Source organism: Podarcis vaucheri (assembly GCF_965113315.1).
Source record: "Podarcis vaucheri genome assembly, chromosome: 2".
In the NCBI taxonomy this organism is placed as follows: Eukaryota; Metazoa; Chordata; class Lepidosauria; order Squamata; family Lacertidae; genus Podarcis; species Podarcis vaucheri.
Genome location: NC_138760.1, coordinates 73,461,252 through 73,678,040, shown reverse-complemented (window position 1 = coordinate 73,678,040; position 216,789 = coordinate 73,461,252). Strand labels below are relative to the sequence as shown.

The 216,789-nt window shown below is 47.5% G+C and overlaps 2 protein-coding genes and 3 long non-coding RNA genes across 8 annotated transcripts; 2 read left to right on the top strand and 3 right to left on the bottom strand.

Moving 5' to 3' along the window:
• Positions 1-20,783: 20,783 nt before the first annotated feature.
• On the bottom strand, positions 20,784-24,172 carry LOC309526262. The gene is made up of 3 exons (XR_014216695.1): positions 24,069-24,172; positions 23,558-23,636; positions 20,784-22,012 (listed from the first exon to the last, which is right to left on the bottom strand). It is a non-coding gene; the product is annotated as an uncharacterized lncRNA (long non-coding RNA).
• A 24,963-nt stretch (positions 24,173-49,135) lies between these two features.
• On the top strand, positions 49,136-69,210 carry HK3 (hexokinase 3). The gene is made up of 17 exons (XM_082213550.1): positions 49,136-50,096; positions 51,996-52,144; positions 54,068-54,187; positions 56,297-56,395; positions 56,501-56,600; positions 57,010-57,193; positions 57,694-57,849; positions 58,794-59,027; positions 59,789-60,093; positions 60,620-60,768; positions 60,949-61,068; positions 61,713-61,808; positions 66,470-66,569; positions 66,972-67,155; positions 67,242-67,397; positions 68,180-68,410; positions 68,859-69,210. Exons 1-17 carry the CDS (start codon positions 49,466-49,468, stop codon positions 68,980-68,982), a joined length of 3,138 nt encoding a protein of 1,045 aa, XP_082069676.1. The 5' UTR covers positions 49,136-49,465; the 3' UTR covers positions 68,983-69,210.
• Positions 69,211-69,436: 226 nt separating this feature from the next.
• On the bottom strand, positions 69,437-157,005 carry UNC5A (unc-5 netrin receptor A). 3 transcript variants are annotated; one of them, XM_082213551.1, is made up of 16 exons: positions 156,236-157,005; positions 87,559-87,780; positions 86,969-87,112; positions 86,605-86,708; positions 85,975-86,155; positions 84,906-85,073; positions 84,007-84,171; positions 81,714-81,902; positions 78,831-79,130; positions 78,161-78,248; positions 76,397-76,565; positions 74,930-75,163; positions 74,390-74,539; positions 73,820-73,984; positions 72,289-72,467; positions 69,437-70,556 (listed from the first exon to the last, which is right to left on the bottom strand). In XM_082213551.1, exons 1-16 carry the CDS (start codon positions 156,336-156,338, stop codon positions 70,391-70,393), a joined length of 2,727 nt encoding a protein of 908 aa, XP_082069677.1. In that variant the 5' UTR covers positions 156,339-157,005; the 3' UTR covers positions 69,437-70,390. The 3 variants fall into 3 exon arrangements, with proteins under 3 accessions (XP_082069677.1, XP_082069678.1, XP_082069679.1); XM_082213552.1 differs by lacking the exon at positions 156,236-157,005 and adding an exon at positions 89,961-90,604; XM_082213553.1 differs by lacking the exon at positions 84,906-85,073 and having other exon boundaries at positions 156,236-157,004.
• Positions 157,006-185,562: 28,557 nt separating this feature from the next.
• On the bottom strand, positions 185,563-196,852 carry LOC309527100. 2 transcript variants are annotated; one of them, XR_014217099.1, is made up of 2 exons: positions 193,971-196,852; positions 185,563-185,806 (listed from the first exon to the last, which is right to left on the bottom strand). It is a non-coding gene; the product is annotated as an uncharacterized lncRNA (long non-coding RNA). The 2 variants fall into 2 exon arrangements; XR_014217100.1 differs by having other exon boundaries at positions 194,441-196,852.
• Positions 196,853-206,665: 9,813 nt separating this feature from the next.
• Positions 206,666-212,572, top strand: LOC309527099. Its single transcript, XR_014217098.1, has 3 exons — positions 206,666-206,906; positions 209,687-209,760; positions 212,327-212,572. It is a non-coding gene; the product is annotated as an uncharacterized lncRNA (long non-coding RNA).
• Positions 212,573-216,789: the final 4,217 nt, after the last annotated feature.

Here is a 216,789-nt window from a genome sequence, read left to right as displayed (position 1 = left end):
GAATATGAGTGTGATGGACAAGATTAGCCAGTCTTCAGCTTACGTTCTACACGGGCAAGTACCATGACTTGAGCACAGATCAATAAATACAAAAGAGGAGAGAAAAAAAGGACAAAAACTGGGTTTTTGTCCTAATATATTAGATTAAATTAAATCAGAAATGGCCAACTTCTTAAATCTGGCAGCCTGGATTATCCCTGGCCAAAGTGCTTTGGGGTAGATTTCCAATCTGGCATAGGAAAGGAAAAATCAAGGCAGGTATCAAATGGGGTCTGTAGGCTGCCAATTGCTACCCTGAGTTACACGCACACATAGCAGATCTGTGAGGCTGTGGTATCAATGGTGTGGCTCCCCTGCTTGTCCTAGGATCAATCCCCTCTCGGCTGCTGTTTTAATTTTAATTGAAGGCCACATTTAGCCTGAGCTCTGTTGTGCTGGGTACTGTACCGTAATATAATTCATTCAGTCCCTGCCTGAAAGAGCTTCGAATCTAAAAATTAGGCCCAAGGGGTATCTAACATGGCCTGTGGCACAGCAAAAGCGAGCAGCCCACACCTTGATGTTCTGTTATTACCTAATTGTTCCATGTTCCTACAAAATACTGTACATTCTTGGGACTTTATTTTATTTTGATGCAGAGCCTGCGCTATTGCAAGAGCTCAAGGGCAGGTTACAGGTAACAGCAATTACACATAAAACAAAGAAATCCCTGTCTCTAAATTGCTTACAGAGGCCAGGGAGAACTAAAGGAAGGATGACATGCTATCTTAATGGGACATTGTTTTATCTACTGTGAAAAGGCTGGTGTCGACTCCTGCTAAAGACAGAAGGATTTTAGTGGCCTAGAGGTGTCCTGCAAAGGCGTATGTGCATTCTGTGTGTGCAGAAGAGAAAGGAAGAGGTAGAAGGGGTTTCCTTTTCAGAAAAAAAACATGACACAGGATGGATTTTCCTTTATCTGGGCTTCAGGCATCTTGAGTTCCAACCCTACCTGGCTGGAAGAATGGGGGGGGGGGGCTTTATTAAGAGCTTGCTGGCTTTGTCCATTCCATGGACAAAACAGTGGTAGTGTTACCCTTCACCTTCACCCAGTACCATAGGGAGCCTTGTTGCTCCCCGACTCCCTTGGGCTCCTCAAAGTTTTGTTTGAACCCATTTCATACATTCAGTGAGAAAGCTTTACTTGAACTGGGCACTTTTGGCTCTCTATGGAACAGTGAGGAGGTTGCATGTCCAATGCAATTCTTTCCTCTGTAAAAAAGAGATGTTTTGTTTTTGTGAGGAACCACCTCTCTTTACAGAGGAAAAAATGCATTGGGGGGCAGAAAGGCTCAATAAACCCTTCTTGACATTGTTGTTTCCTACAATTGATTAGATGTGTAGGATTCAGATATGATTCGCCACCTGTTGTCTGAGGTGGGGCGGTATAGGAAAAGCTTCACCTCTTGATTCTGTGCAGTGCATAAATGGGCCCTGAGCCAGCGGCTGTAATCCAAGCAGCCTCAGCTAGGGAGTGATGCCCATTAAATTCTGTGGAACTTAACTGCTTAGAATCACTCTGCTTGCTGCTTGAAGCTGATGGCAAGGCAAGGCAAAAAATGAATAAAAAAGCAATAGGGGGTATTTGGTGCTGCCACGTCTTCAGCTGCCATGTCCTCCACTGCCTTGGCACACACTCCTTCCCTTGTTAACTTGCCAAATTTCAGTGCACCTGAGATCTTTCTCCAATTTCACTGCATAAAAGATGTCTGCATAAAAGAAACCCTCCTGGTTTCTTCCTCGTTAACTGTCAATCCACTGCAGGCCTGCCGCTGGAAGCAAAACCCCTTGTTTATCTTTTCAATTGGTGATAAGGAAAGTGCAGAATGACTTTCCCAAGCTCAGCTGTCACCAATGCTCAGGGTCGGCTCAAGGAGACACCAACGAAAGCAGCCACGGCAGGCTGGGGATCCCACCAGCAGCCGCTCCCACAAGCCTCCTTCCAGGCAAAGCTGACACAGTCCCAGGGCGTGCGGCGGACGGTGTCACCTTGGGACAGAGCCGCTCGTCTCTCTGCACGGTGTCTAGCGGACGTCTCACGGAAATTGTCAGCCTGTACCGCCGCTCGATTGGAGCACTTTCACTCAGGGTACTTGATAGCAGTGAGCAAACAAAGGAAAGCTTGGCTCGGTAGCCTGGGCAGCAATAATCTCTGCTTTGCAAGCCTGGCTGCACCTTTTTCTGCAGCCGTGTCTCTCTCCTTTTGTGTGGCAGACTGGCTTCAAAGAAGCTAAGAGGGAGAGGATGTTCTGAGCATCCTGATCCCAGGAGTCGCAGAACTAGGGTGACCACACTCTGGCATGGTACTGAGCACATACTTTATACAAAACCAGCATTGGGCGAAGTTCCCTGGTGTCAACACTGGGATCTCCGCACAGGAGCTACAAAGGTGCACCCAGCCATCACTTCTATTTCATTTTCCATTCCAAGCCAATAGAGAAATCGCCAAGTAGGAGTAGTATAGGGCTTATGTGGTGGTTTACACATCACTTTTATTTCTTAGCTGGGTACTTTTCTGGACTCATCAGACACAAATTCCTTAAGGAATATTTTAGAGCATGATAGTGTTAGGCAAAATCAGGGAATATGAGGCAATAGCAGTAGAGGAACTGGGATCTGAGAGCAGATCACTGACATAATATGCCATTTAAGCAATCAAATGAAGAAAAGGCAGACCACCTAAAGGATCACCTCCCATGTATACTTAGACCTCAAGATTATTCCCAGAGACCATTCCCCAAATCACTCCCAGGTCCGTCCGCTCAGTGCACTTGGGGGAGGAAAGCCCAGACATTCCACGTTACAGATACTGCTTTGCTTTTGTGAAGGTGTAAAACATGAGTGAGCAATTTAACATTGCCTTAAGGTTCTTGTGAACTACCCTCAGGTCTTTTGATGCAGGGCAGTATATAAATAGTTAGAGCAGTAATAAAATAACAGTAATAGTAACAATGGTTATGTTTGTTAAACTTTAAATGTTAACTTCCAGAATGAAATTGATGTTTTGAAATCCCCAAAGTTCAAATTCACATTTTCAGTTGTTTGGTCACTTTTCTCAACACTTGCTGTCAGTCTCATGTTGGACTGCCAACGCTGTCCAGCCTGGTGTTATGAACTGGCAAGAGGAAGAAGAGGATCCTGACAAAGGGTGTCTAGCTACAAAAGAGCAAACTGTCTCCCTGAATATGGAGGGCTCTGAAGCACAGGGAGCAGGGGAGGGGTGGCTGAGGCAGGCAAGGACCCACAGCCCAGCTCCCTAGCTAGCCAGGTGCAGCTCGCTAGCTCTGGGAGGAGAGGTGTGATTCCTCAGCTGGAGCAGGCTCAGGACAGGTGAGGGTCACATGCCTCATCAAGCCAGATCCTGCAATAAGCATGCAAAGGACAAAGGGGAAGCAGAGCTGAGGGGCTGTGTCTGCTCAACTGCCCATGTTGAGGGACCTTGACTTGGAGGCTCCTGGACCTCCATGGTTTGGGTTTGACTCTGGACTGTATCCTGACTGCTGGACTTCGGACGTGGCTGCTTGGATTGACCCTGAATAGTTTCCTGACCTTTGGACTTTGGATTTTGGACTTCACTTGTATGGATCGACCCTTGGACTTTGAACTTTGGACTTGGCACACTGACTTGCTGCCAGGTAGGCCAGGGGTTCAAGACAACTGGAAGTAGCGGAGGGCCACTCTCCTGCAGGTGGGAGGAGGGCAGGGCTAGATCCAATGGTGGGCAGGGCTGTGGGGTGTGAGATATAAAAACGCCAGTCCCGAGACTCTGGGTCCCGAGACCCTTGAAATAAAGTCTGAGCAAAATTGGTGAAGCAGCAAAGAGTTTTATTGATTACACGTTTCTTACAAGAAGCGGGGTGTCCCAAAAGCAGGCACACCCAAGTTCAGTAAAACACAAGCATATACAGTGGTACCTCAGGTTACAGACGCTTCAGGTTACAGACTCCGCTAACCCAGAAATAGTACCTCGGGTTAAGAACTTTGCTTCAGGATGAGAACAGAAATCGCGTGGCGGCGGCATGGCAGCAGCAGGAGGCCCCATTAGCTAAAGTGGTACCTCAGGTTAAGAACAGTTTCAGGTTAAGAACGGACCTCCGGAATGAATTAAGTTCTTAACCCGAGGTACCACTGTACAGTCAAACCTTGGTTGTTGAACATAATCTGTTCTGGAAGACTGTTTGACTTCCGAACTGTTTGACAACCAAGGCTTCTGATTGGTTGCACTCAAGTGGAAACCGCACCAGATGTTCAGGTTCCAAAAAACGTTAGGAAACCGAAGCATTTACTTCCAGGTTTTGGCGTTTGGGTTCCTTAGCTGTTGCAATCTGCTCAGATGGTGCAACTTGTCTGAGGCCTTTGGCCTTTTATAAAAAAGTGACATTTTCCATTTCTTACAGGGGCAAGGGCCCAAAGTATCTGGAACCAGAGCCAAAAGTAAGCAGGACTCCCCTCTTTTTCTACCACCCCCTTTCCCCCCAGCTTCCACCCCCAACTCCTTACCCACCTGCATGCAAGACCAAAGACTATGTAGGCCTCAGGTCTGCCCACCCTTGGCTGCTGAATCTGCAAGGAGATGACAGGGTAGAAGAAAGTGTCTTTCCTGGGGCTGGCAGGACAGGGAGGGAGATGGCAGAGCCTCAACCTTTCACTCACCAGCTCTGTTCGAAACAGAGGCTGAAAGCAAGTGCGTTTTCCAGAAAAGCTGCTGTCAGGTCCTGTGCTCACCCTTGTTGGTCACCGAGAGGCTGCTGCCCAAAGACAGCTTGTGGCGGTCTCTGCTGTTGAACCTCTGCCCAGCTGTCACAGAGGCCTCAAATATGTTTTATTATTCATTAAACTATCTCCCTTTCCCCATTCTCCAGCACACAGCACATTTGCACAGACAGGCTGTCCTCCCCCAGCCCTCAGCCCTCTGGCAGGGTTGTCCTTCGCAGAAAGGGAGCTCGCAATAAGGGAAGGCATCCGTATGAGGGAGCAGCGATGAGGCTGACCTCTCCTCAGCCTGCTCATGTGTGAAAAATCCCCTTTCTCAGCAAAGGATGTACCTAGGTCCTCCTATGATCTGAACCTGGTCGAAATAGGAATCTGGGAGCTGCCTGATTCCCATCTGTTGCTGCACAGGAAGCCATAGGCATTTCCTACTAGGCGCTGTCTCCCCATCGGCAGGAATAACTGCTTAGCATAGCCATCTTCCCTTGCCTGGATGCTCTCTGCAGTAGCAGGGTGGTAATGAGAGAAACCGATCTTGAGAACTGGTAGCTGCTGATCCCCAGAAGACGAGAGCGGAGAAGCACATGCTAATCTGAAATGCATTGACTTCAGTCTCAGTCGAGAGGCTCTTATCAAATGTTTCTGCTGACAGGAACAGCGCCCAGTAGGAAATGGCTGCAGATTTCTTGGGCAGCAACAGATGAGCATCAGGCAGTTATCAGTTATCTCCCTGTCTTTACCTTACTTGCTACAGGTCAACCGTGGACCAAGCTGCATCCTCCCACAGCCTTTCCGTCCAAGAGGGAGAGAAAAATATCTGTTCCCATGGAGGCTGCACACACACCATCCATTTAAACTGCACTCCCCACACACACAAAAACTGGGAATTCTAGTTTAGCCCTCGCAGAGCTACAATTCCCAGCATGGTTAACAAGTTACACTTCCCAGAATTCCTCTTTTTTAAGGGGGGGTATGCATTAAACTGTGTACTCTTCATAGAGTTACTGGGATAGCTCTGTTGGTAGAGCATGACTCTTAATCTCAGGGTCATGTGTTCGAATCTCGTGTTGGGCAAAATAATTCTGCATTGCAGGGGGTTGAACTAGATGACTCTTGCGGTCCCTTCCAACTCTGATTCCCAGTCACCACTGTCACCACAAAATTCCTCCCCTGTTGCCCATTAGAATCCATTAAGTCTGTTGAGGGAAACCCTCTTAATATTACTATCTTAGCGTTATGGCACAAGGAGAAAGGGCCATGGCTCAGTGGCAGAGCAAAGGTTTGCATGCAGAAGGCCTCAAGTTCAATCCCTGGCATCCATTTTGGTTCTCTCCCTTTCTCTCCTCCCCCCCCCCCCAGTCTTTCGGTTGCAAGTCATTTTTGGAAAGGGTGGCTTGGATAGATGTGCCTTTAAAATGCAAAGTGAATCGAGTTTCTCTGCTGCCTGAAACCCTAGGCGGCAGCTGGCAGGCAAAGTGGACAATGGTGAGCTACAGGGGACATTGGTCCAACTCAGTATTAGATGATTTCCTATGTTCCACTGCATCCAGAAAGCAGCAAACCTTTTGGAGATTCACTGACGTACAAACCTGAGCGTCTTGTAAGGACAGTCATTATAAGGTACTTTGTCATCTCTGTGTTGTACTCTCAAAGCCCACTTCTTTAGCAAAGCCCTTCTCTGAACATCTTCGTTTTTCCTACTCCAATTTATGCCTACTGCTCCATGCGTGTGCACCTGTGAGTGCACTGCTATATAGATCCACTTCCCCTTCTCCCTCCTGCCTCTTTGCCCCGTTTTCGCTTGTAAGCGCTTTTCAACAGGGGAGCCCCTCTTACTTTGTTCCGTAAAGCACATTGAGGGCGCTGTATAAAAGATAAATAGTAGTTGTTTTACTAGAGTGTGATTTCCAGGGGGATGAATGTGGAGTGGCTGAGCTGTGCTCTGTTTTGCAAAGGCACACATGCCTCCCATCTACCACAGTACGTGCAGCGGAGAGAGATGTCGTCTGGGGCTGAGTGCAAGTGCATTTAATTATCTGCAGAGTGAGAAGAAGGTTCAGTAAAACTCTGCTAAATTCTTTACAAGTAGCCTTGAGGGGGAAATGCACAGGACAGGGGGAAAGTGAGGAGCACCAGGAAAAACAAAACCTGGGATGTCCAATGATTCCAAAAGCAACAAAGAATCTTGCGGTACCATATAGATTCCTAGAACTGTAGAGTTGGAAGGGACCACAAGGGTCATCTAGTCCAACTCCCTGCAATGCAGGTCTCTTGTCCAATATGGAAATCGAATTCACAACCCTGAGATTAAGAAGCTCATGCTCTACCAAGTGAGTCTAAAGACTTACATTTTTAATGGCACAAGCTTTTGTGGACAGGTGGCTAGATGTGGGAAATGTTTGGATAGATTTTCAAATCTGTGTAAGGAAAAACAACAGTCTTGTGGAACCTTAAGATGCCAATGCCCTTTCCCTTGCTTAATCGTGATCTTATCGGGGCAGTCCTATGCGATGCCATCTTCAATAATATTTGCAAAAGTTTGGGGTGGTCATACTGCTTCATTTCTAATCAGTGCATATCCTATACCTGCTGAAATCCAGTCACTTTTCATACCCCAATATTAGGAGGGGGGTGTTGTCCAGCTTTTGTTGCACTATAGCCCCTCCGGACAGCAATAATATGGTAGCGTTGGGGAAGCATCACAGAGCAACTAATAAAGCAAAATGAACCTGCCGTTGATGCACTGCTGTTGTGGCAAAAACATGTTGCAGGATATGCCCACAATAAAACATCAGTCTGGAAGGGCTCTACCATTTCTTAATGCATAAAGATTGGATGATCCCAGTTATTTGATTAAGTGTGGGGTTTGAAAACTGTGGCTTCCCATCTCGTTTGCGGTGGAGATGCCTCTTGTCCTAACCCCTGCGACAAACGTGGATCTCTTGCTCTCTAGGAAGGGAAACCGAGGACGGCGGTTCTCCTCTCCCTTGGACAGCTGCTTGTTGGCAGATGGCCCGAAAGAGGGTGGAGCATAGGGAAGCCTTACATTATCAATTGACTGTGAGCTGCTTTCATTTTTAGTGTCCCATCTGTGTGGGCTCCCCAACAGTCTTCTCTCCAGCAACCAGTGAAGTTAGGAAAACAGGACACACCTGCCCAGCTCAGCCAGGAGCAGCCACACCTTAGTGCCCACCTGGTCCCTGGTAAGTGGCATTTCCCTGGTTGTATCAGCTTCTGTGCTGTCAGATAAGCCTCTCTGCCAGATTGCAACCATGCCAGGGAGTATGGGACTGTGGCCAAGACACTGCTTATATCGCTAACACTCAGCCCAACCCACGGCACCTGTTCAGGGCAATGTGTGCGGCTGTTGGTGGCAACAGCATCTAGTGCTGCTGATGTCAAGAGAGAAAGCCTCCCAGGGTCCTTTTCTGCATCTCCCAGGGTCTGGTGGGTGGATGAGGCATGGAACAACTGTAGTCCAGTGGTAGAGCTGCTGCTTCATATGCAGAAGATCCTGGGTTCAGTTCCCAGCATCTCAAGGTAGGGCCAGGAGATAAGCCTGCCTGAATCCCTGGAGAGCTGCTGTCAGTTGAGAGCTACGTGGACCAGACTCGGTATGGGGCAGCTTCCTATGTTTCAGTGGGGGCAACAGAGCCCTTCCTTCATTGAACGTTAAGCTGAAGCAGAGGAGGGAGGCAAGGCAGAGTTGGCCTATGAATCTCATCTCCTATCATGGGGCTTTTCTGACTTTTTCAAGGGATGCAGGGGGCGGAGGGGAGTGAGGAGGAAGGGAAGATTCCTTGAACATGTGCGATTTCTTTCTTTTTTAAAAATTATATTAAGTTTCAACATTTTTAACATATGCAGTCATAACATAGTTTTGTCTTTTATTTTTTACTTCCCATCCCCTTTTCCATGGAGTTTTTTAACCCCTTCTGCTCCATTTTCTATCAAATCATAACCACTAATTACTTCTGTTGCTCATAGCTCAAATCCATACTATAATATATTTTAAAATAGTTCAAAAAAGGCATTCCCTCTTCCATAAAACAAGAGAATGTGCTATTTCATGGAAGAGTGCAGACAAGGAGTTGGGTCAGAGTGTTTTCAGAGAGCTGAGAACTGACCCTGTGTAACTCTGGGCACAAGTCCTCCAAACCTTCGGCCATCTGAAGTGTGTCTAGTCTTGCTGGCAAAAATTGTTAGAAGTGGAACAGGGTTGTGATAAATGAGAAAACTCTTGTGCCCAAATACTAGATTTTTAAAGCCCCCTGCTCCGGATGTCGAGATAATCCAAGTGCCTTGTCCAGTTGAATAATGGAACCACCACCATTATACCAAGTCAGACCATTGGTCAATCTAGCTCAATGTTGTCTACACTGACTGGCAGCAGCTCTCCAGGATTTCAGACAGGCATCTCCTACCTGGAGATGCCAAGGATGGAACCTGGGACCTTCTGCACTCGAAGCAGATGCTCTACCACAGAGCCACAGCCCTTCTTCTCATTGTGGATTAGGGTTTTGGCTGGACGATGCCCAGAGATGCTAGATGCCTTTAAGGTAAAGGTAAAGGGACCCCTGACCATTAGGTCCAGTCATGACCGACTCTGGGTTGCAGCGCTCATCTCGCTCTATAGGCTGAGGGAGCTGGCGTTTGTCCGCAGACAGCTTCCGGTTCATGTGGCCAGCATGACTAAGCCGCTTCTGGCAAACCAGAGCAGTGCACGGAAACGCCATTTACCTTCCCGCCGGAGTGGTAGATATACTTGCACTGTGACGTGCTTTTGAACTGCTAGGTTGGCAGGAGCAGGGACCGAGCAACGGGAGCTCACTCCATCGTGGGGATTTGAACCGCCGACCTTCTGATCGGCAAGTCCTAGGCTCTGTGGTTTAACCCACAGCGCCACCCGCGTCCCTAGATGCCTTTAGGTTTCTTTTTTAAAAAATGAAACTAATAAGGCCAGGGGGAAGTGGTGGTAGATGGGGAAAGCTAAAACTCTCCTCCTTTCCCCACTCTGAAGCTGGGTGAGGGGGGTCAGTATGGGGCTTCTATGGGTAGGGCCCTCTTTTCATAATTTAGCTTGCTGTTCTGCACCTTAGAGGAGCATCGGATCAGCTGCCAGAATGCATTCCTGCGCAGTGGTTGCACAGCACTTGCAACATTTTTCTCTCCAGTCCCAAACACAGACACAGAGCAACACATTCAAATGCTGGACTTCAGTTTATTTGACCTCACGGAAACCAGTACAAACCCAGAGACATCAGGGCACATTCCAGGGGATGTCCCATGTGGCCTATTGTGTTTGACGGATTCATTTTTCCTAGGGACTCCCTGCAGTCTTTTGATGTCCATTATACAACAAGCGAGTATCAATCACCACAGAGGGCTTGCTGTCAGCTATAAAAAAGCAGAGCAAAAGCAAGAGCCAGGGCTTGGTGAGACTCTGGGAAGCAGTAAATATGCTGGAGAGGGGAGGGTGAGCTCCACCCTACTCTACCTCCTTGAATATGCCAGCTCCGTGCTGGATGAGAGACGGGTGCAGTCATGGGGCTCACAAGAGAATTAATCTTGAATAGTTGGCCTCATGTCCCTGCAGTTCTTTTATAGAAATAACTTCATTTCCATTGGAATGTTCCTTCCTTGCACTGAAGCTATGGGCCACATTTCAAATGTTCTCCAGCAAACCACCAGCCACAAGGAACCGCTATGAGCCAACTCACACATTAGATGATGGTTGTTGAGTATAGCTGTATCTGAAAGCATTATTATTATTATTACAGCTGATTTATTAATTGCCTTCTAAACCACCACCTCCAGTCAATTTACACATACAGTAACATATTTTTTCATAGTTGCACGTTTAATTCTTTGGTATTCCCTTATCACATCTTCGGTGTATACCTAACATGTAAAATACAATGGAACAGAGATTTGGATATGGGACGAGGTAGCACACATCCGCTCCAGGTTTTGTGGGACTTTGGGACAAATGCCTTGAGCATTTACCTCCTTGCCACTGTCACCAACGTCCATTTGCTTGCAGCAGTGCCAAAGAAGAGAAACAGGGTCAGCGATTTCTGGGAGTCAGTCCTGGGGCCCCCATGGGTTTTTTGTTGCTGGCAAGTATCTCACGACGTTGACCCCAAAACAGACCCCAAGCAGCAAGCAAAGAACATGGCTGGCTTGGAGAGAAACAAGCCATGAACCTGGGGTGGGGAGGGCAGACAGCACAAGCCAAACTCTGGCTTATGTCACCCATGGTACAGTGGCAGCAGCAGCACCTTTGAAACTTTTAAGCAGCATTTGCCAGCCCGTTAAACCATAGGGTTTAATCCTCCCCAGTGGCACAGGTTATCAGCTAAACTTCTGTTAACCAGAAGCTGCAGAGGGTTGAACTAGATGGCCCTTGGGGTTCCTTCCAACACTATAATTCTATGTGACATGCAGACTGATCCAGGATGTTGCCATATTCTGAAGAGAGCAAACTTCTTATTTTTTTACTGTTTCAAAAGAAGATTTTATTACATGAGTTATTGGAAGATAACAATGTTCATTTATTCTTTATATAGAAAAATATTTGTATACCACTATTCATAAAAAAGGAAAATTAAACTGTTTGGAAAAAACCATGCATGTAACAGAGGGGTATATCAGTAAGGCTCTAATAGAATGGTACTCAATACAGAAGCCAGTCTGGAGAAAAAGAGATTCTAACACAGCAGCTTTGTAGACAAAGTTTTCAGTGGTACAGTTTTCCTGACTGTTGATCCAAAGGCTTTCTTCATGCCTTCATACATTTTGTGAGTGTTGCGGGTGTCAACAGTGAGCTGAATGTTCTGACACAGCTTTCGTTAGTAGTCATTGGCCATCTGCTGAACATCGCTCCTTGCCTTTCTCAGTGTAGCAAGAGTCTTTTTGCAAGGTGCATGCTTGTAGTTCGCAAGAGCCTTGTGCTTTGCAGCGATAAAAGGCTCTATGTCCTTTATGCCAGTCTCAAACCAGACAGGGATCTGTTACTCTCTTTTGCCAAAGGAGGACATAGCTGTGTTGCAGCTTGCCTCTTTGATGTAGTTTCCTGCTTGCTTTGTTGCTATCCCTGGGGCAGTTCAGTTGAGATTGTTTGGCAGTGTTCAGACTCTGCCTGTCTTGGAAGAGCTGGATGTCCCTCCCTCTCTTGACGAGCTGGTGAACATCAACTCTCAGGCATGTGGTAAAGCCCCAGGACAGGATAGAATCCCTCACGACACAACTCTACGGCCTTCTCTTGCAGTGTTGGGAACAAGGATCTGTGCCACAAGACATGCGTAACTCCAGCATTGCAGCCCTCTACAAGAACAAAGGTGACTGCAATGACTGTAAGAATTTCCATGCAATCTCCCTATTGAATACTGTGGGGCAAGCCTTTGTAATCAACAGATTACAGTGACTCGCTGACAGCATCTATCCTGTGTAACAGTGCAGCTTTAGAACTCAGAGGTCAACAATTGACATGATTTTTCTCATTGCCTCAGCTGCAGAGGAAACACTGAGCGCAGAGATACTATATTGCCTTCATATACCAGATGAAGGCCTTTTTGCTTGTCAAGTGAAAAAGCCTCTTTACCCTGCTCAGCTAGATAGGATGCCCACCTAAGCTTCCCAAGATGATTATGTCCTTCCAAGAGAACATGCACAGCACCTCCCAGTATGACGCCTTATCTTCAAATGTCTTGCCCATAAAGAGTGGTGCAAAACAGTGCTGTGTTCTCGCCCCTACTCTCCTAGGCACATTCTTCTTCCTGGTTCTCTCATATGCCTTCAGCTTGACTGAAGACAATGTGTACTTTCATTCAAGGAGCAACAGGGGTCTGTTCAACCTAGCACATCTCCATGCCAAGGCAGAAGTGTGTTGTTTGCAGAAGATGCAGCCTTAACAAGGCACACCAAGGAAGCTCTGCAGAGATAAATGCGGTGCCAACAACCGATACCGAGATGAAGGTCTGCCAGGCTTGCGTGATGAGCATGCTGCTTTGTGGTAGTGAGAGGTGGGCAGCTTGCACCCGCAAGGAGCGATGCCTGGGTGCCTTCCACATGTGCTGCATGAAGATTGGGGGCATCACATTGCAGGACAGAGTCTCACGCAAAGTTGTGCTGCCCCAAGCCCACATTCCCAGCAAGTCTGCTCTCCTGTGTCAGTGACACCTGTGCCAGCTTGGTCATTTCCACTGAATGGAAGATGGCAGGACCCCCAAAGATGTGCTCTAAGGGGAGCTGACTTCAGGCATCAGGCCTGTTGGCAGACTCTGTGTTACAAATACAGATAGGTAGCCGTGTTGGTCTGCCATAGTCAAAATAAAAAATTCCTTCCAGTAGCACCTTAAAGACCAACTAAGTTAGTTCTTGGTATGAGCTTTCGTGTGCATGCACACTTCTTCAGATACACTGAAACAGAAGTTGCCAGACCCTTCTATATAGTGAGAAGGTGGGGAGGGGTATTACTCAGAAGGGTAATTCTCCCATTCCCACCACCCTTCTGAGTAATACCCCTCCCCACCTTCTCACTATATAGAAGGGTCTGGCAACTTCTGTTTCAGTGTATCTGAAGAAGTGTGCATGCACACGAAAGCTCATACCAAGAACTAACTTAGTTGGTCTTTAAGGTGCTACTGGAAGGAATTTTTTATTTTGTCTGTGTTACAAAGATGTCTGCAGATGAGACTTGAAGGCTGGCAGCATCAACCCCGCTGTGTGGGAATCCCTTGCAAATGACCACAGTGCCTGGAGGCAGACAGTTAGGTCATGTATCCACAGCAATGACCAGAGGAGGAATGACCACCGGGAGGAACACAGAGAGAAGAAACGGCCTGGTGAATCTGCAGCAGCGCAACCAACACCTTCATCTGTCCCAGCTGCAACAAAACATGTCTCTCCCATATCGGTCTCTATAGCCACAGCAGATGCTGTAACTCTCCAATGATTTGACTCCACCCCCCAAAGGTGCACTCCTCCATTGTCTCCCAACAACAACACAGAATTATTTGTTTTCTTGTTTAGTGCTAGACGGAAGTTACAAACAAATTAGGACTTACTTTTCAAGTGTGCTATGTTTTGTTGTACTTTGCTCTGTGTAAGTAAGAAAAGCTTTGAATTTGCACTTTTGAGTCTGTGTTCTTAAATCATGAGGAATTTTTATCCTCAGGCTGGTAAGAGAGCCGTAGAGTGGCTGGAGGAAAAAGCATCCTTGGGCAAGTTTCACTCACAATGTGTGAGACAGACAGCTAACTTAGGAAGAGTAACAGCCTCTCTCTCACACACAAGGGCTCTATTCTCATCTCTGTGCTAAGCCTTCTCTGACTATAGTTCTGGATCTTCCTTAGCACCAAACCTGCCCATGTGACCTCAGTGACTTTGAGCTGTATCATGTGACTGTGGTCAGCTCAGAGAATCCGTACCTTCCCTCCTCGCCATAGCAACATTCAGGGGAGCATCAGCCCCACTATCTCTGTGGTGCCAAAACTCCTCCTAAGGAGGTAGAAGGGCTTATTAATGCGGGTGCCTAATTAATGGCACATGCTGTCTCTGAACTAATTAAAACCTACATGTGCTAATTGGGAGAGAGAAAGATAAATGCAAATTGGTCGGAGAGAGTGCTGGATCTGGGATGCGCCCATCTGGCTTAGCCAGATCCTCTCATGCAAGAGCTGAAGGATTTGCTGGCATTTCACACAAGCGCATCAGGCTCAATTTTTTAAAAGGGGGGGGGGGGCAGGGAGAAGAGATTTTGGGTCTGCACGAAAAACTTACCTATGCTGTGTTTCCACAAGCCTGGCTCCATATTTAACCCGGGCCGTCAGTCAGTTTGTTTATGTTAGCATGTCCGCAGGGTGCCCACTACTGCCACAGATTTCTGGCACGCAGGAATGGTATATGCAGGTGATGCAGTCTCGTTAAATGTGACACTGGGAGCATGGAACGCCATATGGGCATAGTATTTTTTCACACTCAGATTCATGTTTGTTTTTATTTTTAAGCGTTTATAGAAGTTAATCTCATCAAGGCAGGGAAACATACAACTATAAATGACAGAATATGAGCTGAAGAGTACTTTACAATACACTTATTGTCTGTCTAACTTACTGCAACAAAAGAAATGTGTGGCTGCTGTTTTAGAGCCCTACTTGTTCTGTTGCCAGTAAGCAATTAAATTATTCCAGTTTTGAGCAAAGTAATTCCTGAGCTGCCTCCCTTCCTTCACCCAAATATAATTTGTACATTTTGACGTGAGGGCATATCAATGTAACTTATTTTTCTAATTGTACCCGAGAGGTCAGATTCTCCAGTGCCTTGCATTGCATATCCTACCTGCAACTTACTTTATAGTATAAAAATATGTTTACAGAAATGAACGGGTTTCTCTGGTAAAAATTGGTGATCTGATGGTAGCCTTATGTCTTTATTTGTCTAATTCAAACATTTCCTAACCACCAAACATGTCCACCATTAATGGAAACAGTTTTCCTCTTTCTTTTTTAGATTTTCAACAAATTAATGCCTATTATCATATAGAGGGTTGTGGGGTTGTTGTTTAGATAATATATTGTATGTTGTGCCAGATTTAAAACCATCTCCTCTCATGTTGGCACATAACAAGAAGTTATTTCCATATTTACAAATATAATCCCATATACCAATCTGTATAGACGTTCCAAAACCCTGTCCCTAATTGCTTATATACGGTAGTTTACCCACTTCGCAGCAGTAGTCTAAAAGGACTTCTTACTTTTGGGAAATACAATTCTTTTTATCATTATCTTCAGATGCTGCAGCACTTTCAAATGTAGTTAGATGTCTTACATGTTAGCCTCCTCATTTAATTTCTTAATACATTCCCTATGTTGTAAATATTGAAACCATGGAAGTGATTGATTATTTATGTGATGCTTGATATCATCCTATCTCTGTAACTGAATTTGGCTGAACGAATTATATTTCCTCTGCAGATTAAAAGAGGCCCAAATTTCCATTTCTGATAAAATAAATATAGTATGGTAGGCTGTATGTGAGCTCCTTCTAACCCTTGGATCCAGCAAGTGTTAAAACATAAGCCGAGATAGCTTCCTGTGCTGAGGTGATTGCCTGGGTGATGGGCCATTAAGGGAAACAAAGGAAAGGGGCTCTGTGTGAGATGGCAAATGGGTGCCCCCAGCAGCTTGTTGTTAGAAGGGTGAAGTCAGAGTTTAGACCTGAGTTGCAGTGATGTGAGCTAGAGAGTAAAGCAGCAAGCTGGGGGAAGACAGAGAGACAGAGCAAAGTTGGATGTTTGTTGGACTCCAAGGCTGTGTCTCCGGGAGAAACAAGACGCTTGTTTCTCCTGTAGCCACAGGGGTATTAATGCTGTGAACCCCTCCTTTGTAGGCTCAGGTTGTAAATAAACTGTATAGCATAAAGACACCACAGTTTCCACTGTGCCTCATTCCCCAAAGGAAACACGAACCCTGGGTAAGTGCCTGGAACCCCTGGAATCTCGCAGCTCTCAGAGATCGGGGTGGCGTGCAACAATATAGAATGGTGGCTACGGGAAGCCTAGCTGAACTAATTATCTAATTGAATATGTCCTAGTTTCTTAACAAATTAGGAATTGTATGAGTCTGTTAACAGCATTTTATCATTATCTATTATTAGTCTGTTACACAACTTGCAAATTGACAGAGCAATGTGTTTGCTCCACTCTACCTTCAGCTTTCCGTGGTTCATACAACCTTTCTGAATATCACGGTAAACTATGTGCATGATGGTGTAATTCAGGTCCACGTACCCCCAAGCTTTCCTTTCCTTTTATCAACCTTTTATTTTATTTTAGCAAAATGTAATCTCTCTTTTTTTGTTCATAAAAAATATTATAGTAACTGCTGTGAAGCTCTTAAATTGACTTTTCTAACCTAATTTGTTAAACATTTGCAGCAGGAGGTTTAGGGCGCAAACCTAAAATCACCCAAAGGGTGGCTGAGGGACCATTCAGTGTGGCATGTGTACCACTCTGCCAGGATGGAGGGAAGCCTGCTTGGTTTAGGCAGTACTTAGGATGCTGGAAGTCCCTTAGAACACCCATGGAAAACCTTCTGGTTGTGAATGTCCCACCAACAGTGTTCCACCAGAGGTGAGGAGGAAAACAGGATGATGATGATGATGATGATAAAAAATTTATACCCCTCCCATCTGGCTAGGTTTCCCCAGTCACTCTGAGTGGCTCCCAACAGAATATTAAAAACATGGTAAAACATCAGACATTAAAAACTTCCCTAAACAGGGTTGCCTTCAGATGTCTTCTAACAGTCAGATAATTGTTTATTTCCTTGACATCTGATGGGAGGGTGTTCCACAGGGCAGGTGCCACTACCGAGAAGGCTTCTTCCTGATTCACATCTTGCAGGGAGGGAACCGCCAGAATGCTGGACCTCAGTGTCCGGGCTGGACGATGGGGGTGGAGACGCTCCTTCAGGTATACAGGACCAAGGCCATTTAGGGTTTTAAAGGTCAGCACCAACACTTTGAATTGTGCTTGGAAATGTACTGGGAGCCAATATTACGTGGCAGGGAGTGGGGGCTGAGGATTCACAGGATCCTATACAGTGGTACCTTGGGTTACATATGCTTCAGGTAACATACGCTTCAGGTTACACACTCCGCTAACCCAGAAATAGTGCTTCACTTTAAGAACTTTGCTTCAGGATAAGAACAGAAATTGGGCTCCGACGGCACGGCAGCAGCAGGAGGCCCCATTAGCTAAAGTGGTGCTTCAGGTTAAGAACAGTTTCAGATTAAGAACAGACCTCTGGAACGAATTAAGTACTTAACCCGGGGTACCACTGTACTCCTTTGTCCTCACCTCCCAACACTAAAGAAGCCTTCAACTGTGACAGCCCTGGAGAAGGGGTCAAAAATGTTCAAAGAAGTTAGGAAACAGCTTCCCCCTTATCTTACCCTGGAAGGGCTTAGGAAATGAGTTTCGCTGTCCCTCAGTAGGATTATTCTGCTTGTGGTGGCAGCAGCAGAATTCTAACCATCGAAGCCATATATTAAAAGCTATATTTTCTTATTAATATTTTAATATTATTTTATATAAACCACTTACAGATTTGTTTTAAAGCGGTCTATACATCTGGCCAAATAAATACTAGTTGAAAATTAAAACCTTTGGCCAAAATCAAAAGCTACTGAAAGTCTCAAAAAAAGCCATCGAGACATTCTCAAAGGTCTTTTTTCAATACCTAAAGGCATTACTAATGAAACTGGATTACATTCTTTCGCAAAATTAATGATACAATCCTTCTTTAATTTTTCTTTTACTATTTTTTTCAGGTAGTCCTCTGAAAATCAGATTCAGATAATGTTGTCCATTCTTTCATATTGATCACAATCTCTGTTTTTTCCTGCACACAAGTTGTGAACGTCAACATGTTTGATTAACAGTTTTATTAAATCTAAATCATGTTCGCATTGTATAATCTTCTGTAATTTTCTCCCCCCTCCCCCCATCCTTGCCTAAATGCATGGACATTTCATTCTTGAAAATCACTTACTGTTTTTACAAATAGATTTATTCAGGAGTACCGGTAATCTTTTTGCTATGTTTTCGTTGCTTTGTTTCCTGGAAGTTCTTGCTTTCATTCTAAAACACTAGACTTTCTTGCTCACTACTCATCGGGTGCAATATATTAGGTTAGCCCCAAACAACTAGACTTTCTCATCAAACACGTGCCTAAATCCAATCATACAGTCATTCCAGTTGATACAAAAAGTATTAATTAGTACACTTGTTGTGCTCCTAAATTCACTGAAATTATCTATTATATAAATTATAACTTGAACTGCGTATGAAGTGCAATTTTTAGAAATTCTACCATGGATCATATGCTGAATTTCATTCAGGATGTCATCTAAAATTGCTGATTACTCAATGATTATTTTTTTCATAAAGTGAAGTCTGTGCACATAAATTAATTCAAATTGACTTGAATAATAAATCCCATGAAACTCAACACTCAAGTTAATTTCAGTAGTTCCATAAATTGTGAATGACTTAAAAGGCTTCGCAAATTATGCTACTGTATATAGTTAATAATAGTGTATAATTAGATAACTAATATAGTTAATAATTAATTTGAAATCTACCATAAGCCATGTACTTATCCTCACAGTTCATAAACATAAATGTGTTTTACAAGTCATAGGATTATATCCAACTAAGTTAAATTCTGAGCATGACTAACTGGATATCGCCCACAAGAACTATTTTATTCACTCTGGGTTGTATCCAGAGTAGCACCAACACCGTTTTTCTGGCACAGCAGCACTTCTGTTTTCTCTCCTCTCTGTGCACACGCCCAAGATTTTCTCCAGATGCTCCCCCAACCCTCCACAGCTGATTTTGAAGGGGGCACAGGGGGCTGCAGAGGAGACAGGGGGAAATCTCCATTCTGATAGTGCAACATCCCTTGCGCTAGTTGGATGGGGGTGTTGCGTACCACACACTGTGTAATTGTTCCTTTTCTGAACCAACCTTCTTACTCATGTCACTGACTGCCTCAGAAATACGAAGAAAAGGTCTTACTTCTAATGTTGCATTCAACTGATAGTTGACTGGCATTCTGCAGCCTTGCCTCTGTTCTCATCAAAGAGACTCACCCAATAGTTGTGTTGATCTAGCAAAATGGCATTTGTGATGTACTTGCCCAGTGCAGCTGAGCCATTTTTCAAAAATATCTGTGTGGATAGCGTCTTTGCAGCTTAGTCGTTAGGCAGCACTGGACATAATTGTTTTAAAAAACATTTTTATTAAAAATTTTCTCTTCTTTCGGTTCATAGAGATCAGTTCTACAGATCAGTTATATTTGCTGTGAGACACTAATGTTATAGGCAGTATAAGGTTGGGGAAGAAGGGAGGGGAGAGAAAGCAGGGGAGAGTAGTATACTTTCATCCCTTTACATATTTCAAGAAATATTTCAAGAAATAGACTTGAAAGGGAAGTTGCTGAATTACAGCTTATTACTAAATTGAAAACTATGGAGATATATGATCTGAATAGAGATATTGGATTCTTGTCTCATCACATATGCTAAAGCCATTTTTGGTCATCTGCATACTATCCCTTGTTTTTTCCTGTAGGACTAATTGCAGTCGTTAACAGTCGTCCACAGGTTTGCCATACCCATTGAGCCAATCACCCATCTCCTACTACCCTTCTGAGAAATACCCCACCCCACCCTCCCACTATATATAAGGGTCTGGTGACTTCTGTTTCAGTGTATCTGAAGAAGTGTGCATGCACACAAAAGCTTATATCCAGAACAAACTTAGTTGGTCTCTAAGGTGCTACTGGACAGTTTTACATTCTTTTACATAGTGTATGCGTGGGGTTTTCATGTCAGCATCACATGGTTAGATTTTCTTTCTATTCATTTATTAGTTTTCATTGGGCATGGGACTTAATTGTACCTGGGTGGAACCAAAAACTCTCCATTGCTACTCTGTACTTTTAAAAGAGAGACAATAAAGTTCTTGTCCAGCTTTCTGACCAACGTGGCCACTAAGGAGTAAAGAATCTGTGGGCCTTCGCATGTGGTTGGTCTCTGTAACCAAGGTCAGGAACAATGGGGGGTCAGGAGCAGCCAGGGCAGTGGGTTGGCAGCATGAACTGGGCCACCCAGTTGTGGCATTGCTTCCTGGGATGGTATGGAGGGCAGAGCAGGGTAGTGGAGCCAATCTGGTGATCCTGGTAGTGTCCCCATGCTGTGCCAACCTCACCACTGCTCTGCCAGGAGGCTGGTTCTGTGGCAGTGCCGCTCCACGTGGGTCACTCTTGATGGGAGTTGGAAGCCAATAATTTCTGGAGGGTCCCTATCCCGGCTCTTCCATAAAAATGCCAGTGATCCTCCCCTGAAATTGACGTTTGCAAGGCTCCCTGTTTCCCAAGGCCAGGCTATGCCACATTACTGCATGGGGGGGCGGGCGGGATAGGACAGCCACAGAAGGGGTCTGCAAAAGTATTAGTAAGCAGAACCAGCATGACATTTCAATCTCTTGGGAGGGCAAGAAAAGAGGAAATTCACTACACTTGAATTACATTTAAATGGCATGACAAGTATATAGCTCTTGCTAAAGAATACAGGTAGCTACGAAGCTACCAGCATGAGTTTGACCAAACTGTGGGAGGCAGTGGAAGACAGGAGTGCCTGGCGTGCTCTGGTCCATGGGGTCACGAAGAGTCAGACACGACTAAACGACTAAACAACAACAACAAAGAATACAGGAAGGATGGGTAGTTAAAGTATCTGTGAGGCCATGGAAACTCGGGGAGCAGGGAGTGGCAGTCCATAGTGGCCTGGATCACATGGTTGGGATGAGACTTTTCTTTACATGATTCATCACGGTTCATTTATAACCCAGTGGCAGGTGGTGGCTCTGTAGGAGAATGACTCTTGCTGTGTTCTTTTTCAGCATCAGTGATGGAGAATCACGCATGGTCACAAATACGTTGCACTCCTTGATATTGGGTACATTGGAACAGACGATGCTTTTTAAACTCAACATGTAGCTTATCATCTGATACATCCTTGAGCTTGGGGCATTCGACTTTCAGCACCAAGAATGTCATGACGGAGTCCGTTTGAATTTTGCACATTTCATTCTTTTCAGGTGATCAGCTTGCTACAGTAGGATTGCCTGTAGCAATTCTTCTTGCTTTTGACTTTGATCTTCCTGTCCAGGGTATTCTGGGCTGGGTGAACTTCCTTTGGCTTTCTTCACTGTTGGTCATGGGGGAATTTAGCCCGCCACAACCCTGCCAACTTTGACTGGTCTACCTTGGTTTTTCCTGCACAGATATGCACAGGCTCCACTTGCTTAGATATTTTAGAGGATCATACTGGCAAGGCTTCTTGCAGCTTTGGTGCTCCAGTGGCAAGGACTGGACATCAAAGTAGGCAGGTAGGCTCAGTAGCCTTGAAAATGGCTTTGTTCTGAGTCTGGGGGGTCTCAGATGAGCTGTTCCAATCTAAAGTTAAAAGAGGGTACTAGTGCATATTTGCAGATGTGGAGAAAAGGTTGGTTACATCTGCAGTCCTTGAATGTTGACTTTGATCTCAGGTTCAAATCCCAGCCCAGCCTTGAACTCAATGGGGAAACTAGAACAAATCTTGTTCTCTCAGTCTCTCGTCAATATAGTAGAACAGCGCTGTCTTGGCCTACCTTGCAGGATGGTTGTGGGGGCAAACAAGATGAAAGCTGTAAAGATAAAAGCATGTTTGAAACACACATATGCTTTTGTTTCTAAAGAACTTTAATTAAAAAAAAAGGATGCTATGACATTTCTGTTATAATTTCTGTTGTAATGAAAGGGATGTGTAGGCAGGGCCTATGCCCACCTTCTTTGTCTCTGTATAAATGCTAGTTGTGTGTGTGTGTGTGTGTGTGTGTGTGAATGTTTAATTGTATAGTACCCCTGCTAGGAGCTTCCCCTCTTTGAGAGAGATGCTCTGTGCAGTCACTTCCAAAAGCTGTTGCTTAGTTATTTTTAGGCACAGAATGAACTCTAATGGGAGAAATTATTTTGATTTCACACACACACGCACATACACCCTAATAAATTTCTCTCTTTTTGAACAAATGATTTCAGCTGAAAAGGAGCTTAATAACACAGCAGAAGCCTACATTTCAGCTTCGGCTTGGCCAGGCCACAAAACATGAAAACTATGTGGTCATCAAGACTGGTTAGGAGTACAGGTCCCACCTACTAGCTAGAGCGGGGCTGAAAGCAGTGTTCTGCCTGGGAAGTTGTGTGCCAAGAGAGGGGGAAATTGAATTTGGGCAGTCCAGTCTGGACCAGATCCACAGAAGATCCATCAGAAGTCTGCTCATGCAATGGGGGGTTTTCTGGCTCCTGCTTCCCTTGGCCCAACTTCAGCCCTCTGTGCTTCCCCCAAGCTGCTCCTCAGGGTTGGCGACCAACCAGGCCTCCCCATTTTGCCCACAAAGTGGATTTGGCCAAGCCACGCCCACCTCCTCTTTGCCTGACATCAGGTGAGGAGCAGGTGAAGGCAGAGCTTGAGTGAAAAGGGCTTTTGCAGGCACCACTGATCAGCCAAGCCCCCTGCACAGTGCTTCTCAAGTGCCCTGCCACCGGTGGAATCTAACCCCTTAAAAAGCCAACAGGCGCAGCACCATATCTCATTGGAGTGGGCTGAATAAGTCAGTGTGAAACACTCCTTTCTTGTCAGCTGATTTCAAAGGATCCAGCAGAGCAGCCCTACCAGCTTCCTTTGGTTTCCCTATATTGCTGCCGCCATCTTGATTCAAAATGGCGCATGGCATCCCAATGTGTATGAAGACCACTATCCCCCCCTTGGGAAGCCTTGTGCCATTTGGTGGCGATGTAGAGAATGAACGGACAAAGCACTTTCCTAAATACAGAGCAGATTACACTCTGATGGTGTTTCCTGCTTGGCAGGGGGTTGGACTCGATGGCCCTTGTGGTCTATTCCAACTCTATGATTCTATGATTCAGATTCACTATGCCATTATGATTAATGTATATATTATGAAAACTGATCCTGGAAAATCTTTTGAAAAGCTGTTTGTAATCATACAGACTTTGTTTTATTTGATGATGATAATAGAAAATGGCTCAGAGATTTCTTTGAAATACGGAGAAGTACGGTATATAAATTATGTGAACCAACTAACTAGCTAACTAATTAACTAGCACATTGTCCCCTTAAAGACACAATCACACACTTAACTAAATCCAATTCTTGTAATGTAGCTTATCACCTTCTTCCATTTCCAGCACTCAAATCCAATTTTGAAATAACTGAGGAACATGCAGAATATTTCCATATTTCCCAGCAGCCTGCTGAATATAAGAAACCCGAGTCAAGAAGCTGTGCCAACTGAGCATCAGCTACAGAAACAACACTGCTGGGCTACAAAGGAAGTGGAGACCATTTCTCAAAGCTTCACCGCAACCATTTTTATCTGGCTCTGTCCCATACCCAGGAAAATTTTCTTCTGAGAGCCAGGTGAAAATCTAAAGCCTCATGATGAGTCGAGGATGCCCAAGTTGTTTCCCAAAGCTGTTTGCCTGTTAGAAAAGACCCCACAGAAAGGATGGGAAGCGAGTGGGATGGGTGGGTGGAGGAGGTAGTCCTAAGGCATAGGTCAAACAGTGGGGAAGAGCCATTGCCTTCATGTCCTTCTGAGCTTCCTGGAGTATGTGGCTGGTCACAGCTGGAAGCTGGTTTATGGACTATGTTGCTGGACTACAGCTCCCATCATCCCTGACCTGCTGGCTAGGGCTGATAAGAATTGTAGTCCAACAAGATCCAGAGGCACCAAGCTCCTAGCTTTCCTGAGGTAGGAAAGTATAAGCAGAAGTGTCTTCCTGTTTGAGAGTTATTGTTATAGGAGAGCCACCTGCTGCCTAGCGATGTCTGGGAAATAGAATCAGCTACAGCCCTTCTAAAATGGCTGCCTGTGGTCTGTGCCCTCTGTATTTAAATGTCCACAATAACAGCAATTCCGGTTCTACATGCCTGGCTAATATAATTATGTTCCCAACTTCCCAGTATACTATAGCCAGGCATGAAGAACTGGAATTGCTGTTGTTGTGGATTCGATGATGATGGTGGTGGTGATGGGAACATCCCTAAAAGGATAATATAGCACTTGCATTCTTAATGGACCAACAATGATATCATTATTGTGCTTGGTGATTTTTAGCAGAGTGCACATTGTGATTGTCAGATGAATCCTTCATATAAGGAGATATTTTCTTGGCAAACACTCACTTGATGAGAAGCGTTGAAGTGGATTGTGAAGGACAATCATGATGAATCTGATGTAGTAGGCCCTTACCTATGAAAGCTCGCACAGCAATGGTTAGAATAATTTTTGTACAATAAAAGAAAGCGGTTTACTAAGGCCTGACCTCTTTGGAAGTGAAAGAGAAGTCTTCTGCAGAGGCACTGAAATCAGTGCTATTTTTCTAGAAAAAGAGGTGCCAGAGCTGAACTTGTCCCTTGTTCTCTTAGAATGACAATGGCACCCACCCAAGAGGTGCTGGATCTGACCTCTGGCAAATATATATACACACACACACACACACACATATATATATATATATATATATATATGCTTTCGTAGATTTTCACGGGTATAGGAATGCAGGTTTTGGTGTCTTCGGGTGTCTTCCCGTGTAAGAGTCGGGGTGTCTGTGCGACGTTTCGACGAGGTCTCACTCGTCATCTTCAGGCTGGTGCTTTCGGCTTCTTGTTACTGGAACAGAGCAGAGTCTGGTGTTTGAGTTCCTATAAATACTGTTGAGGGGTGTGGTGTATAGCCTCCAACGTTCTGGGTAGAGAGGAAGTTCCTAGATTAGTGTGCCTTTTCTTCTTTTGTTCCTTAATTACTTGAGGGATATCTTGGGTGATTTCATGAGTGATATTCTGAATATCACTGGGTGGGTCATTAATTACTTGAGGGATATCTTGGGTGATTTCATGAGTGATATTCTGAATATCACTGGGTGGGTCATTAAGTGTAGATTAGTTGCTAAAGCTCTCGTGTCTTGACCTCTTGAGCTTGTGAAGAGTTTTTCTGAGAAGATGGCTGTGTTGCATTTAGTTGTGCTCTGGCTTGGCTTCGTGTATAGGGGCGAGCTATGGTTTTGTGCCTTGTGCCAGCCAGATCTGTGTAGGGATTGCAGGGGGGTGCAGCATCCGGAGGTGCCACTATAGTTTGGTTGCTGGATGGAGTCTGTAGTATGTCTGTGGAGAGGGTCTGGGTTTGGGTCTGGTGTGGTTGATTGGTGACGGTGTTCTGTGTGCCTCTGGTTCTGGTGTCGGTTTTTGTGGGGAGGGCTAATTTCCAGATGTCTGGCAGGCGGGACGTGTCGTCACGCTTGTTCATGTTGTGAGGGTGTTTCTCTATCTCGATGGCTTCCATGATTATTCTCTTGTGGTGATGTTCCATGTTAAAGAGCAATTTGGAATCTGCAAAATTAATTTCGTGTCCTGTTTCTTTCATGTGTTGGAAAAGAGAGGAAGTTTTTTCTTCTTTTTTGACGGCATTCTTGTGTTCTGCGATACGTGCATTTATTCGTCTGTTTGTTTGTCCAATGTACGTGGCTGGGCAGACTTTGCAGGGTATTTCATAGACCCCTTGGTTTTCCAGCTGGATTTTGTCTTTTGGGTTTCTGAGGATATTGGCTATTTTTTGGTTGGTGCAGAAGGCTGTTTTGATATTGTGTTTATGGAGGATTTTGCTGATTTTGTCTGTAGTGCCCTTGATATAAGGAAGGAGGGCCATGCCATTGTTTTCTTCTGTGTCTTGGTTTTTGGGGGGTGTTTCTTTTTGGATTAGCTTCGTAACCCTGTTTTTCTGGTATCCATTGGCGATTAACACATTTGAGAGATTCTGTAACTCAGTTGTCAAGTGGTCTTTGTCAGCCAGGCGTTTGGTTCTGGAGATGAGAGTCTTGGCTACGGAGTTTATTTGTGCAGGGTGGTGGTGTGATTGTGCATGTAAGTAGCGGTAGGTGTGTGTTTTTTTCCGGTAGATAGTGTGTCCTAGGGAGCCATCAGGTTTTTTGTAGATTAGGACGTCAAGAAAGGGGAGTTGGTTGTTGTCTTCTATTTCCATAGTGAATTGTATTTTGGGGTGTAGGCTGTTGAGATGTGTGAGGAAGCTATCTAGTTTTTCTTTCCCGTGTGGCCAAATTACAAAGGTGTCGTCAACATATCTGAGCCAAAGTTTGGGTTTGTGTTCTGACTTGTCTAAAGCATTGGTTTCAAAGTGTTCCATGTACAGATTTGCGATGACCGGTGAGAGGGGTGATCCCATGGGTGCTCCTTCTATCTGTTTGTATCTTTGTCCATTGTGGATGAAGTACGTGTTGGTTAGGCAGTGGTTGGTCAGGTCCAGGATGTATTTGGGGGGGTTGTATTTGTTTTGAATGGCTGTCAAGGCTTCATTAATGGGCACTTGAGTGAAGAGAGATACAACATCGAAGCTCACAAGTAGGTCATCGGGATGTAGGTATTGTTTCTTTATTGTTTCTATGAACTGGAAGGAGTTAGTAACGTGTGAAGCGATGGATTCTGCATAGGGCTGGAGTTGCTTAGCGAGAAATTTAGCGAGATTTTGTAGAGGTGAGCCTATGGAGCTGACTATTGGTCTGAGTGGTGTTCCTTCTTTGTGTATCTTGGGGAGACCGTAGAGTTTGGGGCATCTGGATGATTTTTCTCTGGGGATGATTCTTAGCTGGATTTCTTCACTGATAGGAGAGGCTTTTATTTTGGATTTGGTGGTTTTTTCCAGATAGGTGGTGGGATCTGTTTTTATAGGTTGGTAGGTAGGGTCTTGGAGTAGATTTGATAGTTTTGCTTGGTAGTCCGATGTGTTCATCACAACAGTGGCGTTGCCTTTGTCTGCTGGGAGAATGATTATGTTGTTGTCTTTCCTCAGGTTGGTGAGTGCTTTCTGTTCTTCTTTGTGTAAATTGCTTCTGGGTGGTTTGCTGGAGCAGAGGATGTTGGTGACTTCAAGTCTGATTTTATTGGCTTCATCTGGGTCGATTTTGGTCAGGCTAGCTTCGACTCCGCATATGATGTTTTCCGTGGGGATGCGTCTCGGGGCGACTGCAAAGTTGAAACCTTTGGAGAGTACTTTGGTTTCAGTTGGGGTGAGGATCCTGTTAGATATGTTATGTACTGTTTGTTTCATGGGTTGTTGTGGAGGGTGGCTAAGCAACTCCAGCCCTATGCAGAATCCATCGCTTCACACGTTACTAACTCCTTCCAGTTCATAGAAACAATAAAGAAACAATACCTACATCCCGATGACCTACTTGTGAGCTTCGATGTTGTATCTCTCTTCACTCAAGTGCCCATTAATGAAGCCTTGACAGCCATTCAAAACAAATACAACCCCCCCAAATACATCCTGGACCTGACCAACCACTGCCTAACCAACACGTACTTCATCCACAATGGACAAAGATACAAACAGATAGAAGGAGCACCCATGGGATCACCCCTCTCACCGGTCATCGCAAATCTGTACATGGAACACTTTGAAACCAATGCTTTAGACAAGTCAGAACACAAACCCAAACTTTGGCTCAGATATGTTGACGACACCTTTGTAATTTGGCCACACGGGAAAGAAAAACTAGATAGCTTCCTCACACATCTCAACAGCCTACACCCCAAAATACAATTCACTATGGAAATAGAAGACAACAACCAACTCCCCTTTCTTGACGTCCTAATCTACAAAAAACCTGATGGCTCCCTAGGACACACTATCTACCGGAAAAAAACACACACCTACCGCTACTTACATGCACAATCACACCACCACCCTGCACAAATAAACTCCGTAGCCAAGACTCTCATCTCCAGAACCAAACGCCTGGCTGACAAAGACCACTTGACAACTGAGTTACAGAATCTCTCAAATGTGTTAATCGCCAATGGATACCAGAAAAACAGGGTTACGAAGCTAATCCAAAAAGAAACACCCCCCAAAAACCAAGACACAGAAGAAAACAATGGCATGGCCCTCCTTCCTTATATCAAGGGCACTACAGACAAAATCAGCAAAATCCTCCATAAACACAATATCAAAACAGCCTTCTGCACCAACCAAAAAATAGCCAATATCCTCAGAAACCCAAAAGACAAAATCCAGCTGGAAAACCAAGGGGTCTATGAAATACCCTGCAAAGTCTGCCCAGCCACGTACATTGGACAAACAAACAGACGAATAAATGCACGTATCGCAGAACACAAGAATGCCGTCAAAAAAGAAGAAAAAACTTCCTCTCTTTTCCAACACATGAAAGAAACAGGACACGAAATTAATTTTGCAGATTCCAAATTGCTCTTTAACATGGAACATCACCACAAGAGAATAATCATGGAAGCCATCGAGATAGAGAAACACCCTCACAACATGAACAAGCGTGACGACACGTCCCGCCTGCCAGACATCTGGAAATTAGCCCTCCCCACAAAAACCGACACCAGAACCAGAGGCACACAGAACACCGTCACCAATCAACCACACCAGACCCAAACCCAGACCCTCTCCACAGACATACTACAGACTCCATCCAGCAACCAAACTATAGTGGCACCTCCGGATGCTGCACCCCCCTGCAATCCCTACACAGATCTGGCTGGCACAAGGCACAAAACCATAGCTCGCCCCTATACACGAAGCCAAGCCAGAGCACAACTAAATGCAACACAGCCATCTTCTCAGAAAAACTCTTCACAAGCTCAAGAGGTCAAGACACGAGAGCTTTAGCAACTAATCTACACTTAATGACCCACCCAGTGATATTCAGAATATCACTCATGAAATCACCCAAGATATCCCTCAAGTAATTAATGACCCACCCAGTGATATTCAGAATATCACTCATGAAATCACCCAAGATATCCCTCAAGTAATTAAGGAACAAAAGAAGAAAAGGCACACTAATCTAGGAACTTCCTCTCTACCCAGAACGTTGGAGGCTATACACCACACCCCTCAACAGTATTTATAGGAACTCAAACACCAGACTCTGCTCTGTTCCAGTAACAAGAAGCCGAAAGCACCAGCCTGAAGATGACGAGTGAGACCTCGTCGAAACGTCGCACAGACACCCCGACTCTTACACGGGAAGACACCCGAAGACACCAAAACCTGCATATATATATATATATATATATATATATATGCTTTCGTAGATTTTCACGGGTACAGGAATGCAGGTTTTGGTGTCTTCGGGTGTCTTCCCGTGTAAGAGTCGGGGTGTCTGTGCGACGTTTCGACGAGATCTCACTCGTCGAGTGAGATCTCGTCGAAACGTCGCACAGACACCCCGACTCTTACACGGGAAGACACCCGAAGACACCAAAACCTGCATTCCTGTACCCGTGAAAATCTACGAAAGCAAATATCTCACCTCTACGGGGAGGAAACCTTCCAGCTATGAAGATGACGAGTGAGATCTCGTCGAAACGTCGCACAGACACCCCGACTCTTACACGGGAAGACACCCGAAGACACCAAAACCTGCATATATATATATATATATATATATATATATATATATATATATATATATATATATTGTCAGGGGATGATTAGCTGCTTGTGCTTAAAATTGTGCCCCTTCAGAGTTTGTGCGGCCCCACAAACCTCTGTGTGTGACAGAGCTCCTCAGACATGTCTGCTCTAGTCACTAGTAGAGTCTGACAGTGGCTGCCTGCGGAAGCGCTTCCAGCAAAGAAGTTCCTTAACGGAAACGCGTCTCCTGGACTCACGACGTGGCAGCTTCCGGCGAAGCATGGGTCTCCCTGCAGTTGCTTCTGACACCTCCCCGCTATTTTCGCTGGAAGTGTCTCTCACCCCTTTCTCTCCCCTGCTGTTTCCTGCCTGGGCTGCTGCGTCTCTCTCAGCATTACTGAGATCCTCCTCCAGAGACCCCTCGCTCCCCCTCCTTGTCCCTGCTTTAGCTGCTGACTCTCTCCCAGTCTCTGGGAGCCCTACCACCTCCCTTTCCTCTGATGTCAGTTCCCTGACATCCACCTCCCCTCCAGGGCCCCCTTCTCCCCCGCCCCTACTCTCTCCTCTGGGCGGTGAGGAGCTGAAACCCCGAAAAGAATCCTCTTCATCTTCAGACGTCTCGAACATTTCCCTCCATCGGTCTTCGTTCCGACTCGCTGAATCCTCCTCCACCTCGGAATCAGAGAACCCCTCCAACTCTTCTTCTTCGTCGGTGGTGGCGAAGTATTCCCTCCGGAACCTCGCCACTGGCTGGGGTTTACGAGGGAATCTCTGATGAAAAGTTTCAATCAAAACCTCGTCATCTACATCCTCTGCCCTGACCCAGGTGTTTTCCGACTCCGGCTCCCCTTCCCACATTACCAAATACTCTACTTGCTCTCCCTTCCACCTGGAATCGAGAATCTCCGCTACATGGTAGCTGTGTTCTTTTTCCTCCATAGCTGGTCCCCTATTGACCCTCCCCTCTCTGTCCCCTATATACGGTGACAGCAACGACCTGTGGAACACTGGGTGCAACTTCATGTGGTTTGGTAACCGGAGTCTGAAAGCCACTGGGTTGACCTGTTGCGTGACTTCAAATGGGCCCAGTCTTTTGGGTCTTAACTTCTTACAACCTCCTTTAAATGGTAACCCTTGGGTGGACAGCCACACCTGGTCCCCCACCCTAATGCTTTCCCCTTCCCTTCTAGTTTTGTCTGCCTGCCTCTTATATTCCTCCTTCGCCCTGTTTAAATTAAGTTGGAGCTGGCGATGGATCGCTTCCATTTCTTCAACGAACTGTTCTGCGGCTGGAACGCTCCAGTTCTCCCCTTCCCCCCCTGGGAAGGCTCGGGGATGACACCCGTGATTAGCCAAAAAAGGGCTCATCCCCGTGGACACGTTCTCTGCATTGTTGTAGGCAAATTCTGCCAACGCCAGCTTCTCCACCCAATCATTCTCTCTGTCATTCACATAACACCTCAAATATTGCTGGAGGACACCATTAGCTCTTTCCGCCTGCCCGTTGGTTTCTGGATGACGGGCAGTAGAGAAATTCACCTCTACATGCAATAAGCTCATGAGCTTCCTCCAGAACCTGGAAGTAAATTGTTTCCCTCGGTCAGAAACCACCCTCAAGGGGGCGCCATGCAGCCTAAACACATTTTCCACAAACAATTTAGCGGTTTCTTCCGCTGTGACCGCATGTGAGCAGGCTATAAAGTGGGCCATCTTGGTTAACAGGTCTACCACAACCATGATGGCTGTTTTCCCTTTGGACCTGGGCAGATCAGTCATGAAATCTATTGCCACTGCCTCCCATGGCCTTTCCGGCGTGGGTAGTGGTTCTAATAAACCTGCCGGTGCCCGCCTCTCCCCCTTGGCTCGTTGGCATCGGTCACACCCTCTCACATATTCCCGCACATCTTCCCTGACCTTGGGCCACCAGAATTCCCTGGTAACCAGCCACATGGTTTTGTGTTGCCCAAAATGCCCTGCTGTGGGGCTATCGTGCAGTTGCTTGAGTACCTTTTCCCTCAATTCCCCTTCAGGTATGTATAACGCTCCCTTGTAGTACAACGCCCCATCTCTCTCCTCAAAACCCCCGGGTTTGTCTCCCTCCCTCCTGAGACCCCTGAGTTTGTCCTGGGCGTATTCATCCTGCACCGTTCCCTCTACCAGTTCCCTTTGCCCCACCAATGCCGCCCCACACACCCAGCGGTCCTCGGGAATGACATGGGTCTCTTCGGGTGCACCCTCTCCCTCCAAATATTCAGGTTTGCGTGAGAGAGCGTCCGCCCTAACGTTCTCCGGGCCTGGTACGTAACAAATCTCAAAGTTAAATTTGGAGAACTCCTGGGCCCATCTCAACTGCCGTTGGTTGAGCACTCGCGCAGTTCTCCAATACTCTAGATTCTTATGGTCCGTGCACACTTGCACCTTCTGTTGTGCACCAATTAGCAGGTGCCTCCATCTCCGGAAGGCCTCATGAATCGCAAGAAGTTCCCGGTCGTACACCGTGTAGTTCCTCTCAGATTTGTTCAGCTTTCGCGAAAAGAAGGCACACGGTCGCCACTCTGACCCCTCCTTCCCCGGCTGCAGAAGAAGCACCGCCCCTATGGCTCTGTCAGAAGCGTCTGTTTCGACCCTCAGCTTTTTTTGTAAATCCACATGTAGAAGTTGTTCATCAGAGGCGAAGGCCCTTTTCAGTTCCTCAAACGCTCGCTCCGCCTCCCCCGTCCAAACAAACTTCTTTTTACTGCTGAGACAGTCCGTGATGGGCGCCGTCAGGTGGGCGAAGTTTCGGATGAACTTACGATAAAAGTTTCCAAACCCTAGGAACCTCTGCACATCCTTCTTGGTCTTGGGTGTTTTCCATTCCAGCACCGCTTGAACCTTGCCGGGGTCCATGGCCAACCCCTTGTCTGACAAGCGGTACCCCAGGAATTCCACCTCCTTGGTATGAAACTGACACTTCTCCAGTTTCACCCACAGTCTGTTGGCTTGCAGCCTGCTCAACACTTCTCTGACGTCTCTCACATGTTGCTCCTCATTCTCCGAATACACCAACACGTCATCTAAGAAGGCCACGCAATTCTTGTAGAGCAAAGGCCCCAGTACGTGGTTCATGAAGGCTTGAAAACACGCGGAGCCTGTTTGTAATCCAAAAGGCATAACGAGGTATTCAAATGCCCCCAAAGGGGTGAACATGGTGGTCTTCCATTCATCCCCTTTCCTTATACGTATCAGGTTGTACGCCCCCCTTAGGTCCAGCTTTGTAAAAATCTTTCCTTTTCGCACCCTGGTCAAAATATCATCAATCCTGGGCATAGGAAAAGCCACCGGCTCTGTCACTGCATTTAGGCGCCGAAAGTCACATACCAGCCTCGGCTTGTCCGTGTTTTTTTTATCCACAAAAAACACTGGGCTACCCCCCGCTGCCTTGGACTCTCTGATGAAGCCTCTCTTCAGGTTCTTGTCAATGAACGCTCGCAACTCCTGCATTTCCCTGTCTGACATGGCATACAACTTGCCTACAGGAAGCTGTGCTCCAGGGAGTAAATTGATCTGGCAATCAAAGGGCCTATGCGGGGGTAGTTGGTCAGCTTCCTTCTCGCTGAACACGTCGCTGAGATCAGCATACTGTGGTGGCACCTTCTCCTTCCCCATTGCTTCAGTCCCTGCTAGGGTGGCTTGGGCCCCTGCTGACCCCTTTTCCCCCCTGCAGTGTTCTAAGCAATGTGCTGAACCGAAGGAAACCACTCTTTGATGCCAGCCCACCAGCGGATCATGTAAGGCTAGCCAGCTCATTCCCAAAATAATGGGAGCGCCTCCCAAGGTGGCCACATTAAACGCTATCAGTTCTGTGTGCCTTGCCACCCTCATTATCATTGGGACGGTCTGCAAGCTAACTCCTCCTCCCAACAGTTCCCTGCCATCGATCGTGGTCACCTGCAGGGGGTTGCTTAAAGGGATAGTCTGTATCTGATGTTCAGCAGCAAACTCCTTGCTCATAAAATTGCAGGAGCTGCCTGAGTCCAACAGCGCCTTTATTTTTAGGGGGTGTCCATTTTGCAGCTCTAGCGACACTTCAATCACTAGAGCAGGTCGAGGAGCTTCTGGCACGGGCACTTTCACTGCTCTTTGGCCTGGCTGCAGTGCCCTGACGTTGGCAACCAGGCGTTGGCTTTTACCTGCTCCGTTTCTCCCTGCTCTTCCCCCTCAACTGCTCCCACCATCCCTTGCCATTCCTTCCTCTGGGGGCAGACTCTGGCAAAGTGGCCTGGCTGTTGGCAGAGATAGCATTTCCGGGCTCCCTTTCCCTCCTCCTTCGCCCCCTCACTGGGCTTTGAAACTGCGCGCGCGCGGGCTGTTCCGATTTCCATCGGCTCTGCCGGCGGGAAAGCTGGCTCAGGAATGTCTGGAATGCGTAACTCCTTCCCACGTTCCCCTCTCCCTTCCCGCCTCTCCAAGGCTCTTGCCTCCTGGCGCGCTCCAATGGTCAGCGCAGATTTGGTCAGCTGATCCATAGACACCGCCCTGGGGCTCCTGGCCAGCTCGTCTTTCACAGCTGAAGCAAGACCTTCTTCAAATAGCATCTGAATGGGTGCTGCCGATAAATCCCACCCCAATCTGTGAATCAGCATGGTAAATTCAGTCCAGTACTCACGGACAGATCTGCTTCCCTGCTTGCAAGCCATTAGCTGTCTGCGCACCACCCCTTCCTCAATATCGCTGGAAAACATGATATCCATTGCACGAAAGAATTTCATAGTGTCCTTTAGGATATCGTTGTGCCATCAGGGGTCGAACCCAGTCCCGCGCCCCCTTCTCAAGATGCCCAATTACGAAAGCAACTCGCGATTCCTCATCAGGGAACTCATCAAACTGCACATTCAGGGCATATTGCATCTCAGTCCTAAAGGCATGGTAATCCTTGGGGTCCCCCCCAAACGTCTGCACCAATCCTGGTACCTTTCTGGGGAACTGAGTGGTTCTCCCCTTTTTGTCAGCATCCTGAGCCCTTCTCTCCTCGAGCCTCGCCGTCTGCAGCGCAAGTTGGACCTCCAGAGCTTGATACCTTTCTTCCAAGCTCGGACCAGCTACAACCCCTGCCTCTCCGGTTCCGGCTGGGTTGCTCATGATGCTTTCTCCTGCACAGGCAGCGTACAGAGACTGTCAGACTGCTGTCAGGGGATGATTAGCTGCTTGTGCTTAAAATTGTGCCCCTTCAGAGTTTGTGCGGCCCCACAAACCTCTGTGTGTGACAGAGCTCCTCAGACATGTCTGCTCTAGTCACTAGTAGAGTCTGACAGTGGCTGCCTGCGGAAGCGCTTCCAGCAAAGAAGTTCCTTAACGGAAACGCGTCTCCTGGACTCACGACGTGGCAGCTTCCGGCGAAGCATGGGTCTCCCTGCAGTTGCTTCTGACACCTCCCCGCTATTTTCGCTGGAAGTGTCTCTCACCCCTTTCTCTCCCCTGCTGTTTCCTGCCTGGGCTGCTGCGTCTCTCTCAGCATTACTGAGATCCTCCTCCAGAGACCCCTCGCTCCCCCTCCTTGTCCCTGCTTTAGCTGCTGACTCTCTCCCAGTCTCTGGGAGCCCTACCACCTCCCTTTCCTCTGATGTCAGTTCCCTGACATATATATATATATATATATATATATATATATATGCTTTCGTAGATTTTCACGGGTACAGGAATGCAGGTTTTGGTGTCTTCGGGTGTCTTCCCGTGTAAGAGTCGGGGTGTCTGTGCGACGTTTCGACGAGGTCTCACTCGTCATCTTCAGGCTGGTGCTTTCGGCTTCTTGTTACTGGAACAGAGCAGAATCTGGTGTTTGAGTTCCTATAAATACTGTTGAGGGGTGTGGTGTATAGCCTCCAACGTTCTGGGCACTTCCTAGGAACTTCCTCTCTGCCCAGAACGTTGGAGGCTATACACCACACCCCTCAACAGTATTTATAGGAACTCAAACACCAGATTCTGCTCTGTTCCAGTAACAAGAAGCCGAAAGCACCAGCCTGAAGATGACGAGTGAGACCTCGTCGAAACGTCGCACAGACACCCCGACTCTTACACGGGAAGACACCCGAAGACACCAAAACCTGCGCATATATATATATATATATATATATATATGCTTTCGTAGATTTTCACGGGTACAGGAATGCAGGTTTTGGTGTCTTCGGGTGTCTTCCCGTGTAAGAGTCGGGGTGTCTCTTTTCCAACACATGAAAGAAACAGGACACGAAATTAATTTTGCAGATTCCAAATTGCTCTTTAACATGGAACATCACCACAAGAGAATAATCATGGAAGCCATCGAGATAGAGAAACACCCTCACAACATGAACAAGCGTGACGACACGTCCCGCCTGCCAGACATCTGGAAATTAGCCCTCCCCACAAAAACCGACACCAGAACCAGAGGCACACAGAACGCCGTCACCAATCAACCACACCAGACCCAAACCCAGACCCTCTCCACAGACATATTACAGACTCCATCCAGTAGCCAAACTATAGTGGCACCTCCGGATGCTGCACCCCCCTGCAATCCCTACACAGATCTGGCTGGCACAAGGCACAAAACCACAGCTCGCCCCTATACACGAAGCCAAGCCAGAGCACAACTAAATGCAGCACAGCCATCTTCTCAGAAAAACTCTTCACAAGCTCAAGAGGTCAAGACACGAAAGCTTTAGCAACTAATCTACACTTAATGACCCACCCAGTGGTATTCAGAATATCACTCATGAAATCACTCAAGATATCCCTCAAGTAATTAAGGAACAAAAGAAGAAAAGGCACACTAATCTAGGAACTTCCTCTCTGCCCAGAACGTTGGAGGCTATACACCACACCCCTCAACAGTATTTATAGGAACTCAAACACCAGATTCTGCTCTGTTCCAGTAACAAGAAGCCGAAAGCACCAGCCTGAAGATGACGAGTGAGACCTCGTCGAAACGTCGCACAGACACCCCGACTCTTACACGGGAAGACACCCGAAGACACCAAAACCTGCATATATATATATATATATATATAACCTGGAACTTGCTCCCCCTGGAGGCAGTGAAGGTTGGATGGCTTCAAAAGAGGATTGGACAAATTCATGGATGAGAAAGCTATTGATGGCTATGTTCTACCTCCACAGTTGGAGGCAGCAATCCTTTCGAATGCCAATTGCTGGAAGCCACAGGAGGGGAAAGTGCTGTTGCACTCAAGTCCTTCTTTGGGGATTCTCTGGTTGGCCACTGTGAGAACAGGATGCCGGACTAGATAGGCCATTGGCCTGATCCAGCAGGCTGTTCTTATGTTCTTAGGCATGCATAGACTTGCATAGTAAGTGCTCAAGTGAGAGGTACAAGGGTTCTCAAATGCACTCTTCCGCTGCAGAGATGTTAAGGTTTTCTGGGCTGATTTTGCCAATGGGAAAGGCATGTTTATGACATCCGATATCTATGTGAGGAAAAGAAGAACTGGCTCTGAGATGAAGCTAATTAAGATAAGAGTCTAAGTCAAATTACGGTAGCATATGATTCCTGTAGGAAGATATCAAAAGTCTAAGGAAGAAACATGTAAGATGTTTTTCTGTGTTTAACATCTTCATTTTCTGTAATATCAAGTCAGTAGGTTGCACTGTCCATCTCTGCAAACTGGACTTTATGGAGTCATAATTTGTTTCCACAAGCTATGCAACTGTAGGGCCAGCCCTAAATTTTAGACTCTGCTTTGAATTTTACACCCTGGATTCACTGGGTGGGGTGGGGCTTTTAAGATGGAAATGTGCATTAGTCTTATGGGTTATCCCCTCTTTCATTTTATAGGGGATCCCCTTTTGATGGTAATGTGCATCACTTACTTGTCTTGGAGGCTGTATACACACCATATATTTAAAGCACACTTAAAGCACATAATGTAGAATCCTAGAATTGTAGCGTTGGAAGGGACCCTGAGGATCATCTAGTCCAACCCCCTGCAATGCTGGAATGTGCAGCTGCCCCATATGGAGATCGATCAGCACCATACTCTAACCAGTTGAGCCAAAGAATCCTGGGGACTATAATTTACCACTCACAGAGTTACGATTTCCAGCATACTTAACAAATTATAATTTTCGGGTGGGGGGTGTGGAGACACTCATGTGCTTTAAATGTATAATATGTGCACAGCTAAAATGTGACAAGCCAGCTCTTCTGTGTTTGGGAGCCCTGTGGCTCATTCTGCAGAGTGATGCCTTGGACCTCTGCCCCAACATCCTGCCCTCATTGCACCAAAGTATTATGGCATTTGTCTCCTTTCCGGAGGAAGGGGGACCATTGCTTCACCTGTGCTTCTGACTAGTGATATCTGGAGCAACTATATCAGTAGTTATTATGAGGTATAAAAAGTAGCCAAACAAATGTTCTCTAAATACATTGCTTTTCTTGCACTTTAATCTTGCACTTTAATCGTAAAGGGACCCCTGACCATTAGGTCCAGTCGCGGACGACTCTGGGGTTGCGGTGCTCATCTCGCTCTATAGGCCGAGGGAGCCAGTGTTTGTCTGCAGACAGCTTCCGGGTCATGTGATCAGCATGACTAAGCCGCTTCTGGCAAAACCAGAGCAGCGCACAGAAATGCCATTTACCTTCCCGCCGGAGCGGTATCTATTTATCTACTTGCACTTTGACGTGCTTTCGAACTGCTAGATTGGCAGAAGCAGGGACCGAGCGACGGTGGCTCACCCCATCACGGGGATTTGAACCGCCGACCTTCTGATGGGCAAGCCCTAGGCTCTGTGGTTTAACCCACAGTGCCACCCAGGTCTTTAATCTTACATCTATTCAAAAGCAGGCATGACACCTACATCATAATTCTTTCTTATAACTGGGAACTGGATCACTTCTCAGCCTTTTGGTTAAAATCATGTGTACTATCTTATAAATGGGATCTGGCCCTAAATTCTCATGGTTCCCACACTCTGGGTAGTAACAGGGAGGTTTTTTGTATTCTGCCCTCCAGAGCCAAATCTATGCAAATGGAGATGCAGCAGCTGTCTCCCACCTTGCCTTCTGCATGTCAGAAAGGAAATTAGGTTGTCTAGAATGCAAAGTTCTACCTGAAAGAACAACCTGCGCTATCTGCAATCTCCAACGGTGTGAAGCAGCACGAGAGGTAACTTACCTGACCCCAGAAGTACTGTGACATTTTCTCATCCCTCCGTATTACCAGTAGGTTGCTGGTAAGTTAGCCTAGTGCACTGTGGGAGCTAAGCAAATTGTTAAAAATCGCAGCGTGTAGCAGAGACTGGGAAAGTTATGTACGTGTCCAGAGGCAGGTGTGCCAACAGCAAGGGGCAGCAAGGACAGAGCTGGCCCATTCCAGTTAACTGCTGTTCTGAGTTTTGCATGAGGTTGGATTAAGTGCCTGTGACATGAGGAATAGCGGCATTAAGAAGCAGTTTGGTCTCCTGAAGCAGAAAGGCCAAATAAACAAGAGAAGGCTCCTGTGTTCCTAAAGTCTGGATCACGTTTCCTAGAAAGTTAAACAACTTACCGTAAGTCAACTGGGCAGGCAATGCTGAAGGTGGAAGTCAGAAGCAGCGTCTCAGTTTGCAACTTCCTTGAAAAGAGCAGGAGACTGTCTGAGGTTGGGCTCCCACAATTGTTTTTAAGAGAGCTGGAAACAGTCCAACAGAGGCAGCGGTGGCTGGTGCCCCTTCGCAGCAGGTAGGGTGGAAGGCAGGAGGCCAATAGTAGGTGGCGCCAGAGTAAGTGAAAGCCAACTAATTATAGTTTTGTCTCCCTCCTCCTCCCTGCTGAGTTCTAGAAGTGCAGCACTGAGGCTACGGAGCAGGAAAATGACAGGCTGTGCCGCCACCTGGACTGTTTGTAAATAAGGAGGCAAGCAAGTGGGGGCTGGCTGAGAGCAGGCTGAGGTCAGTGGGGGCAGTGCTTCATTCACCCTAATAGACCACCTTCCACTGGATAGAGGTGGATATCATTGTGCGCGCTAAAAACAGGAGAGTGTTTGAGGGTGAATGTGCACAGGTAGGGGTATGTGTGTGTTTAAAAGACAGCTGAAAAATAGTATTATAGAGAGGTACATTTTTCTCCTAAGTGTACATACATGCTTTTGTCTTGTGTGGGGTGTGTGGCTAAAACCTAAACCAGTTCCCACAAGCTTCAAGGAACAGTTGGGTTTTTTTTTTTAGCCTCCTCTCATATGAAGTCTTTAGCAATGGTGCAGCAATGAGCCATGCCTGGCTTGCTTATGTGCCATTTAAATCAGTGGACTTTAAGTCCACATAACTCTGCACCAATCTGAGATCTTTGCCTTTCTACAATTGTCCTGTTCCAGATAAACCAAGAATTGGTGGTTTACCACCCATGATTTGTCTCGGGAGGGACAAACCATGAGCCTGGGTTTGGCCATAATACTAAGCCAACCTATTATTGCCTTAATCTAAGTAGCGTGGCAAAGGCAGGACCATTCTCACAGTGTTATGAAATCTCCAATTTTGATTTGACACTGTGGCATCATATGCGCCTACCTATTTTACCACACCTTCACTCCCTTTGCCAGGTCAGGAATGAATATGTTGGAAGGAGTAGAGCCCAATACAGATAACTAGAACACCCAGCTGTTTACCTGTCTCCTCAGAGAGAAATCATCAACACCTTATTTCAGCCATACACCTTAATCCCTTTTGATTTTGCACATTTATTCATATTTATATTGGTGCCTCTGATCCAGTGTTTTTAAATAGCACCAGAGTGTTCTTTGCGTTATTAAAGCCTCTAATTCCTGCTTAGTTCCCCGTTCTTTCATTTTGCAGAGGCATTTCTCTCCCCCCCCCACCAAGTTGTTGAATTTGACAATGTTATGATTGCTGTTTCCTAGCAGCCCAGCTATATTTATTTATTGATCCAATCTCTGTGCTTCACATAAGACTAAATCAAGAACTAATGTTCATTGCATGTGTCCCAGAACTAGGACTTCTGGGAATCTTTTTTTTTTTACAAGTTCGGGAAGTTTTCTCTCTCTAGCATCACCTGCCTAATCCATATGAGGACAATTGAACTCATCATTGTGGTTGTGTTGGGCGGGGGGCGGGGATTGTGTTTTAACTTTTACTACCTTGGGACTTATTTGCAATATGATTACAACCCTACTGTGGATCTTTGCTGATTTAAAGTCAGTCTGAAGCCACCTTATAAAGTGATTCAGACTACTGGTCCACTGAGCCTCTCAAGTTCTGGAGCAGGGGTTTTGTGATTTAAGCAGGGCCTCAGCATAGTACAAACTTTTAACATGCACCCCTTCCTACACGCATGCCATGATACCATAAATATAGTCTCATAAATAATGAAAGAAAAAATTCTATTTTAATTCTGAAATTACTTTCTTTACATTTCTGACACAGCTACTTCTTTGGACCAGGATGGTTGGCTGCTGTGGCAGCAAGCTGCACAAGCACTGGGTGAGCAGCGGCAGTGTGCAATGCTTTTCTGCTGTCGCCACCACCCTGCCCCATCGCATCCCATTCCTAGTCAGCATCAGTACTGCTGCCACTGGGACAGTGGCGCAGCTGCAGCAGCACACTTCCTCATGCACCACTACTGGTCGCTCTCTCCCACCAGGTGTCCCTCGCTCCTGCCAATGCACAAAGAAATCCATCACTTGTAGCTCTTTTTTCTGTTTAATCCCCCTCCCCAATCTTATTTCAGAAAACAAGTACCTTTCAAGGCAAAACACACTTCATTCCTGAGTTCCTGAGAGTGTGTGTCACTCAGGGAACATTCTGTTACAGAAAGGGACCTGCGCCATCAAGTCATTGTGAAGAACGTTGCTTCTTCTGTCCCAGCCCTGCTTCAGCTTGGCTCCAGCAAATCTCATAAGATATGGATGATAGGTACACAGGAAAATAAAGTTTCCATAAATATCCTCAAGTATGAGCTTAAGCTTGTAGTTCAGCCTCAGTTGTTTTGCTCCTGGTAATAGGGTTGTAGCCTGGGCTGGGATCCCTTAGATCATCAGGCTTTGGTGAAGTTTACCCTTAAGAACAGAAGAAAAGTCCTGCTGCATCTGTCCAAAGGTCCATCTAGTGCAGCATCCTGTTCTCACAGTGGCCAACCAGATGCCTAAGGAAAGCCTTCAAGCAGGACCCAAGCTATGCAGCACCTCCCTGACTTGGGATTCTCAGCAACTGGCGTACAGAGGCTTATTTCCTCTGACAGTTGAGGTAGAACATTGTGACTATCAATAGCCTTATTAGAATCCAATAGAGGTCAGACAAGCTTCTTTGTAAGACAATGACTTCAGCTGGCCGCTTAAGTGCCCTCATCAACATCCCAAAAGATTTGAGCTAGGTTGTAGAGCTACAACTAAGTGATTGTGGCCCTCCAGGCTGCTGGGTGGGCCTTTCCTCCACCCCCTTCAGCTAGTTGCTAGGTAGGACAACAATAGTCAGTGTGAGAGCTAAGCTGGAAGCAGGCTGGAAGCTGGAGGCACATAGACATGTTTGCTCTGTGCTGGATTCAAAGCTGTGACTAATGGAGAAGCAATATCTGTTGGGGAATTAATGATGTGAGCCGCTCCGCCTTATGCTCAGGTTGTAAATATGGGTAAATAAAAACATATATCCTAAAGCATGGGAAGGCAAACTAAAGCCCAGGGGCCGGATCTGGCCCAATCGTCTTCTCAATCCGGCCTGCGGACAGTCTGGGAATTAGCATGTTTTTACATGAGTAGAATGTGTCCTTTTATTTAAAATGCATCTCTGGATTATTTGTGGGGCATATGAATTCATTCATTTTTTCCTCCAAAATATAGTCCGCCCCCCCCACAAGGTCTGAGGGACGGTGGACCGGCCCCTTGCTGAAAAAGTTTGCTGACCCCTGTCCTAAAGACACCATAGTTTCTCCATCATTCCAAGGAAACAGACCCCTGGGAAAGTGCCTGGAATCCCTGGATTTTCTCACCACTCAGAGATTGGTGTGGCATGTAACAGTTCAAACTACACTTTGGCAAAAGGGCAAATGCCTCGTTAAAAGTTATTGTTCTTTCCCAGGTACAAAAGTGTGTGGAAGTGGACTCCATGGTACTTGACCATCAATCAAGCTTTTCATGTGTTGTCAGTCTTCCCTTCTTTTTCTCTTCTGCTGTCTTTGTTTACTCCACCAAGCATTCCAGACAATACTTGTTTCCATCTGGTGGGTGTTTTTGTTGTTCGCTTGGGTTTTTCAGCAGAAGGTGATTTCTGCAATTGCATGTCAGATTTATCCATGTTTTTATTTTGTTTTGGTTTTTTTGTAAGTGCGCGCTTCTCCATTAGATTATTTTTTTTAAAAAATGTAAAAGTGATGCTCTACAGAGGTGATAACAAGTCAAACCATTTCCGACTGGATGAAGGAAGAAAATTACCCTGCCAAAGCTGGGAACAGCTCTCTTGACGCAGGATAGTCTAATGCTGTCTAAACAGGGCTCAGTTGTAATCCAGATGCAGTTAAAAGAATAGTCAGATATAAAGGTAGCATTCATAAAGTCCTCATCTAATTGTTACGTTGCTTGCTATTTTCTGGTCAAGCACTTTCAATGACCTGACAACAGACTACAACAGGAGGCCTCACTGTGGCAAACAGGGGCACCACCCTCTCCTCAAACACCACCTTGGCACCCATCAGGACCCTCTGCTCCTGACTGAATCATAGGAGGGGAAGGGACCCCTCTGGAGTCTGGAGTCTCTTCCAGGAATTGAACCTGGGGCAAAGCATAGGCTCTGTTACTGAGGTGCAGCCCCTCCTCTGATCTTCACTTTGCCCTTTAGCGCAAAGATATAATTTCAGTTGTAAACTAAGATTTCTGAACCTTGCAATCAGAGCTTTTTTGTGATAGTACTCACTGGTGCAGAGTGCTGTCACCTTTCTTTTTGCTTCCCATGGCAACTATTTTGTGCTGGCTCCCACTGCACTTTTATCAAGATTTGAGCACTGACACTTCTTTTAAAAAACCACACAAAATAGCACTGGTTCCAGTACTTTGGAGCAAATAAAACAAATGCTTAATGATGCCAATACCCAGTTTAAAAAACATGACTAAATCAAATATCGTTCATTATAGCCTATTCTCAGTTTTTGGAAAAACATAGAGCTGCAAAATTTGTTTACCAGAGGCAAAGATAGGATGAGTATACACAATCTCTCTTATAAATTATCTCCCATCCTCTGAAAAAAGTTTCCTATCTCCAGCTGGAGGTGCCCACCCTGTATCTTGTCCCCATCTCAGTCGCACATTTCCTCCATCCGGATGCCTTTTGCTAATGTCTCTCTTAGGAACCTTCCTTTCTTATAGATTTTAGAGGCCTTCATTTTTGGTCATTCATTGCTGGCTGGTTCTTTCTTCTTCTTCATGGAGAGAATATAAAATAACCTTTAAAGTGCAACATGACTACAACAATATATTTCAATGTTGATAGTATTTCACATACAGTATCTTGGTAATCATTGCAACAGCATATAAAGGAGGCCAAATGTTATTTCCCCCCATAATGCAGTTGTTTGCCTAGTGATGATGTAGCTCATCTGAGGACTAAACAAACCATTAACTTACCAACTCAGGGTTCACTCAGTCACTAGCCTAAATTGTGGGACATTATTACAGTCAAATCAACAATTCATGCTTTGCTAGATAAGCACATGAAGGGGCTGAGGCACAGACCTTTCATTTAAAATTTGATAGAGAGAACTCTGTGAGATCACTTCCTTTGTCTGCCTTGTCAGGGAGCTGTAACACTACATACTTCCTGTCTGGGCAGCCTTCACTTTCTTCGTTATGCTTCCAAGCTGACCATAGGTGCATGTCTGAGCTCTGCATCTCAGACACTATTTTTGAATTTACATTGTGTACTTTTGTTACTTAGATAGTAGTTACAAACCTGCCTTCATTTTGCTACTGTTATTGCTGCTTCAAGACTTAGATTATGTAAGTAAATAATACTTTTATTTATTCACAAAACAATGTATGTTTGATTGTTGTTTCTTAAGAGGAAGAAAAGGTGTAACATCAGGGAAAATTCAGTCTGCCTTAAAACAGCTGGGATTATTGTTTCTAGAAGGTTAAATCAACGTTGTCTTAGCTTCTAAGTTTAAAGCTGCAAAGGATGGTACTCTCAGTCATGAGCAAGGAAGGATAATAACTAAACAATATACAGTGGTACCTCGGGTTACAGATGCTTCAGGTTACAGACGCTTCAGGTTACAGACTCTGCTAACCCAGAAATAGTACCTTGGGTTAAGAACTTTGCTTCAGGATGAGAACAGAAATTGTGTGGTGGCGGTGGCAGCGGCAGCAGCAGCGGGAGGCCTCATTAGCTAAAGTGGTACCTCAGATTAAGAACAGTTTCAGGTTAAGAACGGACCTCCAGAATGAGACGTTCTTAACCCAAGGTACCACTGTATCCTTTCCTAGTGTCCATTCCCATATAAATGAGCTCTCACATTTCTGGTTGGTATGCAACTGTTTGGTTATACAAATCAATGGTGCAACCGCATTTGGAGTATTGTATACAGTTCTGGTCGCTTCACCGCAAAAAGAATATTGTAGTATTGGAAAATGCACCCAAAAGGGTTACCAAAATGACCAAGGGGATGGAACAACTCCCCTATGAAGTTTACAGCATTTGGGACCTTCTAGTTTAGAGAAAATTTAAGTAAGAGGTGACACGATGAAAGATTATAAAATTATTCATGGCAGAGGAAAAGTGGAAAGAGATAAGTTTTCTCCCTCTTCCATAACACTAGAACTCAGGGACATCCAAGGAAGTGGAATGTTGGAAGATTCAGGACAGATTTGTTTTTTTAAAAAGCACTTCTTCTTGTAGTGTGTAGTTGAATTATTGAACTCCCTCCCACAGGAGGCAGTGATGGGCACCAACTTGGATGGCTTTAAATGAGGACCGGACAAATTTGTGGAGGGCGAGGCTACTAGCCACAATAGCTATGCTCTCCCTCCATGGTAGGAGGCACTAATGCTTCTGAATACCAGTTGCTGTAAACCACAGGAGGGGAGAGTGCTCTTGTATGTGGCTCTTGCTTTTGGGTTTCCCATGGGCATCTGGTTGGCCGAGAACAGGATGTTGGACTAGATGGGCCCTTCGCCTGACCCAGCAAGCTATTCTTATGTTATTAAGCTGGCACAGTGACCTTTAGCTGCAGAATGGAACTTCCCTACTGTCTCCAGAAATATGCTCCTGAGGGTTGTGGGACTCCCCAGAAAAGATTTAGGGTTTGAGTGGGGAGAAGAAAGTTCCATTATACACCTGAAAGTCCTTGCACTCATGAAACGGTTTGGCTGGATACTGGCCACTGTTTGTGAGTTTCTCAGTCTTCACGATAGCCGCATTGGCAACCAATGATACGCTCAAATTTCTGGATTATTGTGGTCCATCAGGAAAGAACAGTGTTGCCTGATGGGTCCCACCTCAGCAATCTTTGCTTGGGAAACGTTTGTGCATTCATGCTTAGCCATGGTTTCGCTTAACATTATGTGTGAACTGGGTCACGGAGAGACTCACGTCCTTGCAGCTCGTTTTACATCTCATCCCTTCTAATAATTGGCCGGTTATGGTAGAAAGCCACCTCATAACTGTCTCTAATGAGCCAGATCACCCAGCAATAGTGTGGCCAGATAATTCTGCCTCACTGTGCATTATCTATATCCTAAGGTATGCATAGCAGTGTGATTCTGTCTAGCTGTGTTTTGCATTTGCTTCTAATTGCAGTGTGTTGGTGGAGCAGCGGATAATTGCAACTACCATGTGCTTCATTCAGGTGTGAAGTTTTGCACTCCTGCTGAGTGCAAGTCATAGGGATGAGATCTTGGCTGACACCAGTGGCCATCCTTGAAAATGATCTCAGCTAGGGTACTATTGGCTACCATCAGGCATCCTATACGGATAAGGGTGAACATATTTCAAAATGGCACAGCTCCACACAGACCTGCCATGGCTCTGTTGTGACCAGAACTTGGACAATTAGCCTTAACTTGTATCTCTAAAGATTAAAAATGTTACTAATGCAACCAGCCCCTTGACTCAAGGAACTGGAATACCTTCCTGAGGTAGTCCAATTGCAGCAAAACCAACACAGAGTCTTATGAGTGGGATATGATGCAATCACTCATGTACAAGGCTCTTGTCGAGCTGTTCGAAATGGATACCAGCATCTAGAATTGGTAGGATGACTAGGAAGCACAGAAGAATCTGTCATCTGCTGGGTTAATCAGACATTGGTCCATCTAGCAGTATCATCTACTACATTGGCAATAAGGTGGTCCACACACAACATTAAACCGTGGTTTCTTTAAAGCACATTTTGCTCATCCCCCATGGGAGAGGAAACAAACTTGAAAAAAATCAGAGTCTGGCTGGTCATGACAGGCGAACCTGGACTCATGGACAGATGAACCACAAGCAGGAAGCCAAGAACAGGTCTAGACCACGCGAGGCTTCAACCTTTCCCATTCCTACCTGGAGACTGAATCTGAGATTGTCTGCATGCAAAACATATGCTGAATTCATCCCAGTCCATTGTCTCCTTACAGAGTATTTTGCCAAGTGCTCAGTTCTAATGAACTCTGAGCAGAAAAAGCTCCTGGAAACAGCTCTTATGCGAAGCCAGTGCAATGAGTCTAAGGTAAGAGCACTTCTCTTTAGCTGCCAATCAATTGCTAATAAAAGCATGGACCTTTTTGGTCAGCTGTTCTGTCATTGTTCTCAAAGCTTGCCATAAATTTGGGCTTGTTGCTTTGGGCAGCGTTCAACTAAGTGGTTGCGTGCTCTGGTACAAGGTCTTCTTGTGCAACATGACTCCCCCCCCCATTCCTCCTCCCTATGCCTCCTAAATCTGTTCTGGTGGGTTTGAAGAACACCCCAGGGCAGGTTTAGGCATAGCTGTCAACGTTTTCCCTTTTTTAAGAGCATTTCCCTTATTCCAAATAGGATTCCTCACAAGAAAAGAGAAAAGTTGACAGCTGTGAGTTTAGGGCGTGTGCAGAGAGAGGAGAGGAGGTGAGAATCTTGTTGCACAACCAGACCTCATTCAGTAAGCACATTCCCCATTTGATACTAAGTCGCATTTCACCTGAGGGATGGGAAGCTCTGCTTATAGGCCTCCAGTGGTGAAAAGCGCACTGCCTCCTGAAGTAGAGTGTTTCACGCTCAGTAAGGTCTGCACTTAGGATGTTACTACTGTAATGGTAGAGCGGCCTGCACTAAGGGGAAACAGGGATTGTTAAAAGTGGTCTGTTACGGAAATATTTAATCTGCTTTAATACTGCAAGCCAAAATTTTGGAATGCACTGGAACAAAATGGTGACAGTCTGGAAGCAGGCTTAGTCTCAGTCTTGATCCTCAACCTGTGATATCCAAAGTGAACCTCAATGAAAGGCTGACATAGTTTGGCACGGAAGAATCTGTCAATTTTGGTTCTCTCTGTTTCTTGTTTTTCAAATCATAAACGCCAATCTCCACATTACAGCATCAGTTTGTGAAGGTTTTTTTGTTGTTGTTGTTTTAAAGGAAAAACCCTCATGAAAATTCTTCAGCATTCTAGTGTGAATTTCTCCTAACAAATACATTTCTATATGCATTTTTGACAGGTGTACACATTTTAACTAGGATTTCCCCCTAATGGAATCTATTTGTGTGTGTTATTTTTGTATATAAATTCCTTTTTATACCACTTTCCCCTAACATATGAATTTTTGTGAACGTTTTTGACTGGAGAACTGCATCACAAAATTCAGATGAGTGTGAAGCTTGAAGGATAGCTATGTTTCAGTCCTCATATTGCTTTGGAAAGCGCGACTTTGATAAATCTGGCTTTAAATGCAAACTGAAAATTGCTCCTCTGTCCCTAGTCATAGGCCACTCTGCCCCACCAACCAATTGGGACAAAAGTCTGCACTCACATTGGAATTTCCATTGGCAAGGCTATATTTTCAAAGGTGGGGAAAACAAATGAAAGAAAGAAACGTCTTTCTTCAAGATAAGACCTGAATTAGAAAGTGTGTGAACTCCACAGCTATCTTTTATTTGGAGGTGGGGACTGCTGGGGTCTAGTCACAGCAAGGTTAAAATCCCCTCAGGGGACTCTCCTCCCCAGCCCTCAACTCCAGAGGCTATTTAAAAAAACGGCTTTTCAGTATGAACCATGAAACGGCCCATGCAGACAATTATATGGTCTCCTCTGACCTTTTTATAACTCTGTGGCCCCACATTCCACTCCACCCCCCCCCCCCCGCTTCCATTCCACTCTCTCGCTTGAGGAATCTTCCAACTGCCTCCTGCTCCAAGCCTTCCTCTCCTTTCTCTCTCTCTCCTTTCCTCCTCTGCCACCCTCCCTCCCTCCCACTCTGCTTTCTTACTACTTCACCTCTCCCTCCTGCACCCTGCCCCGTGTGTCTGTTCATGCCTCGCTCGCGCTGCTTCAAAACTGGCCCACTCACATTCGGCCTCACTCTGCGCCCCACCCTGAGCCGGACTCAACTCCCAGCCCCACATGCTGGCTTGCCTCGCCCCCGCTCTCCCCTTGCGCTTTCCGCCCTTTGCTGACTTGACAGACGAGGGCTTTTTGTGACCGATGACACCATGTCAGACCACGGCCGAGCCAGTCGGAGAGACAGTGACGACGATCTGTGTTCTAAAGTTTCGTTTCTGCTAAATTCCATGTCAGGTCCCAATCCAGCTTCTGAGGACCGTCATAGGTTTTCCTTAGTGGTAAATTCCTCGCTGGAATCCACCTCAGCCTCCAACACATTTTTTGCTCTTAATTCAGGACCTAGTTCCTTCGACTCCAGGCGTAATTCAGGCTTTCCCTCTCTTCCCAAGCAGCGGGACTCTGATGCCAGCGAGTCCTCTTTTTTAGCTGTCAGCTTTTCACAGTCACGTGCATCTACACCTACAGCTTCACCTTCACCACAAAGCTCCAGGGAGATGAATTTTGTTCCCAGGTTAAAGAGAAGTTCGTTTGTGGGCACGTCCAGTACTGAGGTCAGGGAAGATCACAAACTGCTTCCCCACCGTGCTCCCTCTAAAAACGCTCCTGTTTCTGACCAGATCCAGAAACATGTACAGGCCTTTCATCTACCCAAGGAGCAGCTTGAACATGTGAGGGATTCTTTGTATTCAGCCATACAGAATGGCCTCAAGGAGAAGGTTAAAGATGGCCTCCCTTTACCCATGCTGCCTTCTTACGTTTGTACCTTGACTGATGGCACTGGTAAGTGTGCTTTCTTTTTGGCAGTTTGCCTGAACTGTTGTCTAGACCAGTGTTTCCCAAACTCGGGTCTCCAGTTGTTTTAGGAATACAATTCCCACCATCCAGCTAGCTAGGGATGATGGGAGTTGGAGTCCAAAAACAGCTGGAGACCTAGTCTAGACCCATAGTCTTCAACAGTTTCAGACCTAGGACTTACTTTTAACCCAAGCATGCATTTGAGGAGCCCATTTCTTAATTTCCGCCCAATATATCACCCACTGGTGATAGTGCTGCTGTTGTGGTCCACCTTGGATTAGGGGTTCTGAGTGGGTCCTGAGTTGACCCACCAGTTGAAAACCAATGGCTGACTCCAGACTCCTTTACAGCTTGCACTGGGCTGCCAATTTTTTAAGCAGCCCATGTAGCTGTACTTTGAATACAATTCCTTTCCACACTTTTGTTCCTGCTCCACATTATTTTCCACAACACTCTGGCTTCCCGATTGCCACATTTGGCTTCAAAACTTCCAAGTACTGGCTTGTGACTCTCTGAGAGTACACAGGGATGCACATTTTTGGGAGGGGGGGGGACAAAGAGAAAGATGAAATGCTATTATATCATGCACAGAGCCTTGCGAAGGAGCGATTTCCTGGTTTGTCTAGCATGTGCAAGAATGACCCAGAATCTGGTAATCCGCATATGTCCACAGTTTGCCTGTGTATCTTGGTGGTAACAATGCTGGTGTTGGCTGAGAGGTGGCCTGCAGAATGATACAGCAGGCAGTCATCTGAGTGAGAATGAAGGGCTTGGGCTCTGCTTTAGGGTTGTGAGGCTTGGCAGGCTAACACATACAACTGCGGTCTTGTTGAGCACAGATTGCCAAACAGCACCTGCCACCTTTGTACATTTCTTGGACCACTGAGTCAGACCCATTGGTCCATCTAGCTCAGTATTGTCTACATTTTCTGGCAGCAGCTGTCCAGGGCTTCAGACAAGGAACCTACTCTCCCAACCCTACCTCCAAATACCGGGAATTGAACCTGAGACCCCCCTGCATGCAACACAGGTGCTTTTCCACTAAGCTATGACCCTTCTTGTTCAGGGGCAGAACTGTGTTGTAGTAGAAGCTCAGTAGAATCCTTAAAAACACATAGATACCCTCTAAAGAACAGCGCTACTACCAGCTCTTTGGGAGGAAAGGTGAGATATAAATAGTAATAATAATCGTAATAATAATGTGTTATGCAGTGACAGCTCCTGCCTTTGCATCAACAGCAGAAACAGCTAGGTTGAAATCACTTCCACAAACTAGCCAAGAATTATAGAATCATAATTCAACAGAATTATAGTATCATAGAACTGCAGAGTTGGAAGGGACCCTGAGATTCATCTAGTCCAGCCCCCTGCAATGCAGGAATGTGCAGCTGTCCCATACAGGGATCGAACCTGCAACCTTGGTGTTATTAGCACCAGTAACACCGCACTCTAACCAACTGAGCTGGTTTTAGTTTCTAAACCTATGAATGGAGCCTGGTGACTCTGAATTACTATCACCATTCAGCACCTAGTCACATATGATGATCATGAACCCAAGTGATGATTGGCCTACTGCATTTTGTATTTGTTAATGTGTGCCACTGAAACCCTGGGCAGTTGCTTCCTCTCCCTCGTGGAAAATAATCTATCAGTGTTTATTGACTATATAATAATTCACATTCTAATTTAAGATTGTCCATTGATTAGCAGCAAAGCTGGGCTAAACAAACAAACAAACAAACAGTCCTGGTGACAGACACCCCCCACCTCAGTTCCAGCTCCCCCCCCCATAGCAATTTAAAAAGAATTTATATGGCAGCCATATGAATGAGACATGGGCAGTCTTGATCACTATATATCCTAATGTTCACATCTATTTTTCAGAGATGGGGGATTTTTTGGGTTTAGAAATGAAGAAGGATCAAGTGAAGATCATGCTCTTGCAACTATCAGATCGCAAGGATGAGCCTGCGGTGATGAAGAAAAAGGACTTTCCCATTACTGAGAATATTGTCAACGGCAGTGGGGAGCAGGTATCATTCCTCCATCTTGAGTTCTTCAGCTTACTTAATTCATTTTGCTTGTTATTATGGGTTGGGTTGGGTTGCTGATGTCTTCTGCAGTATGTCTTTGATGGAATAGCAATGCATTAGTGCTGGATTGAAACTGGACAGTCTGCACACCATACCCCTTTGCTAGTTGCTCTGCAGTGCTTCTGCACTGTTACTGCATTATTGCCACCTGGGAGGGCACTTTCTTGAGCTATAACATAACAAAAGCAAGACAAACCAAAACTGAAACATTTGTGATATGACGAATTACAGGATGACAACGGAAAGCTATGGGACATGCGCTGATTGGAAATGAAGCAGTATATCCAACCAGTTACCATCATGAGCACAAATAATCATGAATGCACCTTCTGCTCTCTTCACAAGCTTCTTCGTTTTCTTGAATTTAAAATTATTGTATTGATTTTCAGATGTTTTCTTTCTCATACTCCCACTTAACTGCTCTTTCATCTCACCCTGTCCCTCCTTGATCATTTTACTCTTCTGGCACTCTTCTCTGCCCAATGCCCTGAGAGCCCCTTTCCTCCCTGTAGCCTATCAGCTGTTTGGCTCCTTGAAATTGACTTACTCATCCTGGGGCCCTTCAGCTGCCATCTTACACACACACAGGAATCAGCCCCACTGAATACAGTGAGAGGCTAACATGTATTCTGATTCCTCTCCTCTATTTTTCCTCCTGCTCTTTCTTATTCTTCCTGCTCTACATCCTTTACCTTATTAATTTCCCCTACAATTTCCCTAACCTTGGCAGTTAACAGTATCTCCTGCATTTAAATGCGGAAAGTAGCTACAAACTGCCCCCCCATCATATTATGACTGTGATACTGGGTAATGGGCAGATTAACCCTTCTCCCCGCAAATAATTTTTTTCTGAATTAAATTCCCTACCCAAAACAGATATTTGTCCCCATAGGAAAAAGACAGATTTTGCCACGTACATCGGAACCTGCCTTATACTGAGATTCTGGGTGTATCTAGCAAAACCTGTCTTGATGCTGGTTTCAGTTATACTGCTTAAGCATCGTCAGAGCCATTCCCTTCTAAAAATATTTGTTTCTATCTTGTGTACCGGTACATTTGTTTTTTAAATAATAATAATAATATAATAATAATAATAATAATAATAATAATAATACAGTGGTAAGAGGTTGATAGAAAACCCTACTGGGTGATTTTGTGAGATCACACTACTGGTGAAATTTTAGGTTCTACACTGCTAGCAAATATTTTTTTTTAAAAAATAATATTTATTAAAGTTTCAGAAAAGATTACAAAAAGAAAAAGAAAAGAAAAAAAGAAAAAAGAAAATACAAAATACAGAAAAGTAAAAACAGTTAAAAACAAATCAATCTTTCCATGTCTTGTCTTTCATTTACTTGTTTCCCTGACCTCCTCACACCTCCCTTTTTTGTATTCCAGTTCAGTTAGTTAATTCAGCAAATCCTTTCCCTCTTTGTTTTTATCTTAATCCTTTATCTTAATATATTATACCTTTAGATTCTCACCTGTTAACAATCCATTTTTACATACTCCTTTGTAACATTGCTGCTAAAACCACTTAACTTCATTCCGACATCATTCTAACATTCATTAATTTTACAGTATTTCTGTAAATAGTCTTTAAATTTCTTCCAATCTTCTTCCACCGACTCTTCTCCCTGGTCTCGGATTCTGCCAGTCATTTCCGCCAATTCCATATACTCCATCACCTTCATCTGCCATTCTTCCAGAGTGGGTAGATCTTGTGTCTTCCAGTACTTTGCAATAAGTATTCTTGCTGCTGTTGTAGCATACACTGCTAGCAAATATTTGCTGTCGTCATTTGTTGGCATCGTGCCCTGAGGCGAGTGGAATGTACTCATAATACCGTGCTTTCTTTTCCAGCTTTTTGAATTCTTTGCAAAATGTGTGGCCACGTTTTTGGACGGACTTAGCCTCAACACCAAAAATTTGCCGCTGTGCTTCTGTTTTCCCTTTTCTTGTGAACATATTGCGCTGAACCAGGTGACTACTTTGTTGGCCCAGCAGCAGGCAGTACGGGAGACTGGAGATAGGAAGGAAATCCAAAGGGAACTTTAAAGCTATGACCTCGTACCCACTTTCCTGACCCACTTCACTCGGCTGGCTGGCATTGAGAACAAGCTTTGTTTGCCAAGGAATGGTCAGGAGTGCCCTTTAAGACTCCCCATTTCCCCTTTGCAGTCATGTCTTTATGTGCCCCACACCTGACAGAACATGATGTCAAGGGTGCAGCATCTGGGCGTGGTTTGGGCAGGGCCGGATTTAGGTTTGATGTGGCCCTAAGCTACTGAAGGTAATGGGGCCCTTTATATGTGATATTTTAGGGAGCAGGCTAGCAGGCGGGGTCCATTACTTACATGATAGGAGCCAAAATACTGTTGCTGTATGTAGCTTTTATTTTATTTGCTTTTTATCTCATATTTTGGAAATGTGTATCTTTTTTCCCCCTTTATTTTTTTTTGGGGGGGGCCCTAAGCTATAGCGGGACGCGGGTGGCGCTGTGGGTTAAAGCCTCAGCGCCTAGGGCTTGCCGATCATAAGGTCGGCGGTTCGAATCCCCGCGGCGGGGTGCGCTCCCGCTGCTCGGTCCCAGCGCCTGCCAACCTAGCAGTTTGAAAGCACCTCCGGGTGCAAGTAGATAAATAGGTACCGCTTACCAGCGGGAAGGTAAACGGCGTTCCGTGTGCTGCGCTGGCTCGCCAGATGCAGCTTTGTCACGCTGGCCACGTGACCCGGAAGTGTCTCCGGACAGCGCTGGCCCCCGGCCTCTAGAGTGAGATGGGCGCACAAACCCCAGAGTCTGTCAAGACTGGCCCGTTCGGGCAGGGGTACCTTTACCTTTAAGCTATAGCTTATTTAATTTATACTTCATTCCGGCACTGGGTTTGGGGAAAACTGACTCATGGGCCAGATTGAGTTCCTCACTGCTGTTGTACAGTATCTGGGTGAAGGGTGCACATTCTTAAAGCCTAGGAGCTGCCACTGAAAAGGTCCTTCTGCTCACCACTTATTCTCAAACCACATTCCATAACAGCAGCATGACTAGAGTCTCCCCTGCAAATATTAATGCTCATGCAGATTGACATTGGAAGAAGCACTCCATCAGATATCTGGGCCCCAAGTAATTTAGGGTTTTCTGTGTTAACAGAAGCACATTGAATTGAGCCTGGAAGCACACTGGCTATCACTGCAGATCTTTCAAAACAGATAAAATGTGCATCTGGCCAGTGATACCTGTCAGTAGCAAGGCCGCCACATTCTCCAGCAGTTTCAGCTTCTGGGCCACCTTCAGGGGAAGCCACATGCACAGTACATCGCAGTAGTCCACCTGGGTGGGTGGAAATTACCGGAACACACATTTTCCTTGTCTAGGAAGGACTAGCTGGCAAACAAGCCAGAGCTGAAAATAGGTGCTTCTTGCCACTGAAGCCACCTGGTCCTCCTTTGGTGGTGCTGAGTCCAGGAGCACCTCCAGGCAAGGTACCAGCTCCTTTAGGGAGAGTGCATCCCCATCCAGAACAGGCTGTGTTCCCACATCCAGATCTCAATAACCTGGAAGAAACAGCACCTTGGTCTTGTCTGGATTCATTTTCAATTTATTGGCCCACATCCAGTTCGCTGCCAACTCCAAACTGGCCCAGCACCTGTCCTGCCTCTCCAAATTCAAATGGAACAGAGAGATAGAGCTGGGTGTCATCAGCATACTGATTTTGCGCTATTTGTTTTATTCATTTATTTCAGAACTTGCACGCTGCCTCGGAGGGAAAATCCTCCCAAGGCAGCCCACATAAAAAGAATAAAACATAACACAGCTCTTTAGAAAATACACAAACCCATTATCCAAATACAAAACTGGTGGCAGCTGATTAAACCAATATAGAGCTTGTTACTGAATGAATATATAGAGTAAATGAATTGTCAAAGTCATTCTCAGATTTGGATTCTTCTACTTTTCAAAGATCACAGGACATGTTTTCATGAATAACCCTGTTGGTCCTCTTGCTTGAATACTTTGTTTGTAGGAAGCAGGGCTGGGTTTCTCAGTGGTTTGTTGAAGTTTCTCAGTGGCCTTCCTGCTTGGTTTCCCCTTAGTGTAAGCTGATCAGATGGAGCAAGGATTGCCGGTGGCCAGGTGTGGAGGGGCATGATGTGGCACAACTGCTCCAAACAGCTCTTAACCAGACTTGCAAGGTGAGGACAGCGGCTGCGTCAGCTGTGACTGAAGCATGCATGGGGGGGGGGGTGTGTGCTTCTGGTGAGAAAACGAGAGAGTCGCTTTAATCTTTTTCTCTCCAGAACTACCAGATTGAGGTCATTGCTGTAATAAACGACTCTGTGGGAACCTTGTTGAGCTGCCATTCTGAGAAACAGCCATGTGAGGTTGGGCTGGTGATAGGTAAGCAAAACCTTGCATGGGGCTGGCGACTTGCTAGCAAGCTGTTGAGCTGGAAGGCTTGCGTATGCCTTATAGTAGATGTGGGGGGCAGGGGTGCCAAGAAACTGGCTATTCTTCCTAGATTGGAAGAATCTCAGCATAGTATGTAGCCACATCACAGGGCTAGAAACCAATTCCCTGGTGATTAAGAATTAGGGAGCTGGATTCTAAGCACACATTCTAGGAAGATGTTGCATTTCATCAAAATGGCAGGCCCTAACTATTGTGAGAGTTAGGATACTGGCATATAGATGGACAGTTGCAGGACAGTTGCACTTTCTCATTGCTGTGCGGCTGGAGGCTTTATTAAAATGCTGTTTCTCCTGTTTTGAGCTTCTCTCCCTGTGTCCTGCCTTCCTGCATATGGTAGATGCTGGCACTAACTGCGGTTATGTGGAGGAGTTGCAACTTATAGCAGGCTTGGAGCATGGTGCTGGATGCATGTGTATCAACACCGAATGGAGCTCTTTTGGGAATCTGGGCGAGTTGAATGATATAACGACAGAGTTTGACCTGCAAATGGATAAGCAGTCCATGGACCGAGGCAAAAACAAGTGAGTCACAGTAAAGGAAGTAACAATCTGTTTAAAAAATGAGTCATTGGTTACTGGTGCCCGGGATTCACTGGAATAATTAAGGTTAGTCGTGCTCCGTGTCCAAAAACATCAGGAACTCACAAGACACTTTCGTCTTGTGAAGCAAGCCCATAGGAGATTCATTTTGCGAAGCACCTCCAAAACGGAAAACTCTTTCGTCTAGCGAGTTTTCCGTCTTGCGAGGCATTTGTCTTGCGGGGCACCACTGTAAGTCCTGAATGAATGATGACATTGTGTAACCTTATGTGAATTTTGGGCAGTCAGCATGAATACCTTATAGAACAGGTGGTCTACAAACAAGCAACCTATGATATTGTCTGTCTTAGCAGCAAATGTTGTAAGAAATGGCCAAGACTTCTCCTATAGACAGGGTGACTTGACCAGTTATCTGCCAACCACCCTTTCACTTCAATTCCTTCTCTTTCTGCACTGATTTTTTTCTTTCTTCTCACTGGCAGGTTTGAGAAGTTGGTCAGTAGCATATATCTGTGTGATACTATCCGTGTTACTTTGGCTACTTTGGCTGAGAAAGGTGATATCTTCAGCGGTGTCCTAACTCCCACCCTGCTTACCAAGGGAAAAATGGAGCTCCAAGATGTTGTGGACATCATAGAGTAAGTGAGTTCCTCAAACGCATCTTGGGAGACCTGGTCAACCTGATATCCTCAGCAGCAGCAGAGTGAGTCTTGGCATGCCTTGTTAGCCTAGCCCTAGAAAAACAGCCAAGAGGAATGGACCCACATAAATAATTACATCTGTAGCCCATAAAAAACAACACTGAAGCAGGTGAATGAATGAATGAATGATTGAATCAACTTGCACATTTAAATATACCGTAGGATGACCCAGAGATACACTGCCAGAGATATTTGTTCAAGTAAGATGTCTTAAAAGAAGGTTTTAAAGAAAAGTGTCTATAGTGGGCCATTCATTAAGTATATCTCTCATCAGGTAGGAAGAGGGAATAGCAAAGGTGTCACAAGGCTAAGAATCAGAACTGGTAAATGTGACATGTCACTGTTTGTTCCCCCAGTACAATCATTTAATACTCTGCGTTATTCAGCAGCAACAGATGCATTCCCATGCTGCCTGCCCCCTTCTGCATACAAAACAAGGGCTATACTACTGAGCTATGGCCCTTGTGGTATTATTTTATTTGTAAACAATTTTTATAATGCTTTCTGGCTGTAAGAAGGGCTTGTACAGCAGTGCAGATAAAAGAAGAAAACAAAACAAAGCATAATCAAGTAACAGACGTTAAAAACAAAACCTTAAATATCAACGAGATGTTAACAACGTCCACTTTCTGAAATATTTATCTTGTTACAGTTCTTGTGTCCGTCTCTAAAAAGTCAGCATGGGTAGAAACAAAACTAAACACACACACACACACACACACACACACACACGTGCTAGTTCATTATAGATGGAGAGTTCAGTGATTTCAATTTGGAATCAATATTATTCTTTGCTGAGATCAATTAACAGTTAACCAGAGTCTCCCTCATGCCTCTTGCTGCTGCCACCCTGCTTTAACTCATGTATGCTTTAACTGCAGTGAAAAAGTTGGCCTGGCCAATACCAAGAACTTCCTTGTCCGCCTGGGAATGGTGGCAAGCAACCAAGACTGTTTCAACGTGCAGCAAATATGCCAAGCGGTCTATGTCCGTTCTGCCAAGATCTGTGCTGCTGGACTGGCTGGCGTTCTTACTCATATCCGGATCAGTCAAGGGCTGCCACACCTGAAAATCACTGTGGCTGTGGACGGGGACATGTACAAGAGCCGACCACAGTAAGGAGTTGTACCAGGCATATAAATATTTGTTCGTGTCGTGAGTAGCCAGTGCGATAACCTCCAGATATGGTTGGACTATAATGGCCATCAGCATGGTCGATGATCAAGGATGATGGGAACTGTAGCCCAGCTACATCTGTAGAGCATCATATTGGCTGCCCCTCATCTAAATCAAAACCAAGAAACCCACCAATCCCACTTTCCTATGGACCACTGGACTAACCATCATATTTTCCCTGGCTTCCTTTCATGAGCAGGTTATTGGAACAAGCTTTCTCCTGGACTGAAATCACTGGCCAAGAAAGCATTTCTTCCAGTGTCTTCTTCCAGATATACAAATATTTTCCTTCAGAGAACCATTAAGTCAGCTTAGCTATTCATTGTTCCAGAAACTCAGTAGGCAGCATACTTTATCCCCTCTCTTCCCATAACAGCTCCTTCCAGGACAGTAACCCATCTATACTACTCAGATAAATGGATCCATCCATCCATCTGAATCTCTCAAAATGGTTACTGGGGTTTCCCAGGCTAGGGGGTCTGTTACATGTCCAAAGTTAGGAGGCTGTTAACTTCAGGGAGTTCAGCCATTTTAGAAAATGTGGATAATGTAAACAGACCCAAAGACTCATTCATCCAGCAAATTTTCACATTCCTTTTGGAGCAAAAGCATAGTAAGCTAGGGGACAGGTGCAGAAAGGCCAGAAAGGTTACTTCCAGTCACCCTGCTTCAAGGTCTCTGACATTTCCTCTCCCTCCAGGTATGGTCAGATATTGCAAGAAACATTGAAATCACTGGCTCCTGATTGCACTGTCACCTTTGCCACATCAGAACATGGCGGTGTTTTTGGGGCTGCCAGGGTAGCAGCTGCGACATTGAGGCTCAAACACCAACAGGAAGGAGTAGCCCAGGTCCTGGCGCCTTTCCGACTTTCTATGTCCGACATGGACACACTGCGGACCATGATGAGACAGGAAATGGAGAAGGGTCTGTCAAAGGAGACACACAGTACAGCCACCGTCCGCATGTTGCCCACTTACGTCCGCCATTTGCCTGACGGCAGCGGTGAGAGCCAGAGAACAACCTCTTGGGAATGGCCTTTATCTTGGGAGGGAAGAGCTCTGAAGAGCTCAAGGGGGCTTTTAAAAAAAGTCTCAGGGAAGTTGTGTTTGGTCCAGAGAAAACCTTCCGAGTTTGGGGGCCCCCCAAATCTTTTAATTGATATGGGGCTGTTGTTATTGTTACTTACGTTCATCTCACTGAGAAGGGTGCAGCATAACCACTGCTAGTAACAACAGGAGTCTCCAACCTTTTCAGATCCTGCACCCGCCTATAGCACAAATCTGCATTTTCTTTTATTAGCAAATATTGGTATGGTGCCAGTGGGTCTCGACCCCTCAGTTGACAACCAATATTCTAGAGGGCTGGTGAGATGCTTTCCCAAGGCTTTATAGTTTAAGTTGCCAGCACTGGTGGGAATGATGTTGGCCTCAGGCAAAGAAGCCAAAGAAGGAGACCCTTGCAGTGACTGTGTTGGGTTGTAGTTGAGAGTCTATGTCACTCAAGCTCTTGTCCCTTATACATTTTGTAGAGAGAGGGGAGTTCCTTGCATTGGATCTGGGCGGAACCAATTTCCGAGTGCTTATGGTGCAGGTGAAAAGCAAAGAAGAGGGTGGTGTACACATGGTCTCTGAGTCTTACACAATTCCACCCAAAGTGGCCCAGAGTAATGCAATAGAGGTAGGTGCAAGAAAGGGGAAGATATGGCTGGGTTGAACTGGCCTCTATTACAGACTGGCTGGGTCTTAAATCTGTGACACTGGCAACTGTGGGGATGGGCAATACTGTAAGTGATGGCGTTTCCTCTCCAAAGTTGTCTTTACCTCATAAGGCCTTATGCTTTCTCCCATTTTCCTGCAGCTCTTTGATCACATAGTTCAATGCATTAATGATTTCCATAGCAAGCATAGCATTGTGGGACGAACACTACCACTGGGCTTCACTTTTTCATTTCCCTGCAATCAGACGAACCTGGACAAGGTATGAAGCACCTATGGAAGTGATCTGCTGCTCGTGTGGTGATGCTGGGAATTAGGACTTTGCTGCCTCCCTTACCTGGGTTAGCCAGTGGAGATGGGAAGGGAGAGAAATGGAGTTGAACTACCTTGTGTTCCCCAAGATAGAAAGAGAAAAATTTCCAAACGCTATGAGAACAACATAGCTTTCAAACCATTTACAAATAACTTGAAATGAAAGCTCAGCTTGTAGGATTTCTAAATTGTGAAATTCAGCTGTCCATTGCGGAAAAACCCTGTTGAACCCCCACTAGTTAGGCATCTCTCTCTAATAGATCCAGTCTCTGTCCTAGTGTGTATGCTACAATTCTGTGGAAGTGCAGAAAAGCTGCACAATTTGGCACTGGCAAGTTTCTAGCCCATATTGTTGCAAGGATAAACTTGAGCTTGGGTGAGCAATGCCTAAAGAAAACTCAGAAACTAGAGGACCTGCAGAACTTTTGCAGAGGCAGGTCCCTGCATTATCTGCATGTCTCCTCCTGCCATCTCTCTGTTGCAGCTTAGCTACAGTAGAATCATCCATGAACATGTGAAGGGCAAGCAGCTCAGAGAAAGCAGTCCAGTTGCACCTACATGTTTATCACAATTCCTTGTTTCTCTGTTTCACAGGGCGTCTTGCTGAGATGGACCAAGGGGTTCAGTGCCACAGGCTGTGTGGGAGAAGATGTCGTGCAGTTGCTAAGAGAGGCTGTAAAGCGTCAAACGGTATGTGTGGGATATGGGGCACGAGCTCTGGATAGATTTGCCAGGGATTATAGTTTGGGCTGGACTATTCAGACTTGTATGGGACGCGGGTGGCGCTGTGGGTAAAACCTCAGTGCCTAGGGCTTGCCGATCGCATGGTCGGCGGTTCGAAACCCCGTGGCGGGGTGAGCTCCTGTTGTTCGGTCCCAGTTCCTGCCCACCTAGCAGTTCGAAAGCACCCCTAAGTGCAAGTAGATAAATAGGTACCGCTTTATAGCGGGAAGGTAAATGGCGTTTCCGTGTGCTGCGCTGGTGCTGGCTCACCAGAGCAGCTTCGTCACGCTAGCCACGTGACCCGGAAGTGTCTTCAGACAGCGCTGGCCCCCGGCCTCTTAAGCGAGATGGGCGCGCCACCCCAGAGTCGGACACAACTGGCCCGTACGGGCAGGGGCACCTTTACCTTTACCTTTATTCAGACTTAATCTGATTTATCAAAATGAAAGGCTTTTAAATTATCACAAAACCTGCTGGTTTAAAATCAGAGTTAAGACTATCTCACGTTGGCTCAAGCTCCACAAAGCCAGAAAACTGGAAGCTTGAGGCTAATGCTTTAACAGATGTGCCCCATAATCAGCAAAGTTGTTGTTCAAGGACACAAGTTGCACTTGTGTACAACTCACCCCTAAGTACCCACACTTCTCCTTGGTCTTTCAAGCCCAAATCCTGATGGGGAGGAGGGTTTTTTAAATTCTATTTTAAAATCATTTATCAAAAATTATACACCAGTTCAAAGTAGTAAAATCTCTAAGCAATTTACAAGAAAATTGTCGCTACAATAAGGGCATATCCACACTTACCGTTCCTCTGCTCTTTCCAGGCATGGCCCACACTTTAATGCTCTGTGTTCAAGCATCCCCCCTCTCTTTTTTTTTGCTCCAGTGCCTTCCCCATGAAAACCCATCTTTTAGAGTTCAGTAAGAGCACATAGCAATCTACAGGAAACCCAAACTGACATTTGCTCTGTTTGAGTGCTATAGAGCGGGTTTTCGTTGGGAAATCTCCAGGGCAGACAACAACAATGCTCAGACACAGAGCTTTTATGCCTGGACCAGTGCCTGGAAAGGGTTAAGCACCGTCTTCCAACACACCACTTTGCTTCAGATTGCACCCTCCCAACACCAGCTTGTAATAGAAAAGATGTGTGGGCTAAGATTTGTAAGCTCAATTGTCTAATGATGTTCTATATAAGTCCCTGTTGGAGGCTATTTTATTTTTCTGTGTGAAAGAGGCACTGCCCTACAAATTCACTGAAATAACATGAAATGAATGAAAACAATTCATTCCTACTCAGAATCAGTGCATTCACCTCCTCCACGCTGCCAAAATGCAGCTTTTAGTGTTGCCTCTTTAAAAATCTATGAAACAGGTAGATTATTTTCAAAACTACTTCAGAGAGACTTTGGTTCAGCAGTTGCAGTCCTTCCAACTCAAGTGTCCAATGCTGTCTTTTGTTTAATGCAACTTATAATATGAATAAGATGTGTGCAGCAATATGCTTGATCATGTGCCCCCTTGATCCCTCTTCCTCTTGGTTTATTAAATCTACTATCAGGAACTCAAGGCGGCTTACCGATAAAATAAGAACAGCTTAAAACATAGAAAATAACTGCCTCCCATCATTAAAAAAACAAAAACAAAACCCCAGTTAATTAAAAGCAGTCAGTTTCTTAAAGCCTGTTGGAATAGGATCTTCACTTCCTAATAGGACAGCAAGGAGAGAGCTAGTCTAACTTCTCTAGTGAGGGAGCTCCAAAGTCTGGGAGCAGCCACCAAGAAGGCCTTCTCCTGCATCCCCACCACGCATGCCTGTGAGGGTGGTGGGACCAAGAAAAGGGCCTCCCCCAAAGCTCTCATAACCTGGGCATGTTCATATGAGGGAATATAGTCTTTCAGATAGCTTGGGCCTTAAGTTGTATGCCATTGCACAACGGGGGGTGGTCCTTGCTACCTTGAACTGCCAGTAGTACTGTCACTCCTAAAAACGCCAGCTCTAGTTCTGTTCCACTGATCTGAAGGGATGAGGCCACGGGAAAATAACCTGTGACCTAATCACAATGACATTTACTGGCTAATTCACACTCACAAAAACATCCCCAGCTTTCTAACATCTGTCTCCTGGCCCCTAGACTTTGACAAAAACTAGCCGTTCTGGACCCATGTGGACATCTGAAAAGCTCATAGACAACAGCACAAAATGGCTGCCAGAGCCGGACCTGTCCAGTCACAAAACAAGGGACACCCTCTAATCAGTTCCAGCTTAATTAACTCTCAATGCATTCATTTCCCCTCTGCCAGCACTCTGACCACTTCCACCTGCATATAGACAAGTATACCCTTTCTGTCCCAGAGATAGCGGCTGTGATGATATAGCCCTGCATTCTTTGTTTTCACCCAGTCCAATAGTCCAACCACCACCCCACATCTCCATTTTGGACAGGAGCCTTGTTAAATACACGGCCACTGTTGCTATCTCGACACATCATCTACCTCCCTGGGTCACTGTGAGGTTAAATAATGGAAGAGAACCACTGCTGTCTTCTTCGTAATCCTCCTGGGCGGGTTCACTGTGGGGCAGGGTGTGTGGGAGTGGGTTTGGTATAGGGTGGTGTGGCAATCACACAGGGCCCCCGGATGTTTCACTGTCTATTGACCCTGTGCCACCACTGCGGTTGCTTTCTTTGCTGCCACCACCCCGCTTCTCACGGGGACACACGGAGTCCAGACAGTTGTTAACATAAACAAATAATCAAGTTTATTTTAGTTCCTACAACTTCAAACTGAATTATTCCCAACTATCTATCTAACTCCCTAACAATTCCTCTCACTCTCTCACAATACAACTCAACCAACCCACTGCGTATTCCACCCTCTTCCTTCTCCCACACCCAAGCCTCAACTCCCCACTGACAAACCTCAACTCCCAACTCCCAAACCTCAACTGTCAACCCCCAGACCTCAACTGACTTTTCAAAACCTCCCCCTCTATCTTTTACTCCCCCCTCGCATTCTCACTGGCCAATCACCTCACACCCATTTTAACCCTTTCCTTGACACATCCTAGGCGGCAAACGCCACAGGTGGGTTTCAGTGTGAGGTGGTGTGGATGTAACTGGGAGGGGGGGTTGAGGGGGGGTTCAGTGCAGGGGGTGAGGTGCTTCTTGGGTTTTGTGTTTGGTGGAGTGTGTGGCAAGCATAGGGCAGAATGTGTAGAAGGGGCCTTGGGTGTGGCCCATTTGGGCATTTGTCAGCTTGCAGCATGGGGTGGGGGCAAAGGTTTTCAGCGCAGGGTATATGTGTGGTTATGGGGTGCAGTCTCTTCTAGTGGTTTGACTGGTTAAACACAAGGCATGCATCTCACTGGGATGCATTGCTAATCCACCCCCCCCATGACCTACTTTATAGGGTCATTGTGGTATTAAATACTGGAAAAGAATAACCACTCTCAGTAGTTTTTGTGAAAATTAGGAAGAAATATATTATATGCTTTCTTAACTGAGGGAAGGGGGTCCAAAGTGTCAGTTTCCAACCCTTTAAACTTGCTGTATGCTGGCAATTTTTATCAGATTGATATGGAAGTTGGCACTTTTGTATACCTCATCAGGCAAATCATGTAAGCCAGCTTTGAAGTTATTAGTCAAACAGATACCATTTTTATTAACCTGTAGAATTTTGAAGCGTATAATGATAGAACCTCTTTTTTTTATTCACCTTAACTCTAGGTGCCAAACATGCATATACTATACATATACTGTAGGTACTAATCATGCATATCCATGCAAGGCAGCCTGGCACCTGTTTTTCTTAGGGAAATCCAGCTTCAAAGGGGTGTGATTTTGGAGAGGAGGAATGGTTGCTTAATCACATTCTTGCCTCTTAATTCTCTGCTCCAAATGCCTCCCTCACAAAAACTGGGTTTGCCTTATGTGGAGCCCTGGGAAGGAATGACTTTGCAGGCAACAATTTGAAGCAGAGAAGCTGCAGGCAAATGGTCAAGCATGCCTCCAGACATTTGCTTTCTCCAGTCCCAAGGAAAAGCAGCCATCGCATGTCTATTTCCCTTGCATACGTGTGATGCGTACCTCTAGTCTAACAACAGCTTTCCCAGGTGAGCGAGCGAGAGCGTGCATCAGGTAGAAAAGGGCCTCGCCTCTGTTCCTTGTCAGACCTGGGAAATGGGGTATGTGTCTGGCAGAGTTCCCTCAGTTTGGATATGGCGTAAGAAGCCCCTCACGACTCTGAGGCGAACCAACTTGTATGTCAAGCAGGCCCGAGAAGTTTGTGTTGCGTGTTCAAGGCATTATGGTGCTCCATATTCTCAGTCCCCACCCCCACCCCTAGGTCTACTCTGTGATGATGGGTCACTTGCTACGTAGCCCACTGAGAAAGTGGAAGGCGTAACAGCAACCATTTGGTAAGCCAGCCCGATGGCAGTGACAGAGCTTGAGAGCTCCCTTCAGGTTGATGCCCCCAGGGGCCTTCAGAAGGGGGGGGCAGGGAGAGGGGGCCTATTTCCCAAGCGTCAGGGCCTGTGGGTCTCTGCTGGTTACTGTGGTGATAGGGAATCGTGTTGCCTGGTAACACATCTTGCTGCTCTCTGTCTCTCCCTCCCTTTCTCTTCCCAGGACATTGATATAGATGTGGTTGCCATAGTGAATGACACTGTAGGAACCATGATGGCATGTGCCTATGTGGACCCCAACTGTGAGATTGGCCTCATCGTCGGTAAGATGGTTGCAGCAGCATTATTTTAATTATTATTTTCTAGAAATGTATACTGCTCTGCCCTTTGATAAAATCCCTAGGGTGGTTGGGAATAGGTGAGCGGGATCAGTCTTTTAGGGGCAAGGGGATTATACATTTCCAAGGGAATATATTTCCAATGGCAGATGCCCTCCTCCACTCTTCTTCTTGAAACTATTACCTTCTTTGGGGGATCTATAACCAGAATCTGGGTTGCTCCCTGACAGGTAAACCTTTCTCTGTAATTTTGACATTTGGAATGGACCGCCAAGTGGGCTGATGATTCTTCCTCCAGGCTTGATCCCAATACTTTCCTTGCTCAGAGCAGGGAGAAATATGACAGTCCATTTTCATCAGTGATTCATTTCCATCCCTTTCTCTCAGGTACGGGTACCAATGCCTGCTACATGGAGGAGATGAGGAATGTGGGCACTGTGGAGGGGGACGAGGGCAGAATGTGTATCAACATGGAATGGGGGGCCTTTGGAGACAATGGCTGCCTCGAGCACTACATAACACAGTTTGATGAGAAAGTGGATGCAGAATCCATCAATGCTGGCCAGCAAAGGTGAGTCTGGATACCTGGGAGTGATCTGGGGTAATGGCTTCCTCCAGAGTCTCCTTGTGTGACGCTCATTTCCATCTCCCCTAAAGGTATGAAAAGCTCATCAGTGGCATGTACTTGGGCGAGATTGTGCGCTATATTCTGCTGGAGCTAACAACGCGCAAGATCATCTTCAGGGGTCGCCCATCAGAAGTACTCAAGACCAAAAACATCTTCCCCACCAAATTCCTAACAAATGTTGAGGAGTAAGTGTGTATCCGTAACATTCTCATTTCATGTAGAATTTAGGTTTGGTGCAGACATAAAATTCCTGAGGCTACTTTTGGTCTTTACCTGTAAACGACTCGATTGTTCAAGGTGTTTCTAAGTCCTACTTGGTTATCTGTCCACCCCTCATTCTTAACTTCACCTTACCTAGTCTTGGATCACCTTCTGACAAGCAAGTACCCCTTGTCCCAGATTATATTGCAAGCATGCATACTTAAATGATTTTATGGAAAGCAAGCCAATTTTTAGATATTGTATTTATTTCAATAATACATTCTGAGCACCAAGCTTTAGTCTTGCTGATGCAGAATTCTCAGTAATTTGGCATTGCCTGGATTCCCCTCCTCCCCCCCTTTTTGGAATGTGAAAACCTTCATGATCTGCCGCATGAACACTTTGGGGAACAATGGGTTCTTTCAGGATGAATGTGGTTGCTTCCAGACCACCTGTTTATACAGCATCCATGATTTGTTTGCACAAAGTTTGTGGGGAGGTTAGATCCGTTTTTATTCGTGGGGAAGTTATACAACATTGCACCAGACAATCTCCCACTTTCCATATTGCAAAAACAAAACTGATTTGGGATTGAACGCCAAATCAAGTTAAATTGTGCAGCCTGAATCTGCCAGTTTGTGATTGAATCCCACCTGCAAATACTGAGAGACTAGAAATGCTTAGCTTCTAAGAGGGCAACAGCTCTTGTTGAATATAATAGGTGCCTCAAGCAGTTCCACCGCTGATTATAATGTTCTGTAAGCAGCACTCCTGGTCACCATTACGTGTGTAACATTCTGGAAGAATATGGGTTGAGTGTATCTACGGAGGATGCCTTGGTGGTAAAGGATGTGTGCCGTGCCGTGTCGTCACGTGCCGCTAAGATGTGCGCAGTGGGAATATCTGCAGTTGTGGAGAAGATTCGAGAGAACCGTCATGCGTCAAAGCTGGATATAACAGTTGGTGTGGATGGGACACTCTACAAGATGCATCCTTAGTGAGTCAGTTTTGCTTCATTAAAATGCGGGGCAAGCAAGGCCTCAACCCAACAGAGTGCAAATAGGGGAATGGAAATTTCAGTTGCCCATTGGATGGCAAGACTAGGTTGGGCAGAGATGACAACAATTGTGTTTTGATGCATGGGGAGAAACTCGGCCATTACTGATCCATGCTAGGCTGGAGGACCTTAGTACTTATTGGGAGACACAGTGCATGGTAAAGGGTGGTTCTTCCTAAGCTGCGGTATGGCTGTATGGGTAGTACCTGGTTTTCTTTGGAGTAGGGGGTTCTGCAGCCCCTGCCTAGAAAAGTTGAATGCTGCCCCTGTTTTGGGTTAGGGAAAGAGGGGAAAGCTGCAATAACGTATGTCCAAGAACCATGTAACCAGGGGAGGGTGTGAACATTGCTTTCTCTTGCTCATGGACATGCTCCCTTTCTGTTCTCAGCTTTGCAACAAAGCTTCATAAGACGACGGCTCTGATAGCTCCAAACTGCAACGTCAAGTTCTTGCTGTCAGAGGATGGTTCAGGGAAGGGTGCTGCACTGATTGCTGCTGTGGCCCATAAATAACCAAACCATCCACTTGACTTGAATAAAAATGTCCCAGTAACCAGGACACCAAGCCATTCTCTACAATGTTCAGACCTTGACCCACAACAAAGTGTTCCACCCTCCTCTGTGGCCAAACTGCAGGAAAGGCAAGTTGTGTCAGCAGCGGTGTTCCATCTTTATAACTCTCTTTACCATCTCTGATTCATGTTCAAGCGAGGAAAACAATAAAACAAATTCCTGCTGCCACTTGGGTTTCCAAGTTATATATATTTTTTCCCAACAAGCCAAGCCCAAAGATAACACAGACCGAGAGTGCTAAAATGGAGGTGCCTTCTTAATAACCCTGGACATTTCTACACCTACTAAGCTGTCAAGGAAGCTCTGCTGAGACTTTAGACTCTCTCTGCTTTTTTCCAGATCTGGCAATGCTTCCATTGGCCTAGTGTTGAGTACAGACACAAGAAGTCCCATGTAGCAATATATATATATAATTTATTTACATTCATGCCCGCTAAAACCCTGTGCGGGATGCTTATATGTACATAAGGCCAAGTGTAAATACTTGAATGCACTTGAATACAGAATAAAAAACGATCTTTACACAATACGGCATGGGCCCGCCTGGCCCAGCACACGTTCACTGCACGGATTGGACTGCCACGCACACGCACAATTCCCTTTGCATATACACTGGGCAAGGACTAAGGAGGCACAGATCCTGTCATCCAGCACAGCATGGTCCACCTCCCTGGGCTGCCCTTGACCATCTCCTCTCCTTGTCCCCTCGGGGTCCCCAGTGTCAGCAAACCACCAACCCCTGGGCGGCCCACTATGACCAAGTCACGAGTATCTCTTGGGCTGGAGCAAAAATATACAGAGATGGCTCTGGAAACAACCTGTCGGATCCCCCCTCCCGGCTCTGCTTCATCGCAGCATGGGACGCTCCGGGGGCTGCAGTGGGAGAGGCACAGGCTTCTCGGCTCCAGGACCAAGCTTACCTTTTTGTCCTGGTCACTCCCCACAAGCACCAAGCCAGCCATCTCCCTTCCCCTTTCTTCCCATGCTGGGGAAGAAGAGGGCCCTGGGTATATGACTAAGCCCAACAGAAGTACATCAGAATCCATTGCCAGCCTACTGCAGTATATGGGGCAAGCCTCCCTCGGCCAGTCCCAGAGCTTCCATGGCAGTGGCAGGGCAGGCATTCAGTAGTTTCCCCCACCACCCCATGGCTACTAGAGACTGAGCCCGGTGTGCTTGCCTTCTAGTTGTATTTGGCACAAGGAACAGAGGGCGTGAGGCTAGGATGCCTCCGACGGAGCACGCAGGCGTAATCAAAGCAGGACAAGTGTGGGAACACTGCCTCCTTCAAGCGGAGATGCCCTCTGCCATCCCCCAGCAAAGGCCTGTGCTGCCTCTACCAAGTGCCTTAGCACTCAGCCTCCGACACCATGAAGAGGGAGCTGTCCTGCTTGCCCACCTCCGCCACAGCAGCCGCCAGCTGGTTGAGGTTCCCGTTGGGGAAGTGACGGGCTTCCCATAAGTTCAACATCATGGCCGTTGGGCTGGGTTTTGAAGCAAAGAAGCTTAGATGGCTGTGGAAAGAGGAGAGGCCATTATTACCCAGGAGAAAGAGCCCCAAGGGGACACTTACCGTATTTTTCGCTCTATAGGACGCACCGGACAATAGGACGCACCTTGTTTTAGAGGGGGGGAAACAAGGAAAAAAAATTCTCCCCCTCTCTGCCCAGCACCCCTTCAGCAAAGCGGCAGGAGGCGCTGCGCAGAGAGGGGGAGAATTTTCCCCCTCTTGTTTTCCCCCTCTAAAACAAGGTGCCGTTTAAGGTGCGTTCAGTCGCCTTCAGGCGGCTACCTTGGAAGCCTGGAGAGCGAAAGGGGTCGGTGCCCACCGACCCCTCTCGCTCTCCAGGCTTCAGGTTCCTTTCGACCTGCTCTTTGGGGCTGGCAGGGGGAAGCCCACCACCAGCCCCAAAGAGCAGGTCAGGGAGCAGCGGAAAGGCGCAGCGGAGAGGCTCCTGCCATAGCCCCCCGCGCGCTCTCCAGGCTGGAGAGGTGACACGCAACTATAGAGGCTCCTGCCGTAGTCGCGCGTCACCTCTCCAGCTGGGAGAGGGTCGCGGGGGGCTGCTTTAGCCGCGCGCGTGCTCTCCCTGCCGGAGAGGTGGTGCGCGGCTAAAGAGACTTCTGCTATAGTAGCGCGTCACCTCTCCAGCTGGGAGAGCGCGCGCGCGGCTAAAGCAGCCCCCCGCGACCCTCTCCCAGCTGGAGAGGTGATGCACGACTACGGCAGGAGCCTCTTTAGCCCCGCGCTCGCTCTCCCAGCTGGAGAGGTGGCGCGCAGCGGAGAGGCTCCTGCCATAGCCCCCCGCGCGCTCTCCAGGCTGGAGAGGTGACACGCAGCTATAGAGGCCCCTGCCATAGTCGCGCGTCACCTCTCCAGCCGGGAGAGGGTCCCGGGGTGCTTGTTTAGCCGCGTGCGCTCTCTCCCGGCTGGAGAGGTGACACGCAGCTATAGAGGCTCCTGCCGTAGTCGCGTGTCACCTCTCCGGCTGGGAGAGGGTTGTGGGGGGTTGCTTTAGCCGCGCGCGCGCTCTCCCGGCTGGAGAGGTGACGCGCGGCTAAAGAGGCTCCTGCCATAGTCGCGCATCACCTTTCCAGCTGGGAGAGGGTCGCGGGGGGCTTGTTTAGCTAAAGAAGCCCCCCGCGACCCTCTCCCGGCTGGAGAAGTGGTGTGTGGCTAAAGAGGCTCCTGCCATAGCCGCGCGCCACCTCTCCAGCCGGGAGAGGGTTACGGGGCTATGGCTTCTTCGCTCCATAGGACGCACACACATTTCCTCTTCATTTTTGAAGGGGAAAAAGTGCGTCCTATAGAGCGAAAAATACGGTATTCACACACCCCTTTTGCCCCATCCTTTCTAGGCACAGGCCTGCTCTTTAAAACTCTGAGCGTTTTTGTTTTGCCTCAGCAAAAACCCCACTCTTTACTGCTGAATTGGAACAAATGGCAATTTGGGAGTTCTGCAGATTGCTGTTTGCTCCAATTCAGCAGTAAAGAGCGGGTTTTCACAGGGACACATTCCTATAAATGCAGCACAAAAAGAAGTCCAGATGAGCCCCCTGTTTCCTCTCCTTCCTTGCCCCCACTATGTCACAGGAAAAAACAATGTGACTGCATCTGTTCCTGCTGGCCCTCCATACAGAAACCCCTCCTCCCACCTTAGCCACCTGTTCCTGCTAAAGCAAGATTCATCCACCTGGTAGGATCTGCACCAGCTGCAGCTTGTTTCTCCTGGTATAGAGATTTACCTGTCAAGGTGCAGTTTCTGGGCTAATGCTCTCCAGTCAGCCCCACGGGCCCCTGGTGCATCCAGGCTGCTTATGATCTTCTGGCGGATGAGGAAGGGGATCTTGAAGGCACTGGGGCCCACGAGGGCAGGGGAGCCAGCCTCATTGTCTGGGGGCAGCCAGTCTGAGAACCGTGCATCCTGGGAAAAGGAGAGCAGTTATTAGGACCTATAAGGCGAACAAAGTCTTCATGGTGAGAGGAGGCAATGGAGGAGAGAGTGTCCGTGAAGACAAGGCTGTTTCTGCTTTATATTCTCTCTCAGTTTGATGCTGCTTTAAGTAAGGTGGAGAGGTCTCCCTGACACAATATGATTTTCTCCCAGATATTCCCCAGAAGGGTAATTCTGTCTACTTGACAGGTTTAGCGAAGGAGGATACCTAAAGATCACAAAGAATATCTCCTGCTTGACTGGGAAAGGAGGAGTGAAGGGGAACGAAAAGTTAAAGGGTAGGCTCAGTGCTGCAGGGGAAAGGAGGCTTTTGTTGACGTAAAGAGCAGTGATGCGCAGGGCCGGATGTATTTTGCACTGAGAAAAAATGGGATCCTGTGACTTCTACAGATTATGGAAATTGAGCATAATTGCTAGTTAGCCACGTCTCTGGCTTCTGAGATGCCACTAATCACTGGCCACACTTTCACAGCCCTAAAGTAACTAAAAAACCTGATTTTTTGAAAGAAGGTTATTAAGATGTTAAATTTCACACCTCACATAACACTGGGCTGCTTCACATGTAGTCTCATAAGCCATGGCAGAGCAATGGGCCCACATCCTTCTTCCTTTCCACTCTCCTCCTCCCATTGCACGCTGGTGTTGCTGCACAGATCTTGGAACTTAAGAGTTCCCTAACAACATCTCAAATGGGGAGGTGGACCAGTGTTGGTTTGTTAACCAGGATAATTAAAGCAAGCTCTGACCCTGGTTAATATTCTAGTTAGTAAACTGACACTGTACTAGAAGTCCCCACTTTTATATTTATTTATTATGAATACCTGTTACTTGCCCTTCACAAAAAGTCCCAGGACAGGGTGCAATAAGAATAAAAAGGACAATTGTAAACCCCAATTTCAAATGGAATGGGCAGCCCTAGTTCTAAAACCCCTGCACCAAAGCTTGTGTGCAAGGGAAGGAAGGGCGAGTGGGATGGGGACATGCAGAGCCAACACTCCACCTGGCTTCACAAACTATGGTTTGTTACAAAGCCATGTCCGAACTGGCCCATTCTATGCTTTTTCTGAACATGCACACAATTCCAGCCTGCGATAGTTTTCTATCCTCATGTTAGGATGGAAAGACCTATTGACGCCGCCCTGCCTTACATTTCCACTTTTAACTCTGTTCCATGGGAATTCTATGAAACGGTCCTCGACACAATAACTGCAAGTGCGCATAAAGTATTAAAAACCCGTTCAAAAGCTAGATAGGTTCCCACCCAGAAGGGTACCGCAGAAGTCATTTGGCCAACCCTCCCATGGCCATGTCCTTGCCCTCACCTTGGCAATGTTGAAGTCAATATTGAAGCTCTGCCCATCACCCTCCACCTGCCAGATCCAGATTTTGCAAGCCAACTGGCAAGTGCTGGTGCTAAGTCGCTCCAACGTGAAGGTACAGTGCAGGTAAGGCTGCAGACCACTCCAAAGGTGATAGAAGGGAATCTCCTGGAGAGAGAGAGAGAGAGAGAGAGAGAGAGAGAGAGAGAGAGAGCAGGCTTGGGTTGGGGGTGTATGGATTTCCTCAGTGGTAAGGAATGAGGCTCCTAGGAGCATGACGATCAAGCCCATGATGTCAGGAACTGCCAGTAGAATTAGGAACTAGACAAACTATAGAAGCAGATTGATAAATACCTACCCCCTCCCCACAACTACAGCTAGGGGATGGAGCTTCATAAGAGCTTAGCATCTTTCACATGGGGCATTCTTGGTCCTGAGGATATGGGGCTTTGCACTGAATCCCAGTAAATAAGAGATGAAAAAGAGAGGTGACATAGCGCGAAGACAGCAGGCAGGAGAAGAGGGCGCCTACTCTGGATACAGAACACTCCCAGAGCCCATGGGCACACTTGCCTGATAGCTGACAAGAAGCTTGCTCTTCCACAGGGAGCTGGGCACATCATGGATGGAGAGGCGCAGGTTGTGGTAACTGTCCTTGAAGTGCAGGATCCGTGGCACGCCAATCAGCTGCCCCCCCATCTGCTTCTCTACTTGTACCACTTCCTGGAATTGCATGGACAAAGAAGGGCTGAGTGACTAGAACCATCAACACCCATTTCCTGGTGCCTCCCGCCTTCTGCGGAGGCGCAGCGTGGAGTTGCAAGGGACTGATCTGGGTTGTTGTGACAAAATCACTGGATGGTGGGGCAGGGGAGAGGCCTAGGTGAGGCTGGACACCCTGCAACTATAGAGCAACATACTGGGCATGTGGTCAGTGTCGCTGAAGCGACACATAGGCTGTCCTACTAGAGCATTAAGGCTGGTCAACCGTGATTCTTGAGCAAATAATGGGCTATTGAGACTGGAGCAGGTGTGAAATTTGTGGGAAAGAGGCTCAAGGTGTGTATGTTTGGGGCATTTCCAGGGCAGTATTCTGGCTTTGTGGGGTAATACCTTGAGTGCATCACGGGTGTCGCTGAGGCAATACACGCGGACATCATATTCCAGCCCAGTACAGGTAGTGGGTGCAAAAAGGACCAATTTGAGGCGCTTTGAAGCCGCCATGCTGAGCGATTCCCCCACCAAAGCAAAGCGGCCTAGTTGTTCTGTGAAGATGTAGCAAGCCTGGGGTTCCAGCTGGCAGTGGAAGAGTTCCGAGGGCACGGGCTCACCCAGGTGCAGCACATCCTGAGGAAACGGGAAAGGCGGTGGAGGGGTGGGCAGAGAGATAAAAACCACCCTGATCAACAGTTATTGGCACAATGAGCGCAGAAGCAGCACAACGGAGCCAGTGCAGATTATGGCTTATTTTTAGAAGCATTTCTGTACTGTACAAGGTGGTGTACACTGCAAAAGCATCAATTAAAAAAATTAAATTGCATTTTAAAAGAACAAATAATCATTAAAGGTGACCGGCTAATCAAAAATTAAGCAGCTGCAAAGGTCTGTTGGCAAACAAACAGGTGTCAGAAGGAGAAGGCTGACTAATACGCTAGAAGTACAGTGCTTGGGTATTTCCTTGAATCTGGGGCAGTTTATGAATTCTGAAATAAAAATAAAGCAAGAATGGCTGGCCAACACACAAGGAGAATGAATCTGTATGGGTGGGATATCAGCAGGAAACAGCTGCTATATAGGACCAAGGATGAAGTACTGAGCTTGAGATGGTAGGAGGACTGTTGCTCTTTAGGCACATATAGGAACATTTGCACTACATTCAAGCTGGAATCATAGAATGGTAGAGTTGGAAGGAACCTACATGGGCCATCTAGTCCAACCCCCTGCAATGAAGGAATTGTTTGCCCAACGTGGAGTTCAAACCCACAACCCTGAGATTGAGAGTCTTATGCTCTACTGACTGAGCTATCTTCAGCTAGTCTGAGGGATCCATCACAGCCTCCACTGTAGAACACAAATCAGAATCAATTGTGCCAGTGCTGGGCAGTAAACAGTCCATCAGATTCTGCTAATGTTGAAAATAGGGCAGTGTATATTCTACAATTCTGGGGGGAAATGTAAGATTGTAATACCGGAGGCAGAATCCAGCTTTCATATATATATTACAAAGCATGTTTCTATAACATTTGGATGCAAAGATATGCTTGAGAGTGTATGGCAAAGCCCTGAGAAAGCTACAGGGATAGCTGAATAAGACTTCCGTTGTTTCCCAAGGATGAGACTTCAGCATCACACATAGTTCCTCCTCTTTCTCAGAAGTAGCAGAAACAGTATAGAGTTTGCAAAGCAAGCAGAAAAAAAATAAAAAATGAACAATATGAGTGATTTGCATAATTTAAGCAGGTTTCAGAATTTAGGTTACTTTGGCCCGGAAGGTTCTTTGTTTTGTAAAGCAAAAAGTACAATACAGCCTTGCTTAAAGCCTTTGGATTGGTTTGCGACTGCCTGAGGCCAAGCACTCACCTCCCATGTGCCCTCACACGACTGCTTCTTGAGGCGGAGACTCCAGGTCTCTGGGTTTGGCTCCACACAGTGGTCCATAGCTAGGATGACAGGTCTGGTGAGCAGCACCCCTGGGGGCCCACAGCTGACAATGGGACTCAGCAGGGTCTGACAGCCAGCCAGGGGCAGCCTCAAAAAAGAGAGAAAACCATGAGTTGGAAAGAGAAGGGGCATACAAAGCCAAGCACAGACGCTTCTGACTATTGCCATTAGCTAGTTTCCCTTGGTTATCATTCCAATGGGCACAGAAAGCAAACAGGATCTGCATTCTCACCACTGCGCGGTGGAAGCAGAATGGAGAAATTGGGTGGGGTTATAGTCAGCATGTACTACTGGCAATCCAAGCAGAGAATTGGAGCTGGCAGTCTTCAGTAAGTGCATCGGAAATGGATGCTGACATAAGGGAATGGGGAAGGATCATGGCTCAATAGCACAGCGTCTGTTTGCAGAAAGTCCCAGGTTCAATCCCTGGCATCTTTGGGTAATCTAGGAAGATCCACTGCCCATCAGTGTAGTCAGTGCTGAGCTAGATGGGACTCTGTGTGAATTGGCATAAGGCTCATGGAAAAAGTGGAAATGCCTCAGTTATGGCAGACAGCTGTTATTGGAGCTATCTGCAAAGTGGGAACTCCAAAAACGTTTCTGAGAATATATCGACGACGAATAAGTTGCATTAGGTATCCTTCTTTGGAAGGGAGCAGGGACAGGGCGGGGGCGGGAATTGTACAAGTGTGCAGCAGTCAAGTTCCTTAGAGGATGACTAGCCAGAGGGTGATGCTCCATTGAGCAGCCTGGCAAGGTCCTTTCTGGCTGGCAGATCTCACCCGCTTAGCTAACATGACTTATCCTTCATGCTCCAGGCCAAGTCGCTTTAGATGTCCTAATCAAATCTCCCACCTCAATCCTCAACCAGCACCAAAGGGATTCTTGACACTAAATGTGCCATGACAGAAGCATGCTTTCTCCATTTGCTGTTGATGCAGCTGTGAGCAGAGGGATGCAGGCAAGAGTGGGCTGTCAAGGGCCAGCACAAAAACATTAAATCAGAAACATGCTTGGTAGCATTTTAGGATGTAGTTAAGATTGCAAGAGAGAAATCTGCCTAGAAATGGCGGGTGATCTCTGTTGATTATATAGTTCAATCTTATGAGCACGATGTGGGAAGCGCTAGACTGATATTACTAGAGCTTTGATGTAAAATGCTCAGGACTGGGGTGCTGCTGGCCCTGTAGCCTCTGTACATGTAGAACAAGTAGATGAGTCCTATTGCCTATTTCCAATCAGTTTTGTTTCCTTCAGGCAAGTGTGTGCCTGGTAAGAGATAGAAATGCCAAATGGGATAATCTGGAGTTGTGGATCTTGAAGGGATACACTGAGAATTTTCCAGAAAGAGAAGTAATGTGTATGTCAAGACTTTGTTTCCTTCCTGGATGCTGTAGCTGACCTTCCACAGTGACATTCAATTCATACTGCTCCCTCCACCTCATGAGTGGAGGCAAATTTCTGCAGCCCATCTGCATGACAAGGTCTACAGGGATGCAGTTGTCCAAGAACTCCCTGTGGATTCTACAGGTACCTGTAGGAGAGCCCTTATGTGCCACAGGTGATGGGTGAACATACGGGGCAGGCATACAGTGGACTGGAGTCAAATTGGTATATGAGAAATTAGGGGTCCCACTGACCACTAATGGGGTAGTTGAAGGATTTCAAGGGTAAGAGGGGTACCTCACATCTTCCTGCTTGTGCAGCGTCAGGTAGATTTCATAGATCTTTCCTCGCGGGATGGCATCAGGTGGGATGAGCAAGCTGACACCTAAAGGACACAGACATTATTGCTCAAGGGGACACAATATACAGTGTCCATGGATGGCCCAAGACATTTTTGCACCTTAGGCAGACCCCAAAATGATGTCCCGCTCCCCAACAGAGAAGATGTGAGGGAAGAGCCAGCTCCAGGAACAAGGGGGGAAGATTAACATCAGGAACTGCTGCCCCGGTGAATCCTGACACCAGGGGCAGTCGCCTTGTGGGTGGCCTAGCCCTTGTCAGACCTTCCTATGTATGGGTCCAGGCTTGAAAGAAATATTCCATGTTTTCTTGGGCAAGCTGACCCTTGGGCAGCTCAGGGGGCTCAGGGGGCTAAGGGGCTGCTCAGGATCGGGACAATTTCCCCGTAAAGTGGGGAAATGGTATATGCGGTTTATATCTGGAATTTATCCACAAAACGATCACTTATCATATTCCTATACAGGCCAAACAGGAAGCCTCTGTCTCTTGCATGTGTATGCTTGAATGCTGGTCCAGAAGGGAACTACGAGCATCATAAAGCACCTACACATTTCCCTACCTAGCTCAGCCTCCCAAATCCCCAGCCTTCCTTCTCTGCCCATCTCACCTGTGTTGGGGATCATTAAACGTCCACCCAGGAAGTTGAAGGTTCCATAAGCCATGTTGGCACCACCCCTGGGCAAGGAGCGGAAGAAGCTCTGGGTGGAGAACCGAGAGACAAAGTCCACAGGGTCCGCACTGGGTGAGCTGTGGTGCAGGGTGTGGCGCCCACTGCCCAGGGGGCTCAGCAGGTGCCCATTGCCAATCTGGAACTTGCTGGGTCCATCCTGGCGTGGGCAGAGCGAGCCCTGGTAGGTCATGGTGGTGGTGCTCAGGTCAGGCTGGATAGTAAGCAAGTGGGAGTTATCTGCAAAGAAGGAGATAAATTTATGTAAATAACCCAATAAACTGGGCCGGTCAAAGTACATGTGCTGTTTGAACGTACTGAAAGATCTTCTCTAGGCAGAATGGAAAAGAGAGTTCATTCTTAGCACTATATACAGACCTATATTGCTTACATATGCAAATGCAGATATTTTCAGTCACCTCAGGTAGATAGCAGCCTAATCACAAAACATCATCTCATCAGACAATGTTGCACAAAATACATTAACCAGCAGGGGTAACAGACTGCTGCAATGACCCGAGAAACAAAGATCCCTGTTCAAACCATCACTTTTTGTATTAATAAGGTTATGCATTTTATTTCCCAGAGACAGCTTCCTAAAGATGCAGTACAGTCTCCCTTGCAGAGCCCAGGAGTCTGGGCTAATTCACACAACCCATCCGGGCAGGATATCCAAATGCAGAATGACTAAGGGAGCTGGCCGCGTGACACAGTTGTCGTTTTAACGCTCCACCACTTGTCAGGGTGCAAAGAGGTGAGCCTCAAAGGCCAAAGGTCACATCATGAGGTGATGAGAAAGTTAAGTGGCTGATGGAATGATGGTAGGATACTTCTTCCACCCACACCTAGATGCTCATAAATGACCCAGTCCACATGTATGTGAAGCTATTGTTTAAAACAGACCAGCCCTTGCTCTTTGTGCCTGCCTCTCTCCTCCCTAGGCTGCCTTGCAGTAGAAATAAACCAGAGCACTGGCTTAGTCTTACATGCAAATTAACAGTTGTGGTTTGTTTCCCTCCCAGCAAACCACAAACAGTAAGCTAAGAAAAAACATTGGTTACTGCTCATGGTTTGTTTGGAGAAAAACAAAACCACAAGTGCTGGTTTGCATGCAATATGAGGCCAGGGATCTGGTTTCTTTCAGCTCCTAAGCAGCACATGGAAGGAAGGGGGCAAGCAGGAAGAGAAGCACACACTAGCACTCTGCTCATTCATGATCAGCCATTTTAGACCATGGCTCTGTGTTCAAAATAAACCATGGTCTGTTTTAGGGCCTAAAACCTTTGGGCCATGGCTTTGCCAACCAGGCTAGTGGGTCTTTGTGAACTGGTTCCAAAATGACAGAAATGGAGTGGTTAGGATGAAAGATGTGCTTATCCACAAGTGTGATTTTACTATACAACTACCTATGATGGCCATTAGATTTTACTGGCTTCCTCTACATTACATAATAGGTTCCCTACATGTTTAACTTCCTGGGGGTGTGACAGTCACTGTGACAGAGATGTGCCAGCAAGGTCTCGCATCTTCCATTCCAGCAACTACTTTTCCTCTAGAAGTTCATGTTTCTTGATTAGTGGGGAACCAACTTTAATTAACTAGTTCAGAAATACTTGAAGAATGCCTGGCAGATGAGCTGGGGGTGGGATGATTAGAAAACCCTTCCTGATACAGGCTCCTGTCCTGACCAGTGCTGGGCTGCCCTTACTGGTTGGTGTCCTGTAGTCCAGTGAGGGCTGGCAGGAAGCATTAAGGCATTGCAACTGGAAAGGGTAATTAGCAGGTTCTCACAAAATATGCAGATGGCCTGTTTCTAACCCTCTGGTGCTGCATCTTTCTTTGGCAAAGGCAATGCTTAGTAGTGTTGAAATGCATGGCTAGAGGTGAGTCTCTGGCTATAATTATTTTGTAAGAGATTTTTGGTGTGTTTATTGGGTCTGTGGTTTTTCCTACGTAGTCCTCTGCAGATATCCTCTGCTTACGCTGCCTACTGTAGGAAGCCTTCAGGTGTTTAAACAGTTTTAGTCTTCTGTTATCAGAAATTTTCCCATTTGCTCACTTGACTTGAATTGAATCATAGAGTTGGGATGGACCCTGAGGGTCATATATAGTCCAACCCCCTGCAATGCAGGGATATGCAGTTGTCTCTTATGGGGACAGAACCTGCAATCTTGGTGTTATTAGCACCACGCTCTAACCAGCTGAGCTTATTCTGAGCTCATTCCAGGAAGCCGTTTTTTAAACAACGAAACTCTTTAAACCACTGTTTCTAGTTGTCACCAGGTTCCATTGTGCTTTTAAGATCTGTGGTTTGTGTTCAACGTAGCACTACAATGAATGTTCTCTCAGTCAAATTATTTTTGTGTGTGTGTGTGCGACAAAACATTCTTCCCCTAAATCTGTTCTGGGGTTTCCCCCAACCCTCTGGAATAAATCTGAGAATAGTGCAGATGGAATAGAGGGATGGCAAATCCCCTTGAGCTAGTATGTGAAGTTTGTTGAATACTACCATTTCGTATTTATTATTTTTTGTAGCACTTGTGACAGCAGGAAGGAGAAGCAGAGTAGGGGAGGAAACCCGAAAAGCACATTAAGAGCACAGTAGTCCCGGGACTCTTAAAATGGCGGACACCATCCTATTTTGCTACAAGGTAAGACACACTGTGGCTGTATCTTACCTAACCATTCTGCAGTCGTGGAAGAGACAAGCACCGTCTCCACATCGAGACCTGGCAGCTGACTATGGCTCCAGGAAGGCTGCTTGCACTCAATGCAAAGGACTCCCAAAATCCCCGGGAACCCCAAGACTGGCGTGGTGCTCACCTGCTTTGGTTGGCTTGATGCTGACCGGCTGGAAGCCAGCAGTGAGAATAGAAGAATCAGCCACATCAGAATCCAGCCCTTCCTTCTTGCGGCAGTATACAAGGGTTACCACTAGGAGCAGCAGCACCAGGCAGACAGCGACAGCGATCAGGCCCACATACAGAGCCACATCCTCAGAGCCATTCGTTCCTAAAAGGGGAAGCAGGAGAACAGAGAGGTGTGCAATTCTGAGCCAGTTGTTGCCCTGTATAAAATAATGGTGTTCCTTTCTGGAGAAGGAGTGCACCGCTCATAATTGCATGGTGCGCAATTATCTATGGAAGTCCGCCAATGTCTCTAGGGATGGAAGAGACACTGAATGAAATGTCATTGGCCTTCTTGCAATGAGGGCCATCAAGGAACTGATAATCAAAACCTGTGATCCCTTAAAAAAAACCCACCCCAAACCCCTGCCCTTTCCCTGTTTTTCAGTGCAAAGGCACATTTCCAACCTCCTCCTTTTTGAACAGAGTATTGAACTCACAGCCTTCTTCAAGTCCCGGTTTAAAAAATGATGCAAAATCCAAATTGGAGAGGAATGGGTGGAAAGCATAAGAGATTCCTTTGGGAATCAGGGGTCTGAATTAGGCGGGGTGGTGGTGGCAGGATAAGATTCTCAACCCATTTTTTAGATAAATGCAACATGACATTCAAAACAAGCAGCGTATTTTATGAGCATCTGTTGTGGTTCCCTTTTATAATAACTACAGCCATGTTACCAGCATGTTATCAAAGAAAAGGGCTGCTCTGGGGAACAGTGGGTGCTGAGGCACAGGCAAAGCTGGGTGAATGGTGAACCCGGGACTGAAACAGAAAAGGGGTCTTGTAAGTGTGAGATCATGCCTGGGACACAAGCCCATTTAATTGTTCATAAGAACAATAACCCTGTCTGTCGAACCAGTGTGTTATCTAAAAATCTTTATGTTTATAGAAATAATAATTCAGAAGGGGATCTGAAATGTGATTCCGGGAGGACTAGACACAGACTAGACACAAAGGGTGCTTCTGCGGGAAAAGTTTTGTGGCAGAGGTTGGTTTGGGCAAAGTTAGTAAGGCTGCAGCTTGGGTTAAAAGGAACCCTTCTGCTCTTGTCTCATAATTTCTAAGTAAAGGCAGACAGTCTTTAATTGGGAGAATTGGGATCTTGCTTATGATCTCTGAAGGTTGAGTAAGTAGAAACCTTCAAAGCTCCATGGCCAAAATCCCAGCTGTGAAGGAGAGTGTGAGTGTGTGTTGTCCTTTGTATGAAGCCTCTGTACAGAAGAAGGCAGGTTGGTGGGGGCTGAAGGGGGAAGGGGGGAAAGAAAGAATGCAGGCCTGGTGTGGGTGTGGGTGTGTGAGAGAGAACAAACAAGGCTTCTGTGTTAACAGAAGCAAGCACACACACATTAGTCTGGTTTATGAGGCAACATATGTACAGGGAATTGTATGTAAGGGAGGAAGAATGAACGAATGAACCAGTGTGTGTGTGTGTGTGTGTGTGTGTGTGTGTGTGTGTTGTGAACCAGCACTTTGCCCTGCTGTCCCTCTGAATCCCTCACGCACCTCCTCCCCACCCCCACTGCCAGCTGGGTCAAACCGTCAGCCTGAGTCCCCCTGGGGAGGGCAGGGGGCCATTGCTTCATTTCAGCTGTGAGAATGGTTAATTTGATGTAAAAGGAAGAGAAAACCCCTAGGAGGCCTAACAAGCTAGAACAGTTAATGAGCCAGGATGGGGCCTGTCACTCACTCTTCCGCCCTGGCAGGGCCAGTGCAGAGCTCTCCTGCCTTGGGGTGGGGGTGGCACACAGCCTGCTTGCTGGGCCAGTGCGCACCAGTTGTGATCTTTCAGGAGAGAGCTCTGGGGCCTCCTCATTAAGGGACGGAGCCTGTGGCGGGACGCATGGGCCAGGGGGTGCCGCTGACAAGGTGGGTTTCTGCCTTCTAGCCTGTGGCTATGAGGCAACGCTAAACCAGGCAGCAGAGATTCCATCTGTGCTGGGCAGACGGCTGCTAGTTCCTACGCGGACAGATAGGCAGACCAGAACTGACAGGCCTCAATGCCCTTACATCTCAATCAGCCTGCAACGGAAGGTCGCTCAAAAAAAGCTACGCAACAGGAGGCAGCACCAGTTGCCTATGTCCATAGCCACCCCGGAGAGGCACACCTGTGCCAGAAGATGCTCGTCAAATTCATGCCACCACCTGCACCTCTCCCCTCCATCTCCACCCACGGCATGAGTCCTATATTTCCCCAAAAGCAGCAGGAACTCACCGTGAGTGCATAACTCGCTGGTGCAGTTGCGGGTCTCTAGTTCAGGCCCCTGGCACTCGTCCCCCCCATTCCGGGGCGCCGGATCCGAGCATTCACGGCTTCGCCAGTGTGTACAGTCTGCACCACACACTGACCACATGCTCCAGGTTGACCAACCGCCAGGCACTGCCAGACAGGAGGAGGCAGTACAGAGGCTTAGGGACCAAAATCCCAAATCTCAAACGGTTTCTCATCCTCAGCATAAATTCTACCTCCCCACCCTGCCAAGCCCAAGCAGATATCTCACTAGCTGGATGCTTGCAGTAGCTTGGTGGGTCGAGAGGACACCGTTAGGCGATGTCAGCTACAGAGAGGAGGGACCGGGCTGAAGTAGCTCAGGGCTGACCCATTGCTGGCCACTCCTAATGGGGCAAGGGGGGGCCCTCCCATATTTGTAACATGCCTTGGAAGGGGCTCAGAGATGGGAAGGGACAAACACAGACACATGGATAGGTTGGGGAAGACAGGTAGAGCAAAGAGGGGAAGGCGAGGCAAAGGCCAGCTGCTCTCTTGGGACCAGTAGCTCAAACAGAGCTGAAGGCAATGAAAAAACAAGTCCCAGGAACATGCAGCACCATTCTGGGTCACTTTGGGGAAAGGAAGGGGCAACCAAACAGTGGTGGGATAGTGCATAGGCAAAGCTGTGTGAGCAGTGAACTCCGGGCTGAAACAGAAAAAGGGGGGCTTGGAGTGGACTGAGAGTGGGAGACGTGTGTGGCTCAGCCTGCTCTGGGCTTCCTATGTGTTAGATTTTGAGTCTTTCCCCGCTGCTGTGGGTGGTGGGGCGGGGGCCAAGGGTGCGAGTGAGCACAGCAAAACAGAGCCGCCGGAGCAGGTGCGCAGCAGTGGCAGGGCAGTACCTGGGCACAGGGTGGCGCAAGAACTTTTCTGCACATTCTGGCCCTCACAGAAGGCCCCCCCGTTGAGTGGTGCTGGGTTGGTGCAGCTCCGGCTCCGCTTCTGCCAGCCCCGTCCACAGCTGGTGCTGCAGGCTGACCAGTCCGTCCACGTCGACCAGCCGCCATTCACTGGGGGGAAGGGACAGCATCAGCTAGAGCTCCCAACGACGGTGCGCCCTGGGAGGGCCAGTCGTTGGCAGCAGGGAGGGAGGTGGGGCTCTCTCTCTGGGCCCAGAGAAGGAGCCGAGCGCTTCCAGGGTTCTCCTGGGGTCAAAACGGCCGGCTCTGAGGTGCCAGCTTCCCTCTTGCTTTTGGTATGTGTGTACAGCTTGGGGAGAATACACAGGAAAACATGGGGGGATGCAGGAGGAGTCACAAGCAGAGGGGCGGACACTTGGAGGAGGGGGTGGGGTGGGGGGTCATGCCGCTTTCTCCTGTGAGATTCTGCAGGAGCATCGCTTTCTCGACGTCGTGTTGACACAGCCTGGCTCCCCCGCCCACCCCCTCTCCCTCCAGGATGGATATTTCCTCCATTTTGAGGTGCATGTACTTAGCAAAGTCCCCTCTTCATCACACCCCAAAACAGTTGGGCCAACCCAAGAAATGGTGCTGCCCAAAGGGAAGGACAAGCTGGCCTCCACACAACTCTTCCCCTTTCCTTTTATGAAAGCTGGCTGGCTCCGGCAGTTCAAATCTTCCTTCAGTGCTGGCAGTGGGCTAGCATCCCCCACCCCATCTGAGGGCAGCAAGTGATCTTAGAGGCACACCCAGCTTTGTTCCCTAACACCAGGCTGCCACTCCCCACCTCTGCACCAGCATCTACCACCTGAGACGGCTCCCTCACTCTGCCTAATGGTAGAGCCGGCCCCATCACTGCTTCATCTTCCCCTTTGAGCTACAGCCAAGCCTCCAAAGAAACCAGATTCCTGCCCTTGCCCCCAACCCTGAAGACTTAAGGAGAGACCTGCTGTTCGCCCATTGGTCCCCTTTTTCTGGGGACCACCCATCCCATCGCCTGGTGGGGCCCTACCATAGACAGTGACAGCAGCAGGGGAGCTGCGGCGACGGGCCACAATGTTTTTGGCCACGCAGGTATAGTTGCCCGTGTCCACCAAGCGGGCCTGTTTCACCACCAGGCTGTGCTCCAGCGTGATGTAGAAGTTGGGGTCCAGTGCTGGGTCCACGAGGTCTTCGTTGTGCAGCCACTCGACCTTGGGGAGACACAAGCCACACATAGGGCAGGAGGATTGGGTCAGGCCGCGTAGCCTTTAAGGACACTGCGACTGCAACGTGTCTCAGAAGAAAACACATTCTGGCACTGACCTAGTGAGGGACAGAGATTGACAGGCCACTCAGCACCAGGGCAGCCCAGGGAGGCTCCGAAATGTGCGTTAATGAGCTCTGCAGAGAGACAGGCCGGCGTCAATCAAGTGGCTGCAATGAGGGTGAGGGCGAATGGGCTACCACGAACCCAACCTAGATCATCTGCAGGAACTGCAGGGTGGCAAAGCCAACGCTGGGGAGATGCGGGTTCCAACGTCGGGTGGTCCCCATGAAGTGGTTTGGTTTGGTTTTGTGCTACTGGTGGGCTTCCTCAACCGTTCTCCCCAATGGCCCCCTCAGTTCTGCCCAGGATTAAGCATGCAGGGCCAGTACTCACTTCAGCTGGTGGGATCCCCTCTGGAGGGCGGCAAGGCAGCACAATTCCCTGCTCAATGGAGACCTCTTTGGCCAGGGGCTCCTGCTCGAAATTCTTTCGCAGATCTAGAAAGAAGAGAGGCTTAGAGCGGTGTCAAGATGACATCGAAGACCCCCCAGGTCATACTAGGCCACAGCCTTGTCTGCTCCCTGCCAACATGAGCAGCCAATTGATCGTAGTTGATTCAGACATGAAAGAACAGGCTTTGATTTTCAGCTGTAGGTGGGGGGAATGACAATGAGGCTCTAGGAGAGGGAAGATGGGTGGTTTGAAGTCCTAGAGGGGTCCCCTGAGCAGAAAGGAGGGTAAGCAGGGCGCCACTCACAAGCAATGCGCACGTAGGCCTTTTGACTCTTGGTGGTGCCAGACGTGCTCCAGGCGACACACTGGCACCAGTACTCTTCCAAGCCAAAGATCTTCTCCACCTGTTGCCGCGAGATGTCGATCCGCACTTCCATGAGGGGCAGGCCTGCCAAAACACCAGGGGGCAAAGAGGCAAGGGTGGAAAGCAGGGAAGGGGGGGACATCAGTGGGTGGAGGAGCTCTACATGAATGGGTGTCACAATTCTGTGGAAGTGCAGTAAGTGTGCAGAATGCTGCTGTGTTCAGTTTCCAGAGAACCTCAAGTATCATGAGAAAAGTGTGTGGAGGGGGACCCAAAGATGTCTCTGGCTCTGACTGTTGCAAATATATGCTCAGAAGCATGTGAGAAATCTCTTAAAAACTTTACAATGTAATGGTGAAATCTCAGAAGACCACAGCAGCCAAAGAAGCACAAAAGCTATGCTAACAGTATAAATATGAGGGCTCCTAACTCCAGGTCAGCAGTGTGACAGGAGCTGAGTGTTGGCCCTGCAGCCATCAAAACAAGACTCCTCTGCTGCCCTTTGATGCCCCACCCCTTCCAGCACTCACCCGTGGTTTTGTTCATGCTGCGCTGTATGATGTGGTCGCCCTGATGCACCCACTCGCCATTGCACTTGAAGTAGATCTGGGTGGCAGGCGTGGCCTTGCAGGCCAGTGTCACCGGTTTGTTCTTGACAATGTAAACATCCTCCGGTTCCAGCAGGAAGTGAGGGAGCAGGTCGGAGGAAGAGCCAGGCACAGGGATGGGCACTGTGGCACTCTGCTGGGCACCTGGGCAGAGAGGAGAGGGGCTAGAAACTGGCACACTAGCAGCCACAACATTCACAGAGGCCATAAAGAGTCAGGTTTCCACCATGGACCTTGCGTAGGTGGATTTCATTCCAAACTTCAAGGTTAAATCAGTACATGCAAAATGCCTTTGCTCTGCTGGCCACCAAACCCCGCAGTCCTCTAAGATCAAGCTTCTTCAGTTAAAGGGCAAGGCTTCAACTCTCCTTCACTGTAATCAGAGCAGCAGCAGCTCTTTGGGGATCTAGGCTAATTACACAGTTAATTGGTCTGTAACATTAATGAAAGCAACTGCAGCAAGAGCTCTCAGCCATGCTGCTGTCCCCACAGCCAACTCAGATGGCCATGTTTTCAGTCCTGCTGCATCCAACCAAACACCACTGGGGGTAAGGGCCAACAGAAAGCCCCCCCCCCGAGGTACTTCCTCTTTATTAAGTATGCTCCGGCAAGTGTCAAAAACTCACCATCATTTGACATTTACCAGTAACTCTTTTAAGATTTTAGGAGGCTGGTGGGAGTTGTCAGAAAACACTTTCAGAGGAGTAAGTTAAGAGCATTACAATGCCACATGATACATCATCCCACGCTTGTGTAAGAGGGATAATCAGAGGCGATAGTTCTAGATACTGCCTTCAACAGGAATGCACACTTACAGATGGTGCGGTAGTCGGCAGCTGCCTTATACTGAGTCTGACCACTGGGTCATCTAGTTCAAAACTGCCTGCACTCTCCCAGCCCCAGGTAGAGATGCCCGCCACTGAACCCACAGCCTTCTGCATGCCAAGCAAATGCTCACTGATTGTGTGTAGGTTTGTTTTACTTCCTGACTGTTCACAATATGGACTAACTTTTGGTTATGCCTGATGCTACTAACAATTGTGATACTTGCCTGTGTGTATGTTCCCAAGCAAAATACTGGCAATGCCCTTTGGCTTTAACCTACAATCACCGCCCCCCCCCATCTCACTGCTTTGTTAATACTGTTCATGGATGAACTTGGGGTTCCTTCTTCAAACTTAAGTCTAAAAATACCCTTTTAGTTTCTTATTGGGACAAGCGGGCAACCTGTGATGTATGGATAGAAACAGTGTTCAGGTTTAAATTCCCTCCTTTATGCCTTAAATTCAGCTTCCTACGCCTGAGGAACAGGAAGCCCAATCTGATGATCGGCTCAGATAAAACCAGCTATTAGATTGCTCCAGATATGGAGAGCTAGAACCCTCTGCCTTCTGTCTCACTAGAGTCAACCCACATATCCTCCAATATGTGCTAGGTAAAAATCTTCGCAATGTTTGCACTGCTTCCCATTTGCCACTGGGCTGTGTTGAGCTGGGATAGCACAAATGAGGTTAAAGCGATGAGATTTTGCAGTAAAATAGAATGTTGCTGGCTGTCCTGGGAATGGGGTGGGCTAGATGCTGATAACACTTTAAAAAAAAAAGAATACATAAATGCTAACATGGAGATTACAATCCACTTCAGTGTGGGGGTCAGCACACAGTTTGTCTGACACTTAAGGATTCTGGAATCTTTCACTTCAAAATGTCAATTGCCCTATCATCTAAAATGTATATGCAAATGCTTAAAGCACCACATTTTCTTCTGCTTCGCCCACGTGCCTGGATGCTACAATTCCAGAATTTCTGAAGCACAAGTGTATGCTGAGGACGGTTCCAGACTCATTCACAAAACAAGAAAGCCAGTAGTGCTCACCAGCCAAACACATACATGGGGAGAATGTGCTGGCAACTAGCAGACACAAGGAGGAAATGCCAATAGGTACACTTGCCTGTGATATAACCAACCTACGGTACTCCCCGCCCAGCCTGTCCCACCTCACCCGCCACTGTGCCCTCATCCCTGGACCCTAATGCGAGGCCCTGGTTCGTCTCCCTGTCCTTCCTATTTGCTGAGACGTGTGTCACGGTGTCCCCCCCCCCAACCTCCCCCCATGACAGGCGTCCACAGCTGGGGCTGCTGACAGCAGGCTTCCCCCCCCTCCCGCCCTCGTCCCCGCCGCCGCCGCCTCCACCGGGGCTAATCCATCACGGCCGGAAATGCCGCACGGCGCGCGCCCAGTGAACCTGCGCCGATCCCTCATGTCTGCATTTAACTGCTAATGAAAAAGAAATGTAGTGTGACCAATAAGGGACATAGCTCACTTCTCCGGGGGCCTCGTCTCGTCATGCCACGCTGAGCTGATCCCGCTCCCTCCCCTCCGCCTCCCAGCCGCGCTTTCGCCGGGCCTCGAGGCGCCTCTCTCCGCAAGGGCAGCGCCTCCGCAGGCAACCCCGAGGCCTCCAGCTCCGGCCCCGCGGCCCGTGCGGGGAGGCCGGCGAAGGCCTGCTCGCCGAGGCAAACCGGCCGCGGCGAAAGGGAGGCCCCGCGCTGCTCCTTTGGCGGGAGCAGGGTTGCGGCGAGCCTGAGCAAAACACGCGGGGACCGCTTCTCTAGCCGCAGCACGCGCGCCCCTTTCGGACAGGCCTCCTTCCTCGCAGCGGGCGCTTCTTCTCGCCTGCCCCGCCGCTCCCTTCTGCATCCCTTCTCAACAGCCCCCTCGGAAGCTCTGCCATTGTGCTGCTGCTTTTGCTCCCTTCCTCCTCAGCAGGAAGGGCCGGTTTAGCGCAGCGCAGGCTCCCTCACCTCTCAGGGTTGCGCGCAACAAGAGGGGATTTTCACTCCTGCAGCACTACAATGATGAGATAAGCTGCAGCCGCCCATGTGCCGTCTTGTACTGTACACCACCACTGAAGACGGGCACAGGAGTGTCCTGTCCTCCTCGGCACCTGACTGCTCCCCTTACTCATCTTTCCGCCCCACCCGTTGCTGTACATTTAAAGCACACCCAGTGCACATTTACAGCACCTGACTTCCCCCAAAGAAGCCTAAGGACGGTAGTTTCCCTCCTCACCGAGCTACCGTTCTAAGCAACCTTAAAGTATGATTCCTCATAGTCTTTACTTGGACTTTAACCCACGTGCAACTGGTCACCTTCTACTTGCTTCTTTTATAGTTTTGTCTTTCATCTTTTAATTTCCGTCTGTTGTTATAACTGTTCTCTCTTGTTTTATATACATTATAAAATGAAATAATTATTTTAAAACTTTGCAAACAAACAAACAATGATTCCCAGGATTCTCGTGGGGGACTTGTGTGCTTTAAATGCACATTGAATGTATATGATCAACAACTACCACCACCACCACCTCCTAAGCTTCCTAGTGTCTCTATGCTAGAGATTTATTTGTAATATGCAGGTAGTTCCCAAGCCTTAATGGACCTACCCTTTGCTACCTATCATCCACACACCACATGGGATAGGAGCAGTTTCAATGCATTGTGCTCCCACACTGCTCTTTTCGCAGGCATGTGATGTGCCAGTTCCTGCGCCGTAATTATTTCAAATCTGAGCTGTTGGTTTTGGGGTGGGGTGGGTGAAATGTTATAACGTTGCTTTATCTTTGTTGTTCTAAAATTCTGCAAGCTTTAGAATTGTTGTGAGTCACCTAAAGACCATTTGGCATTAGTCAACTAGCAAACAAAATAATAAAGCAATAATATTTCCAATTTTGTGCGCATACACCTGATCACCATATTTTCCTTTTGTATGTTTTGCCCCATGAGGAAAGTAGTAATTTCAAGAGAGGATCATCTTTTCAGAATCAGTTCCCCCTTAAAGGGGGGACCGCTAGAAATCTGATCAAAGTCTTTCTGCTATCACATCTTCTTTGACCTTTAGACCAGAGAAGTCCAGGTTCAAATCCCTATGTAGACACTAAGCTTACTGGCTGACCTGGACAAGTTGTTATCTCTCGGCCTAACGTACCTCACAGGGTTGTTGTGAGAACCTGCGTATGACACCCTGAAGTCCTGATTGAAAAGGGTAGGATAAATCCATAATAAGCAAAACTAACAAGAATCTTTTTGGTCTACATGCATCCAAGAACCTTGTGAGCTAGTCATTTTTTCAATTTCCATTGGACAGATCATGAACTGAGGCAAACAAGAGAATCTGCAGCTGAGAGGACCCTAACACACCTCAGGCCTCTCAGTCCAATACACTATCTAGTTCTGCAAGCTTAAATCAATATGATCAATTGATCAATAAACAAAAGCTTTAATTGAAGATTAACATTAATGGTGGGGCTGAGAGATGCAGCCTCTTTTCCTATTGACATGGAAGCAGGAATCTTTCTGCCCCCCCCACCACCACCAAGCAGAAGAGAGGGAGGTGCAAAGGGAGTAGTGGAACAGGAACGATGCTGGCTCAATTGCTGCACCCCCTCTTGGGGTGTGGATAGTTTCACAGTCTTCATCTCTGAATGAAAACCTGCAAAGTGCACATGCACTACACAGCCACATCAGCATACTAACTCCTTTCTCCCTGCAGCAAAGCTGATTAAAAAGAACCTTCAATATGTTTTTTTTCTGAAGGACCAACCTCCTTCCATATGGTTCTCTCTGCATGCTCTGGTCATCACCTGACACACTGCTCCAGATTCATTGACTCTGTGAAGCAAACAGCTTAGCTGCCGCACATGGGGCTTTTTCTTCAGTGACACTCACCCTGTAGGACGCCCTGCCAGCTGAGATCAGTCAGGCCCTGGCACTCTTATTTGTTTGTTTTTTTGCAATTATTTACTACCTCTCTGCCAAGGCCCCCAAGGTGCTATAATAATGTTTTCAGCAGTTGGTGAAACTTGGATCTTCATAAATACTATGCAATTTAATTGATATTGCTACTTGCAGTTTGACTGCTGTTCCCAGAATTTTTTTTTTTATTCTATGTTATTCATCGGTCACATAATGACAGTCATTATTTTTGGCTCATTATATTAACATAGGGTTTATTATTCTTGCTGTTTTGAATGAGGGTGTATATGATATTTGTTTGCTTGATTTCATTAGCTGACTTGATTTCCTATGGTGGGGTATAAGTTTTATAAATAAATTCTTCCAGTCCGTATCCAAAACTAGCATTTCAGGGTAAAACCTCCATAGCTATGCCTTTCCACCTAGTGCAGGCATGTCCATTTCAGGGGCCTAATTTGGCCCGCCGGTCGATTTAATCTGGCCCCTGTGGCAGTATATGTCTTGGGGTAAAATCCCCAAAAACTCAACAACTGGGAGGGGGGGTAAAATTGTAAAGAAGCTCAACAACTTTGGGGTTAAATCTAAAAAAAAGCTCAACAACTTCAGTCGGCCCTCACGCATGTTCACTTCATCAAATCTGGCCCTCTTTGAAAAAAGTTTGGGCACCCCTGACCAAGTGCTAATAGTACAGTGGTACCTTGGTTTTCAAATGGTTTAGTTGTCGAAAAAATCGGCTCCCGAACACCACAAACTTGGAAGTAAGTGTTCCGGTTTGTGAACACTTTTCGGAAACCGAACATCCAATGTGGCTTCTAGTTGAGTGCAGGAAGCTCCTGCAGCCAATCAGAAGCTGTGCCTTGGTTTTCAAACAGCTTCAGGAGTCGAACGAACTCCTGGAACGGGTTAAGTTTGAGAACCAAGGTACCACTGTAATCACAAAAAATGGTAGTGCACAGCTAATATCAGTGCCAATGCATTCCTACGATTTGGGTCTTTAGCATGGATAAGACTTGAATTCCCCCTCCAAAGCCATGTTGGCTGTAGGGTGTTGCTGTCTTAGGGATTGTTACTTGGTAGACAAGCCAAACTGAAGAGAAATACATTTTCCCCTCTAATTATACATAGCAGTAGTTTTGTTTATTGAACTTAAATTTCCTGCATGTTTAAAAGAAGTGACATCCTTCCTTCACTTGCCCTTAAGAGGCCCTACATCGACATTTTGTTCATGTGAGAGTCTATTTAATCACTCTGATCACACGGGCACACACACACATGTTTCAGTGCTGACCTGGAACAGACGTACCATCAAATCATGTACTCAATTTCTACACCACAGGACGATCTCTTTGCACATTTCGCCCATCTCTCTGTTCATATCTGGAATGGTTCTTTTCATGCCCAGATGCATAAAACATGTACCGTTATTGCAAAAAGGGAGCCAATTAGTTGCCAGTAGCTGCCTATCTCATCCTCCTGCCTCTTGACTGGGGACAATCTCCTTGTCCCTGATTGGCTATGGCTACCTGGATGTGGCTGAAATGAGGCGGCGCCCTTCCCCAAGGCAATGCAGCTACAGCACTCAAAGTGAATGTTCAATAACGCCATTGGCTAGACTGAGGGCAGGGGTTGTTGTTTTCTGTCAGGATCCCCGAGGCCCTTTCTTCCGGCTGTATAAAGCAGAGTTTCACATGTGCGTTACTCCAGATCATAGGAATATAGGAAACTGGATTATACCAGGTCAGACTCTTTGTTCATTGACTGGCATCAGCTTTCCAAGGAATGGCTTTCCCCATCACCTGCTACCGGATCTTCACCTCTGGACTAAGACTTTAGCTGAAGCAGATGCCAAAGGTTGCCATAGCCATCACTTTTAAAAAGTCGTGCTACGCAGACATTAAATTCCTGCCGCATTTATTCCTCCCACTCTCCGCTTGGCATCCAGAATCAGCTTGCTTCAGTCTGCTGCATGGCGGATTCTTCCACCTGGATTGAAACTGGGATCTTCTATGTACAAAACATGGGCTCTGCCACTGAGTCACGGTCCCCAGTGATGGATGCATGAACACTTCATTCCCAATGTCCTGAACCGATGCCTTCATGGAGAGGCACCAAATGGCGCCGGCTGCTTTGGTTTCTGCACACTCTGGATGATTGGCCTGCCTATCTGGCGCATCTCAGGAGAACAGGCATTTAAAACCCCAAGGGAGAGAAGAGTCAAGGCGCATCATGGAAGGCAAGAGAATGTGGGGAGGGGGAACCCTGAAGCTCCCTTCCCCCAGCCTCAGGGACTGGGCTCTCCTTCCAACAACAGCTAATAAAGCGGACTCCTAAATAAGCATTTGATTAACAAATGCTAAAGCGGCGATTGTGTCACTGCGCGGAGCTGTAATTGCTGCTGATAATTGGCTGCTTAGAATTTAATAAGCAATTAAACAGAATGGAATGCAGGGGAATTAACGCCGAGCCTGTTCCCCGCCTGCTCCCCGCCCACCTGCACACTTTCCACCTGCTCCCCACATATACCCCTTCCCCAACTGGTCCACACCCACCCGTTTGCCTCCCACAAAGCCCCCCACATATCCAGTCCTCATCTGTGGGCTTCCCACATGCAGCCCTCATTCCAGAATGCCCACTTGGGCCAGAAGGGATTGGAAGCCTGACAGTAGAGTGATTTCCCTCACACCCCTGTCGGGCTTCCAAGATTTTCAATCCACCTACATGCTTCCTACAGGATCTCCTTACCAGACATTTCACATGTGCAATGCAAATATCCCTGGACTCGCTTGCCTGTCTCACAACTTCCTGAGCTCCCTTCATGCTCCACCCCAAGCACCTCTCAGACTCAGCACATGAGGTGAGAACCTTGCTGCAGCTAAGCAGTTCTGGCTTTGATCAGTGCCTGGAAGGGAGACTCCTCTTGGGAACCCAAAGTATGCCACCTTGGTTTCCATCTTGGAAGGGAAGGAAGGTGGGGCATAAATGAAAAATAAACCAGTGCATCCTTCACAGACACAACTGTTGAGCTTTCATTTCTTTTATGTCCTGTTCTCACCTGCAAATTTCAGAATGAGCACACATTCACTATGTGCCTTCATATGACACCCCCATGCCCCCCAAGACACCTCCAGCTCTCGCAGACCTTGCAGGCATTGCTTCTGGCATTTGTTGGATCCCCTTAATGATCATGTGGCTATTCCTTGGGGCTGCCACACCAAAATATGTGCTAGACTAGATTGACTTCTCAGTTCTTCAGAAGTCCGTTTCAAAGTGCCTGTCCCTTCAAAAGCAGCTTCTGGAGACTCAACAATCAGCTGGTTGTCAGATGTCCTGAAGCTCTTTCAAAGTGCAGCTTGAGAGAGTACTTTGATAGGGACTTCTGAAGACCCCTGTAGGCAAGAAAGGTTACCTGCCATCACTGATAGGTGATTCTTCCCATCTGTCCAACTTGGCCAGAGAGGGGTTGGGGAGATACCGATATCTCCTCCAGTACCTCTGGGCTACTAGGACTGGGAAGACCCTGGCTCACATCCTCATTTGCCAGGAAGCTCGCAGGGTAATCTTAGGCCAGACACTCTTGCTCAGCTTAGCCTCAGGGGAAGGCGGTGGAGGGGAAGAGAACCAAATATGTCACCTGAAGCTCTTTGGAGGAAAGGTAGGATATAAAAAAATTAATAGGCAGCTAAACTGTTGCTAGAAGCTACTAACTAGATGTAAATGGGAATCTAACCCAAGCATAATGATGAGACTGAAGAGAGCTATAAACAATCTGAAGACAGCTATAAAGAGGGAAGCCGCCACAAAAATATTTGTACTTGTCCTCAGGTTCTTAACCAGCCTGCTATATTAGACTGAGGTCTATCTAGTCCAGCATTCTTTGTCTAAAAATGCTCAGGGCAGCTTTTACATAGGCAGCTTCTTTTGAAGAAAAGAGCCCTAGAGACTTGTGATGTTGTAATCATTATTTTTTATTTACTAATCCGTAAAGGCTGAATGGGTATTACAGGGCCGCAGAAGCAAGTCCATAGTGCAAGCAGTACCAGTCCCCAAGTGAAAGCAAAGTCAGTCTTAAAACACAAGATGACCCCGCCAGATCTTCCTTCACTCACACACTGCCAGGTAAAAACTAGTTTCTGCTGAAGATCTAACTCCAGGTACATTTCAGGTGCTTGGAACAAAGGGCTTTGAGACAAACTGATGGTTACTTCCCATTTGTACACCATCAGTGACCAGGCCACACTAAAGCCCCCCAAAGATGGGCCCCATCTCCATTTTGCATGATAGAACAGCATGGCCCAGATGAACATCATTCATTAGCCCTTGCCTCTGAAACCATTTTGTCTCCATCACCATGGACTTCCCCCATTCCATTCCATTGCTTTCAAACTTTCAAAACCAAACCTCTAGGTAGACTTCAATAATCCATATCTAAATGGCAAAATGATGTCAAAATTAGCAGATCCACTGACATATGCTAACAGTTCTTCTGGCTGAAAAAGAAGAAGAAGAAGAAGAAGAAGAAGAAGAAGAAGAAGAAGAAGAAGAAAAGATGGCTTTGTGAGACTGAATCCAGAGGATGGTGATTTTGGAAGTAGCACACAGTTATAACGGTGGCCCCCAGCAAACAGTTATTCCCTTGGAGGGAAAGAAAGAAGCTCATTGTCTAGAAATAAGCTCCTACCGCACAGCTGAGCCCCATGGATCCTACTGAGCTGTCACCTCAAGCTCACCCTCACCTGGGCTCTGCAAAGGTAAGAGATTTTCCAGAATCTTCTGGCAACCCCTAGAATTCCAGCTACAGGGAATGAGAGAAAGTCTTGCAACCCCCTAGTCTAGCGTGGGCTAGAAAGAAGACAGAGACCCCAGTCCACTGGAGGAAGAGCTAAACGTTAGAGCTTTGGAGGGGGAGGGTCTGACTCACAATGGAAATATAACAACAAAACCTTCTGTCAAATGTGCAGATAAGAAGCTCTGGCTTATTTGAGTGATGCATGCCAAGAGAGTAAGAATTGTTTATTAAACCTTTTGACAGCAGGAAAAAAAACATCATGGCTAAGGCAAGGAAGCCTCTTTCGCTGCCACCGAAAGACTGGCTGACTAAACAGTGAGAAATTGCAGAGATGTAGAAACTGGCATTTTATGTTCATCCGAGAGAGGAGAGATTAAATATAGAATCATCATCTGTGAGTAAGTGGAAATTATTTCTGAACTGCTGGAATAATATACAAGGGGCAAATTCCATCTCAAATCAAGCACTGGCTTTGTTTTCCATGGCAGGGAGCTGCATGCAGCCCCACCACCGCAGCCCCCTGCCGCCACCAGTGCTTCATCAAGCCCAGAACACAATGGAGGACAAGGCGAGGGGCCGGGACATGGGCAGGGCAGGGCCCAGGCCTTCCCCTTATGACCAGATCCCACAAGAGCAGAGCTGCCTCAGCTTCCACCCCTGTGGTGCCCTCACACTCTGTTGCAAATAATGCTTTTACGGCAGGAGTGGAGAATCGTTTTCAGTCTGGGAGCCACATTCCCCATTGAGCAACCTTCTGGGGGCCACATGCTGGCAGTGGATGGGGCCTGCCTGTCCTCCATCCAGTCAGACAGGAGGCATTAGCAGAGCAAAAACAGATAGGCAAAAGCAGCCCGAGGGGGTGGAAAGCAGGGCTACTGTACGGGGCATGTCTTGGGGAAAGGCTGTAGGCTTCAGAGAGACCCCAGGGTCAGATAAAGAGGCTTGAGAGCTGCATTTAACCTGAGATTTCTCATCTGTGTATCAGAACTGCGACGCCCAAAATGGAGGGCAAGGCAATGAGGAAACCCTCTTGCCCACAGGGAAGGCAGTCAGAGCAGCAGCTCTGCACTTTCCCCATCAACCTCCCTTGTGTAGTTTGAGGCTAGAGGTGACTTGGCGGTTGGGAAGATCCAGCCTCTGAGATCTGGGGGCAGCAAGCTAGCGAGTTTCAGTAGCAACAGTTTTCTGTGGCAAAAAAGTGCCCAACATTACTTTCTTCCTCCTACCTGGCAGGGTTGGAGGCTGGCGGACGGGTGTGTGTGTGTGTGTGTGTGTGTGTGTGCGAGGTGGGGTGGAGAGAGGATGGATGGATGGATGAGTGAGTGAATGAATGAATGGGTGAGAGGCTGGGAGTGAGTGAAAGCTGAGGGTCCCAGAAGGAGGGAGCCAAGCTTGCAGAGTGAGGGGAACCTGTGTCTATCCATGTAAAAATGGGTGCAAGTTAACAGTGTGTGTGTGTGTGTGTGTGTGTGTGTGTGTGAGAGAGAGAGAGAGAGAGAGAGAGAGAGAGAGAGAGAGAATACATGATACATGAATGGAGGAGACAGATAGATAAGGAAAGACAGAAAAGAGCTGCCCCTGCTAGTTTTTGGATTTGGCTCTGCCCACTGCTGGTATGCAGCCCTAGATTACTCCCCACCCAAGGGAATGCAGCTACCAGCCCTGAAAATGATGGTGTACCACAATATTTTTTACCAAGTCCAGTCTTAGGCCAATTGGCAGCCTCATTCATGCCCCCTGGATCTTGGCTCCCTGCCTTTGGGGTCTCTGGCCTCCTGTCCTGCCTGCAACACTGAGGAGACATCTATCCTCCCTTGCCCCTCAGTTGTTACTGAGCAAAGTGTCCCAAGGCCTTCCCACCTGCTCCTGCACCAAGCCCTACAAGCCCCATCCCAGGCATTGCAGCCACTGAACAGGCGCTGTCTAAAGAGCATTCCTTTCACCCACTTCTCCCATCGGTCAGTCTGGCACAGAGAGCCTGAAGGATGCTCTGTGGCCTGCAGCCTCCCAGCAAGCCAGAAGAGGGCAGTATGGACTGGTGCGGAGAGAATGCCTTTGCTGAGTCAAACACTCAGCCCCCTCCCGCCACAACTGGTCCCATGTCAGCCAGATGTGCGATAGCACAGAGCACTTACTGCAGCTGGGAAAGAGGAGCCTGGGGCAGGAGAACTCCCCCTCCCTGCCCTTGGCAGCTCCCAGAGACTCAACCTGCCAGGCATTGCACCCTGCTCACGTCTGGCTGCCGAAAGTAGTAAGGTGCAGCAGCTAATTTACGTGGGGAAGATAAACGGCGCCATAACGCTCCGGTTATTACCCCTCAGCACTTTTACAGCGTTGCTGGCAATTAATTTAATTAAAACCCCTGTCTTGGATATAAAGGCATTTCATAACTCACTGATTTAACAACTCTCAACCCCCCACCCCACTCCCTAGCCTAGCTGCCTGCAGCTCAAGCAGGGGGGCATCTGGGTCCAACAAACACTAGCACAGGTATGTCTGCATGTGCAAGGAACTGTGCACACTTAAGCCTGTCAGGCAGAGGTGCCATAAAATGTACACATGCAGCAAGCATGCCGCTGTACCTGCAGGCAAATGCACTTGTAGAGGCACAAACTCAGAAAATACATCAAGTGCACATTGCATCCTTCCTTCATACCCGTTTAGCTGCAGCAAACTCAAAAAATGGTACCCAGAATCTATGCACCGACAAACACAGCACTGTGTATACATGCCAGTGAGAGGCTTGTGAAATAAAATGCAATTGCCATGCAACTGCTCTGCAAGATGCACATGAGATGCTCAAAAATGTGTCTTAAAATATACACATCAGTTTGCCAGACAGCCACTCCACTCACATATCAAATACTCTGGTTGTAATCCTGGATTATGCAGCCTCCTATGGTCTTACACAAACATATCCTGTGCATCTGCCCAATTCATCTATTGCCAGGCAAGCCACCTACGGCCAGAAACATCATCTTATTGGAAACCACTTTATTTATTCCATTTACTCCTCATTAAGCCACATTATGGCAATAAAGTGCAATGTGCCCTTTTCTTCTCCTCTCCGTCCCCAGCCAAAGGCCTCTTGGGCCTGGCACAGGGAAAGAGCACCTGGCAATGCAAGAGGGCTGCTGCTGCTGCTGCTGCAGAGCCCTGCGCTTTTAATCCCACCAGGTGAAGTGAATTTAGCAGCCTCTAAAATTGGGCATTCAGCTTTGTCACAAAAACTAATGCACACAATCTAGCACAGTAGCGCAAGCAACGGTCCCTGTTGAGAGGGAGCTCTAAATGGGAGGTTTAGAGGTGTGGAGGTAGAAGATTGAGGGTGCTAGCAGAAGCTGATGGTGGAAGGGGGGAGAGTGCAGAAGGAGGGAAGCAGGTGACGCAGAATAAGAGGGAGCCCAGATACAAGCCACCAGCACTGAACATTGCCCATATATCTTTATTTGGAAGGACTGCGAGATGGGGGTAAAGGTGGGGAATATCTGCAGTGCTGTGCATATGGGAACATCAACCTGGGATTAGGAAGAGGTGCAGAAAGATCAGGAATGGGTCTGGTGTTAGCAGAGGTGAAGGCGGCAGGGAGGGGAAGTCGGGGTAACAATGCGCCGCAGAAGTTAGGAATGGCGGCACTCCAGAAAACAGAATTGCTCTAGCCAAACTGCGGAGCATGCATTTTGCCTGTAGGAAAACGGCATTTCCCCTTCAACTAACACATCGATACTGAATTGCACTTGTGATGGAGAAGCACCTGGCGCTCATTGGTTGAGCGGGTGAGATTACTCAGAATGTTTGCTTACCTGCTCAGGGAACTAAACAATTTGCAATCCATTTTCTACGAAGGAAAGGAAAGCAGTCACTTTGGCTGGGAATCAAGAGGTACAAGAAAAGATATCGGAAAGCTAAGGTGCAGGGAGCCCCTAAGCAGCAAAAGCAGAACCAAGGGGCTGACTAGGCCCTTGAAGAGACAAGGAAGGCAAACATAAACGTTGGGCGCCACAGGGTGCTGAAGACAAGCAAGTAGAAGAAAGGAGAAAGCAGGACTGGGACTGAACACTGTGTCAAGGAAGCAGGTGGGAGATTTGGGGACTCTGGACCAAGGAGGCCAAGAGAGGACAACAGATGTGTGGGACTTTTGGCCCTCCAGATCAGCCCCATCAGCCACAGAAAGAATGGCTGGTGGCCAAGGATTATGAGAGCTGTAGTTCAGCAGCATCTGGAGTTCCACAGGTTCCTCACACCTGAGCTTCAGGGTACTAGATGTGGATTCTAAACCCTAACAGGGTGCTCTGACAGTCATGGCTTCAACGGTCTCTGCAGCATTGTGACCTCCCAAGCAATCCTGAGCAGCCAATGAGGGACGAATAGGAATAGTCCCCCAATGAGGGACGAACTAGAAAAGAGTAGTTTGCACCCACATGGATTTGTATATTGCATCTATTTGATTTGTCTTTGCTGTTCATACCAGTAGGCATTCCATTTTGTGTGTGTCGCTGCCTTCTAATTTCTTGATTCTGTTATGCCAATTAAGTACCAGTAGGGCATGTGTGCAGATAGCTACATGCACCCTGCTTTAAAACAACAACCTCCACCATCAAGAAGTGTGCAAAAACACACAGCCAGGGAATTGTAAAGTTGGTTGTGTATTTTCTAGGTAGGTTTGTGCAAATCTGGAGGCTCGGAATAAAATATGCATTGATAAGGCTACAGTAGTACCAATTGTCTGTGCCATTTTCTGGTTTTGTGCGAGTATTATGTTCTGTGTGTAAAATTATTGCCACATCCATTTTGGCCTTCACCACAGGCAACCAGGTGAGTGGCTACTTACAAACCTGCCTTCTGTCATCCTGTCTCTGCCAGTACCAGTGCTGAACAATAAATGCCCTACTCCTCTGCCTCGTGATTGGATCCTTCTGCCAACTTCTATTTTAGGCACTTCTTATTTTAAAAGATAATAATTTATCTTGCTGATGGCTAGGTGTTTCCCCAATGCACAAAGTAAGCCTGATGTAACAGCTCATCCAGCACTCGCTTGGTTGTTTTTAACATCCCAAAAGCTGACATCTGCCCCTACGGCCCCCTCCTTTCACTGCCATTTCAGGAACCTTTGCGTGGAAGCTATTTTTTTCCCGTTTTCTTGCTGCCTGTGTGCTCCCCTGCTGTGCAAAGCCAGCCCTGGAGTGATCGTCCAGCCTTCTACTTAGCAAAAACAAATGGCAAACAGCCGCAAAACGACTGCCCTCCTCTATTATGTGGGGGTGAATGATTGTGCAACTGGCACCGGATCAGGACTATTGCAAAGAGAGCGCTACAGGTAAACCTCCATATTTTTATGATCTGAAAAGGCTCTGAGATTCTTAAGCATAATAGAAGTGTTCCCACCCCATTCCTTTTCATTAACAAGATGATAATATCCTAGATCCAACCTCCTGAGCTGTTACAGAAACAGAGTATCAAATGTTTTCAAACATATTAGTCAATTTCTAGGATGAGTACTTCGGTGACTAATTCGCTAACCATTCCCACATACGACGGGCTACGTCAGGTGTGGCAAACCTTTTCCCAAGCCTCTTGTGGTGGACTTCCCAGGCACCCATAGGAGCCAACTCCTAGGGGCCAAGGTCCCTTCGGTCCCCCCAATAAAATATTTGAGGGAGCCGGGGCCCCAAAAGTTAATGGGCGTTGCCATTCAAATGGGGTTTGTGTGTGCTGCATCTTGTGATTAATTATGTGGGGTCAGGATTACCTGCCCCCTCGAAATATTTTATTCAAGTTGGCACCCCTGCAGGTGTCACATGCCAATGACGAGCAGGGCCAGAGGCCAAAGAGGGCATAGCAAGGGAACTGATTCATACAATTATATAGTCTGCACTTCAGTCACACAGTCAACGGTTTGTACACCCATCCACCCCACACCCCTCTGCACATCCAGGCTAGTAAGAGTCAGGGGAAAGCTCTTAAGGAGAGTGGGGGGCATGGCCTGGAGAGGGACTTGCCGCCCCCCAAGACAGATGTTTCATTGCAGGTGTCCTCTGCAACATGTTATAGACACAATCAGTGCTTTTTTTCTTAAAAATGTTTAGGGGTACTCTCATTTTGACTCAAGAAAATCACTGGGAAAGGAAATGAAGCCAACATCGGAGGTGGTAACAACGAAACTGACGATTCAACAGAACTGAAGATTCACCGTGCTAGAGAAGAAACTTAGTTTCTTCTCCCGTTAGATTCACAAAGTGTTTAGGGGCATGCGCACCCCTGTGTACCCCCAGGAAAAAAGCACTGGAGACAATAATAATGCATAGTAGTGGATTTATCCCACTTGAGTTGGTTCTGCAGTGCTTCCCCAACACAACCATGTTATTGCTGTCCAGAGGGGCTATAGCGCACCAAAAGCTGGACAAAAATAAACCAGAACATTTGTGGTATAAAAAGTTATGGGATTTCTGCAAGAAGCTACAGGAAATGCACTGACTGGAAATGAAGCATTGTGGTCACTCCCAAAACTTTGCAGGTGCAAATAGTATTGAAAGGGAGACTGAGCCAGAGTGCTCGACTGGGAGATGGGGCGACCTTGGGCCAGAGATGGAGCTCTCTGGGTGAGCTTGGGCCAGACACTGTTTCTCTGCATTACCTACCTCACAGGGTCATTGTAAAGATAAAATGGGGAAAGGCAGAACCATATAGCTCCTTGGGGAAAGGTGGGGTATAAATGTAACAAGACAGCAGCAACAGTAATGTTTTAATGTAGGAGGTAGGTAAAGGTAAAGGTACCCCTGCCCGTACGGGCCAGTCGTGTCCGACTCTGGGGTTGTGCGCCCATCTCACTTAAGAGGCCGGGGCCAGCGCTGTCCGAAGACACTTCCGGGTGGCGCTGTGTGTGCTTCCCAGGTACCAGCGCCTAGGACTTGCCGATCGTCAGGTCAGCGGTTCGAATCCCCGCGGCGGGGTGCGCTCCTGTTGCTCAGTCCCAGCGCCTGCCAACCTAGCAGTTCGAAAGCACCCCCAGGTGCAAGTAGATAAATAGGGACCGCTTACTAGCGGGAAGGTAAACGGTGTTTCCGTGTGCTGCGCTGGCTCGCCAGATGCAGCTTGTCACACTGGCCACGTGACCCGGAAGTGTCTTCGGACAGCGCTACGGAGCAGTAAAACAGGGCAGATGGACTTTGAGATCAGGAAATCTTTTCACAGAAACCCTTGGCCAGCTAAACAGTTTATTTGTTTGCTCAATGACTAACAGCACAATACTATGCCTGCTCAAAAGCAAGTCCTATTGAATTCAATAGGGCTTACTCTCAGGTAAGTGGGATTAGGACGGCAGCCTAAGATCAGATATGCACATGCATATGCATAATCGGATCTGGATGGACAGATTTCATTTCAATTATAGAATTCAGGATTTCAGTACAGAAATTAGGGACAGCCTCCTACAAGTGACAATGCTACCGTACATTGGTTGTTCATAACCCTTCGTTTTAGCAGAGTTGGACCTTAACCACCAGAACTTTTGCACCTGATACTGCAGTATAAACACCTGCTGGATTCCTGATTTCAGTGACAAGCCCCCAAACTGTTAATGGACAGAATGACAGGTTTCCACAAGCACCCTTCACACCTCCTCATGTTAACTGTGAGGATCTTCTTTTGCTCCTCAATCATACCCTGGTAGGAACCCATGCCAAACTCACAATTCCAATATAGATGTAAGACTGGGAGGTTGGCTTGGAACAAGTTGTGTCCTTCTGGGCCCATTCCCAATGCTCTTTAGGCAGGAATCAGGACAATGCTAGGCTACCTGTAGTGTACTAGTTTGAGAATGGGGAGGTCTGGGTTCAGATCATTGATAGTCAATGCAGCAGAGTGTGAGCGCCAGACGAGGACCAGGGAGACCCAGGTTGAAATCTCCACTGAGCCACAAAGCTTACTGGATGGATTTGGGCAGGTCACAGCATTCAACCTGATCTAGCCTGTGTGGTTGTTGTGAGGATAAAATGGGGAGGGGCGTTGTTGCTGCTGCACTGATGTCTTTAGGGAAAGGAGGCAGAATTCATATGTAGTAACTTTACATTCATTTTAAAGATTTGAATTCATAAAGGTTGTGCCTCAAATGTCAATGAATAGCTTGTCCTCAGCATGGAAATAGAATCCTCATTGACAACAAATGTGGATCTAGTGCATACACACAGAGAGAGACCTAGGGTACACCTGCATAAAGGTAAAGGGACCCCTGACCATTAGGTCCAGTCGTGACCGACTCTGGGGTTGCGGCGCTCATCTCGCTTTATTGGCAGAGGGAGCCAGCGTACAGCTTCCGGGTCATGTGGCCAGCATGACTCAGCCGCTTCTGGCAAACCAGAGCAGCACATGGAAACGCCATTTACCTTCCCACCAGAGCGGTACCTATTTATCTACCTGCGCTTTGATGTGCTTTCGAACTGCTAAGTTGGCAGAAGCAGGGACCGAGCAACGGGAGCTCACCCCATCATGGGCATTCGAACCACCAACCTTCTGATCAGCAAGTCCTAGGCTCTGTGGTTTAACCCACAGCACCACCCTCGTCCCGCCACCCGCGTAGGGTACACCTGCATATAGGAGCTCTAACGACTGGGTCCATACCTACACTCTGATATTAACTTGGCAAAAGATTTGCATGACTCAGTCAGGAGAGCATGAGACTCTTAATCCCCGGGGTCATGGGTTCAAGCCCCATGTAGGGCAAAATATTCCTGCCATGCAAAGGGTTGGACTACATGACCCTTGTGGCCCTATCCAACTCTACAAATTCAAAGATTCTATGACCTTGGCTTATTCTTGCAGCAATAGGGCTGGGATAGGGACCTCTCTGGGGCTGGCTCTTGAGCGCAAGCCGGAGTGCAGCCCCCTGCCTCCCCTCCTGCCCCTAGTAAACTGCCCCGATCACTGCTATCCCTGCAGAGCTGGTGGGGAAAGTCCCTTGTGGCAGGCCTCCACCTGATGGTACTAATTAGCCCTCAACCCACTTAATTGCCCGCTGTCCCTGTAATTACAATCTTGTTTCTTTCTATGAGCACAACGGGAGCTTGGGGGCTGCCTTGATTTTGTGTTTCCCTGTCAGCTCATTATCTTCCCGGCCCCTTTAATAGCTGGGGATGTGGCCGTGTGGCTGTGTGTATGTGTGTGTGTGTTGTTGGGGGCACAGATTGTGGAGGCAGAGAGTGGGAGCTCAGCGAATCCCTTCCTTATGCCAGGCTGTTGCAACATCAAGGGGCTGCCACCTTTCATTACACTAATGGTTGTAATAGTGAACTCCTCCTTTTGTACCACTTGACACAGCGACGAACACATGGCAGGGAAACATGCAAAATCCAAGCCCTTCTGCTGCAGAGGAGCCTGCCATTTTGGGTGAGCTGGCATTTGCTGGGGCAGCAGGAAAGACTCGTTGCCATGAGGGGAAAGGGCCCCTGAATTAGCTCTGTGGGACAACATGTTGCAAGGACCTGGGTAGCAGGTATACAGTAGCTGTCGTTGCTGGGTAGCATCCAGCCAAGTTCTCCTAGTTCTCCAAGTCAAAACGACCTTGACAGATTAGAGAACTGGGCAAAAACAAACAAGATGAATTTTAACAGGGAGAAATGTAAAGTATTGTACTTGGGCAAAAAAAATGAGAGGCACAAATACAAGATGGGTGACACCTGGCTTGAGAGCAGTACATGTGAAAAGGATCTAGGAGTCTTGGTTGACCACAAACTTGACATGAGCCAACAGTGTGACGCGGCAGCTAAAAAAGCCAATGCAATTCTGGGCTGCATCAATAGGAGTATAGCATCTAGATCAAGGGAAGTAATAGTGCCACTGTATTCTGCTCTGGTCAGACCTCACCTGGAGTACTGTGTCCAGTTCTGGGCACCACAATTCAAGAAGGACACTGACAAACTGGAACGTGTCCAGAGGAGGGCAACCAAAATGGTCAAAGGCCTGGAAACGATGCCTTATGAGGAACGGCTAAGGGAGCTGGGCATGTTTAGCCTGGAGAAGAGGAGGTTAAGGGGTGATATGATTGCCATGTTCAAATATATAAAAGGATGTCACATAGAGGAGGGAGAAAGGTTGTTTTCTGCTGCTCCAGAGAAGCGGACACGGAGCAATGGATCCAAACTACAAGAAAGAAGATTCCACCTAAACATTAGGAAGAACTTTCTGACAGTGAGAGCTGTTCGACAGTGGAATTTGCTGCCAAGGAGTGTGGTGGAGTCTCCTACTTTGGAGGTCTTTAAGCAGAGGCTTGACAACCATATGTCAGGAGTGCTCTGATGGTGTTTCCTGCTTGGCAGGGGGTTGGACTCGATGGCCCTTGTGGTCTCTTCCAACTCTATGATTCTATGATTCTATGATTCCTAAAAACAGACCAGTTGAAATGAATAGGCCCAAGCTAGTCATGCCCATTCTTTTCAATGGGTCTACTCTGAGTAGGACTGGCACTGGATATAACCCACTATCCTTAGCACTGCGATCCCCAAACAATGTACCATGAGAAATACAGTCACTTATGAGCCCAAAGCCTTCATTCATTCGTTACCTGCCGCATCTTGCAACAATTTACTGCTCCAGTCATACCTCCTTTCGATCATTCTCCACTGGCAGGGCAGGGTATAGTTTGGCATCGCATGGACGTGCCCAAGGATTAAGGCTTTCTGGGAGATGATTTATAATGAAATGAAAAAGGTATTTAAATATACCTTTCTGAAGAAACCAAAGGCCTTTCTCCTGGGCATGGTCAGCCAATTGGTGCCAAAGAAGGATAGATCTTTCTTTATGTATGCTACAACAGCAGCAAGAATACTTATTGCAAAGTATTGGAAGACACAAGATTTACCCACTCTGGAAGAATGGCAGATGAAGGTGATGGACTATATGGAACTGGCGGAAATAACTGGCAGAATCCGAGACCAGGAGAAGAGTCAGTGGAAGAAGATTGGAAGAAATTTAAAGACTATTTACAGAAATACTGCAAAATTAATGAATGTTAGAATGATGTTGGATTGAAGTTAAGTGGTTTTTAGCAGCAATGTTAAAAGGAATATGTAAAAATGGGTTGTTAACAGGTGAAAATTTAAAGTTATTATATTTTAAGATAAGAGATTAAGATAAAATTAAAGAGGGAAAGGATTTGCTGAACTAACTAATTTGAACTGGAATACAAAAAGGGAGGTGTGAGGAGGTTGGGGAAACAAGCAAATGAAAGATAAGACATGGAAAGACTAATCTGTTTTTTTAATTGTTTTTATCTTGTATTTTCATTTTTCTCTCTTTTTCTTTTTTTGCATATTTTGTAATATTTTGAAATTTTAATAAATATCTTTTTTAAAAAAATAGTTTGGCATCGCATGTGACTGGTTCATCCAATCGCTCCTGATGCAGAGACTCAGCAGAGTTACCTGCTCTAGAAGAGGCTGTCTGCGTGACTGCCCTCAGCTCCTGTGCTTTCATCCCAACAGGAGTCGCTCTCATCCTAGTGACTCATGCAGAAACAGAGAGGAAGGGGACCACCGTTCCATAGCACTTCCCACGTTTGTGTGCTGGAGGTCCCGGGTTCTTCTCTTGACATTTTCAGTTTGAAAACAACAATCAGGAGCATGCAATGGAGCAAAAGCCTCTGCCCTGAGACTCTGGAGATTGGGTGCTTATCGGAGGAGACAATACTGAGCTAGATAAGCAAATAGCCAGACCTGGCTGAAGGTAGTTTCCTACATGAGATGTAGGCTTCAGCAGGTGAGCAATGCTTACACTTCCACACTTTAAAAATAAATATTTTTTGGCTGTAAGATTGAAGGGTACCTCCCAATTTAATTCTGGGCAGGGAATGTTTCAGCGATGAGAATTTTATGCACTTGCTTTTGTGTAGCATTTCCTGTGGTGTTTAAGAAAACCTTTGTATTTGTTTATTAGATCCTTCGGGGGGGGGAATCAGTGCAATTATCCCCATTTTACAGATGGGGTTGAGACTGTGCCAGTGGTGTTCAGGGGGGTGTTAAACAGGGAGGGAACCCTGCAACATAAAAGCAGCATTATAACTGACTTTCTCCAGCAGTGCAGCCTCTGCCAAGTTGAGACAGTGCCCAAGACTTCCCAGGACAGAGGTTTGGCACCCTCAAGGGAGTCCTGCACCCCTGGGAGCAGTGGGAGGCAGGCTCAGATTGCCCTCTTGCCTTTGCTGCCCTGCTCACCTGCATCAGGATTGTCATGGAAACAGGCTCAATGCTTTTGAAGTCACCTAGGTGATGGATCTGAGCTACAATTCCCAGACAAGGAGCAGGAAAGGGAGGTGAGGCCTTGGGGGAGGGCAAGGGCTGAGCCAGGTGGAAGGGAGGCAAGACTCTGCAGAATGGATGCCAGCAGCTCCTACCATGACCCTGCAAGGAGGTGCCTGCAGCTGCGCTTGGACAGTATTTATGAGCATCGAGCTGCAGTATATAACCATGGGGATGGGGCTGATTGAGCAGCCTGTTATCTCAGCAGCTAAATGGGTAATTGGGAGCAGGAGACGCTATCGGCAGCGATAAATCCCCCAGCAAAGCCAGTGCATTAACTAGGGCTTTAGTATCAATTATCCCTCCCAGCAGTGTTGAATAGAGAAAGTGATGCCTTTAAGTGTTGCAGGGTGGGGTGTGGGGGAGAGAGTTCTGGCTGTTCTTGCCCCAAGCCTCAGGTGGAAAGAGGGAGGGAGCAGCCCAAGGGCAAGGACTTTCCCCAGGAACACAGGGACAGGGATATTGCCAGTTGAGGCAGGCATTCAAGGGCAGCGGTGGTGGTAAAAGCTGGGGGAGCAGCCTCAGTGGCAGACCAGCAACTTGATCAGGCTGTGAAAATACACTGGATTGGTTATTTTGGTAGTCCAATATACTGCTTGCCTCTAGAGCCAGGAAGATGGAAACTGCTGAAATGAGAGAGAGTGCTTTTGAGCATGTATAGAGAGCCTTCCTCTCACCGCTGAACAAGCCCATAATCAGCCCCCGCACAGAGATGGAGAGGTTTCAAGGTCAGCTGGTCTAACTTCCAGCTGGGCGTCAGCCTTTCCATTTTGATATTGGGCTCTGCTCAGCATGCCATAAATGGATAGCATCCAGTCTTCATAGAGGCTGCGTCTATTGTGCAGATGAGACACTATATGACTGAGGTTAGGTTTGCTGGGTTTCTCTGCACTAGGACCAAGCTTATCCCCAGTAGTCACCAGACACTAATCCATAAAGCAACACCAATTGTTCTTCCTCCTCACCTTCACGGATATTGATGTCCACTGCACTCATTCTGACACTCTTCCCAGATGAGAGGAAGTTGTTAGCAAAATCCATGCCCTGCTGTCTTGTTTTGCATTAGGGCATCACCCCCATGTCGTCTTGGACTTTCCAATTAATTGTTTTAATCACCATGATGCATGCAAGCTATTTTCATTTTACATGTGTATTTGTCCTTTCCTCCAAGGAGTTCAGGGCAGGCAATTCTCACCCCACTCCCCATTTTATCCTCAAATCCAATCCTGCATGATTGGATAGGCTGAGGTTCAGTCAATGACCCATGAAGCACCTAACCGAGCTTCACGATTGTGTGGGGATTTGAACCCTGGTCTCTCAAGTCCGACTCTACCACTTTAACCACGACACACCGATTCTCAAACATTTCATCTTTGCTTTTGTAGTTCTGAGAGAGACCTATGTTCCAGGGTGAGGGAGGGAGGGAGGCACAGACAGGACTGGTTATCTGAATTGCGCTAGTTTGGACTACAACTCCCATCAGCCCAGCAAGCTGGGAATTCTCAAAGTTAACCCTTCTTATACAAGGAGTCTGTGTAGACCAGGCATGGCCAAACTTGGCCCTCCAGCTGTTTGGGGACTATAATTCCCATCATCCTTGACCACTGGGTCCTGTTAGCTAGGGATGATGGGAGTTGTAGTCCCAAAACAGCTGGAGGGCCAAGTTTGGCCATGCCTGGTGTAGACTATTACTCTCCTAGGATATTGACTGTGTAACTCACATATATGACTCCACTTTTCCAGATGGTAATTTATCGCCACCTGCCAGACATTGGCTTCCATTATCTCCCAGGATGCTCCAGCATTTGCAACTTGTACATCCTTGTCTGGTGAATGAAGGGAGAAGAGGGGTTGTGCACAACTAGAATCAGTTGTGTGGAGAAATGCTGTCAGACAAACTCACTATCACAACTGGTCATGAAGGCCTTGGTGATAAAACTGGTGGTTCCAGAGGACATCTCCCTTAACAAAAACAATAGTAAGGTATAGATGTTCTTTCATTTGCTGTTGTTCCTACAGCCGTGTTCTGGTAGAAGACCAGCTCTGGAATGGGAATCACTTATTAAGAAGGTTTCACAATCAGGAAGAGATATTGGGTTGGATCGAGACTAAGTTAGTTAGATCTCACTGAAGTCCATTGGGCATAATGAGTCATTATTAACTTTCCAAACAGATTTCAACTGGGCCTCAATGTGGCTACCTACCTGAGTCTGAATCCAACTAATTATCTCCAAAGATAGCAAGCGTACAGATATATTGATATGGAAGACAGGTGTGTTATAATTCAGAAATTATCAGTGAACAAATCTGTACGAGAGAGAGAAAGATTAAAATCTTTTCAACCCACAGGGAAATTTAAGTCCTGGACTAGACAATACGCTTGGCATGTGATCATTTATTCCAGGCTTGTTTTTCTTTCAGAAATAGCCATGGGCAGGAGGGGGTGGAATGGATTGGAGCTGCGGTAAATGCAGCCCCCCCCCAAAAAAAAATAATCCCCCTGAAACTATAATTTGGCTCAGAGGTGCTATTGAAGGAAATGTCACCTTCAGGGGTAAATCCCTTCTCCTGAGGTACTATTTTAGTGATCTGGATCAAGCCCCCACAGCTATTTCTAAAAGAAAAGGAAAAACCCAAGACACACTATCACCTGGGAAATGTATCATTTCGCTTCAGCTTACTAGGCTGAAGAGGTGGCAGGATTCTTACCCATCGCACTCTGGTCCATACCAATGTAAGAACCTGAATAGGGTCCTCTTAGATAAAAAGTCAAGCACCCCACAAATGAGCTCACGCACCTGCCACTGCTGGTGAGCACAATTTTCCTTGGCCCTTCTCTCAAGCCTGGAGAAAGATAAAGGACCTCATGGACCTAGTGCTGGTTTGAGAATGGACAGGAAAGCAGAGAGGGGTCTCAGCCCTTTCTGAGCCTTCCCAAACCCAGCATGAGCTTCAATAAACTCTGCTGCCCTCCTCCGGGCTCAGGAGGAGAATAGGGAAGTCTCCCTCATCTGACACAGTGAGCCACTCAGAAAGCAGAGAGGCATTTTACTGCTTTGTGCAACTCTCTCAGTTCAGCAGGAAGGGTCCCTGATGCTCTTACCCAGCTTGGATTTGTGGGGTAGGGAGAATCAGAGCTTGCGCTTGCAATTGCACTAGACTAGCGGTTCTCAACCTGTGGGTCCCCAGATGTTGTTGGACTACAACTCCCATCATCCCTGAGCTCTGGCCGTGCTAGCTAGGGGTGATGGGAGTTGTAGTTCAACAACATCTGGGGACCCACAGGTTGAGAAAGGCTGCACTTGACCAACCTCTTCTTTTCCCCCTGTAAACGGCCCCATTCCCTTAGGGGTACCCCGTTGGTGGCTGCATACTGACTGCGTTCAGGTCCAAAGCCAGCCACCCCTTCCCTCTCCCTCCCTGGATCTTATGGAGCCAAAACTCCCATCGGACTTAGCAAGCATGGCCAATGGCTAGGAGTGATGGGAGTTGTAACTCAGTAGCATCTGAAGGGCCAGAGGTTTTCCCCACACCTCATAGTGGGCTGCCAAGGGAGGAAGAGAATGTTCTTGCCGAAGATGGAAACTGGTGCTTTGCAAAGGGACTTTGAAAGTAGGCCATAAAAGTGGCATAACATCGGGCAAAGGGCCAAAGCTTTGTTGGGTCAAGCCAAAGTTCCATCTAGTTCTGCATCCCTAACCAGATGCCTATGGTAAACACCCCTGTTCCAGGGCCTGAAGGTGATCAGAAATTATGCCACAAGGGTCAGGGTCAGTGGTGAGAAAAAGACTGTGTGCTTACCAGCCTCATATAACCAATACACTGAAATCTAATTAATACATGAAGTGGTTAATACAGGCATAGGCAAACTCGGCCCTCCATATGCTTTGGGACTCCAACTCCCATCATCCCTAGCTAAGAGGACAAGTGGTCAGGGATGGGAGTTGTAGTCCCAAAACATCTGGAGGGCCAAGTTTGCCTATGCCTGGGTTAATACTATACTCTATAGTAAGCTGTCTTGCCAGGCTTAGCTCACCTTGGGAGTGAAGTCATCAAGCCATTATTCCCCTCCAGAAGCTCAGAGTGTGAAGAGGCTAAAGCTGGTTGCTTCAGCTTAGCCACATGGCTCTCACAAACTACTCAAGTTCCTATACCAATAATTTAGGAACGTTTGCCATTCTGGAACCCAACTTTTACTGCCTGTGCAACCTTTCTGTGCAGATATATGGAAAAGCACATGAACCAGACCTTTGAAGAGTTTGTAAGTAAACCAATTTTTAATTTACCAAATGTGTGGTCTTTTCCTGTGCTGAAGGAAGAGGGAAACTTTCGAAGAAACTCAGAAGGGCATATTGTAAAGATCTAACAGGCTATATTTCCACATACTACTTTACTGCATGTTTTGTGATTTTAAATCTCTGCTTGGGTTTTCTCACCAAAGAATAGTTGCTCCAAAACCTGGATCTTGGGTACCCAGGAATTCCTAATTTTATACCTATTATTCCTTGAACTAACCAAAATTATGGCCAGCTAACATTTGAGGCCCAGTGTCAAAGCTTCATCTAGTCCAGCATTCTGTTTCCCACAGTGGCAAAATCAGGCATGCCATTGTAGAATGCATGGGGTGGGACATTTCCTTCATACTGTATTGTCAGATGAGCATTTTAGGAATTTTGTATTGTACATCGTTTTCTTTTTCTTACTAAGTTCTTCATTGATTTTACCTGTTTTGTATTTCTTCTTTTTGTTAAGTTGCTTCAAAGTGGCAAACAAATGCGAATCATAATGATTATATATAATAAATATTATTGTTGCATAATAATTTTGATTAACGCTTATGGTACAACAGTTTTTATTATTATTACAAATACATTGGCTGGTAAGAGAACTTTAAAAGAGAGCTGGGGATGTGGGAATATCAAGAGAAGCTCATCTTAGAATTGTAGAGTTGGAAGGGACCCCAAGGATCATCTAGTCCAACCACCTTCAATGCAAGAATCTCAACACAATTTGCTTAGCTTTGCAAATGTGCTAGCAGTTTTATTGCTGCACCACTAGCCATAGCCACCAGGGGGTTTGGAGCTTCCTGCCTATCGCAGAAGCCAGCAATTAAATGAGATTTCAGAGAAGGTCAGAATGTTTGAATTTTTCCAGATGCAGGCACAATAGAGAGCAGTTCACTACACATATATACTAGGATGAGAAGAAAACAAGCCAACCATCAAAATATATCGACTGATGATGAAACATACCCTAGCTAGATTTGGGCTGCTACGCCAAGCGCAGCAGACGTGCTTAGTTGTGTTAGGAACAGGATTAGACAAATACTGTATATATATATATATATATATATATATATATATATATATATATACGCTCACATAGGTCGGAGATCACTGACAAACTCACACTACAATATTATGAAAACCATTTCTTTTTAAAGGCAGTGCATGCGGAGCTTATGGCGGTGGCTCCATAAACTGTGCTTCTCAGTAGTAGAATATGTGTTCTGCAGGCAGAAGGGCCCAGGTTCACTCCCCAGAATCTCCAGGTGGGGCTGGGGGGGGGACTCCAGAGAGCCGCTGCCAGCCAATGGGGACAATTCTGAGCCAGAGGGACCAATTGCCCAACTCAGTGTAAGGCGTCTTCCTTCGTGAGCTAATCTTGGCACAGGGTCAGGTGGATATTAAAACTAATTACCTCAAGAACCACAACTCAAATTAATATGCAAATTTTACGTAAGCACATCTGCTAACGGCTGCTTCTTTTGTATAAGTAGATATTAGAGGCAGAGTGTTGAGGAGGGGGCAGGAAGGGTGGAGAGGGGCTAACTTTCCCATTAAGGGTCCTCTCAGACAGCCTTTTGAGTGTAAAGATCCCTCATTAGGGCTTGGAGCACTTGATAGCTCCTTCCTCCATAATTGATGACACTGGTTCTTACAAATCTCGCTGAAGTAAGTCTCAATTAACATGCAAATTTTGGGTAAGCGCATCTCCCCATCTCTACTTCCTTGGTACAAGTTCATCACCTCTTGAAGTTGCTCTGGTTACCAGAGAACAGTGTGGTTTGGGAGCAGCTATACAAATATACGGTTCTTTTAGGCAGGGGGGGAAAAACAACAGCCAAAAGATGAGAATACATAGGCCAAACCATAATTATGCTACTGTATCTTCTGGAGGTCCTTCTGCCAAGAGAGGGGCCACCCTTATTCCCGTCAAAGTCCACACCATCTCAAAGCGTCCTCGTACAGGGCCTTTGTTTTACAGCCAAACCACTAATATATTTTGCAATCTCTCCAAATAGCAAAGTTCAGAACATCTTACCACAATCTAACCACAACTAACTGGGCAAAATTCCCAGCTTAAGCAGGTGTCTGTCCTTCCTTTATGTCTCTCTTGCTTGCGTCACCCTTCAGAATTGCCTCTGATCGGGGTTTCTCTCACACAGAGCTCCCACAATCAGCCATTTTGAGCAATCTTCCATTTTGACATCAGCTTTGGCCAACTTAGTTTAATCTGCATCATCTCAAAAGCAAGCCACAGGGCCTACAATGCAAGCCGGGATGCAATAGCAGCGCCTACCTTCAGCAAGCAGCCAGCACAACAGATCCAATACAGCAGAAGCCCCTACACCTTTGGCAATAATCTGAGGCACGATAAAGGATATTATGAGCTACAGAAAGGTTGGGTCCTTTGAAAGTGCCAAAAATGCTTGGGATGGCCATAAAAAACATATTTTATTTAACTTAGAAGCATTTATAAACAACGTAATATTTCAAAAAATTCTAAGCAGTATACAATATGAAAACAATAAACAGAGCATGCAGATATGCATCTATTTTGCCCTCAGGTATTTGTACCTTAGTACAAAAACACCTTGCAAATGGCTACCAGTTGCCCTAATTCAGAGGCAGCCAATACAGTCCCATCACCACTGGTTTCTGGAATACAATACCTTTGACAATTTGCTGCTGGCTGGGGCTGATAGGAACTGGAGTTCAATAACATCTCAAGGGCACCTTGTTGACTATCCCTGCTCTTAAAAAACTAATTTCCCCCAAACAAACCTTCCCTAGGAAAGCACATGATTCCACTTATAGCACTTTGATGAGCACCAGGAGTGTGGCGTCAACACTGCTGTTTGCTCTGTATTCAGCCCATTTCATTTATGCATTTTGTAGTGGTGAGTAAGGGGAACAGCATGGCCAAAATGTATTTACTGCTGATGGTTCCAGGGTGCTGAGCCCAGTGAAGTGGGTGGGTGTCTGAGAGTCTCACAGCTGCCTCTTCTGGCAACTTCATGGAGATGCTGACTGGCATTTGTTATTTGTAGGATGCCAGCTCTTGGCATCCCCTGAATGTGTTCATCACTTCCAGCAGAAAAGAGGTTTCTGGCCCTCACTGTTTGGGACAAAACGGGGGTGGGGGGTGGATCGCTTAATCATATGCCTCCCCACCAGACTTCAAGTCCAAGGAAACATTAATTTTCATGTTGTTGTTTTTAAATCATGAGTGAAGAGAGCGCTCACTGCAGCTCTGCATCCTCAAAGACTGCTCTCTGCCACCCACTCTTCTGGTACATTGTTTGCCTTGGTACTTGGTACCCTGATTCCCCTCACAGAGCTACAAATATGGTTTAATAGACAATCCCTCTTTATGGGGAGTTCTGCGAATTGTAACTCTGAGGGGGAAAGGCATCTCCTAAGAACTCTCAGCACCCTTAACACAGTTCCCAGCATTCTTGGGGGGAAGCCATGACTATTTAAAGTGGTATGATACTTTAAGTGCAGATAGGAAGCTTTGTGGTAGGGGGGGCTCTTTCTTATATGCAGGTGCTCTGGTGGTAGAGATACAGTGGTACTTTGGTTTAAGAACAGCTTAGTTTATGAACAACTTGGATGAAGAATGCTGCAAACCCGGAAGTAGGTGTATTGGTTTGTGACCTCTGCCTTGGAAGCAGAACATGTTCCGCTTCCTGTTGAGTGTGTTCCATTTGTAAATCGAGACTCCCGCTGCGATGGGAAAGCACGCCTTGGTTTAAGAATGCTTTGGTTTAAGAACAGACTTCCGGAATGGATTAAGTTCATAAACCAAGGTACCACTGTATTTAGAGACCAGTTGACCTGGTGCCTATTCCTAGACTAGTAGCCTGGTGACCCATTGATTAATTCCAGAACAAAATCTGGATTGATGCTGGCAGGATCCAAGCCATCCTTGCCATCCCACTTGCATCATCCATCACCCCCTCCCCTTTGCACACCATTGCACAATGGGAAAGACAAGGCGTCTGCGCCAGCCTCTCTGAGATACTTTGGAAAGTAGGCAGCTGCATTGCAGGGGCATGGAAAGGACCGACTTGTTTGCCTCTCTCATGCTACAGTTAAGACCCAGCTCAGATCTGAACCAGATCATCTCAAGTTTGACAGCCTAATGTCATGGTGCCAATAAAGCTGCTTCAACACACACACAAACACACCAATTCTAGGAGGAAAAGAACAAGCCATGGGCATTGTGGCCCTACGCTGAGGCTATGACCCATCCATTCAGTTCTGTCTCGCATGATGTCAGAATCAAGCCTTTAGTGAGTCCTTCCCATTATAAATCAGACAGGTACCTTCTCAACTGCTAAGGACGTTCCTCTTCCAACCAGCCTTCTGAATGGAGATCTTTATCCCAATTGGTATCTGTTTCGGATTTGAATTGATTTTATGTATGTGTTGTTGTTTATATATGTCTTTTTAAATTGTATTTATATATGCAGTTGCTTTAACAGATATATCCAATTGCTTCAGGTTGTCTCAAGGGAAATGATTCATGAGTGAAAATAGTAATAATAGGGTGGTAGTAGTAGTAGTAATGCTCATCTAAGATGCAACTTCAGTCTCTGAATCAGGAGAGACGCTCTCCAAGCACATCTGGGTTCAACAAGCCTCTGCTGTGCCCTCCTGGTGGCTCAGGAATTGAACCCCAGAGACTGCTAGAGATCCTGCCACTTCAGGGGCTGCTTAACATGGCTATTTCTGGCTATGGTAATGTATGTATCTGAGCAAGGGAGACAAGCATCAAAAAGCTCACCTCTTCCCAGCCCGGTTAGTTATTATTACAGCCCTGACAGGGGGAGAGAACTGCCATCCAGAGTGTGAGCTCATTTAGGGAAATGGATGCATTGTGAGAGAGGCACAAATATTATCTGCAGCTACACACTGCGGGAGGGTCCTGCCAGGCACACACACACTTAAGCAAACATTTACATGCACATGTGCACACACACACATTCCTAATCTGATAGAAGAGTAGAGGCTTTGGCTAGCAAAGCAAAAGAACTGCAGCTATCATGGCAGAAAGAGACTGAGACCCTCTGGAACTAACCCCACCATTCAGGTGAGTAGCTGCTGCTTTTGTAGGCATCTGTATGTCTCCCCCTGCAGTGGGGCAAATGAAAGACAGGAGAGGCCAACCGCTTGCTGTCAGTCAGAATAATGAGGGATCTGACAGAATCAAGGTAGCGCATAGCAACAGTTCTGACAAGAGGCACAATGCCACAGATCCTCAGAAACATCCCGCTTGCAGCCAGTGCAGCAGCCAATTTTCAAAGAGCTTCTGAGCATTTGGAAGAGACCAGGGGTTGAGGGGGGGAGGATGGATAAGGGTGATGAATGTGTGTGCTCCAGACCCAGCGGCTGCTTTGGCTTATTACTCTACACCAGCTGGATCCCACCAAGCTGTACTCATGAGATTTAACAAACCAGAAGCACATTAACCTGACACAGTAGTCACTACAGCCCAGAACAATGTCCTCTGCCCCTTAAAAAAGATGTGCAGCCCATTGATCCCTGGAGAAGGCAAGCCTTTTCAACATAGGACCTTCTGCTATCAGCACATGGCAGAATAGAACCATCTACAACTCACTCTTCATATACCCATTTGTGTCGCAGCTGCCCCTGTGTGGTTGGACCTTTCCAATAGTGGCGCCACAAAGTTCCTCTGCACCAACCAGCTTGTGCTTGGGAGAGTCCAAAGCACTTCAGATATATTTGCCTCAGCAACCCTTACATCAACAGAGCCCCATACTTGAGCAAGATCTCACATGGTAGACTTTCACAACCATGGGCAACACTGACCAAGGGAGGGCTAAAAGCACAGCCCCACTCTAGAGGAATCGTGGTAATGCCCCTACCTGCAAGTAATGCATGAAAAGGGCTAGAGTGGTTTGCCATAGGTGAAATCTCCTGGTTCACAGCTCAGGCTCTTAACCACGATACTACAACCGCTCTATCCCCTTCTCCAGATCCCATGGATTAAACAAATTCATGGTGGATAAGGCTGCTACCCATGATGGCTATACTCTGCTCCTCCAGTCAGAGGGAGGATACTTCTGAATACCAATGGATGAAAGCTGCAAGAGGGCAGGATATGTGCTTGGGTCCTGCTAGTGCATCTGGTTGGCCACTGAGAAAAGGATGCTGGACTGGATAGATCACTGACCTCATCCAGCAGGGCTATTATGTTCACATGTGCTGCAGAACTGAAAATAATCTTTAGCAACAAGGGTTGAAATACTGCACACATACTGTTACTCCAGAGGCACATCTGAGTGCCTAAGAAGTGGAATTCTGGGAGGGTTTCGTCCCTTACTACTATAAACCCACCATCCATCATCCAGTGTTGTCAACAGATCTCTCCTGATAAAAGTCTGCACTGAAAATCTAGCTGTTGTTCTCTTTATGTTCCAAAGACCAGTACGGTAGGCACAGCAAGCACGATGATTTGCCCCAAAAGGTATGTCCCACCTGCATAATGCTCTTGGGCTACAGGACACTATTCAGCTAGGGGCTCAGCACCACCAAGAGAAAGAAAACAGCCATGAGGAGTCAAGGCAGCAACTCTCCCACTGATCTGAGAAAGAGCAGGAGAGTGCACTGCCCTGTCCTCTCATCTAAGGGGGAGTAGCAGTAGAGAATGAAAAGACTGTCCCAGTTCACCTGCAAGGAACTTGTAACAAGCAGAATGTCTCCCTCACTCCTTCCCTCTCCCTATGAGCCCAGAACTCAGGTAGTGTTCATCCAGGGAGAAGCCAGAAATGAAACTCCAAAGAGAGTCATAAACCCAGCAAAATGTGAACAAACTTGTTACCTCTGGTCTGAGAACACAAAAGGCATTTTAGCATGTGTGGCCAGAGCTCACCAAGAACAAGCTTCCTGGGATTTCACTTAAGCAATGGTCTAACAAGCTTCCTACTTCTCTAGCAGGGAGGGAGGGAGGATCTTGCCATGTGAGGCTTCTGGGAGCAGACAGGCCTTGACACCATGTTGGGCTTTACTCTGATGGGTTAGATCAGCATACGAGCCCAATGTGTCCACTCCAGTGACAATGTTAGCGCACAGAGCTGAGCGACTCTGACACAGACCATTTATCAAGCCCTTTCTGCTGCAAGCAAGACCCTGGTAATATTGCTCAGTATGGGACTATGATGTGGCCGAGACAGCAGAGTGGTGTTTTGTTTCTTCTGCCAGTGCTGTGGAGCTACTGGCATGCATGTGTGTGTGGGGGGGGGGGGGGGCAGGACCAGAACATGTGATGCATCCTTTTATAGCATCATCGGCAGAAGAGATTTATGAAACCAATCCTACCCACTTCCCAATCAGTTTGCAGTTACCATGCTTGCTAAGGACTATTTCTCTGTGTGTGTCCATTGAGGAGGAATCAGAGACATTAAAAGAAAGGCAGAATTACAAATCTGGCGCTTTACCTGTTCCAAAGCAAATTGCCTCTCTAGCCCCTCCAAAGCCTGTCCCTGATGTAGACAGCAGTTGCAGCATCTCTAAATTCCGCTGTCTGAAGGCATGTGGCCATCACTCACTCCACAGTTACTGTCCCCTCAGACTTTGTTAACAAAAGATCAGGCCTGGAACACACTGCTCGCCTCGGCTGCTGAGCCTAATTAAGCACTGCGGGAATGTTCCATTTATGAATGGACAGACAGCTCCTCTTACGCCACTTTTGATGTGCTGGGTAAAAGGAGATGCTAGGAAGCCCTGCCTTGGGAGCCTGTTTTGGGATGGGTTGGAGGAGCTGAATGGAGGGGGTGGAGAAAAGCTTCAACCCTCAAAAGGAACCTATTATTCTCTTGTGCCCAAGCTGACATCACTCAAGCCCAGGAAGAAAGGACATTGCCCGTGTCACAAGGCCATCTAAGCAAAGCAGTAGCTATTCTTAATTTCCCAGGAGGTTTTCCAAGTAGTAACACACTGCAGCCAAAACGGAGAAAAGGTTCATCATTCTACCATATAGTTCATAGGTAAGGTTGTGTATATTAGAAGGGTTCAACATTCAATGCCAAATTGCCAATTCTGTGTCAAGAAAAGCTGACTTTTGCATCCTATATCAGTTTTGCAAGCTGAGCAAATCTGCACCAATTTGCTTACTTTGCATAATTTATTTGTTTCTATCCATCCCAAGGAGCGATGGAAAGGCCTTGCATTCTGATGACTGGAAATTCTACAAAGCCCTTCTTTGATTTCTGAGGGTTCTGAAATAACTCCCACACTTGCAAATCTCATCTGTTAAGGACTAGAAACAGAGATTCTCTGGATGCTGTTTAGTGTACCAAACACCAAATTTCTGTCCATGTAAAGTGGGGTCATGCAGGTGCAGAACAGAAAAGAGTCCTGGGCCACTAAACTTCTCTTCCAAAAAACATTTCCTGAATCCTTGCTTGAAGCAGCTCACTCTCACACTTCATTCATGACACATCCTGCAACACTTGGCTCTCTCTCTCAAAATCGCCCTTGACTGCTTAAGATTATGATTTCCCCAGTCAGGGGAAAGGGTTTTTGGCACTCTCTTGCCATGGGCAGTGGAGTGTGAAAGTGTTCACAGAGTACAGTTCCTTTCAAAGAGCTCAATACGGCTTCTAGGGTGCCTTACTGCCAGCCCTCTAGTTTTCAGTGAATTCCAGGCTAGCTACACCGGCTTTGAACTCTGACCACACTCAGCACTGAGTCCTTGTATTTTCCTAGGAAGTCACCTATTCAGCCTAGAAAAAGGGAAGATCTATTTTGCTGTGTTCTAGAAACTCAAGATCCACCAACCAGAGATATATTCACTTAGAAAAAAATCAAATCTGAGCCAAAGTGATTGGTTTTGAATACCAGAATTGAACTGAGCTCATGGTACTTCCACACACACAAATTCCACTCCTGGCAAGCCCCTTCCCAGGCGTCCTTAATTTAAGCAGTGTAATAAATTGGGAGTTTGAAAGCCTTGCCAATCTACTTCAGACCATCCAGAGTCTTACCAGTCAGTTTCGATCTACCTTCTGCCTTCCCCTGGACTAGGGATTTCGCACGCCCAGACACTGGTGGTTCAAAGAAAGCTGCTTTAAACTAGGAATTGCATACTGACCTGTCCATGGTGCTGATATGGCTCTCATTACTCTAGCTATGGGTCGCTGGCCCATGGTGCATTTAACTGGGGCTCTTTTGGCCTCTGCCCACACAAGTGAAGTCTCTGCTGGCGGAGAAGCCAGCCGCCACATTCCAAGTGTGCTCTCTTTGGTGCAATCTTTATTTTAGACTCCAGCCCTTTCAGTTATGCTCTGAATTTGTTGATAAAGGGAGAGGAAATTTTTTCTCTGAAAGGAGAGGCCCGTCTGGCAGGGATATTAACTGGAGGGCTATTGTCCCCAACAGGCACATATGGTCTGGCAGTGTGCAGGCTCCACACTGTATCTATGTGATTGGGCCATTGTCCTCTAAGTGGCTTGCTGAGACCTCTAGATCCCCAGCACATGACAGCTCCAGTGACAAAGGAAGCAGCCAACTGGACATACACAGTAAGCCCAGCCAAGAACACACAGAGGGGATGTCCCTCTAGGTTATGGCTCAGGCATGCTGGCTGAGCACCAGAAAAAGAGGCTTCCAAGCCATGCCTCTATGGAGCTTGGTTCAAGCTGTTTGCAGTTCATCACTAAAACACAGAACCAAGCAAACACCAGTTACTAACAGCCAACAGTGGATGGATGAAGTGAGCTGTCCACAGGTGAGGTTCACCATCTGTGTTGATCTTCCTGAAATGGGTTCCCCTGGTGGACTGCACATTGCCAGGCCAAACCAGAGAGCAGGTGAGGTGGAAGGAAGCAAGACCGTGAACCAATGATGTATGGCATCCAAACTGTCTGAAAAACTCTGAATTTTTTTGATGAAATGAGCTGGCTATTGAAAAAACAGCCATAGCTCAGTGGCAGAGCATTTGATTTGTATGCTGAAGGTCCCAGAATAAATCCCCAACATCTCCAGGTAGATATTCTCAGCTTGATACCCTGGGGAGCTGCTGCCATTCCGTGTAGGCAATACTGAGCTAGATGGACAATGGTTTGATTCAGCATAACCACTTGCTACGTTCTTGTGTAACCACTCCGATTCAAAGCTGTGCTTCTGTAACAAGGAGGAAACTAATAAATGGGCTGTAGAGTATTCTGTTACAGAGATCTTGATTAGAGTCCCCTCAATACTAGTACACCTAATGTTTGAGAGGGAGAATTGGGAAATCCACAAGGATGTCTCAGAAGGATGTAGAACCAAGTTAGATATTAATAGGGGAACAGAGAGGACACAAGGAGAGCTAGGGGAAACCAAGAATATATGGGTGTGTGATAAAAAGATTCTGGGAGACAGGGAACAGGTAAACAAATTCCAGCTAACTGCCAAGTGAAGCATGAATTACACACATGGCTGTCGTAACACAAAACATTATCAAGTAGGCAAGTGCATTAGCCACTTAAGTCTTACATAGAGTGGTGGTTACAATCATATTCTTTGTCCTATAGGCACCTCAGGCAAGATAAATCTTGACTCCTGCTCTCTACTTGGAAAGTACTAAAGCATGTACTAGCGTGCCTGAACAAACAAAAACTCTTATTCTTATTCTGTGGAATACAGACAGGATCTTAGCGCTAGAGGAAACTTAATGGTTATGCAAGGTTTGATGTTGGCGCCAGTCTTAAGTTTCACCAAGCTGAAATGTTAAAATCTATTCTGTGTACTACTTCCTGGAACCACTGGACTCCTTGGGTCACCTCACCAGGCTCTATGAGCCCTGATGATGTTCCCACAGCCATACCCTGACAGTTGTTTCCTGCAAGAGACTAGTTTGCTCCTATTCCCATGTCTTAGTGAGAGGTCCTTGAGGTTTCACTCCCAGATTACTGAATTCCTCCCATCTCCTTCTCTTGTCACTGACTTGCCTCTACAGCATTAACCTTTCTTTTTATACTGGGGGGAAATGGGATGGATGTATATAATTTGTGATTCAGTCTACTACCTATTTCCTTACCAAAATTACATTCAGTATTTTCCATCTCATATGGTAAGAATTTGTCATTTTGGTGATGTGGCTCAGGGACTATATATTACAAAATTGTAGCGAGGATAAAATGGGGATATAAATGATAGCTAATTCTTGGTGCCCCTACTCCCCCAAATTTGATTGTTTTCCTGACACATCATCCCTTTCTGTTCCTGTCTGCCAATGTTTCCTCAGCTCCATCTCCCATCAGGCTCTCTCTCAGATTCTTTGCTCCATACTAGTGGACTGGCAAAGCTCTTTGCACTTGCTCCCCGGCAGTGAAAAAGCCGCCCTAGACTTCTGCCTAGTCCCCCACAGCCACCAGCACTGGATTTAGAGCAGCGCAAAATACTAAAATAAAGGAATTATTGTGAAAATGATACATATTTTTGGGAAGGCGTCATTTTTTTGTCCTCGCTCAGGGCTCCATATTCCCAAAGTCCGCCCCTGTGGGTCACAAATTTCTGGTTGGAGGGCTCAAGTATGCTGCTTGGCCCTTTCCTGTTCACTCAGCTCTGCCTGGGCCCAACATTCAGCACAGCTTAATTGGGTAACTAAGGTGAGCATACTGACAAGGCCGAAGATAAGTTCTTTTCTCCCCTCTGAAGTGGAAGCAATTGCCTGGATACGTCCTCCTGAGGCTCGCCCTGCCTGGCGTCCTTGAATCGCCCCGCTTCCCCTCTCAAGCTCGTCTTGCGTTTAAACGGAGAGTCGTCCTTCACTGGAGGATGAGCCCGAATCTAGTTCAAATGATTTCCACCAGGCGCACTTTCCTAACTCGCTCTTCCTCCCTCTGTACCACCGATAACAAATGGCCCTCCGTCTAGACGCGCACGTGGCCGCTCAGCGCCATGTTGGCACGTGGCTTTCTCCGGCGTGAGCCACGAGGGAGGCCCCGGAGCCGCCGCGCGCTGCCGCTGCCCCAGTCCCTGCAGTTCGTAGACTCTAAGCTCCGCCGCCGCTTCGGAGAGAAAAGCCTGCTGCTCAGGAGATGAGGCGCTTCTGCCCGCCTGCCGTTCATGCTCCTCTTTCCCCTTTGCTTTTCTCTCGCCTCCTGCCCAGGCGGCTCCGTTCGGTTCCTCTGGGGCCGCTCGCATGCATGCATCCTGACACCTGGGTCACCCATAAGACGCCTCCTCCCCATGCAGGCCGTGGCCGCTGAACGGGGGGGGGGGGGGCGCCACGAACTAAGGAGAAACTCGCTCCGAAGACGCTTCTGGGGCTTCTCTGCTGAATTACTGAGAGGGTGGCCCCTGCTGGCCAGGTCCATTCCCAAAACATTCGAGAGTCGGAGTCACGCCGGGAACTGGAGGCTCAGATCCCGATGCCACCTGCAGGAAGCGAGGGGAGGGGGGAGAGAAGAAAAGCAGCCGCTCCTCCCTTCCCCACCCCCGTGACCTGGGGAGACGGACTGATGCGATGCGTACAGACAGGTAGAAGGAAGCGGAGACATTGGAGCTGGGAAGCCCATTAGCGCAGCCGCAGCCTCCCGCGGGACCAGAAGCGGGGAGCTGACACGCAGCGCCCACCCCTCCCTCCTCCCGCTCTTCCCCGGTCGCTTTCTTCCTCTCCCGCCAGCGCCCTCGCGGGGACAGCCCCGCGGGCCAGACGCTTTTAATTAATTGCCCCCTAACAAGCGCGCGGGAATCTCTTAGCGCGCCGGAGTGTCGAGCTGCGGAAGAGCGATAGAGCGGCAGGAAAACGCGGCCCTGCTCCGGGCGGGAAGCGAGCGAGGGCGCCCTGCCCGGGAACGGGGCCTGCCGGGCCGGGCCTGCTTCCTGCCGCGCTTCGCTCCGTGGAAACTGGAGCTGGGTTTTGGAAGGCCGTGTGAACGCTTTCAAGTGTACTTCGAGTCATTATGTCCATTGGTGTGGTCTGGTTTTGGAGGCCAGTGCCTCTCTGAATGCCAGGAAGTGTCTCTACACCGAAGCAAAATGTATGAAGAGGATGATGTCCTCCCCATCCCAGTGTCTTCCAGGCCTTCCCTCGCTTTAAATGTGGGTTTATTTTAGAATTATCCTGGGCTCTTATGATGCGGGTGCTTGCTTTTTGGAAAGAAAGTCTCCACCTTGGTCCTCAAGAATGTGAGGACAGATTAGGGTTTGGCGCACTGTACGTGCTCAGAATCAGACTGCTTTCTAATTGTTTTGTGTATTCTTGGATCCTAGGGTTAGAAATAGATTCTGGCCTTGGCACAAATTAAGCCTTGAGGCCAATCTATTCTTAGAGTAAGGCATTGTACAGTCATACCCTGCTGCTACCATTTTAATTTAAAAAACAACAACAACCAGGTATGTGGACTTCTATATCCATTTCTCCAGCTAGTAGCTTTCCCCACTCTCATCTGGACATAGAAAATGGGGGGAAGTGGGCATGAGATTTTGTAATGTTCAAGCAGTTAAATGTCAAACTGACATAGAACTAGCAGATCTTACAAAGCCTGCTACTCCTGTTTTAGTTGGGAGGTTGGTTGTTCGTTTGTTTTTTAAAAGAGACAAGCAGCATCTGGCAGGAATTCAAATAATCAAGTAGCTGCTTATTGCTGTGGATCAGAAAATTGTTTATTGGGTGGCATTTGCTGCTGCACCTAAAGCAAAGGCACAGTATGTGGAAAATTGTAACTTGATGCCTTTCAGTTTAAATTTTGTTGACTGTATTTGTGGTTATCATTTTTATTGTTTCAGCATTATGATGTATAATAGCTTTAAGGAAGGGACTGCAGTTTTAGTTATTACACATTATGATTGTTTCCTGGAGATTAACTTGCTACTTTAGATATAATCTGTGGTTCGAACAAATGACCTAGGCCACTGCTCCTATTTAAGGACTTCTAATTTGCACAAGCATTATACTGTCTTTATCCTGCTTGCTTCCACAACAACACTGTAAGGTGGGTCTACGAACAGAAGCACCCCAGATCTGGCTTGCAGCTTAATTGATTTGATTTATTTACTGTATGTATAAGAGACCACCCAATAACATTGTTCCCTGGGTATCTCACAAACATAAAGTGAGAAAATACAATTAAAATACAATGTCATAAAATACCAATATAATAAAAGAACAACTTGCAATAAAAAATTCCAGCAGAGAGAATAAATTCATATGACTAAAAAACAAAAAGAAAACCTGCACATCGCATAAACATCCGTTTTTTTCAGATGCGTGCCTTACTACTCTGACATTATGAAGACTTATGTTCTCAGCATCCACCTCCTCCACCTCCATCACAAAGTCCTTTTCTGCTGGCAAAAAATAAGGCTTGAAACAGCCCTGAGGGGTTCAGCTCGTTATTAATTAAAATCTAAAAGTAGACAAATAACATTGCCTCTGACTTTGAAGTACAGTCCAAGATTTCTCAGTAAGTGGAGTTTACAGCTAGAAAGATCTGTGGACACCTGTTTATAAAGAATGGATAAGATAAGATGCCATTGTTCTTTGACAATAGTGATTCACAAGCAATAAATCAATAGTGCCTCCAATGGAATGCACCAAAGAATCCAAGATCCATGGCCGAGATTCCAGATAGATACTGGGCTAGCCTCCAAATGTGGTGGCAGGAGAGAACATAGAGCCTGAACTGTGCAACTCACAACCTGACAGTGTGATGCAAAGTGGTTGTTTATGCTACTGGTGACATAATACTATGACTGGTATTGTTGCTGGTTGCTCTGTTAGTCTCAGAGAATAAGATGCAGAATAGATGCCACATAGAATACGTATGTTGATGTGGCAATATGCAAGCTGCTGAGCTATACAGTACCTTTCTTCCAGTAGATCCAGTTCATATCAAGTTTCATTAGTGTAAATATTCAGCCACAAAACTCAGATGGCAAAGGAAAGGAGCTGCTTGAGGAAGAATTATGTGTCCTTCAAAAAGGATGTAGTGGACTAGATGTTGGACTACTAATATGTGTCATTTTATCTGTTTCATGGCTTTGGTTCAAGAAAGCATAGAATAAAAAGAGTACCCTGTAGTTGGACACATAGTTTAAACAATGCATTTCAGCTGTTCTCATTTCCAGATTTGCAAAGGTCATTTTCACATGTCCAGCAATGGCCTGAAACCCCCCTTCGTTTATTCTACGAAAGGCCATAGGTGTGTGGGGGGGGGAATGGTTATCTGTTTTTGTAGTGCAATTTACCTAATGATCTTAGGAAGCTATGCCCAATGCCTGACTGTCTTGTGCATTAATATAAAGTGAGACTGATCCACCTGAGTAACAAAACACTGACTTCCCTTGCAGCACATCAAGGCCTTAAGTGGCGGGCAGGCTTATTCACCACCCCTCCAACCTCACATTGCTCAGTAACCAGATAGGAAACCCTATGGGTGTGGGGAGACTCCCTGGAGATGGAAACATGGGCGTAGCTGCCCCCTCTAAATCAATAGAAATCCATAGCTAACTGAGGTTCTACCCCCCCCAACAAAAGGCCTGCCCCCCTACAAAAATCCTAGCTACGCCCAAGCATGGAAAGCAGGGAATGTAACAGGTTTCCTTGTTGGGGTGACCCCATGTCCTACTCCACTCACAACCCCAGTTCCTACCACCACCTAGGAGGAACAAAGGCCTCATTTTTTGCGTTCCCCAGCACAGAAATAGTAGCCCAGAAAGTGCCTTTTGAGCCTTCAGTGAGGTATAAACTACATTAGGAGTACAGGTTCTGCCTTTAATGAATCAGTCCATTGGTCCATCTAGCTCAGCCAGCCTTTCTCAACCTGTGGGTCCCCAGATGTTGTTGAACTACAACTCCCATCACCCCTAGCTAGCAAGGCCAGAGTTCAGGGATGATGGGAGTTTTAGTCCAACAACATCTGGGGGCCCACAGGTTGACAACCACTATGATTGGCAGCAGCTCTCCACAAAATATCAGATGGATCTCTCAGCCCCACCTGGAGATGCTTGGGACTGAACATTGGGTGCTATACCCAGGGCTTGCCCATCCATAAGTCAAGATGAGGCAGGATCCACAGGGGCAGAAGATCTGGCCTCCATGGAAGGCATTACCTGCTCCTGCTGTCAAGGTGGAACTGGCAACTGCACTCCTTGGAGGCCGGATCTGCTTCCTCCTCAGCAGTTCCCCTCACTGCCACCTCTAGTGGTCTCTTGTTTGAATAGGAAGTACTACTGGTTTCCTCGCACCCTTGTTCCCAGTGTAGTTCATTCACCGCTTCATCCTTGATGGGGAGGTCACCTCACCTCACAGCAACACTTACTTATGGGGCCCGTGCTCCTCTTCCTGGCCAAATACCCCAAACTTCCTTCTCTCTGGCACCCCTCCTGCTTTGATCAGTATGACCTTGATCAGTTCCCTTCCTTTCCATTTCTGGGCAGCAGAAGCTCCCCGAGGGCTGGCTTCTAGAAATCTCTCTCTGCCTTTTCCACACACTCTTGAATGTGAACATTTTGGGGCCTGCACCTCACCTTCCTACTTTTGACAGCTGGCTGCGCTTGACATGTTTTGATGGAGAAGCAGGGCTGACTATGGGGCATAACTGAGGCCAAGATTCACAAGCGTTTATAACCCTTTATTTGGATGGATAACGGCGAAAGAATAAATCAAGGGAATCAACTCTGAAAACTTGCGGTGCATTTATTTACCTTACCAATAAATAACCAGGCTGCAGGCTTTTATTAGGGGTTGCGGAGAAAGGCTTTGAAGCAGCCTTCCCTCTAGGTTAGGAAGTTAAAGCATTGGTCAGCGTAATGCAACGGGATTCCCTCCCGCTTTCACCTCCCCACCGCCAGCTCCAGCCTGGCTCTTCTTACCCCAATGCCGCTAACTCCAGCGGCGTAGGTAGCCGCTTCGGCGCGCACAGGACGTGGGGCAAGGTGCCCGAGAGATGAGACAGGGCAGGGCGCGCCAGAATCCCACAACCCGAGCCGTGCTCCGCTCCGGCGCCCTGTCTGCAGGCCCTCGTTGCTTTTTCGGGCAGCGTGGGAGCCTACAGGCGCCCGAGCCACCGCGTCACTCCCAGGAGAGACGCGTGGCTGGGGCGCGCTGCAGGTCCCGCGGTAAGCGCCATCCCCTGCGGTGTGGCGCCCAGTGCCCCCTGCCTCTCCGCCCCCCTCGCCCGGAGCTACGCCTCTGGCTAACTCTGCCGGACCCGCCACCTTCCCTCCTTCCTCGCCCCCCGGATCGGGCCCGCCCACTCCCGGGGGGCCCCTTTTAGAATCTGCGGGTTTTCACGGCGGAGTTAAAGATACCATCTGGAGCCTTATAAATCGAGTTCCCGCCGCGGGGCTGGCACTCCATTACAATGAAAGATTTTAGCGCACTTTACAACCTCCCCGGCCCGCGCCGACAGCAGGTAATTAAAGCAATAATTGCTTCTGATGGCGCTTCCTAAACGAGGAAACTTTGGTGTTAACCCTGCAGAGCGAAAAGGCTGTGGGTGGGGGGAGGGGTTGGCCAAGTCACCCGGGAGGGGAGGAGGTTGGAAATGCGAGGGCTCCGCCCCCACGGTGGCCCCGCGGGATCATAACCTGGCGCGCGAGCCTCTAGGATTGTATTTTTAAAAAGTGCAATGTGTGTGTGTTCTTTCATCTACGCGAAAACCGTTCTATTTTGAATGACAGTGATGTCTGAGCAACGTATGTGTTACAGCATACGTTTTATTTTATATGTGAGACAAACTGCATATCACACCCCCGCCACCCAAAGCTTGCCTTTGTAAACATTGCGTTTAAAATGAATGTGTAAGATGTGTGCAAGTGGCATATTTAAAAAATACAGTAAGTGCCTAATTTTGACTATCACAAGAAAGCCCTGCTGCCCCCACTCCTGACGGGTAATTTGGCTTAATTAAAGTTGCTCCATTGTTCTATTTACTTATGTATTCCATTTTGAGCCATCTCTTCCTCCAAGGTGGCCTGGTGGGTTCTCTCTTTGTATCCACATAACAACCTTGGAGGTAGGCTGGGCTGAGAAGGAATACAGATTGGCCCAAGGAGACCCCATAAGCTTCAGTCACTCAGTGGCTTCACCTAGCAAGCTCATACGCTTTACCTTTCTTCCTGTCATCCCTCAGCACTGAAGCTCCAAGAGGATGCTTAGGCAATATCTTCATCTTACTTTCCTAAAGCAAAAACATAGCTGGACATGAGTTTGTTCTGAAGGGCTTCTTCTGCTCTTGCATCCAACCACTGGCTCATTTAACTGCTGCCAAATTAAAGATGCATCCAGTGTTTACGCTGCAGCAGGTTATCCCCTGCCAAAAAAGGCAGCTCTGTGTTTTGCACTTTTCTTCCCCATCCCCAATTGTCTTCTCAGATGTGATTAAAATGCTATATTGAGGCACCATATCTGCACATATTGCAGATTTACATATTTCTGCAGGGATCAAGAAACAAAGCAAACTTCCAAGGCTGGGAAATAGTCTTGTCTGAGATGTGCTCACCTGCTGTGGCAGGTAGAATAGCCATAGGCAATGGTGGGGGAATAAGGTTATCAACTTTTTTTACCATCCTGTGCTCCTCTGCCTTTAACATCAGCTTCATCTACAGACATTAGGGTGATGGTGCTTATTTCTGTACCATCAAAAAGCACCTCCTCGCTTCTCCTGATTTCTACAGATCAAGCTGCTGTTGAAGGTACAAGAACAAACCCTTTTCTAATCAGCTGGTAACCTAGAGGGGTTAAGTATAAGCACCTTGGAAGATGTTTTAGAAAAGATGAATATTGGGGCATATGAGGCAGCCTTATTTTAGGCAGGCCTCACACAGTCTGTTACAAATAGCACCATCTTTTTGAGGCAATGCACATGGACCAACCTTCTTTTCCTCTTGAATACACAAATTACCTCTTACCAGGTGCCCCTCTGATGTGACCTATGAAGCTGGAGAAGGGGAGGCCCAGCATTTGGTATCTGCTAAACTGCAGCACCACCTTCAATACCAGATGGAAAGTGTTATGCTTCCCCTTCCCTACAAGTGATCTGACACAAGAAAAGGCAGCCTTGGAGATTCCCGTCTCCCCACCAGCTTCACAAACACTTTTGGGGAGAAGTGGGCTCCTACATACAGCTTCACAGACTCAATGGGCTGCAAAGAACCTCAAGGATCAGCCTACTGTTTGGCTCAGTCTACGCTCCACCTGTCACAACGAAGGAGAGCGTATTTTACACTTGCCAGATGCGAGTCTAAAAAAGGAGGAGGCATGTGGAGTTCTGGGTTTCTTTCCTAAGAGATGCATAGAGGTGTTCTGGAATAACTTAAGGCACATCCATTAAGCTTAATGGAGCTGTGATCTTTCAGAATAAGGGTGTTAGTTGTTATTCTTGGGGGGGAAATCAGCCACATTTGGCAATCTAAATCCAATATATCATATTTGATTGGTGTTTATCTAGCCACTTTCTATAAATCACAAATGAAAGCAGTTCCATGACTTCCCTACATAGGGACTTAATGTTCTGTTATTTCCTCGGGAGTACTCAATTGCCCAACTTAGACATTTCCCCTACTATTTGACTCAAATCTTCCTCCCTGCATCTTAAAGCCATTTTCTGCTGTCCTGCTCTGTCGTGAGGGAAAACAACTGTTTCCCATTTTCTTTGTAGCAGGCTTTTAAATATTTGAAGACTGTTATCATGTTCTTAATCTTCTTTTCTCTAAGCTGAACATCCCCAATTCCTTCAACCTTTCCCCATACGTCTCGCATTCCAAACCATTTATCATCTTAGCTACCCTCCTTTGAACTCCCTCCAGTTTCTTTGCAGCATTCTTAAAATCTGGTGACTGAAACTGGACATACCATCCTCCAGCTGCAACCTATCCGGTGCCAAGTGAAGTGATATTATCTAAGGCTTGGTGCTCTAGTAGTCAGTGCAATCGCACATGACACTTTCAGGCACATGCAGTTTGTGATCCACTATAAACATGACTCCATCATCATCATCACTAGTTATGCATGGACAGAAGTATGTATGGCATCAGGTGCAGAATTTAGCTTTTTTCTAAAACGTGTGTCTAGTTCTCAAAGAGAATATTCAAAAATACCCATCCAGACCACAAGAAGCTGCCTTAGACCTAGTCAAACTATTGTCAATCTAGCTCAGTATTGCTTACACCGATTGGCAGTGGCTCTTCTGCAGGATTTCAGGTGGGAAGTCTCTCCCAGTTATACCTGGAGATGCTGGGGATTGAACCTGGGACCTTCTGCATGAAAAGCAGATGCTTTGCCACTGAGCCACAGCCTGGAGATGTGATGCACACAGAGAACTCGAATAAGCACAGGTTGCCCCACTAATTTCAGTAGAGAGAAAAGATCAATGTGCTCGAGAGAACATGCCAACCCAGGGAGTGCCAGGTTTCCTGCACCCATAATAAATTTCTGTATTGGAGCACTTATTTCCAGAAGGCTGCACTTCTTAGGTGAGCAGGTTCGGGTGGCTCTTCCTAGCCTCCTGGTCCACCTTTGTGCCCTTCATCTTTGCTCTCCTATTGCCACCCATGCATGCATTTCATCCAGCCATTCCACCACTCTCTGCCAAAAGAACTGTAAATTCTCCTAATACTCAAATATTTGGTTAAGAAGAAAATATGCCAATTGAGCAAGTTATGTTAATTAAAGGTATTTGCATACATATTATTGCATACATATTACTGCTTTGCATAATTTATATTAAGCATAGCATTCTAGGACTGGAAGAGGCAAGAAATACACCCATTTCCTACCTTTAATAGAGGTAGAAATCCGCACTTGATTTCCCACCTCCCAAAGGCTTACCCACAAAATCTAGAGTATGGTATGTAAGAAACAGAGAACAGCACACAAGGATACCTTGAGCTTTCTTGTGAACAATCTATAAACCTAGAGAATTAAAAGTTTTGCATTTTGAGTGGCCGTTTGTGGCTTGTTACGATTCAGAATCAACCACATTATATCCCCTTCTAACATAATCAAGGGGATGGCGGGGGACGGGACCTTACTAAAGAACAAATAACCGAATCACTGGAGTGCAGAAAGAAAGAGTGGTACCATCTGGATCAAGAGAAGGACCCACCTAGTAGAGGAGCAACCTGTTCCCACAGGGTCCAACCAGGTGCCTATGGGAAGCTCACAAGCAGGACCCAAGTGCAGCAGGGTTCTCCCCACTAGTGATGCTCAACAATTAGTACTCAGAGACATGCTGCCTCTGACAGTGGAGGTGGAACAGAGCCATTGTGGCTAGTCCTTTTTGATGTCCTCCATGAATTTGTCTAATCCTCTTTTAAAACCATCCAAGTCTATGGCCATTGCTCTCTTGTGAGTCATAGTACTCTGTGAAGTTGTACTTTCGTTTGTCTGTCCTGAATCTTCCACCACTGAGTCTCATTGGATGGCCCCAAGTCATAGTATTGGGAGCGATGACGGAAACTTCTCCTTTCTCCCTGTCCACTTTGTCCACACCATGCATGATTCTACATACCTCTATCATGTCGCCTCTTACTCTAAAGTAAAAGGATCCAAATCTACCTTTCTACAAAGGGGAGTTGCTCCATCCCTTTGATCATTTTGGTTGCTCTCTTCTGAACCTTTTCCAGTTCTACAGTATCCCTTTTGAGGTTAGGCAAACAGGACTGTTCACAGTATTGCAAGTGCAGTAACACCAGAGATTTGTATACAGTAAAGGCATTATGATATTGGCAGATTGTGTGTGTGTGTGTTTGCAATCCCTTTCCTAATGATCCTTTAGCACAGAATTCACTTTTTCCACAGCTGATGCACGCTGGGTCAATATCGCCATTGTCGCCAGTATCACCACTACAACCTGGTTCTCGTTCCTGTTCAGTCACCACCAGTTCAGACTCTGTGAATGTATACGTGGAATTAGGTTGTTGCTGTTTTTTGCCATGCTGGTCTTGGCCACTTCACAGACCCAGAGTGAGAGCTTTTCACTGCTACTATGCAATTGTAAGTATCCCTTACAACTAATGTATGGCATGAGGAATGGAGTGGTGTTGCTAATCATTAATGATGACATGGTCACTAGCCAATATATGCCTTTCCACGTTCATGCAGCCAATTCCACACTGCCCCACAATAATACCAACCCCAAGACGGATCATTTGTAGAGCACCTGGAGTGAAATCTGCACGACAGTTGAGAAGATATATCCTGAGATACATACTGTCAGGAAGGAAGTCCGATTCATTATTGCTAATGACACTGGAATGCAATATTGATAGCTATCCAGCTGGGCAAATACTAGAAAACTGGGATATGCCAGCTGGAGTTGTCAAGCACCAATTCTACCTGGGCTGAGCTCCAGTGAGTTAGCAGCCAAAGACAGGCTAGGCCTGGCAAGCTGTGGCTGGTGTCTCTAGACCACTGGGAAGTGAGGTTAGGAAAGGCTAGCTGGGCCAGCCAACAAGGACTGGCAATTTTCACTGCTGAGACATGTTGGCTCTGGACGAATTTATTTGAAATGAGGTACCTTTGTGGGATCACCTGTGCTCCTTTGGAGAAGGAAACTCAAGTTGGGGAGGGAGGTTGAGATGAAAGTAGGTGCCTGGTCATGGGAATGGGCAGTATCAGAGGACACCAGTTGGCCAGGAGCCACAGGACCTAAAACTAATGTCTAAATCTCAGCATTTTGTGGCATAACCGATGAAAATAATGTAAACCTCCCTGTTGACTGAGACAAATCTTAGCCAATCATTGGGCAAGTGATTTTTAGTCGGATACATGAGGGAAATTAAGTGCCCCAAAGCAAGAAGTTCAGCTTTATAAAACTCCAGAAACACTTATGCTCTCCCCACAGTGAGTCAGAAGCCACACACAAAATCACACACAGTTAGATCCAGTGCACAACCCGTTCCCAGCCTAAGCAAAGGAAGTAAGCCACATAACAGAAAATGGCCAAAAATAAGAAAGAGACCTTCCCCTCTTTATTTTCATCCATCCATGTCCAGAGAAAGAACCCAGGAGTCCTGACATCTAGTCCCCACTGCGCTGACCTCTAGACTGATTTCTTGTTTGTACATCAATGCGAAAGGCATTAGATGGTTTACGAAGCAAACAACAGCCAGGTTACTGATCTCTGCAGAACAAACACTCCCAGAACTAGGAGAGAACCCAGGAGGGGACCTGACTCTGCACTGGGCATGATCCCCATGCAAAAGGAGAGAAGCAGTCCACGGGCAACATTTCTGCTATCTCCAAGGCTTTCATTTCACAGAGGATGTTGATGGTATGTCCTTGGTTCCTTATGTACTGGAGCTGAAGAGACTACACCTGATGACACTATTGGGATATATCAGGGCAGTATTAGGGCAAAGTGGTTTCTGGATATTCCAGTCCCATAAACTGGAAGTGGGATGAGCTTGCATTGATTGGTAACTGGTAGCCTCTGGGACAGTTGGTTTCTCTAATGCTATTTGCAAACACTATTATATGCCTTTGCAAAAAGAAAAGAACTTGATAACTCATTTCCTAATTCTTTGTTAACAGTGTTGCAATCATGCTCTATGCAAAAGTGGCTCTTCTCTACATAAGATTTCATCAACCTGTTGCCCCCACCCCAATGAGTAGAGGTAGGTTGGGAAGTCGTAACTGGGTGAGATTGAAAAACAGTATCTGGACTACTACTATTTTTTAAAAGACTTGCTTAGGTGATGAACACTGTGCAAAATTGGACATAAAAAACAGAACAGAGAGGTGCAAGACATTGCTTACAGGCCTACCCAGCTGCCCACGTGAGTACCTCCCAACAAGTTCCTTGCTTCTGTTACACACACACGAACACACACAGGTCTTCCTTTGAAAAAATTGAGAACGATCTAAAATCTTTCTACTTCTGGGGCCTCTTCCTGGTCCTTTGGGTCCCCCCAAGTCCTTTTACGCACTGAGCACTGGGCAGGCTGAACCTCATTCTGCAAGATCCATGCACTGCTTATGTCACTGGCTCTGCATGAGCAGCAAGCTATATCCACCACACCTGGGCCAAGCTGATCTGGCAGGAGGTCCTGGCTGGTGGAGCTGGAACTGTGCCCACCAGCCAGGCTGAAGCCAGGAGCATCAAAGGGGTGGGAGGACATGTCAGCCATGAAGAGGTTTACAGAAAGCTGCTCTCTCCCTCACCCACCTCCACCTCTTTCCTGCCTGGAGAAATCCCTGAGAATCCCAGTGCCAAACAACTCCAAAACTGACAGTGTCTGAGTTACCCAAGACCCACTGCTGTTGTCACTGTCATCAGGAAGTCCCTATGAGGTGCGATTGCCACCACAAAGCAGCTTCCTTGTGGCTGGTCCTTGCAATCTTTTAGAAATATGTAAAAGTCCCAGGCACCTGCAGCAGCCCTGATCAGGGGGTGATCCCTGGCATGTGTGGTGCCTATGGTGCCTGGGCCAGTCCAACTGAGTGGCACTTTGACATGTGACCCATGCTTCGTAAGAAGCAGCCACAGAGAAGGGGCTTCACAGCAGAGGTCGGATGCAAAACAGGCCAGAGTTCCCACTCTTATCAAAATCAAGCCAGAAATATCACTGACAGGATAAGATGTGCCATTTCCAAAATATAGCTCCCCATGAGGGGCTTGTCAAGAGTGAGCACGGCCTACCCAGGATGGAACCAGGCAAGAGCAGGTGCATCATTTCTGGAAACAGAGAGGTCAGGGCTGAAGCAGCTCCTTATCTTTTACACCTTGGGGTGGGTGAGAGAGATGGGGAGGAGGCACTCTGCACATGCTCAAGAAATGCTTATTATTCTACCATGGTGCTGAACATTTATTGAGAGGGGGGGCTGGGTCCTGACATAAATTAACCCCGGCTAGAGCCTATATTTGGGAGTCATATCATAAATCAGCAATGGAGGCTGGTTTGCCCCAGCAACCTCAATCTACCCTAAGCAGCCTCCACTTGCCTGCCTTTTAAATAATTATTGTTGCTGTTACTAATTATATGTCCTTAGCTTCATCCTAAAGCAGGCATGGCCAAACTTGGCCCTCCAGTTGTTTTGGGACTACAATTCCCATCATCCCTGACCACTGGTCCTGTTAGCTAGGGATGATGGGAGTTTTAGTCCCAGAACAGCTAGAGGGCCAAGTTTGGCCATGCCTGTTCTAAAGGAACCCAGATTGGGAAAGTCTTATGCGTTTCTTGCATCCATTCCAGGGGGCAGCCTTGGCGGTCAGCCTCCTCCTTAGTCTCAGGACTTATCCATACAGTGGTACCTCGGGTTAAGTACTTAATTCGTTCTGGAGGTTCTGTTCTTAACCTGAAACTGTTCTTAACCTGAAGGACCACTTTAGCTAATGGGGCCTCCTACTGCTGCCGCGCCGCCGGAGCATGATTTCTGTTCTCATCCTGAAGCAAAGTTCTTAACCCGAGGTACCATTTCTGGGTTAGCGGAGTCTGTAACCTGAAGCGTATTAAACCCGAGGTACCGCTGTACTTGCCTTTCCTCTGCTTTCTAGATATAGTCCATGGTTTAAAGTGTCAAAGCACCTTTTGCTCCAGAGCATTCCCTGCCAAAAACCCGCTCTTTAAAGCTCAATCGGAGGAAACATCATTCGGTGGAAAACCTGAACTGACTTTTGCCCTGATTCAGCTTTAAAGAGTGTGTTTTTGCAGGGAAATCTTGGGGCAAAAAAGAAAATGCTTCAATGTATGTAGCATTAAAGAGTGGCCCTGTGTCTGGAAAGAGTAGGGCAAGAGGTAAGTGTGGGAAAACCTTTGGTGTTGCTATTATAGAATTCAGCAGGGAAGAGGAAGTTACTGGAATTAGTTGGCTCTGCCTCTCATTGACTCTAGCGCCACCTGCTGTTGGGCTCCCTGCCTTCCACCCTACCAGTCTCAATGGGCACCAGGTGCCCATTTAAATCTACCTCCCCATGCCTAGTGTCCTCCAGATGTTATTCAACTCTAGCTTCTATCACCCCTGTCTATACTAACTAAGGTTGATGTGAGTTGGGAGTTGAGTACATCTGGAGGGCACCAGGCTGGGGGACATTCAAAGGATGTTCTTTCCCTCAAAGGATTCTGGGCAATGGAGTTTGTTAAGGTTGCCAGGAATTGTGGTTCTGTGCAGGGTAAACTACAGTGCCCAGAATTCTCTGAGGGAAAGGATGTGTTTCAAAGGTATAATGTTTGCCATGCCACCAGAGGAGGATAGGAGCTCCTTCCTCAGCCAGTGCCTCCCTCTCACACACAGCTTCTAGCACACTCCCTGCCGCCAGGCTCTCGGCTGGAAAGCCAAACGGAGTGGCGCTCATGAGACTGAAGTTGGTTCCCAGTTCCCAGCCTCATGTTGCACTCGCAATAAACGGTAGGGCCAAGTGCTGATTAAGTCAGTGATTGTTATAAATGAATTTGTCAGTGGCGGTTTTGCATCACAATGGAATTTAGCTAATTAAGTATTTCAGCTGATAACACTTCTCCCATTACATGCAATTAGCAAAGCACTAGAGGCTGCAAAGATCTCTGCTGCCGCCCCTCCAGCCAACAAGCACATCCCCAGGGCTAGGGCTGGGCTACAAAGACCACCCAGAATCCCGAAATGGAGGGTGTATTGCTCAGAAATCCTTGGCGCTTGTGTTGTAGCATAATCAGATCCCACCCCATTCCCCAATACCAGGGCAAAATAAGAGAACATACATTGCTGGGGGTATGTATGGCGTAAGGGTAGCAAACCTGTGGCCCTCCAAAGGTTGTTTTTAAATTTTTTAATTAAATTTGCTATCTTGACCAAGACAACAACTTCCATCATCCCCAAGCACTGGGTATGCTGGTTGATACTAACAAGAGTTAGGGCCCAACAACTTTTTTTTGGGGGGGAGCACAGTTTCTTCTTCCCTGTTACAGGAAAATGCATCTGCATCATTATGGAATGTGATGGTGACAATGACTGACCTCCTGTATTATAAGAATTACTGAGTTAGTTCTGCATCTTGGGAAGCCAAGTCCCATATGATCATCCCAAGTGGTGTGGGTCTAGTAACAGGATCATAGAAAAGCTATCAAAGGAAAAAACCAATCACACAGCTGGGGCCAGCCAGCTTGCCAGAGGCAACAGGTCTACTAGGGACAGGAATCTCCCTTATATACTACCATTTTATACATAGGGGTTTTTTGTTTGTGTGGAATAGCATTTCATTGCGGGAGCCCTGGTCTACGCTTTGAAGTGACACGGCTATGATAGTAGAGGCCGTCATTTCCCATTTTTAACCCATCGTTCCTTCCTATGCTTGTGCCCAAGGAACAGCCATACTCCATTTTCTGTTGCTTTTTTCCTACTAACCTTTCTTAGGCCTAATTCTCACCAATATGGTGAACATGTGCCTAGACTATACCACTTCAAATTGCAGGGGGGGGGACTTAAATTGTGGAGTGTTTTCCTAACATTGCCTGCACATTAGAGGTGGGGGGGGGGGGACTGGAAGCCAGGCAGAAAAGTCTAGGCTAGAACACTTCTCTACTTGACAGCTTGTTTTCTATGTGCAGGGAGTATTTTGTACAGAATAGCGACACTCAGTTGCTCAAGTTCCCGCCTGCGGTTTGAAGTAGACCAGGCTTCCTGAACCTTGGCCCTCCAGATGTTTTTGGCCTGCAACTCGCATGATCTCTAGCTAGCAGGACCAGTGATCAGGGATGATGGGAATTGTAGTCTCAAAACATCTGGAGGGCCGAGGTTGAGGAAGCCAGAAGTAAACACAAATTTATCACCTGAGTGAGGAAGAGAATCAGGCCCAAGAATTAACATCATGTCATGTTAAATTAGGATCATAAACCTGGCAGTATTTCGGACGTGGACAGCACTTCAATAGTCGGACCAACTCATTGTTGAATCCTGGGGCAGAACATACATTGGAGGGAGTGTGCATCAAGAATAGCAGCAGAAAGCAGTGGAGCCTGGACATAAGGAAGGATGAACAGATAAGAGCATCTATAAGCCTGCCAGCCTCGCTCACACACCAGCTCACCTCTCTGCTATTTTGCCAGGGGTGCAAGACAGTGTCTAGGTCAACAAAGATCCAGAGCTTGCGTTCCTGCTCTGACAGCGATATCTTAACACAGCTCCCCAGTTGTCACTGAATACATTAAAGCGGCTTCTTTAAAAGGCCAGGCTACAAACCCGACATTGGTAACATCGACTTATAGCGGAAAGGGCACTGGGCTAATTGGGGCAGAGGCAGCTGGGCTCCAAACAAGCTCAGCACAGAAGCCGCTAACAGCTCCCTTGCAGCACAGAGGCATTTCATGGGGTGGTGGAGGGGAGGGAGAGGGGCTGCCGGGTACTCTCCTCCCGCTGCCTCTCTCCTGCCTCTCCCCACCCACCCCCTTGTTACCACAATTGCTCATTACAGGGAGGCTGCCCTTGCTAATTGCTGATCTGCACCAAGCATCCTGCCTTGAGAGACCCACTTATTGCCCTGATTAATGGCAGATGCTTCCCCGGTCGTCAGGCATCAGCCGTGCTGCCGTAGCAACCACTCACCTCAGCAACCGCTTGCCACAGCCACTTCCACCTGTCCCAGATTTAGGGGCCGCTGCAGAGTTGGAGATGGGGAGGGGGATGGAGCTCGGAGTCGGAAACACCGTGGTGGCGGAGCGGGAGAGGGCCAGGTTCAGACAGAAGGATGAAAGCAAGACTTGGTGCAAGAAGACAAGCTATAGGGGTGTGCCTGCTGGGGTCTGTGGGGCATTTGTCGGGCTGGGGGAGGAGAGCAAACTGAGGTTCTGGGCAGGAAGGGACCACACTACTGAAAATTCCTGTGATCCCCTTCTCTCCCTTCCTCTCAACCCTCCGGGGCAAGACTACATACAGCAGCTGCTCCAGCAGGGAGTGTCACGGTGGCTCCAGGAGGCCAAGCAAATTCTTTGCCTCTCCTTTAATTGCAACTGAGGATCAAACGCTTGGATTCAATAACGTTCCTGCTGGAGCCTCAAGGTCACCCTGAGCCCTGGTCCCTCCAGCTGCAGAGTGGAGGAGGAGACAGAGGCCTTGAGGAGGAGGGGGGGATGCAGCAGGCAGAGGCAGCCACTGTAGACTCCCCACATATGCACAGCCAGTGCCCAGCAATGGGATCTCAAGCTTGCCCCACATTAGAAGGAACATGCAGTGAGGGAAGAGGGCTTTCGGCTCTTCTCGCCTTGCACAGAGTGCCTCTGCCTATTCCTCCCTGGAGGCAAATTGTGTTTGGTGCAATGGAACTTGCCCTGCCTGGAAGGAGAGATGTAATTTTGAGAGGTGGTGGTGCCCCCCACACCACCACCACAAACCCATCCCCGCTGCAATCTCTCTCCCAGTTCAGCCTCTGGTGTGTCCCACAAGATAGGGAGATTTCCAGTTCCTCACACATTTCCTGTCTCCTGGCCTCCTTCACAAAATGCATCCATGTGGAGATGGGGCAATTATTTAGCAAGCAGACTTGTGAAGTAGGGAAATGTTGGCAGGTAAGGCCTTGCACAATTAGCACCTTCCTCAGCTGTTCTGTCTCTGTGGTCTGCTCCAGCCCTGCCGCTTCTGTGAGCCATAGTGATTGTCACAGTAACAAAAACGCAAAACCATATAGATCTATTATGTGTGGCTGGGGCTTGTCAAGCTCTGATAGATCTCTGACACGGGCATGACCAGCCACGGACCTAACATACAATTCCTTTTCCATTCCAGGGCAAAAGCCAGCCAGCCTCTTCTGTGGCCCTTTTCACACATCTGATGTGTGCGTATTTATCTCTTCTGCAATTCAAATGCAATTTCTACTTGCATTGGGGGGTGTTAATGCTTCTTTTTCGCTTTCAAGCCTGCATAAACAGTGCCCGCATGTGCACACAAATAGCAGCGTAATGGCTTTGAGTGACATTTGGGGGAAACTCCTAAAGGTTGAGTGGAGAGAGCTCCAGGCCAGTTAGTCTAGAGTTGCCCAGTAGGGGGTCTCCTTGCTTCGTTCCACGAAATGGCTGGGTTGGCTCCAGCGCTTGTCTGATGACCCAAGCACATAATTACAGCCGCAGGAAACTTTCTCAAACGTCACTGATCCTTCCTCCCTGGCCCTTGCTTCCACCATGCATGCACACATAGCAGGGATGGGGGGGGGGACGGGACGAGCCACCCTGCTGTCAGATGACAGTGCTCATCACCCCTGACCGTTGGCCCTGTTGGCTGACGCAAGCTGGAGTTCAAAAACACGTGCACACAACCAGCCACCTTGTCCAGAGAACAGCTATGGATGTGGGACTCTCTCACAGCCCCTTAGGTTTACTCTAGAGGATGTGGGGCATCTAGGTTGCTACCATGTGAGTCAGCTACTGAGGGAGGTGTATCTTCTGGAAATTATAGAGCCCCCCCTTCTGGAGCAGTATCCATTTCTCAGTCCCTGCTCCTGGGCTGACGTTCAGCACCGCAAGCTAATCCATAGCCCAGTTCAGAGATATAAGCACAAGCAGCTACAGACCCCCAGGCACCATACCAACACAAATACACACACACACCTTACTCTGATGCACATCAAAACACACCAACTTGCCTTGTTCAATGCATTTGGGCCGGCACGCACATCTGTGGTTTCTCATATGGAAGCCAGAAATCAGAGGGCAAGCTGCCTAGGAGATCCCTCCTGGGAGCCCAGTCTGACCTGGGGCTGGGTATGCCACATCTATATGAGGATCGATGGTCAGGTTGTCTGAGAAGTAAGCTCTGCTGCTCCCAGGGCACCCTTAGGAAGCTTTAGATAACAGTTTACCACCTTGCAACCCTGCCTGAAACCCTGGAGATCTGCTCCAAGCCAGTCAGCAGGGACAATGCTGAGTGAGGTGGACCAATGGTCTGACTTCCTATATTCTCCAATAGAGAACCCCCATAGCCTCCTATTATGCAAAGCCCCACAACCCATGGGACTAGTTTTGTAATACAGGGACAAATGAAGGAAAATCCAAGACTCAGACAGGATTAGCACTTGAAAGGGCCCTCAGGCAGTAAGATCGATCCAGCCTAAGAAGGACCGGGAAAGAGTTCCAAGCTGAACTACACCTCCAGAAATAGCACATGGTGCTGCTGTCCTAGGAGTGTACCACTTTGGAATGCAGGTGGGGCTCATAGGAGGGAAAGCTCCACATCATCAAAACAAAACACACCACGCATCTCTTGCGGGGGGGGGGGGATGCCAGAGAGGATTCTCACAAGCTTTCCCCTCAGTTTCTGAATGGTGTGGATCAGAAGCCCCTGAATACTCCTTGTGGGGGATACAAAATGGGCTGCTGCTTTTACGCTCTGCTTGTGTCTTTCCCAAAGGTTAGAACACCATTTAAATTAGCAGGGCTCTTCTGTATGTGCTTATGTTCCTCATTTTCTATGTGCAAGAAGAGATTGCGTGTTGGGGGGGGGGGACTGAAACACAATATTGTCCTGCATTCTGAAGTGGTGGTTCAGTCCCAAGCGATCAGTACCATTTGTATTTGTGGAATGATTTGCCTCTGTTCCGAAACTTGAGTAGAGAGCAAGTAAGTGAGGTGAGGCATAATAGAGGCACACAAAATTATGCAAGGTGTGGAAGAAGCAGATAGAGAAAAGCTTTTATCCCTTTCTCATAATAGTAGAACCCTGGTTATCAGTGAAGCTGAATGTGTAGGTTATGGCCCTTGCTCCACCACGGAGAATCTGCATTGCATACAGAAGGTTGTCATGGTCTTGTTACAAGAAGAGTCTCTGAGGTGTACTTGCCTGGAGGAAGAGGCAGCATCCAAAGTCAGATCCAGTCCTACGGCTGGATGAACAGTGATCCAGGAGGTCAGATGATTCAGGGGTCAGGGAACCTGTTGATCACGGGGCCCAGGGTCACAACAAGCAGGAAACAGCAAGGTAGAGCCAGGAGCTACTAGCATTGCTACCAGCATCCACCTGCTGCTTGAAGCTCTGCTTAAGAAGGCTGAAGCCATCTGGTTCTCATCAGCATCAGAGAGCCAGCGTGGTGTAGTGGTTAAGAGCGGTGGACTCGTAATCTGGTGAACTGGGTTTGATTCCCCGCTTCTCCACATGCAGCTGCTGGGTGACCTTGGGCTAGTCACACTTCTCTGAAGTCTCTCAGCCTCACTCACCTCACAGAGTGTTTGTTGTGGGGAAGGAATGGAAAGGAGATTGTTAGCTGCTTTGAGACTCCTGAAGGGGAGTGAAAGGCGGGATATCAAATCTAAACTCTGCTTCTTCTCTTAAGTCCTTGAAGGTTGATCAGCTGCAGGTGGAGTCACTCCCCTTTCTCCCCCTTCAGGCTGCTGTTCAGCAGGCAAAGCTGACTCCTGGCCCATGGCAAAGTTTCAGTCCTTGACATCTTCAGGTAGGGCTGGGACAGTAGGACAAAGTCTCATCTGAAACCCTAGAGAACTGTGGCCAACCTGTGTGGACAACACTGAGCTAATTGCCTGACTCAGTATAAGGCAACCTGTCTCTAATGGAGAACCAGTGTGGTGTAGTGGTTAAGAGGGGTCAGACTAGAATCTTGGAGACCAGAGTTCAAATCCCCACCTGGCCCTAAAGGTCGCTGGGCGACCTTGGGCCAGTCACTGCCTCTCATCCTAACCTACCTCATATGCATGCCGCTTAGATCTCCTTGGAAAAAAAGGTGGGGTATAAATGCAATAAACAAATACAAACAATTATGTTAGAAGGTTCAGGACAGGCAAAAGTACTTCTTCATACAGCACAGAGGCAAACTTGGGAATTTTCTCCCACAAGAGGCAGTGACAGCCACCAACCTGGGTGGCTTTAAAAGAGGCTTAGGCAAATTCATGGAGGATGAGGCTATCAGTAGGTACGAGGTCTTGATGGTGGGCTTCCCATAGACATCAGGTCGGCCACTGTGAAGATAGGGTGCTGGGCCGGATGGCCCTTGGTCTGATCCAGCAGAGCTGCTCATGTGAGGGGGTATGAGGTAGAATCAGTGGCGTAGCGTGGGTTCTCAGCACCCGGGGCAAGGCAATTAATTTGCGCCCCCTAACCCGGGGCAAGGCAAGTAATTTGCGCCCCCTAACCCGTGGATTTTAGCACTCGAGTCTCTTCCGCGCCCCCCCAGATGTTGCGCCAGGTGCAGCAGGCCCCCCTGCACCCCCCACGCTACGCCACTGCTCCCACCACAAGTCTTCAGGACAGCCATCCGAAGGCTGGTGCGGGGAGAAGGTCTCTCCGCCCCACCACCAGGCTTCGGAGGAGGTCCGAGGACAGTGGGGTTCCTGCTTCCTCGAGGAGGGCTGGCCAAACGCGCCCCCCCAAATGTTGCGCCCGGTGCGGCCGGCACACCTGGCACCCCCCACGCTACACCACTGGGTAGAATTAACTTTGCAGAAAGAGCCTTTCCCCCATTTGAATACATTGTGTGTCTGTGTATATCAGGGTTTCCCAAACTAGGGTCTCTAGCTATTTTTGGACTTTAATTCCCACCATCTCTAGCTAGCAGTACCAGGGGTCAGGAATGATGGGAACTGTAGTCCAAAAGCAGCTGGAGACCCAAGTTTGGGAAACCCTGATGTATCTGAACATACATGTACTGTTGAGTCATGAGTGAAAAAAGTCCTTAATCAATATTTGCTTAGAAGGGGGGGGGGGACATGCCCTAATTTCTGACAGCCTACTTAGTCTAAATAGGGAGGACTTGATGAGGGACATCCTCAGCACAGCTGGAGGAGACGCAGCAAAAGTCAACTGAACAAATCAGGAAGTTGGAGAATCTTCCCTAAAAGGAAATGCTAAAAAGGGAGATGCTTCTTAGTTTAGGAAAAATGATGACTTAGAAAGAACATAATAGAGGTTTATAAAATTTTGAATGGCGTGAATAGGATGAATAGAGAGATTTCTCTCTCAAAATACTGGACCTCTGGATCATCCAAATAAAAATTGATTGGCAGCAGACTCAGGATACTTAAGAATATAGCCATGCAGTACATCATTAGCATGTGGAATTTATTGCCACAAGATGTGGTGGAGGCCATGAGGATCAGTCAAATTAATGGTGGATAGTTTGATCAATGTGTCTTAGCCATGAGAATGAATAAAGGAATTCTATATTCAGAAACAGTTTACTTCTAATTAACACATGCTGGGGACAAACAAATCTTCATCATGACCTGCCTGTGATGATCCAAAGGTCATTTGAGTTTCCAGCGTTAGGGACAGTGGCTTATGCTCTTGTGGTCACATTTGAAGCTCAGTTCGGGTACAGCGGAAGTGGGGGAGCTACAACTATGGATTAGTTGTAGGCTATTAGAGGGGTGCAGAATCAGAACAACCCTGGAGGGGGCTCAGACTTGGGGTGGCAGTACAAGAAAGGCCTGAATAGGAGGAATCTTAAATGGAGATACTAGCAGATGCTGGCAGGGACTGAGGGTCACACCACTGACAAAATTCTCATATTTAGATGCACTTCAGGATCTCTGTTATTCTTATATTGGTGTGATTATATTAACACGAGTGCCTGCAGTTGTTGCAGGGGTTGTTCACTCAGTATTGTTTTCCTCTATCTACCTGGACAAGGAAAACCTGGTGTGCAAAAACAAAGCCCTTGCATAAGTTCAATTTGCAGTCTCTCCAAATATAGCTGCCTGAAACACTGAAGATCTCCTGCCAGTCAGGGTAGACCAAGGGTGGAGACTGTAACACTCCAGATATTTTTGGATTCCCAACTCCCATAAGCCCCAGCCAGCATGACCAATACTTGAAGATTATAGGAGTAGTACAACAACAATTTTGGGAAAGCCAATGTGGCCATCCTTGGTGTGGACAATAGTGGTCTGATCTATTGGGGTTCCAATGTTCCTACTGTCGTGAGTCAATCAATCAACATGCATTCCTTGGAGGCTGGATCTGCTGCCCCTGTGGATCCTGCCACCTGGGGCAGTTGTCTCATTTTGCCTCATGGGTGGACCAGCCATGCCAACAGCAAGAAAAAGCATGCAGGTAGAGCTGATTGTTTGGGTCTTTCCCCATTGCTTATGACTCTAGTAGCAGGCCGGTTTCAGTATCATGGGAAAGAGATGCATGATTGGTCCTGTCCATGTAGTTGTGATATTGCTTCTCTCTCTCTCATACACACACGGACACATACAGAGGCCCCCTACCATACCACGGGGAACTAATTCCTGCATTTCTCTCTCCTTTCACCAGGAGCTGAGAGCTACATAACAGGCAAAAAAGACTTGAAGCTCCTCATCCGAGCATTCTCAAGGAACTGCAGGTAGGATGAAAGTCGTTCGATCTCAAACCCTGGAACTGTAGAAAACTGTAGGGACATAGGTATAAGCTTAGAAGCTGCCTTATTCCAAGCTACACAATTGCTCCAGCTAACTCAGTATTGTGAAAACCCTGACCGGAAGTGGCTTTCCAGAGTCTTTCCTAGTCCTACATGAAGACACCAGGGATTGAACCCAGGGCTTTCTGTATGCAAAGCTTTACCACTGAGCTCTGACCCCAATATCAGAACATTGGAAGTGTCCATTGTGAGTTTCTGCACCTGCTGGGCCAGAGATGCTTACCCAAACATTCAAAGGGACTTTGGCATATAGCTCCTGGAAAGGTTGGGTGGCATTTAGCCTCACTTCACATGAACGCCTCTCTGGTTCAAGAAAAGAAGAAAGTGCCCCTCGCGTCTCCTTCTCCTGCAATATTGAAGGAAGGAGCTGAACGCACCTGACCCCAGCGTGAGCTGGCAAGAAACAAAATGAAACGGCTCAGTGCAAGTTGCCCAGCTGATGTCATCCCAAAGTCACCAGGAAGCGTTTGGTGTTCACATTGCTTGGAACGCAGAAATAATGAAAGATCTTGCACATACCTCGTTCTGCCGTAAGGGTCTATTGTGAAGGAGGGCTCCCCCCCCAAAAAAAAAGCAGTAGCAGCAAGGCGAGTCTGGCAATTCCCTAGCTAGATTGTTCCAGTGGTTACTTTCTTTCTTCCCCATGCTAAGAGGGTGCAGCTTATCTGCACCTAATTTCTTGTCTGAATTTGTCTGCCTTCAGCTTTCAGCCGGGGGCTCTCATTCTGCCTTTGTCTGCTGCATTAAAGAGCCGCCTGCCGTCAGAAATCTCCTTCCGTACCATGTAGGTACTTAGAGATTGTGATCAAGTCACCCTTTACCCTTCTCTTGGAGAGACTAAACAGATCGAACTGCTTTGGTAAGGCAGGGCTCCCTGCCCTCCAGATATTCTTACAGCTTCTCCCTACTTCCTCTGATTTATGAACACATTTTTACTGACACGTTTTTAAAAAAACAAAAAAAAAAAAACTGCAATATAAGCAGGGCTCAGGATGCAGGTTTTAGCAATGTTTGTCTTCATGATTCACACAAAGGTAACGTCACCGTCTTCTCATTCCTGCTGCAATGACCCCTGCTTATTTAAGGGGTTGTTTACAAGATAATATAAGGCTAACCTTCCACACACTTTAAAACGCATGAAAAACCACTCTATAACCAGAATGCTTGAAGACTAGCAAAAAAGGTGGACCACCCCTCTTTTCTCTTACAAAGAGTGTTCCAAGAATGGAAAGGTGATTGTACTACCTGTTGAGGATTATAAAGGAACACTCTGTGTTAATTAGCCCAGAATAAAAAACACAGATTAGCACGGAATTGGGAGTACACTCCCCAGAAGATGCACTGAATGAGAAGGAGGTGGGAGTCCATCAACTTACTATGCTTTAGCTTCTGCAATTACGCAAAGCAAAAGGATGATTAAACACACATTAAGTAATCTTGAGAACACACAATAAAACAGAGGTGGACAACCTCAGGCCCTTCAAACCCCTCTATATGGCCCTCAGGATTCTCCCCTGCTCCACACCCTCCTTGAATGTTTTTGCCTGGCTGGAATGTGTCCTTGAGCTTTGAACGCACCTGACCCCTCTTGGGTGCCTGGGTGTGTGAGTGTATTTAGAAATTGTCCAGGTCTGCAAAGGCAAAATTTACATCCCTTGCTCCTCCCACTTTTGCCCTGGCCCCGCCCACCACCGGCATGTGGCCCTTTGGAAGGAATGTGGCCATTGGGCAGAGGTAGTTTCCTCACGTCTGCATTAAAAGCTAGAGTGGTGATGCTAATCCACATTGGTGACTGTGATTAATCGGGAATAAAAATGTGTTACTTTATGACAGCTCCCCTAAATTATCTTCATATGTATTTCTCAGAGAGACTCATAGAGAACTCTCAACCAAGTTCCATCTCTGGGAAAGGTGACATTCAGCTGTCAGTCTGAGTAGGCTGGCTGGTTTTGATTTGGAGCTGTGGGGGCAGAAAGGTTATATGTTGGTAATCCACCAAGACTGCTGGAAGAAGGGGTGGAGGTGACAAAAACGCATGGAGGTTCATCTAGGCAATGAGAGGGAGTCAGCATAGGAAAGGCTTCTCAAAGCCCACCCTGGTTTTGGACTGCTACCTCCCTCCCACTCCAGAAAGGTGCAAATTTGACAATTCTCACTGCCCCATCCTACCTAAGCCATACTGACATTATCAAAACCAAGGCTTCCAAAACTGTGGAAACCACCATAGTGTTTAGAAATGGCTCTGGGCTGCAATCAGCCCTTCTGGAGCTTGTCTCTGTTTCTGTGGCATGGAGAAGATGAATATATTGTGCCACACCTGAAGCCCCTGCCTTCCACATAAGAAGAGAGCCCTGATGGATCAAGCCAAAGGGGCCAACTAGTCCAGTATCCTGTTCCTTCAATGGCCAACCAGATGGTGAAGCCTGAAAGCTGGACTTGAGCACAACAGAACTCTGCCCACCTGCAGTTGCCAGCAACTGGTATTCATGGGCACAACACCTCTGGCATCCACAATCTGGTTCCCTCCAGATGTTTGAGTATCAACTCCCATAATCCTTTGCTGGCACAACCAATGGTCAAGGATAGCAAGAGTCGTGGTCCAACCAAGACCTCCCTGGAGGGGCACCAGGTTGGGAAATCCTGCAAACCACTGCAGTTCAGAGGTGCTTATATAAGGCATGTGAAAGACTGTGGAGGGACACCTGGTGCACTGAGACCAGTCCCTAGATCAGGAATCTTCTTGGGCTCCCCCTTTCTTTCTACAAAGCATGCCTCTGAGGTTTTCTGGCTGGGCTGGGGTAGCATCTGATTGCTGAGGACTTGTACAGCAGGGCCCTTGGCTCATGACTCATCTTCTAAGTATGGCCACCCATGTCCACAAGAATGATCACATGGAGAGATTGACAATAAAATATTGCAGCATGGAGCAGTGGCATAGCTTGGGTTGTCAGCACCCAGGGCAAGGCAAGTAATTTGCGCCCCCTAACCCGTGGATTTGCGCCCCCTAACCCTAACCCCCAGATGTTGCGCCCGGTGCGGCCGGCCCCCCCTGCACCCCCCACGCTACGCCACTGGCATGGAGTGCACCTGTTCATGGCTGGCTGGCTGGCTGGCTAGAGCCCTGCTCTCTCTCCCAGGTTACTCCATTCCATGTCCCTACCCCTGTTTTTTGTTGTTGCTCTTTCTCCTTCCCTCCAACAGTCCATCAGCATCCCATGGCCACTGTGTGCTGTTTGTAGCAGGGTTGGGATGCTGCTGTGGACTCCAGCTCCCATCAGCCCCAGCCAGCATGAACAGTGATCAGGGATGATGGAAATTGTAGTACAATAACATCTGGAGGTCCACAGGTTCCACATCTCTGCATTAGTATTTAATTATGTAATTATGGGAACATAGGGACCTGGCGCCTGCCACCACAGTCTTTTCTTTTACCTCGCCAATCCTTCACCTTTCTAGTTCTGCCAAGAGAATTCCCCTACCTACATCCTTCTCTCTGCCTTTGCAGAGTCCAGACTCAAAGGTCCTTATGAAGACAGCATCTTCTAGTGAGTGAATGAGAGAACATATCTTCTCACGCCAGACCTGGTAGCGTATGACATTTGCCATGGGATTCTCCCAGAGTTGTCTTTTGTCACTAGCTCACTTGTTCCAAATCTCAGGCTTTATAGAGGGTTGCACCTCACATCCAAGCAAATCAAGAACACCAAGCAGACAGGTCACCCCTTTTATCTAAGAACATTTCACCTCCACATAACTCTGTGGAGCACAAGGCACATCTCCAGGGTGTCCTTTGTTTTTATTTTGATCTGACAACCCTGTCCTTTCCTTTTGCTTATCAAAAGGAAGTGGGGTTGTATGCTTCCTTAACTTGTAGCTTAACTTAGGCAAGGAGCCCTCTGGGGGCACCATGAAGTTGTGAAAATAAACAGATGATGCCTTGTCTTATCTCACCACTGGCATATAGGCAGGGCAAATCACAGACCTGGCTGCCTAATGGAGAGGCAGTCCAGTAATACACCAACTGAAATGCAGGCTTCAGATCCCTCCTACTTACATCCACTGGCCCCTTATATCTCACCCCAGGCACAGCTCAGAGGCATCCTTCATCAACAGCTGTTGATTTCTGACATCTTAGTCCACTGTGAGTTTTCCAATCAACCCTCCATGCTGGGGTCACAAGATCAATTTCAACAGAGATCAGTTACCCCATACTACTTTTTATTTTAACCAAACCATCAAGCTATCAGGGCAGCCCAAGAGAGTCAATGGGTGGACCATGGGTGTTCTGGAGGAAATGAAATGGAGGAAAAGATTTTAATCCACTCAGGTGCTGTGCAGGGAATGCACCCAACCATAGGCTAGCAGTATAAGATGGGGTGATATTGTATTATGTGTTGATAGTGATTGGGTCACCTCACTCCATATGATCTCCTTGCTCACTCCCCACAAACAGAACTGTGGAGGGAAATTGGCATCAAGGCAGTGGAGGATCATAGAGCTGAACTGAGGGCCATTTGTCTTAAGAAGCCAGTGAGGAAAACCAAGAGACACGACTTTGGGGGAAATGCATGGGAGCAAAAGGATTGCTAAGGGACAAAGACAATCTGAGATGAAAAGGTAGTTGTGTGATGCTAAGGGAGCAGGCTGAGAAAGTCAGGATTATGGAGCATTGGTAGGGGGGAGAGGCAATTAGTCCAGCAGTTTTTCAATGCTTGTTTCAGCTCTGACACTGTGCCTGGCTACAGCTGATACCGCCGTGGCTCCCTGAGTCCTCAGAAGAGCACAATAACTTGGGGCATGTGGGATGATGCAATTGGCTTGGGCTCTTGTAGATTTGGAAAAGCACAGAACAAACTGTCTGCATTCTGGAATTGCCTGCCCACTCTGTGCAAAGGGGTCAAATTGCCCTCATCCATAGGCGAAAGGCTTCCTATGCTGCCAGGATGAGCCACAGCCTCCAGGCAGGTGGAATGCCCACCATCTTCAGCAGGGCCCCTTTTGTGACTGTGCCTCTAGACGGGAAGACTTACCCCCTGCTTGGCTTGAAAGTTGGCTGTCTCCCTACAGGCTGGCACTGAGATCAGTGAGAAGAGCGGAGTGAAAAGACAAAACAGTATCCACTCATGCTCCTCTCTGCTGCCAGGTCCAGGTCCTCATCCTTCAAAGCAGCCTGTAGCATGTGTGGGTTTTCAAAGAATCACTGTGCAGCTCTACAATAGGCAGCTTGTTTGTGCAGTTGGTAGTGGCTGCTCTGTAGAGAGCATGTATTTCTCATTGCCAGGTGTTCTGGCTAGGTGCGTAACTGAAGGGCTCTGTGACATACAAGTGTGTGGCCAGGAGGCGTGTTGCCTAGAGAGGAGTTGTTATGATCAAAGGCAGCATAACATGTGTGCCGTTGTGTGAATGTGTGGTTGTTTGCTGACAATGCAATCACCCTCTGTGTGTGTGTGTGTGTGTGTGTTTGTATATGTGCACATTATCTTTTGCATTTGTGAATGTGTCTGTGTTTGTCGTGCATGCACACGAGTGCCTAGCATATGTTCAAACCTCTTGCTGTATGGGGTTGGTGGGAGCTGCAAACAATTTGCAAAGGACCCTTCTAATCCTCAAGAGATCCTGAAAAGCGTGCGTCCATGAGTGTGTGTGTGTGTATCTTTGGTGCATTATGACGGAGTGGCTGGGGTTGTAGCTTGGAAATCCTTCTGCTGATGAGGCTCCAGAAGCAATTCCAGAGACACACCTGTGCATGCCAGGTTAGCTTCCCCCAAACTCTGCTTAGAGAAGGAGGGTGGTAGGAATGAGAATGGCTGTCCTTCTTCGGTTCCACACTCTGCTACTGACCTGCTGGCTGACCTTGGCAATGTCCCTAAGGCTCTGGGCCTCAGTTCGCCACTATTTAGTTTGGGAATCAAAGCCCTGCCAGGCCTCATGGAGGCTGGAGGGCTGCACTGTTGTTTTTTGTTCAAACCTTGGATGCTGCTCTGATCACTAAACTAACTGCCTCTGAGCCCAGCCGGACAGTGAACTCTGGGTGAGCAGATGGGTGTCATTGTTGGAGAGGAATGTGAAACAATTAGCCAACCTTCTGAAGACACCCTCTGTCATCCTAATAACACACAGACATACACACCCCTTCCCACATCAATATTCCTCTCTTTGGCACAGGGCAAACTGAACGCAGATGCTCCACTAGGCCCCATGCCTTTCGTCAAATCCTCAGCTTGGGGTTCCCATCACAGACCCAGGGCTTTTCAGGTTAAATATATGTACCATAATCTTCTCCCCTTACCCCAACCACAAACTTCCCCTGCCAACCTTTAGGCACAACTGCCCCCGTAGTTGTTGGAAGTCCCACTTCCAGTATTCCTCCTGTACAGAGAGGTCCTAGTTATCCTGCTGAGGCCAGAGCAGTCAAGCAGTCTCTGTTTCACATCCTTCCTACAAAACCCTTTCGGTCACCTTGCAAAAAAAAAGAGCTGCCTGCCAGATCTGAGAAGCAAGACAAATAAGACTGTGAGCTCCACTGAAGCCAAGAGGATTGGCAAGAAGGTGGGTGGGGAGGGGGCAGAGATGCAGCCAGACACCCCCCACGCTCCCCAGCTCTTGTTTTAACTCAATCAAAGGGCAGGAGCAATGGGCAGAAACGCAAGCATTGAGAGATCAGGACAGAGCCCCGCAAAAGAGGGTCCTTCTGCTGCAGACACAAGACACACTTTGGCAGTGCCAGGGCAGCGGGTGGCGGAGGCAGCGTTGCACATGGCACTGAGCCCAATGGCTGCTTTAGACAGAGCAGGGGGTGCAGTCGGCCTGGAAAGTTTGTGATTACACTTGGTGATGCCGAGTGGCTCCCTGTCGAGTCCAGGGTTCCCCGCGCACCTCGAGGACGACGATCCGCGCCCACTCCCGCTTGCCGAGCCCCTGGCTTCCATAACACACACCTCGTGCCCACTCCTAGGACGATGCCACCTGGCGGCTCCATTGCCCCCCTGGCTGAAGCCACGGCGCCGCATCCTCTGCCAGTGCCCACCGTACTCCCCGTCGAACCGAACTCAGATGCCTCTTCCGCTCCAGCCGCCCCCTCACGCCGCCACCCCCCCCCCACGTCCCCGAGGCTGCCACCCGTCAAGGAAGGCACCCGAGCAGAGCGCAAGAGCCGCTCACGCTGCTCCAACCAGACCGACGCCACCGCGCGTAAAAAGCGCTCTGACTCACCGTTGGGATGAATGTGGCTAGTGAGGATCGTGCCAGCCAGCAGGACATGCCATAGCCTTGTGCCCAGGCGGGCACCGGCTCCCAGCTGCTGCCATAAAGCCATCCTTCGGCAGGAGAGAGGGTCGTCGTGGGAGGACGGGGCAGGATCCGGCCCAGGGAGAGAGGAAAGGAGAAAGGAGGAGGGGATGGGGACGGCCCAGGGAGCACTGGAGGGGGGGTGTCCCAGCTGGAGTCTCCTCCGCGCTGCCGCCGCCGCCGCAACAACTCCTCAAGGCACCTCGGGGGCACTTAGCACCCCAGCCCGCCGCGGGCTCCCTGCGCGCTCCATCTGCTGCTCATGGCCGGGCGGACCCGCCGCCAGGGCTTCGAGGGGCAGTTGGCAGGAGAAGGGGGCTCGATCCGGCAGCCAGCACTGGAGCTCCGTGCCGGGCAGCCGCAGAGACCCCCTCGCCGGCCGGTCGCGGCGGCGCGTCTTGCGTGTGTGTGCGCGCCTCTCTCTCTCTCTGCGCGTATGCCAATTTCTCTCTGCCTGTCTCTCTGCCTGTCTCACCCTCGTTGCCACTCACTGCCAGGCAGCGCCGGGCTGGCTGCAAGCACCTTGTCCGCGGCAATGCAGAAGAGAAAGAAGAAAGAGCCAGCGAGGGGCTGCAAAACCCGGACTGGAATCCGCCACGGGAAGGGACGGAGCAACAGCTGGTTCCAGACTGACAAGCTCCGGAGACGCAAACAAGCCCTCCTCTGGGAGGGAGAGGGAGCCGCAGCCGCCAGGCGGAGCCCAGCACACCTACCTCCCGCGCCGGGCTCGCTCGGCAACGCCGGCGAGGGAGGGAGGGAGGGAGGGAGGGAGGGAGGGAAAGCCCGCCGCCGGCTCGGAGAGGGAGGTGGGCTCGGGGGGCCAACGGCGCCCGGCGCTTGCTAGTCTATTCTTTTTATATGGCGTGGCTCCGCGAGGAATCCTCTCGACTGGCCGGCCTCACAGCACTTTCCCTCCCCGCGGGCCCGCGGCTTCCCTACCCGCCCCCGGAGGAGCAACAGGCGGCAGGAGCAGCAGCAGCAGCAGCAGCGCGAGGCGAGCAGGCTTCCTCGAAGGAAGCCCCAGTTCCGCCCCCCAGCCCACTCTTCACACAGGTCTCTCAGCCCCGCAGCGGCCCACCCCCCTCGCAGCAATCCCACCGCCGCCGCCGCCGCCCCCTTAGCCATCTCTGCTGTTTCTGGGAGACATCATCACACCTCCACAGCACTCCTGAGAGGCGAGCGAGCAGCATTCACACATCGCAGAAGAAGGGAAAGAGCGGGAGAAGGGCTGAGGAAGGAGGGGAGGAGGGAGGGAGGGAGGAAGAAGGCCCCCCAGCTCCAGGAGAGTGGACCCTTCCCCTCATAAAGGGCTCCAGTCCCCCGCTCCCCCCCCCCCGCGGCCACAACGTCTCTGAGGGCGCAAGGCGTCGTTCCCAAGGGGTCCAGAGAGTCCCGTCCGGCTGCCGCCTCGTCCGGACTCCAGTCCTGGGCTTGTCTGGAGCAGGGACTGCCAATCACCGGCATTTATGTTCTGGACAAACGTCCCCTGAGGAGCTGCCTGGGACCCCCGCGCTCTCCCGGTGCCGTCTCTGCCGCAGCAGGGCGGGGAGCAGAGGCGGGCGGAAGAAGGAAGGGCGCAGGGTGTGAAGGAGCCCGCGGGGCAACCCTGCCCGGCGAGGGGGCGGGGAAGGAGGGCGCCAGGGTCAGGCGAGGGGGCTGGCGAGGAAGAAGCCCGCGCCTCTTGCAACACAAGGAGAGGCACGGGGAGAGAGAGGAGAGAGACGCCGCTCTCGCAGGAAGAGACACAAAAGACGGGACGAAACGGGCTCGGAACAATACGGGCAGACTCCGGCGCACGTACGGAGGGCGGCGGGCACATGGCATCGCGGGGAGAGTTGCACCGCAAGCCACATGCATGCATGCACATCGCATGTCAACACAACGCAGGATATGAACACGGCGAACGGAGACGCGCCGAAGGAGGAGGGGAGCGGGAGGGAGGGAGGCGGAGAGACAAAGCAACACAAAGAACAACAGACAATTCGCACAGAAAGACCAAACGGAACAGGAGCAGACCCCGGGCACTCTCTCGCGCGCGCGAGGCAAGGGCGACAACCCTCGCAGACAGCGCTGCCTCTTTGTACAGAGCGGGGCTCGTAGCTCAACACACCGGGTCCCACGCTCACCACATGGTACTAGGAGGAGGGCAGGACGCAGGAGCCTTCCCCTTACACTTTGTTTGCTTATTTAGGGTGGCCTCTGCAACTAAGTTTTACTCAGAGTAGTCTCACTGGAATGAATTGGACCGAACTCGCATAGATTCATTATGGGCGCTGGGAAGTGGGGCCAAATCCATCCTCCGGGGATCTCTTTGGCAGCTGCATAAGGGCTTCCATCTTTTACCCTGACTTTTGGAGAGGGAAACTGCTGGCCACAGTTAGCTCCTCTGCAGCACCAAGTGCCAGCCAGGCATTGCTGCCAGTAATACAGTCATCCCATCACTCCAAGGAATAAGCAAAACACATGGCTGAGGGTAACTCCTTCCCCACCCCAATTTCTCACCCTTTGACTGCTCCTCAAGCAGGATGGGCTGCCTAAGAGCAATTTGGAAGTAGGTGCAGGAGCAGATCTAGCCAAAGTTAAGAAGTTCACAACCTTTAAATACACACACACACACACACACACACACACACCTTCTTCTGCTTATTTAAAGCTTGCATTTTCTTAACACACACAACTCCCCTGTGGCCCAGAATGCATTGGGCTTTTTGAATGGAATTGTCTGTTATAGAACTTTGAATAAATCTGCTCCTGCTGCAGCCTCCTACAGAATGCTCTTGTGCTGTGTGTGTGTGTGTGTGTGTGTGTTTATCTTGAGAGCTTTTTTTGCCAGGCCCATGCCCTACCCCCAGAGTCTCGCTGGAGGGTGCTTTCCCCACCACAGATCCCAGCCTGAGCCTGCTCTGCTTTGTCAGTACTGCCTGACCTCTGCCACCACAGGTCCCAGCATCCTACAAAGAGCATGCAGCAACACAGGCACACTTTAAATGTCAGAGGGGGAAAGGGGGTGATGCTCTCTGAGGGGATGCCCATCCTGGCAGCCACAGCCCCCCCCCCTTGGATGAGACACTGCCTTGGTAGTGACATCACTGCCCAGCACTGGGGTTTCCATAGAAACACCCCCCTCTTTTCAACACACATTGACCAGAGCTGATGGGAGGCTGAGGGGAAGATCTGGCCATGAGCCAGCAGGTGTTCATCATCCCCTGAATGGTTTTGACGGGGAGAGGAATTTCAGGTACTGAGCAGTATCAAGTAAATGTGAATGCACAACTGATCCCTGCTTGTGGTCATGTTCTGGTTACTTGGCTGCTCTTCTGATGTCAGTGAAAGGTGACAACAAATGGCCCCAAGAGTGACAGATAACACCCCCCCCACACAAACACATTCTGATAATGTTAGAGGCAGTTTAGGAAATATAGGATGAGACACACACACACACACACACACACACGAGAGAGAGAGAGAGAGAGAGAGAGAGAGACTTGGGGAGCAGGCATTCACTGTTGTGCTGAGCTGGCAACTGGGCAGAACAGGCCTGGTGTCAGGTGAGAGTGATCAGGGTTGGGGAAAACACATCTTTTAGCTTAGGCTCAGGGTTGCTTATAAAAACTGTTTAGCGGCTGAAAGGAAGTCAGGGCCTCTGAAACTATTCTGCCAGGATAGAGAGTGTGGGCTCAACCCAGGGGTCAGCAAACTTTTTCAGCAAGGGGCCGGTCCACTGTCCCTCAGACCTTGGGGGGGGGGCAGACTATATTTTGAGGGGAGGAAATGAATGAATTCCTATGCCCCACAAATAACCCAGAGATGCATTTTAAATAAAAGCACACATTATACTCATGTAAAAGCACTAGGCAGGCCCCACAAGTAACCCAGAGATGTATTTTAAATAAAAGGACACATTCTACTCATGTAAAAACACGCTGATTCCTGATCCGTCCATGGGCTGGATTTCAAAGCCGATTGGGCCAGATCCAACCCCCCGGGCCCTAGTTTTCCCACCCATGGCTCAACATTATAGATTGCAACACCTTCCCCCACATCACGTATATGTGCACACACCACACTGAGTAGCAGATATATTATGGAATTTGACTTCTTCCAGAGAACCTTGGTGTGTGTGTCTGAAGGGAGTTGTGATGGGGATGGTAAAGCAAAACTCCAGCTTTCCTTGGTCCCAAGGGGTGAAAACTGACGTGACTGTGCCTGCTTCAAAGCTCTGCCTTAAAAAATATATACGAAACCTTGGCCAGTGCTCCCACTGGTCAGAATGAAATGGGGATTCTGTGCTCTCAAAAAACTAGTTGTGTTGCCCCATCAAACCTTACTCCCTTATCCTTAAGCCTGGTTTACTCTCTCTGGTTTACCCTTCCTCTAGCTTTGTCCTTTCTGCTGTCCCACTCTTTGCCAAAATATTCCAAATTTTGCAAATCCCTACTGTTGGAATGGGGACGCAGGTGGCGCTGTGGGTAAAAGCCTCAGCACCTAGGGCTTGCCGATCGAAAGGTCGGCGGTTTGAATCCCTGTGGCGGGGTGCGCTCCCGTCGTTTGGTCCCAGCGCCTGCCAACCTAGCAGTTCGAAAGCACCCCCGGGTGCAAGTAGATAAATAGGTACCGCTTACAAGCGGGAAGGTAAACGGCGTTTCCGTGTGCGGCTCTGGTTCGCCAGAGCAGCGATGTCACGCTGGCCACGTGACCCGGAAGTGTCTTCGGACAGCGCTGGCCCCCGGCCTCTTGAGTGAGATGGGCGCACAACCCTAGAGTCTGGCAAGACTGGCCCGTACGGGCAGGGGTACCTTTACCTTTACTGTTGGAATAAGTACAGATGTCACCAGTTGAAAAGTGGAACTGTGTGCTGCAAGGGCACAATTGATCAAGAGTGGCATTCATGAGGTCCGCTGGCAGAGAACGTGGTTGCAGAGATAGGCCTCTCCTGTGCTTCTTTGTCTCCATGTAATCCTGGGCACTGAGATGACACCTTTACACCCCATCAGATGGACCCACAGTCCCTCTTCTTCCCCAGAAGGGTTTCCCTAGCCAACAACTGCTGCAGAGTCTTCCCTCTGGGTGTCTGTTCGCCATGCCCAGAACCCCCTTCCTCTGCCCATTCACTCCTGTCCTCCAACATTATATACAATTGCCAAGCCTTTCTCAGGGACCTTGCCATATACCTGCCAGGAATCAACTCCTGCAAATAATGTGGCATGCCCCAGCCATGGCACAGTCCCTGCTGTTCTGGAACACTTTGGTGGCTGGCAAGAGAGCGAGAGAATGAGACAAAGCCATACTTGCTCCCACTTACTAGTCCCATCCCTTGGATATTTATTTACATCCACTTGGCAGCGTGAAGTTGGAGACTCATTAGCCTCTTCTATTTGCATGAAGCCGATAAATAGTCCTAAAGGAGATGCTCGTGCCACATCTGGGCTTGTCTTTCCCAGCAGCACTTGCTCCTTCTTGGCTCGGCTTATTATCAGTCATGCAGCTGCCTAGGCAAGCTCTTTCCCGGGAGTACAGAGTGGTCCCAGCCAGTTGCTGGACACAGTTAACATTGCAGTCAAGGTGCCCTATTAGCAATGACACTATCCTCCCCCCTACTTGCTGTGCTTTAGGCCTTGGCTGCCAGAACAGAGAGGGAACCAGAAGAACAGATGACCCAGTAGAAATGCTTCTGCAGATGTAAGGGGCAGTTCCACGTTGCCTCCCATTTTCAGCTCTGTTAAGAGGACTTATTCAGTGCAGAATACCATCACAACAACTTGACAGTCAAAATAATAGAATCGTAGAATTGTAGAGTTGGAAGGGACCATGAGGGTTATCTAGTCCAAACCCCTGTGAGGCAGGAAGCTTTTTGCCCAGTGTGGGACCCAAACCCATGACCTTGAGATTAACAGTCTTGGTCTTGTACCAATTGAGCTATCCCAAGATGTCATATGCAAGATAGTGCTTATTAATCCCCCCCATAAACTTATAACCTCATTCTCTCTCTCCCTCTCTCTCTCCTTCTCTCTCCCCTTCTTCTTTCAAAATATCTTTTCTTTTAAAATAGTTATATGCCACTTTTCCAGGCAAGCCCATCCAAAGTACGTAGTTTATAACAATGAAAGCTACAAGTATATCACCCCTCCATCACCATATAGAGTCAATAATGAAACAGAATCACAAAAATAAAAATGGGCTCAAAACTCTGATAACGACATAATATTCCAGGGTGGTATAGGTGCAGGCAATTCATCTGACAGCTCACAGTCAAAAACTTTTAACGGGTTTTCACAATGCACCACAGGGGAGGTGTATCAGCCTGGCTCTTTGGAAACTTGAGTTTTTACGTTTTCCTTTCTCTGATCAAAATTGATCTTGCTATAGTAGCTCATTTAGTGCCCATGAAAGAAGCTCTGTTATGTTCCCAATTTCCATATATTTAAATCCCACTTTTATTCTACCATAGAACCCAGGGCAGTGTACAGATGGTCTCCCATCCAGGCACTGACCAGGCTCAGACCTGCTTAGCTTCAGGAAGGGGGGCAATGGTTTGGTTTAATATGCCGTCAGACTAGGCTCTGATTGTTAATTTATTGTGGGGGGAAAGAGGAAGGATTTTGATAGAGGGTCTAAGGTGGGAATCAACAACAAGTGGCTGTGGGCCAACAGTGGTCCCTAAGGGCTTCCATCAGTCGGCAAAGGGGAGTGTGTGGATGCAGCAGCTGTGACCATGGGACTTGCTCGTGGTCCTGTGCAGTGAGCATCTCCTCTTCTCAAAGAGCTTCTAAGGTACAACCAGTTTCTCACCACATCTGGCTGATGTGGTTGACCATGGAATGAAGACATAGCCCGTTTGGGGGATTTCCTATCAAATTTTAGCAAAGAACAAAGCATTTTATGGAGCATCCTCAAAGGACCAAAAACAAGCTCTGAACTGCATGCAGTATGAGGAGTTGATCTTTCAGCAGGCAACTCAAGAAGGCGCCCAAGGAAATCTTAGAGCATCTCTGAGAAATTAATATTAATTAGGAATCTCTATCTTAAATTAGAAATTGTTTGGCACTTTATTTCTGCACAGCCATTTTGTTTCGAACAAACCTCATTTCCACCTCAGATTACCTCATGTCTTCCCTTAATAAACGTATTGATGTTGCACTATAAATTCTATTTGAAGTGCAGTGTGGCAGACCAGCCGACTCTGGGTGCAGTGACTCCATCATAGAATTAAGTCTCAAACCTCAAGCAAGAGAACTGAGCCCTAAGAAGCTGGATCCAAAAGGACTCAATATGTAACAGCTTCTCTGATTCCTGGGGAAACAGAACTAAGGCTGAGGTAGCACAAGAGAATCTGCTTGCCGTCTAGAATTGCTGGTGTGTTGGAGGGCAAGTGAAGCCCTCTCTTGCTCATTTGGGGCAGCAAGAGTCTACTTAGGACCGCAAGTGCTGGAGAGCAACTCACACTGTGGGTTAGTAGGAGAAAGAGCCACTGTGGCACAGTGGTTAAAGTGTTGGGACTAGACCAGGGTTTCCCAAACTTGGGTCTCCAGCTGTTTTTGGACTACAACTCCCATCATCCCTAGCTAGCAGGACCAGTGGTCACACTGTTGGTTCAGTATGGGCCAGCTGGAAGCCAAAAAGCCAGCAAAAGGGGAAACAGTGAGTCGAGAGGGTTAAGGAGAAGCAGGTGACAGCGGAGGAGAAAAGGCAGGCCTTGCAGTCTGTGATGGGAGGTGATCTCCTCCTTGCCATGTGCCAGCATGCTCTGCAGAGCTAATTTCATTTGTAGCTCCAGGAAATGAACAATTAACAAGATGCTCCGATGCCTTTAAAAGCTGAAGTGGGCGAGAAAAGGCCTGGACCAGCTGCTGCCTTCCTTCACCCTATCATAACACATGCTCCATACAGGTCCCCTCCATCGCCAGCAGAGGACCTTAGACCTTCCCACTGAGGATCTGGTGCCATCACAGGTCTGTTTGGTACTCCATCTCCAGGTCAGCCTAGCTGCTGCTCTTCCAAAACCAGCATGAAAAAGCCTCTGCGCATCCTCTCTTTTGAGTATCAGCATCCTGACCCCAGTTGTTTCAAGCTTCATGCTGGAAACTCTTTTTTAAAACTTCAACCTAGACTTAGCTTGAAGCCACAGACAATTGGAAGTTTGGCACACAGCGAAAATGGCAAAACTAAGGGCCAGGCTAGAAAGGATGTAAATCATCTCGCTGGCCTGTCATGCCTGTTTTTGTTCTCTGAAATAGCAGCTGCAAGGGACTGGAGCTGTGGCATGTGGGGAGGAGAGGACCTCCATCCAGATTGGGTATTTGCAGAGGTATGTTGCTGCAATTTGCCTTGAGAGGAAAGCTCCCACTGATGCCGATGGGAAACACAGACTGCCCGATTCCAGAACAATCTTACTGTGGAGTTATTGACAAAGTGTTTGTGCTTCTTTGCATATTGAAATTGTTAGTATCTTCAACAGACGCTTCTCTGAAAATTTGTTTTCCCCCTCATCTGATCTTCGTGAATCAGAGAACTGTAGAGCTGGAAGGGATTCTGAGGGCCATATAGCTCCACCCCCTGTGATGCAGGAATCTTAATTAAATCATACATGACAGATGACCATCCAACCTCTGCTTAAAAACCTCCAAGGAAGAAGAGTTCACCTTGTCTCATGGGAGTCTGTCGAACAGGTCTTACCATCATAACATTCTTCCTGGTGTTTAGTCAGAATCTCCTTTCCTGTAACTTGGAGCCATTGGTTCAGGTCCTTAAGAACAGGAGAAAGCAAGCTTGCTCCATCTCCATGTGACAGCCCTTGAGATGTTTGAAGGTGGCTATCATATCTCCTGTCTGTCTGTCTGTCTGTCTGTCTGTCTGTCTGTCTGTAAGTCCAGAGCCCTTCAGGGGGCTTAAGAAGAATTAGAGAACGACTGATATGTCTCCCTAAAGTCAGCTTCTCCTGCATTTACTGGTGTACCTCAGTTCCCACTCAGCGTTTCACATCCAATGATGGTGAGCCAAATAGACAGCTAAACATGCTCAATGTGGTCCAGGGAGGTTCAAATTCCTGCTCAGTTGTAAAGCACTCTGTCTGACTAGTCAGTGCTTCTCAGCTTAACCCACCTCACAGGCTTGTTGTGAGGATAAAGCTCCATATTCACCAGCCAGAGCTCCTTCAAAAAAAGGGGGGGGAGGGCAGAGTGCAATAATAAAAAATTAAACCAGTAGGGGAAACAGTTGAATAAGGGAGGGAGGGAATGGCAAGGTTGTAGAGGAAATGAATGCGAACGCCATTTCAGCCAGCACATGATTTTTCCAGGCCCGACAAAGAATATAGTAGTTACCTGAGGGGAGGAGATGGGATTCTTCTTTCATGACAAAGGTGGCAGCCCAGCGACTATTCCAGATGAAAAGACCACACTTCTCTGACTTGCTTTGAAGACCAAACTCCCAAGCTACTCCCCACTGGCTTTGTTCGCGCAGTTATTCCCACTGCCTGCTTCTTGGAGGGGGAGAAAGCCACTGCCAGCTCTTCCTTCTCCAAAGCGGTTTGTCCCAGAGGCAGCTCCTCTCAAAACACTGCAGGGCAAAACCAGCTGGTTTTGTTGAGGATTAGCTAATGCAGCTGGGGCGGGAAGCTTTTTCAGGCTAAGGGCCAGATTCCACACACACACACAACCCCAGTGGAAAGTTGCCAGAGGCATCATGGCAGAACTGGGCCATATACCAGTACTGGTAGGGGCTGGACCTGCCCCGCCCCCGACACTCACACACCCTTTGCACACACAGAGCTATTTCCCATGAAAACAGAGGGGTATATTTAAATCAGGGTGTATGGGGTGCTAGCTCAGGGGTAGTACCTCTGGTGGGGGACATGTCATGCTCCTTCTGAAGTAGCTTGTCCACCTTTGGTACCCACCTGTGGCTTCTTGAAACTGTCAGCATGCGACAGCAGACACACCCTGGGAACGACTTCGACTGGCTGGCGAGGGTAGCCATGGGTCTCAAACCCTTTCCCTGCATGCGAAAGCAGGCTCCAGTGGATTGAGAGGACAAGGCCAATAGTGGGTCCAATGGTCAAGAAGGCAGTTTCTGCATGTGCTGTAGAGGGAAGCGAGGGGCAGGTGGGGCTCATCCCCCTAGGACAGGGGTCTGCAACCCGCGGCTCCGGAGCCGCATGTGGCTCTTTTACACCTTTGCCGCGGCTCCAGGGTGGATACTAGCGAGGGGAGGAGGCGCATTGTGCACCCTGACACTCCCCACTGTGGCGGGCGCTGTACTGGCTGTGATGTCACATGGGGGTGGTGCATGCGTTAGTCATGCACCGTCCCGACGTCGCCTTCCCGCCCGCTGTCAGATCGCGGCTCCGGAGATATATTTGTTTTAAATGTCGCAATGGTTTTGCGGCTCCCAGTTTTTTTTTCTTCGGAAACGGGTCCAAGTGGCTCTTTTTGTCTTAAAGGTTGCAGACCCCTGCCCTAGGAAGGTAGCTCATCTAGAAGGAAAACTCTGGCCCTAAACCTCCACCGCCTGCAGGACATCTTTGGGAGAAGAAAAAGCGAAGGAGTGGAGTCCATAAGATAGTGGGAGGTGCCTTGTATGCCTGCTTCCAGCAACTCCTGCAGCCAAGTGGTGCCAAATGTATTGCTCTGCTTTCCTTTGGACCACATCAGCAATGCATCTGGGCATGCCAGGACCTCCCTCCATACAGACTGCCCAGGCTTGCACCCTGTGGTGCCACAGCAGCGGTTTGCCTTCACCCCCAGGCACCCTCCATTGTCTCTTGAGACAGACAGAGGCCAACCATTTAAATATTAGTAATTCCATTCAAGTTTCACCTTCTGTTTTCTCCACAGACATTGTTGTAGAAAGTTTTTTAAATGAAAAAAGAACCTGGTCCCACTGGCTTAGGAGGAAGGCCAATTTAGTCCAGCCACTGTGAGGTCCAGGAGTGAATGGGCAGCACTTTCATGTTTTGGGAAGAAGCAAGGGAATATTTAGGAGCCTGGGAGACTGCAAAAGCCGTCAGCATTTGACCTTCCTGAGCCTGATTCAGCAGACTGAGGATATGGTGAAAAGAAACGCCCATGACATTGCCTCTACAGGCTCCCCCACCAGTAAGAACACTGTCCACTGATGGCTGACGAAAATTTCCTGCATGCTATTCACCAGAAAAGGAAGGCAGAAACTCTGTAGTGTCTAGCCTTAGCAAGGCCAATGAGTGCAATTTGTCTCTCCCTACTGCTTGAGTTCAGTGGTAGTGGAGGGCAGAGCTGAAATAAATCCACTTGGGATAGAGGGGGTGTTCATTCACATTCCCAAATGTTAAGATTGTAATGATTATCTGTAGCTCACACTTCAAGGCCAAAATCTGACATTTCTTAAAGGATTTATGTACGTGTGTGTGTGTGTAGAGTGGTATCAGCAGTAGGGGTATTCACTTACTCTGCCATTAAGTACCAAATGTTCCCAGAAAGCCCATCTTTATCATAGTTCTGACCTTCTTTGAGGGTCTCTCTTTTTGCTTGTGATCTGCTTGGCACTTCCATATTATGCAGATCAGAGTTGAAACAAAGGAGCTCCAAAGTCTCTCTTAATTTCCATACAGAAATTACCACTTCAAAATCTCCAGGCCCACCTCTGCAAACTGACACTTCGTAGTTGCACAAAGTTCCATTTCCGCTCTAGACAAGGGCACTACAGTCACAGTGATCCTTGCAGCAGCTGGGGGCTGGGGGGCTCTCCTCACACTCTCTGGCCTCACAGGGGGAATCCATCAATCCACAGTTCATCTCCAGCCTCCGCTCACTTGGCCTTTACTAGTAAAGCAACCAGCTTCTCTTGCCATTCTCACAGCTATGTGGAAACGCGCAGCGGCTGGCTCACAGACACGCTCTCAAAACTATCACCAAGACCCCAGCAGCAAGCATCCTGCTTTGAACAAAATGGGAAGAAACCACTAGAAAACCAGGCAAGGTGTTAGCAATTAGGTGAGCACAGCCAGAAAGCAATGCAGTTTCTGAGAGGACGGGATAGCATCTCTGACACCAGGTCGGCTGCAACAGATTTTGTGTCTGATTTTAATAACCAGGAGTTTCTCCTAAAATTATATGATCACTAACAACCTATCAGGATGGAATGTCAATGAAGCCTATGCCATGCTCAAGGAGAAGATGTGTTGTGGGGGTGGGGGGAGTAGGGCAGGCAGAAACTCATGTGCCTCTCCCTCCCCCAAGAAAGGATATAATGAAGTGCTCCTAGATTCCAAGGCAAATCTGATTAGCAGGTCACAGTTGTGCCATCTTTCTGCAAGGGAAGGCATGCTAGTCACCACCTGGATGGATTGCCCAGAGATCAGCTTATGAAGAAGAGGAGGAGGAGCAATAAGATGCCCCTATGCAGGCATCAGGGACGCGGGTGGCGCTGTGGGTTAAAGCCTCAGCGCCTAGGGCTTGCCGATCGAAAGGTCGGCGGTTCGAATCCCCGCGGCGGGGTGCGCTCCCGCTGCTCGGTCCCAGCGCCTGCCAACCTAGCAGTTCGAAAGCACCCCCGGGGCAAGTAGATAAATAGGTACCGCTTACCAGCGGGAAGGTAAACGGCGTTCCGTGTGCGGCTCTGGCTCGCCAGAGCAGCGTTGTCACGCTGGCCACGTGACCCGGAAGTGTCTCCGGACAGCGCTGGCCCCCGGCCAATAGATGTGAGATGGGCGCACAAACCCCAGAGTCTGTCAAGACTGGCCCGTTCGGGCAGGGGTACCTTTACCTTTACCTTTATGCAGGCATCCCTCCAGCTTCAGCACCAACCCACTGGCAACAGGTGCATAGTCACAATACTGCTGGAGGAAGCTGGAATAAGAGATGGCCAACGATGCCAAATCCCCTCTTAGAAGGTGGGAAGTGGGATGGAGGTGGCTGCCAGAGAATGATGTAGAGCAAGAAGGGTGCTGATCTGAGTAAGTGATAGGCAGAGAGCATCATGATATGGATGCTGAGATCCAACTACATGGGAGATTTCAAGTATCTGCCTGTGCAGTTTTGGGAATCTGTGACAGGCAGCGTTCCTTTATTCTGCACATGCATGTGTGCAAGCATGTATCTACACAGATGCCATGCATACAGGGAAAAACAGCCTCTCCTGGCACACTCCTCGCTCCATTTTGGGGGGGGAAATTACTAACAGCATTTGCATAAAAACAGGATGTTTTGCAGCTCTCTGCTCCATCTGCTCCTGCTGAAGTCATAGCCCCTGCGCATGAGCTCACGGCAGGTTGCCATGGTGACAATTGTGATCTCACATGTGCAGGAGTGCAGCTTTCGACCAGGAAGGGGGAGTTAGTAGACACACCTGGCCAGAGCCAACTGAGCCAACTTAGAACACCAATGCTCATGTAGGCTGGAACACGACAAAATGGCACCCACCAAACCTATGCAGGCTGCTGTATTTCGCCACTCTCTGCCCTTCATTATAAATTAGAGATCAAAGCTCAAAAAATGTCAACACTGTGGTGATGAGGCACAGGGCCTTCTCAGTGGTAGCACCAGAGTCATGGAACTCTCTCCCCAGTAAAGCTCGCATTGACCTTTCTCTTATGTAATACACACACATACACACACACAATGAAAAAGCAAGCACAGGGGGAATGCAATCTGCTATGTGGGCAGCTTCCAAGTCTCTGTTCAGGCCTCATTGCACACCAGGTCATTCCTTTGCACTTGACCAGAGCGAGAGTGAAAGAGGTGACTGTAGGAGCTGTTCCTGCTCCTGGGACTGCCTGGGTCCAACGCGAGTTGTAGTGGAGGGCAAAGGAGGTTACAGCAGGTGGTTACAACAGGCAAGCTCCATCCCCATCTTTTTCTTTTAAAAAAAATCCTCCCTTGCTCTCCTTGCAGAGTGCCATTTCCCTTCCAGCTCATCATGCATGTGAGTCAGAACCCTCAAAATATACTTTGCCCTTTCTTTGTCCATTGCTCACTCTCTTTGCCCTCCTCTTTCCCACCTGCAAGCCAGCGTCAGAGCTTTCTCCTTTGCAGTTGCAGACTGCCACAGTTCCCTGCCATTACTCTTCGTTGCCAGATGGGCACCACCTTCCTCCCAGCTTCACCAGCACCCTGGCTTGCCTGTCTCGCCAGTCCTAGCGCCAAGCTCTTGCAGCACTAGGGAAGATGGGAGCCGCTTTCGAAGACGCTGCGTAGCACGAAGACGGAGCCCCTCGCTATCTTCGAGCACAGAAGGTGCACAGGGGGAGGCAGCTGGCCTCCGGGCTTGGTCCTGCTGAGCGCAGCTGAGCCTGGCCTTTGAAAAAGCACCATCAAAGGCGACGGAGCTGAGGAAGGGCGGGAGGCAGGCAGGCAGCTGTTCAGCATTCCAGCTCCTGTACTCAGCCAACAGGTGGCTGCAGGGACAGAGTCGGGTTGGCCTGCGCTAGGTGCTTTTTAGGGTGCAGCCAGCCCAGAGCCAGTGGGCCACCTCTTCCGAGGGAACTCCATGTGTCCTGAGACAGCAATCGGAGCCACACACAGACACCCCGGACGCCCTTGGAAGAGGGCAAGCGGAATCCCATTGCTTTCTTTCGCCCACTAGGGGGCACCAGGGAACACGGCTAGGGATAGATTTCCCCGCAAATGCATACACATCAAATGCAGACATAAAAGGATAAACAGAAACAGGCTTTGCATGTAGATACACTCATCAAAGTTTTTTTACACACACGTGCCCAAAGTCCACACTTTGCATGCAAACATCGGGCACCCAAGCCGACATGCATAATACCCCCCTCCTCACCCCAACGCAGACACGCAAACTGCAGAATGGGGCTATCTTGGGGCAAAGCGCTGTGTTATGTTTCTTCTTTGCCAAAGCGGCCAGCGCTCAAGCACTCCATCTGTCCCCCCCTCTGTTATTATTCTCTCTCTCCCCGCCGCCGCCCCCCGCACGCCGCCGCCCCCCCGTTCAGGATGATCTCCAGCTCTGGCTTCTGGTGCTGCCAATCCGATGCCAAGAAAAACACACCCAGCAAAGTGTAGAGCTGGCCAAACGCCCCCACGCGGGGATGAGGGGAGGGGCGCCGGGAGCAGCGTCTTGCCTACAACTGATAAAGTGTGTGGCTTTTTATATTAGTGCTTGAACAAAACATGGCAAGGAAGGGAAGTTGAGCGAATTCCCCTCATTTGCAAGCATATAATTCAATTTTGAGCGCTTGCAAATGATTACAACTTTCACAGAATCCTGGGTCTGGGGTGCAAACCGTTGCTTTCTAGGCAATGAAAGTTGAGTGTTCAGACAAGAAATCTGTCTTTGGGCTAAAAAAAAAAGGGGGGACTTTGAGAGGAAACTCTCGATTCTGTGCAGATGGTTTGTGTAGATCAAGTTCGGAACTTACAAAGAGAGAGATTTTCATGTGGGAACTGGAACTCATGTCTGGTTTGTTTGTTTTTCCTTTAAAAACAAACCAACCATGCTCTATTTCTGCTTTTTAAATTTTTAATATATATTTTTTTTACCTTGGAGAGAAGCAACACTCAGAGAGCTAATCTCTCTTCCTTTGAATCAAGAATGGCAGGGGTAGAAAAAGCCCAGCCAGCCAAGAAACTAGTCAATTCTGCATAGCCTTTCTTGATTCTGGTCTGACCCCATCCTTGTTACCCTGGCAACTCTGAAAGCCAAGGCTTTCTGTCCCCAACACTGTTGGGCACAGGGCTGGCAATTGAAGCTTGCTCTCTGAAAGGTGCGCACTGCCCCACCACCGCCAACCTCCTGTGTCCCTCTGGCTTGAGACTTCTCACGGGCCAAGTTGGAATGCCCCTCTCATATGCCTCTGAATGTCCAGCCTCATTCCCCACATATTGAACGGGCAACCCTGGAGACAAGGGGCCAGCATTTTAAGCATTGAAAGTGCTGGGTGGGGGGCAGGGGAGAGAGAGAGAGAGAGAGAGAGAGAGAGAGAGAGAGAGAAAGAGAGTGAAAGGAGGACAGAGTGCATGGGCAGCAAAGCAAGCCTTTGTGCTGACAGCACAGTGTCTGATCGAGAAAATTGAACACTTATGTTCCCCTCGTTACCATAATTACCACCGCCTTTAATGGGGCTGCATGCCTGCTCTCCTTCACTACCACACACAGCACTGGAGGCTGACAGCTCCATTACCAAACCTTTGTTCTCGGTCTGCTGGAAAGCAGCACAATCTCGCTGGCCATGAACACTTGGGATAAGGAGATGTCCCCCCCCCAAGAAGTCCTGACTGGCTCAAGGGGCGGAGGGTAGAGAGAAAGGGAGCGAGCGTTTAAATAGGCGCAAGCTTCATGCAGCACACAATTAACTTGCGGAATCCATTTCTGCAAGATAGGGTGATCGCAACCTGATATCGCGGTTTCAAGGGGGCTAGACAAATCCATGGGCCCCAGCCATGGCTTTTAGCTATGAGCAATAAAAACAGAACTCCAGGGTGCCTGGTGACCAGTGCTTGGCACTAAATGTGTCCTTCACGCCCTCCTTGTAATTTTGCCAGGACCATCTTGCTATCCCCTCGGGCCTAGTGGCAGCACCAGTGGCCTAGGTGGCCCTTTGGTCTAAATCAGCATGGCAGCTATGATGTTCTCACTCCCAGTTTCTGTGGACAAGCATGCGCAAGCTTCTCGAGTGGCACAGAATTGTTCCTTAGTGCATGACACAAAAGCTGCAGGAGGATCTGAGCTGAAGACTCCCCTCCCATTAGAAAATAGTCTAATAAATGAGATCAGATGACTGACTGCTTTGTTACTAAATTTTTGAGCAGGTTGGTTCGGTTTTAGGTGGTAGGTTCTAGAAAGGCTTGCATTTGTGGCTTCCCAAATGACTTCCTGCTCTCCTTACCACCAGGGCCAGCCCAAGAAATTTTTTTCCCTGCCTGAAGCAGAGCAGCAAATCACAGTTATGCTGCATTGTAAGTAAGGCCAGCAGAGGAGCTTGAGGACCCTGAAACAGAAAATCTCACAAACGCCTTCCCCCTTGCTAGTAAAAATACAGCAATAATAAATTAAATAACTAAGAATTTGCTGCCCTTTTGCAACACCCAAAAGCAGCATCCTGAGGGGCAGCTATCTTACTCTATTCAATGTGAGGTTTAGCCCTGCTGGCTTATTATTGCCTGGAGGTTACCTGTGGGCAGATTGAATCCCTAACGGCTCTTCCCTAGGCACCACAGAACCTGCAAGGGGCCTGAACCAGGCCTACAGGGAGACTTCTCCTTTTTTGCCAGCTCCTTGTGAGCAGCTCTCAAGGGCCATCGTGCCTGGAGGAGGAAGGAGGGCCTGAGCTGCTCAGGAGGCCTTGCGTTTTGTACCTCCTGTGAGACGCTCAGCTCTATGGGGAAGGGCTCTCTCTCTTTACTTGTGGAAGCTACAGGAGAGGAAACAATGGGGGCAGCTTCCTCTCCCACCCTCAGTTTAAAGCAGCTGAGGAGAGGCAAGGAAATAAACCTAGGAAGAGAAGCAAAGAAGTTGGAGGACGGATAACTCTGGCTGTGTGTCAGTTCCTGAAAAATCCTTCATTTAAAAAATCCAAGGGCTACATAAAACTGGACATGGGCTCTGAATAGCAGTAGGTGAGAATCACAACTGGGAGAGGGTTGCTGTTTTGCTCATGCCCAGCTTATAGGCATCTTGTTGGCCACTGTGACATTAGGATGCTGGACTACATGGGCCATTGGCATGACCCAGCAGGTCTCTACGTACAGTGTGTGCTTATGTGCTTACTTGGTAAAATGCTCGGTGGATTTACACCATAATCTCCTCACAATCTAGAGACTCTTCAGATTCACAATCTAGAGCCCCCTGCCCCCAGCTACCTGCCTCTTTCCTTTGTCCAAGACATTTCCATTGCATCCACTCCTCCAGGGCCAAATGTGTCCCAGTCCTACCATGTTCTCTCATGCCTCGGGTATTGCCCTCATCTGGGCAAAACTAGGTGGCATTTGGAGGACCAGCACACTTTGAGGTCATTCCCACCCTACTATTCTTCTGCACATCTCTTTCCTTTTCTCCTCTCTGTGTGTCTCTCTCTCATACACACAGTATATACACACATGCACACACAGATTGCTTTCATCATTCATTTCCCCCACCAGCCAAATGGCAGGAGGTGGAGAGCAATAGGGCAATGAAACCTGTCAGGCTCCTCTCCACCCCACTGCAGTCCACCTAGGGGCTTTATGTCCAGCTTGCCTCTACCTGAGAGCAAGGTCCTGTCTTGAACATGACCACGAGCGCTCTCCTTCCAGCTCAGCTCCCCCCTCTGCCAATAGATGGTGGTGGCAGCTCCCTTCATGGGAGAAGCGGCCCGTGCAGCCGCCTGTGTGCGCTCTGATGAGTTAATAGACTCTAATTAATACAGATTGGGGAGATCACTTTCAATTTCCCCAGCTCTCCCTCTTACTGAAGAGCCGCAGAGGATGCTGGCTGGAGTGTCTGCAGAGGCTTCAATGCGTAACTAGGCCGCCCTCTTCACTCAGCCTAGTCTTGCATTCTTGGCTTTCACAAGGGCCACAGAAGAGGTCTGTCTGCCCAAGGTTGTGTGAGAAGGTCAGATGTCCTGCACATCACTGGCATCCATGTCACTTGCTCTTGCCAGGAGATTGGTTTTTTTTTTTAAATGATCTTTATTAAAGTTTCAAAAAAGGTTACAGAAATAAGAAAAAGAGAAAAAAAGAGAAGAAAAAATACAAAATACAGAAAAATAAAAACACTTAAAAAACAAATCAATCTTTCCATGTCTTGTCTTTCATTTGCTTGTTTCCCTGACCTCCTCACACCTCCCTTTTTTGTATTCCAGTTCAGTTAGTTAATTCAGCAAATCCTTAACTTAATATATTGTAACTTTGGATTCTCACCTGTTAATAAACCATTTTTACATACTCCTTTATAACATTGCTGCTAAAACCACTTAACTTCATTCTGACATCATTCTAACATTCATTAATTTTGAAGTATTTCTGTAAATAGTCTTTAAATTTCTTCCAATCTTCTTCCACCGACTCTTCTCCCTGGTCTCAGATTCTGCCAGTCATTTCCGCCAGTTCCATATAGTCCATCACCTTCATCTGCCATTCTTCCAGAGTGGGTAAATCTTGTGTCTTCCAGTACTTTGTAATAAGTATTCTTGCTGCTGTTGTAGCATACATAAAGAAAGATCTATCCTTCTTTGGCACCAATTGGCCAACCATGCCCAGGAGAAAGGCCTCTGGTTTCTTCAGAAAGGTATATTTAAATACCTTTTTCATTTCATTATAGATCATCTCCCAGAAAGCCTTGATCCTAGGGCACGTCTACCAAAGGTGAAAGAATGTGCCTTCAGTTTCTTTACATTTCCAACATTTATTATCGGGCAAATGATAGATTTTTGCAAGCTTGACTGGTGTCATGTACCACCTGTATATCATTTTCATAATATTCTCTCTTAAGGCATTACATGCCGTAAACTTCATACCTGTGGTCCATAACTGTTCCCAGTCAGCCATCATTATGTTATGTCCAACATCTTGTGCCCATTTAATCATAGCAGATTTCACTGTTTCATCCTGAGTATTCCATTTCAACAGCAAGTTATACATCTTTGACAAAATCTTGGTTTTGGGTTCTAACAGTTCTGTTTCCAATTTTGATTTTTCCACCTGGAAGCCAATTTTCTTGTCCAAATTATATGCCTCCATTATCTGATAATAATGAAGCCAATCTCGCACTTTATTTTTTAGTTTTTCAAAACTCTGCAATTTCAATCTGTCTCCCTCTTGTTCCAAAATTTCCCAATATTTCGGCCATTTGGCCTCCATATTGAGCTTTTTCTGAGCCTTCGCTTCCATCGGTGACAACCACCTTGGGGTTTTATTTTCAAGTAGGTCCTTATATCTTATCCAGACATTAAACAATGCTTTCCTGACAATATGATTTTTAAATGCTTTATGTGCTTTGACCTTATCATACCACAAATATGCATGCCATCCAAATACATTATTAAAACCTTCTAAATCCAAAATGTCTGTGTTTTCAAGAAGCAGCCAATCTTTCAGCCAGCAAAATGCTGCTGATTCATAATAAAGTTTAAGGTCTGGCAGGGCAAATCCACCTCTTTCCTTTGCGTCCATTAGTATTTTAAATTTTATTCTAGGCTTCTTGCCCTGCCAGACAAATCTAGAAATATCTCTCTGCCACTTCTTGAAGCAATCCATTTTATCCAAAATTTGCAATGTTTGAAACAGAAACAACATTCTAGGCAATACATTCATTTTTATCGCAGCAATACGACCTAGCAGTGAAAGCTTCAAATTTGACCAAATTTCTAAATCTTTTTTCACTTCAGTCCAGCATTTTTCATAATTGTCTTTAAATAGATTCCCATTTTTAGCTGTCATGTTAATCCCCAGGTATTTCACTTTCTTAACCAGTGCTAATCCTGTCTCATTCTGAAACCTCTCTCTCTCTCAATCGCTGTTAAATTTTTCTCTAAGACCTTTGTTTTTAGCTTATTCAGTTTAAATTCTGCAACCTGACCAAATTCTTGAATCAGTTCCAAAACTCTTTTGGTACTAGATTCTGGCTCCTGTAATGTCAATACTAAGTCATCTGCAAATGCTCTCAATTTGTACTGTTTAGCTCCGACTTGTATACCTTTAACCAATTGGTCCCTTCTAATCATATTCAGCAAAACCTCCAGGACCGATATAAAAAGCAATGGGGAGATTGGGCAACCTTGTCATGTCCCTTTTTCTATCTTAAATTCCTCCGTCACCACGTTATTAACAATTAATTTAGCCTTTTGTTCTGAATAAATTGCACTTATACCGTTTCCAAAGCCTTGGCCTACCCCCATCCCCTGTAGATTCTTCTTCATAAAACTCCAAGAAATATTGTCAAAAGCTTTCTCCGCGTCCACAAATATCAAAACTGCCTTGGTATTAATATTCACTTGTAATTTTTCTAAAATATTAATTATGTTTCTCATATTATCAGACAAGTGTCTACCCGGGAGAAAGCCTGCTTGATCTTTATGAATCTCTTCCACTAACACTTTTTTTAGTCTTTTAGCCAAAATGTCTGCAAAAATTTTATAATCCACATTAAGCAGTGATATGGGGCGGTAGTTCTTAAGCTGCGTCTTTTCAGTCTCTGTTTTCGGTATAAGTGTGATATACGCTTCCTTCCACGACTCTGGTGCCCTTTTCCCATCCATTATTTCATTACAGACTTCCTTTAAAGGTTGTACTAACCATTCTCTTAAGGATCTATAATATCTAGAAGTCAGTCCATCCGGTCCTGGAGATTTACCTAATTGCATATTCTGAATGGCACCTTCTACCTCCTGTTCAGTTATTTTATAGTTCAGCATTAATTTATTTTCTTGGAAGATTTTTTGTAATCCATTTGTTTTCAAAAATCTGTCTAGAACAATTTCTTTCTGTGGCCCTTGTGTATATAGTTGTTTAAAATACCTCTGGAAACAGTTTCTAATCTCAACTGGGTTCTGTATGTTCTTTCCTTCCACTTCTAAATTTATAATAGTATTTAGTTTTTGTCTTTTTTTCATTTGCCAGGCCAACAATTTCCCACATTTATTAGCCGACTCAAATGTCTTTTGTCTCATTTGTTTAATTTTCCATTCTATCTCCTGAGTCATCATTTTCATGTATTGTACTTGATATAGCTTTATTTCTCTCAAGATCTCTTGCGACTTTGGTTTTGCTCTCAATTTCTTTTCACTTTCCTTTATTTTCTCCAATATTTTATCCTTCTTCTCATTTTGAATTCTCTTCTTTGTTGCATTCTGTTGTATCAAGAATCTGACTGCATAAGAAAGTCAGTCAGATTATCTTTCTCAAGTTCAGGTACGGCCCTGATCCTCAAATTCGTTTGCTTCTCCTTCAATTCAATCATAGACAATATCGACCTGTGGTCTTCAAGTTGCTTGTGTATCGGTGGTATCTTCTCTTCTACAGAAACACCTATTTCTTTTGTTTCTTCAGCTATCTTTCGGGTCGAAGTAGATTCCTGTAGCAGTTTCTCAATAGTTTCTGTATTAGTATTTACCTTCTGTCCCAAATTGTTGATACTTGTAGTATTTTGATCAATTTTAGTTGATGTTTCAGCTACTTGTTTACTTAGTTTTTCCAGAGATTCATTAATTTTGCCTAATGCTTGAGCTAAAACATCTTCGGATGTCATTTCTTTAGGTTTAGGTTGTACAAATGCAGCCCCTGATGATACAGAGGGGCCAGATGTTGATGCTCTTCGCTGCAGCCCAGTGTCTGGGTGAAAAGATCTGCCAGACCTCGTTGTTTTTTCCTGAGGCAACTCTAACTTTTCTTTTCCGTCTGCCATAACACTCTAGTTAAGGCCCAAGGTCATTCCCACAGCCTGAATTTGTTTTGAAGTGGAAAATTCCCCTGGCCCAGTTGTTATTGTAGCAATTTCAAACTTCCTCTAGGGGGACACAGTAGCAGTCAGAAGTTGTTACTTAAAAAAAAATTAACCTTTTTTAATCCCTCAATTCACAAAATGGACAACAATTTCAATTTCAATTATTTTCCAGTTACTTTAAAACCAGGAGAAGCCAGCCAGAAACCTTGTATCTCACTTGCAGAGTTAGCTGTCAAAAAGTACTCTATTCACTAACAGTGCTTTTCACAGTACGGCATTCTTATTGTCCATTGGCAGCCCGTTCCCAGGTTTTAAGCAGTGGATTTTAGCTTCCTTTCCTCTCATTTTGCAGGGAAATACTGTTCACACCTTTCCCCCCTCCTCTCCTGCAGCCAAGGGGGGAAATCACTTGTTTTGATGTTAGAATTATAGTCCTTTTCAAACGTCTTTCAAGGTTTTAGCTTACAAGTTCGTTGCTTTACTCTATTTACAAAGAACGGAAGGCAGACTTCCTGTTTATGCCTCCCCGCTTCGGTACCATATTAACGCCTTTGTTCTCCTTTATTTCCGAAATTAGCCTACTCACGGGTAGTTGTTTTTGTAGCCAAATTGTCACAGGAAAAAGGTAGCGCTCTCCGGCAACGGCTGTGCGGCTTCGCTCCACGGAAGAAGCAGTTGACTCTCAGCACCGCGCCACTTCCCCGCTTCACTCCGGAGCCCGTAATTGGGCTCCTTTGCAGATGGGGGGGCCGCAAAAGGTGCCCGCCGAGTCCCGCGGTCACAGGCTTCACCCGCCTGTGATTTTTTCAAGGGTCCCCGCTTCGCCGTAGCGGAACAGACCCGATTCCCGTAGAGCCAGTCCCTCCGGATCAGAGGGAGTCCGCTATTACCGATGGCGCCACCCCGGAAGTATCCGCTCTTGCCAGGAGATTGGACATCAAGTGAATGGAAGGAAGTCTGGTTTGTGAAACTGTCAGGTGGAATGCCAGGCTATGGAGAAAGAGCTTCATGGAGCCTCTTCTGCATCCAAGACAGGAAGGGGAAAGATTTTCCCTCCAGAACCAGGCTAGGGAGCCTGCAGACCTCCTGTTGCTGCAGAATTTCAGCTCCCAGCAGCTGTAGCCAGCATGACCAATGGTCAGGGATGATAGGAGCCGTAATTCAAAAATGTCTGCAGGGCCACAGGTTCCCTAGCCATTCTAAAATGAGGCCCTTAAATGTGGTGCATCTCTTCATTCTGTCCTTGCTAAGTTGGAACTTCTCCCCTCTTTTGGAGCAGTCATCTAGAAATCAGACGCAAACAGAAATTAAGCAAATATTGGAAATGTAGCTCTCATTGATCCAGCAGCTGATCCAGCCCAAGGGTGACTTTTAAAACAATAGGAGTATGGAGTTTTTACATTGGCACCTCATTCTGCGTCGCTCAATGAACTTTCACTTCCAGGAGCGGTAAACAAATATTAACTAAACTGTAAGCTGGCTTTAATGGCTTTTAGCTGGGGAAGCAGAATAAAAGCATTTAAATCAGGGGACAGGGACTTCATAGAATCATAGAACTGCAGAGTTGGGACCCTGAGGATCATCTAGTCCAACCCCCTGCAGTGCAGGAACATGCAACTGTCTCATATGGAGATTGAACCTGCAACCTTGGTGTTATCAGCACCACACTTCAACCAACTGAGCTATCCAGGCCCTCCAGACCTTTCTGAATGCCAACTTCCATCAGCCCCAGTCAGCATGGCCAGTGGTGAGGGAGGATGGGCACTGGAGTCCAATTTGTGGGGTTTGCAGCCCAGTCACAAATGCATGTTTTGCTAGACAAGCACAGGGCTAGTACACAGAGTTCTTAAACTTCCTAGAGAGGACCCTCTGCGCATGGCCACTTCCTTTGCTACCTCTGGGTGGCCCTCCAGCTGTTTTGGGACTACAGTTCCCCTCATCCCTGACCACTGGTCCTGTTAGCTAGGGATGATGGGAGTTGTAGTCCAACAACAGCTGGAGGGCCAAGTTTGGCCATCACTGATGTAACAAGTAAGACAATCCTTTATATTTCCTTCCATCTGTGAGGAGACTCTCTCTTTCCACCATGCTTCCAAGCTCACCAGATGGGCATGGCTAAAGTTTGTGCTTTCAGCCATGTTAGCTAAGACTACCAACTTCTATTTTACTGTAACTTAGAAGAATTATTCTGCACACTACTTTGTTGTATTTGCTGTCTGCATTGAAATGCAAGTAAACCTTTTTGTTTATCTTACTAAAAAGGTGTGGTTTATTCTGCGCAACAGGGGATGAAGAGGGGAAGGTCAGCAGACCACATATAAAAGGGAATAAAAAAAAAGTATAACTGCCTAATTCCTTAGCTTTTGTAAGCTGCAAAATGCATAACTGTTTTTACTCAGCTAGAAAGGCTTCACATGCTTGTTTACTTTTGTATTTCTCCCACACGCATGGGATGGGAGGTTTAAATTTTCCCACACAATTGACACCTGAAGGGCCACAGCTTCCCCATCCCTGGTCTAAATAAATGGGGTCATTGGTCCATATAGATCAGTATTTACACTGCCTGGCAGTGGCACTCCAGAATTTCACTGAGGAGTGTTCCCTAGCCCTATTTAGAAATGCTGGAGACTGAATCTGGGACTTAATGCATGCAAAGCAAATGCTCCACCACTGATTTGCTGAATTTAAATAATAATAATATTAATAATAACACAGCCCTTCCCTGTAAAAACTGGAGCCAAATTGATCTGATGTCTAAGTATTTCATTCTCCCTTAACCTAGAGGGATCTCTGTTGCACCACCCACCCTTTCAAACACTGTTACTGAAGTTAGGGAAAACCAAAGAGTTTACAGCTTATGTGGATTTAGGACAGAGTTTGTGAATTTCCCGGGGGCAAAAGTGGATAATCGTGCATGACAAAAGAGGTTTATTTACTGAAAACAGGACACAAATTCAGGAGTGAAAGGAAACAAATATGCATTCTCACTAATAATCTGTCATAGTTAAAACGTTGAAGGCTAAACAATAGGCAGGCATACACAGAGCTATGAAGATTAGAATATTACCATGATGCAGTTCCTGAAGAATCCCTCCTCCTCCAAAGCTTTCCCTTTGAGGGTTTTTCTAGCTCAGTGGTAGATTATCTACTTTGCATGCAGAAGGTCTGAGGTCCAAATCTCCGGTCTCAAATCGTGGAGAGTCACTGCCACCCAGGGTAGACAATACGGAGCCAGATGAACCAATAGTCTGATTCAGTATAAGGCAGCTTCCACACTTCCTTTATGCTTATTTTTCATCTAGTACAAAAATATTCCAAATGCCTTACATGAGTAAATTATGCAAACTAAAAGTCCTAGCACTAAGCATGTTTTGGATGTTTTGAGTGTAAAAATTTTGATGCACAAACCTTTAAAACCTACTTTGTGTGCTGGTACAGAAGCCCATTCCTTCAAAAGAGTAAATTCATTTAGAAATTAAAACTCCTGAGATTTTGGGAATGCACAAATTTATTGCACATTTCAGTGAAAATCCCTTCAACTTGAGTTCAGAGGGCACATTTTACCACAAATGTGGAGATCCCTCTGGTTTTGCACCTCCTCTGGCATGCCAAGAACAAATGTCAACTTCACATTGTGGTTTATTTGGAGGAGCTCAGCAAAACAAAACAAAAAACAGTCTCTGCACAATAAATACCCTCTTTCCCCACTGCATCCCATTTTTGTAAACCACTTTGAGGTTTTTCTTTTTCTTTGGTTTTTACAATCAAGTAGCATATAAATTTTATGAAACCAACTGTCAGGGGTTCAGGAGCAGAGACGCAGAGAAGGGAGGAGACAGAGAGCGAGGGGGAGGAATACGAAGGAAGGATGAGTGGGGATGATGACCCGAGATCACCGAGCCTGTCCAGTGAGTCCGAGGATTCCCAGAAGGGAGCGCCAGCGGTCAGAGCAAGGGGGGAAAGCAGGGGGACACCCCAGGAAGAAGGGTCCAGAGAGGGATCAGAGAGCAGCAGTTGGAGATCGGGACCCACGTGCCCAGCCGGGAGCAGCGGGGAGAAAGGGGACCAGACATCGGGTTCCGGAGGCTTTCAGCAGGAGGGAGGGCATGAGTCAGGAGTAGTCACGCCCACCTCGGGGAGCGACAAAACGATCAAGAGGAAGGTAGAGAGTTGGGCGCGGGCGCCAAGTTCAAATGCAGCGGAAGCTGGCGCAGTAAGCAGCCCGGAGAGTGAGCCAGGTCCCAAAGCCCGCCGCAAGGAGGCGGAAGGGTCAGGGGGGTCCGCGTCAGAAGAGAGTAGGAAAGAAGAGACCCCGGGGGGCAGAAGGACCCAGAGACGGAAGGAAAGGCGCAGGAGGTGGAGCAAGGCTAGGGTATTAAGCTGGTGTGCTAGAGGCGGAGACTCAGACGGGTCTTCGCCGGTCTGACATAGAAGACGTAGGGCTGCAAATTGCAGTTTGGAAATGGAACCTGTAACCCAATAAAGACTCTTTTAACGTGAACGCTGGCTAACGTGGTCCTATGTGAGCTGGGACTCGGTAGCAGCCCTGACACCAACAAACAGATGAATAGTGCTGTCTCCCTAGCCTTCGGTCTCTCTGCACCGCATTATCTCAGCTTTTTTTGGTCCTATTTCTTACCTCTGCCCCTTATCTCTCCTTTTCCTCCTCACTTTCACTTCACTGGCAGCAACAGCCCACAAGATTTCCATTCCCCCAATACACACACAGACACACACACTGCCATAGGTTGGATAAACTGGTGCCAATTCTCCATGTGCCTTTGAATCAATGCAGACATAGTGGTGCAGCCACTTTCCCCCTCGGAGAAGCTTCTATTTTTCCAGCCAAGAGCTGTAGGAAAGGGCCACAAACAATGAATTCCCATAGTGAGGTGCAATTAGGCAAGGAGGGAGCTATAATTGACCCATGGGCCCGTGTTAGGTTGTGGGGGAAAACGCTTTAGTGATAAGGCTGCTTAAATTCTTTTCCCGCAGTTCCTAGAAGGCACTTTGATGACGAAGAAGGTCATCATCATTAAACTCCGATTTGTTTCCTTTCTCTGCTCCTGTTCTTAACAACAACATCCTTGTCTAAGATTCGCAGATTGCAGTTGCCTCCCCTGTAGTGAGCAGAAAAGAGGGGGGGAGTGGGGAACCATGGAGAGATTCTTCTTTGCATCTAGTGTGCCAGGAACCAGATGGACCTTGCTAGATGGCAGAGCTCCATTGCAGCCATCCATTTTGATCAGATATTGCGCATGACCATGGAAACTGCAGAGTGGCTGATCTACGCAAACGTTTAGCATTAACTACTACTCAGCTACCAACACCACCCCCTCCTTACATAGCTCAGAAGCAATCAGGGCTGGAGCGTTTCATCCAGCGTCCCAGCATGCAATGTGGGAAAAGTCCTGAGTGGCCACTTCTGGTAGCTCCCTCTGGGTCCACCAATTCAACTCAGACTGATCCACCGAGGCAGAAGGCTTTTATCTTTTCCATTGCAGCTGACTCTCCCAGCCCCACTGCAGCCATAAACTGTAATTGGTGGCTTCTTTGGGAATCCTACCCGAACTCTCGCCATGGTTATTTTATTCTCTTTATTAGCATTATGGCAGTCAATGCCCAGGACTCTTGTCACTTGTTGATCTGTGCATTGTGCCAAGCACAGAGAAGCCTGTCTCTCCTCCTCTGGCTTTTTACAAGAGGCAGGCAGGTTTCAGGTTTGTGGGATCTGTTTAGAACGAGAAGCCCTAAGTACACCTATCACAGCCAGGTGCAAAACAGGGGTGGGACAACATAGCTTTAGAATTAAGGAAAAGAGTGCCTCTGCAACATGTGCTCAGACTGGGGTCTCCTGACCAGGCCAGATGAGTCACAGCTGGCTTCCCCCACATCCCATCTCTCCTGTGGAAGACACAGACGCAAGCAAAAAGGATGGATTAGATAAACTAGAGGATTAGACAAATTCATGGAGGATAAGACTATGGTGGCTCCTAGCCACAACGGCTATATTCTGCCTCTGAATACCTGGGAATCACAGTAGAGGGAGCACTATTGTGCTCAGGTTCTGCTTGGGCACTTCCTAGAGCATCTAGTTGGCCACTGAAAAGAGTGTGGGGAATAGATGGACCTTTGCCTGAACGAGCAAGGCTCTTCTGATGTTCTTATAAGAGGGGAGGACAATGATGCTTAATCTTCTTTCCTCGGCCTCCTGGTGCCAGTCTTACTGCACTCTGAGGGTCCTTGGCAGCCTGGCTCAAATACAGTTCAGAGGAGTTGGGCGCTCCTTGCCAGCCCCAAACAACTTTAGGAACTTTCAGTCTGGGGCCAAAAGCCCTATGTCCTTATTGCCCATTCTGAGCCTCCCTTTGCTGCTTCCCACCTTCCTTCCCCCTTGGTAGCAAGGCCTGCCTGTTTACAGAGAGCATTCAGAGGGCTTATCAGTGGGATGCATGGGAAATCCAGGTAGTTGTTTTGTGCAGCAGCCTGGAGTGGGGATGAAGGGAAGGACATGCTTGCAGTGCCACCCAAGGTGACAGCTTCCTGGCCCTTATCAGCTCTGCTCCTGCATGCACATACCCATAGCAAGTGCAGAGCACGTTTTAATTCAACAGGAAAAAGTGCTTCCAGCCATAGACCAGTTCCTGGGATTAGTGTTGTTGTGGCCTCTGGGTGTCCATCCTTTGTTAACCTGATTGCTTGTTGCTAGTCAGGGATGATTGGTTAATGTTTCCTCAATGAGAGCTAATGATTGGACATGTTTTCCTTAATGGGCAATTTATCTGCATGGCAAGGAGGTCTGAAATCAGTGCTCAGGCATGGATAGAAAGGAAAGAAGAAGACATATGAGAGATGCAGAGCTGCTTGGTCTATTAGAAAATCCAAAATCAACCTACTAGGACAGTACTCTTTTTTTTAAAACAGCAACAACCAAAACCTCACAATGTAATGAGCAAGCTCCTGAGTTCTATGAAAGTCTCAGTCAGGTAGGAGAGAGAGTTGTGGGTTTAGTTGGCCTGGAATCAGACTGGTGGGAGTGCAGAGATCCACACTGTTGTTTAGATCAACTGGTGCAGGTACAGCTGTAGCTCTGGTGCTGTAGGAGGCTATTTGTTTCCACAATGTGTGCAGCTTGTATTCCTGTAAATAACAGAAATATTACAAAGACACCACTACTCTCCAGGGCTCTGTCTCTCATCCAAAGGAAAGTAAACCCTGTAACACTGCCGCTGAACTTCTCACCCCTGGGAGAAATGGAGAATGCTGCACAGAGTACTTTCCTGATCTAATTCACCCCATCCAAAGCCACATTCGGCTATTGGTTATGTTTGCCCCTGTGAGGAAAGTAGCTTTAGGGGAAATTTTGAAACTGGAAAGCTGTGTGGAGAAAGGGTTAAATCTCCTCCCACCACCACAGCCCTGAACTAACCGCCCCCCCCAGCTTGCTCCGAAGGGAGGGGTGTTGTTGGAAATACTAGTCACAGATGATAGTGATGATTCAATTGATTACCCACCCTTCACTATTATGTCATAGGGCACGTCGGAGGAATTTAAAATTCAGCATTTAAAACTTTGAAAATAAATTGCAGTCACAGGAATAGATTTGTGTCCGCCTCTCATCTTTTACCCTATGTGGGTCTGCTTTTTATCTTTGGCTCTAAGGACTATACCCAAGAGTGTCAAACAGGGCAATGGAGCAGGCAAGGCCAGGTAGGGGAGCAGTGAACAAGCCCCCTTCCTCCCTTAACAAGATACCCTTCACTGTTATTGTCAGCATGCATGGGGATGTGGGATCAAGGCACCAACACATTTTGTATGTGATTTATCTCCCTTGGCAAACAGCCAGGTGGAATCAGGAAAGCATGGGGCAAGACTAATTGAAGAATAGGGTCAGAAGAACTAAACCAACCCCCTTGTATTGGGCCTGGAGACTTCCAGTCTCCACTGATTGGATTATAGTTGAGATGCCTGCAGCAGCCTTGGCAGAAAGTAAAAATGGGCAAACCTACATCTTCCATACTGGTTGCTGCACTGACACCTTCTGGATTTCCTTTTTTAAAAAAATAATTTTTATTAATTTAACACAAAATAAAACAAACATAAAATTTCACATCCAATTTTCACAAATTACTTCTTTTCAGGACTTCCTTCAGCTTCCCCCAAAATCACCCATAGTTATTATTCTTGATACGCATTTCATAATATGTATTGACATTAATAATATCCTTAATTTCTTTCTCTTTAGACAATACTTCTTAGTTTTTCATAGAACTTTCTTAAACCCCTCTAGCGTTATCTGTCCCTCACTTATATTTTCCAGATGTTCCGCAAATTTCCCCCAGTCTTCGATGAACCTTTGGTCTCTTTGGTACCTAATTTTCCCAGTCAATTTGTCCAACTCAGCGTAGTCTAACAGTTTCATTCTCCATTCTTCCACTGGCGGTATTTCCTGTTGTTTCCATTTCTGTGCCAGCAACACTCTTGCAGCAGTCATTGCATATTGAAAAAATTTACAGTCTTCTGGATTTCCATCTATATTTTAAAAACACCACGGCTGATCGTTTGGGATGCAGATATGGCTGTCAGAACCTGCCCCACCAACAATCAATTTAGGTAAGGGCTGCTTGCCAGAGCAAAGGCCTGCCAGTGTGAACTATAGCAGCAAGGTCCCGCTCAGTTTAGACCAGAGCTTTCCAAACTGTGTGTTGTGACACGTTAGTGTGTCGGCTGCAGTGTGTAGGTGTGTCACGTGAATGCTCCCCACGCTCCTCCCAGGGCTGGAAAGGGGTTGGTTTGGTTTGCTAGTAAAACTGCATCACTATGTCACGAAATGCTGCATGTCTAAAAAGTGTGTCACTAACATGAAAAGTTTGGAAAGTTCTGGTTTAGACCCTAGTCATCAGCCTGCACCACATTCACAGCTACCAGCCTGCCTGTGAGTAGAACTGGAGGAACCAAAATATGGCATGTCAAAGAAGCAAGAGAGCAGAATGAGAGGGAACCTGGGAAAACATTCACAGAGGTGGTCAGTTGGAGGATCCAAAAACGGAATGGCAAAGGCTGGTGGTCAAGTTTAAAGAGCAATGTAGAGAGATGTGACAGATGAGGAGAGAAATAGTATTGTCCCAATCCTGGTTCCTATTAAAGGGAGAAGGTTTATTTGTCCAAAGCTAAGGCTTGGGTCATCACAGCAAAGGCAGTTTCACAGGGCTGCTTAGTGCCAAAATAATTACTAATTAAATGTGAGCAATGGGGAAGAGGCAGCCGCACAATCCGAAGGGACTAATCGAAGGCTCCAGACTCTCTCAGGGCACCTGGCATAATAATCGCCTCTGATTGATTAGTTCAGCTGGTCAGCTGACAAGGGCATTAGTCACATGACTCCAGCCCTCCGGAGCGATGGAATGCATGTGGCTGACCGCGCTGGTCTGTGTAAATGGATTATTACTCCGAGTAATTAAGATGGAATTAAAAATTAATTCTTTTCTACAGAGCGATTGCATTTCAAGGGATAAGCTGGATGTTACAGCCTTTGTGTGATTTTTCTCTAAATTAAATTGGATTGTGTCGGGTGGGGGAGATTGGACGGGGATTAACCGCCTGTTAAACGACTTGCATGAGAAATGAGCATGGACTGAGATGTCTTGGTCTGATGAGATACTCAGCGGGGCCTCTCTTTGTTTGGCTGGCAACCATCCTTTCCTTGTCTGGGCTTTGTGGTGTAGTCATGCCTTCTTGGCCCAAGTGGGACGTTATCTACTATAACACATCCTATCAGCCTTTATGAGGCAAAACTAGGGCTTCAGGGATCCAAGGTCTTCCTGAGAGCAGCAATCAATGGCCAAAGAAACACTTATTCATTCAGACGATTTATAGACCATCCTATAACCAAAGTTCTCTGGGAGGCTTACAGGGATTGAAACAAACAAAACTACATCAAAACACAGCTAATACAATATCACTATTTAAAAATTCTTCAAAACTTAGAGCAACACTAAGAGAGAATTTGCAAAATTCAATTAAAACAAGGGTGAAGCACTAAAACTGCTAGGACATTTGCAAAGCTAAACTGAGTCCGGCATGGTTTCAAATTTGATGGGGAACCATGTGTTGAGATTCCTGCATTGCAGGGGGTTGGGCTAGATGACCCTCAGGGTCCCTTCCAATTCCATGATAATAAGCTTCTAAGGTGAAGAAAAATAAAAATCCAGAGATTTAAAGTAGTATCAAACTATAAACATAATTTACAAAGCCCAAGAAAATTAAAAGGTCTTTGCATGGCACTTTGAAGGACATTAATAAGGTGTCAGATGGGAGAGCGTTCCACAACTAAGGGGCCACTTAGAGTAGATTGTTGGATGACAGTCTCAAAGAGATACACGAGAGAAGAGGTGTTCCTTCAGATACCCCAAGCTGTGGAGGGCTTTGAAGGCCAAAACCAACACTTTGATCTGGGAATAATAATAATAATAACAACAACAACAACAACAACAACAACAACAACAACAACAACAATAATAATAATAATTTATTATTTATACCCCACCCATCTCTGGGCGGTTCCCAACCGAATATTGAAACAACAACAACAACAACAACAATAATAATAATTTATTATTTATACCCCACCCATCTCTGGGCGGTTCCCAACCGAATATTGAAAACATGATACAGCATTAAACATTAAAAACTTCCCTAAACAGGGCTGTCTTCAGATGTCTTCTAAAGCTAAGATAGTTGCTTATTTCCTTGACATCTGATGGAAGGACGTTCCACAGGGCGGGTGCCACTACCGAGAAGGCCCTCTGCCTGGTTCCCTGTAACCTTGCAGTGAGGGAACTGCCAGAAGGCCCTCAGCACTGAACCTCAGTGGGGGTAGAGACGCTCCTTCAGGTATACAGGGGATGTTAGCAATTTCACTCCTCCAGTGCTGCAGATGAGATTGTTGTAAATCACATGCCTGTCTGGGACGACTCTGGGAAAGGAATACACTTATCTCTTCCGCTGAGGGTACTATTACACTGTACTTTCGCTTTTATTTGTTTGTTTGTTCTCTCGGAGCTGGAGAGAACGGACGCCATTATGCTTTTGTCTGTACATAGTGTGTAAATAAGTAGATTAGCTCTACAATGTCTCACTCTTCTTGCTGTGTTATGCCAGAAGATTAGTGTACATGTATCAATATTATGTATGTTGCTAGAAGTGCACTGGAAGAAAAGGGAGATGCCTTTTCCAGAGCTGCGTGTACCAGAGGACACTCAGAGATCCAGGGGCTTGCAGGCACCCCCAGAGTGTTTTTCCAACAGGGCCGAGGCTATTTAGGGCTTTAAAGGTCAGCACCAACACTTAGAATTGTGCTCAGAAATGTACTGGGAGCCAATGTAGGTTTTTCAGGACCAGTGTTATATGGTCTTGCCGGCCACTCCCAGTCACCAGTCTAGCTGCCACATTCTGGATTAATTGCAATTTCCGAGTCACCTTCAAAGGTAGTCCCAAGTAGAGTGCATTGCAGTAGTCCAAGTGAGCGATAACTAAAGCATGCACCACTCTGGTGAGACAGTCCGTGGGCAGGTAGGGTCTCAGCCTGCGTACCAGATGGAGCTGGTAGACAGCTGCCCTGAACACAGAATTGACATGCACCTCCATGGACAGCTGTGAGTCCAAAATGACTCCCAGGCTGCACACCTGGTCCTTCAGGGGAACAGTTACCCAATTCAGGACCAGCAAGTCCTCCACACCAGCCCTCCCCCTGTCCCCCAAGAACAGTATTTCTGTCTTGTCAGGATTCCACCTCAATCTGTTAGCCGCCATCCATCCTCCAACCGCCTCCAGACACTCACACAGGACCTTCACCACCCTCACTGATTCTGATTTAAAGGAGAGGTAGAGCTGGGTATCATCCACATATTGATGAATACCCAGCCCAAACCCCCTGATGATCTCTCCCAGTGGCTTCATATAAATGTTAAAAAGCATGGGGGAGAGGACAGAACCCTGAGGCACCCGACAAGTGAGAGCCCAAGGGTCTGAACACTCATCCCCCAACACCACTTTCTGGATATGGCCCAGGAGAAAATGGACTGAGAGCCAGCAAAGATAGCAAACTACTGGCACAATATGTTCATAACACACAGCCCGTCAGACCTATTGATACTGACTGAAACTTACCAATCATTGTGAACAATGCCTCCTGGTAATTGAAGCTAGAGGTGATCAGGCCATAGATCACTCTCTCTGTTCAGGTAGGGTAGCAGCTGATAGAAGGCGCTGATAGAAGGAGCCTTGAGTGACAAAGATGGATCAACGAGCACCTCCAAACTTGGTTGTCTACGATGAGCGCAACCTCCTCCAGAACATGACTTGCCTGAGCAGATGACTCACCTCCTAACAGTAACAACATGTGTCCTGCTGGATCAGGCCATTGGCACTTCTAGTCCAGCATCCTGTTCTCAGTGGCCAACCCAATGTCCCCAGGAAGCCCACAAGCAGGACCTAGGCAAAACAGCCCTCTTCCCACTTGCAATTGCCAGCAGCTGATATTCAGCATACTGCCTCCAAGGGTGAAGGTAGAGCACAGCCATCATGGCCAGTAGCCACGAATATCCTTATCCTCCATGAATTTGATGAATCCTCTTTTAAAGCCATCCAAGTTGGCAACCACCAATCTACTTTCTTTTGTCTATCCGGAAGAGAAGTGCTTTCTTTTGTATGCCCTCAGCTTCATTACAAAACCCAGAATTGCACCCAAATGCCTTCATCTGTTTTCTGGATTGAGCCTCAGTATGCTCACCCAAGTCCAGCCCATTATTGCAGCCAGGCACTGACTAAGTGTCGTAGCCAGGCACTGTGTGTAGAAAAGAAGCCCTGCGTCATCGTTTCAGCAATCATCTGACAAAATCTGAATAGGATTTTCAGTCATCAGCGAGCACATCTTCAGTGCCCCACATAGCTCTTTTACTCTCTCTATGATGAACAGAAGCCAAATAAATCTTGCCCAAAAGCAAATCCTTGCAATTGTGCTGGATTTGCATAATACATACAGGTTGCAGGATGCAGCTTTCTTGGCCCAGAATTTTGATGGTTTTTTAAAATATATGCTGCAATGATTATTCATCTACATAAGAGATGAGCGCCACCACTTGTAGCTCTGCTCTAAAAAGCTTTGCTGGAGTTGGGAATGGATTCATTCTCTGGAGTGGGATGCAATATGGAATCTAGAATGCAATCAGCAATCCACTCCAGCCAGGGACGTGCAGTAGCATCATGTACTTGGGTGACATTTCTCAGTTTGCACAAGCCCTCTCAGCTCATGCTCTGAGACCATGAAGATGACAAGGAGTCAGCGACGTTATCAAGCCACCTGGCTTGCAATGCAAAACCTAGCAACCATGGCCAAAGGCCATCCTCTCCTCCCATGCTCCTCCCTAAACGGAGTCGGCCCAGTATACCTGAAGGAGCGTCTCCACCCCCATCGTTTGGCCCAGCCACTGAGGTCCAGCGCCGAGGGCCTTCTGGCAGTTCCCTCACTGTGAGAAGTGAGGTTACAGTGAACCAGGCAGAGGGCCTTCTCGGTAGTGGCACCCGCCCTGTGGAATGCCCTCCCACCAGATGTCAAAGAAATAAACAATTATCTGACTTTTAGAAGACATCTGAAGGCAGCCCTGTTTAGGAAAGTTTTTAATATTTGATGAATCATTGTATTTTAATATTTTGCTGGAAGCCACCAAGAGTGGTTGGGGAAATCCAACCAGATAGGTGGGGTATAAATAAATTATTATTATTATTATTATTATTATTATTATTATTATTATTATTATTAAAACAGAGTTTGCCAAAATGTTGTAGGTTCTGAGTTGGTTTCAGAAACCACTGTGCTCCGACTGGAACCTGGATTTCCAGGCTGAAATTCACCTCCTAGGTCTGCATATGTCTACAGGCATATCTTCACAGAGAATGACTTGATCAGATGCAGCCAGCAACTCAAATATAGCTCCACATGTGATGCTGGGATGCCATGCAGTGCTGCAGATTAGAGTGGCAGATATTTGGGTTGATTTTGTAGCTTTAATAGAGTAGCCAGGCAGCATTAAATGTAAATGTCACACTTATTAATGGGACCAAATTAATGAACATAGGAGGGAGGCCTCAGGTAAATCATATTCTGGAGGCATAATATGCAGACATAACGGAAGATAGGCAACAACCACTAATGAAGCCCCCAATCACTAACAGCTCAGTTGGATAGAGTGTGGTGCTGATAACACCAAAGTTGCTTGCTCAATCCCCCTATGGGACAAGTTTCACATTCCAGCATTGCAGGGGGTTGGACTAGATGATCCTCAGGGTTCCTTCCAACTCTAGAATTCTATTATTCTAATGGGCAGTGGGAAACTCCCGGCATCTCAACACAGTGGGTTGCTAGTGCTTACCGAGCGGGGGAGGAGAGGGGCACGAGGAGCTTGACCCAGTGCAGCATTTGGTTCTGAGACCATCAGAGTGATGCCAACATTACGGACCACACTGTGCCAAGCTCCCTAGGCCTTTCCCCTCTCTTCTTGGTAAGCACTAGCAACCTGCTGTGTTGAGAAACTGGGACAGGATTTTGTTCCGCACCCAGTCTGACAACTACGTGAAACCACTGAAGAGAGTGAGTGGCTCGTGTTCACCTAGCAAGCTTTGCTGCTCAGCTGGAATTTGAACTGAGCCCATCCCAGTCAAAATCCAACACTCTAACCACTACAGCATGCTGCTTCTCCTAGTGGCTGCTCCCTTGTCACAAGTCAAAGAAGCAGTGGCCAGTTTCCTAGGTGACAGTCTCAGGAAATAAGTCTGAGGACATGTAACTCTACCAGCTTGCTAAGCTAAGCAGATGTGGGTCTGGTTAGCATCTGGGAGACCACCTGGAACCCCATGTAGCACTGAGTAGATAATTTGGGGTGAGAAAGATATAATATGTTCCAAATAAATAAATGCAATAAGAGTGAGGAGCAGAATACAGTATTGACTGTCCAGCAATGTCTGGATGCTGGACTGGACTTGGTGGAGAAGAGGACAACTACACACTCACAGACACGCACAGCCAAACAGGTTGCGAGGATGAAAAGTGGGGGTAGAGAGCAATGTATACCTGTCAGCCTGAACTCCTTGGAGGAAGGGTACATTAAAAATATATATACATAAATATGTGCTGGGATTTTTAAATGAAGATGAATGCCTACCTCATACTGGAGACTCCCAGGCACCCCCACGACCCTCCCTCCAATTGATCGGGAGCCTTGAGTATATTGGTGAAATGCCCACTTACCCCCAGAACATAACATCTCCGCTGAGCCGGTCCCACTGAAACGGCGCCACTTCCCGCAGAACACCCCTGAGCCTTTTGATTTCGAAACGACGGCCGAGTATTTACATATGACTCCGTTTGGGTTTAGTCTATAGACTACGGGCGAGATTTAAATCTAGAGCAATATTTGCCTTTGATTCCTTAACCTGGAAGGTCGCCCCTTCATTAGCGCGTCTTGCGCGGCCCCTTCCTCCTGGCCTTTCCTTTGACTAGTTTAGCCTCTATTAATCATGCATGTGGAAGTCCTCATTTGCAAAGTGTGGCGCTCATCCCTGAAGAAGGAGGCCATTATCATTCCCACAGCAGCTCGCAGACAGAGAGAACGGAAAGGAGTAGCCAGCCCCAGAGACCCCAGAACTGTGTGTGGCGCAGCCTGTGGAGCGGACGGGGACCCGGGTCCCAAGGCCCAGTCATTGCCCCTTTCGCTTAACTGGAAATGCTGCGACATCCACGACGCCCAGATGGCGCGAAGTCTTCTCTCCCGCTTCCTCCTCAGCAAAGCACCGGATTCAAGGGAAGGAGGTTGGCTCTGCAGCGCACCGCTCGGCGGCCAGCGACAGCCAGGAGAAGTCCCAGGCGCATGTCGGCCTTCAGGGCTTCGCCGGGGCTCAAACTTCAGCATCTTGTGCGCGCATGAAAAGTCCTCAGCCCCCCTGACTTCTCTCCGTTACCTTCCCTCGGGCGGCGGCGGTCAGAAAGGGGCCGCGGAGCGCCGAGGGTTTTCTAAACTCCTATCAAATATTTAACTAGGTATCTGCGCTCATGTATAATGAATAGCTCGGCCCCGCGCCTGCCGGCCGGCCTGCCTGCCTGCCTGCTCGCTCACTCACTCACTTGTGGTGTTTAAGGAAGTGGAATATTGTTATTAAACGCCATTGTATTAGCCGAGCTGCTGCAGGCGGCCCGACGGAGTTACAGGCGGAGAAGGGCGCGCGGGCTAATAAACAACGCATTATGCGGGCAGACGGGCCGCCGGCTCCTTTGCGAGCGGGCAGGCGAGGCGAGGGAAGAATCTCCTTGATCAAGGAAAGGCAAGGAATGACTATGGCTACCTGCTGAAAATTCTCCCCAATTAAATTACGCTCAGGCTCATCCGGCCAGGCCAGCATGGCAATAGGGGAGAGTTTCTATTTGCAAATCAAAGCAGTGCTGGAACCAGACACCGTCCATTGCAGGGAGTTACCCGTTGGGTCCTCCCTATTCTACCATTCTGTGATTCTATTCCTGGGCCTGGTTGTGGAGGGCGGTCTGCAAACTATCAAGTGCATCTTGCATTCCTAACAGGGGAAAAGGCAGGATATAAATAAATACTGTTATAATAATGACCTTCCTGGAGTTTCTGAGGTGCGTTTATTCAGCTCAAGGAGGTTAGTGCTTTAGCAGTATGTAAAATGTCCTGTACTGCAAAGGGCTTAGGTTATGAAAAATGGAACATTGTTAGAGAGAATGAGTTTTAGAAGTTTGAGCAAGCTTTTGAATTCCACAGAGCTTTTTCTTGGACTGGACATTAAGCTGAGGAAGAGTTCTGTGAATCTTAAAACCTCTCTCACTGAGTTATGTATTGATGAGAACCAAAGGTAAATACAAGAAGCTGCCTTACACTATCATATCACTGGTCCACATAGCCCAGTGTTGTTTTATCTGACAGGCAGAATTCGCTGCAGAAGAGATCCTTCCCAGCCCTGCTAGTTGAGAACCCATTCTCGTTTTGTGATGGTGAGGATTGAACCCAGTGGTCTAGCAGACCACACACTCTAGCACTAAGCAATGATGATCCTTCACAAATAAAGGTATGCTCTCACTTTTCCTTGGAGCAGGAACTTATCAGGAAATTGAAGCCAGAAGCAAAATGGGGGGCACAGCAATGGTACAGCACTATGTTAATGAGCTCTGCTGGGGGGTATATCTGTGATCATGGTGAAGGTGATTAACCCAGAAGGTATGGAATGGAATGGAACAGAATTAAACTTTGGTCTAGAGACTCTGGCTCATGATGAAAATAGGCCTGAATGCCTGTCGTGAGGGTGGAACTGTTTTTCTGTCAGCAGTGTGAGAAGCAGAAATGTGCACAAGGCCTTAGTCGAGCTAAGGCAATGCACCAGTGTGAGGAAGGTACAAGATGTGTTACTCTATGTGACTTGCAGTGCTGGGTGACCTTCATGAACCTCCCTGAACCTCAAAAGGGCTTGGGGTTATATTAACCCCTAAAACAATGGAAGACTGCTCCTGCCAATGTTTGTCCTGTGACCTGTCATTTACCAGTACAAAACCAATTTTAGTTGCAAACAACAGGGGAATTAAAAGGAACCAATCAGCTCACAAGAAAATGTTTTATGTGAAGCTGGGAAAGAGAAGGAACAAGTCTCCTCAATGGGCTTCATCTCTTTTCTATACAAGAAGCTTTTTCTGATCTTTTTTGTGTTGAAACTTTTCTCTGGAACACACACATACACACACACACGGAAAATTTTGCTTTTAGATTCCATTCTTGCTCCTTGTAATAATTTACACTGGGTTAAGTGTTTTCTGATAACTTTCCCACATACTTTTTGTACAGCTCTAATAATTCCACACACACACCCCGGCGCAGTTCAGACTTCACTATTTTATTTTTCTTTAATTTTTACCTGGACACATTTTCTGTTTTGATTTTGCTGGATCCCATATCCTAAACTCCACTGACATCTAGTAACATGCATCCACGGGAGCCTGTTATCTATAATTTCATTCTGGATTGACAGCTATGTTCTTCTGTTTATTATTTCTCTCTTCCCCAAGATTCACTCATGTATACTGTGCTGTTGATTTCTCCTCGATACTATTATGCTTATATCTTTCATAAACTGAACTTCCTTCACTGGTCTTCTGCTATAATGTATTTAAAATAAAAGTTTCTAAACAGCTTTTGGACTCTCAAATTCTGTCTGGTCACCACCCACTTGCCCATTGGAGCAATTTAAGAACCTCGTTTTCATTGCTACATTTCAGCTGCAAAAAAATCCCCCAGAGGTTTCTACACTCCCAGCCACCTGCATCTGTCTGTCTTCCCTCCAGGTAAGCAAGAGTCATTATCGCAGCTCAAGGACACATTCCAACCAGGCGAAAGCACTCAAGGAGAGGAGAGAGCTGGGCTGACAAGGGATGTGGCATTGAGAGAGAGAGTGGCTTTGGAAAGTTTTGAGGGCCAAATATAAAGGCTTGGAGGGCAACTTGTAGCCCCTGGGCCTGAGGTCCAGTCCCCCCCCCCCCCGCTAAAGATCAATAACACTTTGACATAGATAATATGAGGGTATTATATGAAAATTCTTTAAAAGATGAGTCATCTAAAATTGTGTTGCAATTGAAGGAAGTCATGTGCGACACATAGTAAAAAGTGGACTACTGCAATGCACTCTACGTGGGGCTACCTTTGAAGGTGACTCGGAAACTACAACTAATCCAGAATGCGGCAGCTAGACTGGTGACTGGGAGCGGCCGCCGAGACCATATAACACCGGTCTTGAAAGACCTGCATTGGCTCCCAGTACGTTTCCGAGCACAATTCAAAGTGTTGGTGCTGACCTTTAAAGCCCTAAACGGCCTCGGTCCAGTATACCTGAAGGAGCGTCTCCACCCCCATCATTCTGCCCGGACGATGAGGTCCAGCGCCGAGGGCCTTCTGGCGGTTCCCTCATTGCGAGAAGCAAAGCTACAGGGAACCAGGCAGAGGGCCTTCTCGGTAGTGGCGCCCGCCCTGTGGAACACCCTTCCAGCAGATGTCAAGGCGATAAACAACTACCTGACATTCAGGAGACATCTTAAGGCAGCCCTGTTCAGGGAAGTTTTTAACGTGTGATATTTTATTGTATTTTTGGTTTTTATGGAAGCTGCCCAGAGTGGCTGGGGAGGCCCAGCCAGATGGGCGGGGTATAAATAATAAATTATTATTATTATTATTATTATAGAGTAAGAAGTTTTTGTCTTCCAGGATAGGGCAGCCAAATCACTTCAACTCAGGTGCTCTACTCTAGGCAAACTGTGGATGGAGCGATACCTTTCCCCTGCCTTAAGCCCTGATAAATTTATTATGGATCTACCCTTTCCATTCACTTGGGTTTTCCACCTTGAGTTTTCCTAGCTCGCATTCTTACTTTCTGTTACGTTCTAAACAGGGCTGGATCTGCCCTAGCTATAAAGCTGAAATGAGTCTGCAGCAAACTCTGGAAGTGAAGCCACACTGCAGATTATTTGAATTGTAACAAAACACCCATGTTTCATAAAAAGGCAGAGGCTGAATTTCTATGCACATTTCACAGGGAGGAAATTCCACTGAATTCAGTTGGACGCCGTGGGCAGGATCAGGCCTGCAGATATCTGATATCACTTGCTGGTGGGATGACAACATGTTTTGACTTGTTGTGGCTGCCAGCATGCGTGACTCGGGGGAAACTGGATTCCAGTTCACTTGGCTGAGTAAGCTCTGTATGAGTTGACCATTTGGATGAGGCATACCTTCTTAGTCAGGAAAGAATCTTGTTAATAAGCAGGGGCTCTGAAGTGCATTTTATGGTGCTTTTCCTCCCTTTTCTTTTCTCTGTAACCATCTGTTTCCAATCCTTCTGCTTACTGCTATTTGAATCTTTATCAAAGACCTTGTTAAATAAGCCTCTACGTGGCTTTATTATAGACACATCTAAGAGCTGTGTGTTTTTGTAAGAGAATTGATGGTAGCTGCAAAGAAGGAACACAGCTTTTTTTTTGTTTTTTTAGAAGCAATAATCTGTTTTGTGCTGAAGGCACCAGTAAGGTGAAGAAACAGTCATTCTATTATGTGAGGTTGTTAAAACCCATGTGTAATAATGAAAGACAATACTTTTGAATTGCTTCTGTTTGTTTGTCTGTCTGTGCATTTTGTCAATAACAAAAGTTTACATAGGACCTGAAGTGGAAATCCAAATGGCAGCCCCACCCACAAAACACATACACACAAATCAACAATAGTCACAGTCCATGGGGAGAGACCCATTGCACCCTGGTTCTGCTTATGGGTTTCCCAGATTAGCCTCTGTGAGGACAGGATGCTGACTTTTGGCCTGATCCAACAGGTGGTTCTTATATTCTTATGGAAGTTCTCCTGCACAAGCCTAACTGAAACGAATAGCAACTGCACTATGACTATGTATGTAGCATGTGCAGGAGAAAACCCTTTTATATTGTGCCTTTTGGGTCAGATCTGACTCCCAGTCTGCTACTTTTAATGCGACTCCAGATCCACCTCCAGAAAGCCCCTGGCCTCATTTTTAGGCCCACAGCTGAAATTCAAAAAATTATAGCATGGATGGGGGCAGAAAATGTGAGTTAATATTCTGCACTGGAATAATCATCTGTGCTCCTTCCTAAACCACTTGCCTAGCCAGAGTGTTTCTCACACCATTGCTCATTACCCATGGCTTAGCTAGGGAGCTTTGGTAAGGCTTCTGCCTTCTGATCCCTGTTCTCATCATCCTGCCTCCCAAAGCAGGCAATAGCAGCATTTGTTCATTGACTGGAATGCATATTTTAGGATAGGGATCGTGCAAGCAAAAGATAACGGACAAGGAATGTTTTAGAAGTGTCTCACTCCCCACCCAACCCCCAGATTCTTGGCTGTTGTTGCTTTGCCTGGTGGTGACTTGACTGACCACTTTGTGATCTGCCTTTGACCGGATTATGTGTTAATATTTCAGAATCCACTCTGCTGCTCAGGGAACTGGCTGATTCTTTCAAGCTGACTGAGAATAGAGCAGGAAACGCAAGGTGTACCTTCTCCTTTTTTTTAACCCAAGGCAGGAGTGGAGAGGAAGCTACATGGGGTGAGAGTTAATAAATAATGGGTGCTGCCATTCATTTGAATTCCACAGACAGAATAGCAGGGCTCCAGCAAGACAGCGGGGAGAAGAGCCAGGCCTACGATAGACTCTCGCCTCTTACTAAGTATACCTGCCACTTACCAGTTTTCTTCTCCTTCTTTGAGCAGGAACAATTGAATAGGGGCTCAACTTCAGTAAGCTAGGTTACTTACCCAGGAAGGAAATACAAGGACTGGAGCAGGTTGCATATGGGTGAATACCTTGTTATAACCACCCAAGACTCAACCAGAATGGACTGAACTGGCTGGGACAGAGACACAGGAAACATTCGGAAGACCCCTTTGGGCTGCAATCTTGTTTGTCAGGTGGTGCAGTGGGTCATGCATAGGATTGTGCCACACTTGTCTACTGCCCCCAACAACAATCAGTATCTTTATCCACGCAGTGGTTAAAGTGGGTAAAGGTAAAGGTAAAGGGACCCCTGACCATTAGGTCCAGTCGCAAACAACTCTGGGGTTGCTGCACTCATCTCACTTTACTGGCCGAGGGAGCCGGCGTACAGCTGCTGGGTCATGTGGCCAGCATGACTAAGTCGCTTCTGGCAACCCAGAGCAGAACACGGAAACGCCGTTTACCTTCCTGCCAAAGCAGTACCTATTTATCAACTTGCACTTTGCACCTGCTAGGTTGGCAGGAGCTGGGACCGAGCAACGAGAGCTCACCCTGTCGCGGGCATTCGAACCACCAACCTTCTGATCGGCAAGACCTAGGCTCTGTGGTTTAGACCGCAGTACCACCCGCATTCTGGTTAAAGTGGTTAAAGAATGGCAAAATGAAGAGTGTTGTGTGATTTAGGTTGACTTGCCTATTGAAGTGAACCAAAGTCTGAGAACGGTGCGCTTTGTGAGAGTGCTCCCAGAAACACGTGAGGAAACAGCAGTGCTGTACCTTCAAACCCCCCAGTTGTCAAAGGATGGTTTAAAAATGGTACTACAGCAAACTTGGTAGCAATCTTTGGTCCAGATTAGCTCATTCAAAATAAAGGAACGATTGGGGTTTTTTTAAGCCAGAAGGAAAGAATGTCATTGCCGTGGAGAACTGGTTGAAGGCATTCCACTTTTCTTCCATTGAAGCCATACACTGAAACCCCACTGCTGGAAGAAATGTATAGACTGAAGGCCAGTACATATGCTTGTCCTTGAATTACATTATATTTCTATAGGAGAAAACTCACAGGGTGGGAGAGTTTAGAATGAACGCACTTGTTCATGAAGAACAACATGTTGCATTTCCACCCTTCCATTTACATAATGCACATTCGTGAGCAGCAACCCAAGTGCATTCAAGGTTGCCATTATGCATTGTATTTCTGGCTTGATCCAGCACAAAAGAAGCCGGTCTCTTCTTTTATGTCCATTGTCCTCTTTTTCTCTGCGTCTCTGGGATGACATCACAGTCCATGACGATGCTTTCCCCCGCCAGCCCGCCTTCCTCTCCCACCTCTCTCCTCCACCAGGATTCTCCGAAATGGAGCCAGCCATTTGAGTAGAGAACTCAGTCATACAAACGTAGAGGGGAGTGGGGGGGGGGAGATTATGAAAATGAACAGTAAATAAATACCAGTGCTGAGGAGCTAATGCTGATAAGAGGATTTTCAAAATTAGCCATTTGCAAGAGCAGATTAAATACGTTTAATGTTGGGGGTGGAAAGCAGCTATTAAAATATGCAGCAAATGCCGCTGCAGCCCTTCCATGCGGCCCAGTCGTTTTGCCCTCTGCACACACTGTTGGCTCGACGTTCAATGCTGGTTGAGGACACTAATTTACTGTTGTCTTGCTGGTAAACAAGCCGGCTGCTGGCAAGGGTCCAGAATTGCCCTCAGTTCACCATGTGAGATAGAATGCCAACGGACTTCCTTAAAGGACGATGAAGCATAGGGCAGCAACTGATCTTTGAGAAACACAGAGCGAGGAAGCTATAGTGCGGGGTTGGGCTTTGCTAGCTAAGGGGAATGGGAGGCCCCAGTTACGGCCTGCAGGGTTGAAGGACCTGCCCTTTCAGGGATACCAGTCATCATCCAGACTGTGTTCAGAACACCAAGGAGCTTTGCATGAAAGTGGCCCCTTCTCCCGTCACAGCCCCTTCTGCTCCAGGCAGCTTAAGGCAGCATAGCAGGGCACATCTTGCAGAAGGGAGGCAGCATAAAGGGAACCGCATGCATTGGTGTCCATGCAGCCCACAAGCAAAAGCTGCAGACAGGGGAGGCTGGCCCATTTGGGTAAATGGGGGCACTGCCCCACCAAGCTCAGTCTGCCTTCAGCCAGCTGTCCCAACCCACCTTATAAGCAGCTCAGGTGGTGCACCGTCTGTCAGCTTCCTCCACTTAAGCCTCTTGTAGGGGCTCAGCACGGAGGAGGGTGGGGACAAAACTAGAATGGCTCTGCCTTTTGTTGACCTCCCTGCCTTCTGCCCAGGCAGCCCCAATGGACACCAGCTCCCACTGGCCGCCAATATGGGGGTTGGCATTGCTTGAGGAATTTATGGGAGCCCTGAGGAAAGGACCAGTTTAGGTGTGGAGGTACATTAAATGTTACATGACCTCCATCATGCCAGAAAAAAGTGTGTGTGCGCGCACGCACGCATGAACATCTGTCTGGATGTTCTGGGCGGGGCTCAAGCTAAGAACTTTTGGATCTGTATGCAGCTGTTCCATGTGGTGAGCCACTGAACGATAGTATTTCCTTTCGCAGCTTTGTATCCTCAGGTCCTGGCCTGATCCCACACACCCATGCTGGTCATAGGACACACACACACCTGGACACGAAAGGGGATTTCTGTCCCAATAAAGCCTTGTTTGAGCAACAAGAGCCTTCTGCAGGTGTTCTCTACTCCACTCTATTCACAGTGGGGGAGTTCAGGCCCATCTCTGGCCTGCCTACTTATTTTTAAAAGGCGGGACCGGCCTATCTAGATTACTGCAATGTGTTATACGCAGGGCTGCCTCGGAACACAGTTCAGAAACTTCAGCTGGTGCAGAATTCAGGTATCATTGTTTATCTTTTTACTTGGGTTAACAGAAAACAACAGTGATATTTAGGAACATAAACTTTCAGATTTTTTACTTTTATTTATAAAAAGATTATATACACACACCATTAAACAGACTTTAGAAGACCGCATCAGACTTTGTTGTGCATTTGCTGGGCTCAGCTCTTGACCTGGGTGCTTCACATTGACTGGTGACCTGTGAGGTAATATGCTGATGGCCTTGATGCATGTGGGGTGTATGTGTGTTTGTGTTTCGCAGTCTATAGCAGTTTCCTCCTCCAGACATTCCCCCAGCATGCGGATGATCCTGTCATCCCTCAGCATGGGGAGATCCAGCATGGACACGGGGTGGTGATCCAGTGGGTCCTCCCACTCTTCTCCCCACACACAATTAGAGAATGCCTGAAAGGGATTAAGGTTCCTGTGTCCTGTGGTTGGCCTTTGGTTTGTTCCTGGCTGTACCCTGTATTTGACCTTCACCAGGGGCAAAACTAGGTTTTATTTCCCCCGGGTCAAAGACCCAGTTTGGCACCCCCCCACCCCGCTATGACTTTGCCTTCAGTTGTGACCTACTCTTCACCCCATAGCTCCTGGTTCATCTCAGACTGTGGCCTTGGACTCTGATTCCATTCTCTGCCCTGGCATCTCTCTGCACTTTTCTCCCAGCCATTCCAGGACCTGGCGTTTGGCTGAGAAAAACATATATGGAGAAAAGTTTCCACAGTCCAATTTTCACCTGCACACCCCTCTTGTTCTGTTTTTAATTGGAAATATCACTCCTCCTTCTTCCTAAGCAATTGGGACAGTTCTGGGTCGAAGCACACAGAACTGCCCCTGTCATGTCATGCCAAGCTTTGCTTATCTTCAGGTAACACCAGTGCGCTTCCTTCTCTGCTGTGGTTTGTTCCCTTAGCAGCATCCTTCAAGAGGAGAAGGAGGCCTCCTTCTGTCCTCCCCCCCCCCACTGCCCAGAGTAGGCAGGCAGCTTGGTGATTGATGGCCACTTTCCCTCCATCGCGATCAATGCTGTGTCACTCGGTCAACATGGTAGGGATTTTTTCCTTATTTAAATCAATCAGGCCTGAAATTTCTTGCTGGCTCTGACAGCTGTGGAGCCCATGTGGCCAGTCCAGGCTTTCCAAGAGCTGGGGAGCCATGAAAGGGTAAAAGGGTGGGGGAAGCCGTCTATGAGAAAACTAATGGGCAAGTCAATCTGTGCAAGTGAGGTCCAGGGACTTCCTAAAGACAGGAAGCCATTTTCGAGCACAGCCTGGACGGCTGAATTAACCTCCGGTGATAACTGGGTCTCCAAAACCAACTCTTGCAGGAAATCTTGCTTGGGTACTTCTCTGGCTCCTAGGGGAGGGGAGGGAAAGTGGATTCTTCCTCCCTAGGGCCCCTTGAAAGCTTCTCAGGGAATGTGTCATGGACTGGCCGGATGCAAAGGAGTGGTGGGAGGGAACCCCCAAGCGGGAAAGACTCAGAGCCAGGGGATTGGTGGTGGGACGAAGATGAGTGGTCAGAGGGCGAAGTGGGAGCAGACTGGGAGGTGTCAGAAGCTGAAAAGGCAACAGGGTTTAGTGAGCAGGAAGAGGCTGTGGCAGAGAGAGGTCCAGAAGCAGAGGCAGAAGCAGAGACTGGGGAGGCAAGAGGTAGAGTGGAGGCAGGCTGCTGAAGAAGCCAGGGAGTCTCCTGCTCCTGCTGTGACCAGCTCCCCTCCCTTCTGGTCTTCTAGAAATCAGGGGAAATGAAGAAGGCAGAGCAAAGAGAAACAAGACGAAGGAACCTCAGGTTGCTGGGGAAGGACCTGGGGGAGGAGGAAACTCAGAGAGCTGTGGGAAGGCAGAGTCCTCCAGCCCTTGCAACTGCCTCATTGGGGCAAGACCTACTGAGAAGAGTTGCTGTGATCACTACTTCTGAGCTGTTTTGATTTCTTTGAATAAAGAGTTAACTTCACGGACACCAGGTGTTTTATTACTGACCAGCTCCTGGCTCTGGACTTAACATTCAGTGACGGCAGACAAGCTTCTGGAAAGCTAGTCTTCTGTAACTCATCCTTCCCTGCAATGTGTGTGAGGCAGGTTAGGTGGGCACATTCCAGAGCGAACTCTTGGTTCATGAAGGCAAACTGACCCAACCAACCAATGTGGGGGAAAGTTCCCAAAGGGAGAAGTGGAAACTCTTCTGATTTTCCTTTGGGTTTCACAGAGTCACAGAATTGTAGAGCTGGGACCATAAGAGTCATCTAGTCCAACCCCTGCAATGCAGGAATCTTTTGCCCAATTTGGGGCTCAAACCCATTGCCCTGAGCTCAAGAGTCTCATGCTCTTTTCACTGATCTCTCTCTCCCCCCCCCCTTTCAGGTGAAAGGAGCTTCCTGTTTTGTGAAGCATTACCCCGAGAGTGATGCTGACTTGTGCGTGGTGGCGTTCTATGGCACATACTCCCAGGTAAGTGTGTGTTTACAGGATTTCAGCCGCAGTCTCATTTCCTTCCTTACGCCCAGATAGGCAACAGATCATCCTGTTCCTGCCTGCACCTGCCACACAGCGAGGCTCCATTAAGGACGCCTCCTTGGCTTCCAGCAACATGGTCACAGCAGTCTGCCGTGCAACACATCGCTTTGAAGCGCGTGGGTTTTGTACGAGGGCCAAGCAGCTGCAGCAACATTTTCCTCGCGAGCACGCCGAGATGCCCCCAATCCACTGTCTACTCGCACACCTCGCACGCTCACTCCCTTGCCCATCTGGCCGCGGTTTTCCCCCGGCCCGTGTCCAGAAATACGCCGAGCTGGGAGAAGAGTGGCCGAAGAGGGCTTACATCAGGAAGACTTGCCAGGGGCGAAACAGCCCCTCTCTCGCCTCCCTTTACGGCTCTTCGACGGCAGCAACAGGTTGGCCGCCGCCCATGCAGCGTTTCGAGATGGGGGGGGGGGGAGGAATCCATGGGCTCCAGCCACAAACCCTCGCGATTTCTTCATCCATTTCTTCTCCGCTTCCCGCCAAGACACCGTCTAAATCACACAGGCCGTACTGATGCCCAGCGACGCCGTCGCAGGAGTAAGAAAGTGCCATGGAAGGGAAGAGCTTTTTGGAGGCTCGGTGACACTGTTGGGGGGTGCAAGGCAAGCTGTGTGTGCTTGGTGAGAAACTGGGTGACGAGAAAGCCACCCCCCTCCCCTCGCTGCCTGCGGCGACTGATGGTTTGATGAGCATATAATCTGGCCCAGTTTCCACGAGGTATTCAAAAGGAGGTCACCTAGGAGCGCGCGGAGGGCGGGCGCTGGCAGCGGGATGCGCTCCCCCTGCTCTCTTCCTCTTCTACACTCCAGGCCCTAATGAAGCACGTGGCGCTCGCAGGGGGCGCGAGGGAGCCTCTAACGCGAAACGCCTGTTCTTGTAGGCCGCAAATTAAAAAGGCAATTTATAGAACCCACAAATAACAGCGTTGTTCATTTAACCGACATGGTGGTTTGCTGTGGTTCCCCCACCGCCTGCTCTGTTCGAAACGGCTGGGGAAAAGACCCCTGATAAACTCTTCCCTTTTAAAACCATAAAATTGTAGAGTTGGAAGGGACCCTGAGGATCATCTAGCTCTACCCTCTGCAAAGCAGGAATATGCGGGGATCGAGCAAGCGGGGTTGGGTTTTAATTTGCATTCGTTCTATTGCTGTCGGCCGCCCTGGGGCGTTCGGGTGCAAGGCGGGTTAATAGAAACAATCATAAGAACGGAAATACACGGCAGTTGCGTGACGCCGCCTTGCCGGCCGGGCGTTTCTTCTTCCGCGTTGCCACCTCTCTTCTTCGGGCAGCGCCCGCTAATTAAAGCGCTCGGCTCGGCTTTGCCCGAGGCGGCTTTGCCCGGCGGCTGCTGCTCCTCCTCCTCCTCCTTGCCTGCCTGCGTCCCTTGCTGCCTCTTCCCCCGACGCGCGAAGAAGGGGACGCGGGCGCAGCTCCAGGTGGCTTCCGAGACGCCGCGGCGAAGTGGGAGCGGAGAGCGAGAGAGACGTCGAGTGCTGAGGTAAACAGATTCAAAGCCAATTATCCTGAGCAGCCTCCCGGCCTCCCCGCGATGGGGGAAGGAAACGCCGCCAATGACAAGCTCGCACGCTGGCAGGGACTGGCGGGCCGGGGCACGTGAATTTACAGGGGTGGAAAAGCCCGCCCGTCTCGCAGAGTTCACTTGGGCTAACTAGGGAGAGCGTCAGCGCAGGACTTTGGGGCCACAAGTCCGCAGCAGTGCCGGATTTACGTATAAGCTAAGCAAGCTATAGCTGGGGGCCCCACTCTCTTGGGGGCCCCAAAAAAATTCAAAGCAAAAAAACCTAGATGTACATTTCCAAAACATAAGATAAAAAACAAAATAAAATCTACATACAGCAACAGTGTTTTGTGTTGTGTAGGCTCCTATTTATTATGTGCAAAGTGGCTTTAGAAACCTATTGGGTCCATAAATTACGTATAGCATATATTCAACACAAGAAACAGCAACAATTTGTTATTGACAAAGGACAGCTGTACATATAAAGGGCCCTATTACCTCCAGTATCTTAGGGCCTCATTGAACCTAAATCTGGCCCTGGTCCATAGCCTCACTCCCGAGGGACCCAAAACGTTGTAGGTCACTTTCTGAAGCGACTTGAAGGAACACATCATTAACATCTGAAAAAGCCCAGTTGCGACCAGAGTTTAAAAGTACCTAACTGCGCCACTGCCGGTACTTCTGCAGAGGAGTGGTATACCTTGCTTGGTATGTGTGATGCTGGGGTTGGCATCATAGAATGTCAGAGCTGGAAGGGACCGCAAGGGTCATCCAGCCCAACTCTCTTGCAATGCAGGGATCTTTTTGCCCAACACCCACAACCCTGAGATTAAACGTCTCATGCTTTGCTGGCTGAGGCAGTCGCGCCTTTGGCTTTGCATAGGGGTGGTACTGGAGGGATAACCTGAGTTCAAATCCCAGCATTGTTGTAAAATCTGCTGGTAACCTTGAACCCGTCACTCTCTGACTCTCTCCCAGAGTTGTGAGGGTGAAAGGAGGTAGAGTAGGGACCTTGAAAACTATTTTGACCTCTTTGGAGGAAATCCTACATTGGACCTGCCTCAGCTGCATCCGAAATGTGAGCGAGCAGTGGAAGGTTGTGCGCTGAGGTCAGAGATTGTGTATAGAGAAATCCAGAGAGCAGTGTAAAGAGCAGCTAGAAGCAACTCCCTGTTATTTGTTGTTAGAGGCTCCTTGCAAAGATAGCAGGAAGGTGAATATTGGATAAATGAATATTGGATAAATGCAAACTAAGGGCCAGTTCACATATTCTTCATTACTGCAGCATCAAGTGAGGACTTGCTCAAGTGAATGAGCCACATAGAATTTTCACATCAGTTGTTCTGCATTTTTATGGAGCTGGTTCTCACTTTCAGCTGCAAATCATCCTGGTGAGTAATCAAAGGATGTTCATGAATGCTTGAACCACTGACTCAATGCCTGCAGTTCTTTTTGGGTGGGTTGGGATGTGGAGGCATTTCCAGGTGAAGGCTTTTGCTGACATCCAGCCGCCTGGATGTGGGTGTCTAAGCACAAAAGTCAGCCCCAGTGCTACTGACTTCCTTGTCCCAATGGTACAATTAGCAGGGTCCGTGTTTGTGGAAAAGTCCAGGCAAGATTTTGTTGTGCAACCCCCAGCATTTTTTGGTGTCTTTTCTCTAGGCCCTGTTTCCCCACTTCAGATTTTGCACTTGACTCTGCAGCCAGCACTGCACTAAGAGTGCTTCCTTCACTTCATTTTAGTTTTGTATCCCTCTACTGAATATATGGGACGCGGGTGGCGCTGTGGGTAAAAGCCTCAGCGCCTAGGGCTTGCCGATCGAAAGGTCGGCAGTTCGAATCCCCACGGCGGGGTGCGCTCCCGCTGCTCGGTCCCAGCGCCTGCCAACCTAGCAGTTCGAAAGCACCCCCGGGTGCAAGTAGATAAATAGGTACCGCTTACCAGCGGGAAGGTAAACGGCGTTCCGTGTGCTGCGCTGGCTCGCCAGATGCAGCTTTGTCACGCTGGCCACGTGACCCGGAAGTGTCTCCGGACAGCGCTGGCCCCCGGCCTATAGATGTGAGATGGGCGCACAAACCCCAGAGTCTGTCAAGACTGGCCCGCTCGGGCAGGGGTACCTTTACCTTTACCTTTACTGAATATACAGAGGTAATGCAGAAATGAGGTAAAATTCACCAAGGATGCCAGTTTAGTAATAAAGAGGGCAATCTATCCCTATGATCTGCCTCCTTCCTGAATCAAATATGTTGGATCTTCTCTTTATACTTTGGACTTTAGTGAGGCTGGTTTCAAAAAGCTTAAGGAACTACTGGATGAGATCCTATACTCAGAAATACTCAAAAGAGAAGGGAGCCCAAGATGGATGGGAGTTTCTTAAAGGTGAACTATTGAAGGCTCAAATGGAGACAATTCCAACAAGAAACAGAAGTGGACGGCATCTAAATAAAGTGGTGTGGTTGCTTAAGGAGCTTGCATATGAGCTCAGATGTAAGAGGGGCATGTACAAGAAATGGGTGAAAGGGGAAATCACAAAGGAAGAGTATACACAAGTAGCCAACAGTTTCAGGAAGGTCATGCGGGCCACAGCTCAGAATGAATTCAGACTTGCAAGAAAGATTAAAAATAAAGTTAAAAGGATTCTTTGGCTATGTTCAAAAGCAAGAGCAAGCTGTCCTCTGCATGGAAAAGATGGAGAAATGCTGTTGGGGGACAAAGAGAACTGCTCAACACCTACTTTGCCTCTGTTTTCACCCAAAAGGAAAGTAGTGACCAACCTGGTGATAACAGAATAATGCAAAGAGGGAACTGCAGCCAAAGTCAGGAAAAGAGGTGGTAAGTGAACACCTAGCTACTTTAAATGAATTCAGTTCTCCAGGGCCTGATGAGCTGCATCCAAGGGCAGTGGCATAGCGTGGGGGGTGCAGGGGGGGGGGTCGGCCGCACCGGGCCAACATCTGGGGGTTAGGGTTAGGGGGCGCAAATCCATGGGTTGGGGGCGCAAATCCACGGGTTAGGGGGCGCAAATTACTTGCCTTGCCCTGGGTGCTGACAACCCACGCTACGCCACTGTCCAAGGGTACTAAAGGAGCTTGCAGGTGTAATCTCAAAGCCTCTGTCTATATTCTTTGAGAATTCTTGGAGAACAGGTAAGGTCCCTGCAGACAGGAGGTGGGCAAAAAGGAGGGTGGGGGAAAGACCCACTACTGGCAGGTCAGTGCCATCTCTATGATTCTGTGAATTTGTGCAAATGTACCTGTTCACTCTGTCTCCTGCCCAACTCCAAAAGAAGAAGGAAGCAGCTGGGGGGGGGGGGAATCATGCAGTAGCTGGACTGACAGTTCATAAATAATCCGGTTTAGTTTCTATTGAAGGGAAATTAGTGAAAGGGTGAAAATGATAAATGTGCGCACAAGTACACAAACACATCTGAGCAGATCCCTAAATTGAAATCGCATGCATGCTCACACACAGTGATGATTGCAATCTCTTCCTTGGTATCTGCAAAAATCCATCCTCTTTGCTAATTTTTTTTTAAAAAACAGATGCTATTCACTTCACTTAGTTTAAGCACCCGTAACACAAATATAAAGCGTGCAATGGCTAGAATGTACGTTGATTTCTAAAATGGTTCTCTCCCCCCATATTCCACATTAATAACATTCACAAATGACATATTCCAGACTGGAAGCCATTTTTAGCATCAGTTGTGAGAACACCCTAAGCCTATTGGGCAGGCATGCAGATGGAAGGGCCTCCCTGGGGGCTGTCAGAAAAGAAATTATATTGTGACAGAGGGAATCCATGTTGCTTATCGCTGTACAAAATTCAGCAGAGCACTGTGCAGGGAGAAACAATCTTTACACATATTTGCTCAAGTCTTTGGGGGCTTGTTTTGCAAACTGCAGACCACCTTCCCTGCCATCCCAATCCTGCATAAGCTGAATGAATGTGCTTGTGGCAAACTGGTCATGTGCACTGGCCTGGCACAAGCACAAATCGCTGGCGTGCTCACAATGAGCTATGTGGATTTTCTCCCACAGCTTATCGATGGCATGCTGTCAGTTTGTGCTTATGGAGGTCTGATGCACATGACCAGTTTGCCATGCGCATGTTCCATTCGTGCTAGGAGAAAACAGTGGCTGCACAGATTGAATTAAGCCATAACCATGGCCATATAAATTGCCCTTTAGTTTAACAAGCACTGAGTCACAGCAGAATCAAAGCATTGTGAGGCTGCAAGTGATCCCAGGTCATCTGTCCAATCCACTACATGGAGGTGAGATATACTGCTGTCTGTCACATTGACTTAATATATCCCTGACCATTGCTGTCCCCGCTCAGCCTCCAGTGAAGGACAAACTGTGCCAGCATGGATAGTGTTAAACTTTGAACAGGAAGGTCAGAGTTCAGATCCCGATTCTGCCATTAAGTTTGCTGAGTAGTCATAGTAGTCTGCATGTCATGCTTGATTACAGGCAAGAGTTCACCAGGACCTCCCCCCACCCACTCCCCCCATTCTTGCAGCTACATCCGAGCAATGGGAATTTGTGTGTGCATTGCAACATGCAGGCCCTGACAGAGCATATTGTCAAAATTTGATTAAGGAAGAGCTTTTTCGCATAATGCATAGTTAAATCATGGAATTTGCCACCACAAGTTATACTGATGGCATCTATCACTACATCTTTTGGTAATGAATTTCATAGTTTAAAAGGGAATTACACACATTCACAGAGGATAAGGCTATCAACGGCTGCTAGTCACAAAGGCTATATATATATATTGCCTCCGGGTTCCTGTGAAGAAATCAGAGGCAAGTTCTTCCATTTTCAGCTAACCACATTGGGTGGAATTCGGGGTAATGCTCAGTGGGATATGGGTACACAGAATGAAGTCCACTCACAAAGTGAGATTTGCTCCCCCTGTGCACCTCCTAAATCTGTTCTTGGTGTTTCCCCAAACCTCCCAGAACAGATTTAGGGGGTGAAGGAGGAGAGGAGGGAGAGCACCATTGCATGACTAGACTTCAATCTGTACACACAGTAATTGTCATGGACTGGTTGGACACAGAGGAATGGTGAGAGGAGCCAGCTGGGGAACACCCAAGGGAAGAAGGTTCAGAGCCCTGTGAGTGGTGGTGGGACAGCCATGAATGGTCAGAAGGAGAAAAGGGAGAAGACTGGGAAGAGGAGGGTTCAGAAGCTGAAGAGGTAGCAGGGCTTGGGAGAGTGAGTTGGGAGAGTCGGTGGCAGAGATAAGTCCGGAATCAGAGGCAAATGCTGAAGCAAGAGAGTGGAAGGAGGGAGGCCAAGGGGCAAGAGGAAGAGATGAGTCAGGCTAGTGTCACAGATGTCTCTCCCTCCTGCTGTAAGAAGCTCCCTTCCCCCCTGTCTCCCAGAACAAGAAGAGGACTGAAAAGAGCAGAACAATGATAGGCTGCATGAAGGCGTGGTCTCTGACTTGGAAAAAGCCCTGGAGAGGAGGAGACACAAGCTGTGGGAAGGCAGGGACTTTGAGCCTGGGCAACTGATTTCATGGAGTAAGACCCACAGGGGAATGAGCTGTTGTGTTCATTAGGCATGATTCTCCGCCAAGTCTGCCAAGATCATGGTTTTGCTAATAAAGAGTTAACTCCAGCTTTGAACTTTGTGTGATTTACTGACCAGCATGCGCTCTGACAGTAACTTAGATAAATACCACCCATTGTGGTGTTTGGTGTGAACCAGGACAAGCTACCGTATTTTTCGCTCTATAGGACGCACCGGACCATAGGATGCACCTTGTTTTAGAGGGGGAGAACAAGGGAAAAAAATTCTCCCCCTCTCTGCTCAGTGCCCCTTCAGCGAAGCGGCAGGAGAAACGGAGCCCCTTCCATTTCTCCTCCCGCTTGGCTGAAGGGGCGCTGCGCAGCTCTCCCTCTCTGCTGAAGCCGGGAGAGTCTTGCTCTCCCGGCTTCAGCAAAAGGAACCCGAAGCCTTCGGAGCACAGAGGGAATGCTCCCTCTGTGCTTCGGAGGCTTTGCGTTGCTATCGCTGAAGCCAAGGAGCCTGCATTCGCTCCATAGGACGCAAACACATTTCCCCTTAATTTTTGGAGGGGAAAAAGTGCGTCCTATAGAGCGAAAAATACAGTAGTTAGTTTTCACTGTGATTGGTTCAAACAAGCCACCTTCAAATGTTGGTTTATGGTCCTGGTTTGTTCAATAAACCAGTTAAAACTTTGCAGTGTGGATGCAACAAGAACCTGTGGTTAGTGAAAAATGGAAATGGATGATTCCCCCTCGTGCCTGTGCCGTGCGAGGAAGGAGCAGCTCCATGCAGGTAATGGTAAACTATGGTGTAGCATCACGTCTGAAACATATTAGTGTTTCAGATAGGTTTTTAGGGTAGCCATCCTTATGCTCCTGACCCCAATCGACATCAGTATCCGAAAGGATGGTTTTTCATCTCACAGAAGCTGGGCCACCGCTTGTGAGGGAGAGTTACAATGGGCAGGCTTGCAGCATGGCTTGGGGAGACAGTGCAAGACGTCTGCTTTGGATCGTCTCTCCACTCAGCCAAGCAGAAATCTCATTACAGTTCAACACAAAGACTCCATCCCTGAAGCAAGTGCACCTGATCTTGCAGGAGGTGGCAGGGAAGAGGTGGAGAGAAACACAGATGCAGAGCAGCAGAAGGGAAGGATTTCAGGAGTGCAAATGAGGCTGGCGAAAGGGTTGTTCCAGCCCAAACCATACCACCCTCCCCACTTTGTGCTTTCAGCTGGATGCTAGTACCCCTTTGTGCTCCACTCCCCCTCCCTTCTCTTTCTCCCCTTCCTTCCATTTAACAGAGTCCAAAGCTGGCCTGTTTCCATCCAGCTTAACCCCAGTCCCTGTCCCTCACTGCCTACCACAAACACACACTCTTCCCTCCCTCCCAGGCTTTTGTCTCTGGCTGGGATAAGAAGCAGGTCATGCTTGGGATAAAGACCAACTGCAGCTTGTTTCCCAGGGGGACAACTGGCTATGCAACACCTACCCCATAAAGTGCTGCTGTCTGCTCTTGTAACACGATTAAATGCCTGCCTGTGGCTCTATGATAAATACTCATACCTCCTTGCCCCACTTCAAGCAGTAAGCTCTCCTGGCCCAGAAACAACAACAAAAATCCCAACTTATCTTACAAAAGCCCTTCAGATGACCCAGAGAAGGCATACCCTGACTCTTGGTGGTAGGAAGAAGGCGGGGGGGGGGACAGGACACTCCTGCCCCTAAAACTGGCATCTTTAACCCCTTTGGGCCCATGGGTGCATCTGCAACCTGGAGGAACTGTTGTGGGCACCACAAATGAGTCACAGCTTTCCCCTCCCCACCTGCACCCCATTGCCCCCTGCACCACAATTAGGCTCATGAAAAGCATTCTCTTGGCTAATGAAGTCTTCTTTAAAATTTAATTTCCACACTGGGAAGGCTAGAACTCCAGAGAAAGCCTCTGTAAGCAGATGTTCATTCATGGGGCAGCCACACTGGTGTCCCACATCCAAAGGCATGACAGAACACATCACACTCAGCTGTCACCCCTGGAAGTGCCTTGCCTACTAGAAGACCCCCGATCCTACAGGATGCCTTCCTCTACTCACTCAGAGGCTGGGGATTCTTTCAATGGCATCGCTTCGGTATTAAATAGCACAATTAACTACTGGCTGTCATGGTGGGGCTTTGCTACTAGCACATTACCATTTAACAATGCTAAATAGTCAAGAGTTAGCCAGGTGGTCTCCTAGCATGTGTTGGACCCTTGCTCAGATGTAGCTATCCACATGGAACCTCTGATGGGCTATAGGGCCAGAAAAAGAGAGATGGTGTGCAAAAAGCAGGCTGCATGGTGTCCATGCCAGCATGCGGTGTGCCCAGTGGAACCGGCTCCTCTCCAGCAGCATTTTGGCCTTTGCGTGCCTTGATGGCTCCAGCTCTCACATGCAACTCCCTCTCCTTCTCTCTGTATGCGCTGCTGGGCTTTGGCTCCCAGCCATTGCAGGCGCTGTGCAGTGCACAGCTTCTCACCTGTCAGGAGCTACATGCACTCTGGGAGAGCTGGGCTGGTGATAATGGAGTCCCCCTGCCCCCAGCTGTTCAAATAGATCTACATCAAGGAGGGTAATCAGGTTGATTTTCTGCAGCAGGTACAATCAGACAAAATAATTCTGACAGGCTTGGAAAGAAGTCCCTGCCAGGGAAAAGGGGGTGCAGAGGAAACGCCTAGCCTCGGAGCAGGGAAAAACAGGGACCTCTGTCTCAGTGTAACAGCACTCAGTTGGTGGTCCTGCGTCTAGGAGCCTCCACCTGGAAGACCCCACCAAAGAGCTCTGCACTGGGTTTGGGACTTTGCCACTTGATACTTCTGAGGCCATACAGCCTCATTTCCATTGCACACCTAGAAGAATACCCCATGTTCAAGCAAAGAGGTTTGTGCATGTGGGCTTTGTGATCCTGGAACAAGTCACCCCCTCTGCCCCAGCCCCACTTTGTACCATTGCAGCCATTTGCATCGAAGTTCTCCGAGTGCTCACATAGCATCGTCATTGTTTATTATTTATAAAATGCCTAATATATACTAAGAACTGTACCTGAGCAGAGCTCCTTCCCTGAGGCTCACAATTTAAAATACATGAGACCAAAGGAGAGGGGAGTTGTAAGGAGGGGAAGGAAGAACTTTGCTGGATGAAAGCAAAAGGAAGCAAGACAGAGTTAAAAACTATTCAATTAATAATCGTAACAATAAGAAAAGAAGAAAACACACAAAAATGCAAGAGAGAGCACGGCGAGTGTTTTAATAATATCCTAAAGCAAGGCAAAGAGGCCAGCTGAGTATCTGAAGTGAGAGAATTCAGTGCACAAGGGGCCCAGAAAAACCCAAGCCACAAAAGTGGGGACGCTTAAAGGAGGGTTAGTAAGATGTGTATTTCATAGACTGAGCAGCTAAGAAGGAGGAGAGGCAGAAAGCAATGAAGATAGATAAAGAAGAAGGAGCAAGACCGCGAGGAGGCTTAAAGGTCAAAAGTTTAAATTTAAAATGGAACAACAGAGGAAGTCAGCGAAGGGAAACAGAGACACGTAACATGTTTAAAGTGCATAGAATAAAAGATACACAAGCAAAAATGTTGAGGATAAAGATAATAGGCTGAAACTGTGAGACAGGACAGGAAGAGAAGTAAGCAAAACATGACATCTGGGATGGGGAACCTGTGACCCTCCATAGGACTCCCATTTCCTACCATCCCTGGCCACTAGTCATGCTGGCTAGGACTGATAGGGAGTTGGAGTCCAATACAGTGGTACCTCGGGTTACATACGCTTCAGGTTACATACACTTCAGGTTACAGACTCCGCTAACCCAGAATAGTGCTTCAGGTTAAGAACTTTGCTTCAGGATGAGAACAGAAATCGTGCTCCGGCGGCGCGGCAGCAGCAGGAGGCCCCATTAGCTAAAGTGGTGCTTCAGGTTAAGAACAGTTTCAGGTTAAGTACGGACCTGCGGAACGAATTAAGTACTTAACGCGAGGTACCACTGTATGCCCTTTTTCGCCAGCCTAGTTGCTGATCTGAGCCTGGGAAAAGCACATTGAGATGAAAGAGGAAGTGTGAAAAGAGTATTGCTCTTCTGACTTCCTTCTTCAGCTCTATGTAGTTTTGGGCCCGGGGCCGGTGGTAATCACCCTTGCCATCTCATGACAAAAGGGGCAGTGAGTGTATGTGTGGGGAGCAGGAGAGGGGCTCATAGGCTCATGCACCTGAGGATAGGTCCTCAAGAGTGCCAGAGCACCCACTGGTGACGCATTAGCAACCCCAGCAATAGGGAATGGTCCAAGGGAGAACATAGA

Excerpts from the sequence above, each read along its gene's own strand:
- HK3 (XM_082213550.1), top strand. The coding sequence starts at position 49,466 with ATGTCAGACCACGGCCGAGCCAGTCGGAGAGACAGTGACGACGATCTG. Across the intron at positions 56,601-57,009 it reads TGAGGTTGGGCTGGTGATAG|ATGCTGGCACTAACTGCGGT; the intron begins GTAAGCAAAACC and ends TGCATATGGTAG. Across the intron at positions 68,411-68,858 it reads CTCTACAAGATGCATCCTTA|CTTTGCAACAAAGCTTCATA; the intron begins GTGAGTCAGTTT and ends TTCTGTTCTCAG.
- UNC5A (XM_082213551.1), bottom strand. The coding sequence starts at position 156,338 with ATGGCTTTATGGCAGCAGCTGGGAGCCGGTGCCCGCCTGGGCACAAGG. Across the intron at positions 81,903-84,006 it reads CAGCGAGTTATGCACTCACG|GAACGAATGGCTCTGAGGAT; the intron begins GTGAGTTCCTGC and ends TTCCCCTTTTAG. Across the intron at positions 74,540-74,929 it reads ACACCCGTGATGCACTCAAG|GAAGTGGTACAAGTAGAGAA; the intron begins GTATTACCCCAC and ends ATGCAATTCCAG.